Source organism: Hyperoodon ampullatus (assembly GCF_949752795.1).
Source record: "Hyperoodon ampullatus genome assembly, chromosome: 14".
Lineage (NCBI taxonomy): Eukaryota > Metazoa > Chordata > Mammalia > Artiodactyla > Ziphiidae > Hyperoodon > Hyperoodon ampullatus.
The window spans coordinates 45,602,366-45,855,783 of record NC_136927.1 but is presented as its reverse complement, the minus strand read 5'-3'; the positions used below and the strand labels follow the sequence as shown (position 1 = coordinate 45,855,783).

General features: G+C 41.1%; 1 protein-coding gene across 1 annotated transcript; it reads right to left on the bottom strand.

Moving 5' to 3' along the window:
• Positions 1–104,831: 104,831 nt before the first annotated feature.
• Positions 104,832–251,051, bottom strand: LOC307063466 (S-adenosyl-L-methionine-dependent tRNA 4-demethylwyosine synthase TYW1; the record flags this gene model as incomplete). The annotated part of the gene is made up of 11 exons (XM_079719631.1): positions 104,832–105,053; positions 125,969–126,136; positions 135,048–135,158; positions 172,909–173,044; positions 184,953–185,130; positions 198,685–198,794; positions 200,099–200,217; positions 218,847–218,899; positions 223,155–223,272; positions 242,711–242,833; positions 250,794–251,051. The coding sequence occupies 11 exons, from the start codon at positions 251,049–251,051 to the stop codon at positions 104,832–104,834; spliced, it is 1,596 nt and encodes a 531-aa protein (XP_079575757.1).
• Positions 251,052–253,418: the final 2,367 nt, after the last annotated feature.

Genomic DNA, 253,418 nt, shown 5'->3' with positions numbered 1-253,418 from the left:
CAGGATGAGAGCCCTCACCAGAACCTGACCATGCTGGCAACCCTGACCTCAGAATTTCAGCCTCCAGAACTATGAAAAAGATAAATGTCTGTTGTTCAAGCACCCCAACAATGGTACTTTGTTATGCAGCCCAAGCTGACTTATACAAAGTTAGCATCCTTCTCTTTGCTGGGGCACTAGAATCTAATTCATACTAGTGTGTGATCCACTGCTGATGCATCAGTATTATTTCCTTCTTATTATAAGACAGGGGGTGGCGACTCCAATGCCTACAGGGATTGGGCAGTAATGTAAAGAGGCAAAGCAGCCAAGTGTCAAGCAAGCAGGTGACCACAGTGGAATGGCTCACCTTGTCCAAAGGAGTAGCCACAGCTCATCACCTACTGACTGTTGCTGTGAGGGAGTCTGGCACAGCATGGCCAGATGTAATGTTTAAAGAGAAGCTAGAAATCCAGACGGTTAAAACAATAAATTGACTGATTTTTAAGTGCTGGCACCTACTTCAAAGGTTTAAAACACTTTGTGAGAAAACAACAACAAAATTAAAAAACACAACAACTCAAAACCAAACAACAACAATGGCCAACCTCTTTGTGGGCTGGCTTTTGCCCAGGAGCCCCCAGTTCACCACCTCATTTTAGAAGAACCTCCTGGGACAGTTCTGGAAGCCAGAGCAGTGACTAAGATGCTGGGACCCCAGGCAGTGGGAAGAGGCCTAGGAGATAATGTGTGGCTGCAGGGCACCAATTGGGCCACTGGCCTCGTCGTGGGGGACCCGGTTGGGAGGTACAATCAAGCTCTCACCTGTGGCTTCCTTTGGCAGTGGTCACCCCAATGCCTACCTCTGGTGTATTCCCCGGGGTCCAGGACCCTCCACCTAGAGGCAGCACCAAAAGAGACAGACAGCCTCAGCCCTAGACCTAATTTGCTTCCATGCTGTGGTGCTGCTCTTCTGGAAGCTGGCTAGTGATGCCTACAGGGGGCCCCTTCACCCCACCCTTGACACTTTCCAGTCACCTGGAACATCACACCCAGCTGAGGACTGTGCTGTGCTGGGCTCGGCTGGTACAGGTGGCACAGGGCAGCAGCAAGAAGCCGCAGGGAGCTGAGGCCAAGGGCCTTGGTCCAGGGTGTCATGGCCAAAACATGCTTCAGGTGCCGGGTCAGCTGCCAGAGGGGGCTCAGGTTCTCAGGGATTCCCAGGAGAGGCCTGAGGCTTTGTCCAAGGTGGAGTGCAGGAGACATGCTCCATGAGTACGGTTGAGGGTGTCCAGGCTGGACCTGGAGGCCGGGATTTGGGAAGCACCAGTGTCGTTTGGTGCCCCCCACCTCCCATTCCCAGGGACTATGGCTGCCCAGAGGGTTGAGGGCTGTGGTCACCACATCACCCCAAACACCCTGCAAGCCCGACTCCACCTCTCCAACCCAAACGAGACAAAGATCAAACGCCGGACAACAAAGTCAGGGCCAGAACCGCCGCCAGTTTGTGTGGACAAGCCCGCGTCAGGGCAGGAGGCAGTAGATTAGGACCTAAACTAAAAGTGACAAGGAAACCAGTTACCGGCCTGCGGGGGGCTCCGCTCCCACATGCTGCAGGCCTGGGCTCTGCCAGCGCCACTCTCTGAAACCCCAGCCTCCCCTGCCGGCGCTGGTTCCACTGTGTGTTTAAATGTATTCATTATATTTTAATATGATTATGTTCAATCCGGTAGACTAAAACAGATTTGTCCAGATGTATAATTAGTTTCTAAACGCCTGTTATTCTTGGTGGCAGTGTTGGCAGAGGCTTTGAGAATGGAGGGGAGTCCATTAGCTCTTCGTGTCCATTAGTCACGGTTGCGGGGGCCTCATCAATGGGTCTTGGGGTCACCCTGGCTGCATGGGATGCAGGGACTTCTCTCTTGGGCTGTGCCAGTACCCCCGCTTAGGCCAGGATACCAGGAGGGACTTTCTGCTGTTGACTTCTAGAAATGGAATGTTATATGGCAGAATATGAGGTCCAGGCTTGAGTTCGCTTACCCTCAGACAGCATGGAAGAGCCTCACCTGGGCAAAGGGACCAGAAGGGGGTATGAGCCTGGCCCGGCCCAGTTCGATGAGACTCTTGTCCCATCTCATGACTACTTGTTCTCTGCTTGAAAAACTGTGAGCCCAAATTTCCCAGAAAGCCAGACAGGGCTAGGCAGGGCTGTTCTGCTATGACCACTGGGCTGAATTGATCACTCCAGGAGTGATCTCTTAGGAACCACTTCTGACAACCTCATTTAGGTCTTTGTTCTGGGGACAGTGACTAGCTATGGTCAGCACTGACCCCTGGTGTCTGGGGCTCATCCAGACTCCCCACTACTGGGCCCATCGTCCAAGCCTCCTTCCTTCCCATCTAGATGACCACGGCAGCCTGCTTCCACTCCTGCCTGTTCTCCGAAGAGCCAGAGCAATCTTTGGAAAGCATGAAATAGGTCACATCATGTCTTGTTTAAATTTCCAATCATCTGCAGAATAAAATGCCCATGCCCTACCGTGGGCTGTGAGGCCCTGTGTGATCTAGGTCCGACCACCTGCTCTCTTGTTCCTATCACTTAATCCCTGGCCCTCCTACGCACCCAGCTCATTCTTGCCTTGGTATTTGTATAGCTCATGCTCCCTCTGGAGGGCTCATGCCAGATCCAGGAACATCTGGCTTCTCCTTATCATTCAGGTCTCCGCTCAATGTCACCTCCTAAGAGAGGCTCTTCCCAATCACTCAGGTGAAGTGCCCCCTCAACATACACTCCAGACACTCTCTGTCCTATTTTTTTCCATTATAGCATTTATCACTATCTGAAATGATCCTATCTATCCATCTATCTAGCTACTTGATAAATTTGGGAGTTCTACTTATAATAATTGCAGAGCAGCTCATGGAAGACTAACTCTCCAACAAATAACAATCACAAATTCTGGGGAGTATCTAAAAGACAATGCTCAAAAGTCACTGAGAGTGACCACAAATAGGAAGAAACTGATAGGGAGTTGTTATTTGGAGGAGGGAAAGCGATTTCCCATTTTTATGATTTTCACCTGAAGGTAACCCCCTGACAGTGCCCTGTGAGGCTAGAAACTGAAACCTTCCTGTTAAGGAATCAGAAAACAGAGTTCAGGGAGTCAACAGCATCAGGAATGTACCAGAAGGGAGAGGGTCACAGACGGGAGACCCAAATACCCCGAGTAACTCTGCCGAACCTCTGGTCAATCCCAGGACTATACACCCAGGGCAGACTCAGGCAGCCCAGCTAAGCCTCAGAGAACTGAGAGGATGTTTCAGCTCCTGTCCAGCCAAGTTAACTTCCTGCCAAAACAAACAAACTGACAAACAAGTGGATACGCTTCAGATGCACATAACAGAACCCAGAGTCTCTGCCATGTGTCATTCACAAAGCCCAGGACGCAATTCAAAATTACTAGACATACATACAACCAGGCAAATATGACCTGTATTCAAGAGAAAAGGCAACTGATGGACACCAAGCTCAAGCTGACTCAGATATTGGAATTAGTTCAAAGACATAAAAGAAAATATTTGCTAAATGTTTATTGTCTGTCTCTCCCTCTAGAGCATGAGCTCTACAAGTGTGGGAACCTTATCAGCTCTGTTCCTTGCTCTAACCCAGCACCCAGAATAGCAAATGGTGCATAGAACGCATATAAACGTGATGTAAAGTAGGATTGTATTTCTTCCTCCTTATTTTCTGTCTTTGTAACTTGAGGCCCCTCTTAGATGAACTTAACACCAACAGAGAACAGAATGATCATTCTTCTCTTTTGAAAAGAGGGCATTATTTTATGGTCATGAATTAGTAGGGGCTGTTATAGACAAGTGGCTTTGATCTCTAATTACTGCCAAAAAGAAAGTGTAGATCAGCTACTCTGAAACCCAACGTCATCATTTTTCAGAAATCATTCTTCATCACTTAACTGCCTTGGAGTCAAAAATATGTATATAAAATTAGCTCATTCTGGGACCTACAAGTTTAATTTGTGGTCAGTTTATTTCAGAGGAAATGGCGATGCCTTAAGTTAAATATAATGGGTTTTTTTATGGGGAGGTTAATCACTGAGGTGGATGTTTACATTTTTTTCTGGATTAGAAGTTTTTCTGCCATAGTCAGAGTTGGGGGAGTTGTTAGACCCTTGGTCTGGACTCTACAGGGGACCCCAAATTCTCCCTGAGGAGTTTCTCAGCCGCACTGCAGGCGGGGTGATATTCAAAATGAGCAACCACGTAGGGCGCAGACACTGACCAATCAAAATGGACGCTAGTCGAGCACCAACCAATCGGAAGAGAGGCCAGTTCGAAGGCGCTGGTGTGGCGGTAGATGCATCCCAAACAGCATTCTGTTCAGGAAGGTGTCCTGGTCACCTCCTCAGTTTCCATAAGAGGATTTCAGGGCCCCCTCCGGCTCCACCACCTGTTAAAGCATATGGGATTGTACCCATCCAGCAGCCCAGGGCAGCTGCCCTCCAAGAACTTGTCAAGGAGAATTACCTCAAAATTCATTGCCCAGTGCTCATGCTTTTGGGAGAAAACCCACCCATCGAATTAAGTTAAGCCATTTTCCTAAACCATGATTTTCAAGCTTTTATGACTAGTGGGGAAACCCTTTCTTCAGGTAAATGTTATGAAGAACCCCAATATGAAAAATGACAGGGACAAAGCTGAGGGTTTGGAGTAGGTAAACCCTCAGCACAGCCATCTTTACCACCCTCCCATACACACACACACACACACACACACACACCCTTGAACACTACAGCAGCCTCTGATGCCATGCCTTGGAATCACTCATCATGGAAAAAGGCTTGAGGGGAAGGCAGCTTATCATCGATCATCTCAATTCTAAGTTTGAGTCAGACCTCCGGAGAGTATTTGGGGGCAGCTCTCTCTCCCTAACCATCCCCCCGCCAACCTTGAGGAATGTTCCAAGAGGCGGCCCTATTAAACTCCTTGCCATATGGACAGTAAGGCCATTCAGGACATTGCATGTTGTATTACACCGTGTCCCTTCTCTGAGGACCCACGGGGAACATTTCTCTCTGCCTCCAGAAACAGAAATAGCTGTGCCTTTTCTGAGCAGTTGGTTGGCTCTTATGGTGAGGATGCTTTAATAAAGGACCGCTTCCTTCTCTGTGTTGGCTGTGAGAAAGCTCAGGGCTGCCCCAGAGTTCCACCTCTAGCAAATGCACAGGAACTGATGTCATGAATTTTGTGTCCTAACCTCATTCCTGGCTCCACTCTTGCTTTTGCTGTCTTGTTTTCCCTTTGTCTTATTTTCTTTGTCCATTTATTTTTTCACTTAATTATGCCTTGCAGTTGGATATGCATCTTTGCAAACTGTCTTGCATCCTTTCTGGAACAAGGTAGTGAAGATATAAATGGATCCTAAACGCGGGGTTTCTGCAGTGCGCCATGGCTCTCTTAAGTTGGCCACTTTATAACCGACTTCAGCAGGGACCAGCTCTCACATCAGCAATTTCACTGTCTTTTAAAACCAGGAAATCATTCTGCCTGGCCAAAAAGATGATGCTGATGAACTAGCTAGATTTCACTTTATTACATATTCATGTAATCTTGTTAGCTTCTGTGTGCACGGTACAACCATGCCAAGAGGAGGTGAGAAAGGAAGAAACTCATGACTGTTTGAATCCCAAATATTTGTTCCTCTCCCTACACGTGCCATGGACTATCCTTAGGCCTTGATGGGACAGAGCAAAGGAAAGGGAGGATTTGGAGTGTTGGACAATCACTGAAGCTTAGATGTTTTACATTTTTGCTGGTATAACTTCACTTTCCACCCAATCAGTGACTAGAAGGGAGAAAGCCATCTGCCCCATCCAGGAATCTTTAAAATATAGGTCATGCTCCCAGCAACCTCCCACTCAAGTGGCAGTCTTAGTGACCTGGGGTCGAAAAACAAAAACAAAAACAAACCAGTGTCCCAACAAGAGTAGTGTATCCACAAGAACGCAGGAACTCAATTACTGGGCTTCCCAGCTCTTAGTAGGAGGGTGAGCTCTGAGGCTCAGGTATCAGCTACACTATATACATAGGGACTAAACAGAAACATGCTGGAGGAAAACCTCTCCCAGAGGGACTGTAAAGACAAGGAGATCTCCCATACTGGCCCTGAGCTTTTCAGCTCACCATGAACCACACAGATCATGGCAAGGCTGGGAGCTCCCTAAGCGCACGGCCCAATCCCCTTCCCCCCCACCCCAAGGACTCCATGATGGCGTGTGTGGTTCCTGGTATGTTATGGGTGGAAATCTACAGGGTACCAGTGGATTGATAAGCCCCCGAGGGCAACTCCAGGGCACAGTGGCAGAGACGCAAGAAAACTCTCAGCCTTGGCATTTGGGAAACATTCTGAGCTTTTCTTTCTCACTTTTTCTCAAGCAGAGGTGCCTCTGGGTTCACGTGAATTTACAGTCTAGCTAGTCTTGAGGTGGCAATAAGAACTCAGGGCTAAAAAACCAATCAGGACACCACCATTGGCTCAAAAGCACCTCTTAGGGGGTTGGAGCCAGGGTCAAGACAGCAACCTGGGACTTGGTTCAAAATGCACATTGGAAGCCAGGGATCCCCTCCCCCACTCCAACCTAAGGTCTCTAGAGAGCATCTCCCTCTGCAACAGAGGACACATCATCCTCCCACTTCCTACAGAATTGAGCAGCGGGGAAAACACCCTCATCTCATTTCCGGAGAATGCTTGGGAGACCCGGACAGCCCAGTGACCAGCTCCCTGGTGATGGAACCACCGGGAAACAGCCTTAGCTGAGTGGAGGAAAATTTGGTCCCTCCATCTGGTTCTCAAAAGACAGAGGCGGGGGGTGGGGGGACTTCCCTGGCGGTCCAGTGGTTAAGACGCCGAGCCCCCGGGTTCGATCCCTCCTCGGGGGAACTAAGATCCCACGTGCCACGCGGCACGAAAAAATAAAAATAAAGACAGAGTGGGAAATAAGCCTGAGGGTATGGCAGAAGAGAATGTGGTAGAAGCCCACAGTCAGCAGCTTTCCAAGCTCAAATGTTCGGTCCCAGGATTAGAGAGGGGGCCTCCTGAGAGCAAACACTGGTGAGGTGCGAGGCCCCATGTATCCACGCGTCCCTCGGCCTCCCCAGGACGTCCTTGAAGTGGACAGAGGGGCTGCCTTCCCATGGGACCGTGACCTGCAGCCCTGGAGAGCCCCAGGCAGCGCCGGGGAGGGGTAGCAGCCATCAGTGAGAGGCCAGCCGTGCTCTCCGTGAATGTGTGAATTTGCTGCCCTGCTGGGACTCGAGAATTCCAGGAGCCAACCCTCGGCCTCCCTCTGACAGAGCCACTTTTCATCTTCTTTGGCTTCGGGCGCCAGCAAATGCACACAGACGAAAATCAGTTAATAACTATGCACGTTTTATAATAAATTTTAACAATTTAAGAGTCTGGTACAGCTTTATTACAGTTTTTATTTCACCACACTAATTCAGTACCTAATAACCTGCCAGAGACAGAGAATTCACTTGACATACGCGCTGAGAGCTAAGATAATGGAATATGCACAGGGAGACCCTTGGGTCACACCCAGCAAGGCGTTCCTCCTTCCCCTGGGGATCCGGGAGGGAAAGCAGCTCTCAGAATTGCTGGGAGTGGACTGTGACCTGGGAGTCCCAACCTGGGTCCAAGCAGCGGGTTTCCCTGTGTTTCTGTCCCCCACGGCAGGACAGGCAGGAGGGATGGAATAGCCCGACGGTGCTGTGTTTAAGGACAGCCTGACCCTGCCGGGATTAGTCTCAGAGCACACAGCCTGCCCCACCGCATTCCTTAGATCTTTTGGTGGCTAGAAGGTGGAATGGCTCATCTTCTTGGGGCTGGCAGCAGGCCACCTCCACCTCATTCAGGCCTGACCCGAGGGAAATGAGATCAGCCCAAGTGAAAACCTCTTAGGAACTAGGTCCAGCTTCCCTCCCTGCCTCTTCTGCCCACATACCTCCCCAGCAGAGTTCTCAAAGCCTGGCCCCCAGACCAGCAGCCTCTGCATCACCTGGGAAGCTGTTAGACATGCAAATTCTCAGCCCCGCCTCAGACCCCAATCTGACGTTCTGGGGGTGGAGCTCAGGGAATCTGTGTCCTAACAAACCCCCCAGGTGATTTTGATGCACGCTGGAATTTGAGAAATACTCAAGTTTGAAAGATCAAGAGAGAGCATTCTCTAGTGCCACCAGGAATGTTTACAAGTTAACGGGACTCAGTTCCAAAGACTTTAAAATCACATTTCATGACCTCTACATTCTATTGCCAATCTTATTTAAAATATAGTAATAGGTAGATACATACATAGATACATATGTAAATACATACATACATATGTTTGTATATGTATATATATCAATATATGTATATATGAGTATGTATATATATACACACACACATACACACACACATACACACAGCATTGTTTGGCATTCTCAAGTGAAAAGAAAAATTTTCTTTATGTGCTATTTCAGAAATACATGGAATTTAATAAAATGTCTTATCCATGTGGGTGTAGTGCTGTAACCTCTCACTGTTCTTCAGGTAAAATAAACTGATGTGGGAAAACATTGAAAAAAAAAAGAGAGAGAGAGAGAGAGAGCGTTCTAGAAATGTCTGTTGAAGCTGTGATCAAGCCGTCCAGAGGTCTGGGGGTGAGTTCTGTGCTGCTGTCTCTACGCTGCCAGGAAAACCTGGGCCTCAGTCTCCTCATTTAGAAAAATAAGGACACAGGCTGGACCTCACTAAGGCAGCCCTGACATCCGGGACAGATGGCTGAAATGAAGCCCAGCAGGTACCCACAGTGCCCCTGTCTTTAGGGAGAGGCCCGAGTGGATCACGTCCTAGAGCCCCCACTGGGGTGTGTGGTTGCTAAAGGCATCTTAGCTTCCAAACCAAGGAGAAGAACGGCAAGGAGAGGGGTCCATGGCCAGCAAGAGTGACAGAGGGAGAGAAAGCAAGGTAAGCTGAATGTGTGAGCATGTGTGTGTGTCTGCACACGCGCACTAGGAGAATTTAGCTAGGTCCCTGCTCCTTTAGTTTTCTTTTCTCTCCCCTTTATCTCTTTCCTCTATCTCTTGACCATCTGTTTCTCTGAAAACATGATGAAGTCTCTCCCATTCTACTGAGAAGTAAACTCAGCGCTTCCTGAGGTTTTGCAACTCCCTCTGTCTGCCACCCTCTCTCTCCTTCCCACCAGAATGGATCCCCTTGAAATAGTGGTCTCCAATCAAAGGCATCACTTCACAGCTCCAGTTCCTTCCCTGACCTCCCTCAATCTGGCTTCCACCTCCATCGCTCCAGGAAAGCGTGCTGGGTGCCTCCTACTTTCCAAACCCGAGGGTTGCTCCCTGCCCTCGGCCTCTATGGCATCCCATCCTCTCCAGGTTCTGCCTTCTGATGCTAAGTAACTGCCACCCTTCGACCTTGTGTATCCTTAGTTTAAATTTTTACATTTGATGTTTCATTACATACACATGTATACATTATACTATCCAAAATATGTTAGGGAAATAGACAAGGTATAGTCTACCAGATTTTTTCAGTGTCCCTTAAATGAAACTCCAGAAGAAAATATTCTTTTAGAACAAAATGCCAGAAAAATTTTCTTTTCCTTGCGGAACTAGCATATCATCTCATGGACAATGAAACTCAAGAAGCAATTCTCAAAAAAAGTTTGAAACAGGGGCTTCCCTGGTGGCGCAGTGGTTGGGGGTCCGCCTGCCGATGCAGGGGACACGGGTTCGTGCCCCGGTCCGGGAGGATCCCACATGCCGCGGAGCAGCTGGGCCCGTGAGCCATGGCCGCTGAGCCTGCGCGTCCAGAGCCTGTGCTCCGCAACGGGAGAGGCCACAGTGGTGAGAGGCCCGCATGCCGCAAAAAAAAAAAAAAAAAAAAAAAAAAGTTTGAAACAGGCAAGTCAACAATGTCAGTCTCTATGGAGAGAGGAGGGATCTGGGGTGTGAATACTGTCCTAGTTCTTGATCTGGGTACTGCTTAGTGTGTTCAGTTGGTAAAAATGTATGGAGCTATATAATTAATGATACGAGAACTTTGGGATACATATTGTACTTCTGTAAGTATTTTAAGGAATTCCCATTTTCCTTTTTTAAAAAATTGAAATATAGCTGATTTACAATGTTGTGTTAGATTCAGCAAAGTGATATATATATATTATATATATATATTATATATATATATAATCCCCTTTTTAAAATCCTTTTCCATTACAGGTTATTACAAGATATTGAGTATAGTTCCCTGTGCTATACAGTATGTACTTGTTGGCCCATTTTCCTTTTTTCTGACCAGAAGTTCTGATCAGATTGGTGGCGCTATTATTTCTTTTTTTTCTTTTTTTTTGGCCATACCGTGCGGCATGTGGGATCTTAGTTCCCTGACCAGAGATCGAACATGCGCCCCCTGCAGTGGAAGTGCAAGTCTTAACTGCTAGACCTCCACGGAAGTTCCTCAATTATATTCTTATACAACCCTTTGACCTTCAGTTGTGCATTCTATTTTTTTCTGATCTTGTGCTTCTAAACTGTATTCTCCTTGGTACAGAATTTTTCTCCTTAGTTTATGATTTACATATTTTCTACTTCATTATATATCCACCACCAAAATGCTATCCAAAATGCTTTATGGAAGTAGCCAAGGTAGAAATAAATAGATCTTCTTTCAAGTGGAGAAAGTCTATTTTTTGTCTCTGCATCCTTCATGCCTGGCATATAGTAGTTACTCAATTAATGTTGAAAGAAAGAAAAGTCTATCTGTAAAGGAAAAGAGAAAAATAGGGCAAAAGCAAATGGAGATCTCAGGAGTCAAGAAAGGGTTCCTTTTAAGATGAAGGAGACCTGAGCAGATCTCTAAGGATGTTGGGACGAAGCCAAGAGAAAAAGACAAGTGGAAAATGGGGAGGATGATCTATGAGCCTTGTTCCCAGGAGAAGAGAAGAGACAGAATACAGGAAAGGGATGAATTGTCTTAAACAGGAGAGACACCTCTTTTTCCATCTCCTTGACTGGTTTCGCTAGTTTCCTCTCTTTAACCTGTAAGTAGTTGTAATGCCTCAGAATCCAGTCCCGAGTCCTCTCCACCCGTAGCCGGTCTCCTGATGATCTCATCTGATATAGCTTTAAATACCATCTGGACTCATGGCTCCCAAGGCTGTACCCAGCCCAGATCTCTCCTGTGAACTCAGGACAGCCCACTCAACATCTCTGCCAAGATGCTCAACAGACGTTGCAAAGTTAGCAGAACCAACTCCTGATCTTCTCCCAAACCTGCTCCACCCACAGCTGCCCCATGAGGCCAAAGAAGCTTGAGTCATCCTTGACTCATCTTTTCATCTCACACAATTACCCAATCCATCAGCAAATCCCATTGCCTCCATTCTTAAAACAAAACAAACAAACAAACAAAAAACAGTAACAAAAAAACAGAATCCTAGTACTTTGCACACATCCACTGTTACCCCTCATCCAGCCACCGTCCCCTCTCACTGGGATTTGGTAATCATCTCCCAGCTGGTCTTCCTGCTTCCACCCCATCACCTACAATTGTTTCCCAACATGGTAGTTAAAAGAATCATTTTTAAATGTCCCTCCTCTGCTCAGAACCCGGTGCAAACTTCCATCTCCCTCAAAGTCAGAGCCCAAGTTCTGGTGACACCTCCAAGGGCATTACTCCAGCACTGCCTTCTCCCCGCATCCTGTTTGGGATTGCGTCCACCCAGGCCCATCACTCTCCCTGAGTGATGTTCTCTCCAGCTCTTGCTATTTACAATTTACAATTCACACTGCTGTTGCTTATTTTTTGTCTTCCCCACTGGATGAAAGTTTCACAAGAGCAGGGCTTTCTGTCTGGTTTGTTCACTGCTGTGCCTAGACCGCAGATCCGTGCACGTTTTGTGCTCAATATGTATTGGTTGAATTCCATTTTCCCAAGTGGCTCTCTCTCCTATCTCCCTTAGAATAAAGTTCCCTCCTTTGCGGGCACGCAAGGCCCTTTGGGACCTGGCCCTCCAGAACATAGCCAGGTGGAATCACCCACCACCCCCTCAAGTGTCTCTTCCACCTCTGGCCTTTGCTTGTGTCACCTCCTCTGTCAAGAATGCTCTTCCAAAGCCACCTCTTTGGGGACTCACTTTGGGGGTCACCCAAATAACTGAGCTGAGCCCAAGTTAGGGCCCTACCGCTGTGCGCCCGTGGTCCCCTGGACTCCTGCCTCTCATAACCTGCATCATCTGCATGGACACAATTGTCTGTTTCCCACTTGACAGCAAAGGTGCTGTCATCCTGGGCTTGATGCCCTGGGTGAATGCTAGGTAGTGATGGTATTAGTTGTTGTTATTATTATTACTGTTATTATTACAATTATTATCTTTGATAAATATTTATTAAATCAGTGACTCTCCCCAATGGGCACTGTCTACATACACATCAACTGATTGATCAACTGACTGATCTATTGATTGACTTGTCCTACACACCAGAGTGACAGAGTGGTTTTCCCTTTTCAAGGCTCTTCTCTTCTTCAAACATGACAAAGAGGGGGTAGCCCACGGTGAGGGAAGGCAGTGGTGACTTCAACGCCCAGCAAAGCAGAACAGCTTCCAGGACATGCCTGGGGTCCACAGGCTCCTTCTCCAGGTCCTCGTGCAGGAGATATTTTGTATTAGTTCAGATTTCCCCACAAAAGGACATATTTGAGTCCCAATTTATGACAGTCACGGGGCTCTTTGATGCATCTGGCTCCGCTGCATCTCTTAAGTAAAGTGAGTGAGCAGTGGTTTGGTTTAGCTGTTAAAGATCACCTATGTTGAAGGTTACATGTCCACAGACCATCAAGTATTTATTCAATAAACTTTTATGTAGTTTCAGGGCCACACCAGGCCCCGTGCTAGCCATGGGGAGGGGTGTGATGGCACGGATGAGGTCGTCCCTGCCCTCAGAGAAGGCACGGGCCAGCGGTCAGTGAAGGAGCCATTGGAGCTATTTAAATATCAATAGTTCCATCCTTGGTGATACAGTTCACTTAACTGAAGGTGGCTGCCTTCATTGGAAGGAGAGAACAATTTCTTTTATACCTGCTGTGTCCCCAGACCTGAGCTACATTATTCCATTGAATCCTGACAACTTTACCATATCACAGTTGAAGAAACTGAAGCTCACTGAGGTTAGGTAACTGGCCCAGGCCACACGCTAGTAAGCGGTGGAGCTGAGATTCCAACAGTGGTCTGTCCTTCCCTGAAGGCCACGTCCTTTCTGCTCCATCACCCTGGTAATGTGAGAGCCTGCCAAGGCCATTAAATGAATTCCCATGGACCACAAAACTCTACGAAGTTGCCGGGTCTAAACAAACTCCATTGGGATCTCTTTATAGCTCCTTGAAAGCCAGCAGCCATCCAGTAAATTTTGACACACATACACACACACACACACACACACATCATTAAGGTGAAGAGAAAAACTGACACAAAGGAACAGTCTACCCATTTAACCATTGGGCCTCAAGGGGGTGAAGGGAAAAGGGCATGAAGAGGGGCCCGTCTCTGCCTGAGGAGCACCCGGGTTGAACCCTCTATGAGCGCAGGGAAGTACCCTGCTCTCCATGGCCACGGTCCCACCTACCATCCCAACACCAGGCAGAAGCCCAACCCTCACGATGCCATTCACAGACCAGCTGGAAACAAAACTGGGAAGGGGGTACGAAACCCTCCCACGGGCCTCCCCCCTTCATCCTGCTTCCCATGTGGCTTTCAGTTTACAGGAAACATCTCTCCCTGGATGCCTCCCTCAGAATCTCCAAATTATTAAACGAATCCACTGATGGGCACAGTGATTAGGAATGCCATCAAGTGCTTCATTTGTAGGTTCTGAATAGTCTCTCCTTACCAGAGTGTTTCTGCCATGGCTGAGAGTTTTATTGTCCTGAGAATACGAATCACATTGCAACCCTGGTCTCCAGGAGGCACAGACACTGACTTCCATGCCATTCACCCAGAGAAAGTTCCCATTCTTTGCTGGGGGATCGGAAAGGATTTCCCTGCACACACCCTAACTACTGTTCCTGTGAACAGCTGGGGACACTGCAGGCAATGACTTTGTGGGGAAATCCCCACTCCCGCGAGCTATGTTTTGGCCCAGATCCCTCTCAAGATTTGAAAAGCAATGTTAATCATCCAGAGTGTTTTAAAGCCCCTGGAAACATCAGTAAAAGTGCTTTGCATCCGAAGCTACTTTCCCAGGGCAGGGGGTTGCAAGCCTCCTCTCAAAGCACATGGACCCCGTATTTCGGGCACCCGGGGACTGTTACCCAGGACGATGAAAATGGCTCCCTCTGCCAGGGCCTGGCTTTCAGGGACATCTGTGAGGTCGTGTCAAGCTGATTAAGAGGAAACCTCTCTTTCGGGTACGACTCGAGAAGAGCATTTCCCCGAGAAGGAAGCTCTGGGGATGAAAACAAATCAATGAAGGATTTACAGATAGATATTCTCTGGGCCCAAGTACAATTTACAAAATGCAATGGGAAAGAAGATAAATCTCCTCCCTCTCTCTGCCAGCCTAGAGAGGATTCCTGAAGAAAAACAACTCTTTGCCACAGAACCTTAGACTCGGCTAGAAGTGAGTTTCCTCAAAAGGCACCGGGAAAGGGTTATGGATTCCTGAAATCCTACAGCAAGCATTTTAATCGAGTAGCATTCAATGTAAAGGGGAAGGGAGGTGCTGCACGGTGTTCCTGCGGGGACAATTTACAGAGAGAAAGTTCTATGCGATGAGTTTTCCAATAACACAGGGGAACGGCCATCATCAGACTGACCCAGTGGCAGGTCATTGATTTAAAAAGCGAGTCAAAGTCAGGGTTATGCCCTTTTCATGCTGACCTGAGGGAGGGGACCCGGCCAGGGAGGAAATGGTTTGGCAGGAGCCCGAGCTTGAAGAAACATGTTCCCTGGCTCCTCCAAGCCACTTGGGCAGCTAGGTGAAGCCAGGGCCAAAACAAACACACTGGGAGCTCCCTCCAGACCCCGACCCCTCCCCTTCCTCCGAAACCCATGAAAACTTGATTTGTTTCAACTAAACACAAGCTGGGAAATTGGAGAGGAAGCAGAGGGGAAGCAGGAAAGAAAGGCGGGCCAGGCAGCGTCCATGCAGTCAGTTGTGTTATTGATTTAGAGCCACACAAGCCCCAGAGTGCCATCGACAAGGATCATACCTCCTGCTGATCTCGGGGGAAATTCTCCAAGATCCATGGCTGGGAGTTAAGGAGAATCTCTAAGCCATCAGGACGGAGGGGAGCACTGCAGCTCCTCAGGATGATGGACCAGGGCGAGCTGTAATTAACAGGGCCTGAGGCCTCTTCTTTTTTGGTAACTGAGAAGATTTAAAGGGCTAGAGTCCCAATTTGGAGGGGGCCGGTGCTGCGCCTGCTGCTGCCTTTGCTGCTGCTCCGTCCACTGCTCCCAGCTGCTGGAACAGCTTCCTGCAGACCTCTCTCTTCAGCAAGGAAGCAGAGCAATGAAGGTGGAAAAGTGCAGCCAGGAACCCCGGGGGGATCTTGGGCTACGTGGTTTGAATCAGAACTGCAGGGCCGTGGACCCAGGCACTGCCCATCCGAGTGAGTCCTGCACGCAGTCTCCCAGACCGGGGAGAAGAGCTGGGCTCCTTGGGTGCAGGTGACTGTAGGAACCCCCTCTCCAGATGTGGGGTTGGATGGACAGTGCCCAGGAAGAGTGGGCAGCAGGGGCTCTGCTGTGTGCTTCCTTCCTGAAAGGACGGCTGGGTGACAGCTACCGTGTACGCTGTACACACACCCCTGCCCATATACACACGTATCTGTCCAGGTACACACACATGCCTGCACATGCACACACACACGTACCTGCACATGTACAAACGTCTGCCCAGGTACACACACACCCCTGCCCATGCACACACATGCCTGCCTGTGTACACACATATCTGTCCATGTACACACATGCCTGCCCAGGTACACACACACCTATCTAGGTACACACACATGCCCGTCTTCCAGACCCCCAGGTACAAAGGCACATGACCTGCAGCCAGCCAGACGTCCTGTCCTATACCTGTATTTTACAGGTAGATCAACAAGGGAAATAGTTGTAACACAGAGCACAGCCAGAAGGGAGCCTAGGGTAAGGTGGTGGAGGTATAAGCCAAGGGCGGGGAGGGCGGGTCCCTGCCTCTATGCTGCCTGTCCAGGAGCAGGGCTCTATGCCAGGGAGAGTCTCAGTTCAAGGCCAAAACCCCCAGAGCCCCCCTGGCCACATGGCCTCTCTCCAGCTGCTCCTGCTGTCTATTCGTGAAGCCTCACCTTGGATAAGACCTCACTGTCTCATCCTCACACTTACCTATCCTGGGCTTGGCATCCTTACAAGAGTTGATTTCCTCTGTGACACTTCAGCCGATACAGCAGCACCTAGTGTGATACTTTTAATATCATTTTCTCCCAGTAAGCACCCAAAAGAAATCCGGCCAACTGGGGCTCAGCAGACTCAGGGCCCAGCCCTCAGGGGTGGGGGGTGGAGAGCGGAGTTGAGCGGCCGGGTGCGGGTGAACCTCAGATCCTGCCCAGCTCTGCTACGAGCACAGCTGCGACCCTCTCCCCATCTTGAGCCTGGATTTCCTCATTTGTAAAATGACAGGGTTGAACAGCACCCTTCCCCGAGAAGGGGAGCAAGGAGGGAGACGTGGGGACTCTCAGAAAGCACGCTCCATTATCCAAACACCAAGCTGGACCACATCTTCTCGCCTGACGGGGACGGCACACTGCAGAGGGCATCCGCTAAAAAAAAATCTAGAAAAACACTGTGCGGGATTATCTCCAAAGGCCTCCGAGTCAGTGAGGGATGGAGTGGGGCGGACACACTCTCCTTGATCGCAGCTTCTCCTCTGAGCCATGCATGGGTCCTGCACACAGCCAGCTCGGGCTGGCAAAAGTCAGGAAGCAAGTGCTTGCAATTCCAGCCGAGCCTCAGGTAAAATCACTGACAGCTCCAGTCTCTCCCCATCTTTCCCACACCCACTTTACCCCTGCCTGGCATCCTCCTCTCACCCTCAGATGCCAGTGCCCTCAAGCCCCCTGGCAATAAAAACCTTCTTAGCAAAGACCCTGCTATCACCCGCTTAGACATCACCTCCATGTAACTTCCTGTCTCCATCCTCTGGGGAGACTTGCATATGGCATCTTCTCTTGCCTTGAATGAGAGTGACCAAGAAAAATGGGGAGATCGGGGCTGGGGGCTGAGGTGGGAGATGTGTGCCTGGCACAAAAAGTGTCCCCACAGACTCACAGCCCCAGAGCCCTCTGGCCCTCGGGGCATCTCTGAGGAAGGTGGCCTCTGGGGTTGACAGAGCTGGCACAGCAGAGACACGTCCAAGAAAAGTCACATGACAAGGAAGTATCTGGAGGGGACAAGGGAATTCCAAGCTCCATTCCTACTATCAGATCCTTGGGGTCTCTTCCCCAGTTTTCATTAATAAAATCAAGCCCCACATCTTTGAGACTGGCAACAAAGAGACTGCTCCCCTGGGGAGGAACAGTGGCCTCGATACCTCTCGCTCGGGGACCCCTGGAGTACTCTCCCCATGGGACCACAGCTGCCAGCGCCATGGCCCCATGGCCCTTGGTGCCCCATGATGCCGCAATACACGTCTTTCCTCAGAACAAAGGGCTATGAACGCAGAGAGTGACAGGATCTAGGTCCCCGGGGCAGAGACAGTGGCTTACTCAGCTCCACCACAGCCCCCAGTGGGCCCTTAGGAGGGGAGGTCATCCGAGGCCCCCACCACGGGCAAGTGCCCTTGGGAAGATCCTGACCTGCCCAAGTCCAAACGGAAGAGACCATGGCCTAAAGAGACGGGTGGTCCCTCCCCACCTGTCTGAGGTCCACCGTTTCTGCTCCTTCGGCCCAAATGATGACCTGCCTCTCCTCCAGTGATTGATGAATGAGAATGTCCACCCCCTTCATTCCTATCTGCAGGAGCTTAACTCTATCTGACTTTTGCAAGATAAGTTTACCAGAATACAACTCAGGAGGCCTCACTCTTTAGATGGTGGGACTGATTCCGTGGAGCCTCGAAATTGGCCTGCCCCCAAATCTGTTTTTGTGAATCTGGTTATCCACCCTGGCCCCTCGGCACAGGCCAGTCGCAGATGCTCTGCCACGCTGGGACCGGGCTCTCTAGACCACTCTTCCCAGGCACCCCTGCCCACTGGCTTCCAGTGGTTCAGCCAAAGGAGGCAGATGGGAAGGCCAGGAGGGAGAGAGTGAAGAGGGATGGCTCCCACTCCCAGCCTCCTTCGTTACTGCTGAGACCAGCCTCACTGCACCCCTTACGAGGTCCAGCACCAGCTTTGCCAGCCTCGCAGAGATGCCAGCAGCTGGGTCATGTCCCCCTGCAGTCAGACCACCCACCATCCATCCACACTCCACCCCAACTGCCGTGTCCCCTCCACTGTGGCAGTCCTGCTGGGTTGATGGCTCCATCAGGGCCTCTCTTAGGCCAGGTAAGACCACCTCTTCTCTTGTGTTCCCCAGCCCTAGAGATGGTAGCTGTTCTCAGTGATTAATTCTTGGATAATTTCAGCTTTCCAGTTCCTGTGTAATTAATCCTCTGTGTTAAATACCATCTGTTTGAAATAGCTAGTGTGGTTTTGTTTTCCTGACTGGACAAGAATTTTCCTTGGAGATCCCAAATTGGAGTGTTCTGATAGTCATGTTCAAGTCAGAATCTGAACATTCTGGCACATACCACACGTTTTGGAAAACAATGTTAACATTTGCAGGTTAAAAGAAATTACGAGAGAGAGGAAAGTTTTAAGATTGTTCCTCATGTTGGAGCCCACTGGCATATCCTTATGTTACATATTTGTCATTTATTACACCAAATTTACAGATATCAAAAAGAAAAAATAGGGCTTCCCTGGTGGCGCAGTGGTTGAGAGTCTGCCTGCTGATGCAGGGGACACGGGTTCGTGCCCCGGTCCGGGAAGATCCCACATGCCGCGGAGCGGCTGGGCCCGTGAGCCATGGCCGCTGAGCCTGTGCGTCCGGAGCCTGTGCTCCGCAACGGGAGAGGCCACAGCAGTGAGGGGCCCGCGTACCGCAAAAAAACAAAAGAAAAAGAAAAAGAAAAAATACTCCTGGTCTAATTTTAGAGCTACTGAATTCAAAACAAAAGATTCTTCAGGGGCAACTTAGGAAGTCAACCTCAGAACTGAACTGAAAGCCAGCCCTATGGGGAAGAACTCAGGGTAACTTACACATGATCGTTCTGCTTACTGGTAGATGCTACGTTAGGTTCATTGAGTAAATCTTAGTACATTTCATCAGTATTTTGGAACTTGGACCATGTAGGCTATTAGGATATTGGAGCTCCTTAATTCATTTCTCATTTCATCCCCTTGGGGTTCTGATCTGAGAACAGAGAGCAAGACAAAATTGTTCCTCGGGCAGGGGTAAGAATGTGGAGGCAAAATGTTTTTGCAGTCCATTACATCATCTTGACCTCTGCCCAGTTTTCCAGGACACCACATCCAGCATGGTCAGCGTGTGCTACCCTAGAGATATGGCCCTATGCAGCCCTCTCCTCTCCATCCGCACTGTCACCGGCTTCACGCAAGCCCTTTTCTCTCTCAGCTGATCTCCTATGAGAAATTTCTAAATGAATCCCCCTCCCTCCATTCACCAATAATGCCTGGTGTCCTGCTAGGCACCAGAGATATGGTGGCAGGTAAGGGAGATGCAGCCCAGCCTTTGGGGAGCTCAGGAGCTTGAGAAAGACAAATATCAAGCAATTGCAAAAGGGAACAAGGGCAAAGAACAAGAAATGCCCAGCTCTCATCTGAGGACTGATTTACTCTGCAGGAATTGGGGAAGGCTCTTGAGGTGGGACCTGGTGAGTAAGTAGGTGTTGATGATGTGACGGGAGAGGGATTGCTCCTGACGGACAGAACAGGCTCTAGGGTACCAGGTACCAGGCAAGCAGGATGCCAACACTGACCAAGCGGAGACACTGGTTCGTGGTCAGATGGAGAAGTAAGTAAGCAAGGGACACCCACAAGGCCTGTGTGCTTCACGGTAAAGGAGAGAGGAAGCTGTTATGGGGCTAAGCTGGATCGTGAGATGTACCTAAACGATCCTTCATCAATATGCATTCTCTAAGGAATCTGCGGTACAATCCAAGTAAGCAATGAAGGAAATGTGAACAAGGCTTGACAGTCGGAGCACAGTTGGATCAATGGGTCTAAAATACAAAACATTTGTTACCCGTGGTGTGTGGGCTAAGATCAAACTCCTTATTCTATCTAAAAGGCCCTTTGTAAACTGGTGGCACCAATCTACCTTTCATCCCCCTCTCAGCTCCTCCCAGGTCCCCTCCTAACACACATCAATCAGCTCCAGCCACATGCAACCACTTGCAACTCCCAGAACAGGCCAGCCTCACACATGGAGCCTTAGCACTGCTGTTCCTCCATCCTGGAATGTCCTTCCTTGCTGCCCTAGTGAATTCCTACTTATCCCTCAAGGGCCGACTCTGATGTCACCCCAAGGATCGCCTTTCCTCCTAGCTTCCCCCAGGCAGAGAAGGGTACCTACCTCCCCGGGGGCAATTACCACCCTGCACAGCCACATGACTGCCTCGTGCTCCCTAAGAGTACCAGCAGTTGTCCTCCTATTCTTAGTGCATCGTACAAGGTAGTCCCACAAATTCTGTTTCAAATGAACTAGAGTATATAATTCCACATTAACAAACTAAGCGAGCTTAGCTCCCTGGTGTAAAAATGCAAACTTTGTAAAACTCACACCTATGAATTTTGAATCAAATGTCAACAATCTGGGAGCCACTAATGGCCTATAATCAAGGGAAAGACTGCTCAGTAAGTAAATAGTTGTCTTCTTTGTTGGAATAAACCACAAGTAATGATTTACTAATTTTCTCGTTTTGCGCACATTAGTCCAATTTTCTAGAGTGGTTTCCCTGTGTCCTTGCCCGCAGAAGTAGGCTAGACATGCCCCCTCAAGGCAAGAACAAGAGGCCCCTGCTCCTGTAGGCTTGCCCATGGGTTGCCAAATCAAAATAAATGTATAGGGTCCCAATTTAAAGGGAAAGCGCTCCAACATGGCATGGCTTCCATGTGTATGGGATACGGGCGTGCAAGATTTGCACCCACCAGCTTACAAAGCACCAAAGTCCAAGTGCCAACGTACAGCCTTCTCCCACGAAGGTAAAAAGACGTCCACCTCATTCCTCCAGTGGTAAAGCAGAGATGAAAATCCCCAAGCTTACTGCCCCAGGAGATTTCTGTGAGCCCGTGGGATCAACTGTATAAACGTAAGGTCTTGGCTGAAGTCTCCTCTTGAGTCCCAGCTCTAACTAGTTGATCTGCTCTTATGCCCAGCTCTCTAACATATCACGGATCAGCCTCTATGGCCACATTTACCTGGTGGATGTGGATCTGGTACAGATGTTGCTCTGCCCCCCCATCCCCCACTACAGGGCACAGAGCTTTGCTTTCCTGAATCCCTGGTGAATCTGAGTTCTGCTTCACTGCCCTGCAGTTCAAGGGCTCAGAGGATTTGCAAATCGCAGAAACGGCAGCCTGCTTTGTTCTCTCCAAACGGCCAGATTCTTCCCTCTCCAGTTCCCCTCTCCTTCCTCCTTCCTTCTCTCTGTCCCACTCCCTGGGCTGAGAGGGTGGCACACCTGGTGCCACAAACACCTTATGAGAGGGCACGACAGACTCAGAGCATGAACTGGACATGCGAGGAGTTATTAGTGAAATCTGTTCCCAGAACGTGGAAGGTTAGGGCCTCAGGAGCCCCTCTAAATCCAGACACAGAGGCGCAGCCTAGGCAGATGTTAGGCTCCCAAGTGGCTCACCGGCTCACGCAGCGGCCTGGGGAGGTGGGGAGACATCCCCAGGTGAACTTTCTGAAGGTGATGAGTGGCTTGCAGCTTGACGGAGAGCCTTGCTCTGTCCACCTGACCGTGGGCATCAGCACAGCTGGCCGCACTGTCCAAGCCTCTAGGGGTAGAGCAGCCCCGCAGGGTGCTCTGGGTAATGCGTATGTGAGCGAGCGTCAGTGTCATTTCCCTAAATCACACTGCTGTCACTTAGCAAGGCCATCTACCGACGTTCAAAGACCGAACTTCCTCTCCTATCTCAGAGCCGGACGAGATGCCAAACTCAACAATAAAACCATTGGCTTCTAAGAAAACAAACCAGTCAGGCAAGCCTGTGTGTACAGACACAAGCTGAGGCCAGAAGAAGTGAAGCAGAGCGATGTCCACAGCTCCAGTATCCTGACTCCAAACACAGAAAACCTACTGTGGAGAGAGGGCTACAGTCAAGCAGTGAGATTCCAGGCAAAGGGCAGCCCTGTCAGGGGCATGAATGGCCACCAGCCAGCCTTGCAACCAGGGTCTTTTCCAACCAAGAGATAGGAGCCGTGCAAGGAAGCTTGAGTGGGGAATGGGATGGGAGCTGCTAGGATGCCCTAAGCACCCACTCCCCTCCCCAAAACAAAAGACCCCCATTTGGCTCTCTCCCGTCCAGCCACCTGTCTTAGTACACTCTGAGGTTTCCCTGGCCAGAGTCCTTGTTAATTTCCGTGCAATTTCGACACAACTAATGCACACTCATCTTTGAAAGTTGGAAAACACAGAGGAAATCTTTCCAAATGCTGCCACTCAAGGGTCACTGCCATGAAAATTTATTTGATTTATTGCCAATAAGAGCCTGGCAAAAGCCTCCTTCTCCACCGCCCGCTTCTTTATAAACTGTGACCAGGCACTAAGGTGACTGGGCTCTGAGCCTCTTCTGCAGGACCCAGCCTGCTTGCGCCCCACCTGCCGAGCCAGTTGGGGCAGAGGCTGGGCCACAGAGGCTCAACACCTGTGTGGGCAGGCTGTCTTTGGAGGTCAAGACCAGACCCCCCTCATCTGCCTTCTCAGGTTCAAGAACTAGCACATTTTCAGGAGATAAAAGACCACCCTGGAGCCAACTACTATTTCTTCTAGGAACTCCGAGAACTCCAAGAATCCAAGGACAGCTCAGAGGGGAGTGAGGAAGATCACTGCAGGATTAGAAGATCACTATAAGCTTAGAGGGAAAAACATGGAAGAACCTGAGATTGCTGAGTCCAAACTGGTTGGGAATGGGACAGATCTGATCTCTTACTGAGTCCCTACCTCATTGTTGGTTACATCAAACGCTCCCCCCCCGCCACTACCCCAGGGTAGCTGTGCAGAAGGGGTAAATAATTATATGGTTCCCCTTCCACCCTGAAAACCAGTAATGTCAAGGCTCTGTTGTGTCTTTGTATAGCCGTGAATAGATAGGTATCTCTTTATTGGGTTCTGTATGCAATTGGACTCAGGCACACAGCTAAAAACTAGGGTAAAGTACGACTAATATTACTTTGCAAAATAATAAAAACGCCATCCTTATTTTGTATATTCTCATCCCCCAGCCCACCTAGACCACAAGCCCCCTCAACAGTAAGAAGAAGAAGAATAAAAAGAGTCCCTCCCTTGAATTCATATTATAATAGTGGCCAAATAGCAATATTAGGCACATCCACCCCAAGGGCATCCCACTGCTAGCGCATCCCTGCATGCTAATCCCACATGTTCCCGGCTTTTTCATCTTGCCTTCTGTTTCATGTGGCCAAGGTCCCACCAAGCCCTTAGGCTAAGTTTTCCTTAGCCCATCTGAGATTGTTCATTGAATTTGGCAGAGCAAAGCCTGCTCTAGACTCTCCAGTTGCAGCTGTCCCAGGTGATAGTGTAGCCTGAACGACTCCAGCTTTGGGAAGTACACCACTCAAGCAAAGTTAGAGCAATATCTCCAGCTCCCTTCCTCAGCCACGGGAGGAAGAGTCACTGTGAGGATGGCTTATGGCTCCCACTTGGATTCATATGTTTTAGTCCTTGGGACGGATGCCATCACATAGCAAAGGTGCTGAGAGTGGAAACCACTAATATCCTACATCCCAAACTCAGATTCATCTCATATCTGAGACTCTCCTGGACAGAAATCAGGAGTGGTACCACATATGGCAACCCCAAGGCTTTCCAAGAACCTCCAGTCCCTCTAGAGGTCTCCACATCTGCCTAGGGTCAGAGGGGAATAGCCATGGGTGCCTCGGTCCAGCTAATGCTTCAGAAGGTTATCAAACCAAATTATCCTGGACAAAGCACAGGGGGGCATCTCAGATGCCTCTCTAGTGTCTCCAGAACTTGAGAGAGAGGAGAGAATTCGGGGATCATGGTGCAGATGGATATGCTCCTGGATAACTTTTGTTTGCTCTTCATGGCCCAACCCAGATATCACCTCATCCAGGAAGTCTTCCTTCATGCACAAGGTTAGGCTCCCATTCTCTGTGCTCTCAAAGCATCATGTACTTCCCTTTTAGACTTATTACACCACATGTTGAATTCCCAGGGGCCTCTCTGCTCCCAAACACACACTAGACTGTGTGCTATTGAGCCTAGGGGCTGTGTCTTACTCACTCGTACGGGAGGCTATAGCCATGACCTCCTGCGTCTGCCAGTGGCCTGGCTGCTCCCAGCCCAAAACTTGAGTTTTAAGACCTGGCCTGTGTCTATCTGCACCAAGACTAACAGCTTTCCACTCACCCCCAGCCCTAATTGCTGCAATGGGGGGAAACGAGAAGTGGGATTTGAAAACAGAGCTCTCCAAGGTCAAACCAATAGAAGGGGGTTTTGTAATGTCACAGTCAAGGTTGGGAAAGAGACAGACACTCTTCCAGCATAATAAAGTCCAAAAATTATGTCAGCAGGAAGACATGAATCTTGTGTATAGATCATTGAAGTCTGTGGGCAGGAGATTAACACTTGCAGTATAAGTGATTTGTCGTTTAAAAGAGTTTGGAGTGATCATAGAGGAACAAAAAGAAAGAGGAAGCTTCCCCCCAGAGGTCAGGGTCCCCTCCCTTCTCTTGTCTGACTTCCAGGCTCCAAGTCTCCCCCTCACTCTGAGCAGCAATAAATGAATGGGGACTCTAATACTGATGAGGAGCTGGGTTATCCCAACGGAGGGAGTAGCTCCCACCCGGGAAAGGAGAAAAGCAAAATGGAGAAGAATGAGGATGAGAAACAGGTCCAAGTGGGAGATCTGATCAACCAAGAGGACACCTACTCGGGGGTCAACGCCCTAAAGGTCTGGTCAGGGAGATCCATGCCTGGTGTGGTGCAAGGACTTGAGCTTATTATGCTCATCACTAGGCCCATTGCCACCCCAGTTCTGTATAGTTTAGATTCTATCACAGACACCTGGATTGAGGAACAGACTGAACTTTCCTTGAGGTTGTGTGTGTGTGTGTGTACATTTGCACACAAGAGTGAACAGGTACTTGCCTGGCAAATTAAGAGAAGGGACTAGCCCTCCGTCCCCAGATCAATAGCAGGCACCCAAGACACCAACAGGGTCACTGATGTGGAGGTAAGAGGACCCCCGGAAGAGGGCACCCAGCAACAAGGGAGTCCACCGGCTAGCATATGACATTTATAATCTAGTATAGAAAATGGTATATAGGAAGTGCAGGATGCCTTGAGGACACAGAGAAAGGGCACCTTAGGGCTTGGGAAGGCTTCCTGCAGAAGGTGACGTCTGTGTTAAGCTCTGAGGATCAAGTAGAAGTTAGCCAGAAGCATGTTCATGAGATATCCCCCGCCCTTACCCCCAGAAAACAGCTAAAGCCCTCTTGTGGGTCTAAGGTAAGGAGATCAGTGTAGGTCACATCCACCTCAAATGTGTGAGAGACAGTCTATTCCCCTGGTGAGGCCCCAGAGCTCAGACCCTATCACTTACCGGTGTTCCTGGAGGTGGTCCCAAGCCCTTTTCCCAGAGCTGCCAAAGTGGTCCCAATCCTGGCAGCTGTGCTAAGAAGAAGGATTTGCAGTGTCTGCAGAGCTGGGGAGCCCCACTCCAGAGCTGGAGCCGGCCTGGCCCCTTGGAACCCACTGAAGGTGTGCCAGACCCTGGCGAGGCTGGCTGCTTGGGCTGCAAGACGGAGAAGTGAGCCGCGAGCTCCCTGGAGCCTGGCCAGGGCCCTCTGGCCAGCCAGGCAGGTGGAGGAGGAGCTGGCGAGAGCCTGATAAAACCTCCAGAGGCTCAGATTAACTCGCGAGAAGCTGTAGAATCAGCGGGCTGACCCAAGGAGCCGCTTGCAGAGCGCCACCCAGGCAGGTGAGGGTGCATCTCCCTCTGGACACTCCCCTGGTTAAGCTGCTGCTTAAATCTGAGCTGCACTTCCTGCCTCACCCCACCTGCCACGCACCCTGGGTAGTGTCCTCCGCTACGGGGCTGGCTCTAATCCTTTTTTTTTCCCCAATATATATTTTACTGAGGTAAAATTCACACAAAATAAAGTTAACCTTTTTAAAGTGAAGAATTCAGTAGCATTTAATACACCCACTGTTTTATGCAACCACCATCTCTATCTAGTTGTAAAATATTTTCATGACCACAAAAGGAAACCCTATACCTTTTTTTTTTTTTTTTTTCCCTGTACGTGGGCCTCTCACTGCCGTGGCCTCTCCCGTTGCGGAGCACAGGCTCCGGACGCGCAGGCCCAGCGGCCATGGCCCACGGGCCCAGCAGCTCTGCGGCACGTGGGATCCTCCCAGATCGGGGCACGAACCCGTGTCCCCTGCATCAGCAGGTGGACTCTCAACCACTGCGCCACCAGGGAAGCCCCCTATACCTATTAAGCAGTTACTTCCTTCCCACCTCCAGCCCCGGACAACCACAATCTGTGTTCCACCTCTATGAATTTGCCTATTCTGGACATTTCATATAAATGTAATTGTATAATACGTGACCTTTTGTGTCTGGTCTCTTTCACTTAGCATAATGCTTTCAAGGCTCATCTACATTGTTGTACGAAGTATCAGTACTTCATTCCTTTTTATAACCGAATAGTACTTCATGTATGTATACACCACAATATTTTTATCCATTCATCCATTGATGCATATTTGGCTTTCTACCTTTTGGTGATTGTGAATAGTGCTACTGTAAACAGGTACACTTATTTGAGTACTTGTTTCATTTCTTTGGGGTATAGATCTAAGAGTGGAATTGCTGGGTCACATGGTAATTCCAAGTTTAGCTTTTTAAAAAAAATTATTAATTTTATTTATTTATTTATGGCTGTGTTGGGTCTTTGTTGCTACGCACAGGGTTTCTCTAGTTGGGCTGAGCTGGGGCTACTCTTCGTTGCAGTACTTGGGCTTCTCATTGTGGTGGCTTCTCTTGTTGTGGATCACTGGCTCTAGGCACGCAGGCTCAGTAGTTGTGGCTTGCGGGCTATAGAGCACAGGCTCAGTAGTTATAGCGCACGGGGCTTTGTTGCCCCCGCGGCACGTGGGATCTTCCCAGACCGGGGGTCGAACCCGTGTCCCCTGCATCGGCAGGCGGATTCTCAACCACTGCACCACCAGGGAAGCCCTTATGTTTAACTTTTTGAGGAATCACCAATGTTTTCTTCAGTGACTGAACCATTTTACATTCCCACCAGTAATGTACACGAGTTCCAAATTCTCCACATTCTCACCAACACTTATTTTTTTCTTAATAGTCATCATTGTGACTGTGAAGTGCAATCTCATTGAGGTTTTGATTTGCATTTCTTTAATGACTAATGATGTTGAGCATCTTTTCACCTGTTTGTTGGCCATCTTCTTTGAAGAAATGTCTATTCAAATCCTTCACCCATTTTTTTTTCACATCTTTATTCGAGTATAAATGCTTTACAATGTTGTGTTAGTTTCTGCTGTACAACAAAGTGAATCAGCTATTATGTACACATATATCCCCATATCCCCTCCCTCTTGAGCCCTCTTCCCACCCTCCCTATCCCATCTCTCTAGGTCGTCACAAAGCATCGAGTTGATCTCGTGCTATGCAGCAGCTTCCCACTAGCCATCCATTTTACATTTGGTAGTGTATATATGTCAGTGCTACTCTCTCACTTCATTCCAGCTTCCCCTTCCCCCCTGTGCCCTCAAGTCCGTTCTCTACGTCTGCGTCTTTATTCCTGCCCTGCCATCAGTGCTGCTTTTTTAAACTCCATGTGTATGCATTAGCATATGGTAATTTTTTTTCTCTTTCTGACTTACTTCACTCTGTATGACAGATTCTAGGTCCATCCACCTCACTTACAAATAACTCAATTTCATCCCGTTTTATGGCTGAGTAATATTCCATTGTATATATGTGCCACAACTTCTTTATCCATTCATCTGTTGATGCATATTTAGGTTGCTTCCATGTCTTGGCTATTGTAAATAGTGCTGCAATGAACATTGTGGTACATGACTCTTTTTGAATTATGGTTTTCTCAGGGTATATGCCCAGTAGTGGGATTGCTGGGTCATATGGTAGCTCTATTTGTAGTTTTTTAAGGAACCTCCATACTATTCTCCATAGTGGCTGTATCAATTTACATTCCCACCAACAGTGCAGGAGGGTTCCCTTTTCTCTACACCCTCTCCAGCATTTATTGTTTCTAGATTTTTTGATGATGACCACTCTGACCAGTGTGAGGTGATACCTCATTGTGGTTTTGATTTGCATTTCTCTAATGATTAGTGATGTTGAGTATCTTTTCATGTATTTGTTGGCCATCTGTATGTCTTCTTTGGAGAAATGTTTGTTTAGGTCTTCTGCCCATTTTTTGGATTGGGTTGTTTGTTTTTTTTATATTGAGCTGCAAGAGTTGCTTGTATTTTGGAGATTAATCCCTTGTCAGTTGCTTCATTTGTAAATACTTTCTCCCATTCTTAGGGTTGTCTTTCGTCTTGTTTATGGTTCCCTTTGCTGTACAAAAGCTTTGAAGTTTCATTAGGTCCCATTTTTGTTTTTATTTCCATTTCTCTAGGAGGTGGGTCAAAAACGATCCTGCTATGATTTATGTCATAGAGTGTTCTGCCTATGTTGTCCTCTGAGTTTTATTGTGTCTGGCCTTACATTTAGGTCTTTAATCCATTTTGAGTTTATTTTTGTCTATGGTGTTAGGGTGCCTTCACCCATTTTTCAATTGGTTGTCTTTTGCTGTTGAATTGTAAGAGTTCTTTATATATTCCAGATCTTTATTGGACATATGATTTGCCAATATTTTCTCCCATTCTGTAGGCTGTCTTTTCATTTACTTGATAATGTTCTTTGTTGCACAAAAATTTTTAATTTTGATGAAGTCCAATTTATCTATTTTTTCTTTTGTTGCTTGCACTATTTCTGTCATATCTAAGAATCCACTGCCAAATCCAAGGTCATGAATATTTACCCCTATGCTTTCTTCTAAGAGTTTTATGGTTTTAGCTCTTATTCTTAGGTCTTTGATCCATTTTGAGTTGATTTTTGTAGAGGTAGGGTTCCAAATTCATTCTTTTCCTTTCTCTTTTCTTTTTTAAAAGCACAATAGAAGCTTCTCACTTAAGGGACGCCTTAAATGAGTGTTTCTGATTGGTGGGTGGCTCTTCTTTAAGTGGTGGGTCAAGCTTCTTCTATCTTTGGTTCTTCAACACATGGCTCCAAGGTTCCTATACTTGTGCATATCAAGTAGGCAAGGAGAAATGAGCATAAAGCGTTTATAGGCCAGACCTAGAAGAGGCACACATCAGTCCTGCCCATATTCCATTGGCTGGAACTCAGCCAAACAGTGTGGCAGCCATGAAAATGCACCTTTCAGGGCTCCTAGTGTAGGTAGCATAAATGACTGGCAGCCTGGCTGTGGTCCACCTGGATTTACCATCACATTCATACAGAGGGAGGCCATGCTTCTGCTGGACTGATCCCAGCCAATGACTAGTCATTGCAGAGGTCTTTTTTTTTAATCAAAATATAGTTGATGTATAATATTATCTGAGTTTCTGGTGTACTACATAGTGATTTGACATTTGCATATGTTATGAAATGATCACCACTATAAGTCTAGTAACCATCTGTTCCCATACAAAGTTATTACAATACTACTGACCATACTCCTTATGCTGTATATTACATTCCCCATGGCTTATTTACTTTATAACTGGAGGTTTGCATCTCTTAATCCCTTTAATCTATTTCACCCCTCGACCCCCACCCCCTTGGCAAACACCTATTCTTTGTATCTATGAGTCTGTCTCTGTTTTGTTATATTCATTCATTTGTTTTGGGTTTTTTTTTTAGATTCCATATATAAGTGAGATTGTATGGTAATTATCTTTCTCTATCTGACCTATTTCACTTACTATAATACCCTCTATACCCATCCATGTTGATGCAAATGGCAAGATTTCATTTTTTGTATGACTGTGTAGTATTCCATGGTATATGTGTACCACATCTTCTTTATTCATTTATCTATTGATGGACACTTAGGTTGCTTTCATGTCTTGGCTTTTGTAAATAATGCTGCAGTGAACATGGGGGTGCATGTATCTTTTCCAATTAGTGTTTTTGTTTTCTGTGGATAAACCCAGAAGTGAAATTACTGATCAAATGGTAGCTCTATTTTTAATTTTTTAAGGAAATTCCATATTGTTCTCTGTAGTGGCTGCACCAATTTATATTCCTGCCAACAGGGCACGAAGGCTCCCTTTTCTCCACGTCCTCACCAACACTAGCTATTTCTTGTCTTTTTGAGAATAGTCATTCTGACAGGTGTGAAGTTGTATCTCATGGTGGTTTTGACTTGCATTTCCCTGATGATTAGTGATATTGAGCATTTATTCATGTGTCTGTTGGCCATCTGCATGTCTTCTTTGGGAAAAATGTCTATTCAGATCCTCTGCACAGTTTTAACTGCACTGCCGGGTTTTTTGATGCTGAATTGTATGAGTTCTTTTTATACTTTGGGTATTAATCCCTTATCAGATATATTGTTTGAAAATATCTTCTCCCATTCAGTAGGCTGCCTTTTCATTTTGTTGATAGCTTCCTTCACTATGCAGAAGATTTTTAGTTTGATGTGGTCCCAGTAGTTATTTTTGCTTTTGTTTCTCTTGCCTTAGGAGACATATCCAAAAAATAAAATTGCTAAAACCTATGTCACCCTTCCCAATTTCAAACTATACCACAAAGCTACAATAATCAAACAGTATGGTACTGAAAATAAATGAACATACATCAAAGGAACAAAATAGAGAGCCCAGAAATAAACCCACACTTATACGGTCAACTAACCTACAACAAAGGAGGTAAGAATATACAATGGAAAAAAGACAGCCTCTTCAATAAATGGTGTTGGAAAAACTGGATAGCGACATGCAAAAGAATAAAACTGGACTATTTTCTCACACCATACACACAAATAAACTCAAAGTTGGTTAAAGACTTAAATGCAAGACCTGAAACCATAAAACTACTAGAAAAAAACATGGGTCTGCACCCTTCTATTGTGGCAGGGCTGACTACTGTGGGCATGTGGGTAGGTGGGGCTGGTCCCCCAAACCAGGCTGTGCCTCATGCAAGAGCTGTGGGCCTACTGGAGGGCCAGGTAGGCTTCCTACAGAATTGGCTGCACAGACCCAGGGAGTGGAGGGTGGTCAGGATTGGTGGGACTGGGTCCAAGCACAGCTGTCTACTTGGCCCAAGGGGGGGTTGGGGCTGATGCCAGCCTGCTGGTAGGCAGGGCCAGGTCCCCACACAGCTGTCTGCCTGGTCCCAGGGGTGAGACTTAGAGCTGGTGTTGGCCCACTGGTGTTATGACAGTAGAACCATCTTCCACTAATGGCGGCTGTCAGCATCTCTGTCCCCAGTTGCCTCCTGCCTCTACAGGAGGTTCTCCAAGATCATCAAGTGGGTCTGACACAGGCTCCTTTCAAACTACTGCCTCTAGGCTGGGACTCGGAGTGTGTGAGATTTTGTGTGCACTTTTTAAGTGTGTATTCTCTGTTTCCAGTAGCCTTCTGGCTCTCCCAAACATAAGCCCACTAGTTTTCAAAGCCAGACATTCTGGGGCCTCATATTCCCAGTGTGTGACCCCCAGGCTGGGAAGCCCAATGTGGGGCTCAGACCCCTTTCTCCTTGGAGAAGACCTCTACAATTGTGGTATTTCTCCTGTTTGTGGGTCACTGGCCTGGGGTGTAGGTCTTCCCCATACCATGTCTCTGCCCCTCCTACCCATCTCTTGTGGTTTCTTCTTTATGTCTTATATGTGGAAAATCTTTTCTGCTAGTCATTAGGTCATTCTCACAGGTAGTTGCTCTGTAAGTAGCTGTAATTTTGGTGTGTCCGTGGGAGGAGGTATGTTCAGGGTCTTCCTACTCCACCATTTTGGCCACCTCTCCTCCTAACTTCATTCTTTTTCATGTGAATTTCCAGTTGTCCCAATCCATTTGTTGAAGAGACTATTCTTTCCCCATTGAATGGTCTTGACACCCTTGCCAAAAATTCACTGGCCATAGATATATGGGTTTATTTCTGAATCCTTGATTCTATTTCATTGGTTTATCTGTCTATCCTGTGCCAGCACCAATTTTTTTGTTTTGTTTTGTTTTTCATTTTTTTGTTTATATATATATATTTTTATTGGAGTATAATTGTTTTACAATGTTGTGTTCATTTCTGCTGTACAATGAAGTGAATCAGCTACATGTATACATATGTATCCCCTCCCTCTTGGACCTCCCTTCCCCCCCCCCCATCTAGGTAATCACAGAGCACCAAGCTGAGCTCGCTGTGCTATACCACAGCCAATGCCAGTTTTGATTACTATAGCTTTATAATAAGTTGTGAAATCTCTTTCCTTAATATTGTCTATACCCAGTCAAGGGGAGGTGACCTAAAGCAGTGCTCCTTTTCCTAACTGGATACCTCATAAGTAGTGCCATACTCTCAAATGTCCTTTGGGACTGTGGATTATGGCTCTAATTCTGAAGTCAGAGTAAGAGTAAGGAGGGGGAAGAGGGAGAGCCATGAGAGGCAGTGCAGGAATTACTCCCTTCAGTTCCCCATGAAAGGAGGTGGCATAATGAAGTGAAAAGAACGTGGGCATGGGTGGGTTTCAAGCCCAACTCTGAAGCTACTAGCTTGTAGTCTTGGACAACTTATGCTCTCTGGCCCTTGGTCTTGTCACGTGGAAAATGGGCTGCTGTGAGAACTGCATACGTGCAACAAGGTACATAAAGCATCTGGCCCAGAGTATCTGCTGAATAAATCGCACAGAATGGAATTGGGAAATGACCATGGAAACACGGCATATCCTGACTACTCAAAGATCCGATATATCTACTCTGGAAGGGTGTTCATTGAGGGTAGATCTCGTGACCGCTTAAATCCGTCCCAGGCACACCCTGAACCAAGCTAGGCAGTACAAGTGACAACATAGGTCTTTTTTAATATGTCCTTACCTCCTTTGCTATAAATGAGCTCCTTTACTAACTAATGAATGAATGAATGAACAGTCTTATGTGGGATACCATATGGTAAGTTAGGCTTTCTGTAAGTCCACAAATAATGTTGTCAGAAGCTTGGTGAACAGGGAAAGCAAATACAGAATGAGGGTCTATTTCAGTGATAACCATTCCCTGTTCCGTTCCTGATGGAAGGGATCCAATATAACTAATCATCCTACATTTCTATTAAAGAAGGAGGCAAGACAGAGCTCATAGGGTTATCTAACTGCTTCCCAGAATTTCTTTTGTGTGAAACTTCCCTAGAGGTTCACGTAAATGCCTAAATGGAGACAGATGTATTGAATTGGACTCTTCTTTGGAGAAGGAGTCCATTATGGGCCTGGAAACCCTCAGGGCTTCAGGGCAACTGGCCTGAGCCAAGTACTAAAGAGAGATTGCCAACAGTCAGTGGTGTTTATCCCTGAGCCTCCCTGAGAAACTCGCCCACCCCATCACCGGGCACAGGCTGGACCTGTGCTGCTTCTGGAGGCCGGGTGTCTCTGCACCACCCTTGCCAAAGTGGAGCCCATGTGGTCCCTGCCTCTGTGGGTCACATGCTTCCAAACTGAAGTTTGTCCAGCGTGCCTGTGACTGACAGAGCCTCGTCACATGCCTGCCTCCAGCCGCAAGGGCATCTGGAGAAGCTTATTCCTGAGCTTTGCATTGGAGAGGCACTGACACATCATGGGAGGGATTCTCCCAACACAGGTTGGGTGGTCAAAGGAGCTGAATGTTAATGATAGTTGTTCACCACTCGGGGTGTCTTAATGAGGTCCGATTTAGTCTTTGTAAACATAATACCGCTCTTCTGCTCCCAATCATACTGCAGGGAAGGCAGGGGAAATGGGTCAATAGAAAGATGCGGCATGACAGGGCCATCTTCGCTAGTCCTATCAACGTAGTCACGGAAACCCTCCTACCTACTGGGTCTCTTGAGCCTGGCATTTGCTCAGCAATACATCCTTGTACTGGGTGAATGAATAAATGAAAGGACAAATGAGGCAGTGTAGGCAGATCTTCTTTGCCTCTGACACAATATCTGGCAGGTCTGGGGTTGAGCCCCAGGAGCTATAGTCCTGAGCTGTAGTCTCCCCACTCTCACCTGCTCCTAACCCACTGGCCAGATCTGAAAGACAATGCTTTGGGCTTGTTTTCAGTTCTCCACTGGGATGTGGGTCCCTGCAGCCTGAACACCCTTGCTAACCCTCCCACAAGAGGCTGGATGCAGCCCGTATCCCTGATGTTGGACAGAGTTCTGTCTTCAAGAGATTTATGTCTAGCAACATACAGGGAGGGGTGCTACTAGGGGTCTGACTCTGATATTACCTGCTGCAGGGAATCCCCCTGCCTGTCCCATCTGCTGGACCAGAGTCCATGCTGGCCCCAATCAAACCCCTCTCAACCATGCTGAGCTGAGTCAGCCCCCCTGTGCCTGTGCTCGCTGCTCCTCACCATCAACTAAAGCTGCCGAGGTCCCAGGGTACCAACCTGAGTCACAATACTCCCTACTAATGCCCAGAGGAACCTTTCCAATGATCTCAGGGACTGGGCATCCCAAGGCTAAAGACTAAGAAAACAGCTCCAGGCTTTCCAGTTCCATCACTTGCTCTTTCACAGGGATTTTTGGCTAAAACACTGACGCCAAAGTGTGACTTTCAAAAAGTGAACACAGTTATCATGCAAATATAGAATGAAAACACATCAAAGACTTATTTAACTTATAATGAGAAGATCAGAGCATTGGGTAAAGCTGATTCAAAAAGCATTTGAGGAATTGGGTTTTAAAAAAAAAGAATAAAGTTGTTAGGTTAGACAGAAAACTGGTTAATGTCCTGATAGTCCAATAAGGCCTTAACATTTGGATTTATCGTTCCTACCAGGTAAAAATCAATTGTCTCTCCACTAGGAAAAAAGAAAACAAAACATCGAGTTAACGTGTAATTCCATAGTATCTGGGCTTTCAACCAGTGATGAAATAGTCTAACAAAGGTACATTCTCCTATAATTAAATAATGCTTGGGGGGCTTGCACAACAATGCCCTTGTGTGATGCTGAAAGAAGATGTTGTCCTTTCTTTGCCTTATTTCCAAGATTTAGATGTTTGTTTGTTTGTTTGTTTGAACTCTGTGGATGGGTTGTGAAGGTCTCCCTAAGACCTAGGAGAGCTAGGCTCTCAGGAAAATATCTTAAAACATGGACCTGAAGAGTTTAGAACCCTGTAATGACACCTCACTGTTTCCTTCAAGGACAAAGCCCAGCTCTTGGGCAGGACACCCACAGCCCTGCATGCACTGAGTCCTTTACCAGATCACCTCTTGCCACTTCTGCACAGGCACCCAGCACTCTGGCCCATGCAGACCCCTGAACATACTGGCCTCTTCCATCCTTGACTTTGCCCGAGTCTCATTATACCCTGAACCTGGAACATTCTTCCCCTACTTGTTCATCTGGATGACTCCTATGCTTACGTCATGACCTGCCTCAAGGAATACTTATTCCAGAAATCCTTCCTCGACTCCTCCAAACTTGGGGAATCAAGCCATGCCAATACAGTATTTACAGTGGTAATTCTGGCAACACTACCAATTACTGGGTTCTTACCATACATTAGTCTTTGTCCGAAATAATCTATTGATCTTATCCAATTTAAACCTTTCATGAATGGTTGAACAAAGATAATTTTATCCCACTTTCCACTTAAAGATCACACAGTTGGAAAGTGGTCAAGGCAAGACTCAAACACAGATCTTCCGGATGCTTAACTCTATTTGTTTCGCTACTCTAGAATGCTTTATTTTTCACACTGTTAATGCCGATTTTCATGAATTCAAGGGAATGAGTTTCATGGCACATGTCCCCTGCACAAAATGCCCAAGATTATCTGAAAATTGGACAAGCCCAGCTCCCACAGAGAGACAGGAAGGACATTGAAAAAGAGCATCTACTGTGGAGTTGGTTGGGAGTCCCTAGGAATTCTGGAATGACCTCAGCTGGCAAAGCCTGGCCCTTGGGTGAAGTGTAGTGCTGTGAGTCACTTCCTGATGGAGATCTCTCAGGTCCCTTGCAGACAGTGGAATTCTACTGGATGCGCCCAAATCACGTCTCAGCCTGAGCCTGTCAGCACTCTGGGGGCCTGCACAACCAAGCCCCTCAGCCTTCAAACACGATCAGCCTATATCATTTAGGGCTGCTTCTTCAGCTTCTCTTCAAACTATTCATTCGTTTGTTCATTCATTCATTCCACACAAAGGTGCCAAGCACTTACCCTGTGCCAAACACCATAATAGGAGCTGGAGGTGGAAAAGGTTAGCAAAACTCTTTTCTTACATCCTTATCTTACCCATTCATTTCTAAGATCCATTAAGACGGGGATTGTGTGGTATTCATCTTTACATCTTCAGGGCCTCGCACATTGCCTAGAACAGAATAGGCAGGAAATAAATGAATGAATGAGTGAATGAATGATTTGAGTACAACTCTAGAACATCTGTAACCAGGACACGACATGGGCAGCCCAGCCATTCTGGGCAGATTCATCTCAATGAGGGTAGCAAGCCCAGAGGAGGACCTTGACACCTCAGAACCTAGTGAGGGTGCCTGTCCTCCTGTCTTCAAATGACTGCCTACCACTGATTCCCCTCCAACTAGTATAGTATCTTGACACCCTGGTATAAAGGGATGAATTGTGAGTGTATCATGAATAATTGGATACCAAAAATAAAATCAACATTTGCAAATAATCTAATTAAAATAATAAATTACAGGGGGTGTACTGTAGTTTTAATTTGCATGTCCCTAAAGACTAATGTACTGATCTTTTACTCACAAGCTTATTTGTTATGCATATGAGTTCTTAGTGAAGTGTGTGTTCATATATTTTACCCATTTTAATGGGTTGTTTCCTTATTATTAGGTTTTGAAAGTTCTTTATGTATTCTGAATATGATAATTTTTTAACATATTTCTCCCACAAATATGTTTCTGTACCTTGCCTTTTTATTCTCTTAAGAGTATCTTATACACAAGTGAACTTTTAACATTTTGATGAACTCTAATTTATCAATTTGTACTTGTATGGATCATGCTTTTGGTATCAAATAAAATTTTGCCTCTCTGGTTTATTTCATTTAGCATAATGTGTTCCAGGTCCATCCATGTAGTTGCAAATTTCCTTCTTTTTTAAGGCTGAATAAGATTCCTTTGTATGTATATATCACATTTTCTTTATCCATTCATCTGCTGAGGGACATTTGATTCCCCTTATATGAGATATCTAAAATAGTCAAATCTATAGAAGCAAAAAATAGACTGGCAGTTGCCAGGGCATGAGAAGAGGGAGACGTAGGGAGTAGCGATTCAATAGGTATAAATTTACAGTTATACAAGATGAATAAGTACTAGAGACCTGCTGTACAACATAATCCCTATAGTTAAAGACAGTGTTGTGACTTCAAATTTTTTTAAGAGTGTAGATCTCATGTTAAGTGTTTTTACCACGCACACATCAAAAAAATTGATCAAGGAAATTTTTGGAAGTGATGGATATGTTTATCACTTTAATTGGGTGATGGTATCATGGGTGTACACATATGTCCAAAGTCACCAAATGATATATATTAAATATGTGCAGGTTTTTGTATATAAATGATACCCCATTATGCTGAAAAAAAAAACAGGTTGCAAACATTTTCTACTATGAAATGTTATAATTTTAGGTTTTACATTTGGGTCTTTGATTCATTTTGAGTTAATTTTGTATATGATATAAGGCATGGATTTAAGTTCCTTTTTTGCATATGGATATTCAATTGTTACATCACTAGTTAATTGACTAGACTATACTATCCGTTGTCCACGAGATTGTCTTTGCACCTTTGTTGAAGATTAACTGTTCATATAAGTGCAGGTATATTTCTGGACTTTCTATTTTATCCCATTGAAGTTTTGTCTTCTTTTATGCCAATAACACACTGTCTTAATTACTGAAGCTTTATAGTAAGCCTTGGGATCAATAGTGTTAGTTTTCTAACTTTCTTTTTCTTTCCAATAAGGAGGCCTCTTATTTCTTTTTATTACCTTATTGTGGCTAGAACTTCCAGTACAATGTTGAACAGAATGGTGAGAGTGGACATCCTAACCTTGTTCCCAATCTTAGGGGAAAACATAGATCTACGTTCTGTTCCTAGTTTTATCAGGCTACCTTCTGTTCCTAGTTTTCTGAAATTATTTTTCAGGAATGGATGTTGGATTTTGTTATAAGTTGCACTGGTTGATTTTCAAATGTTAAACCAACCCATCATCCTTGGGATGAAGTCCATTTGTTTATCCTTTTTATATATTGTTAGATTTAATTTGCAAAAAATTTGTTTAGAATTTTTGCACCTATGTTCGTGAGGGATATTGGGTTGCAATTTTCTTTTTCTTTCTTTCTTTTTTTTAACAATGTCTTTGTCTTGTTTTGGTATCACGGTAATCAGTTGGGACATATTCCCTCCCTTTCAATTGTCCAGAAGAATTTGCACAAATTGGTGCTATTTCTTCATTAAATGTTTAGAACAATTCACCAATGAAGATGTTTAGGCCTGGGAATTACTTTGTGGAAATGTTTTAATCTACAAATTCAATTTCTTCACTAGATACAGGGTTTTTCAGGTTATCTATGTCTTCTCAAGTGAGCTTTGATAGTGTATCTTTCAAGGAATTCACCTGTTTCATTTTTATTGTCAAATTTGTTGGCAAAAAAGTAGTTCAGAATAGAATCTCTGTAGAATCTCTAATGATGTTATCTGTCTCATTCCTGATATGGACAATGTATATATGTCTTCTCTCCTTTTCTCCTGACTGGTCTGGCTAGATGTCTGCCAATTTTATTGATATTATTTAAAAACTAACTTTTGATTTCATTGATATTCTCTATTGTTTTCTGTTTTCCATTTTACTGATTTTCATTCTGTTATCATTTCTTTTTTTTTTTTTTTTTTACCTTGCCTTGGATTTATTTTGCCCTTCATTTTCTAGGGTCTTAAGGTGGAAGCTGGGGTTACTGATTTAAGACCTTTCTTCTTCTCTAATATAGGTGTTGTATATGTCCCTCTAAGTTCTGCTTGAGTAGCATCCCAGAAATTTTGATTTGTTTTATTCTGATTTTCATTCCACTCAAAATGCTTTCTAATTTCATTTTTGATTTCTTCTTTGACATATGGTTTATTTAAAAGCTTGTTATTTGGTTTCCAAATAGTTGGAGATTTTCAAAAGATTTTCCTGTTACTGACTTAGAATTTAATTTGATTTCTAATTCAATTCCATTGTGGTCATAGAATGTATCTCTATTACTTGGATTCTTTGAAATTTACTGAGACTTATATATTCTATAAATCTCATACAGATCTACTTGGTTGACAGTGTTGTTCAAATCTTCTACACCTGTATTGATTTTGTGTTTACCTGTTTTCTTATATATTGATAGAGGGTTATTCAAACCTTTTATTATAATTGTGGATTTGTCTATTTTTCTTTGCAGTTTCATCTGGCTTTGCTTCAGATATTTTGAAGCTTTCTTATTAGAAGCATAAACATTTAGAATCATAATGTCCTCTTCATGAATCAATCTCTTTATTATTATGAAATCAACATTTTTTAAAATCACTGGGAATGCTCTTTGCTCTGCAATCTACTTTTTCTGATACTACTATAGCCATTTCAGCTGTATTTTGATTAGTGTTAGCATCATTTACATTTTACCTAACTGGAGTTTTATACTTAAATGTGTTTCTTGTTGGGAGCATGTACTTAGGTCTTCCTGTTTTATCCAATCTGAAAATCTCTGCCTTTTATTGAAGTGTTTAGATTATTTACATTTAGTGTAATTACTAACATTAGGTTTGAGCCTAGCATATTGGTATTTCCTTTCTATTTGTTCCATTTGTTCTTTAGTCACTTTTTCCTCTTTTTCTATCTTCTTGTGGATTAAGTGAATTTTTTATGACTCCATTTTATCTGCTTTGCTGGCTTTGTTTTGTTATTTTAGTGGTTGCTTCAGGTTTATAGGATATATCTTTAACTTATGACAGTCTACCTTTAAGTGACATGATATCAGTTCATGTATAATGTAAGAATATTATAGTAGTATTCTTCTATTTCACTACTCCCAACCCATGCACTATTGTTATCATATGCTTTACTTTTTCCATATGTTACAAGCCCAATATTCCATTATTCATGTTTTTGTTTAAACAGTCAATATGTTTTAAACAAATTTAAGTAATAATGAACAATATTACGTATATAAGCAGTTACCATTTCCAGCGTTCTGCATTTCTCTGTGTAGATCCATATTTCTTTCCAGTATCATCTTTCTTCTGCCTGAAGGAACTCCTTAGACATTTCACATCTTGGGAGTATGCTGGTGATTAACTGTTTCAATTTTCTATATCCAAGAAACTCTTTCTTTCACCTTCATTTTTGAAAGATATTTTGCTTCTAGTGTGAAAGGTATTTTTGGTTTGTTTTTCAGTGTTTTATTATTTTAGAGATGTTGTTCCACTGTCCTCTCAGCTGGTTTGTTCCTAACAAGAAATCCACTATCATCTTAATCTCGTTCTTTTATATATCACATGTCTTTTTACTGTGGCTGATTTTAAGATTTTCTCTTTATCACTGGTTTTTGGCAGTTTGATTATGATATACCTTGGTCTACATTTTTTTCTGTGTTTCTTGTGCTTTAGGTTTATTGAGCTTCTTGTATCTGTGAGTTTATAATTTTTATTAAATTTAGAAATTTTCAGCCATTTTTCCTTCAAATATTTTTCTGCTTTATGAAGGAGTCTCTCCTTACTGGCCTCTAGTTATACATTTATTAGATTGCTTAAGGTCCCAAAAGTCCATTGATACTCTGTTCTTTATTTTTCTCTCTTCTCTCTGTGGTTCATTTTGGATAATTTTTATTGCTATAACTCCAAGTCAGTAAAAAAAAATTACTTTTATTCTGAAATTTCTAATTTGCCATAAATTTCATCCAGTGTATTCTTCATCTCAGACATTGTTTTATTTCCAGAAGTTTGATTGCATTTTTTATTATATCCCCCATGTCTCTACTTTTTAAACATACTGAATACCATCCAAATAATTGCTTCAATGTCTTATCTTCTAATTCTAACATCTTTGGCTATATTTTCCTGCTTCTTTACAGGTCTGGTAATTTTTTATTGGATTCCAGACACTGTGAATTTTACCTTGTTGGGTGATGCCTATTTTTAAATTCTTATAAATATTCTTGAGGTTGGTTTTGTTTGTTTGTTTGTTTGTTTTGGCCACGTTGCACAGCTTGTGGGATCTTAGTTCCCTGACCAGGGATCAAACCCAGGCCCTTGGCAGTGAAAGCATGGAGTCTTAATCACTGGACTGCCAGGGAATTCCCCTCTATTTGAGACTTGACTTTAAGATTTCTTAGGTGGACCCAGAACCATGATTAGACTTAATTATTCTATTGAGGAAAGACACTTTATGTACCCTGCCAAATGTCCCATGAATCATGAGGTTCTCTATTCTGGCTGGTGGGGGCAAGCTTTATTCCCATCCTGTGTGAGTGTCAAGCATTGTTACCTCTAATTCTTTCAGATGGTTCTTTTACCAGCCTTGAGTAGTTTCCTCATAATCCATGCACCCATCAGTATTCAGCTGAATACCTGGGGGCTGCCCTCTGCAGATCTCAGGATTCCTCTGTGTGGCTTTCACCTCCCTGGTGCCCAGTCCTCTGAACTCTAGCCACCTTCATCTTCCCAAACTGTCAGCTATCTCTTCTCAACTCAGGGAGCCTGCCAGGCTCTGCTTGTCTTTCCCCTCCCTGAAACACTGCCTGGATACTCTCTCAAAGGAGTATCCAGGCAGTTACAGGGCCCACCACATTTTTTTCATGTCTTAAAGAAAACTGTCATTTTTTGGCTGTGTCCACTGTCTTGAAATGTTTTATATATATATATATATATATATATATATATATATATACATATATATATATATATATATATATATATATATATATATATATATACACATATATACACACACACTATTTGTTGGCTGGTTACTTAAGGCTGGTTAGTAAATGTGGTCCCTGTTACTCCACCATGACCAGAAGTGAAAGTCCTCCATTTCTTATGAAGAGAGAGAAAGTGGTGATCCTATATTGGGTTGGCGAAAAAGTTCGTTTGGGTTTTTCTATAACATCTTACAGAAAAACCCAAACGAATTTTTTGGCCAACCTAATATCTGGCCTAAAAGACAGACAAATAAGCCACAGCTTCTCTTACCTATGTCACCATTTTTGATGTACCATTAATAGTTGTGATCATGAATAATCACAGAATTTATATTGAAAGTTTTCACTATTTTAATTAAAACATTTTTAAAATCTATGCATAAATCTCATTAAAAATAAGGAACTGAAGGAAGTTTAAGGGGTGCTGTCTACATACATGTTGTGCATAAGCGAGATTGATCCATGGTCATTTTGCGTAATTTGAAAGTGAACTGTTGCTAGACCAAATATACATATAATAATAATGCAGAGGAAATTCTCAACAAAGGTACTATGGTAATAATATATGTAAATCTGTTAATCATATCCTTTTCTACAATACAGTAAGATCCATTTATGCTGTCTCTTCACTGTATATAGTGTTAAAAATAAAATTTAATGTTTTTAAACTTTTATTACCACCATTTATTTTTCCTTCATAGCCTTCCTCCATTCAAACATTCATTCAACAAATATTCACTAATTGCCTAGTACTGTACTATGCTAGTCCTTATAAAACACCAAATTTAATTATTTTAATGGCTACTTTAATTACAAAGTTATAAAATGCATCTGGGGCAACTTTTTTTGCTTCTATAAAGAACATTACTGCGTTCAAAATCCAGGGATATTCATGGGAATGTGATGCACAGGCACACACAATGCATCATGCATGTATCACGCGTAAGCATAGTCATCATAGATGTGGGTGCGTCTCTACTTGCTTTTTGATGTGGGTCAGGGATGGATAAAGATTGGCAGAGATAGTCAAGTTAGGGAGAGTGTTATGAAAAAAGAAAAGAGGAGTAGGCATAGGAAAAGGATCAAAAGGAGGTTATAAAAGTTTGACACATATGACAAAGACTGGCGAAGCTTCTTCTGGACGTTGACTCTAGGAAAGAAAACCGCCCCACAGGGGATGAGAAAGTAAGACCGGCATAGAGGGCAGCTGGCGCATGAGTTCAAAGTCAAGTACTTTGGAAGTTGCTGGAGGTCAGAGGACCCAAGTTTCACTCTCCTCTTTCTCCAAGATTCTCACTGGTAAGAGAACACACACAATGGGGGTGCCAAATGGACACCAGAGGATCATCCTTACTAGTGGGCCAGATAGTACCAACGACTCCAAAGAATAGGGCTTTCTGCTAAACTATGTTAGCACATGTGCCTTGGGCTATATTCCTGGTGGGTCTCCTCATACCCTGCCAGCTTCATGGAGCACCCCAGGCTGGACTCACACACCCAGTTACTTCTCAAAATGGGCCCCTGCCCTGACCCAAGTGTGCATACTCACGGGAGTCAGAAGCCGAGGAGAGCCCATGGACTCTCTTACCCACCCAGGAGGCAGACGGTCTAGAGAGATGCGGTGGAATATTTTTTGCTTCGGAAGGACAGTGACAACCCCCAATGATGTGGATCAAGGCCTGATGGGTTCTGAGAGAACATCAGCCACTCCCTGCCCAGGTGAAGAACTGAGTAAGTGGTGGAAACGGGTGTGGAGGTTTTCACCCCAACACTCCTCCTCCAGGACACAGACCAGAGGGCATCTCCACTTTGGAAACATGCAGAAAAAAGGGAAAATGACTCCCTCTTTACCAGAAAGAATGGTTATAGCTTCTCTAACTTCAAAACAGACACATTTGCTGAGTGTGTGGCTCCAGGCGCTCCTGGAGCTTGGATTTCTGACACAATCTTATCTGTTATTATTCTTAGCACAAGTCAGAAAGCAGAGTTCGGAGCATTTTATTTTTTAACTTACACTTTCTTTTTTTTTAAGTTTTAAAAAATTTTTTATTTTTTTAACATCTTTATTGGAGTATAATTGCTTTACAATGTTGTGTTAGTTTCTGTTGTATAACAAAGTGAATCAGCTATACATATACATATATCCCCATATCCCCTCCCTCTTGCTTCTCCCTCCCACCCTCCCTATCCCACCCCTCTAGGTGGTCACAAAGCACCGAGCTGATCTCCCTTTGCTATGCAGCTTCTTTGCACTAGCTATCTATTTTGCATTTGGTACTGTATATATGTTAATGCCACTCTTGCACTTCGTCCCAGCTTCCCCTATCCCCTCCCCATGTCCTCAAGTCTATTTTCTATGCCTGCGTCTTCATTCCTGTCCTGGCCCTAGGTTCTTCAGAAACTTTTTTTTTTTTTTTTAGATTACATTTATATGTGCTAGCATATGGTATTTGTTTTTCTCTTTCTGACTTACTTCACTCTGTATGACAGACTCTAGGTCAACCCACTTCACTACAAATAACTCAATTTCATTTCTTTTTATGGCTGAGTAATATTCCATTGTATATATGTGCCACAACTTCTTTATCCATTCATCTGTCAATGGACACCTAGGTTGCTTCCATGTCCTTGCTATTGTAAAAAGGGCTGCAATGAACTTTGTGGTACATGACTCTTTTTGAATTATGGTTTTCTCAGGGTATAAGCCCAGTAGTGGGATTGCTGGGTCATATCATAGTCCTATTTTTAGTTTTTTAAGGAACCTCCATACTGTTCTCCATAGTGGCTGTGTCAATTTACATTCCCACCAACAGTGCAAGAGGGTTCCCTTTTCTCCACACCCTCTCCAGCACTTATTGTTTCTAGATTTTTTGATGATGGCCATTCTGACTAGTGTGAGGTGATACCTCATTGTAGTTTTGATTTGCATTTCTCCAATGATTAGTTATGTTAAGCATCCTTTCATGTGTTTGTTGGCAATCTGTATATCTTCTTTGGAGAAATGTCTGTTTAGGTCTTCTGCCCATTTTTCGATTGGGTTGTTTGCTTTTTTGATATTGAGCTGCATGAGCTGCTTGTATATTTTGGAGATTAATCCTTTGTTAGTTGCTTCGTTTGCAAATATTTTCTCCCATTCTGAGGGTTGTCTTTTTGTCTTGTTTATGGTTTCCTTTGCTGTGCAAAAGCTTTGAAGTTTCATTAGGTCCCATTTGTTTTTGTTTTTATTTCCATTTCTCTAGGAGGTGGGTCAAAAAGGATCTTGCTGTGATTTATGTCATAGAGTGTTCTGCCTATGTTTTCCTCTAAGAGTTTTATAGTGTCTGGCCTTACATTTAGGTCTTTAATCCATTTTGATTTTATTTTTGTGTATGGTATTAGGGAGTGTTCTAATTTCATTTTTTACATGTAGCTATCCAATTTTCCCAGCACCACTTACTAAAGAGGCTGTATTTCTCCACTGTATATTTTTCCCTCTTTATCAAAGATAAGGTGACCATATGTGTGTAGGTTTATCTCTGGGCTTTCTATCATGTTCCATTGATCTATATTTCTGTTTTTGTGCCAGTACCATATTGTCTTGATTACTGTAGATCTGTAGTATGGCCTGAAGTCAGGGAGCGTGATTCCTCCAGCTCCGTTTTTCTTTCTCAAGATTGCTTTGGCTATTCGGGGTCTTTTGTGTTTCAATAAAAATTGTGAAATTTTTTGTTCTACTTCTGTGAAAAATACCATTGGTAGTTTGATAAGGATTGCATTGAATCTGTAGATTGCTTTGGGTACTATATTCATTTTCACAATGTTGATTCTTCCCATACAAGAACATGGTATGTCTCTCCATCTGTTGGTATCATCTTTAATTTCTTTCATCAGTGTCTTATAGTTTTCTGCATACAGGTCTTTTGTCTCCTTAGGTAGGTTTATTCCTAAGTATTTTATTCTTTTTGTTGCAATGGTAAATGGGAGTGTTTCCTTAATTTCTCTTTCAGATTTTTCATCATTAGTGTATAGGAATGCAAGAGATTTCTGTGCATTAATTTTGTATCCTGCTACTTTACCAAATTCATTGATTAGTTCTAGTAGTTTTCTGGTAGCATCCTTAGGATTATCTATGTATAGTATCATGTCATCTGCAAACAGTGACAGTTTTACTTCTTTTCCAATTTGGATTCCTTTTATTTCTTTTTCTTCTCTGATTGCTGTGGCTAAAAATTCCAAAACTATGTTGAATAATAGTGGTGAGAGTGGGCAACCTTGTGTTGTTCCTGATCTTAGTGGAAATGGTTTCAGTTTTTCACCATTGAGAACGATGTTGGCTGTGGGTGTGGGTGTGTCATATATGGCCTTTATTATGTTGAGGTAAATTCCCTCTATGCCTACTTTCTGGAGGGTTTTTATCATAAATGGGTGTTGAATTTTGTCAAAAGCTTTTTCTGCATCTATTGAGATGATCATGTGGTTTTTAGCCTTCAATTTGTTAATATGGTGTATCACATTGATTGATTTGCGTATATTGAAGAATCCTTCCATTCCTGGGATAAACCCCACTTGATCATGGTGTATGATTCTTTTAATGTGCTGTTGGATTCTGTCTGCTAGTATTTTGTTGAGGATTTTTGCATCTATGTTCATCAGTAATACTGGCCTGTAGTTTTCCTTTTTTGTGACATCTTTGTCTGGTTTTGGTATCAGGGTGATGGTGGCCTCATAGAACGAGTTTGGGAGTGCCTCCCTCTGCTATATTTTGGAAGAGTTTGAGAAGGATAGGTGTTAGCTCTTCTCTAAATGTTTGATAGAATTCGCCTGTGAAGGCATCTGGCCCTGGGCTTTTGTTTGTTGGAAGATTTTTAATCACAGTTTCAATTTCAGTGCTTGTGATTGGTCTGTTTATATTTTCTATTTCTTCCTGGTTCAGTCTTGGAAGGTTGTGCTTTTCTAAGAATTTGTCCATTTCTTCCAGGTGGTCCATTTTATTGGCATATAGTTGCTTGTAGTAATCTCTCATATCCTTTGTATTTCTGCAGTTTCTGTTGTTACTTCTCCTTTTTCAGTTCTAATTCTGTTGATTTCAGTCTTTTCCCTTTTTTTGTTGATGAGTCTGGCTAATGGATTATCAATTTTGTTTATCTTCTCAAAGAACCACCTTGTAGTTTTACTGATCTTTGCTATTGTTTCCTTCACTTCTTTTTCATTTATTTCTGATCTGATTTTTATGATTTCTTTCCTTTGGCTAACTTTGGGTTTTTTGGTTCTTCTTTCTCTAATTGCTTTAGGTGTAAGGTTAGGTTGTTTATTAGAGATGTTTCTTGTTTCTTGAGGTAGGATTGTATTGCTATAAACTTCCCTCTTAGAACTGCTTTTGCTGCGTCCCACAGGATTTGGGTCGTGTGTTTTCATTGTCATTTGTTTCTAGGTATTTTTTTATTTCCTCTTTGATTTCTTCAGTGATCTCTTGGTTATTTAGTAGCGTATTGTTTAGCCTCCATGTATTTGTATTTTTTTTACAGTTTTTTTCCTGTAATTGGTATCTGGTTTCATAGCACTATGGTCGGAAAAGATACTTGCTATGATTTCAATTTTCTTAAATTTACCAAGGCTCGGGCTTCCCTGGTGGCGCAGTGGTTGGGAGTCTGCCTGCCAATGCAGGGAACACGGGTTCGTGCCCCGGTCTGGGAAGATCCCACATGCCGTGGAGTGGCTAGGCCTGTGATCCATGGCTGCTGGGCCTGCACATCCGGAGCCTGTGCTCCACAACGGGAGAGGTCACAACAGTGAGAGGTCTGCGTACCGCAAAAAAAAAAAAAAAAAATTTACCAAGGCTTGATTTGTGACCCAGGATATGATCTATCCTGGAGAATGTTCCATGAGCACTTGAGAAGAACGTGTATTCAGTTGTTTTTGGATGGAATGTCCTATAAATATCAAGTCCATCTTGCTTAATGTGTCATTTAAAGCTTGTGTTTCCTTATTTATTTTCATTTTGGATAATCTGTCCATTGGTGAAAGTAGGGTGTTAAAGTCCCCTACTATGATTGTGTTACCGTCGATTTTCCCTTTTATGGCTGTTAGCATTTGCCTTATGTATTGACGTGTTCCTATGTTGGGTGCATAAATATTTACAATTGTTATATCTTCTTCTTGGATTGATCCTTTGATCATTATGTAGTGTCCTTCTTTGTCTCTTGTAATAGTCATTATTTTAAAGTCTATTTTGTCTGATATGAGAATTGCTACTCCAGCTTTCTTTTGATTTTCATTTGCATGGAATATCTTTTTCCATCCCCTCACTTTCAGCCTGTATATGTCCCTAGGTCTGAAGTGGGTCTGTCGTAGACAGCATATGTATGGGTCTTGTTTTTGTATCCATTCAGCCAGTCTATGTCTTTTGGTTGGAGCACTTAATCCATTTACATTTAAGGTAATTATCGATATGTATGTTCCTATTACCATTTTCTTAATTGTTTTGGGTTCGTTATTGTAGGTCTTTTCCTTCTCTTGTGTTTCCTGCCTAGAGAAGTTCCTTTAGCATTTGTTGTAAAGCTGGTTTGGTGGTGCTGAGTTCTCTCAGCTTTTGCTTGTCTGTAAAGGTTTTAATTTCTCTGTCGAATCTGAATGAGACCCTTGCTAGGTAGAGTAATCTTGGTTGTAGGTTTTTCCCTTTCATCACTTTAAATATGTCCTGACCCTCCCTTCTGGCTTGCAGAGTTTCTGCTGAAAGATCAGCGGTTAACCTTATGGGGATTCCCTTGTATGTTATTTGTTGTTTTTCCCTTGCTGCTTTTAATACTTTTTCTTTGTATTTAATTTTTGATAGTTTGATTAATATGTGTCTTGGCGTGTTTCTCCTTGGATTTATCCTGTATGGGACTCTGTGTGCTTCCTGGACTTGATTAACTATTTCCTTTCCCATATTAGGGAAGTTTTCAACTATAATCTCTTCAAATATTTTCTCAGTCCCTTTCCTTTTCTCTTCTTCTTCTGGAACCCCTATAATTCGAATGTTGCTGCATTTAATGTTGTCCCAGAGGTCTCTGAGACTGTCCTCAGTTCTTTTCATTCTTTTTTCTTTGTTCTGCTCTGCAGTAGTTATTTCCACTATATTATCTCCCAGGTCACTTATCCGTTCTTCTGCCTCAGTTATTCTGCTATTGATCCCTTCTAGAGTATTTTTAATTTCATTTATTGTGTTGTTCATCATTGTTTGTTTCATCTTTAGTTCTTCTAGGTCCTTGTTAAATGTTTCTTGCATTTTCTCCATTCTATTTCCAAGATTTTGGATCATCTTTTCTATCATTATTCTGAATTCTTTTTCAGGTAGACTGCCTATTTCGTCTTCCTTTGTTTGGTCTGGTGGGTTTTTACCTTGCTCCTTCATCTGCTACGTATTTCTCTGTCTTCTCATTTTGCTTAACTTACTGTGTTTGGGGTCTCCTTTTTGCAGGCTGCAGGTTCATAGTTCCCGTTGTTTTTGGTGTCTGCCCCCAGTGGGTAAGGTTGGTTCAGTGAGTTGTGTAGGCTTCCTGGTGGAGGGGACTAGTGCCTGTGTTCTGGTGGCTGAGGCTGGATCTTGTCTTTCTGGTGGGCAGGACCACGTCTGGTGGTGTGTTTTGGGGTGTCTGTGAACTTATGCTTTTAGACAGCCTCTCTGCTAATGGGTGGGGTTGTGTTCCTGTCTTGGTAGTTGTTTGGCATAGGGTGTCCAGCACTGGAGCTTGCTGGTTGTTGGGTGGAGCTGGGTCTCAGTGCCGAGATGGAGATATCCGGGAGACCTCTCGCCGATTGATATTACATGGGGCTGGAAGGTCTCTGGTGGACCATTGTCCTGAACTCGGCTCTCCCACCTCAGAGGCTCAGGCCTGACAGCCAGCCAGAGCACCAAGACCCTGTCAGCCACATGGCTCAGAATAAAAGGGAGAAAAAAAAGAAAGAAAAATAAATAAAATTAAATAAAATTAAATTGAATTTTAAAAGTTGTTAAAGTAAAATTTTTAAACATATTATTAACATTAAAAAAGTTTTTAAAGTATTTAAAAAAATAGGAGAGAGCAACCAAACCAATAAACAAATCCACCAATGATAACAAGAGCTAAAAACTATACTAAGATACGCATAAAAATCAGAAACTAGTCAGTCAGATACAGGAAACCCCAAGTCTACAGTTGCTCCCAAAGTCCACCACATCAATTTTGGGATGATTTGTTGTCTATTCAGGTATTCCACAGGTGCAGGGTACATCAAGTTGATTGTGGGGATTTAATCTGCTGCTCCTGAGGCTGCTGGGAGAGATTTCCCTTTCTCTTCTTTGCTCGCAAGGCTCCTGGGGTTCAGCTTTGGATTCGGCCCTGCCTCTGTGTGTAGGTCGCCCTCTGGTGTCTGTTCTTCGCCCAGACAGGAGGGGGTTAAAGGAGCATCTGATTAGGGGGCTCTGGCTCACTCAGGCCCGGGGGAGGGAGGAGTACAGAATGCGGAATGCGGGGCGAGCCTGCGGCGGCAGAGGCCTGCATGACGTTGCACCAGCCTGAGGCGTGTCTTGTGTTCTCCTGGGGAAATTGTCCCTGGATCACGGCACCCTGGCAGTGGCGGGCGGCATAGGCTCCAGGGAGGGGAGGTGTAGAGAGTGACCTGTGCTCGCACATGGGCTTCTTGGTGGCTGCAGCAGCAGCCTTAGGGTTTCATGCCCATCTCCGGGTTCTGCGCTGATAGCCGTGGCTCGCGCCCGTCTCTGGAGCTCGTTTAGGCAGTGCTCTGAATCCCCTCTCCTCGCGCACTGCGAAACAATGGTCTCTTGACTCTTAGCCAGTTCCAGACTTTTTCCCGGACTCCCTCCAGGCTAGCTGTGGCTCAATAACCCCCTTCACGCTGTGTTCACGCAGCCAACCCCAGTCCTCTCCCTGGGATCCGACCGAAGCCCAAGCCTCAGCTCCCAGCCCCTGCCTGCCCCAGCGGGTGAGCAGACAAGTCTCTTGGGCTGGTGCGTGCTGGTCGGCACCGATCCTCTGTGCGGGAATCTCTCTGCTTTGCCCTCTGCACCTCTATTGCTGCGCTCTCCTTCGTGGCTCTGAAGCTTCCCCCCAGCCACCCCCCGTCTCTGCCATTGAAGGGGCTTCCTAGTGTGTGGAAACTTTTTCTCCTTCACAGCTCCTTCCCAGAGGTGCAGGTCCCGTCCCTATTCTTTTGTCTCTGTGTTTCCTTTTTTCTTTTGCCCTACCCAGGTATGTGGGGAGTTTCTTGCCTTTTGGGAAATCTGAGGTCTTCTGCCAGCATTCAGTAGGTGTTCTGTAGGAGTTATTCCAGACGTAGATGTATTTTTTGATGTATTTGTGGGGAGGAAGGTGATCTACACATCTTATTCATCTGACATCTTGAAGGTCTCCCTCACGTTTTCTTTATAATATTTTTCTCATGGCTTAAGCCTGATGTCCTAGGAAGTTGAGGAATCAGGCCCAAAACAGTCTAATCTCAGGGAAGAGCTTCTCTCTGTTAAAGGGGCCAAATCCCATCAAGCTGGCTCGTCTGCTGGAATGGCAGAACGAAATGTGGTTTCTTGGCTGTTGGCCTCAAGGGAGCCTCTTGAAAGAGCCTTTATTTGATGTTCCTGAAAACTGGAAGGAACAAAAAGACACGGGGGTGGGGGGGTGGCAATAGAGCGAGCTCCAGGAGTCAGTGAGGATGGGAGGGAAGGCCTGGTGTACAGCACCCTGTACAGGGTGCTGTATCCATGCTGCAGCCCCAAACTGCAGCCCCCTGCCTGGGCAGGGACGTTTGCAGTTTCATGAGGTAGAGTCTGGCTGCATTCCCTGCAGGGGCCCCACACAGACCCTTCCTCAACACTCCCCCATCCCAGGGCTGCTGGGATGTGTACCCCAATGTCCTTACTGTATGCCTCAGGTATTGGGGAGCCCACACATGCCTGAGCCGGCACATGTGGCCAGCCCTCCTGGCTCCTTGCATGGCTCTCTGAACCACCCCGTGGAGATCATCTGAGACACAGGTAACTCTCTTTGGTCTTTGCTTTTTAGACAAAGGAATTGCAAGTAAAGCTTTAAGAGATTAAGGACTGAAGAAAGATTGAAAAAGAGACTCTGTCTTCTCCTTGCCAGACAGAAACAGACCTGCCACATTGGTAGAGTGCACTAGAGTCCTCCAGAAATGGTTTCTATGGTGTGGATTTCTGCAGAGATCCAACAGCCAAGAAGCCCCGAGGGCTTGGGGGTCTGGCAGGTAGAAGACCCCCAGAAAACCCAGCAGCACCATGATTATGCAAGGATAAAAAGAAACAAAAACTGTGCAGACAAAAAGACTGGCAGAGAAGACTACAAAATGTTAGGAAATTAGATTACATACGACATCGACCCTGGAGTCAGCCAGGCTTGGATTTTCATCTCAGCTTTGCCACTTACCGGCTGTGCTGCCTTGGGTAGGTTGTCTAACTTCTCTAAACCCCAGTTTTCATCTCTGCAGAGGGAAATAATAGCACAAACTTCAGAGAGGTGTTGTGAAAATTACATTACATAATGTTTGCAATTACACAGCAGAGTGCCTAGTCCTTAAAATAATGCTCAAAAATGGGAAATGATTGATTATTGTGGCTTCTAAGCAGTGAGACTATGGGTAACTTTTTCCTTCTCTTTGCTCGTATCATCCATATTTTGTACAATGAACATGTATTACATATGCTGAATCACAGCTTGGCAGCTTGACAAGGGTTCTTTCCATCTAGGCTTATTCAATGAGGCTCCTCACAAGGGTCTTCAGGCTTGCTGAGTGCAAACCATTCTTCTGCTGGAGGAACCTCTGCAATGGGGACCAGTGGGATAATGGGACCTAGAGGACTAGAAAGGAGCATCCCTGAAGACAACTGTGTTGTTTTCCTCTAAGTGACTAAAGACCCTGAAAGAACACCAAGCATCACTACGTGCAAGTAGCAAGAAAACACTGAGATGCTCTTTCAAGCACTATGCCATCCAAGATGCTCTAAGTTACATTCCTTTCCTGCCAATGTCATATAATGAGCAGAATCCCATTATGTGACACTGGGATATGGTTTGCCCCATATCCCTTGCCTGAGATATGGGGCAAACCATGGAGGCCAAACAAAAGGCTCAAGCAGTCAAAGTCAGCTTCTCTGGAGCCCCGTCACTCCCCCGGCCTCACCCCTTCTGGTGGGCACAAAGGCTCAGGCACCTTGGCTGGGCAGTAGGCAAAGTAACCAAAGCTCTTCAAACTACAGCAATTACAAGCAGCAGAGATAGCAAATAGGAAAGAGACAAGTGGAGATTCACTGCCTTTTCTGTTGGCCTTCAACAGGTGAAATATGTTTGTCCCCAAGAGGGTAAACCAACAGCTCATGGAATTTAGAACTGGGGATGACCTTACAGTTCTAAGCATTGATTCCCATATGAAATTTGATTTACTGACATACCCAGGGTCAGTGAGAACTCAGGGAGTGATTTAGGTCAATTCAAATAGCAGGGCCAGGACTAGAAGCCAAGCCTCCTAGTTTCTAGCCAGGGCTGCTTCCTCCAAAGATGGATATTGTTTTGCCTCAAATTGCTGAGATTACTGGTTCTGGGAAGTGCCACCTTCCTGAAGGTGCTTACTACAGGGGCCATTGTACAAACTGGAAGAAGGCAGATCTTGGATGCAAGTTGGGTAAGAATTGGAAGCAAAGCCTTCCTACTTGTCTTGTCCTGGGGCTGCTCTTGCAGACCCCAAACAACTGCCAGCAGGGCTAGAAGACACCATGCCAACCTCCAGTTGTTGGCTCCATGGCTCCAGCAGTGGGGCTGGTGATGAGAATGAGAACACTGACTTCTTTTCCAGCCTGGTCATTATCTGTGAATGGGAACAACAGATGAGCCCCTCACAAAAACCATGGCAATGATCTGAAGATAGAATGACTGCCAAGTGCTGGAACAGACATATCTCTACATGGGTGCCATCCATGATGTCTGGACAATGATATGTTTGGTCCTTGGAAAGTCATCATCTCCATCACTGATGACTAACATTTTCAGAGACTAAACTGGGGGGATAAACAAGATGAATATAAAAATTTAGCTGCACATCATTGATTATTTTTTAAAGCTTTCAGATATAGTTCACATACCATGCTATTCACTCACTAAAGGTATATAAGTCAATGGTTTTTAATACATTCACATAATTTTACAACCATCATCACAACCTAATCTTAGAGCATTTTTATCACCCCCAAAAAGAAACTCCTCATCCCTTAGCTGTCATCCCCCAGCTCCCCAATCTTCTCCTGCCCTAGGCCACCACTAATCTACTTTCTGTCTCTACAGATTTGCCTATCTTAGACATTTCATAGAAATGGAGTCACAATATGTGGTCCTTTGTAATTGGCCTTTTTCACTTAACCTAATGTTTTCAAGGTTCATTTATGCTCTGGATTAATTCTTCTTTTCATAGTTCTTACAGCATCTTTTCTGGATATTTCAGGGCTTTCTGGGCCATCTTCAAACATTTTGGTTATTATTGGAAATCAGAATGAAAATAAATTCTATTTATCCAAATTTTTTGTGTGCTAATGGAGGTGGCATTGTATTATTTCTAAGATGAGGTAAATCAATTTGTGTATCTGCACCAACAGTCACCAGATACCTCAGCTTCAGAAATGCTTAGCTGTGCTTTGGGGGTATAGTTTTCTGGTCATATATCAATCTGGGGCTTATCGCAAGAAGCAATTATCCCCAAAATAACAGAGCCATGGAACTTGGGAAAACTCCCTATTTCAACAGATGAATTTTCCTGCATCTTAGGGATACACTATCCTGCCCTCTGCTGAGTAGTATGTCAGGAAGACTAAAAATCAGAAGAATATGAAGAGACACCAAACAGCCAGAGGACCTGTTTCTGATAAACTCACCTTTATTTGTTCATTATTCAAAAACAATTTAAGGGCTTCCCTGGTGGCGCAGTGGTTGAGAGTCTGCCTGCCGATGCAGGGGACACGGGTTCGTGCCCCGGTCCGGGAAGATCCCACATGCCGTGGAGCGGCTGGGTCCGTGAGCCATGGCCGCTGAGCCTGCGTGTCTGGAGCCTGTGCTCCACAACGGGAGAGGCCACAACAGTGAGAGGCCCGCATACTGCAAAAAAAAAAAAAAAAAAAAAAAAAAAAACAATTTAAAGGGCACCTACACTGTGTAGGCATTGAGATAGCAGTAATACAAACATGGGGCAGTGATCCTTGTCCTCCAGGAGATCCTTGAGTGGGATGCTGCCCAGAACACTTGTCTCTGGTGGCAAGTCAAAGGCAACCCAGAGGGAGGTGATAAAATGTAAAAACAGCATAGATCCTTAGAGTGAAAGAGAACTGGAGTGAGATCCCACAGTCCCAAATCTCAAAGGTTATGTGTAATAAATCACCCAAAAACCCTGAGTGGCTTAAAACAATAATAGTAATTTATTATCTCTCAAAGTTTTCAAGGGTCAAGAATTCAAGAGCAACTCAGTGAGTCGTTCTGGTTCTGGGTCTCTTGTGGGGGCTGTAATCAGATGTCAGCTGGGGCTGGAATTATCTGAAAGTTTGACTGGGGCAGAAGGGTATGCTTGCTGGGTGGCCCACTCCCAGAGTTGGCAAGTTGATGCTGGCAAGGTTGTTCCTCTCCACATGGGCCTCCCACAAGACTCTATGTGTCCTTACCGCCTGAGGGCTGGCTTCCCCCAGAGTGAATGATATAAGAGACTCAGCTAACAGCTGCAATGCCTTCTAAGACTTGGTCTTAGTCAGTCACCTACATGACTGCCACCATATTCTATCAGTCACAGAGCCAGCCCCAAGTCAATGTGGGAGGGACCACAAGGACATGAAAACCAGGAGGCAAGAGTCACTGAGGGCCATCTCAGAGGCTGGCTACCACAATACTATTCAGTTATTCTTCCATTTTCCACCCTGAAGGTCAAAGTACAAATTCTTAGCTGCTGTTTGAATCTCTTCTTTAAACCTCCACCAGGTATTCATTCAACCACTGCCTGAATCCTTCTGGGCAGGAGTTCAAGGTCCTCCAACTCTGACCACTCTGTCCTCAGATGGCACTGACATCCTCTGCAGGTTGAGTCAGTTCCTCCTCTATGTGAGACCTTCAAATACTTATCAAGCACAACCATGTTCTGCCAACAGACACTGACTTAGTCAGCATCAGACCCAGTGTGCTAGCAGCTGGGGATACAGCAGTGAACAAGATACAGTTTTTACCTCCAAAGAGCTCATTTTGGTTTAGCTTCCTCACTCTACTCCAGCAGGCCCACACCACCCCCCATGAGCAAGGCACCCCTTGTCCATCTTCTCTATATCTGATCACAGAGAAATCTCTTCTCTTTTGCCAAAGCTCTTCTGGTAGCAAATAACAGAGAACAAAACTCAGATTGCTTCAAGAAAGCAGATAAATGTCAACAAGAATTGGGATGGTAAAGTTGCTCCAAACCTGAGACAAATCTTTAATGTTCTTAAAGTATAGTTTAAGAGACCTGAAGCTGATTTATGGAAAGCAGCAGATTTTTTTTTTTTTTTTTTGCGGTACGCGGGCCTCTCACTGTTGTGGCCTCTCCCGTTGCGGAGCACAGGCTCCGGACACGCAGGCTCAGTGGCCATGGCTCACGGGCCCAGCTGCTCCGCGGCATGTGGGATCTTCCTGGACCGGGGCACGAACCCGTGTCCCCTGCACCGGCAGGCGGACTCTCAACCACTGTGCCACCAGGGAAGCCCGCAGATTTTTAAAATACTGCCCTAATACCTAGCATCCTTCCTTAACTCTTACTAATTATAGTAATTATAAAGGCTTTTTCTATAGATTATTTTGGATTTTCATATCATCTACAAATAATTCAAGTTCTGTTTCTTCCTTTCCAATTCATATACCTTTTCTTTTTTCTTGTTTTATTGTACTTGTTAAGACCTCCAGTATAATATGGAATAGAAGGTAGTGATAGTAGACATGACTACTTTATTTATCAATTCTTTTTTCTTCCAGCTTTGATAATGGCAGGGTAGCTTATATCAGATGAAATCCACTTGCTGACAACTATAAGTTATGGACAAAATATTAAAATAACTGTATAATGTCCTCAGAGAGTAACCAAAAGCATGCAGAAATTAGGGGGATGCAAGCCTTGAAAGAATGGAAGTAAACTCTGTGAGATTCACATTTAACCAGCTTTTCTCCTGAAGGCACTCCCCAATCTGCCTGGAGCATGAGGACTGGAGTTCAAGCAAAAAGCAGCAGTCTTATTAGGCTGAAGAATCTGAGATGAGAGTTTGGAGCTGCCAGAGAAATTGGCAATTGAGAGGTGGGGTAAATATGGGAAAGGAGGGGGCCAAAAATCTATATATGGATACCCCCTCAAGTCCTTGCTCACTTTGTAAATGCATATCCATAGGGAGAGACTCTAATGAGCCCACAGGAAAAGAAGAGCTGGAAGGTGGAAAACGCTGGGCAGAAATTTCAATAGAAAGACACACTTTAGAGTTCAAGTCTCTCCAAATTAGAGGAGTTTGGTAAACACTTCAAGCTTTTCAACAAAACTCTAAAAAGGCCATGCCCTATGATTAGGAAGCACATCCCAGGACTAAGTGCTATACCTTAGAACTAAGGGCAAAATTCAAATAGACCCACCCTAACAAAGCCTAAAACCAAGCCTTCACAAAATTCAGGTGATCTGACAGCAGATCTGCTAGATCTGCTAGAACAAAACCCAACATTCTTCAGAGGAAGATAACAGAATCCAGATTCTCTACAATGAATCAACCACAATGTCTATACAATAAAAAAGTACGATACATATGAAGAAATAAGAAAATGTTATGACAAGTCAAAAGAAAAAAAGGAGTCAACAAAGAAGATCCACATTTAGGATTTAGGAGGAAAGGACTTTAAGTGATAAATATGTTAAAGGGTTTTACAAGAAGAATGGATATACTGGAGGAAGAGACAGAGAATCTCAGAAACGATATGAAAACTCTAAAAGGGTACCAAGTAGAATTCCTGGAACTGAAAGATACAAAATATGAATTTTTCTTTTAAAAATCATAGCATGAGATTAACAGATGATCACATGGGGGGAAAAAGAAGAAAGATTATTGATTTAAAGAGAAATAAATAGAAATCATCCAAAAAGAATCTGTGAGAGTAAAGTATTTAAAAAAGAGATGAATGGAACCTCAATATCAAATACCAAATAGAGCCAGAATATTAAACATCTTAATATATGTATAATTGGGGTTTCAGGAGAAAGGTGGAGAATAGAGAATAAAAAATATTTGAAGGAATATTGGCCAAAATGTTTCCAAACTTAATTATAAACATCAAACGTCATATATTAGAAGCTTAACAAGCCTCCAAAAAGAATCAGTACCAAAACCAAACCAAACCAAAACAAAACAAAAACCTGCACTTAGCCACATCACAGATAAAAATAAAAGGGAAACAGAAAATCTTACAAGTAGCCAGGCAGAAATGAGGTATCATATACAGGGGAATGATTGACAAGCAACTTCTCTTCTGATAAATGGAGTACAGAAGACAATGAAATAATATATTTAATGCGTGGAAAGAAAAAAACTGTCACTTCAGAAGTCTATACCCAGTAAAAACCATTTATCAAAACTGAAAATGAAGAGATATTTTCAGGTAAATCAAAGTTGAGATAATTTGTTGCCAACAGACCTGCACTGCAAGAAGTGCTAGGGGAAGTTCTTTAAGCTGAAGGGAAATAATTGTCTTGGAAATCTGAATCTACAAAAAGGCATGAGGAGTATTGAAAATGGTTAATATGTGGGCAAATTTACAAGAATAATTGTTTCTAAAAAGAATGATTTTTTTCCTAGATATGGCTTTAATCAAGCAATGAACAGATCATCCAAGAAGATATAGTTTCATATAATAAAGCCTGCCTTCCAGAGTTTCGTGGGTTTTTTTGTTTGTTTGTTTTGTTTTGTTTTGCGGTATGCGGGCATCTCGCTGTTGTGGCCTCTCCCGTTGCAGAGCACAGGCTCTGGACACGCAGGCTCAGCGACCATGGCTCACGGGCCCAGCCGCTCTGCGGCATGTGGGATCTTCCCGGACCGGGGCACGAACCCGTGTCCCCTGCATCGGCAGGCGGACTCTCACCACTGTGCCACCAGGGAAGCTCCAGAGTTTCGTTTTTTTAATCAAAACAACTTGAACACGTGGGGAAAAAAAAAGTTGTTTTCTTATAGAAACTAAGTATATGATTTTCCTACTCAACTCCCCCTCTTTCTAAATAAATTTATATAAATAGTGCCATTTATTCATTTGAAAATTAGTTATGACTAATTTTATTCACTTAACATTAAAGTCACCATCAGTTATGAATTTTGCTGTAAGTTTCCAGCTATACCTCTCTGTGCCTCTCTTCTGTGGGCCTCATGGACTCACTTTCATAACACTCTGCTCCTTCCTACCTTCCTTTCCCTACTAACTCCCTCCTCTGCTTATATAACCTCTTCAAATCTTTTGACTCTGCTCCTTATTTATTTAATTTAATGGTTGACCTCTTGTTTCTTAAAATAAAAAATACCTAAAGCAAACATGAAAACCTGTTAGCATATATTAATTCTGGGTGGTGACCATGAAAACTTGTTAGCATATATTAATTCTGGGTGGTGAGGCACCGGTGTTATTATTTATTCCTTGTGCATTTCTACGTTTAAAAACTTCTCGTTAAAAATTTTCAGTGATTTCCATTTCAGAGTCACTGTGTATGAGTCAATTTCTCTTAAAATCATTCTTTATCAAAATAATAATTTACATGCATGATTTCATAGAATATTTATATGAAAACATTCAAAAGAACGATACCTAAGTTACCACGTTACTTGTTTATCAAAATGGGGAATTTGTTAATAATAAGTATTTGCATTTGTGATGAGAATGAAATTCATTAATTAAAAGTCTCAGGACTCTCTTCTCTTTTACCTGCTGAAGACAATTTTGTCTTTCCTCTCTGCCCACACCTTCCAAGAAGAGCTTTGATGATATGAAATCAGGAGAATGGGTAGAAAGACACCAGGACTGGAGAGGTAAAATGCTTAGAGATAAGTTGGGGTAAAGGGTGAATAATCAAAGGTTTTAAGGTTAGATGACTCAAGTAATCAGAGGTGAGAGGGAGCCTCAGTGGAGAGGAACAGACATTCTAAGAACAGTGGCTGTGGGTTATGAATGGACCCACTATAATATTCTTTAAATAAGTAAACATTGGAATTTAAAAACTTAATTGCTGACTATTGTTTCTTCATTGTACTTAGGGCCTCAAGATTCATTTGAGTTACATACTTATCAATTACTGAAATGTATTTTCCTGCTGTACTGTTGGAAGAAACCTTATAACTTTGGGAAGGAGTAGTCAAAATACTACCTTCTCCTTGCTGAATTTCATTTAAATACCGTGATGATAGATGTTTGGCTTTAGAACCTTCAGAACATTTTGTGATTAAGGTCTGAAAATATAAGGTATAATTTCCTAAACATCTGAGCACTTTAACATATTTTTCAACCTGTGACAGCCTCTCCACCCTATAACATTTTATGTATGTGTGGGTTTACACATATATTGTATATAATACATATTATAATTATAATTCAGCCACCTTATCAAGTCTTATTAACTACTATTATTCACATTCAAAACTTTAAAATAAATTCCCCCATTCTCCCTCCACAGAGTAAACACTTTCACCATTTTGCACCATTTTCACATTAGAAAATGGCATATTTATCCTATTTCTTGATTGTTTAGTTTTAAGTATTAACTATTGACTTCCTAATATGGAAGATGAGGATTTAACTTTCTTATAAACCTTCCCACATGTTGTTATAATTTTGGGTGAAATCAATATTCAGAACCTATGTAAGTATTATTCATGGCTGAGTGGTGTACTATGGAAACAATTTCTCCCTTATGCAACATCACCTTGGAGTTAATCATGATTGTCTCATTATTTCATCTGCTTGTTTTCTACATCTATCAGTAATTGTATATAAATGTATAACTCTGGCTATGAGTTATTCTAAGCGGCAGAGGGAAGGCAAGGACTGGGACGCTATATCATTCGGTGTGTTCATTTGTACCCAATCCCCCTGTTTTCCCTGCAGTACCCTGGCCCAGTGCCCCAGAGTCCAGATTCCACTTAGATCAAGCTCTCCAAAGAAGAGCCCTGCAAGGTTCTGCTAAAGTGGACAGAGTCGACCGCAGCTGCAGGGTGTTGGGGAGGACATGGAGATTCAACTTCTTCTTAGAGACTTTCCAACAATCCTCTTATTTTGAACCCAAGCTGTATTTCCACTTTCAGAGATGCCTGTGGCCTCTGGAGTTCAGACAGGCACCGCCATGTTACACTTAGCCTTTCCCCGCTGCAAGCTTGAGTTTCCGCTTTCTCCAGTTTGCTAAGTTCCTTTCCATTCGTTCTTCTTATTTCCAGCTTCCCATACTTTGTTTCTATCATGACTTCTCCTGAAAACCGATTAATCCAACGCCAGTAGCCTTCTCTGAGTCTGCCTCCGCATCTATTAAATGAAACAGTCCTGCTCTCCTCCGCGGCATCCTGGGTTCCTGGGTTCGCACACATCATCTCAGCATCATCCCGTGTGCTGCGAGGATCTCTGAGGGCTTATGGCCAGAGCTGGGGACGTGCCGGAAATGCTAGTGCTGGACTGAGGCTGTCGGTCAAGGTGGAAACGTCTTGGTTTCTCAGTGGCTCCCTGAGAATTGCACAAAAACTTTTTTTCACATTTTTTGTTACTGCTCCTATTTCCAAGAGTTCTAGAAACAAATCAAGTCACCCATAGAGGGGATGAAGAGGGAGAAGAAAAGAGAGAGAAAAACAAAGGGGAGAAAAGGGAAAACACAAGGTGAATGGACTGCTGTCCTGCTGTGTCCTGAGTCGCCATTAGGGTGTCCCCTTCCCTCACGCACGTGTCCATGTCCCAAGTGGGGAGCCCTCCACACCAGGGTGAACTCCACGATTGAGGCCCAGGCCGAGACTCCCACAACAGAAAGGTTAAAGTGATGATGGCAAGCTGATTGCTCTGCTTGACCTGGGGTGGGGGGTGGGGTCATAAATCTCCTGTATCTTTGATTCTTCTTACCCTCTCCCTGATAAGTCTGTTTTCAAGATGAAATCTTATTCCACAAGCCCAGCTGGCTGATGGATTGGGAAACTTACAAAACTAACTCCAGTGAGTCCTTTGAAGTGGATCGAAACACAGGCTTTGTGAAAATGCATGTCATCCGGGATCACTGGTTCAAGGCTGGCAGCATGATTTCCTTTCATCACACAGGTCTTCACTTGGGACTGCAGATTACCTTGCCTCTGTCTGCAAACGAATTTCCCGCTCCCTCCCAGAAGAGCTCACAGTGCTTCCCTTTCTCTCTCTACCTCTTCCCCCACACATGTGGAGTGTGCAGGGTCTCGCCCCGTAGCTCTAAGGTCATGGAAGGAAAGCCAGAGGTGACACCAGTCACTCCAGGCCACCTCTATATGGAAATTCAGGAAAAAAGTTCATAAAAGACACTTTGTAGGAGAAAATAGGTTACAAAGGGGTAGCAGTTGGGAGCTGAGGATACGGAGGGCCAGTGCCCACAGAGCTTTGGTCTTTGGGGCATTAAGAAATGCCAGTCTTCTTTATCACCAGTTGCCAGTCTCTGCTGACTGCTGAGTAGAGGGACCCTAGAGGGCCTGGGGGTAGGGGGGTGAAAATCCACTAAAATAGCCATGGAGTTCACTCTCCTCCCAGCATGCCTTCTAGAGGTCTCCCTGGGAACCAGATGTGCCAAATGCAAACCTGGAGAAACAGAAGGGGGCTGGCGTGAAGTTAACCTCAATTCTGTCAAGCATTCGTCCAATGTTTTCCAGGCTACCCTTATACCCAAACCTCTGAGCTCCTCCCCTACTATCTTCTCATGACTGTATCCAGAATCCTCAGCACAACTCTGTCCCAGACAGTGTCTCAGTATCACATCCCAAGATACTCCATCATCCCCAGATCCAAGTACATACCAGAAAATGACAAAAGTGATACTAAACCATTACTCAGGATCACCATGAATTTTTTTGCCAGGAAAATAAGCTTCCAACTAATTGATGGGAATGTAGAAGGAAAAAGAAGCCAAGCTCCATAGTGTTAATCTAAGAAAAACTGCAAGGACGGCAGGGGGCTGCATGAGCAGGGTATCAAGATGAGATTCTACAAAACATGGCATGAACCAGTGAAAATCTCACTGATGGAACAAAAGGCTAAATCCCAAAGTCATCAGGATTGAAGTATCCCTTGGATAAGTCTCACCTGCTCAATGACGTTGGATAAGTGGACAAAAAATAAGTAAGGATCTAAAAGAAATTAATATGATAATTTTTAAACCCCATAGGCCTTATGGATATGTATCAAACTTCACCTCTGATAATAGAAAATCCATCTTCTCAAGCACACGTGGTATACTTACCAGAACTTAACAAACATTAGGTAACAAAGAAAATATCACTAAATGACAATAAACTTCATCTGGAAAAATAAGCATTCAGTAATAGCCAGGAAACCACCACAAAATAAAAACTGAAAGGCAACTAGTCCTATTTGGTATTAAAATATACTAGAAAGCTTTGATAATTAAAATAGTGTAGTGTTAGTACATGAATAGATAAACAGACCAGTGGAAAAGAACAGAATATCCAGAAATAAATGCAAGTACACGTGGAATTTTAATGTATGATAAAGGTGACACCTCAAATCACTAGGGCAAAAAGGGAACTTTTCTTGAGTCTTTTTATCAGGAGAGGCAACCTGTCCTGCCACTAACCCACCCAGATATTAAAAGTGCCTGCATCAATACTTCCAAAACAAGTGTCAACAGTTTATAAGAAAAACATGACAGCCTAAGCTACAGAAAGCAATGGGTTGAGGACAAGGAGAGTGGATGAAATGAAAGAGATGTTTAACAACATTCACAAAAGCAAGAATAAGAAGTGGGCCGGTTCAGCTGGATTTTTTGCAGAAATTGAGAAGCTGATCTTAAAATTCATATGAAAATTCATATGAAAATTCAAAAAGACCCAGGAGCTGGAAGACTTGCAACTCCTGATTTCAAAACTTGTTACAATGTTAGTGCTGTAAGTTTTGCCAGTAAGTGGTACTGGTATAAAGATTAGATAGATAGATAGATAGATAGATAGATGGAAGAGAATTGAGATAACCCCCCCAAATATATCTCTACATTTACGTTCAACTGATTTTCAACAAAGATTCCAAGAAAATTCAATAATAAAAGAATAGCCTTTTTAACAAATGGTGGTGGGAAAATCGTGTGTCACATGAAAAAAGATGAATCGGGACTCCTTCCTGACACTATACACAAAAATTAACTCAAATGAATCAAAAATTCAAATGTAAGAGCTAAAACTCTTAGAAGACAGAGGAGAAGACCTTCATAATCTTGGGTTAGGCAATGGTTTCTCAGCTATGACACCAAAAGCACAAGCAACTAAGGAGAAAATAGATAAGTTGGACTTCATCAAAATTTAAAACTTTCATGCTCCAAACAGTACCATTAATAAAGTAAAAAGACAACTCACAGAATGGGAGAAAATTTTTGCAAATCATATATCTGATAAGGGACTCGTATCCAGGATATTTGAAGAACCCTTACAACTCAATAATAAAAAGTTAAATTATTTTAAAATGGGCAAATGATTTCTTCTTTGTCCTAAGAAAAGATACAAATGACCAATAAGCACACAAAGAGATTCTTGAGATCGTTAGTTATCATGGAAACACAAAACACAACCACAATGAAGTATTACTTCATACTCACTGGGATGGCTACAATCAAAAGGACAGATAATAACAACTGTTGGCTTAGATGTGGAGAAATCAGAACCCTCATAAACTGCAGGTGGGAATGTAAAACGGTGCAGCCACTTTGCCAAACGGTCTGGCAGTTCCTCAAAATGCTAAGCATAGTGTTACCATATGACTCAGAATTCCACTCCTAGGTACGTTTCCAAAAGAAATGAAAAAGTCTACACAGACTTGTACTCAAATGTTCATAGCAGCATTATTCTTATAGTCAAAAAGTGGAAAAAACCCAAATGTCTCTCAACTGGTAAATGGATAAACAAAATATGGCACATTTGTAGAATGGAATACCATTTGGTATAAAAAGAGAATGAAGTACTGATACAAGCTACAACATGAATGAAACTCAAAACATGCTCAGTGGAAAAAAAGCCAAACATATAAAGCACACAAATTGTGTAGTTCCATTTACACTGGCTGTCCAGAAAAGGCAGATCTATAGCTTTCTTTTGGACTGACAGGAATGGTCTCAAATTACATTGTGACAATGTTTGACCAATTCTGTAGATATGCTAACAATCATTTAACTGTACCTTTAAAATGGATGGATTTTATATTATGTAAATTGTATTTCAATAACGCTAGTTTTTAAAAGTGGCTCTGTATAATTGCAGTAGCAGCCAAAGAGCCCAGCACCAATGGCCCTTATCCTTTAATGGATTCTTATTAACAATACTGCAACACCTATGCTCTTAAGTGTTCATAAAATTGTGGGAAAATCATGCACACTAATGACTTTGAGTTAAATAATGATTCAGAAGAGTGAACTCTGAATGTGAAGAAGTTATTAGTCATTCATGCTGCAGTGCTCGAATTATGGCTTCTGGACCAGCAGCGTCGCCTTTACCTGTAACAATGCAACTTTGGGGGTTCCACTGAATCAGACCTCCCAAATCAGAAACTCTGTGGGTGGGGCCCAGCAATCTGTATCTTAACAAACTCTCCAGGTGATACTGATGTATGTTCCAGTTTGAGAATCAATCCTTTACTCAATCACTTCATTTATATTTTTCTTTTCATGTATGTGTAACAAAAAGATATGATTTAAAAATCTATTGCTAAAAATTCTAAAAAAATCTTTGTGTAGGTATAAAAATAAGAATTCTAAGTCTCACAGATGTAAAAAACAAGCTTATGGTTACCAGAGGGGAAGGGGAGGGGGGAGGTTAAATTAGGAGTTTGGAATTGAAATATACACCCTACTATATAAAAAATAGATAACCAACAAGGACCTACTGGGTAGCACAGGGAAGTATACTCAATATCTTGTAATAACCTATAATGGAAAAGAATCTAAAACAGAATATATATATATATTCTGAATATATATAATATATATAATGTATATAATAACTTGATCACTTTGCTATACACCTGAAACTAACATGACATTGTAATTCAACTATATTTCAATAAAAATTAAAAAAAAATAAGAATTCTAAGTCTTAAGAAAACATTGTGTCATCATTTCATTAATGCTACCTAAAAAGATGGTGGGGGCTTCTCTGGTGGCGCAGTGGTTGGGAGTCCGCCTGCCGATGCAGGGGACACAGGTTCGTGCCCTGGTCCGGGAGGATCCCACATGCCGCGGAGCGGCTGGGCCCGTGAGCCATGGCCGCTGGGCCTGCGCGTCCGGAGCCTGTGCTCCGCAATGGGAGAGGCCACAGCGGTGAGAGGCCCGCGTACCACAGGAAAAAAAAAAAAAAAAGATGGTGGATCTGATAGTCAATGAAGTCTTGGGTGAATGAAATCCACAGGCAGGATATTGCTGTTGGCACACACAAGGGTCAGGGCAGGGCAGGGGACCGGCTACCATGCTGCAGCTACTCCACAGACCAACCTTGAGATTGTACCTGGATTTGTGCCCTCTCCCCCTTTGTTTAGCATCCCGCACTCTGGCTTTGAGACTTCTCTGGGGCCCCTAGCAGAAGACCCCCCCGATTCCAGCACCTCTTGGATCAAGGCTGCAGAATCCTCCAGCAGTTCCTCAGTATCTCTGGTCAGCTAAGATTTCTCTCCATTCTTAAATTCCCACCCAGCCTACATATCTCCTTGTACTTCTTTATGCTCATTTCAAAGGGAATTAGGGGAAAGGAAAGGAAAATGTGGGTTCAGTCCAATGTCCTAAACAAGAACACCTTATACTTTTCAAATAAATGATTTTGATGCTATACAAAGAAAAGGGGGAAAAAAGCTAGAACCCTAACACCAAAATCTGAGAACACAAACAGCAACAGAAACGAGGAAAAGTCTGCCCAAACCTCAATGACAAATACAGAATAAAATAGCGGCAAACCAAATCTAACCGTACATTAAAGAGTCATGGCCCGCTAGAATTTATCCCAGGTATTAAAGACAGTTGACTACTAAGATGTCTAATATTATGAAATGACATAAAAACTAGGTCCAATAAGAAAAATCATAATTTCAAAAGAAGCCTCAAAAGACCTATGCTATTTAATACTTATTCTTGATAAAATACAATAACTAGAACTAAAAGGATTCTTCTTTAGCCCGATAAAGATTTTACATCTTAATTCAACAGCCAACAGTATAATTTACAGTACAGAACACTTTTGACTGTGGCCTCTCTATAAAATCAAGAATATAAGGATGCCAGCAAGCATGATTACTACTTTGCAGTGTTGTGGAAACTCTGACTGATACAAAAAGATCTGAAACATACACAAAATGTTTAACAATAGTAAATATTATCACAGATTATCAAGGAGTAAGTATGAGCACATATTATCAAATACTTCAAAAATCCAAGTGTGTCAAAAACAAGCTCTGAAATTAATGAGTTCAATAAAGGAGAAAGAACTTTAAAAATTAATAATTTTTCCACTTAAAAAAAATAGAGGGCAGGGAGAGAATCTATTCAAAACAACAGGAAAATTTCTACAACAAACCTAATGTTTTTTTTAAAATAATTAACAGCACTGAGATTGAATATATATATATATATATATATATATATTTTTTTTTTTTTTTTTTTTTTTTTTTTTTGCGGTACGCGGGCCTCTCAACTGTTGTGGCCTCTCCCGTTGCGGAGCACAGGCTCCGGACACGCAGGCTCAGTGGCCATGGCTCACGGGCCCAGCCGCTCCGCGGCATGTGGGATCCTCCCGGACCAGGGCACGAACCCGTGTCCCCTGCATCGGCAGGCGGACTCTCAACCACTGCGCCACCAGGGAAGCCCTGAATATATTTCTGAAGCTGAATTGTTTTTAAAGGTTTTATTTTTACTAAAAATTTGTTTTGCATACTCTTTATAAAGTAGTTCTACAAGGCTCACCCCACTGCCACCCCACATTTCCCTGACACATGGCTTTGCAGTTTTAGGCAGCTTTGTGGACCTCTCACTATGGAAGATGAGGATTTGCCCTCTTTCACGTCCCAGCCCCACCATTCCCACACTCCCATCCCATCCCCCATCTTCACAATGTGCTAATATCATACTCGGGGGTAAATCATCATTGCATTTACACAGATATTCCCTGGCATATCTTATGAATCCTTTTCCTTTTAAAAACAACTCTTTCCCCTGGAGTTAACAAATTTCTCAGTTTTTTCATTGCACTTAAAAAAAATTAAAAGACTTTATTTCTTAGAGAAGTTTTTAGGTTTATAGAAAAATCAAGTAGAAAGTATAGAGTTCCATTTACCCTCTTTCCCTCTACACAGTTTCCCCATTATTGTGGTACATGTGTTACAATCGACAAGTCAATATTGATACATTAGTACTAACTAAACTTCATGGTTTACATTAGAGTTCATTTTTTGTGTTGTATATTCTAAGGATTTTGACATAGATATATAATGACATGTATCCATCATTACAGTATCTTAGGGAATACTGTATCTTAGGGAATAGTTTCACTGCCCTAAAAATCCCTTGTGCTCCACCTATTCATCCCTCCTCCCTCCCCTCGAATTGTCTACAACTCCTCTCCCCATATTCCACTGCAACAGATATTTGTCAATTTCATATTCTTGAAAAACCCTCTCCCAGTGTCTCCTGACCTGCTCCCTTGAGGACCTGTTGCCCTCTGGCCCTGATGACAGGCATCGGTGTGGGACGCCCTTGCACCATCATTCTGGGGAGTCCCTTCACCTCTCTCCTGGATCAGATGCCCTGTTTCCTGGGTCCCAGTTCTTGGTATTTCTTGGTTGTTCCCCTCATTTTGTTGGAGTGTACTCTCTGATAGCACAACGAAAGGGGGTGTGTGGGCAGAAGAGTTGTATTTTGAGAACCCTGCATGTCCAATAATAGCTTTATTCTCCCCTCACTTTAACTGGGTACTTGTGAAATTGCTTGTGAAAAGCACGATTACTCTTTTACAGCACTGTGGACGTTCTGACTGACGCAAAGAGACTTGACACCAACTCAAAATGTATAACAGTAGTTAATAAAATAATAAGTAGTTGCACATATTATTATATATCTAAAAAGTGCATATGTTTCAAAAATAAATTTTGCTATGAAATCAATGCTGGGAGTTGTTATGGACTAAACTGTGTTTCCCCAAAACTCATATGTTGAAGCCCTAACCATAACCCCTTGCCACTCAATGTGACTGTGTTGGAGATGGGGCTTTTAAGGAGGTAATTAAGGTTAAACGGGGTGATATAAGGGTAGGGTCCTAATCTGATAGGACTGATGTCCTTGGAAGAAAAAGAAGAGAGACCAGAGATCTCTCTTTCCCCATGCATGCACAGGAAAGTCCAGGTGAGGACAGAGTATCTGTTGATGGACGAATGAATGAATGAGTGAGTGGCCATGGTGTGGGTCTATTTTCTTTGTAGCTTCAGTTCTGGAGAAATTTCTGGATCTGTTAATTTCCTTATATACATCCTTCTTTTTCTCTGTGCTCTATCTCTAGAACTTCCATTCTTTGGATATTGGACTGCTTCAAGTAGTCCTTGAATTTTCTCATCTTTTTCTCTCCTATTTTCCATCTCCTTTTGCTCTACCTTATGGGAGGTTTCTTATTTTTCAAACATTCTATTGCATTTGTCATGTCTTCTATCATTGCTTTTAATTTCCAGGTGTTCCTTTTTGTTCTGTGTCCCCCCCCCCTTTTTAAGTAGCATCTGTTCTTGCTTAATGAACGTATTATGCTCTCTTACTTCTCTGAGATTATTAATGACTGTTCTTTTTAAAGTGTTCTTTTTCCTGAATTGTCTCTGTTTCCTCCCAGGTGCTTGCTAGTTGTTTGCATAATAATTTTTCACATTAGAACATGTCCTTAGCCTGATGTACTTGGTGTTCTACTCATGTTTAGAACTTGAGGACTAAGCAGCTGGTTGAAATGTGTGAACCCACAGACTGTGGCCTTGCATGGAAGATGATCTGACAGGGCCATTTCTTTGGAAATACCCAGGTGTCAGGATCTTTAAGTCCTTTTCCTGGTCTGGTCAGGATTGTCAGTGGGAGGTTGTCTGAATATGGGGGCTTAGTACGGAAGAGGACTGGGGGTGGGTCTCTGTATTCAGAATATAAATAATCATTTTATTTCAGCACAGTTCACCTGCCTTCAGCTGGGCTAGTGGCCCCCATCCACTACAACCATACCCACTTCTCAGATAATAAACCTCTGGTCTTTGCCAAGTAGAGGAAGGAAGTTATGGGCTATACAGAACGGTGGGAGTGGGGATTAAAGATCTAATAGCTTTTTCCTTTTTCTTTCCACTTTGAAATAATTTTAGATTACGTCAAAGTTGCTAAAACTCAGCTTCCCCCAATGGAACCATAGTACAATGATCAAATTAGAACCAGCCAAAGGAAGAAACACATAGGGCAGAGTCTAAAATGGTCATCCTTTCCCTGTGGAGTCATACATGATGTTATGTCTTCTGAGCCATGATGTGTAACAATACACACACACAAATGCTAACCAGGTAAGTCCACTCAAGCTTTGATGTCTAGAGGTTTTATGGAGGTTTCATTACATAGGCATGACTGACTGATTCACTGCCCATGTGATTGAATTCAACTCCAGCAACACACCCCCTCCCCACCCCAGATACTGGGCGCATATCATGTGGTCCAAGGAGCCTACCACAAATAACTTCAATAGCATACACTATCAGGTGTGGTCTGAAGGGCCCATGATGAATAACAAAGACATTTGGGAAATGCCAAAAGTTTAGAAGTGAGCCAGGGACAATGGCTAGACCTCTCTTTGGGTGACACTGAATTCCTTATTACACATACTAGATCAATTTGGGAACAACTGACATCTTTACTTTGTTGAGTCCTCCAATCCATGAACATGGTATGTTGCTCCATTTATTTGTCTTCTTTGATTTCTTTCATCACTGTTTTGCACTTTTCAGCATACAAAGTTTGTACATGTTTTGTTAGATTTACAGCTAAAATTTTTATTTGGGGGGAGCTATTGTGTTATGTTTTTAATTTTTGTTTTCAATCATTCATTGCTAATATATAGACAGACAATTATTTTTTACGTGTTTACCTTGTATTCTGTGACCTTGCTAATAACCTTATTTACTAGTTCTAGCAGTTTCATTATAGATTTTGTGGGATTTCTCCACAGATAATTATGTGGACAGTTTTACTGCTTCCTTTCCAATATGTATGCTTTTTACTTCTTTTTCTTGACTTATTGCACTGGCTAAGACTTTCAGTACTATGTTGAACAGGAGTGGTAAGAGTGGCTATTCTTCCCTTGTACTCAATTTTAGGGGAAACACATTCAATCTTTCAATATAAAGTATGATATTACCTGTAGGCATTTTGTAGATGTCCTCTATCAAGTTGAGGAAGTTAGTTCCTTCCTATTTCTAGTTTGCTGAGTGTTTTCACAAATGGGTACTGAATTGAGTTAAATGTTTTTTCTATACCAATTGATACGATCATGTGTTTTATTTTCCCCCACAGACTGTTAATAGGATTACCTTGATTGATTTTTGAATGCTAAACCAGCCTTGCATTTCTGGAATAAAGGCCACTTGGTGGTGGTCTATTATTCTTTTTTATATGGCTGAAATTGATGTACTAATATTTCATTTAGTATTTTTATGTTTATGTTTATGAGGGATATCATTCTGTAGTTTTCTTTTATTGTATTATCTTTATTTGGTTTTGATACTAGGATAATGCTAGCCTTATAAAATTATTTGGGAAGTTTTCCTCTCTATTTTCTGGGAGATTTTATAGTATTGGTGTTATTTCTCCGTTAAAGTTTTGGTAGAATTCACAACTGAAATCATCTGGGCTGGTGATACGGGCTGAATTGTATCCCCTAAAAATTCATATGTTGAAGTTCTGACCCCCAACACCTTATAAGGCAACTTTATTTAGAGATAGGATTTTTAAAGAGCTAATAAAGATAAAATGAGGTCATTAGAATGGGCCCTAATCCCATATGCCTGGTATCCTTACACAAAGAGATGAGGATACAGAAACACACAGAGAGAAGACTATGTGAAGACACGGGGAGAAAATAGCCATCTGTGACAGCCATCTGCAAGCCAAGGAGAGAGGCCTCAGAAGAAACCAACTCTGCTGACATCTTAATTTCAGACTTCTATCCTCCAGAATTGTAAGAAAACAAACTTCTGCTGTTTAAGCCACCCAGTCTATAGTGCTTTTGCTATGGCAGCCTAGCAAACTAATACACTGGGAATTTATTTTTTTGGAAGATTTTGAACTACAAATGCAATGTCTTTAATAGTTATAGGAATATTAAGAGTATTTATTTCATCTTGATTCAGTTTTAGTAGTTTGTAGTTTTTGAAGGAATTGGTCCATTCACCTAGGTTATCAAATTTATGGGTATAAAATTTTTTTAACATATATTTTGATATCAGGCAAATTTGTCTTATACTTTATTTTTTTATTTTTCTGGCTGCGCCGCATGGCTTGTGGGATCCTAGTTCCCTGACCAGGGATCGAACCCAGGCCCTTGGCAGTGAAAGCAAAGAGTTCTAACCACTGAATTGCCAGGGAATTCCCAGGTGTAAAGATTTTTTATTTCCTTTTTATTTCTTAAATTTGTGTGAGTTGTGTAATGATGTCCCTTCCTTCATTTCTGATATTAGTCATTTGTATCTTCTCTCTTTTATCTTTGCCAACCTTGATAAAAATTTGTTAATTTTAATGATCTTTTCAGAGAATGAATTTTTAGTTTCATTGATTTTCCCTACTGTTTCCTTCATTCTGCTTGATTTGGGTTTATTCTGATCTTCTTTCTCTGATTTCTTGATGAGGAACTTTCAATTATTGGTTTAAGGCCATTCTTCTTTTCTGATTATAAGCATTTATTATTATAAATATCCTTCTAAGCTCTGCTTAGAATGTCAAATGTTGATATGTTTTATTTTCCTTTTAATTCAGTTCAAAAATATTTTCTAATTTCTCTTCTGATTTCTTCTTTGACCCAGGGATTATTCAGAAATGTGTTAGTTTCCAAATATTTGGGGTTTTCCAGATATCTTTCTGTAATAAATTTCTAATTTAACTCCACTGTAATCAGAGACTATACTTTGTATTAATTGCATCTTTTTGAAAGTATCAAACTTCTGGCCTAGAATATGGTCTATTCTGAAAAGAATGTGTATTTTCTTGTTGCAAGCGTTCAGAACTGCCATCCCCAAATATGCTGCTTTGGCCTATTGATTATTTTGAGCTGAAGGCACTTGAGACACAGCAGATAAGAAGGGCTCTCTGACCCCCTTTTTACATAAAAGCAGGCATAGTTTCCCATGAGAAAGGCACCTTCCCTGCACCAGGAAAAGAAGACTATTCTTATCATCAGAGACTGGGAGTCAATGCCAAAATGCACCTGTACAAACAAAGTTACTAAAATAACCCTTACCTTCCACTAGCTTCCTGATATATTCTCTGGTCCCTGTTCTACAATTTACTGCCCCTAGCCCAAGCCCCTTTGCCTGTCACATCCACACAATTCAGTGTTCTTTGTGTAAAAAGGTATATAAGCTTTGGGGCCTAACAGCTTCTTCAGGTCTTCATTTCGCATCTGAAGACTCCCATCTACATGGAAAAATGTTAAATAAATCTGTACGCTTTTCTCCTGTTTATCTTCCTTTTGTCAATTTAATTCTTGGGCCAGCCACAGAACCTAAAAGGGTCAAAGGGAGTTTTTCCTCCCCTATAGTGCTGTTGGATGGGGTCTTTTATAAATATCAATTAAGTCAAGCTGACTGATAAGTGTTGTTTAAGTTCTTCTACATCCTTACTGATTTTCTGTCTGCTTGTTTTATCAGTTATTGAGAAGACTGCTGAAATATCCGACTACAATGGTGGTTACAGCCACTTCTGTCTGCACCACTATTGGTTTTTGCTTCATGTATTTCAAAACTCTCTTTTTAGATGCATAAGTGTTTAGGATCATTTTGTCTTCCTAATGAATTGAGCTCTTAATTGTTATGAAATGACCTTTTTTATCTCTGGTAATATTCTTTGCTCTGAAATCTACTTTGTTTGATATTAACATAGCTATTCAGCTTTTCTAAAAGTTGGAGTTGGCATGGTATATTTATTTCCTTCTTTTTACTTTTAACTTATTTGTGTGTCTTTATATTTAAAGTGGGTTTCTTGAAGACAGGATATAGTTAGATCATAATTTTTTGTCCCATTTGACCATCTCTGCCTTTTAACTAAAAGGGTACCTGTATATGCTCTTTAATTTAAAAGGTGTTTATACTATTTATATTCAGTTTGATTAGTGATATGATAGAATTTAATTCTACCATTTTGCTACTTGTTTTCTATTTATCCCATATGTTCTTTGTTCCATTTTCCTCACCTTCCTAGTACTCTGTCCAGTGTTATTATGGCTGGTGGGAACAGGAAATCTTTCTGCTCCTGTCTGAACTCTGAGGATTATTCCTGCTTCTCTTTTCAAAGGATTCTTTCTCAATGCCAAGTCGTTCCTCCGATTGGAACTCAGCTAAAGAGTAAGCACCCTCTGCAGATCTCCGGCGTTTTCTCTCTATGCAGCTCTCTTTTCTCCAATACCCTGCCCTGAAAACTCTACATATCTTAGTCTCCCTGGGTCCCCAGCACTGTATCCTCAAGCCAGGAGACTACTGAGCTCTGCCTGGTTTTCCCTCCAGGCAACATGGCCTGGAAGCTCTCCTTAGGCTACAAGCTGGGGCAAGATGGGGCTCATCTCATTGTTCCCTGTCTTTCAGAGATTACCATTATTCATTGCTGCTTGCACTGTCTTGAGAGTCATTATTTCATATAATTTGTCTGATTTTATATTTTTATATAAAAGTATATTTTGGATATTTTGCCCAATTTTTGGTTGTTTCAGGCAAGTGGGTAAATCCAATCCCTGTTACTTCTTCTTGACCAGTAACCAAAAGTCACACACATACAAATTTTATATGTGATAAAGGAAGCATATCAAATCAATGGTAAAGGATATCTTACGTCATGAATTGTTTTAGAGAAATCAATTAAATATACGAGAAAATATCAAATTAGACCTTTATTTCATTAGATACACTGAAATAAACTCCACAGAGGCAAAACTGTAAAATGAAATTCTAAACCTTAAAACATGAAAACATTAAAGGAAAATATGATGACTATATTCATGATTACTAATGGGCAAAAACTTTCTAAAAATAGTGAAAAAAGTATAAGTAAAAATAATTCAAAGGTGACATTTTTTGCTTGCTTTTGATAAACTTTTATTTTGAAATAATTTCAGATTTGCAGAAAAATTACAAAGATAGCATAAAAAGTTTCCATATAGCCCTCACCCATTTTCCCCTAATGTCATCATCTTACATTTTCATGGGACTTTTTGTCAAACTGAGAAGCCAACATTGGTACATTTCTATTAACTAAACTCTAGACTTTATTCTGATTTCATCGGTTTTTCTACTAATGTCTTTTTTTTCCTGTTCAGGATTCGATATATCTAATTCAAGACACATTACTTTTTTTTTCTTTATTGCCTTATTTAATCCTTTATTTAATATCAAAGAGGTCGACATTATTATTTTTTTAACATCTTTATTGGAGTATAATTGCTTTACAAAGGTGTGTTAGTTTCTGCTGTATAACAAAGTGAATCAGCTATACATACACATATATCCCTATATCTCTTCCCTCTTGTGTCTCCCTACCACCCACCCTATCCCACCCCTCTAGGTGGTACAAAGCACCGAGCTAATCTCCCTTTGCTATGCAGCTGCTTCCCACTAGCTATCTATTTTACATTTGGTACTGTATATATGTCACTGTCACTCTCTCACTTCGTCCCAGCTTACCCTTCCCCCTCCCCGTGTCCTCAAATCCATTCTCTACGTCTGCATCTTTATTCCTGTCCTGCCCCTAGGTTCTTCAGAACCTTTTTTTTTTAGATTCCATATATATGTGTTAGCATACGGTATTTGTTTTTCTCTTTCTGACTTACTTCACTCTGTATGACAGACTCTAGGTCCATCCACCTCACTACAAATAACTCAATTTCGTTTCTTTTTATGGCTGAGTAATATTCCATTGTAAATATGTGCCACATCTTCTTTATCCATTCATCTGTCAGTGGATACTTAGGTTGCTTCCATGTCCTGGCTATTGTAAATAGTGCTGCAATGAACACTGTGGTACATGACTCTTTTTGAATTATGGTTTTCTCAGGGTATATGTCCAGTAGTGGGATTGCTGGGTCAAATGGTAGTTCTGTTTTTAGTTTTTTAAGGAACCTCCATACTGTTCTCCATATTGGCTGTATCAATTTACATTCCCACCAACAGTGCAAGAGGGTTCCCTTTTCTCCACACCCTCTCCAGCACTTATTGTTTCTAGGGTTTTTTTTTGTTTTTTTTTTTGCAGTACACGGGCCTCTCACTGCTGTGGCCTCTCCTGTTGTGGAGCACAGGCTCCGGAGGCGCAGGCCCAGTGGCCATGGCTCACGGGCCCAGCTGCTCCGCGGCATGTGGGATCCTCCTGGACCAGGGCACGAACCCGTGTCCCCTGCATCGGCAGGCAGACTCCCAACCACTGCGGCCACCAGGGAAGCCGTTTCTAGGTTTTTTGATGATGGCCATTCTGACTGGTGTGAGGTGATACCTCATTGTAGTTTTGATCTGCATTTCTCTAATGATTAGTGATGTTAAGCATCCTTTCATGTGTTTGTTGGCAATCTGTATATCTTCTTTGGAGAAATGTCTATTTAGGTCTTCTGCCCATTTTTCGATTGGGTAGTTGTTTTTTTGATATTGAGCTGCATGAGCTACTTGTATATTTTGGAGATTAATCCTTTGTCAGTTGCTTCATCTGCAAATATTTTCTCCCATTCTGAGGGTTGTCTTTTCATCTTGTTTATGGTTTCCTTTGCTGTGCAAAAACTCTGACGATTCATTAAGTCCCATTTGTTTATTTTTGTTTTCATTTCCATTTCTCTAGGAGGTGGGCTGTGATTTATGTCATAAAGTTCTGTCTATGTTTTCCTCTAAGAGTTTTATAGTGTCTGGCCTTATATTTAGGTATTTAATCCATTTTGAGTTTATTTTTGTGTATGGTGTTAGGGAGTGTTCTAATTTCATTCTTTTACATGTAGCTGTCCAGTTTTATACCATGTTCTTGGATTGGAAGAACCAACATTGTGAAAATAACTATATACTACCCAAAGCAATCTACAGATTCGATGCTACCAACTGAATGCTATCAATTGGTATAGCTATCAAATGTTATCAAACTACCAATGGCATTTTTCACAGAACTAGAACAAAAAATTTCACAATTTGTATGGAAACACAAAAGACCCTGAATAGCCAAAGCAATCTTGAGAAAGAAAAACGGAGCTGGAGGAATCAGGCTCCCTGACTTCAGACTATACTACAAAGCTACAGTAATCAAGACAGTATGGTACTGGCACAAAAACAGATATATAGATCAATGGAACAGGATAGAAACCCCAGAGATAAACCCACGCACATATGGTCATGTTATCTTTGATAAAGGAGGCAAGAATATATAATGGAGAAAAGACAGCCTCTTCAATAAGTGGTGCTGGGAAAACTGGACACATTACTTTTAAAAGACGTATTTTGACTAGATAAAAATCATTTGATTACTTATTTAAAAATGTAAAGAGAAACTGAGAAACTGACAAGCTGAGAAAAAGACGTCTAAGGAAACAAAGGATCAATAGCGTTCAAAATCAATTAGTTCTTAACCAGTATGTAAAATACTAACCCACCAATTTTTAAAGAATGGTCAAAGGACATGCACTGACAATTCAAAAAGAAGAAATACTATTTTTTGGCTAAAGAACTATGAACTTTACTGGTAATCACAGTTTTTTTTTAACCGGTCATACTGGCAAGGGTCTAAGGAGTAACAGTAGTCAGATATCATTAGACAGATCCCCGACACACGGATGTATGATATCCTACAACTGATCTGAAAAGCCTTAAAAGTGAAGCCCCTTGGACCCATTAAGTTCACACTTGGGAAGTAATCAGAAATGGGGGCAAAAGTCACCGAGTACACTGCCATCAAGTCCTCCATGTGGCACCCCACGAGGGCTTCCACAGCACCCCTCTTCCCCTTGCCAGCCTGCTTCCCTGGATGCTGGGTGAAGCCATCCTTACACTAGGATAGGAAGCAAGATGGGAAAGAGCAGGGAAAGAAACAGAGGAAGGAAAGAGAATATGAGAAGGAAAGAGAAAAAGGGAAAGGAAGAACAGTATTCATATTTAATGGAGGAAAGTAAGAAATAATCTAGATATCTAGCAACAGGCAGATGTTAGAATATACATTTATATATATATCATAGTCATTAAAAATAGGTTTTTAGAGAATGTTTGATGGCATAGAGAAAATGTGCATAATGAATTTAAGTGGAAAATATAGGCTAAAAACTATCATTCTCATTTTTTTCCTTTTGGCCGCACTGCGAAGCATGTGGGATCTTAGTTCACTGACCAGAGATCGAACCCATGCCCCCTGAAGTGGAAGCAAGGAGTTGTAATCACTGGACCGCCAGGGAAGTCCCTCATTCTCATTGTTTAACAGTTAAAAAGTATATGTTTGTGTAAGCAAAGAAACTCTAACCGTGGTTTTATTTGTGTTATTGAGCTATAAATAATGATATTTATTGTCTTCTTTCTGTTTTTCATATTATCTAAATATTCTACAATAAACATGATCAAAAATAACACTGAATATTTCCTTTTAAAAAGTTGTAATTTCTGCGTGACTTGCATGTGGCTTATGGGACTGAAAATATGTTTTTCTTGTTCCAATATCACGTTTTTGGTCCCAATGTTCCTATCTGTCAGGTGCCTTCCTGGTGTGCAAGTGATTAAGTGCACAGATTTTCTTCTGAACAAAAAGGGAATGTTTTCAAAAGTTCTTAGGCGACCCATCCAGAAGAACTGGATAAATTCTCTGAAGAAAAAACAGACTTAGCGCACCATCTGTGTTTGATGGTCTTTTCTCTTTCTCCTTCTCCTCCCCCTCCCCCTCTTCCTCCCCTAACCCTCCTCCTCCTTCTCTCACCCTCTTTCTCTCTCCCCTGTGTTCCAGACTTGGAACAAAGCACTAAGCCAAGTCTAGCAGACTAACCTGTTTGGAGGGAAAGACAATATGTAATGTGTAGGAGATGTAAGGAATGGCAGGGAGAAATTTCTGAGTCATGAAAAGAGAAGGCATGAGCTAGACTTCAGAGGGCCATCTGAGGACAAATGGGAGGACATCTATCTTGAGGACATCCCAGGAATGAGGTTGGGTTGGGCTGGACTAGATCTTTATGATATCCTGGAAAAGAGATTTTGGTCCACATCACTTTAAAACACATCAAGAGTTTTAAAGACATATAAAGAGCCTTTAAAGATAATTTGGGCAGTGACTGCAAAACTTACCCTTCAAATTTGGAGAATCTCCATGTATATATTTGAGCAGTCCTTGATTTTCTTTATCAGTATTTCTCAAAGTAGCGTGAAGACCTTAAACATTAGATTCATCTTGGGTGCTGGTTCAAAATGCTGACTCTAGGGTCACACCCCAGATCTACCAAAGGTGAATCTCTGGGAATCTGGATTTTAACACACACTAAGAAGTCTGACACATATTAGACTCTGAGGATCATTTCTCCATATTCTGCTATTATCCATCAATGGAGGAAAATGGCCAAGGCTAGTCAGATGTGTAGAGAGCTTCATTTTTTCGTTCATCATTCAATATATATCTATATTTCCTACAATGTGTCAGGCAATAAGTCTAGTCCCATCAGATCACAGTCTAGGAGGAAAGGACATATCTGCTTAGAGTGGGGAACAATTAATGTAACTTGGGAAGGTTGCATTAGTGAGGAATATTCAGCTGCAAGTTATAGAATATCAAACCAAAAGCAGCTTTAAATTACAGATATTTAATTACCTATGAAATCAAAAAGTGTAGAGGGAAAGGATTCCGGATTTAATGAGGAGGTCAACAGTATCATTGCAGTTCTTGCCCCCTTAGCAGGATGCCGGAGTGGAGTACATGTCACCTCCTTTGCCTTAGATGAAATATTTCTTTTAATTTAACCTGAGGTCACATTAGCTTTTTTTTTTGGCAGCCACGTCAAGTCTGACTCACATAATGTCAACTAATACTCTTAGTTTTTTAATATGTGCTGCTTCTAAGCCACTTACTCTGACATGTATTTTGCACAAATTTGGTTTTATTTTTGCTGCATTGTTTTTGATATAAATTTTTAAATTTAATTTAAAAATTAACTTTTCCAAGACTGATCCCCTGCAGGATAGCCTTACAGGAAAGGAGCTCCTGCAAAGCACAGAAACTAACAGCCCACTGCTTAAAGCAATAATCCCATTCAACCACAAGGCTTGGACCCCAACCTCCCCATCATGCATCACAGGAGGAGGTGCTGCCTCAACTGTGAGTACTTCAGTGATAAACCCCACCACTGGCAATTGCAAGAATAATCCCTAGCTTCCTGATCATGCCAGGATAGGAGCTGATGCCTGTTCCCCCAAACACACATCTTGAGCTGGTAGGATGGGGCTAAACCTAAGATTCTGTCATGTCATATTGTTATTTTATCTTAGCCTCTGATTATATGAAGTGCTTTTGCCTAGTGCTTTTCTAATTATGTAGCTTAAAAATCTCTCAGCTTGAGAGTGTGGGGAGATGAAGGCAGTTAGAGTTTGCAGAACTGAGTAAAGGAAAGGAGAGAGGGACACTGAAAGAGAACCTCAGTGATCTGTAGAAAGTTCCCCTGGAGAATTCATCCAAATTGATCAGCACGTTAGTATAGGGAAAACTGCCTAAGGCTGGGGAAAGAACCATTCAAAAGGATTAGAGTGAGTGGTGCCCAGTACTCACACAGGCACAGGGGTAATGCCTGCTCCCACTAGCCAGATGGGGAAGAAAATCCTATAACTTATGGGACCTGTGGTAAAGTGTTCAGGAAAGTCTTGCTTCAATAATGAGGAATGATTACCCTCAAATGAACACTGCTGATTCCACCTAACAAATCTTAAATGCAAGACCCTAAAGGATCAAACTGTTTCCAAGTTGCTTCACTGCATTCCAGAACAAAAGTAAAGAATACAGGAAAAAAAAATATCCAGCACCCAATAAGGTAAAATTTACAATGTCTTGCATCCAATCAAAGATTACTAAGCATGCAAAGAAGGAGGAAAACAGGACCCATCAGGAGGAGAAAAGGCAATCAACTGAAAATGTCCCAGAAGTGAAAAAGATACTAGAATTATCTGACAGGGACATTTATAAGTTCAAAAAGTCAAGTAGAGACATGGGAGATGTTTATAAAAAAAAAAGATTATAGAGATGAAAATCACAATGTCTAAGATGAAAAATACAGTGGATGGGATTAATGACAGATTAGACATAGCAGAAGAAAAGAAAGCTTGGAGATTTAGCAAGAGAAACTTTCCAAAATGAAATACACAGAGAAAAATTAATTTTAAAAAATGAAAAGAGCCTCAGTGAGGTGTGGGAAAATGTCAGGTGACTAATATACATGTAATTATAATTCCCAAAGCAGGGGAAGGGGCAGAAAAAATATTTGAAGAAACAACAGCTGAAATATTTACAACTGTGATGAAAACTATAAACGAGAAACATGAAGAAAACTACCCTAAAGCATATCATTATCAGTTGCTGAAAACCAAGCACAAAAAGGAAAGCCTTAGGGCTTCCCTGGTGGCGCAGTGGTTGAGAGTCCGCCTGCCAATGCAGGGGACACGGGTTCGTGCCCCGGTCTGGGAAGATCCAACATGCCGCGGAGCGGCTGGGCCCGTGACCCATGGCCACTGAGCCTGCGCGTCTGGAGCCTGTGCTCCGCAACGGGAGAGGCCACAACAGTGAGAGGCCGGCGTACCGCCAAAAAAAAAAAAAAAAAAAAAGTAAGCCACAGGGCAGCAGTAGCATAAAGGTTATGGGGGAGGGATGGAAGTCTACTCTTGAAAGGTTCTTATTGTCTATGTGAAGTCGTATAATCTCACTTAATGTATTCAATAAACCCTGAAGCAGCCACTAAAATTTTTAAAAAGTGTTAAGACTTAATGAGCCAACAAAGGAGATAAAATGAGATCATAGAAAATACTCATTAAACCAAAAGAAGGCAGAAAAAGAGGGAAAAGGAGCCAAGAATACATAGGACACATAGACAATAAATAGTGAATTGATAGTTGATTCAACCCTAAAAAAATTAATAACAACATTAAATCTAAATTGCTCTAAACATTCCACATAAAAGGCAGAGATAGTCAGATTGGGTAAAAAAGCAAGACCTAATTACATGCTGCCCTTAAATTGCACTTAAATATAAACAAATAAATAAATATAAATAAACAAAAAAGTAAATAAATTTTAAAAGATATACCATGTAACAGTAGTCAAAAGAAAGCTGGAGCAGCAATACTAATATCAGGCAAAGTAGATTTCAGAGCAATGAATATTACCAAGAAGGTCATTTCATAATGATGAAGGGGTCAATTAATCAAGAGGGCATGACAATTCTAAATGTGAATAATAAGTGTTGTAAAATAAATGAAGCAAAAACTCAGAGGCTGCAAGAAGAAGCAGAAAAATCCACAATTACAGGCATATATTTCAGTGCCCATTCTCTCAATAACTGACAGAATAAACAGAATCAGCAAGGATATACTAGACATTTGAGAGCACTTTACCCAACTACAGCAGACTACATGTTATTTTCAGGTGCCCAGAGAACACTTACTGAGACAGACCCTAGTCTAGGCCATAAAGCACAACACAATAAATTTAGAAGGAATCAAGGCATAGAGAAGACATTCAGAATGGAGAAATAATGTCACTATAGATTCAACAGATATCATAAGAATTATAAGGAAATATTATGCACATCTTTATGCTTATAGATTACATCACTTAGATGAAATGCACAAAGTTTTTGAAAGTCACAAAGCTCACTGAAGAAGAAACAGGTAATCTGAAAAGTTCATATCAAAGAAATTGAATCTGTAGTTTTAAAACTTCATACGAAGAAATTGCTAGGCGCATATGGGTTCACTGTTGAAGTCTACAATCTAACAAAAAATAAGACCAATTCTGCTCAATCTCTACCAGAAAATTGAATGAGAGGGAATACTTCTCAACTCAATCTATGAGTCTGACATTATCTTAATATCAAAACTAGACAAGGACGTTACAAGAAAATAAAACTGTACAGCCCAAAATCCATTACAGATATAGTTGCAAAAAAATTTAACAAAACTTTAGAAAATTCCATCCAATGATACATAAAAAGGATACATCATGACCAAGTGAGGTTTAACCCAGGAATGCATAGCTGGCTTAACATTCAAAAACCAATCAGTGTAATTCACCATGTTAACAGACTAAATAAAAAAAGAAAACTGCACATATATCCCAGAAGATGTGGAAAAGTATTTGACCAAATCCAGCATCCAACCCTAATAAAAACTCACATCAGGGCTTCCCTGGTGGCACAGTGGTTAAGAATCCGCCTGCCAATGCAGGGAACACGGGTTCGAGCCCTGGTCCACGAAGTTCCCACATGACGCAGAGCAACTAAGCCCGTGTGCCACAATTACTGAGCCTGCGCTCTAGAGCCTGCGGGCCACAACTACTGAAGCCCGTGCACCTAGAGCCCATGCTCCACAACAAGAGAAGCCACCGCAATGAGAAGCCCACACACGGCAACGAAGAGTAGACCCCGTTAACCGCAACTAGAGAAAAGCCCTCACATAGCAACAAAGACCCAATGCAGTCAAAAATAAAATAAATAAATTTATTAAAAAAACCAAAAACCAAACCACAACAACAAAAAAACTCACATCAAACTAGGAATAGAAGGGAACTTCTTTAGCCTTGAAACGGGGCATCTACAAAATACCTATAGCTAACATCATACTTAATCATGATTGAACAGCTTCCCTAAAAGATCAGGAAGATGACAGTCATTTCTGCTCTTACCACTTCTATTCAACATTCTACTGGAGGTTCTAACCAATGGAATAAAACAAGAAAAAGAAACAAAATTCACCCAGATTAGCAAGGAATAAGTAAAACTTATTCACAGATGACATGATTAGTGGCATCTACAAAAGAGCTACTAGAACGAATAAATGAGTTTAGAGAGTTTGCAGAATACAAGATCAATATACCAAAAAAACTCAACTATGTGTCTAAATACTAGCAATGAACAACTGGAAACTGAAATAAATAAAATAAATGCCATACTCTCTTAATCAAAAAAAAATGAACTACAAAACAAGCAATCTGATTTTAAAATGGACTTAGAACCTGAATGGACATTTTTTTCAAAGAAGACATACAGATGACCATCAGGTACATGAAAAGGTGCTCAGTGTCACTAATCATAAGGGAAATGCAAATCAAAACCACAAAGAGATATTACCTCACACCTGTAAAATGGTTGCTGTCAAAAAGATGAGATAACAAGTGTTGGTGAGTATGTAGAGAAAAGGGAACACTTGTGCACTGTTGGTGGGAAGGTAAACAACAACGTGGATGGATCTCAAAGTAAGTATGCTGAGTAAAAGAAGCCAGAAAATAAAGAGTATATACCATATGATTCAGCTTATACAAAGCCCCATAAAATGCACACTAATCTTTAGTGACAGAAAGCAGACAAGCAGTTGCCTGGGAGGGAGGAGAGGAGAGTTTATAAAGGGAAACAAGGAGATTCTGGGGGGTGATGGACTGTCCATTATGTTGATTGAGGTGATAGTTTCATGGATGTATATATACATAGGTCACATTGATCAAACTGTACACTTCAAATATGTGCAGTTTATTTTAGGTCAAATATACCTTAATAAATTCATTAACAACAATTTTTAAATGGCCCTCAAGTCAAGGACCGGGGTCCTGCTGCTGGAGTCTGAAGTCCTTAGCAGGCCTGGTTTGTGTGCTGCATGGTCCTTAGTCCTTGTTTGCACGTTTGTATTGAGGGCATGAGGAGACTCTCGCCTGATGGAAGGCAGGATGCCCCTCAAGTTCTCAAGGGAGCAGCTGCCCTGCTCAGGAAACCTGGGCTCCTGGTTTTCCTTAGAGAGGGACTGATGAGCAGAATGTGTCAGAAATCCAAGGAGACTTGAGCCCTTTTCATGTGGGCAATGGTAGAAGCAACTGGTTGACCATCCAGAGAAGACAACCTCAGGGAGTAGTTTTATCTGGCTCTGAACTTCCCAATGGTGAGAACCAGGACTGGGACTGAGAACTACTGTGAGAGAATTATTTCACCTCAGTCAAAGAAATCTCTCGTTAGTGATTTCATCCCTCTGGGTGGCAGTAAGGTCTCCATCACCAGAGGCATTCCATTCTAGACTGGACAATGCCGGGTTAGGATTCTGTAGAAATAATGGGAACACTCTCAGGAAGTTGGGTTCCAGGACTTTGAGGGTCCCTTCCAGCCCTTTAAATCTTTGATTTTCTACTTAAAATCCCCATGTATTCTGTGTGCTGTGGTTACTAGACAGGTTATTATTACATTGACATTGGGAAGATTCCATAGGAAAGACTTGAAAGAAACACACACACACACACACACACACACAGTCATTAAAAAGTCTCAACTTCAGGGAATTCCCTCGTTGTCCAGTGGTTAGGACTCCACGCTTCCACTGCAGGGGGCACGGGTTCAATACCTGGTCAGGAACTAAGATCCCACAAGCCATGCAGCGTGGCCAAAAAAAAAAGCCTTAACTTTAAAACTCACTTTACTGAGTGTTAGCCCTCATCACACTGCCTTCCACTAGAATTCTGGAAAGTTATTCTGGAAGAGATGTACCTGCCTCTAAACCAGATCTGGGAGCCTGAGGAGCAGATAACAGGAGTTGCTACCCCTATACCAGGAAGTACAGCAGGGGCTCTTCCCAAAGCTGTAATGGGAGACCAGCATTCCCAAGTAGACCAGCATTCTGACGCCCAGCCCAGCCCTCTGCTTCACGTGGAAAGAGAGGAATATCCAAGGGGACTCATATAATGGAACCACTGCCCATCTCACGATGCTCAAAGCACCATGATGGCTATGACTCTTGAACGAAGCTTCCTACAGATGTCTCCCCCCAGGGAAAGAGACGGGAGGAAGCTGATAGAAATTGATCATAAACAGGAACACAATTCTCTTAGTATTCCTTCAAAATTACTCAGTGTCTTTCAGTTCATTCTGGGAATCCACATATTTGTGATAAAACAGGACAGGTTCTCTCTCAAGGGGGAGCTTTGGTTTGCGGGGTCTAAGGAGAGGACAGAGACCAAATCCCCCAGCAGCACTCTCACGTTTCCTTCTGTGGCAATGAGATGATTAGGTTCAGAGGGCTGTTGGGAATCAAATCAGAAAAACATCAAATAATTCTAGGGCATTTTATTTCCTCTAATTTCCATTTATACCTGAGAGGAAATGAACATCTTAACAGCCCAAGAGAGTGAAACTGTCAGATGCCATTGCCAGCGTGGGAGAGAGAAACAAGCGGCTGAGGTGAGGGGGGCTGCGGGGTGGCAGGCTCCCTCCCGTGCAATCTGCAAAGACCTTGTGACAGCCAGGGAGGTAGGCTAGCTCATCGCAGGGAGGCTGGAAGGGGTCGTTCCACCAGAACCTGTGTCTCAACTTTCTGGGGGCAGCCTTGGGGGACCCAAAGCTCACAAGTCACAGGGCCCTCCCCCAACCCTCTCCAGTTCGTTTGTCCAGCGCACATCGGGCCGCAGGAAGTCTGCCTTGGTTTCCCGGCAGGTCCTACTAGAAATCCAGCCCTGCTCCAATAAGGCACTGGCCCCTGCCCACTCCTGCCGCCCACCTTCCTCTGGGTTCTTTTCCAACTTTCCCTTCTCGTTCCAGGTGCTGGTGAGAGTCTGACTAATAAGGGATGACCCTGAGATCACACTGTGGAGGTCTCTGTACCCCTATCCCGGGCTGTGTGCCTCCCTCCCTGGGTGTGATTCTGTTTCCCATGTCCTCTCAGGCTGCTGGCATTTCTTCACGTGCCATCCTTTGGGGCCAGGCTTGGGGGCTGCTTCTGGCTTCCCTCCTGTGATGGTTAATGTTATGTGTCCACTTGACTGGCCATAGGACGTCCAGGTGAAACGTTATTTCTGGGTGTCTCTATGAGGTTTCCTTTTTTTGGCCTCACCACGCGGCTTGTAGGATCTAAGCTCCCCAACCAGGGATCGAACCCAGGCCCTGGCAGTGGTAGTGCCAAGTCCTAACCACTGGACCGCCAGGGAATGCCCCATAAGAGATTGTTTCCAATGAGATTAGCATTTGCCTCAGTGGACTCAGTAAGGTAGATCCACCCTCTCCAGTGTGAGTTGGCATCATCCAAGCCATTGAGGGCCAAAAGGCGAGGAAGTAGGAATTCACCCTCTTTTGCTTTTCTGCCTCAGTGCTTCAGCTGGCGTATTTCATCTCATTTTCTCCTGACCTTGGACTTGGATTTACACCACTGGCTCCTGTGGTTTCTAGATCTTCAGACTCAGACTGAATTTTACCATCACTTTGCTGGGTCTCCAGCTTGTAGATGGCAGACTGTAGGACTTCTCAGGCCCCATAATTGCATGAACTAACTTCTTTTAATCAAAATGTCTAACCTCGGGCTTCCCTGGTGGCGCAGTGGTTGAGAGTCCGCCTGCCGATGCAGGGGACACGGGTTCATGCCCCGGTCTGGGAAGATCCCACATGCCGTGGAGCGGCTGGGCCCGTGAGCCATGGCCGCTGAGCCTGCGCGTCCGGAGCCTGTGCTCCGCAACGGGAGAGGCCACAGCAGTGAGAGGCCCGCGTACAACAACAACAAAAAAAGTCTAACCTCCTATTGATTCTCTTTCTCTTGAGAACCCTGACTGGTACACCTACCTCCCTACCCTGCAGGCCCATGTTGCTGAGGCCCTCCTGTTGGGTCTCAAAGCCAAGTTCTCCAGACCAGGATGCACACACATGGCACAGGTACAGGTCATTGCTCCCATCTGCCCTGGTTTGGTTCTGAGTCAGGTGTAAGCATGGAAAGTTACCAGGACATTTATTTCCAAAGCCCAGCGTCGTATGTTCTCTTTTAAAAAATTCAGGTGGGGTGGGAGAGGGTTGGATTAGGAGTTTGGTATTAGCAGATGCAAACTGGTATATATAGAATGGATAAACAACAAGGTCCTGCTGTGTAGCACAGGGAACTATATTCAATATCCTGGGATAAAGCATAATGGAAAAGAATATGAAAAAGAATGTATATATATGTATAACTGAGTCACTTTGCTGTACAGCAGTAATTAACACATTGTAATTCAACTATACTTCAATAAAAAGTACATTAAAAATAAATTAAAAAGAAAAAGATATCATTTAACAATAAAGGGATTATAAGAGGAAAAAAATAAAAATAAAAAAATTCAGGTGAAAAAAAAATTCTTGTGTTATCTCTTTGGTGAAATGAATTGACAACCAAAACTCAGGCTTCCATGTAAGAAAGAGAGGATACACTTGCCAGATCCTGACAGAGTTGTAAGCTGTTTGCACCGGTTTAGATGTAAGGACCTCAAAATACACGATTCATCAGAGCATCTGGGGTTGCCAGGTTCCAAGATGTAGGTGATCCTAGTGACACACAGGGCAGACTCCCAATCAAGACACATCCTCAGCAAAGTACCACCTGGAGGCGGTGGAGTGCAACTCAGCTGGATTTGGGGGAGCTCTTCTGGAGCCCCATATATGCCACTCCCTTGCAGTGGAGCATGCTCTGAGTAATCTTTCCTCTCCTTCTCCTCCAGCAGCAGGAACGGTAACATTTCCTTATACTTGAGCAGACCCCCTTTGTCTTAGAACATTCCGCCTTCATCTTTACCTGAGATAATAAAGCTACAGAAGATAAGATGAGGTTTCTGAGGTCCAAGGAGGAATTGAAAATTGCTCCCCCCATCCCTTTCGAGGATCTTCCAGCTCCTGTCCCCGAATGTGTGTTGCTATGGTGATGGGAGGAATGGGAGATGGTGACATGTCACAATGGGAAATGAGGTTTTGAAGGTTTAATGAGTCTTCTCCAAAATGCACTCCTTTTAGCAAGCTAGCAGGTGTCCCATGATCCAATGGGCTAGTAAGAAAATCTCCTTAGAGTTTTCAACATATAAATTTGTCTTCTTTAAGTGACCAAGAGCATCTGTATCAGTCCGTTTTTGCCCTGTTGTGCTGTAGCAATGGACAACTCCAAAACCGCAGGAGCTTATAACCACAAACTTTTGCTTCTTGGCTGTGGCTCTGGTCCAAGCGTCTTCATCATTCTAGGGAGGTGAGCAGAAGGGGACAGGCCATTTTCTTGGCAAAGGGGGAAGGAAAAGAGCGGGTAGAAACACTCACTGGTTCTTAAAACTTCTGCTGGGCTACGATGGATGTCCTATCTGATCACATACCACTGGCCAAAGTAAGTCCAACAGCCCAGCCTGAAGCCAGCGGGACAGGAGGGGCGTCCACCCCTCCCATAGAGGAGGCACCAGGGAGGTTGCTGAAGTGATGGGCCCAGAGAGAGGCAGTGAATATGTGGACAAATCGTATAAACTACCACAGCCCCCAGGCAGCCACAGTCACTTGAAAGGGGGCCCTGGTCTGCTGACACCACATATCAGGGCAAAAGTATCAAAGGTACAAAATATTTTGAATCCACTGGAAGAAAACTGCGATATAGAAATTATGAGTCATTCAGAAATGTTCTTGTTGCAGATTGGTATACCTTAAAAGGAAAAACTGGTGCTGCTCAAACTCAGAAAACCACTTAGGGCCTTTTGAAAACCAAAAGAGGTGCCAAGGCATTTTGAAAGAGGCCATTAATAATAGACATGGCAAGTTACCCCTGACTTATTAAAAAAGAGAATGATTTTATAAATGAGGCCATTAGGAAGGATGTGTGAGACATTAGGGCTCTAAGAACTGCCTGAATAGGAGGGAAGGGAAGGGAAGGAGGACAGTTAGAAATCTGTTATTTGGTGAGTTTGCTAAAGGAAATAATGCCCATGGTGATGCTTCGGCAGGTGATAATGGCTTCGCAAGGGGCCTGCCCAGAGCTGGGCACTGCCGAGGAAGGTGATGGCGACTCAGACTCCCGCTGGGGGTCATGTCTGGGTGGGGGAGGGGAGGCAAACATTTAGATCAATAAAAGACAACCCATGGGCAACGGACAATATTAGAAGTATGTACAGGGACTTCCCTGGTGGTCCAGTGGTTAAGACTCCACCCTTCCAATGCAGGGGGCACGGGTTCAATCCCTGGTTGGGGATCTAAGGTCCCACATGCTGTACGCACACCCCCCCAAAAAAGAATTGTGTACAAACAAAGGGGCAGTTCCTTCAGGTGGGAGCACAGAGGGCCTTTGAGGGGCCCTACTACCTTGGCCGTGTGTTGAAGGGACAGGCAAGCAGGACAAGGCGGGGCTGGGAGGGGACTCAAGGTGAGGGAACCTCAAAGGCAGTTGGATAAACAGGCTTGTGGTTCAGAAGAGAACCCGGGGTTGGGGCCATCCATGTGGAAGTGATCCAGACTCGAGAGGGCCAGGCAGGAAGGCTGAGGTCACAGGGTGTGGGGTGGAGAGGAACAGGGAGATGGAAAGCCAGGGCGAGAATCACCATGGCGGGCAGGAGGTGCCGGCAGGATGCCGGGAGGGGGAGGTGAGAGCGGAGTGGCCCTGGGACCAAAAGCTAGAGAGTCAGGCAGGATGAAGGGGGCATCTGTTAGCTTTGAGGTTGAGGCATCACCGGGGACTTCGCTGAAGCGGATTTGGTGGTGTGGCTGGAGCAGACAACGCAGGGAACTAACTGGAGGTGAGAAAGGGGGATTCTTCACCTTGCCTGACTTTGTATTCCTCAGGGGATGGGAAAAACGAAGCTTGATTTCACACAAACATGTCCAGTTGTTGTTTGGGGGAAACCTGAAACAATGAGGGACGGGGTCAGGGCTCATGAAATAGAGAACGTGTTTGAAAGCTTTTTAACCATAGAGGGAGGGCGACGGGGGCCTCGGCACCCCCAGGAGAAAGGGGTCTGCCCTGCACACGCACAAATACCCCGATGCCTGTTTCCCCATCCCCACAGTGTGCAGATCCCACCGGGTCAGGGAAGTGGCCTGTTAATGAGATAAAATCTAAAAGCATTATAAACACACACTTTATTTTCTTTCTAGGCATGTCTGTGTGAGGCAGTGATTTTGGGGGGTATTTTCTTATTTTCCAATAAAATTAAATAAACACACATGAGCTTTGGTAAACAGAGCACAGTAAAATGAGCGTGCGGGGATGAGGGCTTGATGCGATTTTCTCTTGGTATTTAATGAAGTACGTTTTATTCCTCCCTTCATGCCCTGCCCTGCTGCAGACAGCATCGCTATTCCACCCCACACAGTAGTATCTGTACCATGATGAATTACATCAGCATCCCCTCCTCCTGGAACGATGGGCTCTTTCAGAGGGGATGCGGGGAAGAGTGGGACAGGATGCCGTGGCCAAAGAAATGACAAGTTTGAGATTCTGAGTCATGAACTGTCATAATTAGGAGGCAGACAGAGTGCATGCTGCCGCTGCTGTATTTGCTGCCTGTTCCCTGTGAAAGCTTTGGGAATTAAAATAATAGGCCTTTAAAACAAGAGCCGGGTAGGGCTCTACCTAATGGCCTGCACACAGCGCGTCAGCAGCAGACAGACCCAGACAGACTTGTGGCCTGGAGAAGACAGGCTGAAATGTCACCTCCAGGAACCACCCCCTGCCACCCAAGGCAAAGGAGCAAGAAAGAACCCAAGAAGAGGGTCCCCAGGCCCAGGGGAAGGTGTGTATGTCCCAAGGAGTGAAAGGTGGAGAGAGTTTTATCATCTGTACAGGCTCCAGCTGCAGCATGGATGCTCACGTAGCTGTGGGATGACACGGGCCTGCAGCATGGCAGCCCTGGGCTGCTGGGGTCACAGGAGCCATGGGGCTGGCTTGGAGTGAAAGGAGCCACAGAGGGAAGGCCCCAGAGAAATGGGAGAAAAGATGCTGAGCCAGGCCTCACAGGAGATCTTCCTCCAACCAGACTCAGCAGGACAGAAGAGAAGGCCTCTCTGGGTCAGGGACATTACCAGGAGAGGTGGCAGCCAGGTGGCAGTCAGTGGGCTTTCGCTAGTGAAGTGCTACTAGATTAGCCAAGACTTTACTGCAAGTGATAAAACCAGCTCCGGTGAACCCAAGTGAAAGACGTGACTTGTCGCTCCCCATAAGGGCGGCACGTGGGGAAGCTGTGCAGAGGGATGCCTGGATACGGGCATCGAGCCCTGGCAGGACACGGGCTCTGTGTCTCAGATCAGCCTCTGCAGGCTTGACTTGAAGAAATCCAGGGAAGGCCTTCCATCGGTTCCGCTCACATCTGGACCCATCCCCAGACCCAGGGGGCGGGCATAGCCACTGCCCTGGTTCAGGGTCATGTGGCCAATCTCAGGGCCAGGAGGGGCAAGGGGAGACTACGAGCATAGCCTCCGCCAGACACCCCCCCATACAGTGGGTGACGACCCGTGCATACCCCAAAAGTCAGGGTGTCACCGTGGGCTGAACAAAGAATAAATGCCCCACAGAGCAGCCCACACCACCCACTGCAGGTCTGAAGGACTTCACGTCTCTCTGAATGAAGAATTCCCGAGTGGAATGAGCACTCATCACTGCCGCTCTCAGAACAACCAAATGGGCCGTGAGGCTCAGCTCTGATTAAGGGTGGCTCTCCTTCAGAGCCGGGGTGGTGGTGGAAGAGGTGGCGATCCGTAAAACAAAAGCAGGCTTTTTCAGAGCTCTGAATCTGCCCGTGCTGCCCTTTGGCCGGAAATGGCCTTTACTTGCCTTCTTCCTCTGGTAAACTCCCATTCATCCTTCAAGACACAGTTCAAATGTCACCTCCTCCATGAAGCTCTCCATTCTCCAAGACAAAGCTAGTTTCTCAGTCCTACTCCCAGGTTCCAAGACTACTTTGCATTTAATTTGCTGATTTTTAATCCCTGGCTCATGGGTATTGCTTTTCTCCTGGACAGGGCAGGCACCGAGTCTTACGATGTGAAGCTCCTCTTCCAGCACCCAGAGCAAGAACCTGGCCCTCAGCAGGTGCTCCATACCTGTTTGGTGGGTTGGTGAACTACACACACAAGATATATATTCTTTGCAGCAGGTGGAGTCGTTGTCCACCTTCTTTGCTCCTAATAGTACCTACCTCCCACACTAGAGGCTGAAAATGCCAGATGCTTGTGCTCTCCACCTCCCTTGCAATTGGAGGTTGTCAACTGACCCATTTATGGTTAATAGACTTAAAGAGACGTCTCTAAGGGGTTTTTCCCTTTTTGATTAATAGAGCAACTCAATAGAGGAGAGCCCTCTTCCTCATCCATTTCCTTCCAGGCTTTGAACACAACTGTGAGAGAATGTGATGCCTGGAACTTTGGCAGCCATTTTGAGACCATGGGGCAACAGTCTGAAAAGAAAAGTCAACATGTCCTAAAGGGTGTGGTGGAAAGCTTGGAAACTGCCTGGGTCTTCAATTATTCATCCCTAGATTCAACCTGGAAACCACCTACCTCCAGATTGCTTATGTGAGACAATAAAAATTCCTACTGTTTGAAACCACTAGTTCAAAACCACTAACTCTGTTACTGGTAGCAGAGAGCATGCTGACTGCTACATGCTTTCATGCCATGACAGCAGTTCGGGACTCTATAGTATAAACATCTTTTTCCGTCTAGTACCAGTTTAGAAAAATGAGAGGACAAAACCACCTAAAAATCAAACATGAAAATATTGCCCATGTTGTTACCAACTATCAATCATTTCAAGTAAAGTACACAGTGATCAATAATGTTCTGTGGCTTGAGTATAAACCCAGAGGTCAGAACTCCTGAGCATGTGCGTCTAAGCCACTAGAACCTGCTCGGTATGGCTCCTGTCCTTTGGGGACCATCACAGCCAAGGCTCTGATCCTGAAGAAAGGGCGATACGAATAAGGATGCCCTGCCACCAGGGTAATATCTTACTCAATAAGATGCTCAAAGTCTATGAGTTCTGGAAATGTGTTGAAAAGCTCTGTGCTAAGTTGCCTTGGGTGAAAAAACTTAAGGCCAACGTGTACTTTAACCAGCAAGCCAATGAAATCATCTGAATGAGGTTAACTGCAAACTCAAAAGTTTGAATTCAGAAGCTGAGCAGGAGCTGGTCAGGGGGATGGAGGAAAGGATGGGAATTAGAGATGGAAGCAGTGGCACAAGCTATTCCACTGGACCGGTGGTGAGGTGTGTCAGGCTGAGGAGTGTGGACTCGACAACGGGCTTAAAGGAGGAATGGGAGGGTTTTGGAAGGGACATGGTCAGATGTGCATTCGAGAACTTTCATTCCGGCAGCCTGTCTGGTGGCTAGACAGAAGGAGGGAGATGGAGTTTGGGGTGAGGCAGGGAGTTACAGCTCTGACCAGTGCCTGCCATTTAACCCCCGAGCCTGGAGGCAGAGGTCCTGCACAGAGCCTGGCATGTAGTCAGGCAGGAAAGACAGGCCCGGGCCCAAGGACAGCCTCCCCGTGCATAGGTATTAGGCAGAAGGCAAAGGCACCTCCTTGGTTTGCACTTAAGGAGGCCATAACGTGTGGAGGAATGGCATCTAAAACAGAACCTCTGTAGCATCTGCACAAGAAACTCTGACCATGGAAACCGTGGAGCATGCGCAATAAAAATGCACAGGTTGATAATGACCCTGTACAGCCTTCCACATGTAGCCACTAGACTACTAAGGGACAATTTAAGGGAAAACAGCTCTTAGAGCACATATGCGGTGGCTTCAGGAGACAAATGCGCTTATGCCACCTGGTGCAATCCAGGCCCCACCTCAACCCTCCCCTCAATGAATAGTCCACCCCTAATCAAAAGACCCCCATCCATTCAAAGGGGTAAAATAAGATAAAAGGGTGAATCAATAACCCTGCAGTGGACTTCCTGGTGGCACAGTGGTTAAGAATCCACCTGCCAATGCAGGGGACATGGGTCCAATCCCTGGTCCGGGACGATCCCACATGCCGTGGAGCAACTAAGCCCGTGCGCCACAACTACTTGGCCTGTGCTCTAGAGCTGGCGAGCCACAACTACGGAGCCTGCACTCTAGAGCCCGTGAGCCACAACTACTGAGCCCGCATGCCACAACTACTGAAGCCTGCGCGCCACAACTACTGGAGCCCGTGAGCCACAACTACTGAGCCTGCGAGCCACAACTACTGAAGCCCGCGTGCCATAACTACTGAAGCCCGCACTCCTAGAGCCCATGCTCTGCAACAAGAGAAGCCACTGCAATAAAGAGTAGCCCTGGCTCGCTGCAACTAGAGAAAGCCCGTGTGCAGCAAGGAAGACCCAACGCAGCCAAAAGTAAAAAGATAAATAAACAAACACACGAATAAATATATTTTTTAAAAGTAAATAAATAAATAACCCTGCAGTGCACCCCTCGCTCATGAGGACGCCCGCACTCTTCTCTGAGTGTGTTCTTTGCCTCCATAACCTGCTTCTTTGTTTCCTTTGCTCCTCAGCCTCAGTGTGTGCATGTGTTTCTTCCTTTGCATTTTGTGTTCCTTGCCCCAATTCTTTTGGATGAGTTGAGTTTTGATAAGCTTTTCTGGTTATCAGTAGGAAGGGCTCTCAATACACGGCCAGTGTATCTGATCATGTGTCTCCCCAGCACCGTGTGCAGGCTGGGGGCTAAGGAGAGCACAGCCCCCAGAGGAATGCCGCTGGGTTCCATCTGCCACGCCAAACACTCCAACCCCAAAGATACAGCACACGCTTGCCAGGACCCTGCTCCCGTGGCCTCAGAGCTGCGCCTTCGCCACCTGCGCTGCCCAGCAGACTCATGAGGCCTTGCTCTTCACACTGAACCCCAGTTCCCAGCCCCACACTGGGGCTCAGACTGTGTCACAAAGGAAGTGCTGACTTCTGGTCCCCTGGGAAGAGGCTGGGTCAGAGACTAGTCAGTGGAGCCCAAGGTCCTGGCAAGAAATGTGCCAGGTGCCTTAAGGCCTTGCCCCCAGGGATCCCTATTCTGTGCACGGCAGGTAAGTGGCAAGAGTTCCAAGGCCACCCCGCACCCTTCAGACACCACAACCTGACCGCAGGGCTCCGGCACTCAAGCCAGAGGTGAACGCCCCCAGTGCAGTGCTTGGGTGAGCTGAACCCTGCTGGCGTGATGTCATGAAGCCCCTTCTGCCCCGCTGCTCCAGCGTGATGCTCCTGAGCCCTCCTCTCTGTGGCCTCACTTCCCCCTTCTCTGGGGGCAGATGGGGGGTGTGAACACGGTGAGACTGGCATTTCCTAATCCCTCTCTGAGCCGGGGTCCCACGTTGGGAGACAGCCCAGGCCCTCTTCCTGCCTGAGTGGGGGGCAGATCAGGAAACTGCAGCTCCTCCTGGCAGGAGTGGGGAGGGGAGGGACCAGTTGCTGAAAAAAAAAGTTCCATTTTTCAACAGTCCAAGTGATTTTTTTTTTCCCACTTCTCCTTAGCCAGCAATCGGAGTACAAATCTAGTAGTCCTCAATGAGAGCCAGTTAATAGCTACGCAATTAATTCACTTCCTCAATAAGAGAAAAGTGAAAGCGTTAGCTGGAGCTTCACAGATGAGACTTCTCAGAAACTAGAGAAGGAATCACAAGATGTTTGCCTGCTCCGATTTTCCACAAATACATGCTCCTGTCTCACCCGGAAGTGGGTAGCTTCCCTCACTGCCCGTTGCAAACATACCTGCCTTAGACTGAGGTCTGTGGCCACTGTAAGTTCTCTTTCTCTAACATCTAAGCTGGAATTCTTGGAATCGGTGAGGAGAAATCTAAACATGCTAGGGTTCCTTCCAAACAAGAGGGTCTTTTTCTCCAGAAAAGGCAGTGAAATTTACAACACGGTACCAAACAGCTTCAAAACCTAGTCATGAGAGTAGCGTACTTTATTAATAATGAATGAAAGGAAATCAGTAAAGGACAAAAACACCAAGCAGGCTAATAGCCAAGATTAGTCACTGCCAACTTATATTAAATCAACGGTGCCCGGGGAAGGGTTCATCAATTTGTATTTAAATAAAAAGTGAGAAAAGCAACCCAGCACACAAAGAAAAACAAAAAAAGACGAATCTTTCAGCTGACAAAATATGCAGTTTTGAATATATTTAACTCCAACTATAGGCTGAATTCCAACTTCAGGATCTTATTTAAGGAAAAAGCTTAGAGTCTGACTCTACAAGGTAGAAAACACATTCCCTCATACCTTTTATTGTGCTAGTCTAATTAAGATAATACATATTCATTTATACGTTGCTTCATACATAGGATTTTTATATAATTAAGGTGATAACTATGATTTTCTATTCTGTATTTTAAACTTAGCATTATATCATAAACATCTTCTGTCATTAAAAACTTTCACTGGTGCGAGCACTGCACTACGAGTATTGACCAGGACCCCTATCCGAGGGATGTTTTGCTGTCATCCTCTTTGGCTCACTTCTCACTGGCCTCTGGAACTGTTCTCCGGTCTTTTCTTGATCTGCCCCGTCCCCCAACTCCCCCGGGATTCTGTGACTCCACAGGCCTGGCTACTCTACTGTCTCCCCTGTTGAAGATGTCAGGGGACTTCTTTCCCTGTCCCACCCCTACCTGCTAGAGTTCCTGGAGACGTGGCCCCTCCTCCTCGTTTTATACTCTCTCCGAAGATGACCTCCGCCCTCCTTAAGGCTCCAAGTATAACCTACACCATGATGATTCACACATTTCTTCCACCCCAGAACTGTATGCCTGACCGCTGGCTTGACCTTCCCCTTGGAAATTTTGGGCAGTTCCAAGCCTATCTGTCCACAAATGAACTCAGGATCTCCGCCAGGCCTGGCCCTCTTCCAGTCTCAGCCTACAGAGCGCCACCATCTTCTCTCCTGTTCTCAAGCCAAAAACCCAGGAGTCATCCTTGACGACTTATCCCTCCTGCCTGCCCACACTCCACACTCCCCCACCCCCATCTAGCCAAATTGTGGCCAAATCCACCAGTGTTTCCTCCTAAGGTCTCTTTCAAATCTACCCACTGCCCTCCATTCCAACCACCAGGGTCAGCATGCAGGGGCGTGCACTGCACAAATGCTACCACCTGGGCTATCACTTCTGGCCTGTTCTACAAGAACACCTACCAACTCATCCCCTTCCCTTTTGGTCTTTCCAGGCCATTATCCAACCCCAAAGCTACAGTGATCTTCTTAAGATGCAAATCTAATCATGCTGTTCCTTTGCATAATTGTTCTTAGGGCTTAGACTGGCTTGCATCTCCCTGAGTCATCACTGTTATGTTCTCCTGGTTCCCCTGCATGGCCTGGCCTTCTCCTACATCTTCTGCAGCATTCTCCAGCCACTGAGGCCTTCCTACAGCTACTCAAAGGTACCACGACCCTTCCCCACGTGGTCTTTGAGCATGCTCAGTCCTCTACCTGCAGTGTTCTTCTTCCCGTCCCTAGATCTCTTACATTGTTTTTATATCTACAAGGGGTTCTGAAAGTGTGGTCTCTTAGCAGCATTTGCATAACACAGAAACCTGTTAGAAAAGCAAATTCTTCTGCATTGCACACCTACTATATCAGAAACTCTGGAGTGGGGTCCAGAAATATGTTTTAACAAGCCCTCCGAGTGACTCTGATGCATGAGAAAGTTGGAAGCCATTGGTCCAGAAAGGCCTTCGTCACCCAAGGTTTCTTCTGAGCTTTTTGTTTCATTTGACTCTTTTTGGTATTTAGTATAAAGACCAAAACTACATAATTTTTCTCCCAAATCTCCATTGATTTATCCTACATTCCTTATCTTATATCCTATACTGCTTTCATAAACATTAAGGTTTGCCTCTGTGCTTTTTAAAAAAAAACTTTATTGAGATATATTTCATATACCTTAAAATCCACCCATTTAAAGTGTATAGTATAGTTTTTAGTATATTCACAAAGTTGTGCATTCATAGCTGATTTTAGCTATTTGCATCTTTCTGTTTTCTTGGTGAGTCTAGCTAAAGGTCTGCCAATTTTGTTGATTTTTTTTAAAGAACCAACTTCTGATTTCACTAATTTTTTCTTTTTCTTTTCTTTCCTTTCATTTATTTCTGCCCTAGTGTTTATTATTTTTTTCCTTTAGCTCACTTTGAGTTTAGTTTTTCTTTTTCTAGTTCCTTAAGATGGAAGGTTAGGTTATTAATTTGAGATGTATCTTCTTTTTAATGTAGGCATTTACAGCTATAAATTCCCTCTAAGCACTATATTAGCAGCATCCCATAAGTTTTGGTATGTTGTGTTTTCATTTTCCTTCATCTCAAAAATCTTTCCTAATTTCCTTGTGATTCCCTCTTTGACCCATTGTTTGTTTAGGACATTGGCTAATTGCTACATATTTATGAATTTCCCAAATTTTCTTCTGCTGTTGATTTCTAATGATTTCTAATTTCATTCCATTGGTCAGAGACTATACTTTGCATAATTTCAATCCTTTTAAACTTACTGAGACTTGTTTTATGATCTAACATATAGTCTATACTGGAGAATGTTCCATGGGCACTTGAGAATAATGTGTTGTTGGTGGAGCATCCTATAGAGGCCTTTAGGTGTACTTGGTTTATAGTGTTGCTCAAATCTCTTATTTCCTTTTTGGGCTTTGGCCTAGTTGCTCTATCCATTATTGTAAGTGGGTTATGTAAGTCTCCAATTACTACTGAATCATCTCCCTTCAATTCTGTCAGGTTTTGCTTCACATATTTTGGGGCTCTGTTGTTAGTTAGGTCCATGCATGTTTAAAATCATTACATCTTTCTAGTAAGATGTAATTATAAATAATTATAATAATTACAATTTATCATTATAAAATGTCCCTTTTGTCCCCACTAACAATTTTTGTTTGTCTTCAAGTCTATTTTTTTGATATTAGTACAACCACTCTAGCTGTCTTTTGATAACTGCTTCCATGGTATACCTTTCTCGATCCTTTTAGTCTCTGAACCTAAAGTGTGTCTACTGTGAAGAGCATATAATTGGATTTAAAAGAAAAATACATTCTGCCTCTTTTGATTGGGGTATTTAATCTATTTACATAATATACTTACCCAATAAGGCAAGATTTGTGCCTGACATTTTTGCTATTTGTTTTTTGAATGTCTTAGATCTTTGTTGTTTTGTTACTGTTACTGTCTTCTAAATAGATATTTTCTAGTGTACCTTTTAAATTCTCGTTTCTTTGTGATACTGTGATTTATAATAAGAAATATACATTATTTAAATATAAATATTAAATTATTAAATATACGTATTCTCTCCCAGTTCCTGGCATAGAGTTCCTAAAACCCTTGGAATTTCTTAAGTGATGACCATAACAACAACAACAACAACAACACGGGTGTCTTTTGTTATGTTAACGAGGCGACTTTTGGAAAGCCCTTTGGTAACCTAAGGAAGGGGACTCATTGCCAGGGCCACCAACCAAGTGATTAGAGGGTTGGGAACTTTCAGAACCACCCCGGACCTCTGGAGGGGGGAGAGGGGCTGGAGATTAAGGTCAATCACCAATGGCCAATGATTTAATCAATTGTGCCTATGTAATGAAGTCTCTATAAAAACCCAAAAGGACTGGGTTTGGAGAGCTTCCAGACTGGTGAACACATGATCTGGGAGAGTGGCGTGCTTGCAAAAGGCATGGAAGCCCTATCTTCCTTCCCACGTACCTTGCCCTGTGTATCTCTTCCATCTGGCTGTTCCTGAGTTATACCCTTCTATAATAAACCAATAATCTAGTAAGTAAAATGTTTCTCTGAGTTCTGTGAGCCGCTCTAGCACATTAATCAAACCCACGGGAACCTCCCATCTATAGCTGGTTGGTCAGAAGCACAGGTGACAACCTGGACTTGTGACTGGCATCTGAAGTTGGGGGGCAGAGCATTTAACCTGTGGGATCTGATGCTATCTCCAGGTAGACGGTCAGAATTAAGCTGAACTGCAGGACACCCAGCCGGTGTTGGAGAACTGTTTGGTGTGGGGGGGGAAATCCACACATTGAAACTGTGAGCAGAATCGTATTTGTTTTACTATAACTTTTAAAATTTATTCTTAGTGGCTGCTCTTGGGATTACAATTAGCATCTTAAAACAATCTGCTTTGGAAACATCCCCACTTAATTTCAACAGTGGGTAGTCAAGACTTGCTCCAATATACCTCTGTTCCCCTCACACTTCTTTCATGTTATTACTGTCATGCAAATTACATCTTTATACATTCTAAGTCCATCAACAGTTTTATAAATACTGCTTTACTCAGCTATCTTATAAAACAGGAGAGTTACAAACAAAAGTACATTTGTATTGTCTTCTGTAAAACTTACGTAGTTACTTTCACCAGTGCTGTTTATTTCTTCATGTGGTTTCAAGTTAGTGCCTAACATACTTTCATTAAGCCCTGAGGACTCCTCCTCATAGGCAGGTCTGCTGGTGATGAATTCTTTTACTTCTTGCTTATCTGAAAATATCTTAATTTCTTCTTTAATTTTGAAGGAAGATTAAGCTAGGCATAGAATTTTTGGTTGAAAGTCTCTTCTTCCAGCTCTTTTAAGATACCATTCCACTGTCTTTTGGCCTCCATGCTTTCTGATGAGAAGTAAACTGTTAATTTTATTAAGGTTCAGTAGTTTCTCTTAACAGATGATTTTCAGCTCACGGCAAAGCTTTGGTTAAACTGTCGAAGTTCTAAAATTCTTTGATTTTAGTTGTTTTGCCCATATTTTCACTGTTTTAGAGGGAGAGTGAGTTCACTGAGGTTCTCACTCTGTCATTTTGGAAGCTGATCTCGTTTCATGTTGTTTGAATTATTTTAGACAACATTCTTTAATATCTTGTAAAGCAATTTTCCTTGAATAATTATTTTTCTATAATCTTGTAACTATTCTTACCTGGCTAGTTTTTCAGCAGAATTTTAGAATCGCTTGCTCAAACTCCAACAATAACTTCCACTGGACATCTAGAATGCTATTTTTCAAACAGCTCACCTTCTAAGAATATTCAAGCTTCCCCATCTCTTCTACTTTAATACTGCTCAGCAAACATTTAATTTTTTTCATCCAGATTCCACTGTATTTTTTTCCCCTAGGCATTTAAAATTTTCTGCTGTGACTGTGAACTGGGATTAATATGCCATGTTATTTTTTTTTTAATATAAAGCAAACACTTCCTGGGTGGCAGAGGGAGAAAAACTGCTCATTTATGTGCCTAAAGTTAATGGAGTCAGGAGGGCTCATTCTGGTGGTGAGAGGTTTGCTTTTTTTTTTTTTTTCTTTGAAGCAACAGAATATCTTCATTCAAATTAAATCTTGAGCAGAACCTCAATGCATAAAAAATAAAAGCAGCATTGCCCGGTTGAAAAAGAGGTTGAGGGACGGTCCAAAGCCCAGCATGCACTGCCGCCTGCCCTGCTCCTTACGGCAGCCCCAGAGGGGGCTTCCTACAGCTGTGAGCCCAGTTAGCTGTCACAAACAGGAGCCCATCTGTGCGCTCCTTAGCATGAGCTCTTGCTTTTTAATACTCTGCTCTAATTTAAGGTTTGAATAGAGATTTTCCATCTCTACTCAACGACCATTAACATATCTGAGCTTCAGTGAGCTCCTGCCTCACTGGCCTGGACCACTCCCATCTCTTGTCTGTCTCAGGGGTCAACAGGAGACTGAACGCATGCTTGAAGATGTGGTGACTTCAAGAACATCTGATTTCATCCTATGGCACAGAGAGACTCTATCACTTAGAAATAAATACAGTGCCCAGTTTTCAACTAAATGAGTAAGTAGATTATATTATTATGAACTTTACTTCAGCAGAGAATAGAGGAGGAATATAAGGAGGAGATGGGTGTGACAGGGCTTAGAACCACGGGACTAGAAGCATCTTTAAAAATTTTCAAAAGAAAATGTGTGGTCCAAGTCTCCACAAAAGATATTTTATTAAAATTTTAGGATAAAGGAATTTTTTAAATAACTATAATACTTTTTAAAAACTACTGAGTATTTAGTGATGTTTTCAACTAGGAAAAAACTTGAAACTTAAAGAACAGATTGCAGAAAGTAGCTAGGGCTACAAGAGTGAAAGAAGATGGAAACCTGCTATATGTATAGTGATGAGAGGCTTAAACACTGACTTTTCAAACCAAAAACAAATTGTACTCATTGTTTCACTAATTTGTGAGACTAATTATTCAGTGACATCATATGATAATTCCTCTTACAGAAGAAGAGAGATTTTACTCTAATCCAGCTCACATACTACTTTCTATGGCAATCTGTATGGGAATAGAATGAGATCTAGTACAGTTTTAGACCCAAATCAGTTTCTAAAGAGTTGGTACTAAATGAATATTTAAAGAAATCTATGTAGTATTTAAAATAATTGAGAATTATGACATTACTTTCAGAAAGTGTTATCTTAAGATGTAAGGAAGGGATGGAGATCTTAGAGGAAGCAGATACACTGACCTCAGGGTAGTACAACTGACAAAGGCCAACAGCCCATGACGGGGGAAGAGGAACAGAAATTCACTCTGCACGACACTCCCATGGTTGGCATTCTAGGCAGTCTTCCTAATTATAATTCAAAACTAATAAAGATTGTGTACTTCCCCCTCAAAATGATTTTCTTTCAGAAGTAAACTCAGAAAAGGGACTGAGTTCTGGAAAGAGACGGTGAGGCTGAGTCCCAGGCACTCAAAGCGTGGCTGCTGTCTCCCGAGCCTCAGGATGTGACTTGCGTCCCCTTACACCCTTCTCTATGTGAAATATAATTTGTGTAATTTGTCCTTGGAAAAATCACAGTGGAGTCTGAGAACCTTCTGGGGCAATCAGTTTGTGTCCTTCGGTATCCTAAATTCAGATAATCTCAACATCCAGAAATATCCTTTGATTTGTTCTTTCTCTGATATCTTGTGTCCTTGGGATCAAAGCCTCTTTCGTTGGCACCAAATAATGCCCAGTGAGGAGTTTTGGCCATGTAATCCTTGGCACTGAAAGTTTTGGATCCACCACTGTCTTCATATTCCTGGATGAGCTCCTGGAAGCGGCTGTAATCAATCCACGTCCACCATTCTCTGCCAATCTTAAACTGGCAAGAAAAAAAGTAGTCAGGTCAGAACTGAAAACACCCATAAAAAATGTCAAGTAAGTATCAAAAAATCAAAATTGAGCCTGATACTTTCTCCCTATCATGTTAAAGAAAATTCTTTTGAACTCCAGACATGGTTCCGTATCAAAGCAGAATGTTCTATACACAATCAAAGGAGAGTTTCTTTTCCCTTAGGACCACTTCCGTGCTGGACTGGAAGGCCCAGTGGCTGAATAAAGAATACATCCTAGAACTGAAAGTCAAGGATGTGTTTATCTTGAGCAGTATCACTGGAAGAAGATTAATGAAGTTTTTTGGCATTAGCACGTGTTAATGGTCAAGCGAATTCAGATTCCTCTGGTTGCCAGTTTTCCCTGGTATGAATTTTCATGCTTGTGTTAGCAGCACCTAGTGGAATTCCTTTATTACTAAATTTTGCTTGAGTTATTAGTGAAGCTTTAATCGATGACTTTCTAATTCTGAAACGCTAACTTAATGACTCAAACTAGCCCTTTTAGCCTAACATGAATACAATATCTCATTAACGGAAAGCCTTGTTAAGAATTTCAATTCAATAAAGGGGAATAATCCAATTTGTACTCTTTTAAGAAAACTGCTTCTCAAAAGTCACTGTAGAATAATGACCACAAATGAAGAAAAGAGAAAGTAAGTTGAGGAGGCTCTGAAGGAACTACAAATTGAATTGTGAAGGCTTTTAATTCAAAGCAACCACTTGGCATTCAATCGTGTAAATGTATAATACGTTGGTATTTGATTTATAAATGGACAAATCTTTGTTATGCCACCGTTTTTTTAAAAAACCTGATTATGAACCAAGGTAAGTAACAATTTCATGTCCTAGCTGAGAAAAATATTGAAAATATATAGGTTCCTGGATTTAGAATATTAAAATATGCTGTATTTAAATAACATCTAATTTTTTAGCCAACAGCTAGAAGCTTTCTAAGGGAAAAAATGCCACATAAATGGGAAAGTTTAGTCTACCTATGAATCATGAAAAATTTTCTTCTAATAAGACCATTCCTTGAAAAGTTGCCCTAAGAGCTCTATGAATTCTATAACTCAAGATGTAAAATCCATATTGCCCACCATTTTCCCTCTCAAGGCTGACTGCTCTCAAATGTTCTCTACCACTAGGAGAGTAATCACTGTCATCCCCGGGTGCTGAACCTCAAAACTAGAGTCAAAGGCGCCCCTCCTTTCCCTGGCCGCTTACACACCAAACATGGTCAGGCCTTATCAATTCCTCCTTAGCTGTACTTCCATGGCCACATCCTGGCACTGCCCTAAGGCAGGCCCTCACTTCTAGAAGTCGGCAACAGTCTGCCAGCTGACTGACTGTCTGATTCCAGTTTGGGCTGCTTCCAGCTTCTGCAGGCTGCACTAGATGGCTATGCCTACGGCAGAATAGAGCGCCACGACCTAGGACATTCCGTCTAAATGTCACATCTCCAACTGGAGGCTGCTCATGAGCTACCCGCCCCCTCTGGTGACTCATATGTTGTTACCTCTGTCTGATTAACACCTACTTAAGCCTCAAATCTCTTCATAAATGTCCTTTGCTCTGGGAAGTCCTCCTGAATCCCTTTAGACGACGTGACAGTCCCCTGCCACAGGCCTTCACTACACCCTGAACTCGCCCAACAAGAGCACATTATACTTGCTTCCGTAGCCACTTCCCCCGTTCCCCTCCCATCCTGCCAAGACTGCTGGTTTCATGACTATTCCTGACGTATTATAACCTCTTCCTCCTTACCTCTCTTAATAAAGCTAGAAGTCCATACAATGAAAACATTTCCACCTGTTCTCCTGACATCTTGAGAGACAGGATGGAATTTTGTTGCTACTGGCTCCATAGAATAGTGTGGACTCTGTTCACAGTGCACTCATGATAGAGGGCACAACGTTCACACGTGACTGAAAGTGGGCTGACTTCCCAACCAGTGCAGGATTAAACGTGTCATTAACTCGGATGACAGTAAAACAAGGCCGATAACAATGCCTACCTTTGATTCCTCCCTCCTACTAACATTTATGGAGTGCCAACTATGGACTTGGCCCAGTCACAGACAATTAAAAACTAGTTATAATATAACATGGTGTGTGCAGTGAGTGCACTCTGGGAATGCAGAGAAAGGTGATAAATCACAGCCAGCCCCCAGCCCCCAGTGGCCCCGCTAAAAAGAGTCCTCCTGGGGGTTCCCTGCTTCACTTGCCGAGTTAAACAGATACCATGTTCTCCTCTTCCCTGTGTCTTTCCCTTTTTGGGTTCAGAGCTCTGGGTCTGAACTCTGAACCCTCAGTGCCCACAATTCTGGTCTTCCTTTTCCCTCAAACTCTGACGAGAATCACTTGCCATGGATATTCCAAGAGGAACTAAAAGATTAGCTTGGACTACAGCAATAGATTTAAAATCTTTTTTCTTTGCCACAACTTACAGTAAGAACCATATTTTACATCTTGATCTAGTACACACATTCACATACATACACTCTGGAAACACAACTTTCACAAAACTATAGTCAATGTATTTCATTTAAAAACCTGCCAGCTGCAACCCACTGCACTGATTTCCTAATTCTTAATGCAGCTGGAAGATCTGGCCTCCTAACTACAGAACTCTACCCTGGCTTAAAACAGAAGAAATTAGTTGCTTGGATATGACAACTATTGACAACAACAAGTTGCATGGATATGACAACTATAAGCTAATATCTGACAACTGACAACTCGGACTGCCAATGTCTAAAAAAACAAACTAGAAGACCAAGTAAATGTGACAGAAGGCTGGTGTATTAGTTTGCCTGGCTGCATAACAAAATACCATAGACTGGGTGTCTTAAACCACAAAAGTTAATTTTCTCGCGGTTCTCGATGCTAGAAGCCTAAGGCGAAGGTTCCAACAGACAGCCCCCTTCTCACTTTGGCTTCGCGTGGCATCTTCTCACTATGTGCACAAGCAGAGGATGCGGGTGGGGGCGCTCTGGTGTCTTTACTTATAAGGGCACCAACCCCATCAGATCAGGGCCTCACCTTATGACCTCATTTAACCTTCACTGCTGCCTTAGAGACCCCATCCCAAAGGTGGCCATACTGGTTGGGGGGGTGGGGTGGGGTGGTTAAGACTTCAACATAGGAATTTTGAAGGGACATAAACCCTCAGTCTATAACCGTAGGTTACTCTCAAATTAACGCTGAGCTATAAAACCCCTAAGACAAAACTGCATCCACACATATCCCCCTCTCAAGACAATGTGAGAATAATCGCGTTGAATAATAGCTCAGAAAAAGTCAAAATATTCCACGCAAAAGGCAGAAGCTAAAAGGGCAAACTTTAGTATGATTGGCACAAAAATAAAGCTGAAAGTTGGAGCTGCATAAACAGAGGAATGAAACCCCAAATCACAAAATTTGAGGTTAAGTATGCTGAGACATGAGGTCACCCTGCTTCAAGAATTCCTCAAATCCAACAGTAAGGGAAGAGGAAATCTATGCAGAATTACAAATAAACTCAAAAGGTCACATATGATCTCAAAAATACACCACAAGCGCAATACGGTATGGCCTGACTAGATGATGCCAGGCTGCTGAGGATGTGTGTGTGGTCTTGCTGGCCAGACCGGCCAGTTCTACAGGCTCCCACCACCTAGAACAATCAAACTGTGGTACAGAGGGCCCTGTTCTCATTACTTCCATATTTTTCACACTTGGAAAATTTCATTAAACAGAATGATGACAAATAGGTCCTTTATTATTTTAAATGTTTAATAAGGTTCTATTAAAGACGTCAGATTAAACACAGGCATTTGCTTCATTTCTTCTTAAAATCTCACTAAAATGACTGTAAAGGTATTTCTAAAACATATATAACCTATAAAAACAAAGAGGTCAGGAGAGGAGAAAACAGTATCAAACTTTTAGAAGCTTAAAAGATGATAGATAAGCAATAACTGGCTTAGCAGACCCAAGAGAGCTGAATCCTAAACTAGCAAACAGAAAAATCCAAGATTCAACCCAATTTATGCTTCAGAATTCCCCAAAGGCCCCAAACTGGTAGCACCAGTCACCCCTGGAAGTGGGACATAAGAGGCCCCAACTCCGCCCCCCACCAAAAAAAGAGCCCAAAAATTGGTTTACATTCTGACTAAGAAATTGTTAGAATCTCAAGTTTCGGACCCCCTGGACATACACACAGCTGAGCACCTACCCAACCCACCCACCCCACCCCCCAACAGAAGACAAGAGGTTTATTCTAGGAAGACAATAAAATAGAAAATCTGTGGACTATGGGAAAGCAGGTACAGCGGAGAACAGGGCTGTCACACTGAAAATGAGAGATCAGAACAGCCGTACTCCCTGCTTCCTGACCCTTGGTGGCCATGAAGACTTCTTGGGTTCCCTAAGGAAATGGCCCAGGTAGATTTCTCTAAGATAAAGTCAAGCCCAGTCTACACATTTAGGATTCTCAGTACGCTTTTTAGTCTCATACTTAAATATGAGCAGACAACTGACGATCAACTGAGGAAAACTTCTAACATGGAAGAGAGATAAAATAAACAAAAAGAAAAGAGTAACAGAGTAAACAGAGCCTAGGGTAGGGAGGAAATGACAAAACAAAATAAAAATCCAAACAACTAAACTAAAACAATTATCCTCAGAGAAATGAGAGATTACTGTATTCATTTTAAAAAGTTATACTATAAAAAGAAACACTCAAAGAATGAAAAAGACTTTAGATTTTAAAATTATAGAAATGGAAATGAAAGATTCTTGAGAAAGTTAAGAAGTAAAATTTTAAACATTTCCTAGAATGTAGAGTAAAAAAGAAAGATAGAAAATAGGAGAGAAATATAAAAGAAAATTTAAGGACTAGCCCAAGAGACCCAATTTTTAAATAATAGGAGTTCCTGAAAGAAAGGAGAAGAAACAGGATGGAGGTACCTCAATGAAATAATTCTGGAGAAATTTTGAGAAGTGAAGGCCATGAGTTTCCAGATTGGAGGGGTCCATAACGGATGAAAACAGACATACTGTCTGAGGCCCAACTCAGTGAAATTTCACGGAGGGAAATCAATGGAGACAAAGGGAAATCTAACAAGGAAAAATGGTCCTGTACAAAGGATTAAGAATCAGGTCTTCAGAGTTCTCAACAGCTACACTGAAGGCTTAAAGACAGGGCTCCAATTGCACAGGGAAAATAATTTCCAACCTAGAATTCTATATCCAGCAAAACTATCAATCATATGTGTAGGGAGAATAAAAATATTTTTAGAAATTCAAAGCCTCAATAAATTGCACCTCCCACATACCCTTTCTCAGGAATCTATTGGAGGATGCTTCACCTGAATGAGGGAGTAAATTAAAAAGAGACCTGAAAAAACAGGAACAAGATACCCCACACAGGAGAAAGCTAAAAGAAACCCCAGTAGGACAGCTGTGTGTCCAATGTAGGTGGGTCAGAAAGTGCCCCTGGAGAGACTCCTTTAAAAAGATGAACCTGATAGACAATTCAACACATCTGAAAGTCTGAAAGGAGAAATAGATGATGGCAGAGAGTTCAAGAGTTGATTTAGCTCAAGAACATAGAACAGACAAAAAAAAAAAAAAGAAGACAAATATTAACTCCAGGAAAACCAAAAAGTTGTACCAGAAACAAATGGCAATCATAAAAGATTGCACTGCTCAACAGTGAATACTCTTCATATGGTCATAATAATGCATAAAATTATGGCATATGTATGCTGGGAAGGTGGGAGAAGAGGAAGTGTGTGATGAGAAAAAGTAGAAGAAAATTTAACCCTCATCTTCCATAATACAAAGTAAAGAGATAATGAGCAAACAGAGAAAAACAAGCAAAAAATCATCACTGTAGGTATTCTGTACAAATATTCTTCCACATGATACTGTAGTATTCTTTATTAAAAAATCAAATGATCAGCACCTTTAGGGAATATCCTTTATTATATGTTATATATATATAATCCTATAATATAATCCTATATTATATGAAGATGCTTTATATGTGTCACTTTATTTAGCTACCACAGTAGCGTTGTAAACAGAGTTACCCCTATTTTGCAGATAAGAAAAATGAAAAACAGTGAGGCTGGGATCTGAAAACAGATATACCAGTACAAAGTTCAGGAGTTCCCCCAAGACCGCTCCCACTTCTGCCACCAATTGCAAATTTAGGGGTTCCCAAGCTCACCTTCATGTTTGACAATTCACTACAAGGACCCACAGAATTCACTGAAAGCTGTTATACTCATAGTATGGCTTATTACAGCATAAGGATAGGGATTAAAATCAGCCATGGGAAGAGGCATGTGGGCAGAGCCTAGGAGAGTTCCATGCAAGGAGCTTCCCGACGTTCCCCTCAGTAGAGTCTTGGAATGTGCTACATTCACCCAGAACGATGTCTGACAGCAGGCGTGGAGTACTGCCAACCTGGGGAGCTCACCTGAGCCTTGGTGTCCAGGGATTTTAATGGGGTTTGTGCACCTAGACTTAGCTGCTTGCTGAGTGGCTGACCTTAGTTTCCAGCCTCTCTGGAGGTCGAGCAGGTCCTGTGGAGACCAAAGCCCCCACCCCAAACCACATATTCAGCGTAGATGATCTAGTGTGACCCAATGTGCCTCCAGATGAGCAAAGACATTCTTGTCAGGCAGGACATTCCAAGAGCTTAGAAATCACCTCCTGGAAGCTGAGGACAAATGTCAGCCCTTTCTTTGGGTAAAATTAATCCTTTATTGGATAACCAGACCTCAAAGTCCACATATAGAGAACAAAGTAGAATAATACAAAAATAAGAATCATACATACCATTTTTGTTTTCATACTCTTAAGAAGGGCTTTTATGTGATCTTAGTATCAATTATTTAGTAGTTGGCTCCTCCAAACATACAGTAATACTTAGGAACCACACAACTAGAAAAGCACTGGTTAAAGGATGGAACAGGAGCACTGCCAGACCTTCTCAGAACTCAGAAGTACATGTTAACTGGGAAGGAGTAGACGGAGTCCTAAGGTAGTTACAGGGAGAGTGACTTTGGAATACAAAAAAAAGAGTGCTACAGTGAATTTCCCAGGTTTATGAATTTTGTTCTCACCTGTTGTAGCTACAACTGCATTGTTTGTTCTTTGGGTAAGAGGAGGCAAAGATCCCAAAGACAGACTTCAAAGTGCACCTGACTGCCTGTGACAGTGAGATTTCAAGGTGCACCTGACTGCCTGTGACAGTGAGACGTTGAGAAGAGTTGCCACCTTTTTCTGAGTTTACTGGTGATAAGTAGCATTCCCATGGCACAGCTGCCTGGGGAACCATTTTGAGAGGCAAAACTACAACAATGCGATTGAATTCTAGATATATCCAAGTGCAATTAAAAATTTTTTATCTGGAAACTCAGTTTCTGGAGTTTCAATCTTAATCCTCCATCCTATTGGAGTGGAGCTAAGTCCTCTCAGTAGTGTCACCAAATTGCCAATTTTCTCTGACATTTTTCTGAAAGTAATTACTGGGAACAATCAGGTCTCCAATAAGAATGAGTTCCACATGTAACACAGAGGGGAAAATATTCAGTCAGTAGATTTTGTTAGGAAAACGCTGCATTAAACCCTAATGGAGACATACAGTTCCCTTCTTATTCCAACAGGGGAAGGTGTGGGAGGTGACATCTCTTCATTCCCTCCCTTTACAGATTGTGAGTTTATATATCCAAGAGGGAGGCCTCTGTGATCAGTGCTTAATTACCTACAGGGCCTCAAATTTGGCAAAAACTTTCTCAGTATTGATGATCTTGGTGAAGATTAAGGAGATGATGCTTGGTGAGCATGGGACGGGAAACTGCACCTTGTTTCCAAGGGACATTTCCCTTTCCCCACCCTGTCTGACTGCTCTGTGGCATTTGAGAGATGGTATAATGTAGTGGTCCAAAGTAGTCTTTGAATTTTGAAAGATATGGAATTGAATTCTAACTGTGCCCTATTTGTCCCTGGAGAAGATCTGTACTCTCTTGGCCTGAGATTCTTCCTTTGGAACATGAGGAAAAATAATATTTATGACTCATAAGATTTTTGTAAGGATTAAATGAATTAATGCATGAGTAGTGTTATCAAAGTGACCTTAATAAATGTTACTGGTTGTTGAGTTTAACAGCAGACACTAAAACTAAGGAATGACACCAGACATCTCACGAATGATGAAAGATACCAGAAGATAATGAAAAGATTATGCCGGAAGACAACAAAATGATATCTTCAAAGTGCTGGAAGGAAATACCTCAGCTTAGAGTTTTCTACTCTGATAATTTATCATTCAAGAGCAAAAGTGAAATAAAGATGTTTCAGAGGAGAAAAAGACTAAGATTACCACTTACGTCATCAAGAAGGAAATGGAACCCAGCAGGAACAACTGGGATGCAAGTGAGATTTACATGGCTCCATCAAAACATGCATTAATGACAGGAAAGAGTACTGGAAAGTCCCTTAATTGTGCTGAAGGAGGACAGCAATGTCAATTAACTTCACAATTAAACTAAGTAAAAACTTTTAAAATGTAAGAGTACAGGATTCTGGGAAGGTGGTGCAGTAGGAAGCATTAGGAAGACTTCTCTCAACCCAGACAAAAATTATACTGGCAGAATCTTGCCTGACATAACTATTTTGGAACTCTGAAGTCTACTGAAGGTTTGCAACTTTGAGGGGAAGGTTTGAACTGTAAACTGTAGGTAATTTCAGTTTAGATAGGCAATAGCTACCCACCCCTCACTCCCCATGCCCACAGCAGGCAGCTGTAAACATGTTCCTGGAGCAGCCTGCATGCAGCCTGTGGGAGACAGGGTGGGCACTGAGGACCCTGTCCTCCAAACACTGGGGATCTGTCTTCTGACCATCAATTGCTGCTTCTGATCTCAGAGGTGTAAATAGATTAAATTCTGCAATCAAAAAACAGAGATTGGAAAAATGGATTAAAAAACCCATAATCCAACTATATGCTGTTTACAAGTGCTTTACTTTATGTCCAATGACAAAATAGGTTGAAAGTGAAAGGATGAAAAAAGATATTCCATGCAAATAGTAACCAAAAGGAGAAGTAGCTATAGTAATATCACACAAAATAGACGTCAAATCAAAAATGTTACAAGAGACAAAGAAGGACATTATATATCAGTAAAAGGTTCAGTAGAGCAAGACAATACAACAATTATAAACATTTATGTACCTGATCACAGATCATCAAAATATATGAAGCAGATATTGACAGAATTGAAGGGAGGAATAGACAGTTCTATAACAATAGTTGGAGACTTTAATATCTCATACTCAATAATGGCTAGAACAACCAAACAGAAGATAACTACAGAAACAAAGGACTTGAACAACACAATAAATCAACTAGATCAACAGACATACATATATAAAAGTCCTAGCCAGAGCAATTAGACAAGAAAAAGGAAAAAAAGCATCCAAATAAGAAATGAAGAAGTAAAATTATCTCTGTTCAAAGACAATATGGTTTTATACATAGGCAAGTCTTCTCTTGAGAATTTGGCACTTGAGATTGAACCAAGTGGTGGTGGATGCTTGAGCTAAATTGGGGCTACAGGAGCCATAACAAGTGGTTTGAAAATGAAGAAGCAAAAGAAGCCATGAGAGAGGGAGGGAGGAAGGGAATAATGTCCTTTGTTATCTTCTAGAAATTTTATAGAGTTATAGTTTATGTTTAAGTCTAAGGTATATTTTGAAAGTTGTAAGATCATCTCAAAAGACACAGAAAAAACATTTGATAAAATTCAACATCCATTCATGATAGAAACTCTTAATAAATTAGGCAGGGAAGAAACATATCTCAACATAATAAAGGCTGTGTAAGACAAGCCCATACTCAATGGTAAAAGGCAGAAAGCTTTCCCTCTAGGATCGGGAAGAAAACAAGGATGCTTATTCTCACCACTCCTACTCAGCACAGTACCAGAAGTCTTAGGTAGAGCAATCACACAAGAAAAAAATAAAATTAAAGGTATCAGAATTGGAAAGGAAGATGTAAAATTGCCTCTGTTTGCTGATGACATGAACCATGAAAGAAAAATTGATAACTTTATTAAAATGAGAAATATTTGCTCTGAGAAAGGCACAGGTAAGAGAATGAAGAATCGGGTCATGTAGACTGGGAGAGAATATTTGCAAAACATATCTGATAAATGACTTGTATTCAAAATATCTTTTAAAAACTCTTAAAACTCAACAATAACCAAACAACCAATCCAATTAAATAAATGGGCAAAAGATCTGACCTCTTTACCAAAGATGTACAGAAGGCAAACAAGCATAAGAAAAATATGTTCATTCATGTTTCCATGCCATTATACGCTTTTCAAAACCTACAGAACTTTATAACACAAGTACTGAACCTTAAAGTATGCAAGTTTAAAAAGTCATTTAGGAGGTCAGGGGAACCTAGGAAGAGGAGCAGACTGTGACAAGAGAGTCTACTAAATTACAAATGTGTGAAATAACTTCAGTGAAGGGGAGGGGGTGGAAAGGGCACTGACCTAGTAATTTTAAAAATAAGTGGAGCCGGGCTTCCCTGGTGGCACAGTGGTTGAGAGTCCGCCTGCCCAATGCAGGGGACACGGGTTCGTGCCCCGGTCTGGGAGGATCCCACATGCCGCGGAGCAGCTGGGCCTATGAGCCATGGCCGCTGAGCCTGCGCATCGGAGCCTGTGCTCCGCAACGGGAGAGGCCACAACAGTGAGAGGCCCACATACCGCAAAAAAAAAAAAAAAAAAAAAAAAAAAAAAGTGGAGCCTGTAAGACTAAAGGCAAAAGAAACTAAACATAAACACTATATTCTAGGGTTAAAAATTCTGATACTGCTATATATTTTACATATACTGGAATTGAACAATTAAGTAAACAGATGACTGGTAATAGGAACTAGGATTAGAGTCTCACTGTTGGAGTGTGAATTTACAAATAAGCAAGGAGAGGAGACTAGGATGAGTCATGTGGTAACAGATTAGAGTCTGAGACATCAGTATGTTTAGCTTAATATAGATACAAATGGTACATATAGAAATATTTACCTACACGTGTATATACGAAGGTTAGTATTGATATATACACCTATATTTCTTTGCTCTGTCATCTAAGAGGGCCTAAAACAAACAACACCCTAGTAGCAACGAGCACACCTTCACCCAGATCTTGGTTTCTAACACCATTCTCCAATAAAAGAAACCACAGATCCTGAGAGAAATGGGTGATTCTAGGACTGGGGCAGGAAATATACAAGATGAGCCTGGAGTTTCTTGTGGTACGAGAAAGGAAAGAGCTCAAAATGAACAAACCCTGCCCTCCCCAAACACACACATTGATGGGGGTATGTAAAAGAAACACAGGAGCCAACTAAAAGAGCTCTTAATGGCCAAAGCTAGAATAGTTTGGGCAAAAGTAATAAAGATGAATTGGATTATAACCCAAAGTTATAAAATAAATATCCACGAGCCTATACTGATTAAAAAATGATTGAATAAACTAATAAATGGGAAGAAGAGACAAACCTGTGCAGAAGAATTCCAAATAATTTATGCAGATATTCCACCCTCAAGGATGTGGAGTATAACTCTCACTCCTTAGGTATGTGCTGAATATAGACTTCCTTCCAAAGGAGACAGGGTAAGGAAGAATTTTCCTACAGAAAGGGAGAGGGGAAAACAAACACTACCACAGCTTGCTGATCAAGGTCAAAATCAAGGGACCTTGATATGACGTGATGAAAATAGCACTCCACCTCTGTGATCTTCTTCCTAAAAACCCGTAACGCAAGTCTTTTGAGAAAAACATTGGACAAATTCCAGTAGTGGTGCATCCTACAAAATACCTCCTGACCACTCCTCAAAGTTATGGGATCCTAGAACAGAAAAAGGCCATTAAGTGAAACCTAAGGAAATCTAAACTATGGACTTCAGTGAATAATAATGTATCAATATTAGTTTATTGATTGTAACACATGTACTATATACCAATGTAAGATGTTAATAGTAGGCCAATCCAGGGCATACAGTAAACCTCTGTACTATCTTCTCAATTTTTCTGTAAATCTCAAACTGTACTAAAACATAAAGTTTATTTTAAAAAAATAAGGAATTAAGTTTAAAAACAATGCTATGTGGATTCTGCAAGCCATGCATATAACCTACCACTTGGTTTCCACAAACAGTGAACCACTATAATTGAACATTACCAATATGTAGAAAGGACTTCACATTTCTGAACTAAAATGATCAAAGTATATCAGATTCATCATGGTCTTACTAGTTTGCAGACAGGACCACAGTTACATTTAAGCTGCTAGGCTGGAAACCCAGAAGCAGAAGGCTGACTGTACCTCCTTCTCCCAGCCAGCCCCTCCAAATCACACAGACAGGTTGACCCTCCTCTCACCAACTATCTGTAGTCATCTCTCTGTCCCTCTAGCTCAACCCTGGAACTGGAATATGCTGACTTATTTATCTCAATGTGAGTCTTTTTTATCTTTCCTTTGTTCAAAGTCAGAAACTCTCACTGAACTTTCTACTCCCATCTACTCTTCCACCCACTTAAAAAACCTACTTCTCATCAACAGCAGAAACTCCTTTATGTTTGTGTTTAGTCTGAACATCACTTCTAAATAACAAAACTGTTCATAGAGATATTAAAAAGTAATCATCCATTAAAAAAAATTCCACTATTAGAATTCAGAAATGCTTTGCATGTGGTGTAGCATATGGCAATGAAAAGATCACACTGCACTGCAAATGACCACAGAGTATTCTGGGAATGGATAGAGTAATACAAATTATAATAAACTCTCCAGAGGCTAATTCATGTTGTGAAAACCTTGCAAATTTAACGCAGGATCTTTAAAGGTCATCTAAATATAGTCAACCCATGCTTGGGGTCTCTCTAGAATTTATTTATTTATTTATTTATTCATTCATTCATTCATTTACAATTCACCTTACATTTTGAGCTATCCTGGTTCAAAGAGAATTTCAAATTTTTGAAATGGGTAAAGAAAGACAGGCCACAGTTTGGGGATTTTCAATGCTGCACTTTCTGGCAATGTTCTTATTTTTGCTAGCCCACTTTACTAGAATCAAAAAAGTACAGTACAGTAGGCAGGAGAGACTTTCAAAAGCATGAATGGGCATCAGTTTCCTGCTGCAGAAAAAAAAGAGGAATTGTGAATGAGAAAACAACTGGATTTAACAACTAGCAGGTTACTGATGACCTATAAAATAGCAAACTCAACAGTAAATATTCATCGAATAAATGCATGAGTAAATAAATAAGGAAGAAGGTAAGTAGTTACCAAAATTAGCAAGGAAGACGGAACAATGTCTCTGATTTCAGAAGGCAAGACAATGAATAAGGAAAGAAAATGAAGGTGAAGAGCTTGTTAATTCACTAAACAAACACTGAGAATCGAACATGTACCAGGTACTCTAGGAGGTGCTGGGAATGACAGCCCTTTTGTTCCAGGAACCCTAACTTCTTAGGGAAAACAGCCTTATAGATGTGCATATAGCTCTGAAAGAAGCAGTCCCCAAGGAGGTTTGTTTTACAGTTTTAAAAAGCAGAAATTCACCAGATGAAGTGGGGTAAGGAGGGCAGGTCTAGCAGAAGAGATACCTTCGGCAAATACACAGAGGAAAGAAACAACATGGCAATGCCTAGTAAAGGCCCGGAGAGTGGGTGTGAAATGAAACTGAAAGGACTTGATTGTGAAGGCCATTAAAACCAAATAAAATGTTTAGGTTTTTCCCTTGCATGCTCTGTAAGATGGCATGTGTTTCAAAAATACAGCAGAGAAACAATAAACTTGGAATTGGCAGCAAAAACAATGAGGATGTTGAATAGTCAATGCCCACTCTCAATTATTTGTAGACTAAATGATCTGTTTTGTGGATTTTGTTTTTGTCTTTTTCCTTTGGTTATAACTCTGCTTTTACTACCCTTAAAAAGGCATTCATCTGAAAATTGCTAGCTTAATTATTAAATGGGATTTGATGGGGTCTGATTAGGATTAGGAAAAGATCTTTTCATATAAGTTTCTGAAAAATCTTTCCAGCAACACTACAGAGGTACCCATGCAACCATACTGGGTGACACTTTTAACATAAGCAAACAAAATGAGTTTACGTGCAAATAATCTAATAATAACAAACAGTGCCAAGTGGACTGGTTATTACTGTTCACTGGGGAGATAGTAAACAAAAAACAATAAATGTCAAAACTGTCTAGTCATATGTCTTCTGTTCTGGACAAGAAATGTATTTCTACAGCTAAAACCCCTAGATATTATATATAAAACAAACATAAGAAGGCTCTGAAAGGTGGAGATAAGAAGGCAGGTTGGCTAGGGACTGCAGGACCTAAGGAATGTAGTGATACGTTCCCTGCGTTTTAATTTTGGCTCATATATCCTGGATTGTGTGCGAGAATTCAGAAGCCTGGTTAAAGCCCACAACCTAGAAACACCAATGAGCACTCACAATTAAAAAAAAAAAATTAAGCCTCAGATAAGCCTCAGATTAAGCCTCCCTAGCCAAAGGACTAGGAAAAGGGCAGCCAAGCAAGACAGAAAATGTTTACATAATAACCATCCTAGGCCAAGAGAAAAACTGGCCTCATTCTCACCCCAGTCAGCAAACACCTAGTGGGGATCCTAGACTTCCACATTCGCCCAGCTGTACTGAGCTGTACCCTCCCCCTCCCACTGCTGGGGAGGTGTCAGAGAAGGTGCAGTGGGGAATCCTGCCATCCCGACCCCTCGCTATTGTTTCAGTGGAGACCCTATAGAGATTGGCAGGGTACATTAAAAAAGCACCAGCCAACTGTATATTGTCTCTAATAAGAGACTCACTTCAAATATATGATATAGGTAGATTGAAATTTAAAAGATAGAAAAGATATACAATGTAAACATCAATCAAAAGAAAGCAGAAGTGGCTATATTACTATCAGATATTGTACACTCCAAGGCAAAGAAAATTTATAGGAACAAAGAGGGACATTACATAAATGAAAAATAGGTCAAATCCACCAAGACGATACAGAAATCCTAAATGAGTATGCACCGAACAACACAGTTGCCAAATATATAAAGCAAAATCTGACAGAACTGAAAAGAGACATAGAAAAACCCACACTTACAGTTGAAGACCTCAACTCTTCTCACTCAATAACTGATACAACTATATAGATAATCAGCAAAGATACAGAAGAACTCAACACCACCAACAACCAACAGGATGAAATAGACATTCACAGAACACTCACCCAACAACAACACAATGTATATTCTTGGCAAGCGCACAAAAAACATTTACCAAGATAGACAACATCCTAGTCCACAAAACAAACCTCAACAAATTTAAAAGAACCAGATCATAGAGAGTATGTTCTCTGATTATAAGAGAATCAAACTTGAAATCAATAACAGAAACACAACAGGAAAAAAAAAAAAACCCAAACACTAGGAAACTAAACCACAAACTGCTAAGTAATCCATGGGCCAAAGAAGAACATTTAGAGCATTAAATGTTTACATTAGAAAAGAGGAAAAGTCAATAATTGAAGCCCTTATCTTAAGAAACAAGAAGCAAAGAAACCCAAAGTAAACAGAAAGAAGGGCATAATAAAGAGAAGCGTAGAAATAGATGAAATTGAAATCTGAAAAACAGAGAAAAACCTATGAAACAAAAAGATAGTTCTTCGTTTTTTTGGTTTTTTTTTTTTAAGATTTTTCTTTTTTGATGTGGACCATTTTAAAAGTCTTTATTGAATTTGTTACAGTATTGCTTCTGTTTTATGCTTTGGTTTTTTGGCCACGAGGCATGGGGGATCTTAGCTCCCCAACCAGGGATTGAACCTGCACCCCCTGCATTGGAAGGTGAAGTCTTAACCACTGGAGCCAGGGAAGTCCCCAAAACATGGTTCTTTTGAAAAGACCAATAAAATCAACAAACTGAATAAACCAACAGAAACAAAACAGAGAAGACACAAATCAACTAAATCAGAAATGAAACAAGATGTTGTACAGACATTGAAAGGAAAATAAAGTAATACTATGAACAATTTATTCACATAAACTTGAAAATTTAGATGAAATGGACCAATTCCTTGAAAAGTACAAACTACCACATCTCACCCAAGATGAAAGATAATCTAAATGGCCTTGTAACTATTACAGAAATGTAATTCATAATTTAAAAACTCCCCCCAAAATATGCTTCTAAGCCCAGACAGTTTCACTGGAGAATTCTACTAAACATATAAAGAAGAATTAACATCAATTCCACACAATCCCTCCTAGAAAACAGGAGGAAACCTTTCCCAACCTGCTTTAAGAGGCCAGTATTACCCTAATACTAAAATCATAGACAGTATAAAAAAAGAAAACTACAGACCTATATTTCTCATGAACATAGAGGCAAAAATCTTTTAAGAAATATTAGCAAAAAGAATTCAGCAATATATAAAAAAGAAATACACACTATGACTAAGAGGGGTTTATTCCAGGGATGCAAGCATGGTCCAATATTCAAAAATCCATGTAATCCATCATATTAATGGGTAAAAGAAGAAAAATCACATGTTCATAGCAACGGAGAAAAAGGATTTGACTTAATAATTTTATTGTGAATAAACACCCGTTCACAACAAAACCCCTCAAAACACTAGAAATAGAGGGAAACTTCCTCAATTTGGAAAAGAGCAAGTATAAAAAACCTACGGCTAACATAAAATTAAACAGTGAAAGGCTAAACGCTCTCCCCCTGAGATAGGAAAAAGATAAGAATGTCTGAAATCAGTTCTTATTCAATAAAGTACTCAAAGTCTTAGTAAACGTAATTAAGTAAAGGAAATTAAAGGGATGCCAATTGGAAAAGAAGAAACAAAACTGTCCCTTTTTGTAGAAGATATAATGGTCTATGTAGAACACCCCAAGAAATCTACTAAAAAAATCCTGCTAGAAAAAATAAATGAATCAGCAAGGTTGCAGGATATAAGATCAACATATAAAAATTAATTCTATTTCTACAGAATTCAATGAACATGTGACAACTGAAATTAAAAATGCAATACCATCTATAATTGCTAAAACAGAAAAATACTTAGGTATAAATCTAACAAAGTATAGGACCTATATGCTAAAAACTATAAAATGCTCATTAACGAAATCAAAGATCTAAATAGATCATGTTCATGATATGCAAATTAAGACCCATTGAGATCATGACAAACCTGTTAGAACAGCTAACCTAAAAAATGACAATATCAAATGCTGGTTAGGATGCAGAGAAACTGGATTTTTCATGCATGGCTGTGCTTGACATTCTTCATGGCTGAGGTGCTGTGGCCCTCACTGCACAGCCTGGTGTCAGAACTCAGCAGGTGTCTAATAAACACTTACAGAACTAAACTGGCCTGAATGAGATATGGTGCCATTTATTTCCCCTATGTCCATGTTTACACTGGGAAGAGAGAAGAAATCTTAGAGACTGAAGTCAAGTATTGGTCTAACATAAAATTTCCCAGTTTTAAACTCTTCTTTAAATGGCGTCGGTGGTATCAAAAGATGTCCTGTGGTACAAGAAAGACCAATGGACTAGAGGGCAGAAGGCTGTGGGTCTAGATTTGGCTCAGCCACTTTATGAGACTTTAAGGAAGTCTCTTCACCATCTGATCAGTTTCCACAGGGAAGAAGTGAGGTAAAACGTGTCTCCAAATCTCAGAAGTGATATTCTAATCCCAAACCTCATATTATTTCTATAAATAATTTTCTACATACATTGTACATAACACAATAAGATAAGGTACATAAGGAGACAAGGCAACATAACTGAGAACCAACAGATAACAGAAACAAATCCACAGAGATTTTAGATATTGCAGTTATCAGATACAAACAATGAAATAGCTGAAATTTCCAGTATTCAAGAAGATAAAAGCCAAGCTTGAAAATTTCAGCAGGGAACTAGAAAGCATACAGTGTGATATATCATATTTGAAACAAACAAAAAAATTATTTAACTGAGAAACACACTATCCAAAGTTTAAAAATTGGTGTGGCATTTAATAGCATATGACAGCTGAAGCAAAAATTAGTGACTTGGAATACAAATCAAAAGAAACTGTCCAAGTGAAATAAAAAATACAATAACACATGTTCAACTGGAGTTCCAGAAGAAAAATACTGGGGAAGAAGAAATATTTAATGAAATGAAAGTTAAGAAGTTTTCAACCAATGATGGAAAGTATCAACCCACAAATTTATGAAGCCCAAGAAGTCCCAAAAAGGAAAATAAAAAGGAGTTAACATCTAGACACATTAGAGCATAAAACCAAAGGGAGAGAAAAAGAAACCAGAGGGAAGAAAACAACAAATCACCTTAAAAGAAGCAACAAACTAACAGCTGACTTTTCATCAGTGGAATTTAAAAGACAGGGGAATATCTTTATGGTGTTGAAAGGAAACAAATGCCAACCTAGAATTTGATACCCAGCTAAAATATACATTTTCAGACAAAAACTGAGAGTATGCCATCAGCAGACCTCCACTAAAGGAAATTTTAAAAGGTGCTTTTTGGGCAGAAAGAAAACAGTCCCAGATGGAGGCTCAAAAATGCAAAAAGGAACAGAGAACAAAATCATGTTTAAAATGCAGGTAAATCTAAATAAATACTGACTACATAAAGCAATTAACAATACTGTCCTTACACACATTTATAATTAACATACACAACAATGACAGCATGAGTTGGGAAGGGAAAAATGGAGGTTGTGTTCTAAAGTCCTTGCTTTGCACAGTTACAGAGTAAAAGTATTTTAACACTAGACTGATTAGTCAAGTTTGCATGTAGTAATTTCTAGTGCACCCACTAAAAGAATAGAAAAAGTATACAATTCCCAGCCTAACTGGAGGAAAAATAAGACCTACTGTGGCTGAGAAAATGAAAGAAGTGCAGAAAGAGAAGGAAGAGAGGTTCCAGAAGAAGCTGGAGAGGCAGACAGAGACTGATCACATAGGACCCTAGGGGTCACATTAAGGATTCTGATTTTCATGCTAAAAGCAATGGGAGGTCAATCAAAGGCACCTAAGCAGCAGAGATCTACATTCTATAAAGACATCTTTGGCTATGGTGTGAAGACCTTATGGTAGAAGAGAGAACTTTACTACCAGCGTCAGGACTATTTCCAGAGCACTGCCCCTCCAATCAAATAATTTGTTTTGAAGGTACTATCTTACCTAAAAAAGTAACAATGAATAAAAAGCTAGAAAATAAAATTCAGTTTTTTTGGCTTTAATTTTTAAGATTTACTTTGTAAGTTAATTGTCTTTGCAGCTACTTTATTAACATTTCAAATACTAGGTAGCCTTTATTTCTTTGCTCCTTAATGCTCCCAGTACATATTCTTCTGTCTAAATATTTAAGTCTGACAGATCATTAGGTCAGATATATACAATCTAATTGGGACCAAGCCATGAGGGCCTTTTAACCTCCTGTTTGTTTGAGACTAGACCACGTGAAATTTTAATTGAGTGATTCTAATATTATTAAATATCATTAACCTGCAAAGCTGTTCAGGAAGCCACTTAGGTTGTGGAGGGAGGAAAAAGTGAGATTCGTGTTCAATTAAGCCTGACTTTACTTGCATACAGAGTATTTTTATAAGAAAAGGTAGCCCATTCTTCATTACCTTTTTGGTATTAATTTATCTTTATTGTGATATAATTCACAAACCATAAAATTCAACCTTTTAAAGTATACAATTCAGTCATTTTTAGTATAGTCACAAAGTTGTGCAACCAACACCACTAAATAATTCCAGAACATTTTCATCACTCCAAAAAGAAATCCCATACCTATTAGCAGTCACTTCTCAGTCTGCTCTTCCCCCAATTTCCAAAAATCACTAAACCACATTCTGTCTCTAAGGATTTACCTATTCTGGACATTTCATATAAATGGAATCATACATTATGTAGTCTTTTGTGTCGATTTTTCATCAGAATAATGTTTTCAAGGTTCAACCATGTCCACTTTTTTAAAAAGCACTTTTTAATGGAAAGTTTGAACAGGAAACTAGGCAGAGGAGTAAAACAAACCTCTGTGTATCCATCATCTAGCCTCAACAACCTCAACCTATCCACACACCCACATACTTCTTATTTTGTATCATTTTGAATCAAATCCCAGACACTATATTATTTCTATATAAATATTTCAGTAAGGACATATCATTATGATCGCTACTCTAACACTTGCCTTCTGATTGGGTGTTTTTCTTTTTAATGGCCTACCTCTACTAAAAACTGAATTTCTCCTTTGCTAGGCATTATTTACTTAAAAAATACATTAAATTCAGGCACTCGTTCTGTCTAATGAAAACTCTAAATGGGAAAAAGGAAAACCTAAATCCCAGAAATATTTCTGCAGAGGCCAAGATTCAAAGTGATCTAAAATTTGATAAACACCTCAATATTTCTTCTGACAGTCAGAAACACTCATATGGGGGTTGTTTACTATTTTCGCTTTCCCTTGTCATTCTGGGAAAGGACTAGAGGTTATTACAAGGGTGTTTTGTTTTGTTTCTCAGTACACACCAATTACAAGGCAGAAAGCACTTCAGGTGCCTGGGTGAGGTCTGAAAACAAAGCAATCTCACACAGAAAAGACAGTTTATGAGTCCAACAGACTGAATTCGGGGCTTTCTTAATGTTTGTTTTAGGAAAGGTAGCAAACAAGTAGATATTCATTATAATAAGGTGAGGGGAAAATAAAGAGAAAAGAGAGCAGGAAGGACAAGGGTGATGGAAGAATGCATACTTGATGGGTTCTTACCTTCTTGTGAGCTATCAGGAGGCAGTTGGAATGTTCGTGTTCACAAGCAATTTCATAGTCGGGGATCAGATCCACCAACTCACAGACAAAGCGCACCACTTCTTCGTGCCAGGGCACGTTGGCCATGGTAAGACTGCTTGCCGAACTCTCTCCACAGTAGGTAACACCCTGTGGAAACATTACAATAGTCAGAGACAGCTACAGACCTATTTAAATGTCACAGAGGAAAAGCTTCAGAGCCAAAAAGGCTTCTACAGGTCAACCAATCCAATCCAAGCCAAGCCAATCCATATCTTAAAGTGAAGAAAGCAGTACAAAGATGATAAAATTTGCTTGGAAGCTCATACAAGTAGCGAGTGACAAAGACAGCACTGGAGCTCCCAGGCCAGTGCTCTTTACACTCTGACAATCCTGATGCTTCTTGGGTACTTGTGCTTTATGCTACATCACCATCTACACTGTCTAGTCACAATAATGTATCCGAACTAATAACATATCTTTCCATTCAGATTCATTTGTGCACCATAACAGATCAATTCTCATGGGATTATAATCCCCTAGTACAATAATGGAGGTATAGTTGACACCCATAAAAATTCAGTGAATAATTTACTGACTGGGAAAATAAGATGAGCTCTTATTTTCTAGTATAATTTTGATTTGAGGTTGATAAACATTCTGTAAAGGGCCAGATAGGGATCCCTTTCAAATTATTCTTTTGGAATCATTCTAAGGAGATCACTTTGTAATGCATTTTTTATGTGGATATGTATAAACAAAGAATCATGCCAAAATGAAAATACATGTGTAGAAATACATATACATATATATATACACAGAGATATGTATATATATATACCTTTACACACACCTACATGTATATATGTGTTATCTACCCCTAGAGAAATTCCCATTCAGTACAAATGCAGTAAGATAAATTGGTTTTTAACTCTTTTTAATTCTACCTGACAGCCCAGGCATGTGAGACACAAAAGTTTTATAACTAAGTTTTCCATTTGGTAAGTTACATAGTGATAAGTGATTAATGACTAATTTTCAATACTGACTATCGTAACTTTATAGGTTCTCTAAATACCCAAGAAATCAAACTTTCTTGAAAACAGACTCGAACAGTCTAGATGTGCTGCTACTAAGTAGGGAATAACTAAAATAGAATGAGGTTCTCTCTCACTCGCGTGCTCTCTCTCTCCCTCTCTCACACACACAGACTGGAGGGGATAGAATGACATTAAATGAAAAGCCCACAATGAGCACTGCAGAGTGACCCTGACCCTACAGATGGCAGAACTGGGAGGGGGCCAAAAACTCAGATGAGTTCTGCAAAACCCTCTACTCCAGATGGCTGTTCAAAGACTACTTACTGGGGTACTACACTGAGATGACCTTTGCTGAACATAAACTAGAGGAGACCCAGCTTAATTACAATAATCAAGAGAAGCTTCTCTATTAGCCCACTGATTTACAGAATTCATTAAACTGAATTTGGGTTTTAGCTGAATTAAAAAAAGCAAATAATACAATAGTTTAAAAAAATCTTTAAGAAAGCGTGGCTGAAAAATTGTACTAAACTTGCCCAAATACATAAAAATGATTTATTCATAAGTCAAATTAGTCATAAAAATGAATTTACTTCACTTTAAATACTGTTTATGAGGGACGAAATATATGAACAACCATGTAGATACTGCTTAATTCAAAGGAATTTATTTTTTTAATAATACTTTTCTTATTTATTTATTTATTTATGGCTGTGTTGGGTCTTCGTTGCTGTGCGCGGGCTTTCTCCAGTTGCAGCAAGCAGGGGCTACTCTCTGTGGCGTTGCGCGGGTTTCTCATTGCAGTGGCTTCTCTTGTTGCAGAGCACGGGCTCTAGGCACGTGGGCTTCAGTGGTTGTGGCACGTGGGCTCAGCAGCTGTGGCTCGTGGGCTCTAGAGCACAGGCTCAGTAGTTGTGGCGCACGGGCTTAGTTGCTCCATGGCATGTGGGATCTTCCCGGAATAGGGTTCGAACCCGTGTCCCCTGCATTGGCAGGCAGATTCTTAACCACTGCGCCATCAGGGAAGTCCCAGGAAGTTATTTTTAATATTTAAAATGTTAGTTCATTGAAGCAGAGGTTTTAGGTAAGATCTTTTTTTTTTTTTTTTTAATTTATTTTGGCTGTGCTGGGTCTTAGTTGTGGCATGCGGGCTTCTTGGTTGCAGTATGTGGGATCTAGTTCCCAGACCAGAGATGGAACCCAGGTCCCCTGCATTGGGAGCGTGGAGTCTTACGCACTGGATCACCAGGGAAGTTCCTAAGTAAGATCTTATATTCATGACAATGGCTCTGGAAAATACTTTAATATTGATTATTCAGCAATAATAAAGCATGAAATACTAAGGAGAGATTTGGTTTGGAAAGGAAATGAGAGAATGATTGCCATAGGTCATCAATATGCCTTCACATTATACTTCTCTATACGTTCGCATGATGCTTTATCGTTAACAAAGCATTTTCACGTAAATCTTCTCATTTTAGCCAGACAAAGTCCTCGCAGGTGGGGAGTGTGGGTAACTTCCTGAGCCGACTGTGGAGGCCGAGCCTGCGTGTGACAGAACTGCCATGGGTAGAAACCGGCCTCACTGAACGGCCTCCCTGAGCCCTCCCTCAGCTGGGCTTCTCAACACCTCCCTCCGGTCCTCCCCACAACATGGGCTACTTCACTTCATTGCACACTGCGGTCTACCGACCACCCGCCCAGACTGGATTCCTGATCGCACTTGCCCCTGAATAGTCTAAAAACGTTTTGCTTTCCCTCACATGGCAGCTGCCTGCCACCTTCTCATCCTACCACCACCTTCCACTCCCACCCCGTTTATCACCAGCACCAAGTTCTTGCCTCACAACTTTGGAAAAACAATGTCCTCAAGAAAACAGGTGGGTATAATGTGGCAACTGAAAGCACTCATTCCAGAATTCCAAAGGCTGAGAGGTGACAAGCAGACCCAAAGAAAGTTCCGGAAGAGCAGGACCACTTATGCATCTTCCTGTTTGTAGTGAAAAGCACAACCCACACCATTACACTGGTGACTTCTGGATGGACCATTCTGCTTCAGGACATGGGGGCCATCAGGTCTTTTTCACGGGCTGCTTACAAAGTTTACCTGGGGATTCAAAGTCTGTGGGAAGAGCAGTATTGTGGCTCTTGATATTCTAATTAAACTGACTGGTTGTCAAAAGACTCCTGGTATGATTGTTTTTGTCCCTGATAGTTTGAGGAGAAATGTCTTCATAACTTTTTGCAGCAATACATGTCACTCCTTTATCTTAAAAATGCTTCAATAGCTGTCCCCCCCACCAAAAAACCAGCCCACATTTCTCAGCCTAGCGCCTGAGGCCTTCTTACTGGACTGCCCCACTCAGCATCCAGTCTCTCCCTGGCTAAATTCTCCACCATCTCTTTGATCTTTGGCCAGGAACCCCAATCCCATCTAATCCCAATCTCATCATACCCTGTGCATCTCTCTTCTCAGATAACTGGCATAACTTTGATGTGTCTAAATCCTAAGCTCTTAGAGGGTGGGGGCCACACCCTATTCTTCTCTGTACCCCCAACTAATCTATTCTAAAGAGCAAGTCACATGTTCCTCTATGACATTAAACTCCAGAACTCTTTTCTGATGTAATACAAAATTTAATTCATATTTTTCTACACTTTAATGATTATGAACCAACTGATAATCACTGGTTAGGTATTGCTACATACACGAACAACTGGTAATACTCCCTACGTTTGTGTGCAGAAAGAGATTGAGACTATGCTAAGACATTTGTTTTGCAAGATGCATTCTGCAAGGATTGAGTTCTATAGACAGTCATGGTGCTAATGCGAAGAGAGTTTTAAATCATTTGACAACAAATAATTACTGAGCACTTACTCTTCTCAAGGAGCAGTGCTAGGCAGAGAATACAAAGACAGTATTTCATTTACAGATGGATTGTGTTATGAAAGCTTTTCAATAAGGCAGATGTTTACAACACGAAACACATTTTCACAAACAAGTAAGCAAATAACGATGGTTAAGCTTCCCAGGCTAGCAAATATAGGTCTACTTAAGCCTAATGAAGCTAAAATACATAATAATTTACAGGTAATGGAACAGAGAAATATTTTACAAGACTAGCAGTGAAAGAAAAGAGAAAATCAATATAATAGAGAAACAGCTTCTATTGATTCATTTTAAAATAATGTCCTTGATGGAAAGTGATCTAAACATTTACTGAACCCAGGCATATGTTACCCCTTTGAATTCTCAAAACAAGTCTATTAAATTGATATTAGTATTCTAATTTTAATACTGAGGAAATTTAGGCTCAAGGAGGATAAGTAACCTGTCCCAGGCTAAATGAATACATTTTAGGAATGTATCAAAGCTTACACAACTTCCCCACCTGAGACTATGAGAAACCCCCCTGAACCCTCCACATACATACACACACACATCCAGGAAATCCAGGAAAAGGATATGAATGGTATCCGAGAGCCTCAGGTATTTCACTAGCCCAGGGTCACTTTGTATTATCAATTTCACATCTTCAGGGCATTTATGTGACCTTGAGGCACTACTAAATTTTAACACCAACTCCATTTCAGGGTTAGGCCCTGGGAGACTTTTTGTTTTTACCAAAAGCATAGGTAAGGGATAAGCCTCCAAGTACCACTCTGTGTCAGTGGGTGAATTTTTTCCTAATTCGTCCTTTCACTAAAGGTGAAAGGGCCTAGTCTTCTGCCACATCCTGTCTCTACTGGAGCTGCAGAGTACCACCAGGCAATCTCCCTTTTTACAGCCCCTAAGGAATTCCCTTACAGACCTGACAGATTGATTATTCTCTCAAAAGTATGTTTACCATAATATTTAATTCTAAGTGTTTGCTTTTGGAGGAATTTGAGGTTATCTTAGGCTGCCATATTGCTAGCTCTTACCAAATGTTTTTTGGAGAGGCTTTATTACTATTATTTTTAAAACGTTTCCATTTTTGAAAATTTTACTTTAATAAGACAACAACAAAAAGCTGCCTTTTCAGACATTAAATAGTTTAACCCTACTGAACAGGAAAGCATGCCTTCTCCATTTACTGATTTCATTTCAATCATTTGAATTATAAAAGTAACGCATGTTCACTGCAACAATTCACACAACAGAAATATGAAAAGTAAAACAAGCCTTTCCTTCCCCTTCTCCCAAATCGTACACTGTTAATGATTTGATATGTATACTTCCATACTTTTCTTATATAAATGTATCTAAACATATACTGTTAAAAATTTGATCAAGTAATAATTAGTCTATAACTCATTTTGTTTCTTAATAGTATACTATTTTCTGTAAACATCCCTTTTCCTACTTCAGTTTAAGAGAAAGATACTTCATTAACTTGCTGGACAAATGAGAGATGAATTTAATAAACCATGTGATCTAATCCTCAAAGGCCCAGGTACTTGATATTACAGGTCTTCTACCAGAGACAACTGATCATCACATGCTTTCCCCTGATACACACAAACTGTTGCCTATTACCTTATATTTTATAATTTAAATAAGACATTTAAAATTGTGTTAGATTACACACTTCTCCAAGATTTTTCAATTAAAAAAATCTCTCAAAGTAGTTCATTTTACTTCTGTAGATTTTGCCTTGTTCAATAAGACATCCATTTCCCAAACAGCATATCCAAATTTAGAAAAAAAATTTGTACCTATGATGCTTTGACGAGGCCTGGCACATGAAGACAGCTCAGAAATATTTGCTAAATGCAGGGATAAAATAGTAAAATGGAAATCTTGTTTGAAAGAAACTATGTCATTATAACATCTCAGCTATAAGCAGAAGGCTTCATCTGTTTCCTAGTTATGTTAATAGTTTGTCCAACTACAAAATGTCCATCAGATAATTACACTGTTTACAAAGTAGCCATCTTTCTTTAAAATTTGGTTGATTCTTTTCAGATTACAAAATATCTTCTTCATTATAGGAAACATGACTGCAAAGAAAGAAGGAGAAAAAAAGGTGACAGTGCGATCCAGCCAAGTTAATAATAGAGGTTTTACTGCAGCATAATTTGAAGCAGCATTCTTTAATAGCTAAACCATAAATTAAAACACCACTAATCTCTGATGTTGGCAAGGTTTCCTTAAGCCGATGCATATATTTAAAGTGTAGCTTGTGTCTTTGTATCATTAGAGTTCTTGCCAAGAGTAGCCTTTTGAAATTAAGAGCAATTTTAAAAGAAAAGTGTCTTGACCTGACCAGAGGCCGCTACACACTCAGCAATATTTCATCTGCTCCTCCCACCTCCCCATCCCTCCAGAGGACTGTAATGCAGAACACTGAACTTACTAAAAAACGGCTGTAAAACCGAAATATGCTCTGATGTGACAGAGTGCATCCAGCTTCATAAACATAAACTGAAGCTTGGAGCTTTGAGAGACTGGGTTAATTTTCTGGTCACTTTCTCTCATTCTGTGTATTCTTAGTTGTCCAAGAAAGCTGTCTGCCTCTGAAAACTCTATAGCTTGAACTACCATCTCATGCTGATGACTTCCAAATCATTACTGCCAGGCCTGTCTTATCCCCAGAACGCCAAGCATATAGAACCTGTGGCTTATTTGAACCTACACTTTGAACCTACACTTGGATTATTTAAAAGCTATCTCAATGTATTAAGGTCAACATAGAACTCATGCAATTACTCCCTAAATTTGCCTCCCTTCTCCACTGGTCTTTTCCATCTCAGCAAACTGTTCCACATCCACACGATTGCTTAAGCCAAAAACCCAGGTGCTATTCTTGATTCTTTTTGTTCTTTCACACCCTACATGTCATCTAACAACAAGTTCTGTTGGATCTACTCCCAAAATGTATCACAAATGCACCCAGTCCTCTCCAATGACCTTCTCCACGCCATCACATCTCTTGCTTGGCAAAAGTTTTGTTACCCGTCTACCTACTTCTACTACTGCCCTCTATAATCCACTCATGGCAACGGCAGGGTGATCTTTCAAAATCATAAATCAGATCGTATCACTCTCCAGTTTCAAACCCTTTCCTAGCACACTTAGAATTAAAAAAAGCTTATCATTAAACTTAGTATAAAATCTGATTCTCTTATCCATGCATGAAAGGCCTAACAAAATCTGGCCCCAGCCCACCACTCTGATTCATCTTGTACCACAGCCAACTCCAACTACCCCACGGAGATCATGTAGGACCTCTGTGGACCAGCTGTGCCATCTGCCCAGAATGCTGTGACTCCAAGCCTTTGCATATTGTGCTGCTTCTTACTATTCAGGTATCAGTTTTTAAAAGAGTCATCTCCTCAGAAAAGCCTTCCTGCTTTTGAAATCTAAAGCAGCCAACCACAGTATCTAGTAAAACAGCATATGCATTTACCCTCTGACACATCAATCCACTTACAGGTACCTATCCCAAAGAAACACGGGCAAAAACATGACAGTGACAACCAGACATTAAATGGCTCCTGCTGGAAGCATACACTACCACCAATGAAATAATCTTGAAATGCAAACATTCACACACACACACACACACACACACACACACACACACACACACACACACAAATCTGATCAATCTTCTTTTGATCTAACTACCAATCCATGGGAAATCTAAGGAGCAGGGCAACATGCAATCACCAAAATCTAAAATATAAATATGGGGAACTAACCAGGATAAATGTTCCATTTTTTCCAACAAAATAAATTACAAGGGGGAAAAAGAACACATGGAAGAGGAACTAATAGATTAAAAGAAATTTAAGAGAGAAATAATCCAATTCTGACCCTTATTTGGATCCAGATTAAAAAATACTTTAGACAATTGGTTTAAGAAGATGTGGTGTATATATACACAATGGAGTATTACTCAGCCATAAAAAATAATGAAATATTACCATCTGCAGTAACATGGATGGACCTAGAGATTATCATATTAAGTGAAATAAGTCAGAAAGAGAAAGGGAAATATTATATGATATCATTTATGTGAGGAATCTAAAAATGAGTACAAATGAATCTACATACAAAATAGAAACAGACTCACAGAAGTAGAAGACAAACTTACAGTTACCAAAGGGGGAAGGGAGGAGGGGAAGAATAAATCAGGAGTATTGGATTAACAAACACTACTGTACATAAAATAAACAACAAGTATTTACTGTATAGCACAGGGAATTATATTCAACATCTTATAATAACCTATAATGGAAAATAACCTGAAAAACTATATATATATATATATATATATATATATATGTGTGTGTGTGTAAATAAATAAATATATATAAAAAACTGAATTACTTCACTGTATACCTGAAACTAACACAATATTGTATATCAACTCTACTTCAATTTAAAAAAATACTGTTAAAATAATTGGTCAAGTTGAAACCTTATATGCTCCAATATATGAGATTATTGTTAGAACTGTTTAGTAAGAACAGTATTCTGAATAAGTGTTTAAAGTGAGTGCGTATCTTTTAGAAATACATACTAAAACAGTTATGGATGAATGGTATAACGTGGGGATTTGCTTCACAGGTAAGGGCAGGAAAATGGGTAGGAGTACAGTTGAAACACGAGCTAGTGATTTTTGAAGCTGGTAATGGATGGATGGGGTTCATTACATCAGTCTCTCTACTTCTGTATATATTTGAAGTTTTCCATAGTAAAAGTGTAGTTAAAAGCCAACCAATTACTCACTATAACAGTATTTTATTTCTCAGCATATTAAAGTTACTATGTAGTGAGCAGTACATTCATTTTCTGTTGACGGTCTACCTCTCACTAAAATATAAGCTTTTTATATGTGAGAGCAAATGCTTAGTCTTTACTGCTCTTATCTCCAATACCTAGAACAGTGCCAGGAATCTTGATTAATATTTCTGACTGAATAAATAAAACATCCGGGACCTCCTGCAGAATTTTAGAAGATTGCAATTCCACCGTGGTCAACAAAGCATAATGGGAACGTGCCCAACACTAGCCGGCAGGGGCTTACCTTCACCTCAATGAAGTCAGGGTTCCCCAGGGACACCAGCTTGGCATAGGCCTGGAGCTCATCCACGTTCCATGCTTTCACTAGAGTCAGCCTATAGACAGTACGTTGTTGCTAAAACAGAGGAAAACACAACTTTGTTTTTATCACCTAGGAAGATTTTCAAATTTCTTAAACCCATAGGTGAAACCTGGCATGAACTTCTATAAATTGAAGTTGCATTTTGTAGAAAGATGAAAAAAATGTAAACAATGTCATAAGACTCCCAGAAGCCTTATAAAGGCACAGATATATTTTTCTTCTCTCACTTACAGTATTGAACACTAGATAAGACACCCAAAAGTTTCTTAACAAATAAACTGAATTCCATTTAGTTAGAAACAGTAAATTGACCAAACAGTTTTAGATTGGTGAAAATTAATTCACATAACCTTCAGGCTTTCAGGTATCAATTGCTCAAAGTTATTTACAGCAAGAATTTCTAATCACTCTTGTCCTCTTTCCTGCTTCCTCATTATTTAATTTTCTCTACTTGGCAGAAAAGGCACATTGATGAACTGTCAATGTTGCCATTTGTTTACCATGTAACCAAAAGAGGTACTGATTTTCTGAAAAGCCATTAGACAACAGTCATACAAGCCTTTAAAAACTTTATACCTTTGACTTTGTAGCTCTTTTCCAGGACCCTAGACAAATTACTAAAAGTTCAAAGACTTATTCAAACATCTCAAAACAACATGATTAATATCTACAACAAGAGGGCTTCCCTGGTGGCGCAGTGGTTGAGAGTCCGCTTGCCGATGCAGGGGACACGGGTTCGTGCCCCATTCCGGGAGGATCCCACATGCTGCAGAGCGGCTGGGCCCATGGGCCATGGCTGCTGGGCCTGCGCGTCCGGAGCCTGTGCTCCGCGACAGGAGAGGCCACAACGGTGAGAGGCCTGCGTACCGCAGGAAAAAAAAAAAAAAAATCTACAACAAGAGTGGGGGCAGAACCTGTGACTTGCCTATAACCAATAGAATATGGCAAAGATGATGTGACACGTGTAGTTATGTGCACATGATTACATCCATCTGTAGCAAGTTCCTGGGTAGTATCCATGCTGCTAAACCTCAAACCATGCTTTAAGTAGCAAGGCTCAAAATACTCAAGAGAAAAACAAAGTGAAGTAAGACGTGAACAAAATGATACCAATCTCTCTCTACATGCACCCCAGTGTTCACAGCAGCATTATTTACAATTGCCAAGATATGAAAGCCACCTAAATGTCCACCAACAGATGAACAGATAAGTATGTGGTATATATATACACAATGGAATACTACTCAGCCATAAAAAAGAATGAAATTTTGCCATTTGCAACAACATGGCTGGACTTGGAGGGCATTATGCTAAGTGAAGTAAGTCAGACAGAGAAAGACAAATACTGTATGATATCACTTATATGTGGAATATAGAAAATACAACAAACTAGTGAATATATAACAATAAAGAGACTCACATATAAAGAACAAATTAGTAGTTACCAATGGGGAGAGGGGAGGAGGGAGAGGCAAGATAGGGGTAGGGGATTAAGAAGTTTAAACTATTATGTATAAAATAAGCTACAAGGATATATTGTACAACACAGGGAATATAGCCAATATTTTTTTTTTTTTTTTTTTTTTTTGCGGTATGCGGGCCTCTCACTGCTGTGGCCTCTCCCGTCGCGGAGCACAGGCTCCGGACGCGCAGGCTCAGCGGCCATGGCTCACGGGCCCAGCCACTCCGCGGCATGTGGGATCCTCCCGGACCGGGGCACGAACCTGCATCCCCTGCACCAGCAGGCGGACTCCCAACCACTGCGCCACCAGGGAAGCCCCTATAGCCAATATTTTATAATAACTATAAATGGAGTATAACCTTTAAAATTTGTGAATCACTATATTGTACACCTGAAACGTATAATATTGTACATCAACTATACTTTAATTAAAAAGAATGCCAATCTCTCTACTTTTGCTCATGTCTGAAGATAACCAAGGGATGAAAAGTATTAGGCAGCCATATCAGAAAATGTACTCAAAACTTATTTTTAAAATGCAGTGTATAATGCATGTAAAGATAGAAATCTTCCAGATTCCCTTCACGTAGCTAGAATTCACCCAATGCCAAAACCTAACAAAAATGGTAGAGAAGTGCAGGCCAATCTCACTTGTACTTATATATGCAAAAATCTTACAGAAATTTTAGCAAATGAAATTCAGCATTATGTTAAAAATTCTAGAAATGCAAAGATGATTCAATATTAGACTATATATTAATACAATTCATCACGTTAATAGCTCAACACACAAAAGTTATACAATCATCTTATAGACACACAAAGACATTTCATATCATTTAAAGCCCATCCCTGATGTCAAAACAAAACAGAATGAACAACTGAAAAACCATTTGGTAAACTCAAAGATTAAAAAACATATCCTTAACATAAAGAAAACACTCTCCAGTCAGTAGTCCATGTCATTCTTAGAGATGTAAAAAATAGAGGCATTTCTATTTAATCAGAATAACAGCAGAATGTCCACTCTTATAAACACTTCCCTGAAAGTTAAAGTCAAAGCAATAAGGCAAAAACAAGAATAAGTGCATAGTATACAAAAAAAAATTACTTGCAAATGATATAGCTGGCTTCTTGGAAACCTAAGAAAATCAACTAAAAATCAGATTAAGTAAAATTGGCCACTTACCAAATAAAAATAGAAAAATGAGCACCTTTCCTAGCATAGAGCAGTGGGGTAAATGTGGACTCTGAGGCCAGACTGAATCCCAGACCACATACTAGCCATCTTTAACTCTGTCTCAGTTTCTACCTGTGCAAAATGGGAGTTTACACAGGATTAAAAGTGTCCATCTACATAACGCTTAGAACCATGTTGGCAGCAGTAAATCATACTAAGTATTAGCTATTATATGCCATATGTATGGTACATATATACTATATGTACAACTATAAAATGCAAGGCAAAGAAAATTCTACTTCAACTCTAAAATACATCTATAAAATACTTGATGATTATTAATGAAATAACATGGAGAGTGAAAAAAGTAAATATTTCTGAGACCACAAAAAACTAGCCTACATGGACAGCCACAATAGATTTCTAAATATAATGTAATTCCAATGGGAGTCTAAAATTCCTTTCAACAAATAAACTGGCAATGATACCAACAATAATAATAGCAAGAGTTAGCAATGAGTCAGCCCTTACTATGTGCCAGCTGTTGTTGTGTTTAACATCTTAGCAAAGATTCCAATATCTGTCTCATCTTTGCTACAAATCTTACAAAATAGGCTTATTAGCTTCACATTACAGATATGAAATTGAGGCCTCGTGCTGCTAAATGAATTTCCCAAAGTTACACAGTTGGAAAGCAGCAAAGCTGGGATATGAACCCAAGCAGAATGAATCCAAGGCAGACTCTATCTCTCGTTGCTTAACCTTTTCAAATTGTGCAAGAAATCATACAAAGAGAAACATACATAAAACACGAATGGACAGCCCAAGGGATTAACACAAAGAAAATATTCATCACCCAGTCACTATCCATTGCCTTTACCCCAAAGCTATCTAATATCCTGGCTTCAACATTAAAGTTTAGATTTTTGCCTGTGTTGGAAAGTTATATACATGGAACCATATACTTTTTTGCATCTTGCTTCTGTCATACAACACTGTGTTTATAAAGTCCATCCATGTTGCTACATTTTGAGATTTGTTCATTTTCTCTGTTATCTAATATTCCATTATATAAATACACAATAATTTATTCAACCGTTCCCCCATTGATAGACATCTGGATTATTTCCAGTTTTTAGCTATTATAAAATGCTGTTATCTCTCGTAACACTAGAGTTTAGTTCTTCCTGCTTTAGGGAATTTTATGAAATGTTATTATGACATGTATTCTTCTATGTCTGGCTTCTTTCACTGAAATTCTTTCACTGAATTTGATGGTGACTTTAGCTTTAGATATATTTTTGCTGCTGTTTAGTACTCCAGTATATGAAAATACTTACATTAGTGAAAGTTGTTGGTTGGTTGGTTTTTTTCCCCGGTTTGGGTCTCTTACAAAATAGCATTGCTATGACTGTTACTGTACCTGACTCCCGATGGACATTTCTTGAATGTTCCTAAGAGTGGAAATGCTGGATTACAGGATGTGCAGATGCTGCTAAATTGGTTTCCAAAGTCATTTCACCATACTTCCACCTGCAGTGGATGAGAGTTCCAGCTGCTTCTCTTCTTCAACAACACTTGTTAGTCTTTTAAACTTTAGCCATTCCTGCACTGTCCTATTTTGTATTTGCCCGTTTACTGATGAAGTTGAGTATGTTTCTGGCCATTTTGATCTCTATTTTTGTGAAGTACTTGTTCAAATGTTTTGAATATTTCTTTATTGGGATAGCTGTCTTTTTACTACTGGGTTTTTCAAATTCTTTATATATTCTGGCTGTAAGAATGCTGTTATAAATATATGAAATATTTTCATCCACTTTATGGCTTTCCTTTCTGATTTCTTCATATCTTTTGATCAACAGATATAACTAATTTTAGTACATTTACCTTTTACCTATAGCCTACTAATGTTCAGATTGTTAAGGACAAAGAAAAGCACTATGGGGTTACTAAAAAAGAAATGTCATTAGATTTTATTTCAAATTATCAAATTCACATTCTGGGTTTCACTGTGTCTGTAGCGAGCCTGCTCGATGGAATGGTTTTGGAGACTTTAAAGTCTGTTTAAAATTAGTTAAAGCAGTTCCTAAAGTCTATAGAAGAAAGTTGTGTTATACTCCAGTTAGATCAGATTAAAACAAAAACTGAGTACAGATGTTGCTTGAGAGGTGAGAGCTGGAATTTCCTTTGCAAAGGACATACTTAACACTTTATGTTATCCTTCTTTTATTTTTTTTTTTATTTTTTTTTTTTGTGGTATGCGGGCCTCTCACCGCTGCGGCCTCTCCCGCCGCGGAGCACAGGCTCCGGATGCGCAGGCTCAGCAGCCATGGCCCACGGGCCCAGCCGCTCCGCGGCACATGGGATCCCCCCAGACCGGGGCACGAACCCGCACCCCCTGCATCGGCAGGCGGACTCCCAACCACTGCGCCACCAGGGAGGCCCTATCCTTCTTTTAGATTAAAAAAAAAAGAAAGAAAAAATTGGAGTACAAACTGGATTGTATTGTAGTAATTTAATTTGAATAAAACCTATTTTTTCCCCAGTTTGGGGATTTAGTTAGTAATTTTAATTTGCATAGGTTCTTGTCAGTTATTACTGCAGGATTTTCTGAATGTGGCATATTATCTAGTAGGGACAGGGTTTGTGTAATACTACAGAATACAAAAATGAAGATGAAAGTATCCAATTCAGGCAAAAAGTTTAGCTACTTTCTGTTCAGGCTACAATGTGATTTGTAAAATGTCACAGTGAGATTTGTAAAAAAGTGTCAAGTAGCTGGCATGTTATAATTTCATTCATTTTCTGTTTAATTTGACAGTCTAGGACTTTTTTCCCCAGTGGTAGTTACAAACACAATAAAATGGGAGGGAGGGGTGGCTCTGAAAGTAACATCACAACCAATGTTCAGCTAGGCTGTGCAGCAAGAAACCTAGACGTTAACCTCTAGAATTCAGACTAGATTTTTGTGACAGAGTTTAAATTTGGGTTATAACTTATGTTTGTTTCTTAGACGGAAGCAATACATGGACTGAAAATATCGCGTTGGTCAAAAAGTTCTTTTGGGGTGGTACGGAAGAACCTGAACGAACTTTTTGGCCAATCCAATACATGGAGTGAAAATTGAGGTCAAAATTCCAAAGGTAAATGTTAAATGCTTATCAAAGGGAAGTGAGGGAAAAAAGGATTAAGTACAAAGTAGAAAAGGTCTGAGTAGTTAGGAAGGAGGAGAGAAAGAGGAAAAAAGTATAAGATGAGAAAAAAAGTACATAGTAGCAATTAAGCTACTGGGCTCTGGAGTCAGCTGTGTGAGCTTAGGCATGCTCTCTGTGCCTCTGTAAAATAGGAAGAGTAATAGTATCTACATCTCATAGTATTGCTCTAAAATGAAAAGAACTAAAACAAATAAAGAACTTAGAACACAGCCTGGCAGATAGAAAACTATGAATAAATTTCAGCTACCATCATCACCACCACCAGCAGCAGTTACACAGATTCATTCATTTGTTCACACAGATATCAATTCAACCAACAGTCACCAGGTCCTGCTGTACACCAGGTATAACACTAGATGCTAGAGATACAGCAGTGAACAAGCAACTAAAGTACCGACTGTTGTATAATCTACATTTTATTCTAGTAAACGAACAAAACCAAAGTCAGAAAAGAAATTAGCAACAATGGTTAATACCAAAAGAGGAGAGGAACCAGGAAACCAGCAAGGTAAGACTCCACCACTCCTGCCTGGCTCCTCAAAGGGAAGGAAATCCAAAAAGGAGGGGATATATGTATACATATGGCTGATTCACTTTGCTGTACAGCAGAAACTAACACAACACTGTAAAGCAACTATATCCCAATTAAAAAACAAACAAACAAATTGAATGCTGACCAAGTCATATCATGCTTACCAAAAAATTAATTCTAAGCTCTTTAAAACAAACAAAAAAACCTTAAAATTCAAACAATCCATCACTGACGACCACTGTTTCTAAAAGCAAAGGAATATGTATTGCCTCTACTAGAAATTGGGCAATGAATCTTTCAAAGTCCTTAGAAAACATACTTATTCTTCAAATGGCTTTAATTAACTAAATTTTTTACTGTTCATGGGAGACAAAACAAAATGTGTCAATCTGATATGTCAAATAAGCAAAGAATTAGAAAATAAATTCAAAGATACAATTCATGATGCAGCCAAATGAAGTATTCTTTATAATCAAAGAAGACAAGCAGAAAAACTATTATAGAATTACTTCCAAAATAAATTAACTAAGTAATCAACCAAATTAAACTGTAATGAATAACTGAAAATGTAGATCAAAGGAAGAGGGCAAAGACAATGTTATAAGACTCAGTGAAGAAAATCCAACCCAACAGGAAAAGAAATCATAGAAGGAAACAAATCAAGCCATTAATAGTGCTTACTTCTGAGGATGAGAAGTAAGAGAAGGGTTGTAGGTTTATTATTTACATTTCTCTTTAAAGACCTGTAGGACACCATGAAATGTTCAACATGTGCATTATGAAAATCTCAGAAGGAGAGGTGAGAGAAAATGGCAAAAAATATTTGAAAACAAAATGGCCAAAACTTCCAAAATTTGATGAAAAACATGAGTCTACACATTGAAGAAGCACAACGAACTTCAAGTAGGATAAACTCAAAGAGATGCACACTGAGATATATTATAATCAAACTGTCAAAAGACAAAGAGAATCTTGAAAGCAGCAAAAGAGAAGTGACTTGTCATGTACAGCGATCCTTGATAAGATCAGAACCTACTTCTCAACATCAACCATAATAGTCAGGAGACAGTGGGATGACATATTTAAATTGCTGAAAGAAAAAAACTATCAACCAAGAATTCTACATCTGGTAAAACTATACTTCAAAAATAAAGGAGAGGGGACTTCCCTGGTGGCACAGTAGTTAAGAATCCACCTGCCAATGCAGGGGACGCGGGCTCGAGCCCTGGTTGGGGAAGATCCCACATGCCGTGGAGCAGCTAAGCCCATGTGCCAGAACTACTGAGCCTGTGCTCTAGAGCCCGCGAGCAACAACTACTGAGCCCACGTGCTACAACTACTGAAGCCCGCGCTCCACAACAAGAGAAGCCACCGCAATGTGAAGCCCGCGCACCGCAACGAAGAGCAGCCCCCGCTCACCGCAACTAGAGAAAGCCCACGTGCAGCAACAAAGACCCAATGCAGCAATAAATAAATAAGTAAATAAAGTCATTTCCAGATAAACAAAAGCTCAGGGAGTTCAGCAGCAGCAGAACTGCCACAGAAGAAATGCTAAAGGGAATGCTTCAGGATGACATGAAAGGACACCAGACAGAAACCTGAAACCATGAGTAAAGGACTGTGATAAAGGTAACTAAATAGTTAAATATGAAAGCCAGTATTATTCTATTTTTGGTTTCTAATTCCTTTTTTTTGTTCCTATGTGATTTAAAACACATATACCTAAAACAATAATTATAAATCTATGTTAATGGGCATGCAATGTATAAAATGTAATCTGTGAAATTAACAACATAAGGAGGAAGATAGAAAATGAGGGGCTTAAAAGAAAATAATTTATAAGCTTTTGCACAGCAAAAGAAACCAGAAACAAACCAAAATGAAAATCAAAACTACAATGAGGTATCACCTCATGCTGGTCAGAATGGCCATCATCAGAAAGTCTACAAATATTAAATGCTAGAGAGGGTGTGGAGAAAAGGGAACTCTTCCACACTGTTGATGGGAATGTAAATTGGTGCAGCCACTGTGGAGAACAGTATGGAGTTTCCTTTAAAAACTAAAAATAGAGTTACCATATGATCCAGCAATCCCACTCCTGGGCATATATCTGGGAAAGATGAAAACTCTAATTCGAAAAGATACATGCACACCAATGTTCATAGTAGCAGTATTCACAATAGGCAAGACATGGAAGCAACATAAATGTCCATCAATAGATGAATGGATAAAGAAGATGTGGTATCCATCTTATTGGATGGATGGAATCCATAAAATGGAATATTACTCAGCCATAAAAAAGAGTGAAATACTGCCATTTGCAGCAACATGGATGGACCTAGAGATTATCATACTAAGTGAAGTAAGTCAGACAAAGAAAGACAAATATATGATATCACTTACATGTGGAATCAAAAAATGTAATACAAATCAATTTATTTACAAAACAGAAGCAGACTCACAGACATAGAAAACAAACTTATGGTTACTAAAGGGGAAAGGGGAGGGGGAGGGATAAATTAGGAGTTTGGGATTAAAAGATATAAACTACCACATATAAAACAGATAAGCAACAAGGATATATTGTATAGCACAAACAATTATAGCCATTATCTTGTAATAACTTATAACAGAGTATAATCTACAAAGATACTGAATGACTGCTGTAAAACTAAAAAATATTGTAGGGGCTTCCCTGGTGGCGCAGTGGTTGAGAGTCCGCCTGCCAATGCAGGGGACATGGGTTCGTGCCCCGGTCCGGGAAGATCCCACATGCCATGGAGCGGCTAGGCCTGTGAGCCATGGCCGCTGAGCCTGCGCGTCCGGAGACTGTGCTCCGCAACAGGAGAGGCCACAACAGTGAGAGGCCTGCGTACCGCAAAAAAAAAAAAAAAAAAAAAAAAAAAATTGTAAATCAACTATACTTCAATATAAAAATCCTATTTAAAAAATTAAAAATATACGCAAAGTGCTGGGAGGAGGCATTCCATTTTTAATATGTCCTTATGTGTTAAATACACAAGTATTTGTGGATTAAATGATACTATTTATCTGATTTGAAATATTCCAATGCTTCCCCACCCCCCAGAAATTGGGAAGACAGATGAAACATGAAATGTAGGATGATGATAACTGTCAAAGCTAAGATCATGCTTACACAGGAATTCCCTCCATTATTCTCTCTTCTCTTGAACGTTTTAAAAATCCATAATAAAAAAGTTTAAAAATATGCAGTTATGAGTTAGAATTCTGTCACTTCTAATTAGGCAGCTTTCAGTGTTACATATTCTGGATGAGGTTATTACATCCGAGGACTACAGCTCTTAATTTCAACAATTTATCTTGACAGTTGCAATTCAAGACGAACTCGATTTGAGGCTGTGTCAAAACAAGAAAAAATGGTCTCCTAAAATATGGTTCTGAGTTACTAGTAATCAAAGAAATGCAAATTGAAGCAGTAATGAGGTACCATTTTGGCTTATCAGATTGGCAAAGATATTTTTAAATAGCAATATTCAATACTGCCTAGAGTACAGCAAGACAGACACTCATTCACTGATGGTAAAAGCATAATCCAGTATTAACATTCTGGGAAGTACATGGCAACATGATTAAAGAATCTGAAAAGTATCCAAATATGTTGATCCAATAATTGCATTTCTAAAGATTTTAAGCCTTTGGAAATGATAAAATTTGTGGACAAATACTGATGAATAAGAATGTTCATTCCAGCTTTATTTATAATAATGAGATATTATAAATATGTGAATCCCAAGAAATAGCTATATGTTCAATCCCAAGAAATAGCGAGATGATTTATGATACAGCTATTTAACTAACACTAAAGATGATTATTTCAGAACAGTGAATTCCAACATGGCGGAGAAACACACTCTTAACAATAAGAGAGCTCAATGAAGATATGATTCTCAGAAAGGGGAAGGAAGCGGGTGAGAGACCTGTTTTTTTCTATACCCTTTGCTCCCACTGAGAATAATTGTTTTAGAAGAATGTTTAATAATGAGGGGTAATTTTTATGTAATAGCATTGAATTTTTAAAAAGCTAAAAACAAAACTGTACACATACCATAGTATTAATGACATAAATACATATACACAAAGGAAACACAAAAGGCTGGGAAGGAAATACAAGAAAAGTTGTGGGGTCAGAAAACCTGTACACATGCGCACACACACACACACACACACATTTTTTAATAGTACTGACTCTTGAGATGAGAATGGATCAGTTTAACAGTTTCTTGATACGCCTGATCTCAACTATCCTTAAACAGATGCCTTAAACAAAATTCTCCTGCTCAAAGACCAGAAATCTGGTAAAGGAAGTAGAAAAAGATCTGTCTTAGGTTCAGCAGAACCTCAGAAGACCATGCAAATCAACTTGAATATGAGACAGAGTGTGGTCAGAGTTTGAAGAGTCATGGACCTCTATGTTACCCACAATAGCAAGAAGAAAAGAAGGGCTTGACATCCTCCTGGTAACATGGTTAATACCCAAGAAGATGTTGCTTGTGTGAAGGAGTAGGAGGAGGGTGAGATCACACATATTTTGTAAAATTTTATATATACATGTGTATACACACACACACACACACACACGCACACACACACACGACCACATGTTATAACGCGTGCTGTCAGCACTCGGTATCCGCAGGAGATTGGTTCCAGGACAACCACAGATACCAACATCTTCAGAAGCTCAAGTCTCTTATACAAAAAGGCACAGTAATTGCACATAACCTATGCACATTCTCCTGTATATTTTAAATCATCTCTAGATTACTTGTAACACCAAATACAATGTATATATTATATAAACAGTTGTAAATACAACTATTATTTGTATTTGTTACAAATAATTATTTGTAAATACAACTATAAATGCTATGTAAACAGTTGCCTCCAAGGCAAATTTAAGTTTTCCTTTTTTTTTTTTTTTTTTGCGGTGCGCGGGCCTCTAACTGCTGTGGTCTCTCCCGTTGCGGAGCACAGGCTCCAGACGCGTAGGCTCAGCGGCCATGGCTCACAGGCCCAGCCGCTCCGCAGCATGTGGGATCTTCCCGGACCGGGGCACAAACCCGTGTCCCCTGCATCGGCAGGCAGACTCTCAACCACTGCGCCACCAGGGAAGCCCTAAGTTTTCCTTTTTGAAACTCTCTGGAATTTTTTTTTTCCCGAATATTTTCGATCCGTGGTTGGTTGAATCTGTGGATGCGGAACTGGTGGATATGGAGGGCCTACTGTATAATCGACGTACAAAGGGCTACTATAAGTTCATCTATTGAAAAACCACAAGAAGAGGAAGCTGAGAAGTGCGAAATGCAAACACAATAGAGGCTAAGAGCACTGGCAGCTGTATAAAGACAAACTGTAAGTAAACACTCAATAGCAGGAAAAAAAAATCCCCACTACAGGATTAAAAAAAAAAAAAAAAGGCAGCAGTTTTTACATGTCAGAAAAGCAAAGGAGTAATATGGAGCGGTGTTTCTCCATCCTTTGGAGGTTGGGAGAGAATGGAAGAGGTAAGGTTCTACTGGCATTTTGAACAGGACAGCTTTCACAGTGTAAAAATGACCAGTACCCTGAGAGCCATGAACAGAGAAATTTTAAATATGGAAATGCAAGGGAAAGGAAAGAAATGAGAACAAAGAAAAAAAAGAGAAGACGATTAATAAGGGAGACAATGTAAAGAGCTAAAGACGAAACCAAAATAAATAAAAAGAGAATAAATAAATGGTAAGATTTCTAGAGGAAGAAAGGCTTGACTACAAAATCATAGGACCGGTTTCTCTACTTTGCATTTAGGAGATCTAAACTGAGAAGTCTAAGGCCACCAACACAAGATAAATGAGAGAGGTAGCCTATCTACATAAGAATAAGTAGAAGTCAGAGGAATGATATCATACAAATCAATAAGCAGAAGATTATGTTACAGCCTACCCCAGGGTGCAAACACAGATGGCAGTCACCTAGGCAGCACATCGACTTGGAAGTCCAAGGATATTGACAAAAAAGTAAAATCTCTGGCAAAGTTCCCTCAGGCAACAATCTCTCCATCATCCTGCAGCAGACAAAAACAGACAGAAACACCGGGACACAAAGTGTGCAGAAGATGTTATGAGAAGGACATCTTGATACACCCAGAACACATCTTAAAAACCACTGAGACAAAGTAAATTTGAAAGGGATAACAGGGCAGCCAGAAACCACGCAACTCTAAAATCAATAAATCCGATAGATCTATTTCTCCAGAAATACTGCTTGTAACAATTCACAAGTTCAAGTCCCAAATATTAAAGAGTAAAGGCTCCCTTCCTGGGTAATCAACTGTCCAAATGCATATGCCTTGTAGTCAAGGGATGTTCAGGCTGTCATTAAGCCACTGTTAACAACCTCCTTGTGCCTAAGCTTGGCTCTGCAAAAAAAAAAAAAAAAAAACAACCCACACACACACAAAAAAACAAAAAGCAAAACCAGACTCATTAGAAGGTGACTCAGTTCTTGAAGTAAGCCTGTAAAGTTTCCTCCCTGGAAAGCCTGTTAGTGACAAGATGTGCCTGAGTGTACAGCACTTTACCTCATGTCTGACTCATAAGAAAGTGAATCTGGAATGACAGCAAGAAGAGCCTGGAAGAAGAAGAAGGATGTTCGGTACTTGCTATAAAGACACAAAAATGCCAAAAATTAAGCCTTTAATTCCAAATCCTTATCTGATTTGCATAATTTACCAAACCATACATTAATGAATGTACAGTCAAAGGGGTACCATAAGCTCATCTCTTGAGCCATCCCCACTGCAGTGATACATAGATGAAATAAAAAATGAAAATCAAATAAACCTGGCTAAAAATATATAATGAAACAGCCTCGTGACCAGGAATTGGACCTAGCCGCCTGTTAGAGTGCACATGTGAGCAAAAACAACCACCTACTCAAGAAGAGCCTGCAAACAATTCCAAGAGATGTGTGGAAATGTAACATTTCACAAAGACAGCCAACAGAATCTACAATTAGAAGATAAATTTCAGTCAAAAAAAATTAAAGTGACAGAACAAGCAACTTTCAACCAAAGACATGACTTCATAAACATGGCAATTTTCCCAAATTAAACTGTAAATTCAATGCAATTCCAATCAATATCCCAAAGTTATGTCTGTGTGTGTGTGTGTGTGTCTGTGTGGGAGAGAAAACTGACAAAATGATCCCAAAATAAATATGAAAATGAATTAAGGGGCTAAGAATAAGCACGACAATTTTGAAGAAGGAGGGGTCTTTTGTACTAAATATCAATCTTATCACAAACCTATAGTAACTCAGTATGGTAATGGGGCAAGACAGAAAAATTTATCAATATAACAGAGTAGAAAGTTCAGAAACATCCACGGATACAGGAAAACTTGATTACAACAAGCAGTCATTACAAATCATGGGGTAAAGGATAAATTATTCAACAATGATGCTGGCTCAATCAATAATCCATAAAGGAGAAAAAGAATCCCTGTCTCGTACCATACTTAGAAAAATAAATATAGATACATACATATATATGTTTATGTGTGTATTTGTATATATACAGAAAGAGATCCTAAGTCCTTAATAAAAAGCATTTGGAAGTCAATGAAAATCACAAACATCTCAAAAGAAAAAAACAGTAATGAACCAAAACAGCACAAACTTCCGGTTATAAGTACTAGGGATGTAAGGTACAACCTCAGTTGTACCCAATACTTAGTTGTACCCAACAGAATAGTACCCAATACTAATTAAAGATTTGTAAAATGTTATGAACATAATGAATGCTGCTGTACGTTACATATGAAAGTTGTTAAGTAAGTAAATCCTAAGAGTCTCATCACAAGAGAAAATATTTTTTCTTCTATTTATTTAATTTTGTATCTATATGAGACAATGGATGTTCACTAAACTTACTGTGGTAATCATTTCATGATGTATGTAAGTCGATCACTGATTCCTTGTTTGTAAAATCCTACCACTTGTAGATTTATTCCTGTATATATTTTCCTTTGCTGTGAACATTTAAATGAGAATGGACAGGAATTTTGAATCACTACTCTTGGAAATGTTAGAGAAAAGAGATCTAAGTATTAGTGAGAGACAAAAAAGGATAGAAAATAAAAGGTAGAGCAGTGGAGGTTTTTGGAGTGCAGTCATGAGTAATCATTAAGAAGACAAAACAGGGCTTTCCTGGTGGCACAGTGGTTGAGAGTTCGCCTGCAGATGCAGGGGACACGGGTTCGTGCCCCGGTCCAGGAAGATCCCACATGCCGCGGAGCGGCTGGGCCCGTAAGCCATGGCCGCTGAGCCTGCGTGTCCGGAGCCTGTGCTCCGCAACAGGAGAGGCCACAACAGTGAGAGGCCCGCGTACCGCAAAAAAAAAAAAAAAAGACAAAGCAAACACAGGCCATAAAAATGCACCTTAGAACCTATCAGGAGACAGGAAATTCTAATTGTGCCATATTCTGGTGAGGTCCGGTGTAAAGTTACCTTGGGTGGCACTACAGGTAGCTAACTCTATGTGTTAAGGAGAACATTTTAAACTATAATAAACTAAATAGATTAAATAAAATTTATCCCCAGGCTTTTAATTTTTTTTTTTTTTGCGGTACGCAGGCCTCTCACTGTTGCGGCCTCTCCCGTTGCGGAGCACAGGCTCCGGACGCGCAGGCTCAGCGGCCGTGGCTCACGGGCTCAGCCGCTCTGCGGCATGTGGGATCTTCCCGGACTGGGGCACGAACCCGCGTCCCCTGCATCGGCAGGCGGACCCCCAACCACTGCACCACCAGGAAAGCCCTCCCCCCAGGCTTTTAATTTTAATCATCAAATTCTCTGATTTCTTGAACTACAGTGAAACCTAAAAGTCAACAATTTAGTCATGGGTCAGACAGGAAAGAAAAAAAATGCTTCATTTACTATGCACAAACACAAACAAATTTGCAATTATCATGTGGTTGCTGTAGGGGAGTCTGAAATGTTACTGCAGTCAAGGAACAGAGACGTAGAAATTAACAGAATAGTACCCAATACTAATTAAAGATTTGTAAAATGTTATTAATGTTCTCTGTATTCAGTACCATTTCCTTTGTCCTCCTATTTAATGAACATAGTATTTAGAAGGGATTTCACTGATTCACTGTAATTCCCAACTTCAATCTAAATTTTCCTTTAAGTGCTAAACTCTTCAAACATGCCTTTTCCTGCTGCATGGATTTTTTTCTTTTTAGGATATAATCTTTACTTTTGGTAAAGAAATCACTGTGTTCAAAACGCAGCTCCAGGGCTTCCCTGGTGGTGCAGTGGTTGAGAGCCCGCCTGCCAATGCAGGGGACACGGGTTCGTGCCCCGGTCTGGGAGGATCCCACATGCCGCGGAGCGGCGGGGCCCGTGAGCCATGGCCACTGAGCCTGCGCGTCCGGAGCCTGTGCTCCGCAACGGGAGAGGCCACAACGGTGAGAGGCCCGCGTATCGCAAAAAAAAAAAACAACAACAAAAAAAACGCAGCTCCACTAAATGGAACCATCTAAAAAGACAGGAGGTGGTTTGTGTACCCTGTTTCCCTCTTAGGGGTTATGAGGAGTAAATTCTGGAAATTAAGATGGTCTCCATCCTTTCTCCTATCCTCGTCCTCAGTCTCTACATCCTACCACTCCCAGAAACCGGCCATCAGGAACGTAAAAACTAATCACTGCCTTTTCCCTGGGGAAGATGCACTTGAATTGTAATTGGTTATAAATATACAAATAGACCTACAACTGAAGGATTCTCCAGCGTCTTCAGTGCCTACCAGGTATTTTCAAAGTACATATAGTCAAAAGAAGATAATTTTCTATCATGAACCAGAAACAGGAAAAAACTAGAAACGTTCTTTACGGTAATATAAAATGGAAGTTTTCTTCAATCACTGGACCAGGACAGGGTCTCCCGACATCTTGAGATGCATGCAGTTCATGAGTTAGGAGGAGTATGACTGACGTATCCCCTTTGAGTTTTTTAATACAGGCAGAGAGGGGTTTTTTGATTTCAGGGTTTTTTGTTTGTTTCAAACTCCAAAGCTAGAAGACATGTCATCAGAAAGACTCAAAAACTAGAAGAGATAAAGTTATTAAACTCCAAGGGCTGCTCAAATTCTATTTACATGATTTTTAACATTTCTAACTTGTCACAGGCAAAACACCTTTTCCCCCCACTGTGTGGCTGGATGAAGGGGAGGTGCAAATGGCTACATATGAATGGTGCTGATTTCAATCCAGTATCTCAGACTATGAAGGAACTAATGACATTAATTTTTTGATTCCTGTGAAGTGAACAATGAGTTTCTGCCACACATACTAGCTTCTTCTGGGCCATGTCAAAGGAGCAAGCTATCTTCACATTGCCATAAGTCAAACAGAACTCATGGTTTCCACTATCTTCATTTCCCAAATACACTAAAAAGGGTCTTCGAGTGTCAATTTGAGAAAGTGCTTCCTTCTTTCTGCTTTCAATAAGCAAAAGAAATTAGCTTCCTATATGGAATTTAAGAAAAAAAAATGTTATGAAGAACCTAGGGGTAAAGCAGGAATAAAGACACAGACCTACTTGAGAATGGACTTGAGGATATGGGGAGGGGGAAGGGTAAGCTGTGACAAAGCGAAAGAGAGGCATGGACACATATACAGTACCAAACGTAAGGGAGATAGATAGTGGGAAGCAGCCGCATAGCACAGGGAGATCAGCTCGGTGCTTTGTGACCGCCTGGAGGGGTGGGATAGGGAGGGTGGGAGGGAGGGAGACGCAAGAGGGAAGGGATGGGGGAACAGATGTATATGTATGACTGATTCACTTTGTTATAAAGCAGTAACTAATAAAAAAAAGAAAGAAATTAGCTTCCGACCATTCTTTTCAACACCCCCTTTCTCCACACTCTTTTCATAAATCAAACACAATGATTCTCATAAAAAGGTTCAATTCTAATGTCCAAAATAGCAATACCGAAGCTAAAATTTTAAAATAAGCTTTGAGATGAATGGCCTTGAATGAGTCCATCTGGAAGATATTAAAGAGGAGGAGGAGGACATCTATGAGGTGGCAGGAGAAAATGCCCACTGGTCTGTCAGTGATGGGGGGCTGGTGACTTCCTTGATTTGTGGCCGCAGATCTCAATCACATGTAACCCCAAACCACTTTCAATAAACATGAAAATTTTCCTTCAATGCTATTTGAAATGTCAAAGCAAATATCACTAAAAACAAATTGAAAATGATGGTCATTTTTGAAAATGTCTGTTCATACCACCTGGGTGTGTTCCCCACCCCCAGCCCTTTACCAGAAGAAAATCCATGATCTGTGCACACTAGCACAAATATACCTACCTCGCAAATAAGCCTTGGTAAGCACCTCAGTTCCAACTCGTTGTCCAGGACTAATATTTTTTAATCTTATTAAAAACACTGTGCTGAGTGAGTATAACACATATACCACAACAACTCAAGAATCCTGAGACACTGACAAAACCATTATTCTAGAAAATCGAAATAAAACATACTTCTCTCTGAGAGGTATATAAAGATCAACTATCTCTTGCATCTTCCTTTCTACCTACATGTTCGTGTTCAGGCCTCCTCCACTTCAAACCAAGCAAAAAATAACACCCCCAAACAAACCCCAAATCCTCCTTCTGTCTCCCTTCCAAGATGTCGTTTGTTTTCTGTCCTTACAAATGCTGTGCAATCTGTCTTCCATCTCCACCAAACCACTGAGATTACTTTGATGATGGGCGTCAATAACCTTCCATACATCCTATATTTAGGGGGTTTTTAATCCAAATTAATTGATTTCTTCTTTTATCTTGATTATCTCCTTCTTCCTAATAGGCTTATTTTATTGTTACTTGTTTACATTTGAACTTAATGCTTAGTTCATTGATATAGATTGCTAGTCGCCTACCAATACCCATTCACCCCTTCTTCCTTATAAGCAGAATGTCTGAACTATTTGGGGACAACAATATACTCAGCTAAAAGATTACATTTCTCAGCCTCCCTCCGCACGATGTGGCTAAGGGACTAAGTTCTGGCCAAAAAGATGTAAAAGGAAGAGTTATACAAATTATCTTAGAAGGAAAAAGATGTGCTCTTCTAATACCTATCCTTGTACTGCCTGCTCAAAATGAAGGCTGGAATACCAACATGATGGCTGGAGCTCTAGCAAGTATTCTGGACCATGAAGGAAACTTCAGAATAAAAGTCATATGTTGAATGTCAGATAGGAACCTGGGTCTCTGATGACACTGTGAAAATACTGAAAAGGAAAAACTCACACTCTCTCCTGTGTTTCTCCTTTACTTTCCCACTACTACCATATTCACAACACTTCTGACACCAGAGGTATGGGTTTTTTCCCCCACACCAAGCAAGAATGTGACACCAGCTGAGTATACTCCAATTCAACTCAATTCTGACACTACCTACCTGGAGATAACATCAGTTCCCTAAGGTTAAGGGCTCAGTCCCTCCAGACTGCCCCACCCCTACTTCAGATGCTAATTGCAAGTTCAGGTGGTTACCTGTGCAGTTTGTGTAGTTTAGATCTTTTAAACATTTGTTTATGATTGAGTATATTAAATTTTATGCACACATAAGAGGGAATCATAATAAAAATAAAAATACAAAGGAAGACTGCTAAGTATTAGAGGAAGGCAATCCAACATTATCAGTAAATAGTAGAGGAAGATTATATCACAGCATGGAAAAACACTTACGTTGCAAAGGAGACAAAGTTATACATATAGTATGATTACAGCTATGTTACCCAAAACTCAAACTTATGCCTAAACAAGAACTATAAAGATAACAAAAGAGAATATAAGTCATGCATCCCTGAATAAATCTGAAAAATGCAATTTAAAATACAGTGGGCAGCAGAAAGACATCCAGAAAAAAATGACTATAGGAAACACACACCCAATACATTTCAAGAGCCATCATAATCACTAAATAATTAAAAATAATGAAACTACAGTAACACAGGCATCTCCCAGCTAAGAGTAGTAATCTGTTCCTGAAATCTAACAGCATTCATAAAAATGCTAAGTGAAGCATATTTCCCATTATTTTAAATGGGAAAAATTAAAATGTATTACACATCAACTCAAAGCCTCAAAGACTTTCTTAAAATGACACTAAAATAGGGTAAGATGCTCACAAATGTAACAACTATTATGTTAGCCTACCAAATGTATAAAACACTACTTCCTGATTTAACCTCTGAAAACAAACAAGGTTAATGGCAACTGCTCAGTAAAGGCAAGTGGCCTCTCTATGCCGGCACCACCGAGAAGCAAATCTCCCTCAGTTGACATGGTGAGCTTTTCAAATCGTCTATACCTGACTCTGATGATCTACCAATTGTATTTGGAATGCCATGCAAGATTTTTCTTGCGTATCATTTTGCTTTAAATGCTGTATTCAGTTTTGGAAAATAAGTAGAAATTTTGCGCTTGTAAATATCAATTTAAAACACTGTACTGAAAGACTTCTATGCTGTATGTGTTTGGGTATTAAAAACAAAAAGGTGTAAACCAGGGCTTCCCTGGTGGCGCAGTGGTTGAGAGTCCGCCTGCCGATGCAGGGGACATGGGTTCGTGCCCCGGTCCGGGAAGATCCCACATGCCACGGAGCAGCTGGGCCCGTGAGCCATGGCCACTGAGCCTGCGCGTCCAGAGCCTGTGCTCCGCAACAGGAGAGGCCACAACAGTGAGAGGCCCGCATACCGCAAAAAAAAAAAAAAAAAGGTGTAAACCAACAACTGACAGGGAGACGGTCTCGGTAGGGTGTGCCTGTATTTGGAAGAGATGTCTCTTGCTATATCCTTCAGCCAATCTGATAACATGAATCGAAGGTCAAAGGGTAGATAAAACCCTATTAACTTGTGGATAACCAGATCTTTAAAACCATTTCTCATTTTTTGAGCTGCAGTGTGTCAGTATCATTCACTATTATTCTAAGCCACAATCTACTCAGGCCTGACCTTAATACACAGCCAGCTTCATGTAAAAGACACTTTCACAAATAGAAAGAAAGTTTTGATCCTGAAAGTCATCCACCCGAAATGAATACTACTCTGTGTACTTGGCTATTTAGGCCATCAGGATCTAGAAACTTCTACTGGATAAATTATCCACTGCTACATTACTGACTTATATAAAATTATAGCAAATTTTAAAGACAAAATATAAATTGTTCCTCTCTGATATTATCATAGATTTTGTTTATTTTTTAAAAAACCTGGAAAACATGTTAAATGTCACCAATGACTTCACAGTTATACAACGATTATTAATGTTTTTGTGCAATACAAGTCAAAAAAAAGTAATTAGTATATACTTTTCCAGATTCAGTTAAATGACTAATTGAGTGTTTTTAGAACCACAGAATTGTTTAACAGATTTTTTAAAACTCTGTTGGTGTGCTAGGCATTATTAACCTGTGGAGAGCTAGCTCTTTAGGACTACTACTTATTTTTTGAGTAATATAGATCCTTCCCAACTCTGATCCCAGTGTCTCTCCTGACCGTGTGCATGCTCCTTCCCCAGCACTTGTCTCCATGTGCTGAAACTGTCTGTTTATCTGCCTATAGGCAGACCTCAGAGATACCGCAGGCTTAGTTCCAGACCACTGCAATTTTGGTTTCTCAGTGCATATAAAAGTTATGCTTACGCTCTACTTTAGTCTATTAAGTGTGCGTAGCATTATGTCTCAAAAAATGTGCATACCTTAAGAAATACTTTATTGTTAAAAAATGCTGTCATCTGAGTTTTCAGCTAGTTGTAGTAGTAACAAAGATTACTCATCACAGACACCATAACAAATATAATTGTAATGAAAAAGTATGAAATAGTGCCAGAATTACCAAAACGTGACAAAGAAATATGAAGTGAGCAAATGCTGTTGGAAAAATAGTGCCAGTTAAGACTTGCTCGACACACGGTTGCCACAAACCTTCAATCTGTGAAAAACACAATATCTGCGAAGCACAATAAAGCGAAGTGCAGTGAAGTGAGGTATGCCTGTATTTGTCCCCAGGACACTGCAATTCTTCTAGGGCTCAGACCACATCCTAGATATAATTATATCCAGGGCCTAGCACAGGACTTGAAACATAATAAGCTCGAAGTAAGAGGTGGCTGAAATGAATGCAGTAAAAACAGTCTCCAAAGTATTGAGAATCATTCATAACCAAAAATTATTTTCAGAGGCAAATGATCACTACTTAGATTAGAACTAATTTTTTTAACAATTTATAGCACTAACACTATTGAACCCATGTGCCAAGCAATGTACTAAGAGTTTTACTTGAGTTATTTCATTTAACCCCTCAACACAATCTGGTGAGTCATGAACTATCAATACTTTAATCCCGCTTAACTGGTGAGAAAACAAAGGTTACAGAGATCAGTAGTTTTGCCAAGGTCACAAAGCTGGTACGGTGCCATGATGGAGTCACATACCTCCACTACGCTCACTTTCCGAGGACTATAAAGACCCCCATGAGGTTCCAATCAAATACTTTGACTAAACACTAACTACAGAAAAAAATCACTGCCTGAAAGCTTCTAATGGGTGGAAAACAAACAAACAAAAACAACAGGAGATGGAGTATAAAATTTCTTTTTTTTTTGGGCCACGTTGGCACGTGGGATCTTAGTTCCCCAACCAGGGATCGAACCCGTGCCCCGTGCAGTGGAAGTGCCGAGTCCTAACCACTGTACCACCAGGGAAGTCCCAAAAACTCAATGTTTTTTAGTAAACATTGTATCAAATGGTGATCAAATAACATGTTTAAGATGACTAATTACTAGCGTTAACTCTTGGGAAATTATATTATGTGTTGGTTAGAATAGTTAGGAAAAACAAGTATGTGTAATGTTGATGAAATAAGAGCTCAAAATGAAAATGTTTGTACATGGGACAATTAAAATACCCACTCTCTATAACCCACTATGATCTGACATCCATCAAATTTCTGCTCTCTGCTAGGGGCTTTTTAGCTTCTATCCCACCTTCTCTGCTTTACTCAAGTTTCAATAATGTCTGTTACTACTAGAAAGAAGAAGAATATAAAAGTTTTTACAATTCTCTTCCCTAGAAAAAATTATCTTCTTGGGGCAGCACCTTGATGGTTATCCTTTTTGAAAATAAGTAACACTCCGAAAAGGTGCAAAGAGGAAAACAGCCAAAGAGCTCCCTCCACCGCCAGACGCTCAAGTCAAAAAAAATTCAAATGTATAGGTGCATACCGTAATTTATTTAATTGGTTCTCTACTGATGGATAGTTTGCTTCCAATCTTTTGTTATTATAAGTAATGTCACAATGAATAATCTTGTATATATTTTACTTCAGGTGGATGGAAGTATGTCTCAGGGTAAATTACTTGATATGAACTGCTCACTCAAAAGGCACATGCGGGCTTCCCTGGTGGCACAGTGGTTGGGAGTCCGCCTGCCGATGCAGGGAGCGCGGGTTCGTGCCCCGGTTCGGGAGGATCCCACGTGCCGTGGAGCGGCTGGGCCCGTGAGCCATGGCTGCTGGGCCTACGCGTCTGGAGCCTGTGCTCCGCAGTGGGAGGGGCCGCAGCGGTGAGAGGCCCGCGTACCGAAAAAAAAAAAAAAAGGCACATGCACTTTTTATTTTAATAGACAGCATAAAAGTGCCCTTAAGGGACTTCCCTGGTGGCGCAGTGGTTACGAATCCGCCTGCCAATACAGGGGACACGGGTTCGAGCCCTGCTCCGGGGAGATCCCACATGCTGTGGAGCTACAAAGGCCATGCGCCACAACTATTGAGCCTGCGCTCCAGAGCCCACAAGCCACAACTACTGAGCCCGCATGTCACAACTACTGAAGCCCGCGCACCTAGAGCCCATGCTCCGCAACAAGAGAAGCCACCGCAATGAGAAGCCCACGCACCGCAACGAAGAGTAGCCCCCACTCACCACAACTAGAGAAAGCTCGCGTGCAGCAACGAAGGCCCAACGCAGCCAAATAAATAAATAAATAAATGATTTTTTAAGTGAAATTTTTTTTAAATGTGTCCTTCAAAGGTGAGATTGTACCAATTTGTATTCTCACCAGAAATATATGAGAGTACTTTTTTCCTTACTATTATTCTTATTTGTATTTAAAAGCCATTTGCATTTCATGTTCCATTAAGGGTTTTTATCTTTGGCTTATTTTTCTATTGTTTTATTGGTCTTTTTCTTAATGATTGGTAGTAGCATTTTCATTAAATTCAGTACTTTTTAAACTCTCCTAACTTTATTCACTTTATTACCTTTATTTTAAGACTTCATTTAAAAATCTTTTTTTCAGAACTATCCTTATCCCAAAATACACCATTATACAACTGAGAAATATTTAAGAAACAAGACGCTTGACTAGTATTTTTATGAGGTCTACAGGCAAAATCAAGGGATCTTATCCCTCTAACATTAACAGATCATGAAGCAAAATGATGATTCATGAAGATAAGTCTAAGAGGGAAACAGAATTTTTTTCATATGGTGATCATTACAGTTTCCAGTGTTTGGAACTTACATTTTTTTATTTGGAGCTATTGCAAAAAATATATATTTTATATATACATACTTTATACATATATGTAAATAAATATGGAGATGCCACAAAAATATATATGCACACACATGTATACACATATATGTGTATGCATGTGCCTATATATACTTGCTTCAAGTATTACCAATATTTGTTCCATTTTAAAATTCAAGATAAAAAATGATCCACAGATAAATACATATGAAGTAAGGCAACAGGGAAGATTATGTACTGCAGATATTTGTAACAAAATTATTTTCAGAACCTCCCTTCTGCAATGAAGTTCTCCTGCTTAGAGAGAGTTACAGAGTTAAAATAAACCAACAAACAATTTCTGGTCTTGAGAATAAACATTCAAAGCAGAGACCAGGTAAACTCAGAATACCTTAAAATGTACATACTCAAAATAGATATAAATTTAAGTCAGCTGAATAATTTTTATTTAAAAGAATATATATTTTAAAAACTGAGGACATAAAGTCCTCAACATGACATACAGATTATAAATTCTCACTAAACCATCTTGGAAGCTTATAAATAAGTTTTCATTTATTAAGTCTTACTCTGTTTTATAGGTCATTCCAGTAAGCACTTTCCACAATAATTCATTTAATCCTCAAAACAAGCCTATGAGGTAAGTGCTCCTTTATCCCCATCTTACAGATAAAGGAATTGAAGCACAGGGATGCTGCCTAAGATCACAAAGCTCTGAGGGGTGGACCCAGAATTCAAACACAGGCATTGTGGCCCCAGAATGCAGTAGGCCACGTGTGCATTGTCTAGGTAGTAATATCGATGTTGAGAGTCAGGATGGACTCTTGCCAGTGAAGGAGTTCACTATAGCAAGAGCATCTGACTATCCAACTAATAACACCTTCCACACTTTACCACCTTGAACACGTGCTGCAGCAATGGCCCACCGGAGAGCACTCTGCCAGGTGCAAGGTGACCAGGGTTAGAGCCAAGCCTGCATGTGGTGGAGGACATCCCACAGATATTCACCCCACTACACAGAGGAACGTAAAATAAAACCACAAGTCCTGATGGATACCAAGTCATACCCATCAGACTGGCAAAACTTAAAAAAGCATGACAATACATTAAAACTTAAAAACGTTAAAAAGCTGAGTACTTTGAAAAAAATCTAGTTAAATGGAAGATGTATATATCTTAAAACCTGACAATACCACGTATTTGTGAGGACAGAAAACAGAAACTCAAATACACTAGTCTCCAAAGCCACTCTCCTGAGTACTTTGAAAAAATCTAGTTAAATGGAAGATGTGTATATCCTACAATCCAGCAATTTTCACTCCTGGATATGGACCCTAAAGAAACCACTGCATGTGTATACAAAGAAACACTTTCAATAATGTTCACTGCAGAGTTGAAAACTTCAGAAAAACTCAAATGCCCATCCACAGGAGAATGAATAATACATTGTAGAATATTTATAAGATGGAATGCTTATAGAGCAGTTACAGTGTCTCAAAAGCTAAATGTATCAGCATGAGTAAATCCACAAATATAATATTAAACAAATAAACAATAAAAAGGCAGTGGGGGGCAGGGAATGGGGAGTTATTGCTTAATGGATGTGTAGTTTCAGTTTGGGAAGATAAAAAACTCTGGAAACGGACTGTGGTGATGGTTGAACAACAATGTGAACGTTCTTAATACCACTGAACTACACATGTAAAAACAGTTAAAATGGTAAATTTGAGTTTTTCTAATGCTCAAAAAAAGAACAACTTGCAGAATGCTATGATGATACTATTATATACGGTTTTAAAATATGAAAAACAGCTCTGTTGTTTACAAAGTTGTAAATATAGAGTGAAGTATAAAAATAGCATAGAATGATAAACACCAAATACAGGACACAGATTATCTCTGAAATAGAGGGAAGGAAAGGAAATATGAAAGAAAAGAGGTTCATAGGGACTGCAGCTGAATTTATAATGTTTTATTTCTTAAGCTAGATGGTAGTTATATTGGTATTTACCACCTTATTTACTCTATTTTTTACATCTCCAAAATATTTAATCATACCTACAAAATCGGTGTTAGAGGGCATTATACTTTAAAACATAAACATAAGCACCCCATGATGTTTTTAGATGTTTCTATCTAGACCTTATGAGGTCAGCACTGCTATTAACCCCATTTTACAGATGAGAAAACTGAGTCTCTTGACCAATATTAGCCAGGAAGTGGTAGAGACAGGACTCCAACATGAGCAGTCTTATTTAAGAATCCCAAGCTCTTAACTGCTACACAAGACAGACTGTTGGTTAATGATGAAATATACATCAAAAGGAAAGGAGATAAATCTAATTTGCTCATTCACCAAACATTTATCATGTGGCTATTGTGTGTCACACTGTGATAAGAGCTGGGAGAGCAAAAATGACATGACATACACTGTACCTTCTCTCTGGGACTTTTCAGTTTGCAAGAAGAAAGACAATTAACTAAGCAATCACAACCCACCGTGGTAAGCACTATGATGGCGTGTTACAAGATAGCACAAGGCACCGCTGGCACATAAGTGCTGGAAACAGACTGGGGGGGGGGAGGAGGAGGAGGAGAGAGAAAGGGAAAGCCACCAAAGACAAGACCTGCAAATTAAATTGTTAGACCCACAGAATAAGATAGTACCCAGACAATAAGACCAGTGCTGAAGTGTTACATTTACTACTGTGGAAAAATGTCTGTGACACACTGTTAATGGAAAAAAAGGTCAAAATCAACACATATAGCATCTCCTTGGAATGAACTGGCACTGATATAAGTTTCAGTATACAATAAGCTTATCACATCAATGCACAAAGGATGAATTATTCAATAAATGATCCTGGATAACTAAATAAAAGTGAATATGAAATTGTATCCCAGTTGGATTAAAGAGTCAAGTTTTTTAAAATTAGGCCATGAAAGAACAGGAAAATATGCACAAATATTTTTATAACCCAGGAGAGGTGGGTGAGGACTTTTTAAACACATCACCAAAGGGAAAATTCACAAAGAGAAAGATGACTAGATCTTGAAGGAAAAAGCTGGAAGACTTAGAGTACCAGATTTCAAACCTTTAAATTAACCTCGACTTGCTACGTTATACCATATATAAAAATGTATCTGAGGGTGACATCACCAAGAGGGCAACATAGGTTGTTCCTGACTTCACTCCCTCTCAGAAGAACTACTAACAACTATTCAAAAACAAGACACCACTGAGAGAATTCTAGAACACGGGGGTGAGGCTGAAGCACCCCCTGCACCACAGAGACCAAGACAGACTGCGACAGAAGGTAAGAGAAGGGGCTGCACATTGACCACACTGCCCCTCCCCCAGGGTAGTGCAGCAGCACACAGAGGGGTCTCCTAAGTCTCCGGTTCCTCCAATAGGAAAAGAGAACCCAGCGGGGACAGGCAGCACCCTCCCTGCCCCCAGCAAAATGGGTCGCTTTGTGGGAGCCCCTACTCTGATACTGCACCACGGCGACTGCAGGGAATCTTCGGGTGCAAACACTCAGAATCTGACTGTCACAGAGAAGCGGGGAGGGGCCTGCAACAACCAGCACGTGGATCTTGGGAGACTGAGTTCATACCTGCAGTGTCCAGGCAGTGACCCCAACCAGTGGCTCTGCTCACCTGCAGAGCGCCCAGGGCGCGCTCTGACCAGGGAACTTGGCAGGGGGCAGATCTGCCTGATTCGGATCCTCAAACAAGGAGTTTTGCTGCCCTAGAGCCCGGTTTGCCTGTGCCCAAGCGAGGAGCTGAATCACAATCCCACCCACTGTGGATAGTGTCCTCCAGCCTCATCTGACCAGAAGGGCTGCTGACAACACCTGGAAGCTGTGTGGCCCAGAAGGACTCCAGCGGAGAGGTGGGCAGGCAGAGCCGATGGTTTGCAGACCAAAGCCAATGGCCCTGGCTCAGTCAGGAAACCTGGAGTGTGACAACAAAAAGCTTTACCAGTTTTAGAGCTTCTTCTCCTGCTGCACCCAGGCTGGGAATCTAATTCACAGGCCCACTTATTGCTGAATACAGCCTTCAGCCTGTCCAACCAGGGAGTCTGACCAGAGCACAGGGGAAGCTGCACAGCCCATTCAATGGCTCTATGTACAGCGGCACTGAACAGAGATCACAGCCCATGCCTCCCTGATCTGCAGAGCAAAACCGATAGCCTTCCCTGACCAGGAAATTCAGTGCACACTGGCCTGATTCAGGTCCCCAAACAACCAGCTATACGGGACCTGGATCCCATCTGGCTGGCCTGCCAGGGCAGGGAAGCTAATTCACAGCCCCATCTACTACAGAATATAGTACACAGTCAGGACCATTGAGTAAGCCTGATCAGAGAATCCAGGCAACCATGGAGCCCCTCCTCCAGCCTCACTTGTGTGGGGAACCAAGTCAGCAGCCCTATACAAACTACTCAGGCAGTGACACACTGCCCCCATCCCCATTCTCAGAGCTCAAACAAGTGCCTCGCCCAAAACAGACCAGAATAGCAGGCCCCAGCTGCCCAAGGACATTACTAGCAGACACACCCAGAAACCCAAACTGAGCTGCCTAGTGAAGAACTGTCTCTGCCAAAGCAAACCTGTGAAGTCTGGAAGAAGAGCCCAATTACTCAAATGCATAGAAAAATATGTAAGGAATCAAGAATCGTCAAAAATCAGGTAAATATGAAACCACCAAAAGAAACTAATAGCTCCAACAGCTGACTCTAAAGAAATGGAGACTGATGAACTATCACACAAAAAATTCAGAATAATCCTCTTAAGGAAGTTTAGTGAACTACAAGAAAACACAGAGAGACAACTAAACAAAATTAAGGGGCTTCCCTGGTGGCGCAGTGGTTGAGGGTCCGCCTGCCAGTGCAGGGGACACGGGTTCATGCCCCGGTCTGGGAGGATCCCACATGCCGCGGAGCGGCTGGGCCCGTGAGCCATGGCCGCTGAGCCTGCGCGTCCGGAGCCTGTGCTCCGCAACGGGAGAGGCCACGACAGTGAGAGGCCCGTGTACCACAAACAAAACAAAACAAAACAAACAAACAAAACCCAAACAGAAATCCTAGAACTGAAAAATAGAATAACTGAACTAAAGAATTCAATAAAGAGTTTCAAAATTAGACTCACCGCACATTTAAAAAAGAAAACAAAACAAAATAATAAGCAACCTGGAGGACAGAACATTGGAAACTGTCAAAGGAACAAAAAGGGGAAAAAAATGAAAAACTGAAGGAAGCCTACAGGAATTATGGGATACCACGAAAATAAACAATATTCGCATTATGGGAATTCCAGAAAGACAAGAGAAAGATAGAGGGACAGAAAGTATATTTAAAGCAATAATGGCTGAAAACTTCCTAACCTCGGGAGAGAAATGGACATCCAGATCCATGAGGCCCAAAGGGCCCAAACAGGTTGAACTGAACAGGATCACACCCAGACACATTATAATTAAATTGTCGAAAGTCAAAGAAAGAATTTTAAGAGTGGTGAGAGAAAAAAGAAAACTCACAAGGGAACTCACATGAAACAATCAGTGAATTTTGCAATAGAAACTTTTCAGGCCAGGAGAGAATGAGCTGTCATATTCAAAATACTGAAAGAAAATAACTGTCAACCAAGAATTCTATACCCCGTAAGGCTGTCCTTCAGACACAGAAAGAGAGAGAAAGATTTTCCCAAACAAACAAAACCTGGGGGAGTTTATCACCACCAGACCCGCCTTACAAGAAATGCTAAAGGGAGAGTTCTCTGAGTGGAAGTAAAAGAATGCTAATTAACATCATAAAAACATAAAAAGATGGATGTGGCAAGCATTTCACAGTATATGTAACTCAAACAATCAGGCTACAGGCCTTAAACTGATACAGTAATATATGTCAATTATTTCTCAATAAAATTGAAAAAAAAAATTTTTCCTTAAAAAAAAAGAAAAAGGTTATCCCCAAGACAAGACCTTGTCCTTCAGACCCTCAGGAGAATTGCCCCAAACCACATACTCCTTCCTTTGGGCTGTACTTTGGTCTAGCTAGGCCTCCCCAGGTCAGAGAATCCCCTCAAGAAGGACCAGCTCCCAGCCTACCTAGTCCTCATCTACCTATGGGCAAAAGCATGAACAAGAGTTTTGAATTAACTCTTTGCTCCCTCTTACCAAAACTGTATCCCCTGAGAGCTTTGTCCAGAAATACGCCCCAAACTTCTATCAGAATGCAAAAACGGACAAGGGGAAGCTTAAAGCTCTCTCCACCCAATATTTGGTAAGTGTCAGCCACTCATATTAGCAATCAATCCCCCTGTTGTTGGACACTTATGCGGATGGTAATACTCTGGTGCTGCTGGCCCCAGGATCCTTGGCACAATTCCAATGGTTCCTCTATTCCTTCCACACACTTTTATAATTAAGCCCTTACTAAATAAACCCTCCTCAAATTACCCTAAAAAAATTAATTTGAGATGATTCATAGTCCCAAATGTGAAAGAAAAATAAAACTTTTACAAAAAAAAATAAGAAAATATCTTCATGACCTTGGGGTAGACAAAGATTTCATAAACAGGACATGAAAAGTACTAACCATAAAACTTCAACAAATTAATAAATTGGGCTTTGTTAAAATTAAGAACTTCTGTTTATCAAAATATATCATTAAGAGTAAAAAGGCAAAGACAGACTAGAAGGTATCTTGAAAACATGTATCTGACAAAACTCTTGTATCCAGAATATATTTTAGAACATCTACAAGTCAATAAAAAATCAACAATAATCCAAATAAATACGGAACAAAAGAATTGAACACATAATTCACATAAAAAGGATAGCCAAATGGCCAATCAGCATCTGTAAAAGTATTCAAATTGAAAGGTATTCACTGGGGAAACGCAACCTAAAACTACAGTGAAATATCACTAAACAACAATGAAGATGGCTAAATTTTAAAGTGGGGGGGAGGTCAGAGAATGTAGAACAACTGGCCTTCTCACACACCACTGGTAGAAATATAAATTGGTACAATTACTTTGGAAAACTGGTAGTATCTACTAAAGTGGGATGTACACTTACCCTGTAATCTAACAATTCCGCTCTACATATTTACCCAACAAAAATGCAGGTATATTTATATATCTACAAGAATGTCCATAAAAATTATTCATAATAGTGAAAAACATAAAACAATTCAAATGTCCACCAATGGTAGAAACACTGAATAGTTTGTTGTATAGTCATATACTATACAGCACTAAAAATGAATGAATTGTTCCATATAACATCATGGAGAAATCTCAAACAGGTTATTGAGCAAAAAAAAAAAAAAAAATCAGACACAAAGGAATACATAATAAATGGTTCTATTTGTATAAAGTTCAAAAATAGTCAAATCAAAAATAAATGTAAGGGGCTTCCCTGGTGGCGCAGTGGTTGAGAGTCCGTCTGCCAATGCAGCAGACACGGGTTCGTGCCCCGGTCCGGGAAGATCCCACATGCCGCGGAGCGGCTGGGCCCGTGGGCCATGGCCGCTGAGCCTGCGCATCCGGAGCCTGTGCTCCGCAACGGGAGAGGCCACAACAGTGAGAGGCCCGCGTACCGCAAAAAAAATAATAAATAAAATAAATAAATAAATGTAAAAGTTCAAGAATGGGCAAAATAATGTATGGTGACAGAATTTGACAGAGTTGTTCATGATATTTTAAATTAAAAGTACAATTGTAAAAATATGTAATGATCTCATTTTATAAGTAAAATACACACACACTTATATACACATAAATTAAACTCTGGAAGAAAAACAGCACTGTAGTAATAGTGTTTTTACCTTTGAATTCTGGTGGCGTATAAGTCATCTTATTTTCTTCATTATGGGAATATTTATTTTCTAATCTGTTTTTAGCAGATATGGTTATCTAATGTTTAACCTCATAAAAGGAAATGTCTTTAATTTCTTCTTTAAACAATATTATTGCTCTGGGTTCAAAAGGTTAATATTCATTACATTAATATCTTTTGTTCACTCTCCCCACTTCCATCCTTCCATTCGACCCACTACACAATGGTTTCTATGCAAAACACTGTATTCTACTTCTTTTTGACACAGTCATTAGAGGCCAACTGGTAAACCAAGTTTCTTTTTCATCACCCCTTAACCTTCCCTCAATATCTTCATGAAAACTCATTGTTTCTTTGAATTGTACGTAATAAACAATACTTGCTTCGGATTGTACCAACACCATTATCAAATTCTTCCCAGAGTCACTCTCTATATACGCTCTTCATCTTGAAAGCTTGAAAAGTTGTCTTCCCTAAGCTTCCTTCTTTGGCCCTCTTTAGACACTTCTTGGATAATTCCATCCACTTTCTTGCCTTCACCTGCAATCTACTGCTACAGAGATGACTTCTAAATCTACATATTCACACTCCAACATTCCTCTGAGTCCCCAAGTCATGTAAGCAATGATCTACTAGACATCACTTAATGTCTCAACATGAACCTAAGATGCACCACGTTCATCTTTCCTTAATAAGCTTAGGCAGAAGTCAGATCTGGAGAAAACCTATTTACTAGGGAATTTCCTGGGGCTGGGGGAAGCCAAACAGTTTGTAGGCACTGGCTTTGGAAAACACCATGGGAGAGATCAAGGTCAGCAGTCTTGGTCTGATTTCAAAAGTGGCTAAAACCAGAATATCCTTTTAGCCAACCAGAGGAGGGTGAAATGGCATTAAACCCAAGATGGGTGGAATCAACACCCTGGAAGATCCATGCCTACAGAGAGGGTACACACAGGTTAGATAAAGGTAAAGGGCAAGATAAAGCCTAAGAAAAGAAAATAAGAAGAAACAAATATCCAGACCACAGCCAGATGGACTAAGGCTCAAGAGAAGACTTTGGCATCGATAAGGGAGGTGGAAATAAACCAAATAGATCAATAACCAGGGGAACTAGTCAGAATGATGGAGGGGTGATTAGCTTATCCTAAAAGGGAGGGAGGGAAGAAGATAGGCTATTTCATTGACTCTAAGATATTCTAGATTGTAAGACACACAATTATTTTATGTACCATCATTTTATGTCTCTCCTTTATGAAAGTAACCATGCTAGCAATTAAATATGACATGCCATCTCTGGCTATCTGACTTTAGAAATGTTAGAAAGTAACAAAATGTGCATGCTGCAACTGGAGAGCAGCAGAGGCACAAGGCCCCCTCTCAGGTGTGCTCAGGACAGGAACCTGATTTACACTCAGGCCTCCACGATATGAAGAAGCAGGCTGGAAAACACTCTTGCGAGACCCTGATACTGGCCAACAAGCAGGAAACTGAGTGAGGAGGGAAAAACCCAGTCTTCTCTCCCATGTGTCTGCTTTACCACTCACACACAACACTTCACTTCTGACACCTCTGGTCACCAAATGTGCGAGGGATTTTCCCTCACCAAGCAATTCTCTGCAACACCAGCTGGTGTCCTACAAATTAATTCTGAGACTACAGCCTACTTGAGAGGCCAGTCCCAAGTCTAGGTTATCACCTGTGCTTCTGGCTGATGGGCTCTGAATCAGAGGTTCCCATAACCCCCTCCTCTGGTTTGATTAATTTACTACAGCAGCTCACAGAACTCAGGGAAACACTGACTTAGGTTAACCAGTTTATTAAAGGGTACAGATGAACAACCAGAGGAAGAGACACATAACGCGAGGTCTTGGGAGGGTTCTGAGCACAGGCACTTCTGTCCCCATGGAGTTGGGGGCGCGTCAACCTCCTGATATGTGGATGTGTTCAACAACCTGGAAGCTCCCCAAACCCCTTAGTGGGATTTTTATGGAGGCTTCCTCTCGCAGGCACAATCAATTATTAAGTTCACTTCCAGCCCATCTCCCCGAAGGGGTATGTGTGTGTGGGCTGGGGGGGGTCAGGGGGGTGCTGAAAATTCCAAGGTGCCTTATTAGAATAAAAGATGCTCCTAACGCTCTTATCACTTAGAAAGTTACAAGGGCTTTAGGAACTCTGTGCCAGGAACTGGGGACAGAGACCAATATATATATTATCTCACACTGTTACTGATGAAAAACTATGCTGTCTTTAACCTGAAGGTCATAGAGAAACTTTAATAGCATGCAAAAATGCTCATGACCCGGTGTTAACAACAAAAAGCAACATATAAAATTGAATCATATACGCAAAACAAATCACTCTCTCCCTCTCAAAGGATTAACTAGAAGTACTACTTCAAAACGTCAGTAGTAGCTGCCTCAAGGTCCTGGAATTATAGGTAGCTTCTTCCTTTGTTTCTTTATATTTCTCTTTACTTCCCCCCAAATTTCTATATTCAATGTGTAATTTTTATAATCAGAGATAAGGTCAAATATTAAATATTTGTTTTTTAAAAACTGCCAGTTGCGGGTCACATGGATACTTTGGTTTATTTAAATATTAGATACAGAGCAATCTCATTAATGTATAATAAGCCCTTCTTCACAGTGAGACAACATTCCTCCGATAACATCAGGTCAATGCAATGCTCACATCCATAGAACTAAGTTCATTTTGGATACCCAAAAAATATGTAATGCGGGAAATTATTTTTGTCTTTCAAACATGAGGTTTCAAGAATATCAGTATTATTGCTCAAATGTGGAAAAGGATTAATTACTTCCATTTTCTGCTGGATCTTCAACTTGGCATAATAATGTGCCAGCAGAAACACATCTGGTCACACTGCTGATAAAAGTCTACTGCCAGGGCTTCCCTGGTGGTGCAGTGGTGAAGAATCCACCTGCCACTGCAGGGGACACAGGTTCGAGCCCTGGTCCAGGAAGATCCCACATCAGTGGAGTAACTAAGCCTGTGCGCCACAACTACTGAGCGGGTGCTCTGGAGCCTGCAAGCCACAACTACTGAGCCCACGTGCCACAACTACTGAAGCCCACACGCCTAGAGCCCATGCTCCAAAACAAGAGAAGCCACCTCAATGAGAAGCCCGTGCACTGCCAACAAAGAGTAGCCCCTGCTCGCAGCAACTAGAGAAAACCCATGTACAGCAGTGAAGACCCAACACAGCCAAAAATTAAGTAAATGAATAAATAAATAAATTTATTTTTTAAAAAAGTCTACTGCCAAAGGTAGGCAGTGCTGTCTTGCACAAGATGGATTTCTTTTTTTTTAAAAAAAAAAGGACTGCTTGACAAGTAGCTGCCATGTCCAGAAATTGAAGCTAACACGCTGTGTTATCTTGATGGAATTGCTTTTTAGCCCCACATACTGAAATACCAATCTATTTCTCCCCTCATATTTGAAAAGGAACATTTAGACAAAGGATAAAAATCTTGAAATGTAACCTTTATACTTGCCAAGAGTAATAAAACAAAATATGCTACCTTCTTCTACTTTGGGTGGTACTAGATCATACGTAGGCTGAAAAGCTTGGGAAAAATCGGATTTCTTTGTTTATAAAGTTTAAGAAATTCTTTCTCTTCAAATGTCTTTTCTTGCTCAGGTATACTAAAAAGTCAAACAAGTAACAGAAGATAACAGTATGGATGTTCTAATTGAAACATCTCAAATATCACTTTTATTTCAAAGTTTTCATTGAAAAACTCAAATGATTATCAGATGATAGTGATCATATATTTGACCCTAGCTAATAAGTATAGTCACAACATAAATGTCTTATTTTTCAGTATTAAACAGCAGTAAAGTCGACCTTTCTTGATAGTATCTAATGTACCAATAATATCAGACATTCAAAAGGAAATAACATAGCTTGAGTTAATTTAAAGAAAACTTTTTATTTTGACAGCAGCTTCCTGCTGCAGATCTTTCTTAAATGACAGTATAAACAATACAAGAATGAGAAACATAAACTAATTGCTACAAAATGCTTAGAGAGCAATTGCCCTAATCTGAGAGCAGCGAGTTTAAACAGCCCGAGGAAACTTTTTCAACTAGAGTTACGTGGACACAATTATGATATTATATGTAAGAAGCTCATGGGTTAGAAAATATTGTAGAACTTTAAGTTAGTGCATTACTATCAATGAGTCAATCCAGAGTACTTACAACTGAACTGGACATCCAAAGGCTTACTTGTAACTTCAAGATACGAATTCATTTTGTGGAAAATTTTGGCCAAAAGGCAAAAAGGAGCCTATTGAGCCATTCTGCTAATGCCTATTTCTCATCTTCCACACTCCGACTCAGGATATGGTCTAGATAACAATCTCTTATGTGTTTGAGACTGCCAGCCCCTGCTGTTTACTTCCATCTAAATCCGTTCTGATTTTTATGCTAAGTATCTCCTGTCTCAGCAATAAGCAATGAGGATACAGCTGAAGGTGAAGTCCAGAGACGAAGAAAATTTAGGAACCAAAAAGCATCTGACTTGCTAGCTTTATAAATAATCCAAGACAGATCAGAAACCAATGCCTATTTTGAATGTCTTAAATAATGTCAGTGTTAATCACCAAAAAAGGCACTGATTTAACTTCTCAAGCATAAAAGCGGGGGGCGGGGGAGGTGCGAGGCGGTTCTGTCAGCTGAAAAGTCAAGAAAATGGGTAGAGTACATCTCACTACTACAGAGCTCTGGGTGAGTCTCCACTCATTCATTCTTTTAACAAACACTTATCAAACACCATTAACTATGTCGTGTTAGAATTCAGACATGAGTAAGGAATCCAGTTGGGGAGAGAGAAGCTAGGATAAAACAGAGGAAATGAAGTGTATTTACAGATATAAAACTTGGGAAGGCAGACAGGGGCAGCTATTTGCAACTGAAAAAGGCTTCACAGTAGAGGTAATAATGAAGCTGAGACTTGAAGGTTGCACAGAATTTCTACAAGTCGAAGAAATGGAAAGAAAGGACAGTCTAGGTTCTGAGGAGGTAACCAAAGACTCGGGACAAGTGCTGGGCACACCTGCAGAAATAGCAAGACAAGCAGGGATGTGTAGCATTCCTGGGGAACATGGTGAAGGATGAGTCTGGAAACGTTCACTGCAGCCAGACGGCGACGGGGTGGGAATGCCACAGTAAGTGCTGGGCAAAGGAGAGAAAGGCAGGTTTTCTGGGACAGTGACTTCCATATATTTGGCTGCACATCAAAAATCACCCAAGATGTTTAGAATGCAGATTCTCAAATCCCCCTAGGAATAGGAAACTGTAATTTTTTAAGCTCCTGTAGTGACTGTCAGTATCAGTTAGATTTGGGTAAACCAAGAGGAACTGCAGGGTAGAAGCAAAGAGAACAGAAAAGGGGAAATGGCTACAAGAGAAGAAGAGGTAGAACTAACAGAAAATACCGACTATTGACATAGGGGCCAATGGACAAGAAGAACCAGAAGGTACCTTAGGTCTAAAAGAATAGGAAGACTTAAGAAGGGGCAACTGTTTGCAGGAAAAGACACTGGGGTCGGACATTCTGGGGTTGAGTTCCTTATTGGGTAGGAAATTTTGTTCTAGAAATTCAGGAAAATTAACTTCATATTTAAACATATACCATTCGCTGACACCTCTTCTAGGATTGCTATGTACTGCGCTTACCCGTGTTTTATTAATTAGCTTTGGGAGTGTGCATCTCTCTCCTGAAACACATGAAGGACATATAATATATATAAGGCAGAGTGCTAGAAACTTAAGAGGAACTCAATAAATATTTACTGAATAATAAAAGTGGAAGTCTAGAAAAAAGTTGAAGATTTTAGTCTTTTTTTTTTTTTTAAGAAAAAAAAATCTTTTTTTTTAAGATGTCATGATTCTTACCTTTGCAGCCAAGGCTTTTAAACTGTCGAGGAATCTTTGCCAGAAATCCTTGAAGAGCGGGCGGTCAATTTTCTTCAGGCTCTCTTTGGTGCTGGCGTCCACACTGACGTATAGCTGGGTAACTGGTTTGAGGTTCCTTGGTAGTTTAAAATTAAAAAAAAAAAAATAGAAGAAGAAAATTATGCCTAAGTCGGGCTTTTCATGATGTTAAATTTACAATCTGTAATAGATGTGATGATTAAACATTTCACTGGGGTCTAGAGGGTTCTGCTTCTCCCAGAAGATTGAAGCCATGATTTTAATGTGACAGAATGGGATGTCAGTTGTTTATTTTTTTAAATGACTGGACACCATCCCTAATAAAGTGAAAACATTTGATTACTTAAATTAGTCTCTCTTCAAACACTACATTTTAGTGGAAAATAAAACAAGATCAGGCTTTAGGTCTGGCACCATCAGCTCAGCACAATTACAAGGGGTTCTCAGACCAAAGTTTCTTCATAAACTCTGCCACTTAAGACTTCTACAGGGGTCTGTGCTGACGGGCCACCTCCCATCATCAATTTGCTGATGGATGTTTTCTAAGGAACAAGAACAAGGCTTCTGTGAAGGGCATAGAGCCACACCAATGCCTCACCTATGCCTCTGAGAGCAGGAGTGGGTTTAAAGTCCAGCCCTGTGTGGGCAAACAATGACCCATTCAGGGAGCCATAAGCAATGCAGAGTTAGAAAAAGAGCAGCCAAGCACTTACAAAAGAGCACAACCCAGAAGAAAAATGTATGTTGTAGATTCTTATCTTTCTTTGCCTTCTTAATCCGCATCCATGAGTACCACTCATTCTCCACTTCGCTCAAATTCACTGACTCATTTCACAATGTCATCATCTACCAGATTTCTTGCCAGTTATGTTTTAAGCTCAGATTGTACTTTTTCCAGAGCCTTTCTGTTCTCCCTTCAAATAGGTCTCATAATTCACTCTCTTCAATGAATTTCGAAGTAGAAAGAAATTCCCCCTTAATAATCCTCTGACCAAATTCTCCCATTATTAATTTGCTATAACTATTCCCTAATTTGTATTTACCCCTAGAATGTTATTTATACATTTTTTGTTTCAAAGTCTAGGCACTTTTAAAAACTGCCACATAATTCACATGCCATAAAATTCACCATCAAAGTGGTTTATGTGCTTTTTATATCTATCAGTATTGGTCTTACCAATCTTTGAGTGGAAGACCTTGAAGGACAGGAGCTCTATTTTTCTTTTTATCCAGCCATACAGGTAGACACTTAAAGCTACTTTTTAGTGGATATCGTTGACTTCAGCTGACAGAACTTTTAAGGAAATGTAGGCCAAACAAATGCTTGTAATCATCTGGCTTAGTGACATATGGTAAAATCAGAAGGGCCTAAACCCAAAGTTGTTAAAAGTGGAGAAGCTCTGACCAAAGTTAGGAAAGAATGATTGAAACACTGGCAGACTCTCATTGCTTTAATCCCTCTCCAATACTGATATAACGGAATCCTTAAAAGTTCAATAATGTGTCACTGCTGAGCAAAGGACATCAATTATCGGAAATACAAAACAACAGCATACTGTAATGGCAGCATTTTGTCTCACCAACCCTTTTGCTGGGGGTCTTTTTAATAACAGACAAGCTACTTTAACTGGATTTTATGTTTTACAAAAATAAAAAGGATTGTCTTAATGAATACAGCTGGCTATCATCGTCTGATACTCATAGGACTTTGTCATAAAGCTGCCTGATGCAAAATGGGAACTGGCCTGACCTTTTCACTACACCTCCATAACTACTTCAAGAGTATGAACAGTAAATTCCAAAGGCCATAGCTGTCTTACAAACCACCATTTTGCAAAAAGAAAAAAAAGAAATAGTAGTCCTGGACATTGACACTAGCAATAAGGAATTTTTGACATTACTAAATGTCTGAGGTGCTATAATCAGGAATTTTATAGCTCTTTGGCCAGGGGTCAGAGGAAGAATGGAGAAGAGGAAAACCCCAAGGAACTGTAGAGCTCATTCCTAAGGGGCTCAAAAGGAGTAAAAGGACACTGGAGAGATTTTCTGAGCCTCAGGGATCTTATGTCTGCCCGCTATTGGTCTCTGTTCCCCGTGGCAGGTGATGAGGCTCCAAGCACAGTCATTTGTCTGTCTCCATTCTATTCAGAGATAGGATCATTTTAGTTATATCCTTAAAACCATCATAATAATTCCTGTGTCTCAGAATCTCACACTGCTGTTGAGAACAATTAAAAAGGACTATACAATAAAAGGGATATATAACTCTGAGCCCAATGCCCAGTGAAAATACCCTATGAATCTTGATATGATTTTTGTGATGACCCTTCATCCTAATTTTAAATCCCTGAGTTATGAATGATCATATATAGAAAACCATTGCAATTGAACATAAAACTCCCTCTCCCTTCTTCCCTTTCTGTAGAGATTAGGCCTCATTCTACCCAGAATGATCAATAATCATATCAAGATCCTACCCAGAATGAAACCTCCTCATCTCTACAGAAAGGAAAAAAAGGGAGAGAGATTTATGTTTGTAAGAAATCTAGAGGCTTCAGTAGTAACTCTGATGCTCCTATTGGACAAAAAAATAACCAAAGTGACCCAAATATCCAATACTTATATGTGAAATCTATCCAAAAAAGGGACAGTTTCTATTAGCTGTTTCCTTCCCTGTGTTATGGGCCACAGTCTCTTGTTTCTGTGTCTAGTTCATGTTTTTTTTTAACAAAAGCTGGACATTTTAAATAATATTATTTGGCAATTCTAAATCAGATACCTCCCAACCCAGGGGTGTGTTTTTTTTTTTCTTTTCTGTCTGCTTGCTGTTTTTGTTGTTACTGAACTAATTTGGTAAATTCTGTATTCTTGGTTGTGTTTAACCACTAAAATCCCTGTTTGATTAGCTTAGTGGTCAGGTAAGGATTAGACAGAGATATCCTTAAATGACTTCAATCAATAAGTCTCCTAGCCTTTGCTGAGGGGCTCTACGTGTGTATATTAGGGCACGCCTTCAATGTCCAGGCAGGCATTTGACAACTGTGCCTTAGCTTTCACTGTCTACCTGCTCAAGACATCAATATATCAAGTGGAGGTGGGCATATAGGGCCTTTTCAAGTCTTCCCTGGCATACCCACAGCACTGCCCGTGTACACGTTCTTCTAGATTTCCAGGAACATGCTGGAGCTTCTCAAAGTCCCCTACAAACATCTCATTCCCTGGCTTTTCCTTTTAAGTATTTGGTTAGCTTCCTGTTTGCCCCAACGGTTACTGCTGCCTCAGGCAGCTGTGAAGTTAAACAATTGCTGATAATTGTTTATGAGAAACACCGGAGAGAAAGGCTTTCAGTGCTGGACAAACTGAGTCACTTCTAACAAACACAACCCCCGTGAGTGAGAGTTTCCAGGGAACTGCCACACATACCATATAATGACAGTTCTCCAGGAATGGGACTTTGAAAGAGTTCCAACTCTGTTTTGTCCCTTCCCCTGGTTGCCAGGCTACTGGTTTTTACGACGACTGTAGGCTACTAGTTTGCAGAGCTGGAGAAGTTGGAATGGAATAAGGACATGTTAACACATCACAAAGCTTACTGTTCATATTGCAGTTCAGCTAATTTTCTGAGGAACAGTGGGTTTCCACCACAGCCTACTTTAACCCATTTCTAAGCTAAGTTTCTATCCTGAGCCTTAAAAGACAAATCTTTTTTTAATTTAACTTAGTTGTTTTTTGCCTCCTTTTTACTGTACAGAGCCTGGATCCAAAGAAAAAGGGTCATCCCCGTACCCACACATACCCCTCAACAAAAGCCTTCAGTTTCTACTTTAGCCACTGGCTTCTCAGAATCCAAAAATCAAATATTCTAGTGTACTGCTGCAAGAAGTCTTGGGAGAAAAAAAGACCATTGCAGTATTCAAAATATTTTTGTATTGTTAATGCATATCATAGAAACACTCTTTTTTTTTTTTGGCCGCGCCATGCAGCTTGCAGGATTTTAGCTTCCCCGAACCAGGGACTGAACCCAGGCCCCCAGCAGTGGAAGCATGGAGTCCTCACCATTGGACCACCAGGAAATTCCCTAGAAATATTTTTTTGACATGAGAATAAAAAGACTATTTACCGGGGGCAAAAAAACGTTCCTCAGATTGTTGCATACCTCTGGTTAAGAATTTGATTCTGACAATTTTTGCTGGTATTCTCAGCGTTTTTATAGAAGAGTAGGTTTTGAAGGTCTGTACTCTGCTACTCCTAATAACCAACAAACAAGTTTTGTTTTCATTTCCATCACAATTCATCACAATATTTCCTATGTCCATTGTGATTTCTTCTTTGACCCATAAGCAAATGAAAAGTGCATTGCTTAAATTATAAACATATTGGAATATTCTAGTTATCTTTTTGTACTGATTTATAGTTTAATTGCATTGTGTTCACATATCATGATCTAAATGATTGCAATACTTTCTTGTAATTTGCTATAATGCCCAGCATGTGGACATTTGGTAATTTTTCTGAGAGCAAGTTCTGTGCTCTTAAAAGGAATTTATATTCCAAAGTTTCTCAATTCAATACTCTATCTCTGTAATACATGCTAAATTTGTTAATTTAGTTGTTCAAATCTTCACTACTATTCCTGATTTTGATTTGCCTGTTTTATCAGTTTGAGAGAAATGTGTTAAAAACTTACTATTTCTCCTTATAGTTCTGTCAATTTTGAGATTATGTTACTGATTGTTGAAAATTTTTGAATTATTATATTGTTTTATGTTCCTGGTAGGTTTAATATTTTATTATTAAGAAATGTTCCATCTTATCTCAAGTAATGGTTCTTGCCTTAAAGTATTCTTGACCAATATTACTTAGTCTACCTTTCCAAGGTGCTTTTCAGGTATTATCTCATACACTAACAATGCCACTATAAGGTAGTCATTATTATTGCAATCATTTTACAGATGAGGAAACTGGGCACTGAGAAGTTATCTTCCCAGGGTCAGAAAGACAGCAAGAGATACAGTCAAGATTCAAACCCAGGTCTCTTCTAGACAGAGCACAAGCTCTTCATCACTTCACTGTGCTGCCTGTCTCTTTTATTTTCACCCATCCAGAAAAGCATAGTTTTGAAAAGTGTCCCATCAATTCACAGACACAAAAGAAGACTATATTTTAAACTTAATACAAACAAAACAGGCTGGGAGAAAAAAAAAACTTCTATTGAAAGGATCAGGTAGTATTTATAATCAATTTTCATTTCATTTTAACTGTTACCTATAGCCACTTTGAGCTGATACATACAAGAAAACTTTATTTTTATTAAAATTCATGCATTTCTTGATACACTTACTAAGTAATACGTGAAGAGATGTCCAATTTATAGAGGTTCTCTAAAACATATAGTGAATATCTTAGCAAAAACTAGAGAAAACAAAACATAAAGCAAACAAAATAACAGAAATACAAGTGGAAGAAGTAAGAAAACAAACGAAGTTCACACATAGTTTCAATGAAGGTGCTCAAAAGTAAACGTACACCAGGACAAATTCTGTGGTGGTGGAGGAGGTGTAGGAAGTTAAATGTTAATCGTGTCATAGTTAAAAATGGAACACAGCTCTGTCTTCTTATGATAAGCCTGCTAGCAGGGAGAAAGCTTTGAATTAACTGTACTTATCACAAAAGAAAAAATTTAAGATTTTAAATGTAAACTTAAAAATAATATAAAATAGTTAAGAAAATCGTGTAGAAGAAGGGGTAGACAAAATAATTAGCTACTAAAGGTATCAGAAAAAGGTCTGAGAAAATCTGGTTAAAATGTTAAACCTTGTATTGCTACTGATGGGAGTAGTTGTTTTTATATGTTTTAAAAACAATAAAAAGACTCTGCTAAAAAATTTAAAAAAAGAAAATCGTGTAGAGGTAAACTAAAGATGAAGCTAACAGTGAGCCAGTCGACAAAGGGCTGAACATTTGACTCTAAACATTCTCACGCTCATAAAGAGACACAGTTATAGGATTCAAATGTCCACAAAGTAAGCACAAACTAGGTTCAGTGTTTCTCAACAACTTCCTTACCTTACAACATGGTCTACTTTTAGCAAGATGTCTCACGTAGGTCTTTGACATCTTAGCACAGAACAATTTACAGGAAGTAATGATAGGGAGTGCTCTAGTGGGACAGCGATACCCAGGTGTGATGGGCCTTTCTGACTGCAGAGCTGAATGCAAGCATAGATCATACAGTCTCGAGAATAAGAGTCCTAAACTCACATGTCTACAGGAACCAAGGATATAATGTGAGTCAACCAAGACACTTTTATTTATTCATTTATCTATTTATTTAATAAATTTATTTATTTTTAAAAATTTGTTTATTTTATTTACTTATTTTGGGCTGCATTGGGTCTTTGTTGCTATGCGTGGGCTTTCTCTAGTTGCGGTAAGTGGGGGCTACTCTTCATTGCGGTGCGCGGGCTTCTCATTGAAGTGGCTTCTCTTGTTGTGGAGCACGGGTTCTAGGTGCGTGGGCTTCAGGAGTTGTGGCGCACAGGCTCAGCAGTTGTGGCTCGCGGGCTCTACAGCACAGGCTCAGTAGTTGTGGCACATGGGCTTAGTTGCTCCACAGCATGTGGGATCTTCCTGGACCAGGGCTCAAACCCATGTCTCCTGCACTGGCAGGCGGATTCTTAACCACTGTGCCACCAGGGAAGCCCAAGCAAGCCACTTTTAAAGGAAAAAGAAGTTCTTTGGACACCAAAACACAGACTACATATGAAACATTCAAGAATATTCTTTCCTTACTCAAAGCAAGATGCTTCCATTTTTCTTGTATGTGGTACTCTGTCTCCCTTTCATTGTTTCATGTCTGTTAGAAATGGCGACAGAACTTTCTCTGCTGTGAGAGAATCTACAGTGCAATCCCTCTGACAGGTGGCAGATGAGACTCAGCCTCAGGGCTGAGGAGACAGCAAAATGGTGGAGAGCATGGCAAACTGAAAAGCAGAGGCTTTACCAAAAAGTCAGCCATTCCTTGCTGTGATATTGTCAGACAATAAGGAATACACATGCGGTCTTTGTCCCTAGTTCCTGGCACAGAGCTCCTAAAACTCTCGGTATTTCCCGAGTAACAGAGGTAAGAGAAGTGCCTTTTGTTATCTATAATAAGCCCCTTTCAACCATATAAGAATTTATATTAATGAGGTGACTCCTGATGCGCCCACGGACACATTCCAGAGAGGGGCTGGTGCCCGAAGAACCACCACGTGATTAAGAGGGTTGGCACTTTCAGTTCCCCCTGCAACCTCTAGGAAAGGGAGATGGGCTAGAGGTTGAGCTAATCACCAATGACCAATCACAATGATTTCATCAATCCTGCCTGTCTAATGAAACCTCCATAAAACCCTCCCAAATGACAGCTTCAGAGAGCTTCCAGGATGGTGAACACATTGGGTGCTGGGAGGGTGATGTGTCTGGAGAGGGTGGGGAAGCCCAGGGCCCTTTTCCCCACATCTTGTCCCATGCAACCCTTCTATCCAGCTGTTTCTGAGTTGTAGTCTTTATAATAAACTAGTAACCGTAACTGAATTGTTTTCCCCAAGCTCTGTGAACTGTTCTAGCAAATTATCAAACCCAAGGAGGGGTTGTGCAACACCCCAATGTACCGTCGGTTGATCAGAAGTACAAGTGGCAGCCTGGGACTATGACCGGTGTCTGAAGTAGGGGGCAGCCTGGGACTGAGTCCTGACCCTGTGAGGTCTGTGCTAACTCCAGGGAGATAGTGTCAGAATGGAACTGAACTGAAGGACACCTAGCTGGTGCCTGCAGAGAATTAGAGGACTGCTTGGTGTGGGGAAAAAGAACACACATCCGGTGTTAGAAGTGTTGTGAGTAAAAAAACAGATAAGAGTGAAGTGTTCTGGTGTTGTAAAAACAGCACTTCATACTTGGCTCTTGACAATTTTTGCCAGATTGTCTTTTTTTCCAAAGTCAGAAATCTCTTTTATGAAAAATTTCTGGATTTTAAATGTTGGCTAAAAAAAGAAAAAAGAAGTTTCTAAACATGCTACAGGACAAATAAAACCTACTCCTTATCAATTGCCAATTTGAGACTTCTGGTCTCAAGAACTCTCCAAGCTTTCTCACAGAATTAATTAAGTTCCTGAAAAAGACTGAGTCCTGGTACGCTCAAGGTTATCCTCCTTGTACAAAGCACAGCCTGCTGTGCTATTCGGTAGAGTACAAACATGGCCATAAACTCTCCCTCTCCTTGTACCCATGACCCTTTGCAATGTAGCTTTGAGTGCCCCTCACTGACTCCAAGCTTGGCCACATGACTTGCTTTAGCCAAGGAGAAGTGAGCAAATGTGACACGAGCAGAGGCTTGAACGATGCCTGTGTGTTGGAGTTTACCCTTTCTTGCTGTTCATCGAAACCCTGCCACCATGTGGTCAACTTCAGACTTGCTGGAGGATAAGAGGCTACACGAATAAGAGGCCCCAGTTGTCCCAGGCAAGGCCATCATAAACCAGCCATCTCAGCATATCTGCCAACTGACTAGACACATGAACAACACTGAGACCAGCAAATCCAGCCAAGATGAAAAGACCTCCCAGCCGATTCACGGAATTACAAGCTAAATGAATCGTTGCTAGTTTGACTGACTCAGTTTTAAGGCAAATGGTTACAGCAAAAGATAACTGATACATGCTACAGTGTATCATATATCAGTTTTACACCTATCAAAAATACCATTATAGGAGCTTCCCTGGTGGCGCAGTGGTTAAGAATCCGCCTGCCAATGCTGGGGACACGGGTTTGAGCCCTGGTCTGGGAAGATCCCACATGCCACAGAGCAACTAAGCCCGTGCGCCACAGCTACCGAGCCTGAGCTCTAGAGCCCACGAGCCACAACTACTGAGCCTGCGTGCCACAACTGCTGAAGCCCACGCGCTCTAGAGCCCATGCTCCACAACAAGAGAAGCCACAGCAACAAGAAGCCCGCGCACCACAACAAAGAGTAGCTCCCACTCGCCACAACTAGAGAAAGCCTGCACGCAGCAATGAAGACCCAACACACCCCCCAAAAAAAATAATTAATTAATTAATTAAATTTTAAAAAATACCATTATAAAGGCACTTGTTTTTGTGGAACTAAGGCTTTTTGTCAAGAGAAAGGGGTTTTTTTGGTGTGCAATCACCACCAGACCTATCATTAACATTAAGTGTCTTACACATTCTTGTCACTTTTATTAATTAGCCTCTATGTCTACAAACAAAAACATAAAGCTACCTAGCATGCAAAAGCTTTCTCATTTGCCTAAGGTGTCTGCTTCTATCTTCAACAAATCCTCGAGGACCACTCACTGTGAAAACTCCCTTCAGTGGGAGAACTGTCAGCAAAGAACCATATGCTTTAGAGCTGGAGGGGAGACTGAGATCCTTTTAAAGAAAAGTTAAGCATCCTGAAAAGGCCACTAGCCTGAATGTAATGCTTGCATGTGGGTCAAGGGAAGGCTAGTTGACAAAGTCAAGATCTTCTTCAAAAGATACCAAAAGAGGGCTTCCCTGGTGGCACAGTGGTTGAGAGTCTGCCTGCCGATGCAGGGGACACGGGTTCGTGCCCCGGTCCAGGAAGATCCCACATGCCGTGGAGTGGCTGGGCCCGTGAGTCATGGCTGCTGAGCCTGCATGTCCGGAGCCTGTGCTCCGCAACGGGAGAGGCCACAACAGTGAGAGGCCTGCGTACCGCAAAAGAAAACAAACAAAAAAAAGATACCAAAAGAGTATGGGTTAGGCACTGTAGTAATTTAGAAATTTTTTATTAAAAAAAAATTAGTACATAGCCAACCACCCAGAGAACATTATTACTTCCTAATGTATGCTCAAAGATAAAATGGTTGCAAGAGGTTCATCTAACAGCTGATTTGAATGAGCAAAGTGCATCAACATTAGAGGTAACTTCCAAAATTCATGATCTCCATACTATATTAGTAAATCTATAGCCTTGTTTTTCTGTAGGACACCAGAGACAATTGGTATTTAGAGTCCTCCTAATTCACGGAAATAATATTATCTGCACCTAAGAAATTTCTCTTTCCATTTTCTCTTGGACCACTTTCAAGTACATATCTTATTTAATTCTCTATCATTTTCCTCAATCCATGATGGCATTCACAAGGAATACCATGTATTATCAAACAATGAATCATCCTCTCTGCTTATTATCTTACATGCCACTCCTGGAACATTCAATTCTTTTTAGGCATTACAGTAGGCCCTCTGTATCTGAGGGTTCCACATCCACGGATTCAACCAACTACAAGTCAAAAATATTCTAGGGAAAAAAAAATTCCAGAAAGTTCCCCAAGGCAAACCTTGAATCTGCCATGTGCCAGCAGCTATTTACAGAGCATTTACAATATATCAGGTATTATAAATAATTTAGAGATGATTTAAAGTGTATGAGAGGATATGCGTGGGTTATATGTAAACACTATACCATTTTATAAAAGGAACTTGAGCATCACTGGGGTTTGGTATTTGCAGGGAGTCCTGAACCAGTCCTCCTCAGATACCAGGTGCGACCTGCACGTCTTAAATTTGGGATAGACTCCTTTTTTCTATACGTGTGTGCGTATGTGTGTGTGCATGTGTGTGTGTATCCCAACACCACTCTATCTGAACCCCGCCCTCATGAGCCATTTGAAAAGTCAAAGATCTTAACATAAAAATTTAAAAAAAGGAATAGTGACCCTATGCAAAATGTACACACTGACTTTTTTAAAACCTTTCCCTTTTAACTTTTTATACAACTTCAAAAAGTAATATTTTAGCTATCTTTGTGACAATGTTACTGATTTTCACTTTACTGCCTGGTAACTAATAATTTTAATCAACTCTTTGATTTCCTATGATGCTAAATTCTAAACCAAGCACCTACAGTGTGCCAGGAATTATACTAGTGGCATAAAGATAAATAAGCAGGGGTCACTGGCCCAGGGACTCACAGTCTAATGAAGAAGGCACAAGTAAATAACAACTAAGTAAAATTTAATGTTTTTGGTACTATAGTATGTGTATAGTTCAAGTATAATGCAAAATCAGGTCGTTTCCAGGTCCCAGGAGATGGTCATCTCTTCCTGGAGAGCCCTCCCTGTAAGTCATCCAAACCAACCGCATCATCTTACCTCCTAAACCCGCTTCTTCCTCACAGGATCCCTCGACTGTTACAGGGCCCCACAGTCCTAGCAATCAACATGGCTGGAACTTTCCGAGTCATCAGTTAAGTCCTCTTCTGTGCAGGGCTCACAGAGCCATACAAACAGTTTGCCAAGCTTATCATGACTCAGGGATACCTTTTTTAAGACTCCTCATTCTGTCTTACTTTCATCCTTTTAACTCTTACCTAGACAAACGTATAATCTCCTATCCAGTTTCCTGCTTCTTGGCTCACCCACTTTATACCGTGCTGGCAGACTACTCTGCAGAAAGCAAGATCTTTCTAAAGAACAGCATTTGAAGGCCTCTGCAATCTTGTCCCAACCTTTCCAACTTGGGTTCCAGCTGCCAGTCTCTTTCGCACACTCTGTGGTCCTAATCAACTATATTTACATAATGGTATCCCAAATACCCCATGTCTGTATCTTTCTCGGACAGTTCTTATTAAAAATCCACAGTTTCCTATCTCCCCAAGTACCCATCCCAGCCATATTTTAAGATCCAAATTTAATGAAGCCTTTTCTGAGAAGTTTTACCCTGTTTCTCTCATCTAAAAACAAGTTGCTTTCTCTTTTGAATTCCCCCAGCAATTTATTTGTGCCTCTATTTCTTAAACTAATGTTATCTTCCCCGATAGAACGGATTTTTAAAAGCAGGAGCTCTGTCCACTCAAAGCCAACATTTGTATGTACTCAGTAATCAGTAAATCCTTTCTGAATATATTAATGCCTGTTAGTTTTACTTTTCAGTCAAACACAGAGTCAAGCAGCAGTATCTGAACAAGCTGGACCACTCACCTGATTTCCGCAGGGAACTGTGCATTTGTGACCAGGAAACTGGAGATTTTACACTCGTGGAGTAGCTTCAAAAACCTGTTGATTTCTGGGTACATGATGGGTTCTCCCACAAGGGATAATGCACAGTGCTTTACTGTCATTCCTTCCTCAAAGCGGTCCTCTCTGACACCCGGCACTCCTGGAGAACATGGTGGAAAGGAACAAGCTCAATAAGGCACAGATAGAGAACATCACTTTTATTTTTCTTAATTTAAATTTTTTTTAATTTTTCTTAATGGTTCTTTGATTTTAGAGGGCAAAATTACTTTTGATACCAGCCAAATAATACAAAACAAGAGCCTGGGGGTGGGGGCCAACCCTAACATTATTAAACCAGAAAAAAAAAACCTAGAATTACTATATCAGCAATCTCATCCTTGGTTTTAGTACTAATTAAACTACATCAACACAAGCAGGCAAAACTAACTTTGTTATTAGCTAATTATTTGGAACACAGAATGTATTACTTTCCATAATTTGCTTAGCTCTGCATTCTTTCATGTTGATCTAAGACAATGAACTCAGTACAGCTGCATAAGGAAAGCCTCTCCTATACCAATCATTGCCGCCTTCATTCCTCAAGTATTCTGAATCGAGAAACTAAACGCAGTCGGTCCAAAAGAACAGAGGAGAGAAAAAGCCTGCAGTTCTCACCTTTGGCTTCATATTGGAATCACCTGGAGAGTATCGTAAACTATGGCGGCCTAGGTCCACTGCCCAAGATTCTGTTTAACTGGAGTGGATGCAAGCCAGAGTAACGGGAGCTTTAAAAGTTCCTCAGGTGATTCTAATGTGCAGCCAAAGTGAAAAACCACTGCATAAACCAGAGGCCCCCAAACTTATATGCCAACTAGGATCACCTTGGAACTGTCAACGTTCCAAATTCCAGGCCACAGCACAGACCAATGAAATCACCATCTCTGGGAAAGGGGCAGAGGCATCAGGAGCTTTGAAGCTCCCCAGGTGATCCCAATACGCAGACAAGTTTGGGGAATCACCGCCACACACCATTGGTTCTCGACCCTAGTTAGACATTGAGAAATAACCCAAAGAACTTTTAAAAATCCCAGTGTCCAGGCAGTATCCCAAGCCAATTAAATCGCAACCTCTAGGGATGAGAGCCTGAGACATCCCTATTTCTTAAATGCTCCCCATGTGATTAGAGTGGACAGGGTGGGTTAAGCAGCACTGCTCTAGACTCGATGTACTGTAGGAAAGCATGCATGAAAAAAAAAAAATAGAAAGCATGCTTGAAAGTCCCTCAATCTAACACAGAGTTTGAAAGACTTGGAAATTGCTTTAAAAGGCAAATAAAAACATATCTCCCTTACTTCAGATATTTCTATCCATTACGTAGTTTCTTTTTGAAGAACACATTCTCTCTAAAGGATACAGATTCCTCACCGAGATTGAAGGTAGGAAGAAACATGTTCATATTCCCTCTCAGTCATTTATGAACCATCTCTGAAAAGTAGTTTTCTTGACTGTAAGCAGTACTTAGCCCAAAGAATGTTTCTTAGAATTAAATGAGATAATGCATGGAAAAGCTTTAGAAGAGGGCCTAGCACACACACACAAAATTCATTAAGGATTTTTTCTTCTCATCACCTTTACCCTGGTTTCTTAAAATGATTAAATCCCAGTCACTATCACCTTAAAGAACAACAACAACAAATCTGGAGAAAATAAAGTTAGTTTTCACTGCTTGCTTGTGCTTGAGTTTCCAGGAAGTGACATTATTTTACACACACACACAGGCACACACACACAATCTACTTGGAAATAAGCAAGGGCAAGTAAATACCCAAGACGTCAAACCAACATAATGCATGCTAAAATCAGAACAATCTAAAAGTGGCAGCTTTTATCTTCTTTTATGACTACCTAACTGCAATTCTAAGAATGTATTTCATGTCAGTATTTGGGGGATGAATAATTTTTTAAGTTATTGAAATCTAATATCTTAAGTGAATCGAGGTTTTAAATAAAACTTGATCCATAACGCAGTCTGTGTTACCAAGACAACTCGGCATTAAGTATAAAATTTCCTTTTTGTTAAAAAAAAGAAAAAATCAGTAACTTTAATCTCGCCGGGAGAAGATGAGTAGAAGGGCAGATTTAATCAGAACTGCAAAATTAACCTAAAACTCAGAAAGCAGAATGACTGAGCACTGGCTGGGCCCTAACCACTGGAAGTCAGACACACCAGGTCCAAATTCTTGCTCTACCACTAGGGCTGGTCTGTGTCCTGGGTCAAGCCACTCACCCCCTCTACACCCATTCCCTAATCTATAAAATAGGGATTTCACATGCATACAGTTATAAGAATTCAACGAAATAAGCCACATGAAATAACAGGTCTGGTACCAGGCCCAGCACATAAGCATTCAAAAAAATCTTATTTTTATTACAGTCATTATTTCATGAATTGAAACAGAAATTCAATTATTTCCATTATTTTAAATAAAATGGTAATTCCATTCAATTCAACATACAGTTGACCCTTGAACAACAAGGGCTAGAACTGTGCAGGCCCACATATATGTGGATTTATATATATATGTGTGTGTGTGTATATATGTATATACACACACACACACACAGGAACATTTTTTGGAGATTTGTGACAATTTGAAAAAACTAGCAGATGCCCCCCACAGCACAGAAATATCCAGAAAATTTAAGAATAACTTAGGTATATCTCGAATGCATAAAATATATGTAGATACTTGTCTATTTTATCATTTACTACCATAAAATACACATAAATTTTTTTTTTTTTTTGGCCAGCCACACGACATGCAGGATCTTCCCCGACCAGGGATGGAACCTTGGGAGCTCGGAGTCTTAACCACTGGACCACCAGGGAAGTCCCAAATACACATAAATTTTTTTAAAGTTAAAATGTATCAAAACGTACTCACACAAACACTTAAGGACCACACACGGCACCATTCCCAGTCCAGAGAAATGTAAACAAACGTAAAGTTGCACTATTAAATCATAACTGCACAAAATTAACCATAGTACCGACTGTACCTCGGTAATAATTTCCTAAGATCTCCTGTTGCTACCGCACTGAGCGCCAAGTGTTGCAAGTATCTGCTTGAAATGCCACGCCACGTGAGGCTCATCATCTCCACGTGAGCAGTTCATCTCTCCAGTCAATTGCAAATTGCAGTAAAAGGCAATCTCTCGCAGTTCTCTCGTAGTTTTCATCATGTTTGTGCAATACCATGAACCTTGAAAAAACACCACGGGACTCACACGATGTGCCATTAGTGATGCTGGAAGTGCTCCCAAGAAGCAGAGAAAAATCATCACATGACAAGAAAAGGGTGAATGGCTTGATATGTACCGCAGATTCAGATCTGCAGCTGCCGTTGGCTGCCACTTCAAGATAAATGAGTCCAGTGTAAGGACCATTGTTAAAAAAAAAGAAAAGGAAATTCATGAAGCTGTCGCTGCAGCTACACCAGCAGGCGTGAAAACCTTGCGCTTTTTGCAAAACGCCTTTGTACCTCATATTGAAAATGCAGCTTTTATCTGGGTGCAGGATTGTTATAAAAAAGTCATACCTATAGACGAATATGAGTCAAAAGGCGAAGTCATTATATGACAACTTAAAGTAAAAGGAAGGTGAAGGATCTAAAGCTTGAGAATGTAATGCCAGCAAAGGATGGTTTGATGATTTTAGAAAGAGGTTTGGTTTTTAACATGTCAAGGTAACAGGAGAAGCAGCTTCTGCCAACCAAGAGGCAGCAAAGGAATTCCCAGCAAAGAAAATCATTGAGAAGAAAGGATGTCTGCCGGAACGGGTTTTTAATGTAGTCAAAACTGCTCTATTCTGGGGTGCAAAAAAAAGCCTCAAAGGACATTTATTAGCAAGGAAGAGAAGCCAGCACCAGGATTTAAGGCAGGAAGGGGTAGGCTGACTCTACCGTTCTGTGCAAATGCAGGAGGGTTTACGATCACGACTGCCCTTCTCTATAAAGCTGCTAACCCCTGAGCCTTGGAGGGAAAAGATAAACACCAGCTGCCAGGCTTTTGGTTGTACAAAAAGAAGGCCTGAACAATGAGAACACTTTTTCTGAACTGATTCCATGGATGCTTTGTCCCTGAAATCAGGAAGTACCTCGCTGGTAAGGGACTGTCTTCTAAAGTTCTTTTGATATTGGACAATGCCCCTGGCCATCCAGACCCCATGAGTTCAACACCAAGGGCGTCCAAGTGGTCTCCTTGCCCCCAAACACAACATCTCTAATTCAGCCTCTAGATCAGGGGGTCAGAAGGACCTTTAAGGCTCATTACACATGGTGCTCTATGGAAAGGACTGTCAGATCCCTGACAGACAGAACATTAGGGAAGTCTGAAAGGATTACACCACTGAAGATGCCATCCTTGTTCTAGAAAAATGTGTGAAAGCCATCAAGCCAAAAACAATACATTCCTGCTACAGAAAACTGTGTCCATTTGTTGGGCATGACTTCACAGGATTTACGACAGAGCCAATCAAGGAAATCAAGCAGGAGATTGTGGATATAGTTAACAACAATAACAACAAAAAAAAGGTGGGGCTTCAAGATACGGGTCTTGGAGAAATTCAAGAGCCAGCAGACACCACACCAGAGGAGCGAACAGAAGAGGACTGCATGGAGATGAGCGCTTCCTAACCAGTGCCAGGTGACGAGGAAGAAGACAGAGAAGAAGCAGTGCCAGAAGCCAATGGACACGAGGCAATCTCAGAAGCGTTCGATTATTCAAGACTGCTTTTGACTTCTTTTACGACATGGACCCTCCTCCTATGATACGGGCACTGAGACTAAAGCAAGTGGTGGAAGAAGGACTGGTACCATATAGAAACGCTTTTGGAGAAATGAAAAAGCAAAAAAGTCAGACAGAAATTACTACGTATTTACATAAAGTCACACCGAGTGTGCCTGCCTGCCTCTCCTGCCTCCCCTCCCCCACCAGAGACAGCAGGGAGATGCTGACATGTCCATGGAATCTGAATAACATGGATGGCCACGGCAGGGTTTTGAGAAGGGTGGCCTAAGAAGGGTGGATCACGTTGGGTGCTATGTTGAGAATAGAGGGGCAAGCAGAGAGGCTAACCTGCCACAAGGATATTACATAATCTAAGCAAGAAATGATGGTGGCTTGGACCAAGGTGATGGCAGTGGAGGTGACAAGAAGGGCTTATCAGCTGGGCCTATTTCAAAGGTATAGTCAACGGCTCTATTTTGAAGGTATGTTTGAAGGACTTTCTAATGGACTGGATGTAGGTTATGAGAAACAGAGAGGTGTCAATGATTTCTATAAAGTTTTTGGCCTAAGCAAGGGTCACCATCACTTGAGACAAGTTGGTGGTAAGAAAGCCTTAGGGGTAACATGGGGGTAACAAGTATTGGGGGGGTGGGAACGGGGGTGGAGGTAGATACCATGTGTTCAATTTTAGACACGTGAAGTCTAATATGTCTGTTAGATAGCTGAATGTGTGTCCAACATTCAAGTTTGGATTCTGGGAGAAAGGCCTAGGTGGAAATAAACATTTTTGCAAAATGGATGGTATTTCTATCCAAGGGTCCGAAGCAGATTACCAAGGCAAAAAGGGCAGTTAGAGAAGAGGACCAAGGACAGAAGTCTACGCAATCACATACCTGAGGAAAGGAAGAGGGACCAACAAAGGACACTATCAGGGAAGAATGAGGAAAACTTAAAGGCAAAGAGATCAACTGCCATCTTCTCTGAGAGCTACAGCTAATAAATATCAGACGACTACAAAAACAAACAAAAACCAAGACCAAAAAAAAGCCTGTGGATAAGGCTTTTAAAAGAATAATTCTGGGATTTTAAAATTATCCTTATTTTCTCAAAAGTAAGGCACTGAGAATATGTAAAACCTTGGTTCTCTCCTTCAAGAAGCACATTTCTATTTCATGCTCACTGTCAGAGGCGATTACAGTGCTCCCCCAAACACAAGGCCCTCAGGGACTCAACCTCATGCTATCTTTCACTGTCCTCAAAGAAATATGTCAGAAAATAAGACATCCTCCAAATTTCTAATGGAAAGCAGTCCTGGAGCAGGAGGACAGCCCAGGCAACAGCAGACACTACAGTTCAATAGCAAATCTATAGGGATATTTCCCACTGTGTGTCTGTCTGTCTGTCTGTCTGTCTCTCTCTCTTTCTCTCTCACTCACACACACAGAGCCTGTTCACTTCATGTTTCCCTAAACCTTATCCATTTCACCTCTAAACTCTGCTTTGGTTTTGTTTTGGTTTTTTGGTTTGGAGGTTTTTGTTGTTGTTGTCGCTGTTAGTTTTCTTTGTTTTTGTTTTTTCTTAAGCAAGTTTTGTGACATTTATCAGCCTGAACAGCTTCCTGATCCTGAACACTCACTACCGGCATCATATTAACTAGGAAGCACCCCTTACCTTACTGAAAGCTGCCAAAGCAGAAACTTAAGATTCCAGAATTTTTAACCTAAGGTCATAGCAATAAGCTGAATAACCCAGAAATAAAAATGATACAAGGTTCGGGCTCCCCTGGTGGTGAAGTGGTTAGGAATCTGCCTGCCAACACAGGTGACATGGGTTCAAGCCCTGGTCCGGGAAGATCCCACATGCCACAGAGCAACTAGGCCCGTGCGCCACAACTACTGAGCCTGCACTCTCGACCCCGTGAGCCACAACTACTGACCCCGCGTGCCACAACTACTGAAGCCCACGCCCCTAGAGCCGGTGCTCCGCAACAAGAGAAGCCACCACGATGAGAAGCCTGAACACCACAACGAAGAGTAGCCCCCACTCGCCACAACTAGAGAAAGCCCACACGCAGCAATGAAGACACAACTCAGCCAAAAATAAATAAATAAATAATTTTTAAAATGATACAAGGTTCAACACAGAGTATTCCTATTTCTTTGGGGTTTTTTGGGGGGGGTTTGATTAACCCCCCTCTATTCTGAATACTTTCTTATGCCTTTTTTTAAATTGAGGTATAATTGATATGTGTGAGTATTCCTCTTTCTAAAGATTGGACCAATCAGAAATAAAACATTTTCTTCTTTCTTCTCAAATAACAATATAGTTCCTGGCCAAAGATGTTCCTAAGAACCCCTCCTGGCTGAAAGTCATATATAATATATCTTTGATACAGCCACTTCTACTATGATGTTTATTTCATAAATAAGCTTCGGAAAACAATTAGCAGGTGGTGTTCTCTTCCCCGCCTCCCCAACATTCCTTTTGGATGTGTACTTTAGCACACCTTATTCCTGAGGACCATGTGTTGGAGACCTTTTATTTTTTGCATTACTTCACTTCTAGCTTAAACTATAGATAAAAACGTCTAGCAACAAATGATGTCATCTTCACATTTGCATGTTCAGCACCGAGGACGTTCCTCACAGACAGTGTTCACTCACTTGATGTCAGCTGAACTGATGGGAAGCTGAGCTAAAGAAACCTGAACTCCATTCTCTGAAAACTATTTCTCCCTGCCATGGGGGTATTTAGAGGGGGGCAGTGAGCATTTTGAAAAAAGGCAGAGTTGCACTGTAATTCTGACCTACTTGTAATCAATGTAAAGTTAATTTTGCATGCACATAAAGGGAAAGCTAATAAAAGTCATGGGAAGAAAGCTAATAAAAGTCATGGGAAGAAAGCTGGTTTAATGATCAATGAAATAACTGAAAAGACAATGATTGCCCTTGGGATTGAGAACAGATGCATGAAAAGGAAATGTTTAAAAGATGAGTATATTCTCAAAATGTGCTCAAGGCTGGCCACTCAGCTAAAGCTGGACACTCAGAGGCAAAAACAACAGTATGCACAACAAGTCTCATCCTACACAAAAATACTATCATCAAATGACTGAACCAGACCCATAGGAGAGAGCGGGTGATCATCATGGGCTAGGAAAGCACCCTGTAAAACAGGACTCCAAGCTAGAGTAAGGGAAATTATTAATGAGTGACCTCTAAGGAAAGGCTAAAGTGGAGATACCCAGAAAATGACAAACTAAGAAGGAAATGGAACTAATCATATTGTGGTAATTATTTCACAGTCTGTCTATATATCAAATTGTCATGTTGTGCATGACACAATGCTATATATCAATTGTACCTCAGTAAACCTGGAAGAAAACACAATGCTTACAAAATGCTATATGTCAACTGTACCTCAGTAAACCTGGAAGAAACTTACACAATGCTATATGTCAATTGTACCTCAGTAAACCTGGAAGAAAAGTCATGTTAAAAAAAATAATAATTTTATTAGCTGTGATAATGATATTGTGTTTATGAAAAAAATCTAATGTTTAAAAGAGATTCATATTGAAGTCTGAAGGCAAATGTGATACTTGGGATTTGTCTTTACTTCAGCAAAGAAAAAAGGGGAGACAGAGAAGTAAGTATGGCAAAATTTTGACAATTTTTAAATAGGGGAGAAAAGGATATGGGGGTTTATTGTGCCATTCTATTTTGTGTATACTTGGACATTTTCATAATACGATTTTTTAAGAAGTTTAGACTAAAAAAGAAATCAGGGCTTCCCTGGTGGTGCAGTGGTTAAGAATCTGCCTGCCAATGCAGGGGACATGGGTTCGAGCCCTGGTCTGGTAAGATCCCACATGCTGCAGAGCAACTAAGCCCATGCGCCACAACTACTGAAGCCCACGCACCTAGAGCCCGTGCTCCGCAACAAGAGAAGCCACCGCAGTGAGAAGCCTGCGCACGGCAACAAAGAGTAGCCCCTGCTCACCGCAACTAGAGAAAGCCCACGTGCAGCAAAGACCCAACGCAGCCAAAAATAAATAAATAATAATTTTAAAAAAAGAAATCAGATCAATTCATGTTATTAGTAAGGAAAAATAACCATGGTATATTAAAGGGTAAAAATAAAGCACTGTAAATTTTTTAAAAAGGAATAAATGTGGAACTAGGAAAAAAAAATAGACTCTCCACCAGGGGCTGATATGAAATCTAGAGTTACATTCCTGCATCTTTACCATCCAGAAGTAGGATGTGTGTCAGAGCTGCACCCAGGTGATGGTACTCGGTTCAGAAGAGGTAGAGTGACTTGCATTAGTCTCACCATCCTCACCCTGAAGCTGACTAACCAGAAAGGAGGGTGACCTGTTTTATTTATACCCTTAAGGATGAATAAAAGATAGAACATAGAGATTTCACTGATTGCAGGAGGAATTCAGGTTCATTTAAAAAGAAAACTTTAGATTATAACCGTTGATAAAGACTGAGTGAAGTTATAAAATCTCACTGCCAAGTTGAATGCCCACAGTAAACAACCATCAATTTGAACACCAGATTACTTTCTGCCAAGAGCCAAGAACATAAAAACATAACTAATACTCTGAAATATTAAAATTCTATCATTTTGCCAAAGTTTTAATAAAAAGAAAAAAATTAACATTGTTGTATCGTAGACCACCCCAGTTTTCCAGAAGAACTTTGGATTCTTACAAATTATGTATTTCATCCTTTGGTAATTAGGTTTTTTTTTTCTTTTTCTAATACTATAGTTTCACAGCAGGATTTGCTTTGGTTATGATAGCAATGAGACAGATTTTCAAAAAAGTAATGTCTTAATTAAGCACAAAATAAAGTAAAAAGCATTAACAAATAGTCACCACCATCCAAAAATTGGAAACTAAGGAAGTTCTCATCTTAGTGAAAATATAATGAATGAGAGCTCCTTTATGCCCATGTGCCGACCTGTCTACTGCCCATCACACCTTCAAATATACACCTGTTTTCTACTACTATTTTAAAGAAAAACTGCTTTGGTACCCTGAAGAGTGTTGGTGTACAAATATCAACCAGTTACAATTTGGAAACCTTTCTCGAAAATTTGTTGTCGATTATATAAAGACATGATTTGCTGACATGGTAACATTTTGTCAAGTCAATTAAGGTATGCAAAAAGAATCCTTTGTGAGAATTACAAGGGCAAAGTAGATTATTAAAGCTGTTTTTAAGGATGAAATGAATGGCAGTTGTTGAATGTTTGGGGGCCATCCTCACCCCCTTAGGCATTCTCACCCCTACTCAGGATTCACTTGTTCACAGACATGCTCTTTCTTTGTCCCTGCAATCCTGTATCTGTCCTCCCCCTACAAGACAATATATATGTGTTTTAAAACCCTTTTGTCTCTTACGTCTCTTTAGATACCTAAAGACAAACCATCTGAGATGCCTACTGATTAAAGCAAGCACAAGGTGGGATTTCCCTGGTGGTCCAGTGGGTAAGACTCCGCCCTTCCAATGTGGGGGGCAGGGGGAGCCCGGGTTCGATCCCTGGTCGGGGAACTAGATCCCGCATGCATGCTGCAACTAGGAGTCCACATGCCTCAACTAAGAAGCCCGCATGCTGCAACTAAAGATCCTGCGTGCCACAACTAAGACCCAGCGCAGCATAAATAAATAAATAATAAATAAGAATAAATATTTAAAAAAAAAAGGCAAGCACAAGGTTACTAACCAGGTATACCTTTCTGCACCCTCCAACAAGCTAGGCAGACAACAAAGACTAGTGTTCACCGACCTCACCTAACACATGTTATTAACATGAAGAAAGGCAGCCTCATGATTTATTCATCTCTTATTTCCATTTAAAGTGCACTTGCAAAAATACTCCTGTCAGAAAAATTACCGTCAAAACTCAGATTGTCGTTCTGTATCAAGGACATCTCGGAATGGAAAAATGAATGTCTACTCCTCAGAGCTGCTTCCTCCCATACAAATCTCCTGGGACACAGTTTATTCAGGGAGATTCCCAGATGTCCAGGAAACACACATCTTCAGCCATCACCCCATTATTTATGGGTTCAACTGACTCTTTAGGCACTAAACCAAAACAAACTGATTAGACTCTAAAGATAAAATTACTGGCATTTCCCTGCTTCTGATATTATTACCAGGGATGGTTCATTTTATGTGTCAACTTGGCTGGGCCACGGTGCCCAGATATTTGGTCAAACATTATTCTGGATGTTGCCATGAAGGTGTCTTTTGGATGAGATTAATGTTTAAGTCAGTGGGCTTTGAGTAAAGCAGACTGCCCTCTCTAATGTGGGTGGGCCCCACCCAATCAACTGAAAGCCTTAAAAGAACAAAGGCTGACCTCCCCCAAGGAAGAAGGAATTCTGCCAGCAGACTGCCTCTGCATCTGAACTGCAATTCTTCCTTAATTTTCCAGCCTGCTGGTCTACCCCAATGGATTATTTTTATCTATCTTTTTGATTGGCCAAACGTGCATGATTACATGATCCAATTCCTTAAGCCAATCTCACTCTATCAATCTCTCTCTCTCTATATATATATATACACACACCCACACAGTGGGTGTGTTGACTCTGTTTCTCTGGAGAATTCTGACTAGTAACTATCCAAAAGAAAACAAGACTTTGCCTTGAAATTTATTTAAAAGGCATATGGTTTATTTGAAGATCAACAATCAATAATATTAACTAAAGCAACAAACAGTCTAAGAAAAGCTAATAAATTCCTGATGTGGAGACTTCCTAGTTCTTCACCACAGAGTTTCATTTAATTTTCCAAAAGACTGGTAAGAGACACTGCTTTATCCAAATAAGAGAAAATGACTTGTTCAAAAAAAAAAAAAAAATGCTTGAGACTAAAAGCCAAGATGAAATATTAAAATATTTATTAGCATCTCTGAAGATGTACAATAGGTTAGCACATACACAGACACACACAAATATGTACAGGGCAACTTTCCCTAGAAAATTCATAAAGAATAAAATAAAGGTATAATTGACTATTCTTTATAAATTATTATTGATCTTGAATCATTATTTACATTGCTTTCCCAATTTCTCCTAGGAAATCAGAATAGTAATAAGAAGTACCATGGTAAAAAATAACAAATAGATTTGGTCTTTGTTCCTAGTTCCCGACACAAAGCTCCTAGAACCCCTGGGATTTCCTGAGTGGTAGGAGTGTCTTTTGTCCTTCATAAGGAGCCCTCTTTGAGCATACCTAAATTTATGCAAATGGGGTGACATAGGGTAGGATCCCTAAATAGCCTCAGGCTGGGGCTGGTCACCAGAAAGACCAAGTGTTTAAGGGACTGGAACTTTCAACCACACAGACCTGTGAGAAAGGGAAGAGGGGGCTACAAATTAAGCTCTATAGTCTCTTGAACAAGACCTGATGAGCTTCTGGGTTAGTGAACATGCCAGGAGGGTGGCCAACTCCATGCGGACAGAAGCTCCTGGCCTCGAGACCCTTCCAGATGTACTTCTCCACCTGGCTGTTCTTCTGTGACCTCTATACATCCTTTATAATAAAATGGTAAAAATAAGTAAATGTTTCTCTGTTCTGTGAGCCACTCTAACAAACCAGGAATCCAAGCAGGAGGGTGTGGGAACTTCCAATTTATAGCCAGTTGGTCAGCATAGGTAACATCCCAGACTTGTGATTGGCATCTGAAGTGGGGGGCAGTCTTATAGGACTGAATCCTTAACCTGCGGGGCCTGATGCTATCTCCAGACAGTGTCAGGATTGAATTAAATTTGTCGGACACCCAGGCAGTGTCTGCTGAGACCTGGAGAACTGCTGGGTGATGTTAGGAAGACATCAGAAGCACTGTGATCTCAAGAAGCAGTGACCTGACCGAACGAATTTCTTTGCATGAAAGAATCACCTGATCTTCAAAATGCTAATTACTGGGGTTTATAAAGACTCCCATTGATGATGCTAGCACCACAAGAGTGCCTATGTCAAAACAACCTTGGTTAGAATTCATCTTTTTTGTTGTTGTGTATGAAAGGAAAGGAGAATAAAGGGCAGAGGACTAACACGTGGCAGGTGGAGACAGAGGCATGCACATTTAACAGGGAACCTAATAGATTTATTTCAGTTGATCATCTGCAGCTATTGTTATATCACTTTACAAGTCCTCCACATGTATCTACGGTAGTGGGTCTCAAAGTATGGTCCCCAGTTCAACAACATCGATACCACCAGGAAATCTGCTCAAAATGCACATTCTTGGTTGCTACCTCAGATTTACCGAATCATTCTCTGGGGAAGGAGACCAGGAATCTCTACTTTAATGCACGATTCTGATGCACACTAAAGCTTGAGAACCAGCAATCTCCAGTAGAGTCAAATACTTTGAACTATGAGACACAACTAGATCAGGAAATTCTAGAAACTGAGTGGCAGAATTCTACACATCACTGTGGATCATGTGGAGGAAATCTGATTAATATTAACCCTCCTTTTTCGTAAGGCATTTATCCAAAAATGCTTTCCCAATACTAACTGATATTACTTAAGAATTTTCCAGTGTTCTAAAATTTTCAGTCCATTCACAAGGCTACTTTGTACCCAACAAGACAGAACAATAGCAAAAGTTTTTAGGAAGAATGAGGATATGTTCCCAGGCAAAACTTACAGGCTGAGTGTACCATATTATAAACAGCTAAGCTTTGAATTAAGTTCTTTAATTCTCCCATCATATAAGATATAAAGTTATCAGTAAAAACTAAAAACGCCAAAACATATATAATATTTCTACAAAGTTTTCACTTACCTATACAAGAATTTGCCAGCAAGGACAAAATCCTGCCAAAGGAGGCAATTCCTCTGCCAATTTAATTCAGGCTATTAGCATCCCTTTGTAGAGGGAGAATAAATACCTCTAAACTGCTTCATCATGTTCTGATGGTGTTCAATGGCTTCCTTTAAGATCATTTCAGCCTGGTCCATCTTCCACCGCCATTCAGTACCCACTGGATTGGTGTGGTGCCTAGAAAAAAGAGGCAGAAGTTCTAAAGGACTCCCTGCATTAAATCTCAGCTAGTTACCTCCTATGAGGGAGTCCATATAATTATAAAATCAGGGTTGGTTTCCTACAAAAAGCTCAGCTATTTATAGCTATAGTTTACAACTTATTTTGAGTCATGACACCTAGCAGAGAGGGGTAGATGGCAAGTGCCTGGCCAAGACTGAGACTTACTCGGAACGATATAAAACGTGCACCCCTCTCGCAGCCATACAGCACCAGGCCAACAAGCATCCAGTAATGACCACCAGTAGAATATTGTTGCAAAACCCTCTCTGAGAGGCAGTGCAATGGGAGGACCTAATTGAAATCCCAGAAAGGAAACAGAGAACAAAGCAGAAAAAAATGTAGAAAAATTATGGCCAACAATTTTCCAAAGTTAATGAGAAACAATTAGCCACAGATCGAAGAAACTCGCAAAACAACAACCAGGATATTTTTAAAACAGCCTAAAAATATGGTATCTAAACTAATGAAAACAAAAGAAAATAAGAAAACCTTCAACTTAGAGAAAAAGGACACACTACTTAAGAACAAAGGTTAAAAATTATTTCTGACAACTCATCAGAAAACAAATAAGCCAGATGAAACTATAATGACACCTGAAAGAATGCTTAAAGGAAACAAACTTGTCAACTCAGAATTCTATACCCAGTGCAAGTATCTTTCCAAAAATGGAGTAATAAAGACTTTTGCATGACTTCCCTGGTGGCTCAGTGGTTAAGAAGCCGCCTGCCAATGCAGGGGACACGGGTTCAAGCCCTGGTCCAGGAAGATCCCACATGCCGTGGAGCAACTAAGCCCATGTACCACAACTACTGAGCCTGCGCTCTAGAGCCCGTGCACCACAACTACTGAACCAGCGCTCTAGAGCCCGCAAGCCACAACTACTGAGCCTGCATGCCACAACTACTGAAGCCCACGCACCTAGAGTCCATGCTCCACAACAAGAGAAGTCACCGCAATGAGAAGCCCACACACCACAACAAAGAGTAGCCCCAACTCACTGCAGCTAGAGAAAGCCCGCATGCAGCAACAAAGACCCAATGCACCATCTTTAAAAAAAACAAAACAAAAACTGGCAAGCCCCTGATAAAACTGATCAAGAAAAAAAACAACAAATGCATAAATATAACATTAGGAATGAAAAAGGGGATTAATTACAGAAACAACAGAGCTTTAGGTAAATCTGAATACAGTGTTGGGCAGAAATTGATTATTACAGATCATTACATATTTGGTCACCGTGGCCATTCATTTTTACTTACCGCCAACAGAAGACACATTTATTTGCACATGCCAAGCTCGGGGTAGTTTCCATGCAACGATGGCTTTCAATGCCATAGAACGTATGTTTATAGCAACCTCCTCTCCCTCGGAGCATGGACTGTGAAAGTACAAAACAAACAATAATTTGAATAAAATCCTCTAAGCAAGGAAACAAAACACCAAGGCATCATTTTAAAGAAGAAACCATGTGTTTCGTAAGCATAAATACCCCTACTGGTAGCTGCATGAGGCAGAAAATTAACATTAAAGCCTTATAGTGTTTTGATGGTGTTTGGGTTTTGATACTGCTCTGGGTTTTCTACAACTTAATGAGATAAACCTATGATTCATTAACTCTGAAAGTTCTATAGGGAGGACCATGGATGCTTTCATTTTCAAATCCACCCAACTGCCTCAAATATTAGTACAATAATATATAATGCCAAAGGAGAGATAAGACAGGCTCCCAGAATAGGGGGGGTGGTGTAGCGCTCACCTGAAAGAGTATGTCTGCATTTAATAAAGGAGGGTGGGTTAGGGAATGCAAACTGGAGCATGTTCTATGTCAACCGAATGGTAGAATTTGAATATACTGGGACTGTTGAGGGGGCAAACAGCATGTACACAAGAAACAGATTATTCCAAAAAAGAACACTATTTAATATGTGATTGGTAAAACCACGGGAAGTGTAGTAAGAAAGGTAATTTGAAGAAACACTGCAGATCAACTCAGGGTTGGAATCACAAGATACTATCGAGCTTCCTGAGGTATCATCAGAAAGATCCATCCAGGAGCTCTGTGCAAGATGGGCTTGATTCAGTAAAAGTGAAACCTGTGAGGAGGTTACGCAAGAAAGGTCATGGTGACTTGGCTCAAAACATTAGTGGAGGAAACGGGAAGGGTACTACAGAGGTACAATCAGTGCCATTCCCAATTAGAGGGGCAAAACAGAGGAAGTCATCCAAGATAACTGAGGTTTTGAGCCTAAGTGATTGACATACTATGGAACAATGGGAACAACAAACGAGGAGACATAGATGGAGAGCCTTTACACATATGTATCAGTGTATAATATACATCAGTGTACTGATATTACAGTGCTGTCCACATAAAATCTACTGGCTTGTTACTATGTCAGTTGATCACAAAGTCTTATTTTTTGGTCCTGATAAAGGGGTTCCCCTGTCCATCTCACTTAGTACTTACACTAAGAAAAATAGAGTGAAGGAAAAATATTGTTCAGGATAACTGTTTCTACAAACTCTCTTCCAAGTTCCAAATAAAATATTCAAGAAGGCAAACAAAATATTTATATCTTGCAAGTAACACTGAAAACTACAAAGTCCACCACATGCAAAAGTCACAGCGTAATTACTACTAAATATCAATATCACGCCAATGGAGAAAACAAGTTGAAGACTTGCATGTTTCACTCATTATTTAGCAATTAGTTAATGTACTTCAAGCATGCTGTGTACTGAATGTACAATGACTAATAAGACAGAGCCCCTACCCATGATCTGTTTGGAGGAAATGGCAAGTAAGCAAGAAAAATGTGCCATACTATTATGATAGTCTGATTGAATCAATTACGATTCTTTTGCAAGCAACAGAAACGGAGTCCGGCTAAAGAGAAAAAGAATTGATTGAAAGGATTTCACAGCTCATAGACCCATTATAAAGGCAAGAACGAAGGAAGGCTGGGAGCAGGACCACCACTCAATCCCCCAGAAGCCGTATACTACAGACACCACCCCTCTCTGGATACCATCACCAGCACCACCCCTGAATGGCAGATGCTGCTGCCACCAGCACAAGAATGAGTTCTCCATGTCCCAGTCCCTTTCCATCACTCACTCCACACTCAAAGTCTCCGGCTGAAAAGAATGACTATCCTAGATGACACTTTTACACCCAAGTTGCCACGACGTGGTACCAGGAAACAGTATCTGTCTTCCTTAGCTTCTGTAGCAGGCAGTGGGCCCTCACATCAAACAAAGCCCATTTAATGGGAAATTCCCCAAACATGAAAACACTCAGATGCTGGGCAAGCAGAGAAAAGACAAATGTCCAGCATGGTATTACTGGAGCCCATGGGACAGATGACCAACCAGGCTCAGCCTTCCAGGACCAGTGAGAACTCCTCAGAGGTGAGATGTCCAAACTGAATACTGAAAGGCTAAAAGGATAAAGGGACAGACACATGTGAGAAGGATGGCATGTTTTTCTTTTAAAAACTGTTTTCTGTAAGTTTTACACTTTAGATTTAAGGTCCTGATCCATTTTGAGTTAATTTTTAACTCAAAATGTGTGTATGTTTGTGTGTATGTGTCAGTGTGTGTACTTTTGGTGTATGTGGTTTGGTGGTGGTGGGTGTTTTTGGTTTTTTGCCTATGGATGTCTAATTTCCCCAGCACCATTAGTTGGAAAGGTTATCCTTCCTCCAAGGAATTGCTTTTGAACCTTTGAAAAAATCAATTAAGCGTATTTGTGGGTTTGTTTCTGAGATCTCCATTCTGTCCCATTGATCTATGTGTCCATCCCTCCACCAACACCATACCGTCTTGATTACTGTAGCAATACAGTAAGCTGTAATATCTGGATATATGGTTCCTCCCCTTTTATTCTTCCTCAGTATTGTTTAAGCTATTTTACATTCCTGTGCCTTTCCTTTTAAATTTTATAATAAGTTGTCTATTTCTACAAAAACCTTCCTGGGATTTTAATAGGAATTGCATTAAACCCACAGATCAATTCAGGCAAAATTGATGTTTTACAATATTGAGTCTTTCAATCCATGAACATTTATTTCGATTTACATTTAGATTTTTATTTACGTTTACTTAGATTTTCATTGGTTTCTGATATGAGATCTTTCCTCATTTCTAATATAAGTATGCATTGCTGGAAATTTCTCTCTGAGCACTGATTGAGCTGCATCCTATACATCGATATAATTTTTTTTTTACTATCATTCAGTTCTATGTATTTTTTCATTTCCTTTGAGACTTCCTCTTTGACCCAAGGCTTATTCAGAAATGTGTGTTTAATTTCCACATATTTAGAGATTTTCCTTTTGTTTCTATTATTGATTTCTAGTTTGATTCCATTATAGTCAGAGAATGCACTCTGTATGATTTTAATACTTATAAATCTGCTGAGGTTTGTTCTATGGCCTAAGACATGGTCTATCTTGGTGAATGTTCCATCGGCACTTGGAAGAAATGCACAGTCTGCTGTTGCTGGGTGGTATATTCTCTATAAGTCAACTAGATCCTACTGGTTAATTCTACTGTTGAGATTTTCTACAGCCTTGTGATTTTCAGTCTAGTACTTCTAGCAGTTGCTGAGAGGCAATTTCAAAGTGACCAACTATAACTGTGGGTTTGGTTTCTTTTTTTTTTTTAACTTCTCCATTCAAATATGTCAGCTTTTGCTTGATTTATTTTGAGCCTCTGATGTTTGGTACATACTCATATAATGCAGATTGATCTTTTTATCATTACAAAATGTCACTCTCTGTCTCTAGTAATTTTCTTTGCTCTGAAGTCTACTTAATCTGATATTAATACAGGCAATCCTGCTTTTTGGATTACTGCTGGCATGGTATATATTTTTCTATCATTTTACTCAACCTACCTGTGTCACTGAATTTGAAGCGAGTTTCTTGTAAACATCTTATATTTGGGTCATTTTTAAAATCCACTCTGCCAACCTCTATCATTTGATGCATATATGTAGGATATTTGCATCTGAAGTAATTATTTATGAATTAGCCCTAAAATAGTCTACTATTTTATTATTTGTTTCCTGCTTATTCCCTCTGATTCTCATTCCTGTTAGTCTTTTCTTGATTTCTTACAGGTTACTTAAACATTTTTAGGATTCCATCTTAATTTTTTTTTGTTTTTGAGTGTATCTCTTTGTATAGTTTTTGTAGTGGTTGTTCTGGGTATAAAAATATACATACTAGTAGACCTATGACAGTCTACCAGTAAAAACATTTTACCACCTTCAAGTGAAGTGTGGAAACATCCCTTCCATTCAGATCCCTTTAATTTTCCCTCTTTTAAATTAAATATTATTGTCTTGAGTATCACATGGTGTTATAATTTTTGTTTCAATCATCAAATATGATTTATAAAAGTTATAAGGAAAATGATCATTTACTGTTTGTACCCATATTTCTGCTCTTTCCATCATTCTGCCTCCCTTTCTGGTGCTCTAAGAATCTTTTATCACTTCATTAGGTTGAAGAGCTTCCTTTAGCTGGTCTTTAAGAGAAGATTTGCTAGAAACAGATTCTTTCAGTTTTCTTTCACCTGATAATATCTTTATTTAATCTTCATTCTTGAAGGATAGTTTTGCCAGTCACAGAAATCATGATTGACAGTTATTTTCTTTCAACACTTGAAAACCATGTGCTGCTTCCCTCTGGCCTCTATGATTTCAGATGAGAAATCTGACATCAAATTGATGTTAGTACATTGTTTATCTCTAGCATCTTTCAAGACTTTTTTCTTCTTTAGTTTTCAGATCATTAATTTTAGGGTATCTCCATGTGGATGTCCTTGCTTCTATCCTGTTTGGAGTTTGCTCTCTCTGCTGTTCAGATTCGGTAAACTCTATTGACTTGTCCTGGTCACAGATCATTCTGTTATTTGGTAAGGTCCCTGACTCTATCCTCTGTCATCTCCACTCTATTACTGTGCCCATTCAGTGAGTTTTTATTTCTGTTATTGTATTTTTTCAATTTTATAATTCCTTCTTGGTTCCTTTTATAACTTCCATTTCTTTGCTGAGATTTTTTATTCTTTCATTTGTTTCAAGAGACTTTGTAACTGATTGCTGAAGCATTTTTATGACAACTGCTTTAAAATCCTTGTCAGATGATTCCACCATCTGATTCATGTGGTGTTGGTGTCAGTTCATTATCTTTTTCTGCTCAAGTTGTGATTTTCACGGTTCTTGGAATGACAGGCGATTTTTTTTTTACTGCATCTTAGACATTTTGTCTACTATGTTAGGAGGCTCTAGATCCTATTTCATTCTTTCAGTTTAGCAGCAGGCACTTTGTTTAGGTTGAGCCTGCAGGTCCTGGACTATTTTTGTATGCTGTGGCTCCAACAGCAGTTTAATTTTCAGAGGCTTTGCATTGAAATTTTGCTTGGGCTCCCAGTGATCTCTGCTGGTAGCATCAGAGTGGGTGAAAGAGGTTTCTCCAGGGTGACCCACTAGAGGTCCCTCAATGGAGGAGGCGAGTCTCAGGCCAGCAAGCTTCCCAGAGCAGGCTGCTTGTGTGGCAGAGTCCCTCTGGCCAATGGCCCTGGGCAGCCCCAGTAACTCTGAGTGGGAGAGGGAAGTCTCAGGACACAGAAACAAAGAGGCTTGGCTTCCCCAGATGGGCCACTTCTTGTGGTGGTGTCCCTCTTGACAGTGCCACGCAGCCACCATGGTATCTCTCAGAGGGGGAAGGGAGTCTTGGTCCCAGCAGGCATGGAGAATATTTCACAGGCCAGGTCTACTGTTGCAGGAGTAAGGTGGTAAGAAGGAGTCTCTCTCTTTCCACTTGTACTTGACCGCCTGGTACCTCTCAGCAGGAGAGGGGAATTTATGGTCCAGCAGGGAAGGAGAGCACTTGTCCCAGCTGCTTATTGGTGGGGCTCCGAACTGATCCCCTTTGCCAGTGGTTCCGGGCTCACTTGAATATGTCAGAGGGACTCTCAGTCCATACTAGGGAGGAACAAGGCTAACTGAGTGGCCTTCTGTTGCTAGATTAAGGCTCAGTAAACACAGGGTCTGGGCTGCCTTCTTCTTTAGCTGGAGGGATGTAAGACATCCTGCTGCTCTGTTGTTCCTGCAGTGCTGGGGTCCCAAACCAGTCAGCCTTCCTCTTACCCCATTCCAGAGTTCTTGTTTGGTTGCCTCTTGTGTTTTCCAGGGTTTAGAGTTGTGCATAGCAGGAAGGAGCAAGGAGAAAAAGGTTTATGCCATCTTGTCCAGACTGGAAGTCTTTAGACATTATATTTTGAAAGGAAGTGCTCCCATATCTAAAAATTAGTAGATAAGCAGGGTGCAAAAAGAAAACACATGAGAGCAATAAATGCTCAGAACCAAGTTTTCATGTTATGAACCTAGGAGAAAAAGATTATAAATAACCTCAGATTCATTAATTCATGAATTTTTATCCTCGAGGCAAATCAGAGCAATACAACCTCGAAAATACAACTGTAGCCCAGTAGATCCACACTGAATGAATGCAAGATACCACTGCTAGATAGGCTCTGTGTCCATCAACCTGGTGGGGATGGAGGTGGGGTGTTGGGAGACAATGCTCCATGGGTCTTTCTCTGAATGTCCTGCAAGCAGAGGCCCTGACTGCCCTTATTCTAGATTACCTTTTCAAAAAGTTTTACATAGTGAATAGCCTTGGAAGATACAGTGTCTCCCTCTGGGGCAAATGATGGGTATGTTTACTGTTCAGTATAATGAAGATGTGTCCCTCTAGGGCAAAGTTCAGGCAGGATTACTGCCAATTATAAAAGATTGATGTTCCCTAAGCCTGGGGCTCCTCTCCTACAACGTATGTGCAGATGTTACACCTGGCCTTCCTAGTGCTGCTTTATGGGAACCGGGGCTCAGGAACCAGAGCAAATGATAATATTCTGGCTACTGCTATTATTATGAGTAATAAACTGTACTTGCCTTCTGCCAGCATCCATGAACCTGTGGTAGGCTAACTTGCTAGCCTGCAAGTAGGGTAAAGTTTCAGACTCTTCCATTTTTGACAGAGGATGGAGAGTTCAATGCAGAGGTCAATAAACTGCAGCCCATGGGCCAAAGCCAGGCTATTGCCTGTTTACTATACGTAAAGTTCTGCTGGAATACTGTCACCCATATTTGTTTACTTACATCTATGGCTGCTTTGGGGCTACAATGGCAGAGGTGAAAAGTTGCAACAAGATCGTATGACCCACAAACCTTAAAAAGTCACTAACTGGCCCTTTAAGAAAAGGTTTGCTAACCCTTGATTTAGATATTTATTTCATACAACAGAGCAAAATAAATTCTAAACTGGTTAAACAAACTGTTAAAAAAGTACAAACAGGAGGAGGATTGAGGAAAGACCAAGTAGCAGGAAGCAGCAGAAATCTGTCTCCCCAACTGGACATGAATCTCAATCTGCCTGCTGTGCTTTATCTTTGACCCAGGAGTCCTGGGTCCTCCACCAACATCTATGAAACTCTGCCAGGTGACTTGTTGGCTTGTAGGCTGAAAGAGCAGACCCTCCAGAGTTAACACTAGCCCCTGGCTCCTTTGAGCGTCTCATGCCATAGAAACAAATTTTGTCAAGAACCAAGGGGATCTCTGGGACATCTCTTTAGTATTCTCATCTACAGTAGTAGAACTTAAGAAAAGCTTGCAGAAGGGGCCACTACCGGCTCAAACTCTTCATTGACAGAATCACACACCTGGTAAGGAAGCATTACTGATAGAGCACAGAGGAACATGGCCTGCCCCGTGGAAGAAGGAAGGTATAAATACCAACCATGACCAGGTGACTAAGTGTGAATATGAGCGGAGTTATAAATATACATATTATCTTCCTTGTTTGGATATATATAATTGTTTCTCCTCCCCTCCAACTGTTTTATAAGATGGGTCAGTGGTGGTTAACCTTATAATGTCATCCTTAGGTTAGAGGATCTCAAAAGAGAGTGAAAGGAGAGGGTGAGTACATCCTTCCTTGCATGAATAATAGTTGCAACAGGTTAGGCAGAAGCAAATGTTTTATTTATATTATGGATTGAAAACATAAATACAGGTAGAAGGGTGTGTACAGATGCTGAGTATCCAAAGAGGTAGACCATGCTGTTAATACTGAGTCCTGTGCCTGCGCTTCTAAGCAGGGGTTAAGGAGCCCTAACACCGTATTTCTCAGATTCCCTTGCCCAAGGGGTTCTGATTTAGACTCCACCAAGAAGAGGCATTTATGCAAGATTTAGATGGCAAGAAAGGAGAAACCATCCTCCCTGGCAGCAGCTGGCAGACACAAGGGCATACAACAAACACTGAGTCTGCAGCAGCTTCCAAGCAAGCTCCTGGGAAACATTTGCTTTAATGTTGCCAGCGTCTCAGGTCACTTCCAGCGGTGTCCTGTGAGTCCAGCACTTTTCGACTTTCTCAAAGCAAGAAGCAGTTCTCTCTGACCTTCACTACCCCAGGCCTTTCAGTGGCTTTGTAAGCAGTCAGTTAATTTACTTTATTAAATCTGTTCTTGCTAAAATACACAGGATGGTTTCTGTTTTCCTGACTGGTACAGATGGGTAGGATTCAGTCAGGTGGAGATCAGAGCGGGGAAGAGAAGCAGCACACGATGTATGAAGGTTAAAACAGAAAATAAAGCTGAACAAGTAGATCAGAACTACACTAAGTAGGGTCTTCCTCGGGTTCAGGGCTTTATATAATTCATCTGACAAATGTTTACTACATGCCAGGCTCTGTTTTTGGTACTGGAAAGAAAAACAAAGACTCTTAGGTTGGGGAGGACCTGAAAAGGGAAGGGAGGAGACAGATAATGAACAAGATATAATCTATTAAGTGGTAATAATTGCTATGGAGAAATTCCAAGCAGTGTAAGGGGACAGGAGGGAAGGTTGTTATTTTATATCAGGCGGTCAAGGGAGAGCCTCTCTGATAGAGGCTCACTGAGCAGAGATCTAAGTGAGCAGACAGAGACCAGAAAGCCACAGAGGAGTCTGAGTTCAGTGTATTCAGGGAACAGCAAGGTTAGTAAGGCTGGACCAAAGCATGGCAGACCAGACTGAATGAGATGGGAACCCCTGGAGGTTCTGAGTGAAAGAGTGAGACATCTGGCTGCTGTGTAGGGAACAGACAGTGGAGATGACAAGAATGGAACCAGGAAAAGCAGGCAGGAGATCACTTAAATAATAAAAGGGATATATGACAGTGACTTGGACCAAAGTATAAGAGTACAAGGGGTAAAAAGTAAGTAGTTGCATTCTGGATATATTTTGAAAGATTTGCTCACAGAATAGATGTGGGAGGGTAAAAAAACAAACAAACAAAAAAACAACAGAAGAGTATAAATGACTCCCAGGTTTTTGGCCTGAGCAACAGAAAGGACAGCACTGCCATAAACTGCTGGAGTGAAGACTGAGGGGAACAGATTTAGGAGAGGAATCAGGAATTCCATTTCTGACACATTAAGTTCAAGATGCCTATTACACATCCAAATTGATATACTGAGTAAGAAGTAACGAAGAGCCACCATAGGCTCTGAAAATGGAATGGCTAAATGAGAACTGAACTTGAGATTAACCTGGTTAATGTCAGATAAATTGAGAAGGGGGGCGGGGCGCATTCACTGGAAGCCACAAGCAGAGGGAAAAAAGCTAGCTGCAATGTTCAAGAGGACAACCTAAACTTCGAGGGTGGCAATGAAAATGGATTGGGGCAGAGGTTCTCAATGGGGCCAACACTACCCCAAGGGGGTATTTTGGAAATTTGTGGAAATACTTTTGTTATCAAAGTGGTTGGGAGGCCCTACTGGCAAAAAGTAAGGGAGGGGGTCAAGTGTTCCACATCTCCTGCAATGCTTAATACAGTCACATACACACACAAACACACACACAAAAAGTGTCCTTTAATCCACTTCCTTTCAAATGACTCACCAGACCTCCATACTTGTGAAAAACCTATTATAATCACCCAAGCTTAGATTCCAACTTCATTTTACCAATGAAGTGTTTTCTGCACATTTTACCATATACTGAATTTTCCAGGAATGCAACTATTATGTAAAATGAGGAAAGAAAACACTTTCTTTGATGCAAAGCTTTTATAAGAAATTTCAGCATTTTGAAAAACCATGTAACAGAGAACAATGCTGTTTCTAGTATTTAAGTCACCAACACAATACCTGTATCCCATATTATATTCGTAGGTGTCACCTATAAATACATTACAGAAGAGATTTGAGATGTTTTTGGTAGACTTGGAACCAAATATTAAGTTAACAGACATATGAAATGCAGGATTCTCACTAATCAAGTTGTTTAAAAAGTTAGTGTGGTCATTTTATGTATTAATTTTTATAGGACAATGATGAGAAATATATCTTGCAATAATTATTTGAAATTGAAGTTGTTTATTTTGGGGTTGCCTGTCATCCTTAAATCTTACTCTGAAAGTGTCACCAGAGGTCCACCTCACTTCCCTCAACCACTCTTACTACCAGTTCTGTTTCCAATCCACCCACATAGATAAAAGGAACAGAACAGAGAACCCAGAAATAAACCTACACTTACACGGTCAACTAATCTACGACAAAGGAGGCAAGAATACACAATGGGAAAAAGATGGCCTCTTCGGTAAATGATGTTGGGATTACTGGACAGCTACATGCAAAAGAATCAAAATGAACTATTTTCTCTCACCATATACAAAAATAAACTCAAAATGGATCAAAGACTTAAATGTAAGGTCTGAAACCATAAAAGTCCTAGAAGAAAACATAGGTGGCACACTCTTTAACATCAATCTTAGCAATATTTTTTGGATCTGTCTCCTAAGGCAAGGGAAACAAAAGCAAAAATAAACAAATGGGACTATATCAAACTAAAAATCTTTTGCACAGTGAAGGAAGCTATCAACAACAAAAAAAGCAGCCTACTAAATGGGAGAAGATATTTGCAAACAATATATCTAATAAGGGGTTAATATCCAAAATACATAAAAACACATACAACTTAATAGCAACAACAACCAACCAACCTGATTAAAGAATGGGCAAAGAGGGCTTCCCTGGTGGCGCAGTGGTTGAGAGTCCGCCTGCTGATGCAGGGGACACAGGTTCGTGCCCCGGTCCAGGAAGATCCCACATGCTGTGGAGTGGCTGGGCCCGTGAGCCATGGCTACTGAGCCTGCACGTCCGGAGCCTGTGCTCCACAATGGGAGAGGCCACAACAGTGAGAGACCCACGTACCGCAAAAAAAAAAAAAAAAAGAATGGGTGGGGGGGGCTGCCCTGATGGGGCAGTGGTTAAGAGTCCGCCTGCCAATGCAGGGGACATGGGTTTGATCCCTGGATAGGGAAGATCCCACATGCCGCGGAGCAACTGAGCCCATGCACCACAACTACTGAGCCTGCACCCTAGAGCCCGCAAACCACAACTACTGAAGCCCTTGCGCCTAGAGCCTGTGCTCTGCAACAAGAGAAGCCACCACAAGGTGAAGCCTGCGCACCACAATGGAGAGTAGCCCCCGCTTGCCACATCTAGAGAAAGCTTGTGAGCAGCAACGAAGACCAAATGCAGCCAAAAAAAAAATAATAAAAATTAAAAAATAAAGAAGGGGCAGGGGACCTGAGCAGACATTTTTCCAAAGAGGAAGTGCAGATGGCCAATAGACACATGAAAAGATGATTAACAACACTAATCATCAGGGACATGCAAATCAAAACCACAATGAGATACTACGTCACATCTTTCAGAATCACTATCATCAAAAAGACAACAAATAATAAGTGATGGCGAGGATGCAGAGAAAAAGGAACCCTCATGCACTGCTGGTGTGACTGTAAACTGGTGCAGCCACTATGGAGAACAGTATGGAAGTTCCTCAAAAAAATAAAAATAGAACTGCTATATGATACAGCAATTTCACTGCTGGATATTTACCCAAAGAAAACAAAAACAGTAGTTGAAAAAGATATATGCACTCCGATGTCCAATGGAGCATTATTTACAAAGCCAAGATATGGAAGCAACCTTAGTGTCCATTGGTAGAGGAATGGATAAAGAAACTGTGGTGTGTGCGTGTGTGTGTGTGTGTACACACAATAGAATATTACTCAATCATAAAAAAGAATGAAATCTTGACATCTGCAACAACATGGATGGACCTTGAGGGTACTATGGTAAGTAAAATAAGTCAGAGAGAGAAAGACAAATATCACATGATCTCACTCATATGTGGAATCTATAAAACAAAACAAAATGAAAACAGACTCACATACAGAGAATGGGTCATTGCCAGAAGGGAGAGGAGAGAGGATGGACAAACCAGGTGAAGGGAATTAAGAGGTTCAAACCTCCAGTTATATAATCAATACATCACAGGAATATAATATACAACAGAAGGAATATGGTCAACAATATTGTAATAACTTTGTATGGGGACAGATGGTTACTAGACTTATCGTGGTGATCATTTCATAACGTATGCAAATGTCAACTTATGTCATATATCTGAAACTAACATAATATTGTCACTGTATTTTCATTAAAAAATAAAATAAAATAATTTTTAATGCTATCTTATTTGTGCCCATAGGATTTTAATTTATGGAGGTGACTGAGTGCCAACATAGGCCAATGCTACTGAAGGAATATATTACTTACATATCCCACGAGAAGGGCGCACACCACACCACACAGCGTTTGCTCAGGAGACAGAGGAGTGAGGGGGAAGCCTGGGCCAGAGCTTTTACTGGAGTTTCCTCAGGAAAGGAAAGGCAGAGCAAAGTAAACAATGCAGGATTGGCTAGTATGAATTATTCCATTGGGCTTTGAGCTACAAGGCTGTCTCCAGTTTTCTGGTAGCTGGGCCTAGGATGATTTAGGACAGGGAAAATATTGGCTTGGTATGTGAGAGAGTTAGATAAGGAGGTAGCTGAAAGCTACAGATTCAGAATTACATATGAAAGGCATGCTCAAGGCAAGCTGCTATTAATCTTTAGGAATTAGCCCCGGGGAGGGGCAGTCTCTATAAGACTGCAGAGCATCAAGAATGCAGAAAATAAGAAATTATAGTTGATGTAATTGACCCTGTGGTGAAGAGATGACAAATAGACAAATATAGAATCTAAGAAAACAGCACAAATACAAACAACAGAAATTCACAGGCTGATCCTAAAATGTATATGGAAATGCAAAAGGCCCAGAAGAGGGGAAACAATCTTGAAAATTAAAAAAACAAGACAGAGAACTTATACTGCATGATTTGAGACTTATTACAAAGCCAGAGTAATCAAGACAATGTGGTACTGGCTTCAGGATAGACAAACACATCAATGCAACAGAATAAGAGCAGTCCAGGACTTCCGGGTAAGATGGCGGAAGAGTAAGACGCGGAGATCACCTTCCTCCCCACAGATACACCAGAAATACAGCTACACGTGGAACAACTCCTACAGAACACCTACTGAACGCTGGCAGAAGACCCCAGACCTCCCAAAAGGCAAGAAACTCCCCCACATACCTGGGTAGGGCAAAGCGGAGAGATTCCCGCACAGAGGAGCGGTGCCGAGCGGCACTCACCAGCCCGAGAGGCTTGTCTGCTCGCCCGCCGGGGCGGGCGGCGCTGGAAGCTGAGGCTCGGGCTTCGGTCAGAGCGCAGGGAGAGGACTGGGGCCGGCGGCGAGAACTCAGCCTGAAGGGGGCTAATGTGCCACAGCTAGCCGGGAGGGAGTCCGGGAAACCTCTGGAGCTGCCGAAGAGGCAAGAGACTTTTTCTTCCCTCTTGGTTTCCTGGTGCGCGAGGAGAGGGGATTAAGAGCTCTGCTTAAAGGGGCTCCACAGACGGGCGCGAGTCGCGGCTGAAAGCGCGGAGCCCAGAGACGGGCGTGGGACGCTGGGGCTGCTGCTGCCGCCGCCAAGAAGCCTGTGTGCGAGCGCAGGTCACTGTCCACACCGCCCTTCCGGGAGCCTGTGCAGTCCGCCACTGCCAGGGTCCCAGGATCCAGGGGCGGCTTCCCTGGGAGAACGCACGGCGCGCCTAGGGCTGGTGCAACGTCACGCCGACCTCTGCCGCTGCAGGCTCGCCCCGCACTCCGTGCCCCTCCCTCCCGCCCGGCCTGAGTGAGCCAGAGTCCCCGAAGAGGCTGCTCCTTTAACCCTGTCCTGTCTGAGCGAAGAACAGACGCCCTCCGGCGACCTACACGCAGAGGCGGGGCCAAATCCAAAGCTGAGACCCAGGAGCTGTGAGAACAAAGAAGAGAAAGGGAAACCTCTCCCAGCAGCCTCAGAAGCAGCGGATTAAAGCTCCACAATCAACTTGATGTACCCTGCATCTGTGGAATACATGAATAGACAACAAATCATCCCAAATTGAGGAGCCAGGAGTCAGTGCTGTGCCTCTGAGGTGGGAGAGCCAACTTTAGGACACTGGTCCACAAGAGACCTCCCAGCTCCACATAATATCAAACGGCGAAAATCTTCCAGAGATCTCCATCTCAACACCAGCACCCAGCTTCACTCAACGACCAGCAAGCTACAGTGCTGGACACCCTATGCCAAACAACTAGCAAGACAGGAACACAACGCCACCCATTAGCAGACAGGTGGCCTAAAATCATAAAAAGTCCGCAGACACCCCAAAACACACCACCAGACGTGGACCTGCCCACCAGAAAGACAAGATCCAGCCTCATCCACCAGAACACAGGCACTAGTCCCCTCCACCAGAAAGCCTACACAACCCACTAAACCAACCTTAGCCACTGCGGACAGACACCAAAAACAACGGGAACTACGAACCTGCAGCCTGCAAAAAGGAGACCCCAAACACAGTAACATAAGCAAAATGAGAAGACAGAAAAACACACAGCAGGAGAAGGAGCAAGATAAAAACCCACCAGACCTAACAAATGAAGAGGTAATAGGCAGTCTACCTGAAAAAGAATTCAGAATAATGATGGTAAAGATGATCCAAGATTCTCTTTCCCAGATCCAAAATCTTGGAAATAGAATAGACAAAATGCAAGAAACAGTTAACAAGGACCTAGAAGAACTAAAGATGAATCAAGCATCGATTAAAAACACAATAAATGAAATAAAAAATACTCTAGATGGGATCAACAGCAGAATAACTGAGGCAGAAGAACGGATAAGTGAGGTGGAAGATAAAATAGTGGAAATAACTGCTGCAGAGCAAAATAAAGAAAAAAGAATGAAAAGAACAGAGGACAGTCTCAGAGACCTCTGGGACAACATTAAACGCACCAACATTCGAATTATAGGGGTTCCAGAAGAAGAAGAGAAAAAGAAAGGGACTGAGAAAATATTTGAAGAGATTATAGTTGAAAACTTCCCTAATATGGGAAAGGAAATAGTTAATCAAGTCCAGGAGGCACAGAGAGTCCCATACAGAATAAATCCAAGGAGAAATACGCCAAGACACATATTAATCAAACTGTCAAAAATTAAACACAAAGAAATCATATTAAAAGCAGCAAGGCAAAAACAACAAATAACACACAAGGGAATCCCCATCAGGATAACAGCTGATCTCTCAGCAGAAACTCTACAAGCCAGAAGGGAGTGGCAGGACATAATTAAAGTGATGAAGGAGAAAAACCTGCAACCAAGATTACTCTACCCAGCAAGGATCTCATTCAGATTTGATGGAGAAATTAAAACGTTTACAGACAACCAAAAGCTGAGAGAGTTCAGCACCACCAAACCAGCTTTACAACAAATGCTAAAGGAACTTCTCTAGGCAAGAAACACAACAGAAGGAAAAGACCTACAATAACGAACGCAAAACAATTAAGAAAATGGGAATAGGAACATACATATCGATAATTACCTTAAATGTAAATGGACTAAATGCTCCCACCAAAAGACACAGAGTGGCTGAATGGATACAAAAACAAGACCCATATATATGCTGTCTACAAGAGACCCACTTCAGACCTAGAGACACAGACTGAAAGTAAGGGGATGGAAAAAGATATTCCATGCAAATGGAAACCAAAAGAAAGCTGGAGTAGCAATTCTCATATCAGACAAAATAGACTTTAAAATAAAGACTACTAGAAGAGACAAAGAAGGACACTACATAATGATCAAGGGATCGATCCAAGAAGAAGATATAACAATTGTAAATATTTATGCACCCAACATAGGAGCACCTCAATACATAAGGCAAATACTAACAGCCATAAAAGGAGAAATCGACAGTAACACAATCATAGTAGGGGACTTCAACACCCCACTTTCACCAATGGACAGATCATCCAAAATGAAAATAAATAAGGAAACACAAGCTTTAAATGATATAATAAACAAGATGGACTTAGTTGATATTTATAGGACATTCCATCCAAAAACAACAGAATACACATTTTTCTCAAGTGCTCATGGAACATTCTCCAGGATAGATCATATCTTGGGTCACAAATCAAGCCTTGGTAAATTTAAGAAAATTGAAATTGTATCAAGTATCTTTTCCGACCACAATGCTATGAGACTAGATATCAATTACAGGAAAAGAGCTGTAAAAAATACAAACATATGGAGGCTAAACAATACACTACTTAATAACGAAGTGATCACTGAAGAAATCAAAGAGGAAATTAAAAAATACCTAGAAACAAATGACAATGGAGACACGACGACCCAAAACCTATGGGATGCAGCAAAAGCAGTTCTAAGAGGGAAGTTTATAGCAATACAATCCCACCTTAAGAAACAGGAAACATCTCGAATAAACAACCTAACCTTGCACCTAAAGCAATTAGAGAAAGAAGAACAAAAACATCCCAAAGTTAGCAGAAGGAAAGAAATCATAAAAATCAGATCAGAAATAAATGAAAAAGAAATGAAGGAAACGATAGCAAAGATCAATAAAACTAAAAGCTGGTTCTTTGAGAAGATCAACAAAATTGATAAACCATTAGCCAGACTCATGAAGAAAAAAAGGGAGAAGACTCAAATCAATAGAATTAGGAATGAAAAAGGAGAAGTAACAACTGACACTGCAGAAATACAAAAGATCATGAGAGATTACTACAGGCAACTCTATGCCAATAAAATGGACAACCTGGAAGAAATGGACAAATTCTTAGAATGCACAACCTGCCAAGACTGAATCAGGAAGAAATAGAAAATATGAACAGACCAATCACAAGCACTGAAATTGAAACTGTGATAAAAAATCTTCCAACAAACAAAAGCCCAGGACCAGATGGCTTCACAGGCGAATTCTATACCATTCATAAAAATTAATTCACAGACCCAAACATAAAAGTTAAAACTACATATGAAGCTTCCAGAAGAAAACACAGACTATCCTTGTGACCTTAAAGCTGACAAAGATTTCTTAAAATACAAAAAGTACTAACCATAAAAAATAAAATGATAAATTGGACTTTATTCAAATTAAAAACTTCAAAAGAAGGACTTCCCTAGTGGCACAGTGGTTAAGAATCCACCTGCCAATGCAGGGCACATGGGTTTAAGCACTGGTCCAAGAAGATCCCACATGCCGCGGAGCAACTAAGCCCATGTGCCACAACTACTGAGCCTGCACTCCAGAGCCTATGAGCCACAACTACTGAGCCCGCATGCCACAACTACTAAAGCCCACATGCCTAGAGCCCATGCTCCGCAACAAGAGAGACCACCGCAATGAGAAGCCTGTGCACCGCAATGAAGAGTAGCCCCTGCTCACTGCCACTAGAGAAAGCCCGCATGCAGCAATGAAGACCCAACACAGCCAAAAATAAATAAGTTAGTTAATTAATTCATTTTTTAAAAAACCTTCAAAAGATACCATTAGGAAAATGAAAAAGGAAGCCACAGACTAGGAGAAAATAATCATACTGCACATCAGGCAAAACACTCATATCCACAATATACAGAGAACTCCTACAAGTCAATAATACAAAGTCAAGACAACTCAACTTGGGTAAAATATTTGAACAGACACTTCACAACTATGAAAGGCCAATATGCACATGAAAAGGTGCTCCTCATCATCAATAGTCATCAGCAAAATGTAAATTAAAACCAAAATGGTACCACTTCACACTCATCAGGAAAAAGATGTGTAATCCCACATGATGATGAGAATATGTAGCAACTTTCATAAATTGCTGATGCAAGTATAAAATAGTATGACCACACTGAAAACAGACTGGGAGTTTCTTATAAAGTTAAATATATACCTGCCCTACAACTTAACAATTCCACTCCTAGGTATGTACTCAAATGAAATCGAAACATATGTTCACCAAAAAAACCATTGTACAAACACATTCATAGCCATTTTATTCATAATAGCCAAAAACTGAGAACAACTCAAATAACTATTAACAGATTAAAAACTGTGGTATGTTCATACTACTGAATAGTACTCACCAATAAAAAGGGATGAACTACTGATACACATTACATGTGGATAAATCTCTGAAACCTTATGTTGAGTTTAAGAAGCGACTTGCAAAAAGCTACACATTATATGATCCTATTCATGTGAAATTCTACAACAGGCAAAAGTAAACTACAATGATAGCAATGAGAACAACTGTTGCCTGGCTGTGGAGGAGGGGGTATTGACCAGAAATGGGCATAAGTGAATTTATCAGGGTGAGGAAAGTAGTCTATAGCTTAATTCAGGTGGTGGATAAGGGTTTTTACATCCATCAAAATATGCTGAACTTGGACTTCCCTGGCGGTCCAGTGGTTAAGACTCCATGCTTCCAATGCAAGGGCCACGGGTTTGATCCCTGGTCGGGGAACTAAGATCCCACATGCCATGCGTCATGGCCAAAAGGTTTAAAAAAAAAAAAAAAAATCTAAACTCATTTGACTAATTCATTCAAAATCATTGCATTTTATTAAATGTAAATTATACCTTTAAAATGGTAAAATTCATTGCATATAATAGCCATATAAAAGTTGCATAAAACAGAAATAATATTTGAATAAAAACAAATACCTTTGTCCACCTGCAAAGCTTCACCCCAGAGTGGCTCCCAATCAACTGATAACCTGAATGAAAAAACAGGGAACACAAAGTTGAACTGATTCAAAACCTCATATCAAAAAGTGATTATAAAACTGTAGCCAAGTCATTTTTATTTGTTTAAATAATGATAGACAACAATCCAATGCCCCTAAGGTTTAATTCACCAGGATGATAATACAATTTAAAACATGTATGCATCTAATAACACAGACTCAAAATACATAAAGAAACAATAAGCTTATCCAAAATCACAGGGAGATAATTTAAGATCTCTCAGTATATAACAGATCTCATAGATCAAAACTCAACAGAGCCCTAAGATCTGAAGCAACACAGTAAACTCGATCAAGGACACATAGAGAGCACTGCACTCAACAACTATAGGGTGCACATGTTTTTCAAAGACCCAAGGAACACTTATGAAAATGAACCATGCACTGGACCATACAGCAAAAACAACTAACAGTATATTTCAGTACAATGAACGACTGGGGAACTGTCATCAATAATCTTCAAAAATAAATAAAGAATCAGATGGGCAACAGGAGATTAAAATAAATATTGCCCCCAAAAGTGGGAAAATCAAATTCTAGGAAACTGACATGAAGTCTTAGCACCGCTCCACAACCTATTTAAATATTTTGAGCCACGTAAGACACGAAAAGCATGGAAAAGCCACGCCAAAGCAATCACATTTCCTTATTTTAACAAACTAGTAGAGCAAACAAGTAGAAAATTCTGATTTCAGAAAACATTTAATAAAGTCTCTCATGAGGCTTCAAGTAATAAGCCACAATTATCATGAGTCTCTTGCACAAAAAGACTCTTGACTTGCAGATAAACGAGGTAAATGGAGAAATACAGTCTGGATGATGGCATAAGTGGATCAGTGCCTGGTTAAACATCCATATTCATAGGGTGATGATTAATGGAACAAAGTCAATTTGGATTACAAGTCTCTAGTGGCAACATTACAGGGCTTTGTCTTCTATCCTCTTCCACATTTATGTAAACATTTCGCATATAAATAAAGCACTGCTTATCTACTTGAAGATGGAACCGAGTCCAACTGATCAGCTAATCTCAGATACAGAATAAGCATTTAAAAGATCTCCAGAGAAAATTCTAGTTCTTTTGGACTCCTACATTATATGTTGCTCATACCACTATCATAGAAATCACACTCTATTATATTAGGTCTTTATATCTTTCTCTCCCAAGATACATAGGATTCTACAAAATTCTGCATTTAGGTAGGTATGAAAAGACTGCACAGTATAAGATGGAGAGACCTGTAGCTGACCACAATACACACTACGCAGTTACTAAAACTGCAGTGCAGGATTCTGCTTGTAACCAAGATGCAGTAACAGAGGACTTACTCTCCCACCTGAAATACCAAAAACTGGACAAAATACATGAAACAACAGTTTTCAGGACACAAAACATCAGGCAAAAAAGGAAGATGATCCAAGAGAGATGGGAAACAAACAAGGTTGAGCCCTACCATTACCCAAGCTTATTGCCTTGAAAGTTGCCAGGCTGTGCAGCAGGGAGAGACGACACAAGCAGAGCTCAGTATTCTCCCCAAGTTGAGGACACGGAAGTAGAGAGGGGAGCCCCTGTGGCTAAAGTTTGCAAGATTGAGTACTGGAGAGACAAAAGCTACACAGAGATTGAACTCAAGGGTCTGCAGAGGATTCCTGTAAGTACTTGCTTGAGTACTGCTTAGTGCATATGTGAGAGAAAAACTACCCAAAAATGAGAAAGAACCATCTGAAAAGATTAAAGACATGCCTGGTACTCACAGCCAGCTGGGAACTGTGCCTGTTCCTACCAGTCAGAAAGAAAACCTCAAGATTCCAAGGCATTGGGCAGAGTACACAGAAGTGTTTTGCCTCAATGGTGGGGGAAAAAATTAGCTGTATAGTGAGCCAGCTCTGGTCTCACCCAACAAATCATAAAAGCAAGATGAAAAGGCTCAAGCTGTTTCCAAGTAATTTATCTTCATCCCAGAACAAAGCTCAAGAATGTTTATAGGAACTCAAAAATAACCAGTACCCAAAAATATAAAATTAGATCTGGCATCCAATCAAAGATTACCAAGCATGCAAAAAGATAGGAAAACATGACCAATAATGGAGAGAATAATCCAGCAACCAAAACTGACCCAAAAATGACACAGATGTTAGCAGATAAGGACATTAAAACAGTTATAATTGTATTCCATAAGCTCTGAAAGTTAAGTAGAGACATGGAAGATAGAAAAAGACCTAAACTGAACTTCTAGAGATGAAAGCTACATCTAAGCTGGAAAAAGATGCTGGATAGAATTACTAGAAGATTCAACTTAGAGACGAAAAGATTACTGAATTAAACTTGAAGACAGCAATAGAAACTATCCAGTCAGGTAAAGCAGGACAGAAAAAATAATTTTAAAATATAAAAAGCACATCTGTGAGCTATGGGTCAAATTCAAGTGGCCTATTATACATGTAATTGGAGTCCCCAAAAAGAAGAAAGAGAGGGGGTGGCAGAAAAATATTTGAAGAAATAATGTCCAAAATTTGTCCAAATTTGATTAAAACTATACATCCACAGAACCAAGAAGCTCAACAAATCCCAAGTAAAGAAGCATGAAGAAAATTACACTGAGACATATTATAATTAAAATCATTCTAAATCAGTTGTTAGAAGAAAATCAGGGGGTAAAAAACATTACATTTGAAAGGAATGAACAAAAGATGACTGCAGAGCCCTCATGAGAAGCACTGTGATCCAGCAGACAGTGGAATAACACCCTTAAAGTGCAAAAAAGAAAAAAGCTGCCAATTCTAGACACATCAAAAAATATCCTTCAAAAATAAAATTAAATTAAATAACAAAAAAAATCCTTCAAAAATGAAGGCAAAAGAAAGCCTTTTTCAGATATACAAAAGCTGAAATAATTCATCACCAACAAACCCACACTACAAGAAATGCAAAAAGGAGTCCTTCAGGCAGAAGGAAAAGGCCATCAGACAACACGGATCTTCACAGAGGAATGAAAAGTACCAAAAGTAGTAACTACATGAGTCAATATATAAAATTTTTTCCTAATTATTTAAATCTGTAATAGATAATTGTTTAAACCAAAAGAATAGCAATGTAGTACAGGGCTTAAAACATGTGTAAAAGTAAAATGTATGAAAACACTTGCATAGAGGTTGAGGAGGGCAAAAACAGAAGTGTTGAAGGTTCTTCCACTTTACATGAAGTGGTATAACACCACATGATGATATACTGTGATACAGTATAGTATAAAACCTCAAGCAACCACTAAGGAACAAAACAGTGCTATAGCTAATAAGCTAACAAAGGATGTAAAACAGAATCATATAATTTAAAAAACAATCTAAAAGAAGGCAGTAAAACAAGAGAAAGGAAATCAAAGAACACATGAGACAAGTAGAAAACAAACAGCAAGATGACAGATTTAAGCCTCTTATAAAAATCACTTTATTCCCATATGAATGAGACTTTTAATTCTGCATCAATACTGACAAACTGAACAATAATCAGAAGTATTAAATATGATTTGATGTAAAAAAAATCACTTTATTCTACTCTAATTAAAAGGCATATATATTTCTATGTAAAAAAATCTGTATATTTTTGTCTGTCTCCTCTAATAAGTTGAGAGCTCCTTGAAGGAAATATTTCAAGTATCTTAAGTTCCTCTGCATTGCTGGAACTGTCACATAAAAGGATCTCAATAATTATAGAAAGAGGGAGGGAGGGAAGGAAGTCGGTCTACTCACCCCCAGTTTATTACTCTTTCTTCTACAGGAAACCAATATCATTCGTTCATTCAATTGCAGCCTTCTTCATAAGGTAGGACCACAGAAATCCAGATATACTTCTACATAAAACACTTCTAATTAACCCAGCCTAATATCATATGAGGTTTAATAATTTCCCCTTAATAAACAGTGACGTGTAAAGAAGTCAGTGATTGCACCTTCCATCTGCATACCTGAGCCTCACTGATGGTAAAGAACCATCCCGATAAACCAAGCAAAGAAGAACCCTTGCTGGTCCAGGCAGCCAACACACAAGTGATCCACAGAAACAAGACCGTGACTCCTTAAACAGTTACAGCTGCCACGACCACACAGCAGCTGAGCCAACTATAGCGGGACTTCTTTATCTTTGTTCCTCTTGGCAATCCCTATTTTATGTTTCCTCTTTTAGAATGCTTAAGAGTGTAGAATTATAACAGTTCTTGAGGACTTTCACCTTGTTTAGTAAGGGCTTCTCGGAGGGCAGGAGTTATCATAGCTCTTCTTTCACTGGCTTCATTCTTCACTGTGCTCCTGATCAAACTAGTTTCCCCTTCCTGCTGCTCCTTTTCTCTCTGTATTAAAATGAAAAGAATGAAACCCATAATTGGTAATGGGCAAGGGAAATAACAGCACGACAATCATACGCACGTAGCATGGATAAAAGGGTTCATCACGAACCACACAGCCCATAAACCTGTTCTCTTCCAAGTGATCACATTTCCAGTCACACACTGAGCTAAAGACACACCAGGGGCTTCTTTATTTTTCCAAGAAAAGTAACTACATATTCAAACACATACATCCATAAAACATAAATCAATAATCCACTTATCTAGACGTCAAATAGTTTTCACAATCTGAGTACAGACAGCTGACCAACTTCAGCAAGTTATTTCTCTAAATTTCAATTTCCTCACCTGAAAAGAGAGAAAAGGAATATCTATGGAGCAGAACTGTGTTGAAGATTAAATGAAACAAAATTACCTGGCACAATGCCTGATACATAATAGGATTTCACTAAATTATAGCAGTGCTGGTTATAACATCTGCAAGCCCCAAAAACAAGTCAAAGAGTTGCTCTGAGCTGCCCAGCCACCTGCTCAGAACCCAAGTCACTCCACCACCTCCACCTGCAGCCCCAAAGGCTTCTTACAGAAGATCCCATGGTGAAAATTTGTCTTCAGTGATAGAAATAAATCTGAAAGATAATATAAAACTGTGTTTCCTTTTGACTTTGGCCACTAGAAAATTCACAGCACAACTCTGATCACTGTATCAGGCCTTGCATCATCCTTGTCTTATATTCTGTCAGTGACGTCATATTACAAGATGACCCCCATTCACCCTTTACATTGACTTCTTCCTCTCTTTTTAAATCTCATTACATGTATATATATTTTAAAGTTATCTCAATACCTTTTTGGAAGACGGTTAAAGTGCTAATTAATCATTTTGAGACAACCCACAAAGTCTGTGTTACACTTCAGAGGAGACATTCATCAGATCTTACTAAGAGCTGCAGAAATCCAAAATAAGTCACCTGAGCAGGAGCCCTACCACCGAGCCCTAAACTACCCTCAGTGCCTGTCCATTTTCAGTGTCTAGATCTAGACCCCAGTGAATTAGTGAGCAGACTCACAACGCCCTTTCTACCTAAAAGTGACAACACCTCACAGATGACATGATGCCTCGGGTCTGTGTCAAACTAATACAGAAAAAGGAGGATAATCCATGTTTGAACCTGGGCAGGAAGTGAATAGGGATTTGCTGTCCCACCAGGGACTTCCCTGGTGGTGCAGTGGATAAGACTCCACGCTCCCAATGCAGGGGAACTGGGTTCGATCCCTGGTCAGGGAACTATATCCCACATGCATGCCGCAACTAAGAGTTCGCATGCTGCAACTAAGGAGCCCGCCTGCCGCAACTAAGACCCAGTGCAACCAAATAAATATTTTTTAAAAAGAATCCTATGGCTTGTTCTTTTTTTTTTTTTTAAGTCTATTTCAGACCCAAAAGCAAAGATGTGAGCTTGAGTTCCAAGGAAGTCTTGTGGTGGAGCAAAGTGAACTAACCTTGACCTTGAGAGCATTTAAATGTCTCTGAAGTAATTCCAAAGCAAGTTACTGTAATTCCCTACTAATCATGCAAGAATTGATAGTAGGTGGCAATATCTGCCCTCAAAAGCCTGTCACCACAAAATATCACCAGCTTAACTGCTTACCCTAAAGGCCATGTAAATCCAAAACTAGACCCAGCATAACACTGGCCTCTGACCACTGTGCTCAGAGCTCCAAAGACACCCCATTATGGTTTTAAACATAAACTTATGACCCCCATAAAATGAACACACTCTTAAAGAATGGCCATGGAGGGCTTCCCTGGTGGCGCAGTGGTTGAGAATCCACCTGCCAATGCAGGGGACACGGGTTCGAGCCCTGGTCCAGGAAGATCCCACATGCCGCGGAGCAACTAAGCCCGTGCGCCACAACTACTGAGCCTGCACTCTAGAGCCTGCGAGCCACAACTACTGAGCCTGCACGCCTAGAGCCCATGCTCTGCAACAAGAGAAGCCATGGCAATGAGAAGCCCGCGCACCACAACAAAGACCCAACGCAGCCAAAAATAAATAAATAAATTTTTTTTTTTTTTAAATGGCCATGGAACACTGTCCATGTCCCAACACTAGAGAAATTATCTATTATAAAATGTGAGTGCAGCTACTCCAGATTCAATCATCTGGACATATAATTCACATGGAAAGAGAGCAGCAGCTATGATTAAAGGTCTTGGGTATTCAGGACAAACATTTATCATTCTTTCCCTCTATGACAGTTTAGTCCTATCTTGCATACGCAGCAGTAACTCCATTTCTGAAAAGAAATACAATGGTTCACAACACTCTCCAAGGAAGTGCAAAGCCCCATTCAAATGCGAATTCTAATCTCCTATCTGCAGACATTATCCCGTTTGCCCAGAATATAACAACATAACAACTGACATAGGACCCGTATATTTTTATTTATTTTTTTATAGCCGTTACATAGTCTAAGCAGAAATAAATGAAGATCCCAGAACTGGTCAATCTGGATTCCTTCCTCTCCTGCACACCCATTGGGCAACGTGTGACCAAGTTCTAAACTTTTAATTCTCAACGTATGGGTTCTCTCCATCCACAATGCCACTGCTTTTGCCACCAGCCTTGGTTTCACCTAAGGGACAACTGCAACAGCCAAACTAAAGTCTCCCTGTCTCCAACCTTCCACCCCTCCCCAACTCCCAAACCCATCACACTTGTCTTGAAAGAAAACGCATGCCCTCTCCAAGCTGCTATTTTCTTTTTTTTTTTTTTTTTTTGGCAGTACGCAGGCCTCTCACTGTTGTGGCCTCTCCTGTTGTGGAGCACAGGCTCCAGACGCGCAGGCTCAGCGGCCATAGCTCACGGGCCCCGCTGCTCCGCGGCACGTGGGATCCTCCCGGACCAGGGCATGAACCCGTGTCCCCTGCATCGGCAGGCGGACTCTCAACCACTGCGCCACCAGGGAAGCCCTAAGCTGCTATTTTCTGATACGCAAAATGGAAAACTGATTATAAGCTCACTTCCTAGGCACTTAGGAAAATGACTATAAATAAGTGAAAAGTTCTTTATAAATAAACGGAAATATATGAATCCGCTCTAATAATGGGAGCCAAAAAGTGGTATCAATTCTCTTAAAAAAAAAAAAAGAAAAGAAAAAGATATTATACAATATTACCTAATTCATTTTCACACCTTCATCCCAGAAACCACAGTACCACCCCAATATTGCCTAGGATAAAAACAAGACAAAAGGGGATTTGTTAAAGACTTTAAGGTAAAAATTCCACCTAGTTGGTTAAGTGCCAACCTTGGAGTTGAAGAGACGTCACCTTACATTTGAGGGTGAATTTAACACTTAAAGCCTTAAAAATAATTATGAAAGGAGAACCAGCTTCATGTTGTTACACTGCAGTACTATGCAGCCTTATAATCAGAACTGGACACACCGAGCTCCTTTTGTAAATTGAAATGTTTCTCTGGTGAGTAATTACCAAGCATCCGCCTTTATTTCCAAAACTAATGCTACTGATACCACTGTTTGTCTGCTTAACCCGAACATGCTGTGGGGAGTATTTTAGCAACATTTATTTACTGCAGGAAGAAAACAAGTAGCAATCTGCTTTACATTTACAAGCACAACATGAGAGAAACAGAAAATAAACAACCTAAGCATTGGCAGGCTCTTCCTGACTCCTTGTTCTCTAACCAAACTCCTCAGCTTCCCTTCTGGGGAGGCAGCAAAGGGGAGTGAGACAAAGAGATGGAGCCTGGGCTTGGTCCCACCGCTCAGGAGGCAGCCATCCAACTCCGGACAAACTGCTTTGCTTCTCTAAGCTTGTATCCTGCCCTGTAAAATGATAAAGTGGAGGTGACAGTACAGATACCAGGGTTTTTGTGAAGACTGTACTTTGATTTCTCCTAATCGTCTGAACCTACCCTGGAGCTCTCTCTCCCCACACCTCCAGCCCACTCATCCTATTCAATCAATTCACATTGCTTCCCACTGCCTTTAGGACAAAGCTCACACTCCCATGACAGAGGATGAAAAGGCCTCTAGGATCCTGCCCCTGCCTTCCTTCTCTATTTCACCTCTCCACACATCCCCACTGCACTCCACTCTTAACATACCAAACTGCTTAGAGAGTTCCCCAACCTTGCCATATTCCCCTAACACCCCATCCCCTCGGCATGTGCAACGTTTCAAACTCTAGCTCTCTTGTTCTCAGTTCTCACTCCCACCCTTCAAATTCTCTTTGGCCCTAGAATTACTGCCTTGCTCCAGAGGGAGGGGGGTAGAAACCATGGTGGTATTCTAGTCAGACCAAATGTACCCCATTTGAAGATATCTCCTTAGACAATAATAGTTTATTAATTATCAAGGACATACTATGTGGCAGGCAATAAAATAAAGGCTTTAGATGGATTAACTTATTGTATCTTCAAAACAACTTTATAAAGCAGTTACTGTTATCGTCTCCCACTCTAGCACACAGAGTGAAATAACTTGCCCAGACACACAAGCTGAGATACTGTGACACCATGAAAGTTAGTGAATATTATTCAAAAGAGGTCTTACAGTAGGAGTGCTCTGGCCCAACTCTACAGCTGATGCTCTTAGGTATTAGAGCGTACTGCGTCCTCTGCAGTAACAACTAAGGCAATTAATGTGATGTAGAATGATGAAGAGGCAGAAAGCAGCTCAGGAATCTGCATAGATGGACCCCAAAGAAAATGCTCCCCAGAGATACAAAAAAGAAGAGCCAAGCAGTAATAACATCCATCACTGAATTTTAGTATACTGTCTCCAATATCAAATGAACACACAGGACACATCTGGAAACCCTGCTGTAACCTAAAAATAATGAAAAACAAAAAACGGGGCGGTTATTTTCATGCTGCACTGAAGTTGGAAATGTATGTATTTTTTTCTCCTAGATCTGATGATTTTATGAGTGATTTCTACGAGAAACCCGAAATATCATAAGCCAGCTGCTTAAGTTCATAAAGTCCAAAATCATTTCATTTCAAAAAATAATTTACATGGACATCCAAATTTTTCCTTAGTGCTTCTTCTCCAGTGCCCTCTAATGGACATAAGAGGAAAAAGCAAAGGAAAAAAATGGACCCGCAAACTATTCCAAACTCTTACAGTACCTGTGAAATTTGCTGAAAGTAGATCTTGTGTGTTCTCAGTGTGCACGCGCACACACACACACACACACAATGTTAGCAATATGAAGTGGGGATGTGTGGGCTGTAGTTAAGCATTGTACACACATATCAAACATCACATTATACACCCTAAAAAAAATCACATTGTACAACCCAAGTATATAAAATTTTATTTGTCAATCATATCTCAATGAAGTTGGAAAAAAAACTGTCCCAAACTCTTCACCCATTACAAATAAAGCTATAAATATCTTCTCTTAACTTGGTAGATCCAGAAATCTACCTAAAGCAGGCATCTCATGCTCTAAAATCTATCCCATTTCAAGACAGTTTCACTTTTAAAATTACGCAGATTTTTATTAAGAGTCATGAAATTATATATTTGCTTTGACCCAGTATCTCAACTTGGGGAAAATATAAACCAAGAAAATATCAACACTCTCTTTTAAGTAAAAAAGGTCTCAGACCAGTGCTAATTACAACAGCAGAAAACCTGAAAACAGACTAAATGACCAACTCTAGCAGAATGCGTAAGCAAATTTAAAATATCTAAGCGTATTTACTTCTCATTTCAATCTGTCAGGCTCTCAGAGCCTGTAGTGCATTTTCACGCACAGTTCTTATCTGACTCTCAACAACGCTGTGAGGAAGGCAGAGGTTATGGTCCACATTTCTCAGACATGGGGATTAAGGCCAGAGAAGATTAAGCTTTGCCCTAAGAGCGCCAAGTTACAAACTGGCTGGCCCAGGCCCTGAACCTACATCCCACAAACTTGTCATTCTCAACAGCTCCTCTGCCAGGGCTTCTAAAATACAAAAGCTACTAAAAATGACAGCGACAACACCAACACACAGAAGTATTAGGAAATAAGTAACAAAATGCTGCAACAGGAACAATCATAATTTTAAATTCGGAAAATAATTTTGGATTATATAGTTTAGTTTTACACTCATAGAGTATTTTTGGGTTATGATCTCTACAAAAGGAACCAAATATCCCAATATAAGAACGGGCATAGGACAGTGTGTAGTAAAGAATTTGGCCTTACCCAAAGAGAAGTCTGGCCTTTCCCCAGTTCCTGGAAAGTAGCCTCTAACCCCCTGGAACTTCTTGAGTGTTGGGAGTATCTTTATTCATGGTGGGCCCTTCAGAGGCACTTGACAGTTTATGCTATTAGGGTGACTCACGCCAAATTTTGGGGGTGCTATGCTGTAGGCTGGATTCAACCCCATGGGCAATCAATCAATCAGGTATGCCTACATAATGAAGCCCCCATAAAAACTCTGGACACCAAAGCTCAGGTGTGCTTCCCAGGTTGGCGATGCTCCACGTGTCATGTCACACATCCGTGCTGAGAGGGTAGCATGTCCTGAGGACAATGAATGAATGCTTCCCAGACTCTGCTCTATGCATCTCCTCCTTTGGCTGGTTTTTCTGTACCCTTTCCTAGCAATGAACCATAATCATGAGGGTGACAGCTTTCAGAGAGTTCTGTTAGTCTTTCTAGCAAATGACTGAATCTGAGGGAGGTTTTTAGGACCCCCCACAAACTTGCAGTTGGTGTCAGAAGTGAAAGCAGTCTCAGGAACTGGGCCCTCAGACTTTGTAGTCTAACTCCAGGTAGACAGAAAGAGATGCTTCACAGGAAAAAAAAAACCACATTCAATCTCACTCAAAATTAAAGAAATGCAAATTATTATTTTTTAAGGTTATTATTTTTCACCTTTCAGGTTGGTAAGATTTAAAAGACTGAGAACACCTGGGGGTTGGCAAGGGTATAGAGAAACGGGCATTCTCATCTCTCTCTTATGCAGTAAGAAGAAATAAAAATGTTTTCAGCTTTTTACAGGGCAATTTAGAAATATCATCAAAATTATAAAATTCTCTTTGATCCAGAAATTTCAATTTTACAAATTTACTCAAGATAAATTTTTCAGTCATGAAAAATATAAGAGCAAGAGTGTTCATTATAGGGAGTCCCCTGGTGGTCTAGTGGTTAGGATTCAGCGCTGTCATTGCTGTGGCCCAGGTTCAATCCCTGGTCAGGGAACTCCCACAAGCCACGTGGCACAACCAAAAGAAAAAAAAAAAAGTACAATTCAGGAATTAAATTAGGTTTTTTTTTTTAAAAAAAAAGAGTGCTCATTATAGAAATCAGAAAACACCTAAATGTTAATCAACAAGAGTCAAATAACTGTGGGACATAATTGTGGACTACTACATAAACATTAAAATTAATTAGGCAGATCTCTATCACAGGACTGGAAAGCTGTCATGTTAAATGGAAAAAAGTAGTCTGTAGACTTGGAGTACAAAATTATTCCATCTGTGTAGCCCAAAAAACAAAGTTATACCAAAATGCAGGTGTGTTTGTAAAGGCAGTAAAATACCTGGAAGAATAGTGTCAAAGTGTAAACTGCAGTTACCTGTGAAAAGTACATTTAGGAAGAATAGGGACAGTGGACTGTATTCTTTGAGTTTTTTAAACATATGTAAACAGGGTATTAAATTAAATGAAACTCCAAAGAGAGGGTCAGATCAAGTTATAAATTTTCAAAGGATGGGACTTCCCTGGTGGTCCAGCGGTTAAGATTCTGGGCTGCCAATGCAGGGGGCATGGGTTCGATCCCTGGTCGGGGAACTAAGATCCCACATGTCATGCAGCACGGCCAAAAGAAAATTGGAAAAAAAAATTTTTTAATTTTCAAAGGAAATATCTGAGAACAAGTTTAAGAACTTGAAAAGTGCCTCCCTGACATCAAGGATATGAAAGGGTAGAGAGTATGGAGATAAAAAGAGAGGATTTTTGAGGATTTCTTCAGAGAATATTAGAAAGGTATTTTGAGCTCCTTCATCTGCTTCAAATGAAGAGATGTTTGGGGGTGGAGGGCTGTGTTCTCACCTCAAACCCCAGGAACCTCAAAGAAGCCGCTGTGTATCCCCTGCACTCAGACTGGTGAATGACTCCTGCCCGGGAAATCCAGAGAGCAGAAGGCCTGACTAGTTGCTTTAGCAAATGAGCACTGTTGCTGGAGAGGAACCAGCCTGTGCTCCCAGAATAAAGAACTCAGGAGCACTCCCTTGGGAGCTGGGTAGGGGTGGGGGAGATCTTCGATCCTGACCCATTGGGCAACCAGAGAGGAGAACAGACGAAAAGACCTCAAAAGAGGGGAAACCAGAGGTACAGGGCTCCGAGGAAGGAGTGAGGACCATCAGAGGCACACTTCTCAGAGTACACATGCTCAGTGCAAGGCGCCAGGTCCGGAGACAGCCATGGACAATGTCTCCAAAGGAGCACTAAACACGCTGCCTGGAAGAAGAGTCAAGTTTAAACACCTGACAACGAGAGAGCACAAAGTCCCCTTGTGACAGTGCCAAGTAAGAACTTTCCCACTTCTCTTTATCTCCTGCTTCCCCAACCCACGCCCCAAACCCTAAGGAGATATTATAAAATAGCTATTAGCAAATAGGACAGAGAGCAGACAATAAGGAGGAGAGAAGTTTCACTTTGAATTAAACTGGAAACTTTGACTGCGTTTATTTAGTATTACTTAGTATTACATAGGACTGGACATTCTACCGCCAAATTAAGACTTTGTACCTTAAAGTGCCTGTCATACTTTATGACCAAAAATGACCAGAAAAGTCATGGAGTCCACCAGAGTTTTCATCCCAAGACAGGGGAAGGGGTCTCCCTCCCATGCAGGTTGAAAAAGGACAGTAAAACTCAAAATAAAGCAGCTTTTATGATAACTTCCCAAAAGTAATCCTTGTTGTAACATAGACTATACCAGTATTTATTACTTTAGAAAGATTTTTCTGTAAGATTTTTTAAATAAGGCTATAAAGACTGTCTGAAGAATATGATAAATATTTTTATAATAAAATAGAGATTTAAGGACTTCCCTGGTTGCGCAGGGGTTAGGAATCTGCCTGCCAATGCAGGGGACACAGGTTTGAGCCCTGGTCCAGTAGGATCCCACATGCCGCAAAGCAACTAAGCCCGTGCACCACAACAACTCAGCCTGCGCTCTAGAGCCAGCGAGCCACAACTACTGAGCCCGCGTGCCACAACTACTGAAGTCCATGCACCTAGAGCCCATGCTCTGCAACAAGAGAAGCCACCGCAATGAGAAGCCCGCACACCACAATGAAGAGTAGCCCGCGCTCTCTGAAACTAGAGGAAGCCTGCACACAGCAACGAAGACCCAATGCAGCCATAAATAAATAAATTAATTAATTATTTTAAAAATAGAAATTTAGGTGCATATGAAATAAAATTTAAATAAATATTCCAATATTTATTTAATTACTAATAGTGATTTTTTCTGAGGAGATGGAATTACTGGTAGGTTTTTGACCTTTCTCTATTTTCCAAATTTTCATTATTACAAGTATGTTAATTTATAGTGAAAAAAATTTTTTTTAATTTAATTTAATTTTTTTTGGCTGAGCCACTCAGCTTGTGGGATCTTAGTTCACCGACCAGGGATCAAACCCACGCCCCCTGCAGTGGAAGCACAGAGTCTTAACCACTGGACCACCAGGGAAGTCCCTATAGTGAAAAAATTTTTTCATTTTAACTAGTCAAAATTAAATAAATAATCGTTAAATTTGTTTCCTTAAATTACCATTTGCTATCATATGAGTCTACCCAGAGTAAAATTAGAAGGTCTTCATGTTTTACAGATATAATAAGTACTCAAGACTTTTATATAATTCAAAACTATTCACCTACTAGTCCTATCAAAAAATGGTAGATATTCTCATATGGCAATGTCATAAATAATTCATAATCCAGTTGATACTAGTATTTTTGTTTGTTTTATTTTGTTTTGTGGGCCTTTTATTTTGTTTTGTGGGCATGGAAAAATAGTTCCCCTGACACTCTTTATCTTGAAAACTTCAGAAAAGTTGAAAGGTACAATGAAGACCCACATTCCCTTCACCTAGATTCACTACTTTTGCTTGATCAATATCTATCTATAAACACACACACACACACACACACACACACACACACCTGTAATACACATGTATGTACGTGTGTGTTATGTATAAAAACAAAATTTTGCTAAACCACTTGAAAGTATGTTGCAGACACCACAGCACCTCACCTTTAAATTACTGCAAAATTCATCTCCAAGAAAAAGATATGAACCTATAGAACTACAACACCATTATTACAATGAGAAAAATTAACATAAATCTAATATTAGCTAATAGAAAGCTCAATTCAAATGTCCTCAAATCTCAAGACAATGGTCTTTTCTCTTTGATTCAAGATCAAAGTTTATACAATGCATTTGTCTATATTTCATTAGTCTTTTAAAATCTTAGAACAGCACCCACCCCACGTTTTAATGTTGTTGTTACTGTCTACAATATAGACTCTTTAAAGAGCCTGGCCTGTTGTCTCCTAGACTGTTCCACATTCTGGATTTGTCTGATTGTTTCCCCATTAGATTCAGGTTAAACTTTTTTGACACAAAATTGCATAGATGATGTCGTATACACCTTGCTACACATCATATCAGGAGGTACATAAGGTCAAGTTGTAACATAAATGATGATGTTAAATTTGATTCTTTGTACAGGTACATTTTTGCCTTTATGCTTAGTAAATAATCTACAGGGGATTCTTTTTTCCCCACTGATTTATTTATTTTTGGCACGTCTAAGTGGTTTAGTTCCTGGCATGATGTTTTGAGTCAATATCTGTTCCTCAAAGACATTTCACCTAATCCTTGCTTAAATCAATTATTACACTAGGGACTGCAAAGAGGTAATTTTCTAATTCTATCATGCCCTCTTTATTTATAATCTGTAAACCTTCTGTAAAGACTTTCTCCTTACGAGAGACACGGAAGGACACTACATAATGATCAAGGGATCAATCCAAGAGGAAGATATAACAATTATAAACATATATGCACCCAACATAGGAGTACCTCAACACATAAAGCAACTGCTAACAGCTATAAAAGAGGAAATCGACAGTAACACAATAATAGTGGGGGACTTTAACACCTCACTTACACCAATGGACAGATCATCCAAAATGAAAATAAATAAGGAAACAGAAGCTTTAAATGACACAATAGACCAGATAGAGTTAATTGATATTTGTAGGACATTCCATCCAAAAACAGCAGATTACACTTTCTTCTCAAGTGCGCAAGGAACATCCTCCAGGATAGATCACATCTTGGGTCACAACGCAAGCCTCAGTAAAATTAAGAAAATTGAAATCATATCAAGCATATTTTCTGACCACAACACTATGAGATTAGAAATGAATTACAAGGAAAAAAACATAAAAACCACAAACACATGGAGGCTAAACACTACATTACTAAATAACCAAGAGATCACTGAAGAAATCAAAGAGGAAATCAAAAAATACCCAGAGACAAATGACAGTGAGAACACGACAATCCAAAACCTATGGGGTGCAGCAAAAGCAGTTCTAAGAGGGAAGTTTACAGCTATACAAGCCTACCTCAAGAAACAAGAAAAGTCTCAAATAAACAATCTAACCATACACCTAAAGGAACTAGAAAAAGAACAAACAAAACCCAAAGTTAGCAGAAGGAAGGAAATCATGAAGATTAGAGCAGAAATAAATGAAATAGAAACAAAGAAAACAATAGCAAAGATCAATAAAACTAAAAGCTGGTTCTTTGAGAAGATCAACAAAATTGATAAACCATTAGCCAGACTCATCAAGAAAAAGAGGGAGAGGACTCAAATCAATAAAATTAGAAATGAAAAAGGAGAAGTTACAACAGACACCACAGAAATACAAAGCATCATAAGAGACTACTACAAGCAACTCTATGCCAATAAAATGGACAACCTGGAAGAAATGGACAAATTCTTAGAAAGGTATAAACTTCCAAGACTGAACCAGCAAGAAATAGAAAATATGAACAGATCAATCACAAGTAATGAAATTGAAACTGTGATTAAAAATCTTCCAACAAACAAAAGTCCAGGACCAGATGGCTTTACAGGTGAATTCTATCAAACATTTAGAGAAGAGCTAACACCTATCCTTCTCAAACTCTTCCAAAAAATTGCAGAGGAAGGAACACTCCCAAACTCATTCTATGGGGCCACCATCACCCCGATACCAAAACCAGACAAAGATACTACAAAAAAAGAAAATTACAGACCAATATCACTGATGAATATAGATGCAAAAATCCTTAACAAAATACTAGCCAACAGAATCCAACAACACATTAAAAGGATCATACACCATGATCAAGTGGGATTCATCCCAGGGATGCAGGGATTCTTCAATATATGCAAATCAATCAATGTGATACATCATATTAACAAACTGAAGAATAAAAACCATATGATCATCTCAATAGATGCAGAAAAAGTTTTTGACAAAATTCAACACCCATTTATGATAAAAACCCTCCAGAGAGCGGGCATAGAGGGAGCCTACCTCAACATAATAAAGGCCATATATGACAAACCCACAGCAAACATCATTCTCAATGGTGAAAAACTGAAAGCATTTTCTCTAAGATCAGGAACAAGACAAGGTTGTCCACTCTTGCCACTATTATTCAACATAGTTTTGGAAGTCCTAGCCACGGCAATCAGAGAAGGAAAAGAAATAAAAGGAATACAAATTGGAAAAGAAGAAGTAAAACTGTCACTGTGTGCAGATGACATGATACTATACATAGAGAATCCTAACGATGCCACCAGAAAACTACTAGAGCTAATCAATGAATTTGGTAAAGTTGCAGGATACAAAATTAATGCACAGAAATCTCTTGCATTCCTATATACTAATGATGAAAAATCTGAAAGAGAAATTAAGGAAACACTCCTATTTACCATTGCAACAAAAAGAATAAAATGCCTAGGAATAAACCTACCTAGGGAGACAAAAGACCTGTATGCAGAAAACTATAAGACACTGATGAAAGAAATTAAAGATGATACCAACAGATGGAGAGATATACCATGCTCTTGGACTGGAAGAATCAACGTTGTGAAAATGACTCTACTACCCAAAGCAATCTACAGATTCAATGCAATCCCTATCAAATTACCAATGGCATTTATTACAGAACTAGAACAAAAAATCTTAAAATTTGTATGGAGACACAAAAGATCCCGAATAGCCAAAGCAGTCTTGAGGGAAAAAAATGGAGCTGGAGGAATCAGAATCCCTGACTTCAGACTATACTATGAAGCTACAGTAATCAAGACAATATGGTACTGGCACAAAAACAGAAACATAGATCAATGGAACATGATAGAAAGCCCAGAGATAAACCCATGCACCTATGGTCAACTAATCTATGACAAAGGAGGCAAGGATATACAATGGAGAAAAGACAGTCTCTTCAATAAGTGGTGCTGGGAAAAATGGACAGCTACATGTAAAAGAATGAAATTAGAACACTCCCTAACACCATACACAAAAAGAAACTCAAAATGGATTAGAGACCTAAATGTAAGACCGGACACTATAAACCTCTTAGAGAAAACATAGGAAGAACACTCTTTGACATAACTCACAGCAAGATCTTTTTTGATCTACCTCCTAGAGAAATGGAAATAAAAACGAAAATAAACAAATGGGACCTAATGAAACTTCAAAGCTTTTGCACAGCAAAGGAAACCATAAACAAGACCAAAAGACAACTCTCAGAATGGGAGAAAATATTTGCAAACAAATCAACGGACAAAGGATTAATCTCCAAAATATATAAACAGGTCATGCAGCTCAATATTAAAAAAACAAATAACCCAATCCAAAAATGGGCAGAAGACCTAAATTAAGACATTTCCCCAAAGAAGACATACAGATGGCCAAGAAGCACCTGAAAAGCTGCTCAATGTCACTAATAATTAGAGAAATGTAAATCAAAACTACAATGAGGTATCACCTCATACCAGTAAGAATGGGCATCATCAGAAAACCTACAAACAACAAATGCTGGACAGGGTGTGGAGTAGAGGGAACCCTCTTGCACTGTTGGTGGGAATGTAAATTGATACAGCCACTATGGAGAACAGTATGGAGGTTCCTTAAAAAACTAAAAATAGAATTACCATATGATCCAGCAATCCCACTACTGGGCATATACCCAGAGAAAACCATAATTCAAAAAGACACATGCACCCCAATGTTCATTGCAGCAGTATTTACAATAGCCAGGTCATGGAAGCAACCTATATGCCCATCGACAGACGAATGGATAAAGAAGATGTGGCACATATATACAATGGAATATTACTCAGCCATAAAAAGGAACGAAATTGGGTCATTTGTTGAGACATGGATGGATCTACAGACTGTCATACAGAGTGAAGTAAGTCAGAAAGAGAAAAACAAATACTGGATGCTAACACATATATATGGAATCTAAAAAGAAAAAAAAAAGGTTCTGAAAAACCTAGGGGCAGGACAGGAATAAAGATGCAGACGTAAAGAATGGACTTGAGCACATGGGGAGGGGGAAGGGTAAGCTGGGACAAAGTGAGAGTGGCATGGACTTATATACACTAGCAAATGTAAAATAGATAGCTAGTGGGAAGCAGCCACATAACACAGGGAGATCAGCTTGGTGCTTTGTGATCAGCTTGGTGCACCTAGTGGGTGTGATAGGGAGGGTGGGAGGGAGACGCAAGAGGGAGGAGATATGGGGATATATGTATAGCTGATTCACTTTATTATACAGCAGAAACTAACACACCATTGTAAAGCAATTATAGTCCAATAAAATTTTAAAAAGAAAAAAAAATCAAAAAAAAAGACTTTCTCCTGTGCCTCCCTTTTTTTTTTTTTTGAGTAGCACAAGGATTGATTTTTTTTTAATTTGATGTAATATAATCCATTATGTTCATTGTATAATCATTATGTTGATTTTTGATGTTCAAACTGCCCCATATTTGGCCTGTGGTTAACTCCTCAAGCTGGTTCCTATATTTTTTAGACACTGAGGACCTACCTACTCAACAAGACGACCCAGGTTCATCTGTTACACTCCCTTCCCCAACCCTGGAATCAGCCATTTCTTCAAGGAGCCCTAGTTCCTTTTAGTAGGGTAATGATTTTAGAAAACAAGGTCTGAGTGCTTACTCTTTGTTTCTAGGTCTGTGGCACAATAAAGAATACATCTGGTCTTTGTCCCTAGCTCCTGGCACAGAGCTTCAAAAAACCCTGGCATTTCCTAAAAGAGACAGAAGTGTCTTTGTTATGCTAATGAGGTGACTCACAGTGGGCCCCTAGATAGCTTCAGGAAGAGAGCTGGTCACCAGAAGACAATCACATAATGCAACTTTGGGCCAGTTGGATTTCCAGAGACAGGAAGGGGAGGGGAGGCTGGCTGGAGATTGAGTTCAAACACCTGGCCAATGATCTAATTAATCACGCCTACATAATGAAACCCCAATGAAAATTCTGGATGCTAAAGCTCAGTAGAGGGCTTCCCTGGTGGCACAGTGGTTCAGAATCCACCTGCCAACACAGGGGACACGGGTTCGAGCCCTGGTCCAGGAAGATCTCACACGCTATGGAGCAACTAAGCCTGTGCACCACAACTACTGAGCCTGCACTCTGGAGCCCGCAGGCCACTACTGAGCCCACGTGCCACAACTACTGAAGCCCACGCGCCTAGAACCTGGGTCTGCAACAAGAGAAGCCACTGCAATGAGAAGCCCGCGCACTGCAATGAAGACTCGATGGAGCCAAAAATAAATAAATAAACAAATAAATTTATAAAGTAAAAAATAAAGCTCAGTAGAGCCTTCCTAGGTGGTGAACACATTGATGGGGTTGGGGGGTGATGTGCCCAGATTCCACGATGAGGGGGCACAGAAACTCTGGGTCTCTTCCCCAACCCTCCACTCTCAGATCTTGCCCTATGCTTCCTTTCCATTTGGTGGTTTCTGATTTGTATCCTTCACTACAAAACTGTAACCATAAGTCCCTGACTTATAATGGTTCAATGCTGCGAAAGCGATACAAATTTAGTAGACAACTTACTTTGAATTTTGAATTTTGGTCTTTTCCAAGGCTAGCCATATGCAGTACAATACACTCTTGTGATGCCAGCAAGCCAAGGCTCCCAGTCAGCCACACAATCACAGAGGAGCATAAACAACCAATACACTCAAAACCATTCTGTACCCCTATAACCACTCTTCCACTTTCAGTACGCTATTCAATAAATTACATGAAACATTCAACACTTTATTATAAAATAGGCTTTATGTTAGATGATTCTGCCCAAATGTAGGCTAATTTAAGTGTTCTGAGTATGTTTAAGGTAGGTTAGGCTAAGCTTTGATGTTTGCTAGGTTAGGTGTATTAAATATGTTTTTGACTTACAAAATTTTCAACTTAAAATGGGTTTACTGGGACATAACACCATTGCAAATCAAGGGAGATTTGTACAGTGCTTTCAGTGAGTTGAGTCATCCTAGCAAATTATCGAACGTGAGGGGATCGGACATGAGAACCCCCATACTTATGACCAGTTGGTCAGAAGTCCAAGTGGACCCTCAGACTTACAGCTACCACTGAAGTGGGGACAGTCTTGCACAGGACTATCCCCTAAACCTGTGGGGTCTGACACTAACTCCAGGTAGTGTCAGAACTGAATTGAACTGCAGGTCATTTGAATTAACTGGGTGTTAGCTGGTGTCAGAACATGAAAGGTCCTTTCAACAAACACAGCCACAAAATATTATTTATATGCACACACACTTAAATTATAAATTTGCAAATATAACATGACAATAACGTAAATTTTTTTAAATCTTAAGTTCATGTCAGCCTCCAAATCATACCACCTGGAAATCACATTAATGCATATGGATCCGCTTTATTATTTTTCACAGCTGTACAACAATATTATACTGTATGGGTACATCATGCTTTTTTCAGCCAGTATCCAACAGCTGTTTGTTATACTTGCTGCAAGGCATAACCTTGTGCAGATGCTGTTTTGTATTTGTGAAGATGTATCTTCAAGGCAAATTTATACATCTCGGCCTGCTGGATCACGTGTAAATGTGTGTGAATTTGGTAAAGACTGCCAAAAGCCCCTGCATACGGGTATACCATTCTGGACTCCCATCAGAAAGGTATGGGTGCCTGTTTCCACAGAGCCTCACCAATTGTGCGTTGTCCAACTTTTGAATTTCTGCTATTTTTCTAGGTGAGAAATGTATATCAGTGTAGTTTTAATTTGCATGTCCTTTATTATGAGTGAATTTGAGGATTTTTCCATATGTTTAAAGTCTATTTGTAGAGGTTTTTCTGAGACTCGCCTATTCATGTGTTTTTCCTATTTTTTTCTACTAAAGTCTTCTTTTTTTTTTTTTTTTTTTTTTTGCGGTACGCGGGCCTCTCACTGTTGTGGCCTCTCCCGTTGCGGAGCACAGGCTCCGGACGCACAGGCTCAGCGGCCATGGCTCACGGGCCCAGCTGCTCCATGGCATGTGGGATCCTCCCGGACCGGGGCACGAACCCATGTCCCCTGCATTGGCAGGCGGACTCTCAACCACTGCACCACCAGGGAAGCCCTAAAGTCTTTTTTTTTTCATTCAATTTTTAAGAGTGCTGTGTATGGTAGAAAAATTAACTCCTTCTTTATAGTATAAGGGGCAAATATTTTCCCTCACTTTATCATTTGTCTTTTGATTTTGTTTATAGCCATGTGAATTTTTTTTAAAATCACTGATATTCAATGTTTTATTGTTTCCAGATTTCAGATCATATATAAAATCTTTCTTCAAGTTTTAAATAATGCATCTAATTCTATTATTTACATATTTTTCAACATTTATATCTCTAATTGGAGATCTAACTCAGATTGGAGTTTATCCTGATGTATGTATGAGGTTCAGAGCCAACTTATCTTTTCATGAGTAGCTAGCCAGTTGTCAACATCATTTATCTTAAAAGTATATCTTCCCCCTGGGGAAAAGAGACACCACCTTTATCATATATGAAATTCCGTATATTCTTGGATCTATTCCTGGAATTTTATTCTGTTGCATTGGTCTGTCTGTCTCATCGGGAGCCAGTACCACAGTGTCAGTTACAGATGCCTTGTAGTAAGTTTAAATACCTGGTAGGGCTAGCCTTTCTCATTATGACTTTTGCCAAAGTTTCCCTAACTACCCTTGCATGTTTACTTTTCCACATGAATCAACCAGTCTTCTAGCTCCAAAAAAAAATACCTTACTGGAATTTTAATGGAATTGTATCAAATGTATGTATTAACTTAAAAGAACTGACAGCGTTACAATACTGAGTCACCATATCTAAAAACGAGGAAGGTCTTTTCATTTGTTCAAGGCACTTTTACATCTTCCAGGAATGTTTTAAAGTCTTCCTCGTAGAGATTTAAGATTATTTCTTCAGAAATGTACCCCTATGTGCGTGCTTATTTTTTATGTAGCTGCTGTAAATGGGGTCCTCTCCCACCACAGCTTCTAACTGGTTATTATCTGGGAATATAAAGGGCGTTGACTTTTTACCTTACTATGGCCTGCTGCCTTACTGAACTGTTTCATTTGAGTTTGTGTTAATTTTATCATAGGTTTTCCTGGATTCTTCCACAGTTTGCTTCTTTTGTTTCTAAGACGTATGCATTCGATACATTTTTACCTTAGGATATTCTCATTTCCCAAAACTCACACATAAATTGAGACTTTATATTTTTATATTATTGTATATATAATGTTATTTCAACTTTAGACCATTAGACTCTGCATAAAATCCTACTACACCGTACATTCTCTTACTCTTCGAGTAACTAAGACCTAGATGAACATTTCCTAGATTCCTAGGGCCTCCACCTAAGCTGACCTCAACACCCATAGACCACTGTGCCATCCCTAAGCCCAACACCACTCAGTCTATGACAGGGAAGCACTTTTACATGAGGGTTCCACTGGGAATCTCAACACCAATCTCATCATGCTACTCATCCTGTCATCTTCAGCCACAACGCTGAGGAAAGTCCCTCTAACCATCCACCCTTTCCTCAGTTATGTCTATTCTACTACGAGCTCATTTCCACAGGGCTGAGAAAGATTTTCACAAAACTCATGTTAAAATGGCCAAAAAAAGTATAAAACTCTCAAAACAGGAGGCAAAGAAATAAAACTGTCCAATTATGAGCTCAGATGGACTATGTACCAATACAGATGCTAGATGTCAACCAACTGTAGGATCCCAGCTCACCATTTCCCAAAATTACAGTACCTTTTCTTTCTTCATACGATCCATAATCTTGCCGAGGTCTTCAACATCAATGACAGATTTTAGACTCTGATGGTCTTCAGTACCAGACTCTTCCTCACTGGTGCTCCCAAAGGGCTCTTCCTGCTGGAACATCAATGCTTCAGAAATACACTGTGCAAAGTAGCAAAGTGTCTAATATTCCTTCCCAGATTGTAAGTTCACTGGATGGACTTGAGATATTTTAGGCTAGAGGCCAGCCAGCCTCAGGCCAAATCTAAAGGAGCCCATCATTTATACATTATCTATGACTACTTTCTTAATAATATGGCAGAGCTGATAGCTGCAACAGAAACAATATGGCCTACAAAGCTGCAGTGGAACCATGGAGTCTTAACCACTGGACTGCCAGGGAAGTCCCTACATTTTAAAAGCATAATTTTAAACGTATTATGGAGTTGGCAAAAACGTAAGGAATCCAAAGAGGACAAATATGAACTAAAAAGGGGAATCCTAGGAAGTAAGTGACAAATGGAGCTGAGAGTGTCTGCTGAATCTGTGGAACCTATTTTGACAGAGGAACAGGACAAGGGAAGAGCAGGTAAAGTTGAAGGGGTGACACTAGGAGGAAATTCTTACACAGGAGACAAGAGTCAAAGCTGGGGACTCCACAAGGCTGCATCCTTGGTGTAAAGATAAACAAGAAAAAATGTTCTGTACAAGCAGAGAAAGCAAGAAAAACACGCACAGAATTTGGGGGAAAGAACGGAGAAAAGAATAGATGGTTAGAGGGATTTTATTTGGAGGTTTTAAGGTTTCTAGGAAGGGTGAAGAAAGATTATATAATGCAAATTCAGAACCAAATTAAACTTGGGTTCCACTCCTAACTAGAAGACAATGGATCATGCATTCCATTTTCTGAAAGAAAATGACTCCCATCTAGAATTCTATACACAGCCAAAGCATCAATCAACTGTGAAGATGGGATAAAGACTCACAGATACAAAATGTCTGAAAATCCACCTTTAAAACACCCTTTCTCAAAGAGCTACTGGAGAATGTGCTCCAAAAAACAAGAGTCAGTAGAGAGATAAGAAGATATGAGACACAAGAATTAGGGAACCCAAGAAGCTGGCGAGAGGAAGGCTGTGGATGGAAGACACAGGACTTCAGCTGCAGCAAGGCTTAGAGGGCAGCCACGCCACAGTGGAGCAGAAGGAGAGGGCATACGAGAAGCCACCAAGATCAATAACAACTACAGAATACTGAAAAGCAACTTTCAGTTCTGTTAGTTCTAGAATTAGTGATGGTTATAGAGAAATCAAAACACATGTAGCAACAGGGGACTTCCCTGGTGGCACAGTGGTTAAGAAGCCGCCTGCCAATGCAGGGGACACGGGTTCAAGCCCTGGTCTGGGAAGATCCCACATGCCGCGGAGCAATTAAGCCCATGCACCACAACTACTGAGCCTGCACTCTAAAGCCCGTGAGCCACAACTACTGAGCCTGCGTGCCACAACTACTGAAGCCCGTGCACCTAGAGCCCATGCTCCATAACAAGAGAAGCCACCGCAATGAGAAGCCCGCGCACCACAACGAAGAGTAGCCCCCACTCGCCACAACTAGAGAAAGCCGGTGCGTGGCAACGAAGACCAAACACAGCCAAAAATACAATATAAATAAATAAATTTATTTTTAAAAGTGCAGCAATAATCTTAAGGAGAATAAATGTATAAGAATAAAAATATAGGGCTTCCCTGGTGGCGCAGTCGTTGGGAGTCCGCCTGCCGATGCAGGGGACACGGGTTCGTGCCCCGGTCCGGGAAGATCCCACATGCCGCGGAGCGGCTGGGCCCGTGAGCCATGGCCGCTGAGCCTGCGCGTCCGGAGCCTGTGCTCCACAACGGAAGAGGCCACAGCAGTGAGAGGCCCGCGTACCACAAAAAAAAAAAAAAAAAAAGAATAAAAATATAATAATCTAGTATATAGGGCAGATACACAAATATGTACAGTTACAATAATGACAATGAATAATGGTTCAAGCAGCAAGTGTGATACAACCATACAAGAGGAAGGGAAGTGATGCTCTGTGTGTGTGTGTGTGTGTGTGTGTGTGTGTGTGTGATTTTGAAATTTTTTTAAAAATCAATAGCAGGAAGGGACTATTTTTTTTTTTTTTTTTTTGCGGTACGCGGGCCTCTCACCGTTGTGGCCTCTCCCGTTGCGGAGCACAGGCTCCGGACGCGCAGGCTCAGCGGCCATGGCTCACGGGCCCAGCCGCTCCGCACCATGTGGGATCTTCCCAGACCGGGGCACGAACCCGTGTCCCCTGCATCGGCAGGCGGACGCTCAACCACTGCGCCACCAGGGAAGCCCTGGGACTATTATTTAAGAATATAAATGAGGGCTTCCCTGGTGGTGCAGTGGTTGAGGGTCCGCCCCCCGATGCAGGGGACGCGGGTTCGTGTCCTGGTCTGGGAGGATCCCGCGTGCCGCGGAGCGGCTGGGCCCGTGAGCCATGGCCGCTGGGCCTGCGCGTCCGGAGCCTGTGCTCCGCAGCGGGAGAGGCCACAGCGGTGAGAGGCCCGCGTACCGCAAAAAAAAAAAAAAAAAAAAAAAAAAAAGAATATAAATGAAAAAGGTAAAAGAATTAAAAGTGGCTGCCTTGGGAAAATAAGAATTAGATAGAAACAGACAAGGAAGTACAGTGTATAATTATAACCCTCTAAGTACTATTTGAAGTTTTATATGTACAAGTGTTACTTTTGATTTTAAAAGTATTTTTTAACTTAAATTTTTTAAATGTTAAAAACTATGAGTGGTATAAGCAAAAACGCCAGAGTAGGTAACTCCAAGGGCTTGTTCCCCCACAGACACACCTAAAAATTAAGCAAAAACCAACAGATGTCATTTTGTCAGAACTCTGAGAATTAGTCAAAGGCTTACAAAAACCAAGTAAACACGGAACCAAGAAAAAGGAAAATAAAAGTCAGGTATATAGGTTAAATACAAAAGTCAGTATTACTGTAATTTTTGTTTATAATTCCTTTTTCCCTATATGATTTAAAAGACAAACGCATAAAATAACTAACTATAAATCCATGTTAATGGGCACACAACATGTAAACTCATAATTTGTGACAACAATAACATAGAGGGGACGTGACAGAGCTGAATAGGAGCACAGTTTTTGTATATAAAGGTGATATTAATTCAAATAGAGTGGTGTAAGTCAAAGAGGTTAACTGCAATCCCCAGGGTGACTACCAAAAAATAACTTAAAAATGTACAGAAATGAAAATGAGAAAGGAATCAAATTGGTACACTACAAAAAAAAACAATAAAACACAAAAGGCAGCAGTAATGGAAAAATTAAGGAACAAAAAGATGTAAAATATATAGAAAGTATAATTAAATGACAGAAGCGTTTGCTTATCAGTAATTATTATAAGTGAAAATGGGTTAAACTCTCCAATTAAAAGGCAGAGACAAGTAGAATGGATCAAAACAAAGAAGAAGGAAGGGAACCAACTCCACTTTGTCTAAAAGAGACTCACATTAGCTACAAAGATAAAAACAGGTTGAAAGTCAAAGGATAGAAAAAGATATTCCAGGGAATTCACTGGTGGTCCAGTGGTTAGGACTCTGTGCTTCCACTGTAGGGGGCCTGGGTTTGATCCCTGGTTGGAGAACTAAGATCCTGCAAGCCACGTGGCACAGCCAAAAAAAAAAAAACATAAAAAAAAGAAAGATATGCCATGCAAATAATAACCAAAAGAGAGCAAGGGTAGCTATACGAACATCAGACAATAGACTTTAAGCCAAGAATTGTTACAAGAGACAAAGGATATTATATATTGATAAAAGTATTAACCCACCAAGAAGACTTAATTGATTATAAACATACATGGACCTAACAGAGCCCAAAACATATGAAGTAAAAATTGACAAATTGAAGGGAGAAAAGATAATTCTACAACAGTTGGAAACTTCAATACCCCACTTTCAATAATGGAGAGAACAACTGGATAGAAGATCAATAAGGAAATAGAGGACTGGGACAACACTATAATCCATTAGACCTAACGGATATATACAGAACATTCCACCCAAAAACAAAAGACTACACATTTTTCTCAAGTGCACATGGAATATTCTCCAGGACAGACCATACAGTAGGCCACAAAACAAGATTAAAATCAACCAAAGTATCTTCTCTGATGACTGTGGAATTCAATAGATTCTAATGGAATAAAATACGTAAGAAAAAATTTAACCAAGGTAAAACACTTGGACACTGAAAACTCAAAATATTGCTTAAAGGAACTAAAGACCACATAAATGGAAAGACAGCCCGTGTTTATGGACTGAAAGACTTTATACTGTTAGGATGACAATACTATCCAAAGTGATCTACAAACTCAATACAGCCCCTATCAAAAGCCCAACAATGTGTTTTGCAGAAATGGAAAGACCACTTCTCAAATTCATATGAAATTGCAAGGAACCCAAAATAACCAAAACAACATTGAAAAAGAACAAAGTAGGAGGACTCCTGATGTCAAAACTTAACTACAAATCTACAGTGTGGCACTGACCTAAGGAGAGACATATAGATCAGTGGAACAGAATCCAGAAATAAACCCACACATCTGTGGACAATGGACTTTTGACAAGGGTGCTATCCACTCAGTTGAGAAAGAATCGTCTTTTCAACAAATGGTGCTGGGACAAATGGATCTACACATGCCAAAGAATAAAACTGGACCCTGACCTCACACCATACACAAACATTAACTCAAAATGAAGCAAAGACCTAAATATAAGAACTAAAACTAATATTTTTAGAAGAAAACATAGAAATAACTCTTCATCACCTCGGATTTGGCAATGGATTCATATATATGACCCCTACAGCATGAGCAACAAAAGAAAATATGGACAAATTGATCTTCATGGAAATTAATAACTTTAGCGCATCAAAAGACATGATCAAGAAAGTGAAAAGGGGGCTTCCCTGGTGGCGCAGTGGTTGAGAGTCCGCCTGCCGATGCAGGGGACACGGGTTCGTGCCCCGGTCTGGGAAGATCCCACATGCCGCGGAGCGGCTTGGCCCATGAGCCATGGCTGTTGAGCCTGCGTGTCCGGAGCCTGTGCTCCGCAATGGGAGAGGCCACAACAGTGAGAGGCCCACATACCACAAAAAAAAAAAAAAAAAAAAAAAAAAAGAAAGTGAAAATGGGAGGAAATATTTGCAAGTTATATATCTGGTAAGAGATAAACAACAAGGACCTACTGCATGGCACAGAGAACTATATTCAATATCTTGTAATAACTATACACATATGCATGTATATATATAAATATATGTGTGTGCATATACAACTGAATCACTTTCCTGTACACCTGAAACTAACACAGCACTGTAAATAAACTCTACTTCAATAAAAATTTTAAAAATTAAAAAAATAAACAAACAAAAACAAAAAAACCCTCAAGGAGACATCACTTCACACTCACTAGAATGGCTATAATTAAGAAAAAAAAAAAAGTGTTGACAAGGATGTGGAGAAATTGGAAGCCTTGTACATTGCTGGTAGGAATGCAAAAAGGTGCAGCCTTGGGGTTTCCCTGGTGGCTCAGTGGTTGAGAGTCCTCCTGCCGATGTAGGGGACACGGGTTCGTGCCCCGGTCTGGGAGGACCCCACATGCTGTGGAGCGGCTGGGCCTGTGAGCCATGGTCACTGGACCTGCGCGTCCGGAGCCTGTGATCCGTAACGGGAGAGGCCACAACAGTGAGAGGCCCACGTACCACAAAAAAAAAAAAAAAAAAAGGTGCAGCCACTGGGGAAAACAGCTTGGTGGTTCCTCAAAAAGTTAAACATAGAATTACCACAAGATCCAGCAATCCACTCCTAGGTATATACCCAAAAGAACTGAAAAGTTACTCAAACAAACACCTGCACATGAATATCATAGCAGCACTATTCACAATAGCCAAAAGATAGAAAAAAACAGAATTCTCATCAACAGATAAATGGATCAACAATTCCATTCAATGGAATATTATTCAGCCGTAAAAAGGAATGAAGTATTGACACATGCTACAACATGGATGAAACTCTTTTATGCTAAGTGAAAGAAGTCAGACAAAAAAGGTCACATATTAATGATTCCACTTGTATAAAATATCCAGAATAAGTAAATCCATAGAGACAGAAAGCAAAGTGGAGGTTGTCAGGGCTGAGGGAACAGGAGTGAAGAGTGACTGCTTAATGGGTAAGGGGTTTTTTTTGAGGTGATGAAAAGGTATTGGAACTTGATACAGGCAGTGGTTATACAAAATTGGGAATGTACTAAATATCACTAGATTGTATGTTTTTTTTTTTTTTTTTTTTTTTTTTTTTTGCGGTATGTGGGCCTCTCACTGTTGTGGCCTCTCCCGTTGCGGAGCACAGGCTCCAGACGCGCAGGCTCAGCGGCCATGGCTCACGGGCCCAGCCGCTCCGCGTCATGTGGGATCTTCCCAGACGGGGGCACGAACCCGTGTCCCCTGCATCGGCAGGCAGACTCTCCACCACTGCGCCACAAGGGAAGCCCTGTATGTATTTTTAAATGGTTAATTTTATGCTTTGCAAATCTTACCTCAAATTTTTTGTAAGTTTTTTAAAATGTTAGGAGCCAACTGGAGGGAAGATAAACAAATGAAAGCAAAAAGACTGGCTAGAAAAAGAGCAGAAAAATGAAACAGCAGCTGAAAGGCACAGAACAAAGCAAAGGCTTGTTTCTTATTTGCTTTCTGTGTTTGTTTAAACACAGGTGATTCCAGAGCACGTTTATGTATTTCTGGGGACCACCTAGTAGAAAGAGAGACATTAACAGGGCAGGGGAGAGACACACAATATATGAAAGAACAAAGTCCTTGATCCCAGAGCATGCACAGAGTGGGCTTGACAGGAACTAGATACTTGGTCTCTGTGGCAGAAAAGATGGCAGGATTTGTAGACAGCGCTGGGAGGCTCTAAGAGAATTCTCTGTCAACTTCCTATGAGAGCTGGAGGAAGGGGTGGGGGAAAGAGAGCACTGAACAGTGGTCTCAGAGAGTGAGAGGATGCTGGAGACTGGGGGCAGTTCTGGCTGCACACCTGAGCCCGTGGTCACCAATCTGTGGTCAAAGAGAAGGCAGACAGGTTCCAACCTGGCTTGGGGCTTAGCCAACTAGGTTGGAAGAGGGAGTGGATGGCAAGGGAATTGAAGATGTTTTTAAGAGAACGAGTATAAAATTTTAACTGGGTAAAGACAGAAGTGAAGTAAGCAGTTAGCACTACCCTGTGAAAAAAACGTGGGGTCCAAAGAACTTGAAAGTAAGAGGACCAGAGAGAGCTCAGAGTTCAGGTCATAGGGACATGAAATGTCAGAGGTGAGCATGGAAGTGGGAGGCCAAGGTCACTGGAGAAAATGGTTCCTGGGGGTGTGAAGGCCAGGAAAGGGACAGGATAAATCATCTACGTGGATGGCTCAGCCACAAAGAGGAATGACAGGAACAAGGGTGGCGAGAAAGACAGGGAGTCAGAATGTCAAGTTGTTCCCAAATGATGCAAGCGACCAGGTGGCCCAAAGACAACAGCAGTGATACAGCCTGATGTAACACGAGCTTCAAAGGAACTGGGGTATCTGAAGAAAGGGAAATTTTTAGAATGTGAGGGATGAAAGAGAGGAATCTGGGATGACTTGCAGCCTTCAAGTTTGAGTGATTAACGGAGTCGTTAAATAAAAGAGGTCGGGAGGAATATGTGGTTTGGGGGTAAAAAGACATGAGCTCAGCCCAGGACATATTCAACTTCTCCAGACCCGTTTCCTAACCTGCAAACTGGGGTAGAAACCTACTGGATTCCAGCAATGCAACAATTAAAGAACATATTTAGGAAAGCATCCAGCACAACATGGCTTATCCTAAGACCCCACTCTCTCTAGAACATCCCCACATGAGTTTCAGCTCTTCCTTCTAACCAGAGGCCAAGGAAAGAGCTTCCCAGGACAGAGGAAAGGTTCAGCACCTCCAAATGCAGGAGGAAAACAGGGAAACGTGGACACGTGGGCTCCGTACCTCAGCGTCTCTCTGATGGAGTCCCTCTTGAGCATGAGACCCTGGCTCCATTGCCTCTGAGCCGTGCTGATTAGACTCGCACTTGCCTTTCTTGCAGTTGCCACCACAGGGTTTTCTCTCTCCTTTACAGAGCGCCTGTAGCCGGGAGATGAACCTAGCCTTCCACGCTGTGAAGTCGGCCTCAATGCTGCCGTGTCTGCTTTTAACCACGTTGCAGTCACCCTCCCCTCGGGACATGACGCGATGGGCGCCGAGCATCCAGAGCCACTTGTCCACGTTCTTCCCCACCTGCAGGAGAAAGAGACAGGTGAGCTACAGCAGTCCTCCAGATCAGAGGCTGGCAGCCTGCTCTGCGACAGCCTGGGGTTCCGCTGGGGCCCTGTCCCCGGCCGCTGCTAGGAAGAAGGAACTGCCCAGTCAAAAGGGCTTCAGGCCCTCCAGCCATTGATACGTTCAGGTAAGATTCTGCAGAAGATTTTTTTTTTTTTTTAAATATAGGGACTGACAAATTCTTTTGTTAAACTAAGGGTTAGTACCTGATGAAGAATTTGAAAACTAGTCTTCTAAATCATAGTCAGAATGAAATCACTCAGTAGCAAAATCAATTTCTTCTAAAATAAAGCCTTTGGGGACAAAGACCATTAAACAACAAAGTACAAATGGAGCCCATTTGGCAAGACTCAAGATTTCATAAGCCAGAAATGCATTTTATTACAGTGTGAAGCACTTAAGCTGAGGCAAAGGAGTTATCAAGAAGTACAATTAAGAGTTCAAAAACTTGGGCTTCCCTGGTGGCGCAGTGGTTGAGAGTCCGCCTGCCGATGCAGGGGACACAGGTTTGTGCCCCGGTCCGGGAGGATCCCACATGCTGCGGAGCGGCTGGGCCCGTGAGCCATGGCTGCTGAGCCTGCGTGTCCAGTGCCTGTGCTCCGCAATGGGAGAGGCCGCAACAGTGAGAGGCCCGCGTACCGCAAAAAAAACAAAAAAAAAACAAAAAAAAAAGAGTTCAAAAACTTAACAGGCCTCCTAAGTGGCAAGGCAGTAAACAAAACATTTACATATCTGAATTTTACCTTGTGTCTACTTCCTTTGAAAATATGGGGGGCGGGGGCAGGCATGGAGAATACACATCTTGATAGAACAGCTGGATGAAAACAACTTTTACAGAAAGATCTCCACGTTCATCTTTCCTCACATTCTACCAAAGATAGGTGAGCCGAGCTGGGCTCACATCTGGGGAGAGGTACACGTAAAAAAATTCCGATCACTTTTCAGAACCACTAAGAAACTGAGAGGCTCCACATTTTTCTTTTTTAAAGGATAAAGAATGCAAAGGAAAAGGAGCCAAGTTAATTTCACTCAGAAAAAAGGATCCAGGAGAACAAAAGAAAACAATTAATATTTTATTACATAAAGGGCAGTGAATGTTTTTCTTCTGTTTCATTACTTTAGAAAGTAATGATTAGGGACTTCCGTGGTGGTGCAGTGGTTAAGGTTCCGTGCTCCCAATGCAGGGGGTCCAGGTTCGATCCCTGGTCCAGGAATGAGATCCCACATGCATGCCACAACTAAGGAGTCCGCCTGCCACAACTAAGGAGCCCACCTGCCACAACTAAGACCTGGCACAAACAACTAATAAATAAATTAAATTAAATTAAAAAAAAGAAAAGTAATGATTAAAAGACAACAAGTTAACTGTGTGAAGAATTAGTTTGGGCAGTAAAGGTCATTCCACAACAGAACAGGTAGTTGAGAAAGTCCAAAGAATCAGGGACCTTCCATCTACAAGGTCCTGCCTGGGGGCAGGAGGCTAGACTCTGGCCATGAATACAAGCCGCTGAGACGCTAGACAATAGGAAGCATTTTCATTCATTTTATTCAATAAAAATTTACTGAGAGCCTCCTATATGGTAGCAATTCCCAGCGATAAAAAGAAAAACACAAAAAGTTTATTAGTAAGTACCAAAGAGTGCGGATTTTCTCACATACACCCACATATATGTACCTGTGTAGGTGATTTTTTTTTTCACTTAAGAAAATGTATCCCTACAATTCAACACGTACCTACCTTGTACCTACCTTGTTGAAGTGGCTCACATACGCAGAATTTCCCAGGCCAAACACCGCGAATCTCACACCCTTCAGATATGTTTTGCCAAATCGAAAGTCATTGGCTGCTTCCTCTAGCCACCTGCAGAACCACTCAGCGCTCTCAGTCGGCCGACCGTCAGTGTAGGTAGCAACCAGGAAGGCACAGACATTTTTACTGGTAACCTAACCAACAAAGTCATTATTTCAGAAGAGTAGCCAAGATATAAAGTTATCTCAATGAAGAAAATCCTTTTTGAAACACTGACATTCATATCACACTAACCTCTAAAGATAAAGAGTGCTTTTAGAAATGTTACTTATTTTCAAGAGAAAGAAAGCAGGGCCAGGACCCTGACCAGGGGAGAAAGCCCAGCACCCTGCTCGTGCCACCACACTTCCTGGTGCCCTTCACCATGTACTCCGTCCCATTTCCCAGACTATAAATTCCTATCAGCTCCTGCTTGTCATATTGGAAACAAAAGCCAAATCAGTCAGGAAGAAATACAGAAAGATCTCTAAAAAATGCCCTGGGCT